The sequence below is a fragment of the Indicator indicator genome, chromosome 10 (assembly GCF_027791375.1).
Source record: "Indicator indicator isolate 239-I01 chromosome 10, UM_Iind_1.1, whole genome shotgun sequence".
In the NCBI taxonomy this organism is placed as follows: Eukaryota; Metazoa; Chordata; class Aves; order Piciformes; family Indicatoridae; genus Indicator; species Indicator indicator.
Genome location: NC_072019.1, coordinates 16758338 through 17045185, shown reverse-complemented (window position 1 = coordinate 17045185; position 286848 = coordinate 16758338). Strand labels below are relative to the sequence as shown.

General features: G+C 46.3%; 2 protein-coding genes and 1 non-coding gene across 3 annotated transcripts in view; 2 read left to right on the top strand and 1 right to left on the bottom strand.

Moving 5' to 3' along the window:
* PAPPA2 (pappalysin 2) overlaps window positions 1-89021 on the bottom strand; it is a 103904-nt gene extending 14883 nt beyond the window's left edge. Inside the window, exons 1-20 of the mRNA XM_054384607.1 lie at window positions 88553-89021; window positions 80891-81953; window positions 59230-59375; window positions 51066-51359; window positions 49966-50158; window positions 48358-48479; window positions 46404-46896; window positions 45711-45839; window positions 44714-44805; window positions 44267-44460; window positions 42953-43090; window positions 38336-38471; window positions 37882-38101; window positions 25052-25223; window positions 22053-22230; window positions 19388-19601; window positions 11445-11613; window positions 10605-10737; window positions 9425-9534; window positions 5353-5424 (exon numbers count right to left, since the gene is read on the bottom strand). Coding sequence (XP_054240582.1) covers window positions 5353-5424; window positions 9425-9534; window positions 10605-10737; window positions 11445-11613; window positions 19388-19601; window positions 22053-22230; window positions 25052-25223; window positions 37882-38101; window positions 38336-38471; window positions 42953-43090; window positions 44267-44460; window positions 44714-44805; window positions 45711-45839; window positions 46404-46896; window positions 48358-48479; window positions 49966-50158; window positions 51066-51359; window positions 59230-59375; window positions 80891-81953; window positions 88553-89021 — 4737 coding nt within the window. The remainder of the gene's footprint in view (window positions 1-5352; window positions 5425-9424; window positions 9535-10604; window positions 10738-11444; window positions 11614-19387; window positions 19602-22052; window positions 22231-25051; window positions 25224-37881; window positions 38102-38335; window positions 38472-42952; window positions 43091-44266; window positions 44461-44713; window positions 44806-45710; window positions 45840-46403; window positions 46897-48357; window positions 48480-49965; window positions 50159-51065; window positions 51360-59229; window positions 59376-80890; window positions 81954-88552) is intronic.
* A 33334-nt stretch (window positions 89022-122355) lies between these two features.
* Window positions 122356-282149, top strand: COP1 (COP1 E3 ubiquitin ligase). Its single transcript, XM_054384528.1, has 20 exons — window positions 122356-122735; window positions 131037-131096; window positions 132477-132574; window positions 133871-133947; window positions 136484-136603; window positions 139501-139569; window positions 150281-150340; window positions 152174-152250; window positions 158184-158241; window positions 161645-161759; window positions 166959-167094; window positions 189468-189611; window positions 199957-200065; window positions 201804-201885; window positions 210103-210219; window positions 234591-234708; window positions 239356-239480; window positions 240765-240925; window positions 279827-279871; window positions 282132-282149. Exons 1-20 carry the CDS (start codon window positions 122356-122358, stop codon window positions 282147-282149), a joined length of 2169 nt encoding a protein of 722 aa, XP_054240503.1.
* LOC128969763 (small Cajal body-specific RNA 3) lies at window positions 258609-258741 on the top strand. Its single transcript, XR_008489176.1, has one exon. It is a non-coding gene; the product is annotated as a small Cajal body-specific RNA 3 (non-coding RNA).
* Window positions 282150-286848: the final 4699 nt, after the last annotated feature.

Genomic DNA, 286848 nt, shown 5'->3' with positions numbered 1-286848 from the left:
TGGCAGGGGATGAGATGTTCTGCTGGCCCTTGAGAGGCGAAGCACGCTTGGCGCTAACTCGTATTCCTGATGGGCTCCTGGAAGGGTTTACATCTCTCCCTCCTTCCCTCGCCTGCTGAACTATGTGCCTCCCTGCTCCAGGGATGGAGAACTTGGCAAGGCACAGCGAGACATCAGGAGGCAGATGGATGACCAGATTAATGGAAAGAGAAGGGAGGTGGGATGAGGAGTGAGAAGGAGGAGCAGGCAGGCTGATCCACCACCAGTGTGTGATGAGGACGAGTGAAAATCTCTCTACTGCCATTGTGTGGTGATCTGAACTTTCCAACACAAGATAAGGCTCCAGCTGAGGCTGGGGAGGTTGAGGTTTGGCTGCTGTTCCTGTGTCCCAGCCTGAAGTGATTCCATCAGAGAGAGATGGTACAGGCAACCAGGTGACCTGGAGTTCTCTTATCATAGAATCACAGAATTGTTTCAGTTGGAAAAGAGCTCCAAGATCATCGAGTCCAACCATCATCCTATGCCCATTAAACCATGGCCCAGACTGCCATGTCCACATGCTTCTTGAATACAGTGACTCCACCACCTCCCTGGGCAGCCTATTCCAATGCCTGTCCACTCTTTCAGTGAAGAAATTTTTCCTAATATCCAACCTAAACCTCCCCTGGCACAGTTTCAGGCCATTTCCTCTCATTTTATCACCTGATACTAGAGAGAAGAGACCAACCCCCACCTCACTGCAACCTCTTTTCAGGGAGTTGTAGAGAGCAATGAGGTCTCCCCCCTCAGCCTCCTTTTCTCCAGACTAAACAACCCCAGCTCCCTCAGCTACTTTTCACAAGATCTGTTCTCCAGATCCCTCACCTGCTTCATTGCCCTTCTCTATGCCCACTCCAGCACCTCATGTCGTTCTTGTAGTGAAGGGCCCAAAACTGAACCCAGTATTCAAGGTGCAGCCTCACCAGCGTGAAGTACAGGGGCATGATCACTTCCTCCTGGTGGCCATGCTATTCCTGATGCAGGCCAGGATGCTGCTGGCCTTCTTGGTCACCTGAGCACACTGATGGCTCATGTTCAGATGGCTGTCAACCAGCAACCCCAGGGTCCTTTTCTGCTGGGCAACTTCCCAGCCACTCTGCCCCAAGTCTGGAGTGTTGCATGGGGTGGCTGTCACCCACATGCAGGACCCATCACTTGGCCTTGTTAAACCTCATACAACTGACCTCAGCCCATTGATTCAGTCTGTCCAGATCCCTTTGCAGAGCCTTCCTACCCTCAAACATATCAACACTCCCACCAAATGTGTCACCTGCAATGCAGGGTTGTTCCTTTCATTGAGGCATCCAGATGACACAGCTCCTTCATCCAACATGTGCTCAAGCAGTCAATGGAGAGACAATGGTACCTCCAAGGTGTGACTCAGACTTGAGGCAACCTGTTCAGTTCACTGAAATAGCACAGCCCAGCCCAGTGGAAAGCAGAGGCTGGACTGCCAAAGGAGTAGCCTCCAGTACTGGACTACTGTGAAATTGGGCAGAACCTGGACTAAGATGCCCCATAGACATAGCAAGTCAAGCTGAACCACATCAGAACCAACAGGGACTACATTCTGCAGGAGCAGAACATTTCTTGTGCAGGTAAATGAAGGGGAGAGGAAGATGTCTGAGGAGCACCACACAGCAAGAACAAATTACAGGTTATGTTGTGTCCTACATGGCTCTCCCTGTCTGATGTCTCCACATCCTGCAGGACATTGGGTCCCAAGTGAAATGGCCTCTGTTTGGTCACAAGGACGGAGATGGGAGGGCAGTAAGAATGAGAATGGAAGCCAGCACTGATGAGGTGGAAACAACATTCAAGGCATTTTCTGTGGTCAAATGAGGAGACTGGTAGAATCACAGAATGGTTTGGGTTGGAAGGGTCCTTTAAAGGTCACCTAGCCCGATCCCCTGAAGTGCAAAAGGACATCTTCCTGAGCCTGATCAGGTTGCTCAGGTGGCAACATCTCCCTTTTTCCCAGTGCTGAGTGGCAGCTCCCAGAACATTCATTCGAATGAGATATTTTTGTACAGAGTTTTCCTTTATGGCAAAACAATGACACATGAGACAAGCTTTCTGGGCAGACTTGGCTTATCTGTCCAACCTTAACCTGCAGCATCAGAGAAAAAACCCAATGAAAAGAATAATCGAAGACAGGTATGTGAGAAATGAGGAGGAGGAGAACAGAGGAGGCGGCTGCAAGCTGTATTGAAAAGGAGAGCATCAGGGTGAAAGAAACTATCTGAGGATGGATCTTCATTAGTATTACAGTGAGTGACTGTGACCTTAAAAAACGGGCCTGCACTGATGAAGCTGCTAACGAGGAAGAAGCCATTGTTCCACAGAGGAGGATCGGGGTATCTGACAACTAGATGACCTGAAGGACTAGAGAGAGAAACAAGATGACATTCACTTGCATAAAATTGAAGGGCAAGCTCTTGTACTGATGGTAAAACATCTGCTCTTAGCTTGGAGCTCATCAGCTGGCAACAAAGGAGGTAGAGAAAGATCTGGGTGTGCTTGCTGACCTCAGGATATCTCTGAGTTGCCAGACTGATGCAACTGCAGAAATAGCAGTCCTGGGTCCTATCAAAAGAGACATTTGCAGCACAGGGAAGGTTTTTGCAGGGTTTTGGTGAGACCTCAGCTGGAAGAGTATGTACTGCTTGGTCATTGCTGATGAAATGCTAATTGAAAGCAGAAAAAGCATTAAAAATTCTCCATAGGCAATGGAGATCATGGACTCTCCGTCTTCCAGTAGGACACTGCCAGATTTTGGCTTGCTTAACTCCTGTGTGCTAGGACTGCTGCCCAGGATTGCTTTCTGCAAGAGGATGACAACCATCCAGGAACAGAGAGTGCTCGTGCTGGACATGAGCATCTTTTGGTGGCTGATGAGAAGACAGAGAACATTACTGTGAGATGCTGGGGCTTGAGAGAGTTGATCCCTATCTCTCTCTCTTTCACAGTTAAAGAGTCACAGAATTATAGGGGATAAAAGGGCCCTCTGGAGATGCAAGGGCAGATGCATTGATAAGATCCTCTCTCAACCTTCTCTTCCCTAGGCTAAAAAGCCCCAAGTCCTTCAGCCTTTCTTCATAAAAGATGTTCTAGTCCCCTAAACATCTTCCTGGCAAAGAAAGGGCCAAAACTCATACACACAGACAAATCAGGTGGTATTTTTCATCATCCCCTAGATCATCTCTTGCTGAAGACACAGACCCAAGGTGAAGTGCGGGAACCAGAGCAGAAAAAAGACTCAGGTCAATCTGATGTACCTGATGGTAAGGGAGCATCCTGACACCTCTTGGTTTTCTCTCACTGAGCTGTACAGGAAGGGAAGAAAGAGCACCTCATGCCCCATCCATTTCTTTTGTGGGAGGACTAATTCCAAGAGAGCACAAGGAACAGTTCTGCCTTGCTAGAAGGAGAAGCACAGAGAGGATCATCACAACCAGCTGGACCTCTTTAGCACATAAACCCATCATACTTCACACACATTGCCCCAAAGCTAAGCTGGAAGTTGTGGTGCGGAAAAACTTGGAGCTCCTCAAACACAGGAGGATCTATTGCTAAGCTTTGGCACTCACCCACTGAACATCTCTCTGGCACACAACACCTCATTCCCAATGCCCACAGCCCACATGTGGGAAAAAACTGCTACACCTTCTGCTGACCATAGTGTCCCCCTTTTAGGGACATGCCCCTTACAACATTGCCTTTTCTCCCACCTTTCACAGAATCAGAGAATGGTAGGGATTGGAAAAGACCTCTGAAGATCATCAAGTCCAACTCCCTGCCAAGGCAGGATCACCTAGGGCAGGTCACACAGGAATGCATCCAGATGGGTCTTGAAAGTCTCAAGAGAAGGAGACTCCATGACCTCTCTGGGCAGCCTGCTCCAGTGCTCCATCACCCTTACAGTAAAGAAGCTTTTCCTCATGCTAAAATGGAACTTCCTGTGTTCCAGTTTGTATTCATTGCCCCTTTTCCTATCACAGGACACCACTGAAAAGAGACTGGCCCCTTCTTCTTGACACCACCCTTCAGATATTTATAAGCATTGATAAGATCTCCTCTCAGTCTTGTCTTCTCCAGACTAAGCTATCCTGGGTCTCTCAGCCTTTCATCACCGTCAGGTGCTCCAGTCCTTTAATCAGCATTATGCCCTCTGTGTGTATCCCTGTCCCCCTTGAACTGAGGTGCCCAGAACTGGACACACTCACCAGGGCAGAGTAGAGGGGGAGGAGAACCTCCCTTGACCTGCTGGCCGCACTCTTAATGCACCCCAGGATACCCATTGGCCTTCTTGGCCCCAAGGGCACACTGAAGTCCCTTGGATAACTTATTGTGCACCAGGACAGGTCCTTTTTCATGGAGCTACTTTCCAGCAGGTCAACCCCTAACCTGTACTGGTGCATGGTGTTGTTCCTCCCCAGGTGCAGGTCTCTAGACTTATTCTTGTTGACCTTTCAGTCACCAAGGAGCTGAGCTAGGCAGAATCGGTGAGCATAAAAAACATCACTTGCATTGAAAGGAACACATGAAAAAAAATATGTAATCAGCAAAACCCAAAGCTATTTTTGGAGTGCAAACTTCATTTACATTTTCCTTTTTGGTAAAAATCCCAAACTTTTAGCATACAACATTCCAAAACACCACCAACCCACCCTGACCCCTTCTTTTTTCCTCCTTTTATCCTCACTCAAAATAACAACTGCTGCTTGACAAAGGCTGCCCATTTTTAATTTCCTTTGCAAGCTGACTCCAGGCTGCCCATGAATTTTCTCCTGCCTGCTCATTATTCAAAGCAAAATGAGTGGCTAACCGAGCCCTGCAAAGAATTCTTTGTCTGCAGATTCTTCAGGAGTGGTTTGTTTTGCATGTAGGAGGCTGGAAATCCGAGTTGTTTGGGTTGGACAGGGGAGTCACGCGGGGCTTTTCTGGATCCGCATGTTACTCTAGAACTATGGTTCTGATTAAGGAAATCATTCAGGCTTGGAGTCAGCAAGGGATTTTTGGGGATACCCCTTGCCAGTGAAATCCTTTTGCTAGAACATTCTCCCTGGGCTGGCCAAGAAGCAGCAGGCAAGGAAGGAAATGGGTCATTCTGCAGCTCTGGCTCCCCAGCACTGCCCTGGCTACAGAGGACCATACCCATGGATGATTGCTCTGGCCTCTCTACTTAGCCAGCAAGGCCTGGCCCAGCTCAGAGCAAACAAAGTCAAAGCCATCTGGCTTTGTACTAGAGAAAGTCTTCACTGCCAGGAGCTCTCCTGCAAGGAGTAGGCAGCTGGTGCTTGGGGGGCTTACCTCGCACGACTGGATGCAGTGAATGGCAGCAGGGTCTGGATACCAGCGCAGCCTGCCCGTGCACACGATGTGCTGAGGAGGGAAGGAGAAAAGAGCTGTTAGATAAGGCAACAGAGGCAGGGCAGTGACCACCAATGCTTTCCACAGGTAGAGGGCCTTCCACAGCACTGCACTGCTCATTGTAGTGCAAACAGCAGTGGCATTGCTGGACCTCTCCCTGCACCTCTGCCCAGTAGGAAACCCTCTGAAAACCATCTAACCCCCTAACCCAAGGCAGCTGCCCCTGGTTCACCCACAAATGCAGAATCACAGAATGGCTAGGGTTGGACAGGCCCTCTAGAGATCATCTAGTCCAACTTCCTGCTAAAGAAGGGTCAGCTAAAGCAGGTTGTGCCAGGGTACATAGAAACACGGTATCACAGAATCACGTTGCTTGGAAAAGACCTAAAGATCATCGAGTCAAACCGTTACCAAGTCTGGTGCTAAACCATGCCCCTCAGCACCACAACTCTGTACCTGTTAAACATCTCCAGGGATGAGGACTCAACCACCTCCCTGGGCAGCACGTTCCAGTGTTTGAGAACCTTTTCAGGAAAGAATTTTCTTCTAATATCCAACCTAAACCTTCCCTGGTGCAACTTGAGGCCATTTCCTCTCATCCTAGCTCTTGTTGCCAGGGAGAAGAGACCAACAGCCACCTCAGTACAATCTACTTCCAAAGGGTTGTAGAGCGTGAGAAGGTCTCCTGAGCCTTCTTTTCTCCAGGCTAAAAACCCCAGTTCCTTCAGCCCAAGGCAGAGGCTGGATAACTGTGTGTGTTTATGTAGATGTATATAAAAACACAGCTGAGAGAGGACAGGGACCACCAGAGGAGTGGGTTTGGCTGGCAGTGCTACCTCATGATGGCTGACTTGGCCTCAAGTTTCCATTGGAGGGGAAGCCACCTAGGGTCAGGACAGGCTGAGTCTGCCATCACCTCTCTGCACGACTCTGGATTCACCACTTTCTCGCTTGTATGGAATGGGGGCTCAGAAGGTGGTGCCTGCATCGATTTGCTTATTGACTCCTGCTCAAGCTCCAAGAACCAGGTCCTGGGAGGACTCACCTCCCCAGAACTGGACTGAAGCAGCTACACCAGACTCACGTTCAGTCGTGGGGCTGAGGTTATCACAGCTATTTATGAGGCATGAACTGGGCTGCTGCAGCCAGCTGGACACCAGTGCAAGATGTGAAGGGCTCAGTTTCATGGGGCTGGAATGCGTCGTCCTGTTCCTGCAGCAGGGGTTTGTGGGGAGTGCTCATGATTACACAGGGGGAAGAAAAGCCCCACCACACAGGCAATTTCCTCCTTGTAAAGCTCAGGCAGACTTTGAAATGTGAGGCCCCATAAAACGATGGCTGGCTTGTGAAAGTGTCCTAGGATGCCCTTCACAGTGCCGGAGCTGCATAGAGGGTTGTATGTCTGGTTTCTCCTAACCTCCCATTTGAAGTGGTCAGCAGCAAGCAGACTGGCTCCAGCACCCTCGGGTGGCACAGTAGCTGGTGACAGACTTCCTGCAGGTTCTTCTGCTGTGATAGGATTGGGGCAGGATGAGGTTCTGGCCATCCTCAGCCAGTGCAGGCAAAATAGACCCAGAGGCAGCTGCTGCCAGATGGGGCAGAGGCTGGGGATGCTGGCTGAGCTAACCAGATCCTGCTCACTCCAGAGGATGTTTGCAACCTGATCCAGTTAAAAATGTCCTTGCTTATGCAGTGGGGTTGGACCAGATGACCTTTAACAATCCCTTCCAACCCAAACCAGTCTATGATTCTATGTTTGCATCCTAATCGCACTGGGGTGTTTCATATGTGGTGGCTGAGTAAGTTGAATGGCATTTTAGTACACTCATGTTAGTATAGTTCCAGTCCAAGCTGGGAAATAAGGACAGAGGGGCAAACCAGAGCTGAAAGCAAAACAGAACTGGGGCAAACCAGAGCTGAAAGCAAAACAGAACTGAGTGGCCTCTACACTTCTCTGTGTGGTTTGCCCCATCTTGGTCAGGAATTGGAGTGGGCTGCCTAAGGAGGTGGTGGAGTCACCAGCCTTGGAGGTGTTCAAAAACCACTTAGACACGGCACTTTGGGACATGGTTTAGTGGGCATGGTGGCATTGGGTTGATGGCTGTTGGACCTGATATCTTAGAGGTCTTTTCCGATCTTAATGATTCTATGATCTTCCTCTCACCTCAGCACCACAGCAGCTCCCAGGAATGGCAAGCTGTGGAGGCTTGGAGGAGCAAAGCAGGGAGCAGAGGCAGGAGCCAGGGCAGAGAGGAAAACAAGACAGGCCATGGAGAGAGCTCCTGGCAAGGGGAGCGACGCTTCTTAAAGTAACACCTCACTACTCCTCCTCTCTACAAAATGCCTCCCCTGCATGAGAGCCTGCAGCAAAAGGGAAGCTGAACACCACCAGCTCAACAGGCCAAGCCACCCGATCCCTCAAAGGCCAGGATTCGTTCCAAGGCTCGTGCTTAACCGTCCCACATGCCCCGGGCATCCTCAGCCCTCGGCAGCGAGCCGTGGCGGGGCTGATTGAAGGCGACGTACAGTAGTATCCACAAGCACCATGCTGGGCCTCCTGCGGCTTCCCAGGAGGAGGAGAAGGGGAGGAAAGGTTTTGGATGGGAGTGCTAGCTCCTGGGAAGACTGTTTGCTTTTCTTTGTTTCACCTCCCTCCTTCTGCATCTCGGTTTTATTTTAAGAAATATTACCCCAGCGGAGCTGCTTTTTGGGAAAGCAGTGCTGTGAGGATCCAAGGTATTTGAGCTATTTGAGCTGTTTTGCCTACAAAATGAGTAAGAGATGGGGAGGAAAAGGCTCCCCTGTTCCAGAAGCAGAGGCAACTGGCTGGCCAGCAGGTCCTGGCAGCCAGAGATGCTTTTCAGCTGACGGTGCCCTGCCTCTTCCCTGGCAAAGAGATGCCTGCCTGGGGTTGCATCTCTGCTGCCAGGGAGTCAGTCAGGGCACCCAGGCTTTCACCATGCCAGGGATGGTTTTTGCTCTCCCAGCACACTGGCTGACAATCCCAGTAGCTTAGCAGGTTTGGGCATGTGGCTCATCCTGAAATACCAGTGGGATCCCTGCATTGAACTTCATCTGTTGTGGTATCCTGTAAGTCCTTGAAAGCTGGCTTGGGAGCTGATAACTCATGCTGAACTTTGGTAAGTGAGAGCAGCAGGCAGTGCAGCATCACTCACACAGGAGGAAAGGGAAGAAAGAAGTGGTGGGAGGGAGGAGGAGTTCAGCACTGGAAGCTGATCATGGGGAGCAGCAGGTACCTCCAGGGCATGAAACTCAGGCAGCTCCTTGGAGAAGGCCAGCCAGCTCCAAAGTCATTTAAGCAGTTTGTCTTTCTACATATTACCCTTCTTCAGCCAAAGGTAGAGATTTTAGTTTAAAAAAAAAAATACCAGATAGAATCACTGAATGGTTTGGGTTGGAAGGTACCATTAAATCTCGTCTAGCCCACCCTCTCTGCAGTGAGCAGGGACATCTTCAACTACAACGGGTTGCCCACTGCCCCAGACAACCTGATCTGGAATGTTTGCAGGGATGGGGCATCTACCAGCTCTGTGGGCAACCTGAGACAGTGTCTCGCTACCCTCAGTGTCAAAAAATTCTTTCTTGCCTCTAGACTAAATCTCTCCCTTTTAGTTTAAACCCATCACCCCTTGTCCTGTCAGAACAGGTCCCACTGAAAAGTTTGTACCCAGCTTTCTTATTTGCCCCTTTAAGTAGTGAAAGACCACAAGAAGCTCTCCCTGGAACCTTCTCTTCTCTGGGCTGAACACCAACTCTTTCAGCCTGGCCTCACAGCAGAAGGTTTCCAGCATCCTGATCATTGTTGTGGCTTTCTCTGGCCCAGCTCCAGCAGGTCCATGTGCTGAGGGCTCCAGAGCTGGACCCAGCACTGAAGGTCTCAGCAAAGTGAAGTAGAGAGAGTCACCTCCCTTGACCTACTGCCCACAAGAGAAGGATTCCCCTCTACGCTGCCAGTAAATTCCCTGATAAAGGAATTCAAGTCCTCATTTACCTGGACTCTGGTGGGCTGCAGACGGTGATCCATAGTCTCAGCAGTTACATTTCTGGGCAGTATGACAGGGTCACTAGGAGGTATGATACAGGAAGGCATGCACACAGCACCTGTGGGAGGAGAGAGCCTTGAGGACTTCATCAGGAACCAAGTAATGATATTTTACAGGAGGATACCAGACCCAAACAGGAAGGCTCAATGAAAGTAGAGGTGAACACAGAGGATGCCCTTTTCCTCCCAACCTGGGATGACAAATCCTGAGTTATGCAATAACTACAGGAGCTGTGGTAAAGTTCCTCCTCCCAGATAAGAGGAAAATTGAACATGCCCTAAAAGCTAGATTCCAGCCCTGATGGCAGGACATGGGGCCTTGGCATGAAAATAAGTCTAGCCTGGATGCTGTTGGATGCTTGGTGACATGTTAGGAAGCATCTCTGTGTTCCTATGACCCAGGAAGAAAAAAAGCTGGAATAGCCACCTTGGAAAACCAGGTGGATTCCAACCCTAACCCCAGCCTCATATTAGGTCTGTCAAAAGCTTAACCTTAGCAGGCTCTGCCCTTAGACTTTCCTCAGCCTGTTTTGACCGGACTTGGATGCCCAGTGGGTTTGCTTCAGGATAATATGGGCTCTGCTCAAGCGTCATGACCAGCAGGATGCCAGAGGAGATATGACTGTGACTGAGCATCACAGCTTTTCCTGGAAGCACAAAGCGACCAAGAAATGGGTGATGTGGTCCCTCATCTGGTGAAAGGGCCCTGTTACACATGGTTGTCACTACAGCTTTATCTAGGACCCTCCACATTAACCCTGCAAACAGCAGCAGCAGTAACAAGTGGAGGAGATGTCGGGGTGGGAATGGAGAACTGGAGATTAGGAAAATGACTCCAACGGGCTGGGTGTTTGCCCTAGAGACAAGTCCCTGCTGCTTCTGAAGAGAGATGCTTATATTGAAGCCAGCTTTAGCTTTGAGCCTTACTCATGAGTACAACTGGGACACGCACAAGGCTAAAGCTACCCCTGACTCTATGCTTAGAGAGAGGAGAAAAGAGGAAACAATGTTTTTCATAGATGTAGTGTGGATTGGTACAAGAAGAAGAGTCACCATGACCTTCAGCTCTCTAGGAGGGCTGCATCAACGCAAGGTTAGGTTTGCTTTTCAGATTTTCACCTGCCCTCACCTATGCCATGGCCCTGCTCACACTTGTACTCCACGAAATTCAGCTCTGGCGGTGGTGGGCAGGTGCCCCGCAAGCTCTCACACAGTTTGAACTCCTCTGTCCATAAGCCCTCCTTGGTGCAGATAATGGGAGCCTGTAAAGCAGAGGGAGAACAGCTGGAATTACTACCAGTGGTTACAAGCAGCTTGCCTTGCCTGGTCACTGCACACCTCTGAAGTAAGCAGAATACAAGGACCACCCTCCTGTCAATGAAGTCCAAAGGGAAGTTCTCCAGGACAGCTGGGTTGCAGCCATCTGGTCCAGTGAATGTGTGCTTTGCACTGCTGTCCAGAAAGCAAGTTGTTTTCCAGCTGCTGCTGGATCCCACCAGAGAGAATCAATCACATTTCTTTTGACAAGATCCTTTCAGCAGGTTGGATGCAAAACTTGGGCAGGCAGTAGCCTCCATCCCCCGGCAAGCCCCTTGGTTAGCAAGCTGGCTGCAGCAAGGTTAACCATCATCCAAGGTGAATGCATTCACAGCAGATCCCAAATCCCACTGGCAACCCTCTACTTCTGCTTTCCAACACTCTCCACTCAAGACAAACAGCCTTTCTTAGGCCCCAGTGGTCCTGGTCTTTTTGAAAGGCTCATCAGGGGAACAGGTCATCCCCAGGCAGTGGTGCACTCTACACCATGGCTGGTATCCAGCAAGCAAAGTTTTGGGTTTCCAGGGCAACTGCTGCTTGGTGGTACAAGGACATTGGGCCCTGGGGAGGCCCAAGCTGCTATGGGGCAAAATTTCAGGTGATCTGAAGCACAAAGCTTAGCTGCTCTCTGCTTCCCCACCAAGTCACTCACCTGTTGTCCCTGTGGCTCACAGTTGAGGACACACTGGCTGTCCAGCTCGAAGCCCTGGGTGCAGTTGTACATGCCCTCAAAGACAGGAGGAGGTGGCTCACACACCACAGGAATGCAGTGTCCCTCTTCCCACTGCCCGCTCTCCAGGCACTGGACCTTCAGGAACTTCCTGGGGAAATACAGACACCAGACTGGGTTGTAGCCCCCCCAAAAAAAAAAACTCACCTTGGTGGTAACAAGCACCCCACAGAGGCAAGAACAGCTTAGAATTGAGGAATCAGTTTGGTTGGATGTTGGAGTGTGGTGGGTTGAAATTCCCTTCCCACGTTTAAGATCATCAAGTCCAAGAGTTAACCCAGCACTGACAAGTCACCACTGAACCATGTTCCTCAGCACCACATCTATACTTGGAGACATCTCTCCTGGAGCACACACAACCAAGCCCCCCCTCGTGTGGCTTTCCCATGTCATCCCACCATGGGCAGGTTTTCCTGAAGAGACAAGCCCACACTCAACCAGGATCTGATCTGTCCTTCTCACTGTGAGGACTGCATGGACTTAGGAGCACTGGATGCTTTTCCCTTGCACTCACCACCCCATTGCCCTCCACCTCTCTTGGTGCCCCTAAACCATTCCTCTCTGCCCTGCAGCCCCTGTGGATCCTGGGCTGCTTTGTCCCACTGCCAGTAGCTGCATACTTTGGTGGATGGAGTGAGCCTCCACCAGTAAATCCTACTGGCCTGCACCCAGCAGCTCCTGAGGCTCCTCTTTGTACTCCTGCCAGGTCTGTCAATTCTGCTTTTGCCGAGGGGCTGTCATACCACAGCAGACCAACGCCATCCCATGCTGCTAAAACAGCCCAGGCACAACACTCTTGCCAAACAAATGATGGAAAAGAAAGGAAGAAAAAGTCCAGGAGTGGAGCCCACCCGCTTTTCAGTCTCCTGTCCTTGGCAGCAATAGAGACACCACATTTTTACTCAGAGGCATCAAAATCCCACCAGGCATCAGGCTGGCCAGGGACTGCTCTCAGAAAAGGACACATCACTGCAACCCCAGGCTTCACAGAAATCAAAGAACTGATTTTGTAGAGAAGACCTTTAAGATCATCAAGCTCAGCTGTTAGCCCTGCACTGCAGGTCACCACTAAAACTTGTCCCTCAGCACCACATGGGCACATCCCCATTGGATAGGGACTCTATCACCACCCTTGGAAGCTTGCTCCTGGGCTTGACAACCCTTTTGGTGAAGAAATTTTTCCTAATGTCCAACCTAAGCCTCCCCTGGTACAATTTGAGGCTGTTTCCTCTTGTCCTGTCACTTGTTACTTGAGAGAGGGGACCAACCCCCATCTTGATCCAACCTCCTTTCAGGGAGGTGCAAAGAGCAAGAAGGTCTCCCTACCTCAGTCTCCTTTTCTTCAGGCTGAACAACCCCAGTTCCCTCAGCTGCTCCTCACAATACTTGTGCTTTAGACCCTTCAACAGCTTCATTGCCCTACTGTGGGCATGCTCCAGCACCTCAATGTCCCCTTTCTAGTGAGGGGCCAAAAACTGAGCACGATACTCAAAGTTGTGGCCTCACCAGTGCCCAGTACAGGAGCACAATCACTTCCCTTCTCCTGCTGGCCACACTGTTGCTGATCCAAGCCAGGATGCTGTAGGACACCTGGGCATACGCTGTCTCAGATTCAGCCATCTGTAAATCAACCCCCAAGGTCGTCTTCCACTGGTCAGCTTTCCAGCCCCTCTGCCCTGAGCCTGGAGCATTGCAGGGGGGTTGTTGTGCCCCAAGTGCAGGACCTGGTACTTAATCTTATTGAACCTCAGCCCATTAATCCAGCCTGTCCAGATCCCTCTGTAGAGCTTCCTTACCACCAAGCAAATCACCACTCCCACCCAACTTGTCACCTGCAAACTTACTGCAGGTGCTCTCCATCCCCTTGGACACGCAGGTTTTGACATCACTGAGCCAGTGTTGATCACTCCATCCTTAGTAAGTCTTTTTTCCTCCCCCACCACTCCTTCTTCACTACACAGCCTGCTCCAGCTGCTTGCCCCTGCCCTCTCCCACAGCTGGTGCCAGCAGGCAGGGCTCCAGCCACCGCATTAGGGAGTTTATAGCATGCCACCAGTACGAGGAACGAGCTTTAGCTGGGTTAGAGAAAACCCTGGGGTGAGGCACTAAATTTCTCCTTGTTCTGAGTGGCAGCAGACATTCTGTGGGGCCACCCAACTGCCCCCTAAACACACAAAGGGACTCCATTTGTATCCCACCACCAGACCTGGGGCAGGAGCTGGTGGCCCTTTCCATCACATTTCTGCTGGGAACTCCTGGGTGGGAAAGTGGGGGCCTTTCTGAATTCTCCTCTTTTTAAATATTTAGAGCTACTAGAAGTTCTCCTAGCAACCTTCTAGGTTCAGATAGTAGGGATGTGTTTTTCCTAAAGGCTGCATGAGTGGGTTCTTGGTTTGGTGAACTCAGGCTGCAGCAGGTAACGTGGAGACAGGAAGGGGAGGGGATGCTGCTGTGGGGCAAAGCTCTGCACAATATCTTGGCCAGCAACTGTGCTTTGCCCACAATTAAAGTCTAGCTCTTCATAGCATATGCTGCTACTTCTTACTGCCCAGCAGGCCACCAGAACGTAACAGATGCAGCCAACAAACCTCCAGGTCGTGGCCCAGACCCTTTGCCTGAAAGCCACAGGAAGACCTAGGGAGAAGAGCCAAACATGGGGTGGGTGCAGCAGAGGAGCTGCAGTGTGCACAGGTGCATGCTGTGGTTTGCAGCCCCATCACCTTCACTGGGGCTTCTCCTCTTGATGTGGTGGTGGAGTGGCCCCAGACTGGGGCCAGCACCACGTGTGGCTTTCTCCCAGCCTCCTTAGACCTGGGCAGAGAAACCATCTTGCACTGAAGGCTCACCCCACCGCCAGAATTCATGCAGAGGGACTTCAAACAGGGCTAGCCTGGGCTGACCCCAGGGAAGAAGGTAGTATGTGGACCTCTGCCACACGCATGAAGCAAGCAGTTTACATTAAAGCACGGAGAAGGGAAGGGAGAGGCTTTTAAAGAAAATAATAAATAAATATATATTAAAAACACACAACCTCAGAGAGCAGCTTGATCTTTCCAGACCCCCCAGCTTCTTCTGATCTGGGTTAGTGGCATTTCTGGAGGATTAAGAAGGAAGCCAGGAAAATCGGAGTCAAAGCTTCCCCTCCAGCCGGGCAAGCGGATGTCAAATGGGTAGAGGAGGCACGGGAGACGTGTGAGGCCAGCTAGGGCTGCATCTGACGTGGAGGCATGAGCCTGCCTGGCACCCAGCCACACACTGGGGCAGCTGGCTTGAGGGGACCATGTCCACTGTGCGGAAACAGCAATAAATGAGCCTAAAGCCTCATCTCCCACGGCAGGAGAACGATGGCTTCGGAAAGAGCAGGGGGGAAGGAGGGAGATTTCCCGGTAAGTTTAAAGAGAGCTGAACACAGAAGCTTGTAGGATCTCTCCTGCTGTGATGATGCTCCCAGGTTCAGTTGTCCTGTTTTGCCCAATGAGATCTTTCTGATGCATTTCCAGTCCCTGGCCTGCTGACCCCTTCCATATACTCCCACCTGCTCTCCTTCATTTGCAATCTCTGTAGTCCTTGAGTGGGGAGAGGAGGCAGAGGGGCTGAAATCTCCATGGAAGCTCATCATGGGGCTGTGCTATGCTCCTTTGATTTTCCAAACTGTATGAAACGACCTGCATAGCTGGCTCTTCTTTGCTTCATTCCCTCAATCTAGCAGAAGCTGCTCAGCTCCTCACAAACAGCTCTGAGACCCCTGATTCTCTCCTCAGCTGGAGCACTGTGACCAGTTCTGGAGTCCTTAGCACAGGAGAGACATAGACCTATTGGAGCAAGGTGAGAGGAAGCAATGATAGGAGGGCTGGAAGCCCTCTGCTCTTAGGCCAGTGGAGGTCTCTGAGAGAGTTGAGGTTGTTCAGCCTGTAGAAGGCTCCAGGGAGACCTTCTTGTGGTCTTTCAGTACTTAGAGGAGGATACAGGAAAGATGGAATGGGACTTCGGGGCCTGTTGTCACAGGACAAAGGGTTGATGGTTTGGAACTTAACGAGGCAAGAAGTTCCAACATGAGGAGGAACTTCTTCACTGTGAGGGTCACAGAGCACTGGAACAGGCTCTCCAGAGAGGTTGTGGAGTCTCCTTCTCTGGAGACTTTCAAGACCCATGTGGATGTGTTCCTGTGCGACCTGTGCTAGATTCTATGGTCCTGGTCTGGCAGGGGGGTTGGACCAGATAATCTCCAGAGGTCCCTTCCAATCCCTAACATCCTGTGATCCTGAGGGAGATTTAGAGAAGGAAGAAACTTCTGACACTGAGGGTGGTGAGACACTGGTTGCCCAGAGTGTGGTAGATGCCCCATCCCTGAAAGCATTCAAGGTGAGGTTGGGCAACTCTCTGAGCAACCTTATCTAGTGGAACATGTTCCTGCCCATTGTATGGGAGCTGGACTAGATGATCTTTAAAGGTCCCTTCCAACCTATAGCATTCTATGACTCGCTGCAAGGAATTATCCACATTGGGCAAGCAAAACAACCCCTCTTCAGGGTCTGACCTTTCTGGTCCACAAACAGAGTATCCTCTGAACATTAGAGTGCTCCTCTAAAGGATGTCCTAGATATTCCTGTTAGAGAGATACTTCAGATGGCTCTTCATGGTGGAAGCAACAGCCACTTTGTAGCGATTGCCCATTATATCTTGACCTCTGATTTTCAGGCCAGGTGCATCTGTGGACAGTGCCAAACATTGCTCCTTGAGAATTCATTTCTCTGTATGATCCAGGTGGGGGGTGGGGAGGTTGGTGCTGCTGTTGGACAGATGCAACCCAAACCCAGAGAGCTCCCATCACAAACCAAAAATGCATACGTTGAGTTTGCCTTGTTACTGATATTTTGAAGATGGATGTGAAATATCTTGGCAACTGGAAACCAGGCTGTTAGGTGGATTCCCCAGACTGAAAAGAGATTTCCTTCAGGAAGAGTCATAGAAGGTTTACCCTTTCATGTCATCATGGTCAGTGAGGTGATTGCACTGACAGAAAGGTATCAAATCTCTAGCAGGTTCTTGATTACACAATCATGATCTCCTCAAGGATCCCTTGTTGACAAGCAGTGATTTCTGAAGGGTCTTCCATCACCCAGGTTAATAATAAGAGCATCTTCTCCAAGCCAACAGATTTCTTCATCCCCTTTCTCTTCCACTAATGCTATAGGAAATGAATTTCACCTCAGGTTGCAAGAGCCTTCCAAGCAACCTTCCCACCCCTGCAGTAAAATGCAACTAACGAAACAGAAGTGAGGGAATCACACACACGAAGTCCAAGAGCATCACAGCTAAGACACAGACAGCTGAATCCCAGACATGTCACATGAGGAGCAACCCCCCAGGGCTTGGTTCCCCAGTCCAGCTGTAGCAGCCATGGTGTTTTATGAGGTGCATGAGAAAGAAAGGCACTGCAGAAGGCTGATCAAAGAGGCAGCTAGTCAGGAGGTGATGCTGAGCCCTGGCTGGGTTGAGTTTCTGCTTGCTCTAGTCACTGTCCCTGGAGGGATTTCAAAGCTGAGTGAGTAGATGTGGTGCTGAGGGACATGGTTTAGTGATGGTCTTGGCAATGCTGGGTTAACGGTTGGACTCAATGATCTGAAAGGTCTCTTCCAACCAAAACGATTCTATGATTCTATTACAGCTTAACAGTGCCTGTCCACAGGGGATCAAGGAGCCTACAGGAAGGTGCCAACAAGTAACTCTCAAAGAAAATGACCTTCTTGTGACAGTGCTGTAAGAAGCTGATCATGTCTTCCACATAGTAGCAGAGTGGGTTGATCCCTTGACAGCCCACAGACACCCTAAAGGTGTCTCTACAGCTTCCCTGGAGAGCAATCCAAGTCCCATAACGGCTGGCGAGGCCAGCTGAGGTTTCTGCTCTAAAAAGACACCATTTGTAGAGCTAGAAGAAGAATTCAGAAGCATCCTGGCTATATTTACAAGGCTGAGAAGGCTGAGCTATTCAGCTGGCATGAGGAGTCTTCGGTGTCAGCCATGAATCTTTGACCAATACACGTCATACACAGTGTCTTGCTTTCTTATGCCTGCTAACACCTGTACAGCACCAAACCCTTCAGCAAGGCTGGTGCTTTCTGGTTTGATGGACAGCAGATCAGGAATTCAGTTTGCTGAACCTGGAAGGACCTCAGAAGACCACAAATTCTGATGTCCAAATCAGCATCTAAGACCCTGTTTGCACACCAGCACATCAGGAATCTGTTCCCCACCAGTTCCAGTCCTTCTAGAGCTCCTCAGCAGCTTGCTTTCTCCAAAATCAGCCTGAAACACAGCAAGCAAACTCTTGCTTTGGCAGATCCCATCCTTTGCTTGCCAGGGCTGAAACACCAGAAGGATTTCCAGCAATCCAGCAACCAATTGGCCTACTTGTTGGCTCTGGTAGCTGCTGCTCACTATGCATGCCAAGGAGTTTGCACTCATGCTGAGTGTATCTGTAGAGCTTCAGATGAGATAGGACACCAACATTCCAAGGAAAGGAATGACTTTGAATCGGGCCACTCACATCACGGTTGATCTGGATGATGAGCCATCTCATTTAAACTATACCATCACCTAGAAAAGTTGGACCTTGGGGTCCCTTTCAACTTGGCATTCTGTGATTCTGTGGTCTGCATAATAAACAGGCAATTAATTTTCTCTTTCTGCTAATAGTTTTTTGCTCACCATAACAGGATGGGACCCTACCATCAAAGGCCAGTTAGCAGTAACAATAACAGCAAACGTGAAAGCTCTCTGACAACCTGCATTACTGTGAAAATGTAAACCACTTGGTGTTATTTTCCTGGTCAGACCTATAGGGAAGAGACACACATATCAGAGAAGCCTCACTATGTCCCAGAGGGCATCCTTTTGACCAACAGTTAGAGATGGTAGAACTTTGCAATCCGAGTCAATCTGATTGCATGTCCAGCGCCTGCAATGCCACAGGCATGCAAGCTGCTCGCCACTCTCCAAAGCCATCCATGTGATCACAGCCATAATCATGATTTGTTCAGCTCCCCTTGGCCCAAGAAAGGCTCCCAACACTGTGAAAAGCTGTTTACAGAAACCACTTCCTTCATTACAAGGCAAGAAAATTGGCAACTGCTTCGCAGCACACAACAACCCTACCCCAGAGCAAAGTAGAGATGAAGTCTGCATCCAATTACCACTGGAAAGGAGCATTAAACAATTAGCACATAATTACCTGATTTGGGCTAGCATCAAGATTCTGGGCAGGACCCATCCAGTATCAGGGAGCCTTTGGTGACCATACCCAGCAGGGACTTCAGCTGGAGGTGTCACAGACAAAACGCTATTTCACCCCCCATTACCACGATACTGGCTGAGCATCAGGAAAAATCTTCTCCCATTGAATTGCCAAGGCTTGAGAAGAAATTTAGCCGAGAGGTGCAGGAGGCAAAACATTAACCACTGACCTGACTCCCAGTGCTTTGATCTATGTTTTATCAGGATAGACAGCAGGAATCTTCCACCATCCTATTACATCTAATTACCTGAGTCCACAAACACTTCAGCATGTGCTTCATTTTCCCCCTGTGACCAGCATGCTCACATGCAGGTGAAACTTCACATGCTTTGGGTTAAGGCACTCAACATACATGTGTGGGCACCAGCAGTTTACATCTTGTCCCCACTTGCTTCACCTAGCCCAGGGCAATGCTTCTCATACTTGGAGAAATCTTCATTTCCAGTTGCTCTGCCTTGTGCCTATCAAACCAGCTCTTCAAAACTGCCAGCACACCATCACCTCTCTTCCTTGCTCACACTGGGAGAAGAGGAAGAAGGAAACAGTGATAACAGACCCACCACAGACTTACTTCTTAGTCCTGCCTGCTGCGTTCTCAGCCACATGGTATCCAGGCTTGCACTTGTAGCGACAGACGGAGCCCACATCGTGGTTCCCCTGCAGGCACCGCGGGACCAGGAGCTTGGCATTAGCCACCAAAGGAGGTGCATCACACTCCAACTTGCAGTAGGCTTCAGGGAGTGACCAGAGACCATCCTCCAGACAGGTCAGCCACTGGTTTGTTCCTGACCCCAAAAGAGAAGCAGTGTGTTGGGGTTACAGTTGACCTAGGGATGGAATCCTGCTAAGAGAAGCTTGGAGCAGCCAGCAAAAAATCATTTAAAAGTCCCTTCCAAGCCAAAGTAGCTATGATTCTGTGAAGCTGTGATACTGATGCCAAAGGAGGCAACAAATGTGAAGACCATGGGCTCCATTGCATGCTTCATCAGGCTCGGGCAAAAATTATTTGAACACAGACAGAAGCAGGAAAGGGACAGCTTCAAGGGAATGGAGAAAGGGTCTTGGTTCTGAAAACCTCCCCAAAAGATTCCCTTAAGCTTCCTTTCTCTGGTGGTGCCTCAGGATAGTGGGCTGGGAGCTTTTGTGTATGACATCTGTCTCTAATGTTTAAGTTCAGCCCACCTTCATCCTCCCCAGGTGCTTTTTGAAGCTTGTCCTTACCTACCCCTACAAGCTGTGTGCTACGTGTGCAGTCCAAGATGAGAAGTGCCAGGAGGACAGACAAGAGCCTAACTGGTGTGACTAGGAGTTCAAACCACCCATTACTAAAGGTTTGGGTAGAGTATGACAGCCCAGGTTGTTGTTGTCCCTCTAGAGAAAAGGGTATGTGATAGACCCAGCTAATGGGTGGTCAAAACTGCACAGCTCTGGGTGTGCCTGGGACAGTAAGTGTCTGGGACTGCATCACCCACATGGTGTGGATGATGGATGGTTCTCTGGGAACTGCTGAGGAATCAAAAAAAAGCTGGACTGGACTGAATGGGACTCTTCCTACTGAGAGGTTTGGATCAGCACATTCTGGTGCAGCCAGAGTGCTTTGAGCAGTGCTTTCTTTTTTTTTCTTTTCATCACTGCTCTGCTCTTGGATCAGGCACAATACCATGCCTCCACTCAGCACTTGAGTTCCTGATGGGCCGATGCTGCTGAGGGTTGTCCTCCACACAGCCCATGTCACCCTTTCCTTGCCTATTCTTAGCATTTATTAGCCTTGAGAGCCTGCCCATAAGGATGTGAGCCTTCAGGGACGACAAGCATCGAGCACATCCCTGCCTCAGCAGCCTGGCCAAGTCAGCTGGACCTCTGAGCTTTGGGAAGCCTTGGCCAAGCACCACCAGCCGTTGTGTCAGCCGCTGGAAATCACCCAGGGCGCTCCACCGAGGGGACGCCTTCCCACTGAGGGAGCCCTGGGCAAACCTCCCATTGACTTTAGTGGGAACGAGAGGCAGCTTCAGTGAAAGACCAGATTCAAGCCCTGCCCTCAGCTGACCCATCCAAAGCCAAGGGGCATCTGTTGGTGCAGAATTTGGGCAGCCAAGTTCATGCAATACCCTTTGAGCAGCACACGCTGGGGGTCTGCTGCCATCACCCCTGCCATGAAACGAGACCTTAATTCCCTGCTCCTAAGATTTAACTTTAAGGGAAGAAAAAAAAAAATGAAAGAAAGAAAGAAAGAAAGAAAATGTAAATGATTTTCATACGTTTTGGCTATAAACGTCTCCATAAAATAGGGCACCCATTAAAATGATTTGTTGTATGTGATTGTTCGGAGCAAAGGCGCTGGTGGAAACTCACATAAAGTCCCAATGCTTGAAGCTGTCAAGGCAATTACCCCTGGAAGCCTGTCCAGCTCAGCCTTGCACAGACAGGAACAGTAGCTCTCTTTCTCCAGCATGGCTTAAAAACATTCCTGTGGCTCTTGATGGAGTCAGCAGAATGAAAGCCAGGCCATGGAGTGTCTGGGGGGCTGCTGTGTGTCTGGGTGGTGAACATCTCCCAGACCACTCTGCAGCTGTAGGCATCGGTCTCTATGGCTTCATACAGTCTTAGGCCTCCTGAACCACAGGCTTTCCCACAGCCCCCAGGCACCAAGCCACTTTGGGCTCTCTGAAGTCCTCTCTGTCTGTCCTCGCTGGCTGCCTGCACACTACTGGCCTCCCTCATCCCCATAATACTGGAGGCTGCCAGACCTCACAGGCTATCAGGAGAAGACATCCCTACACCCTGAGGTGGATGGATATGGGCTGCCAGTCAGAGGAAATTATCCCCACACTGTGGCGTCTCTGGTCAAGGCAGATAGATACCCACCATTTTGGGAAATCTCTCAGTTGGCAGAAGCCAGGATAAATGGGAAATCAAGGGAGCAGTGCTCAGTTTGAACAGCTTGAAAGAAGTACAGAATGGTGTCTCCAAAAAGAGTAGTTAAGTCATAGGAATCATGGAATGGTTTGGGTTGGAAAGGACCTTAAAGATCATCTAGTTCCAACCCCAATCCTATGGACAGGGACACCTTGCACTAGACCAGGTTGCTCAAGGCCTCATCCAACCTAGTCTTGAAAACCTCCATGGAAGGGCATCCACAACTTCCCTGGGTAACCCGTTCCAGTGTCTCACCACCCTTGCTGTAAAGAATTTCTTCTGGATATCCAGCCTAAACCTCATAGCACTCCAAACCATACCTTGAAGCTTGGCTGGGTGGATGCAAGAGAAGGAACATCTCTGCAGGTAGGTTGTACCCTTGGGGCAGGAGAACTCAGCATAGTACACGTGGGACTGGTCAGGGACACCGCAGTCGACAGGGTCACAAGTCACAGATCTGTCCCAACGTCCTGAGCTGCACATCAGCACCACCTCCCCCTGTGGAGAAAGCAAGGCTCTATCAGAACTCTGCAAATGAGCTTTAATCACAGAATCATAGAATGGTTTGGGTTGAAAGAGACCTTTAAAGGTCTTCTAAGTCCAAGCCCTCTGCAGTGAGCAGGAATAGGCTTAACTAGGATCAGGTTGCTCAGAGCCCCATCCAACTTGGCCTTGAACCTACTGGTTTGCCATCACAGCAGAAAAGGCTGACTCAGGCTTCAGAGCAAGTAGAGCATCCCCTCATTTTTCCTCACCAGTGTGCCCTTTCTCCCTACTCTGGGCACTGAGTCATGAAGCTTCTTACTATCACCTGGGGTGGTTTTGGGGTGTGAAAGCAGTGAATGGCCCTTGGGGTAACACACAAGCTTCCTGCTCAAGAGGCAACATGTAACATTAGCTGCATGATGCTGAGTGCTAGCAGAGAACCTCAAGGGAAGAATGAAAACCCCTTCAGGATACATCAGAACTAGCTGAGCTATGAGGTATTCCCAGCTCTCTGCACTGCAATTTTCTCCCCTAGGAGATCAAGTCTTGCTGCAGCTACTGAGGGGCAGCTCTCCTGTTGAATGTTTTTCCCACATTCTCTGTGCCATAGACCCCACTGGAATCAGAGGTTCATTTACATATCCAAAGTACACAGTCCTTCTTGGGGGCACTGCAGGACAGCCTAACCCCCAACAGTGCCACCACTACGCCTGATCAGCATGTGCCATGGTCTTCATCAAAACAGAGTGCTGGATGATGGTGCAGCATGGGGAACCTAGTCTAGCAGAAAGTGTCTCAGGCAGGTGTATGCTGTCATGGCAGGGGGGTTGGACTAGGTGATCTTTTAAAGTTCCCTTCCAACCCCAGCTGTTCTATGATTTCCAATCCCAAACTAGTAACCCCAGTCTAGCAGTCCCTGAGGCAGGGTCTTCAAACTGTCTTTCAGCTGCTCCTGATGTCCCTTCACTGTCTGCTCATATAGTCAAACGTGTGATCTGTTCTCTCATTGAACCTGGAAGTGGTGGTTCTGAAGAAGACCACTAAATTTGAGTCTGGTCCTCTAGAGTGCACACAGAATCACAGAATGGGAGGGTTTGGAAGGGACCTCTGGAGACCATCAAGTCCAATCCCCTTGACAAGGGAGGTTCACCTAAAGAAGGTCACACAGGAACACATCCAGGTAAGTTTTGAATGTATCCAGAGATGAAGACTCCACCACCACCTCTCTGGGCAGCCTGTTCCAGTGCTCTGTCACCTTTAAATATAAGAAGTTCCTCCTCATGTTCAGATGGAACTTTTTATGTTCAAGTTTGTGCCCATCACCTCTCGTCCTGTCACTGAGCACCACTGAACAAAGACTGGCCCCACCCTCCTGACGCTCAAGCATTGAGAAGATTTCCCCCATCAGTCTTCTCTTTTCCAGACCAGAAAGACCCAGTTCTCTCTGTGTTTCCCAATAAGAGAGATGTTCCAGTCCCCTCATCATCTTTACAACCTTGCAGGATCATGGTGTTGCTGACCCAGGTGGGGTGGATGCTCAGGAGAAAGCTGTGAGCATTTTCCCCACAATGCCTCGGGATGAGTAGCGCCACAGGACCAAACCAGTAACATCACTGGAGGGCTCAAGGACAGGATGCTTCCATGCTGCCATCTGCTGTGACAGCCACACTGCAAAGCTCTGCCCAGAAGTTTCCCCATCTCGCTACCAAAAGCGAGAAAAGTGTCACCAGAGGCAGATTTGTGCAGTTTTGTTTTGGGGAATAGGAACTTTTTTTTTTTCCCTGGGCATGCTTGGCCCCCAGAGCCATATCACCATGTAACTAAAAACCTCCCTGGTGACAAGGGGCTGAGTGGTGCATCCCCAGCTGTCCCATTGCCCTTTTCAGTGCCCACCTCTCCTTGGACAAGCACCAATGGCTGCAGCACAGGAAGCCTGCCCTCACAGCTCTCCAAGGAAAGGAAAGGTCCACCTTGCTGCTATTACCTGACCTACCTCCTTCTGTCCCCACCACACTCTTGCTGATATGGAGACCAGCTCAGACACAGAGATTCCTGTTCCCTCTCCAGAAACAGCTTTGGGATAGGACACACTGTGCCCACAACTCTGCCAAGGTGACTGCCTAGACCCAAGACAGCTCAGCTCCCAAGGACACATCAGTTCCAGGTCTTGTCTGTCACTAAGAGCCATGCTAGCTTGTGGTTTTTACAAGACATCCCCAGCCCTCTGGAAAGCAGAGTGGACTCTTTCATGGTGACCTTTGTGCTGTCCTGCTGGCATGGGCAGCATTACTGCAATGCAACACAAAGGAAGAAAAGCTCTCCATGCTCTCAGCTGCCTCTAAATATAGTCCCACTGCAATGACTTCATTCTTTCCTGAGCCACTCACTTCAGCTTTAAGAGAAAAAACATCCCAGGGTTGTTTAACCCTCCCAGCAATGCCCATCTGGAGAAGAGAAGTGTCTGCCTCTCCCTCTGTAGGAGTGCATCACCCTAGCTTGGGGTATTGGAGTCAGTGATCCTGGAGGTCTTTTCCAACCAAAACAAATCTATGATTCCATCTCCTCCAGTGGCTTTTGGGCTAGCAGAGCTTGGTGTGCAGTGAAGGAAGGAGAGGGGTAGGTCTGCAGAGCAGAATCTCCAGCCACCAGCACAGAGGTCCAGCACCAAAGCCTTCATTGGGCTGAAGTCTGTTGCAAAACCAGCAAGGAGATAAGGGCAAGAGGAACAAGGTATTCTAGGGGCATTCCAACCGCCTTAGAGTGGTTAAACCTTTCTTAACTATCTCTTGGGCCAGTGGGCTGTGAGGTCACCCTTATCCTCTGGTCCACTCACCTGCATGGAGCCCAGACTCTTCCCATTGCTGGAGTGGAGGACAAAGCCCTTTTTGCAGGCAGCAGTGCACACCATGTGCCTCGGACCGTCAGAGGTACAGTTGAGGACGGCAGCAGCAGTGAGCACAGGCTGCGTGCAGCTTCCCCATCCTCCACAGGCTCCGTGGGCACAGCTATGGAGGAGAAAGGAAAGGGATCAGAGAATGGGACCCAACACTGTTTTTAGCAAGAAGGGGCTCTCTCTGAATTGCAGCTGCATGGGATGCAGAGCAGATCACAGATGCTTACAGAGATGCACGCCTATCACTCAGCTCCAGCTTCTGCCAGGCTTGAAGTCTCCTGGTGATGATGCCAGAATGGTACTTTGTCCCAGCTCTGCCTTGACAGGACCTCTGCCCAACCCCAAGTCACACCTTCCCACAGACCATCATGTCCTTCCAAGCTGCTGAAAGGAAGTATGGCCCAACAATGCTCCTTCCAAAGTCCATGCTGTCTGGTGGGGCTGCTCCAGCTCCTCTGTCCCAGGGTGTGCAATCTTCATTGCACAGAGCCTGCACTCAGCCTAGCACCAAAGGAGCTGGTGGTGCTCCATGTAGGTGGACCAAGAGAGTGACAGGAAGAAGAAAACAGGGAGAGGGCAGGCAGACAGAAAATTCAGCAAGGCCACAACTCTCCCATGTCCAAAGCAGGAGAGCTGACATAAGACGGTCCTATCAAGGAGCCCTCCTGCATGCACAAGGAGGAGAGCTATGAACAGCAGTCACTGTAGCACCTTCCTGAGAGAGCTGCAGCTTCTCCTGCAGTAAGGTGGTCTCCACCACATGACAATTTCTTATCTCCAACACACTCAAATTGCACTGGACACTAACTTGTGGCAAGAGACCTGCTGAAGCTGTACTCTGCAGTGCTGTAGGTGTCCTCCTGTACATACTCTGCTCATGCATGAGTCTCAGTCACTAGTATTTGGGGACAGGCAGTAGACAGCAAGAGATGTGTGCTTTCCAAAGGCAACAAAGTCCAGACAGTGACACCAGGTGTTTCTCCTTGCTTGTCAATTTGGAATCCATGCCTCAATTTCAGTCACCCTTAGCACAAAATAAGATAAGGTGCAGAATCAGATAGCCATGAAGAAAAGACTTCTGCTGATAGAAGGGCAATAGGTGTGTCAAACTCTGTATTAGACATCAGAGAAGCCACAGAGGCTTCACCAACTGCAATGAAATGTTTAGCAGAGAAGGAATCTCTGCAGACAGGTGGACACCACTCCTGAGCTGTTAGTCAGACTGTGCAGTTTTTCCCAGACCTGGCAGCAGGATTGCCAAAGCTTCATGTCCACATAGCTACAGCAAAGTGAGAAGCTAGATGTGCTGCAGCTGTCTTCTCCACCCTACTCTTGTCACCTTCCCATTCTATTTGATAGTCTTCAGCACCTCTGCTCTTCCCACAGGCCCAGGCAGCATCTCAAACCTGTACATATTTGATGCCAGATTCTTTGGGATTAAGACCATTTCAGCACACACCTATCCAGCTCTACAGGCTCAGCTGTGGCCACCAAGGTGAGACATGGCTACAAGGAGGAATCATCATCCCTGTGTGCCACCTGAAGTTATGAGAGGTCCTAGGAAAGCTTGCAATGTGTCACCCATCCTTTGGTAATAAACAGCCCTTCTCTCACTACAGCAGCTTCCCACCAAGGACCAGTCATTAGCGGTCCTTGATTAATTAACCATCAAATAACCCTAGAGTGAGGAGGAGTGTTGGTAAGAAGGCTACAGTCTCCATCAGTGAAATACAGCCAGTAGATTAATTACCTGAGATGGAATGAAACATTCTCAAGGCTGAACAACCCCAAGTCTCTCAGCCTTCTTACAGCAGAGGGCTCCCTGCATTGCTGTGGCTGGTCCAGGTCTCTGCTGTGCTGAGGACTCCAGAGTTGGAGGACCCCCCTGCAGGTGGGTGCAGGGGTTTCAGCAGAGTGAAGCAGAGGGGCAGAATCCCCTCCCTGCCCCTGCTGCCCAAGCTGCTGGGGATCAGCCCAGGACACAGCTGGCTCTGGGCTGTGAGTACACAGTGCCAGCTCATGTCCCGCTTTTCACCTTCCAGCACTCCCAAGTCCTTCTCTGCAGGGCTGCTCTCCATCCCTTCATCCCCCAGCCTGTGCTGATATTGGGAATTGCCCTGACCCAGGTACAAGCCATTGTGTATAGCCTTGTTGAACCTTACAAGGGTCACAGGGGCCCACAAGCTTGCCCAGATCCCATCCCTCAGGCACGTCAGCTGCATGTTTCTCCCAGGGGAGGCACCTCTAGCATTCATTCAACTTCTCCAGCCAAAGCTGCATGGCTAGAAATCCCACAACCAACACCCAAACCCCATTTTAAGACGTTTAAAAGAATGCCTGTGCCGACAGAAGCGTTAGGGGAACGCGATGTGCTTTTGACTCTGGACAGGTCCGCTGAGCCAGAGACATGGGGAAACCTGCCGGCCTCGGCCCTGTGAGAGCCGGTGGGCACAGGAGGGGACCACAAAGGAGAACGAGAAGAAAGGGGCTGTTTTTTCAATGCAGACCTGTTTATGAAGTGAGAAATGGTTTCAGGGCAGCTGCTGCAAATTCTTTCACTAGCTTATATTTCCATTTGCTTCCTTTTTAAAGAATTTGTTTTATGAGCAGAGCGTTTGTCAGGTCATTAGCTTCTGAGGGCATCTGGTACCAATTGAAGCCCTCTCCTTTCCCCTCCTGCAGTCACCTTCTCCAGGCAGTTGCTTTGCTCCCTGCCTGTGCCCCCAGCACACGTACACATGCTGCTGTCCACAACTCCACTACCCCATGAAAGAGCTGCTGTCCTAAACCTCCTTGAGTCTGTGTTTCTGCACAGAGGACGAGTTTCTACTCTTTCCAACCTTCCTTACCAGCCACAGCAGGTGGGGAGATGCAAGTGGTGCACAGCATTCCTCCTACTATGGTGCTTGGTGCTGCATCAACATGCCACCACAATATAGCCCTTGCCTCCCTGGGTGCCTCCATGCACGTGGAAGTTATTTAAGCAAATCATGGCCCACATGTTGGGAAGGGGCTGGGAGATGAGTGATGGGTGTGCATCATGCCTCCTGCCATGGTGCTCAGTGTTACATCAAGACACCACCTCAAGAAAGGCCTTACTCCTGGTGACCCCTAGGCACATGGAGGTTACCTAGGCAAATCACAGATCACACACTGGGAATCACAGAAGGTTAGGGGTTGGAAGGGACCTTGAAAGACCATCCAGGCAAAGCCCCTGCCAGAGCAGGATCACATAGATTAAATCACACAGGAATGCATTCAGGTGGGTTTTGAATGGCTCCAGACAAGGAGATTCTACAACCTCTCTGGGCAGCCTGCTCCAGGGATCTGGCACCCCCACAGTGAAAACATTTTTCCCTATGTTCACATGGAACCCTCTCAGCACCAGCTTGCACCCATTGTCCCTTGTCCTATCATGTGACATCACTGAGCAGAGTCTGGGTCCATCCTCCTGACACTGCCCTTCCCATCTTTATAAACCTAACTTCATCTGCTCCCTGGCTTCATCTGTTGTGTTGAGTTGTGGGGCATGCAGTCGTTGTTGCGCTGGTTTCAGCAGGGGTCGTGGCACCTTCTGGGTGACATCCAGACAGGTCAGGTTGGAGCAGCAATGGTGGTGGAGCAATGGCATGTTGTCTGGGGCAACCTCATCAGATGGGACAATGCTGTTTGTAAGTAAGATGTAAGGAAGCACTGATCCTTTCCAGCACTACTGGGCACATCTTGGTTTTCCAGCAGTTCAGAAACGTGACTGGCAATGATGGTATGAAGTAGATCAAGAGATCAGCAACTTCCTTAGTTTTGTACATTGCATATGCAAACTATGATGCAAACAGGTTAATTATACATAAAGAATTGATCATTACAGATCATCCCAAATATTTCTTTTTATATATCCTACATGCCAAGACTCATGCACACATTCTTTATAGATGGATTTTAGCAACAATTAGCTTTCTCTTTGCCCAAGGTGACTAATTTCCCCTAATCCACAGGCACACACTAGGTTTTATTTTGGAAGTGACCCAAGACCTATTGACTCAAGTTCTGAGAAGCTGTTCTCATCCTACATGTAGCTTTAAAGTCTGATGCTGCTATTTCTGACCTGAAGAGAGGCTGACATCATGGAAAGCTGTCTGATTTTCTCAAATATATCAGTAAGCTTAGAAAAAAATAATATAGAATCATAGAATCATTTTGGTTGGAAGAGACCTTTAAGATCATCAAGTCCAACCATTAACTCAGCACTGCCTATTCACCACTAAAGCATGTCCCTCAGCACCACATCTACATAGCTTTGCAATCCCTCCAGGGACAGGGACTCCAGCACTGCCCTGGGCAGCCCATTCAGAGCTTGACAACCATGAAGAATTCTTCCATGAAGAGCATATTCATCTCTACCAACAACTTTGCTTTGTCATTATCATCAGCATCATGACTATCACTATAACACTCTGGGCCAGGACACCCTTGAACCTGATGGCATAAAAGCACAAGACCAAAACCCAAAAGCCATGTGGTCTGGCCCCATCATGATCCACATGCCTTACCAAGGTTTGAGTCAAGTGATGGAATAAATCACTGCTCCCAGCTGCTGGAACAGCCTAACGAAGGCTGGATGAGGAAATGGTGCAGTTAGCCCAGTTCTGATCTCAGCATGAAGGAGCTCTTTCTCCTTTTGATGATAAATGAAATTCCTGTATCACAGCTGTGAACTCCTGACATTTTCCCATTTTAGATTCAGGCTGTGTAAGATGTAGGACAAGCCAATATTATTTTTCTGCATGAAACATTCTCCTAGAATGTCCATTTTTATCCCAGCATCTTTTGAAGCTCAAACTAATGATTTGACAACACTTTTACGAAATAGTAAGGATATTATTTTTTCTCCCCAACTTCCACATCAGCACCAGCCTGCACGATTTTCTGGGCTCATCAAATTCCATAAACACACACATCAAAGAAAGCTTCAGAGCTGGAAATTTGTGAAATCCTGCCTAGTGATCATCCTAACTGCTGTGGGAAGATAAGAGCTTCGTTCTGAAATGGGACTAAATTTATCAACTAGACCAAAAACTTTTCCTTTAGGACCCTTCATTTCTCTAGACTAAAAGCAGGAGGCAACTGCATGCAACGGAGCAGGCTGAGCTGATTGTGGCAACAATGGTAGAGAGCTATCATTTTGTTGTGACAAACCCCGAATTCTGAAGAGGTGAATTTTCACATTTTACAGCAATTGCATCATGGAACCCAGAAAATACTGATGGATATCCCCAAGTTAAGCTAAGCCAAGCCAAATACAGTGCAGCTGCCTAATGTACAATAAATCATCCATAAATTGCTGTAATATCTACCCAACCTTCCGACCCAAAGATTGCTGCTAGAACAGCCCGTATCATCAAGCTCCAGCTCTAACAGGGGAAAACTATAAGAAGTAGTTCATCTCATGGTGCAAATTTTGGGGCAGAGGGAGATGTTGATGGAAAAGGAAAGGCTTCAGCCAAATCTCCTGAAGTTAAAAGCAGTCACTACATGTAATGTGGTGGAGTCTGGATTGCAGCACTGAACATCAGTGAGATAAGATGTTTACCCCAATGTGGTCTAGCAAAAGAGAATAGCTAAGAAATGAGAAAAGGTGTTTTGGAAATACTTGGGAATTTCTCCCTTTGGGTGTGTTTCTTGTGAAGGGGAAAGGTCTCACTTTTCCAGGAACTTTGATGGCAACCACGCTTGTGGGAGCAGGCTACGTGTACAGACCCAACGGTGGTGACGCTTCTTGATTACGATCTTCACTGAGGTTGTCATCCCAGGAAGAGATGATTGCTTCTCTACGTGACTCCCAAAGAAACTTGGCAAAAAATAATACCCCTGTGAGTCAGCTGCTGTCATCTGCCTCATAGACAGAGAAAAGGCACCAGCAAGATGTCAAATGACCTGTAGACCTCTCTGTAACCATAGTGGCAAAGGAAGAAAAAGAAGCAAGAGCAGATCATAGAATCATAGAATCAGTCAGGGTTGGAAGGGACCACAAGGATCATCTAGTTCCAACCCTCCTGCCATAGGCAGGGACACCTCACACTAGATCAGGCTGGCCAGAGCCTCATCCAGCCTGGCCTTAAACACCTCCAGGGATGGGGCCTCAACCACCTCCCTGGACAACCCATTCTAGGGTCTCATCACTCTCATGGTGAAGAACTTATTCCTCATGTCCAGCCTGAATCTCCCCACTTCCAGCTTTATTCCATTCCCCCTAGTCCTGTCACTGGTATCCTAAAAAGTCCCTCCCCAGCTTTCTTGTAGGTCCCCTTCACATACTGGAAGGCCACAAGAAGGTCACCTTGGAGCCTTCTCTTCTCCAGACTGAACAGCCCCAACTCTTTCAAGTCTGTCCTCATAGGAGAGGTGCTCCAGCCCTCTGATCATCCTGGTGGCCCTTCTCTGGACACGTTCCAGCACATCCATATCCCTTTTGTAATAGGGGCTCCAGAACTGGACACAGTACTCCAGGTGGGGTCTCACCAGAGCTGAGCAGAGGGGGAGAATCACCTCCCTTGACCTGCTGGCCACACTTTTCTTGATGCAGCCCAGGATCTGGTTGGCTTTCTGGGCTGCAAGTGCACATTGACAGCTCATGTTGAGCTTCTCGTCCACCAGCACCCCCAAGTCCCTCTCCGCAGGGCTGCTCTCCAGCCAGTCACTGCCCAGCCTGGATTTGTGCTTGGGATTGCCTCGACCCAGATGCAGGACCCTGCACTTTGTCTTGTTGAACCTCATGAGGTTGGCTTGTGCCTACCTCTCCAGCCTGTCAAGGTCCCTCTGGATGCCATCCCTTCCCTCCAGCGTGTCGGCTGCACCACACAGCTTGGTGTCATCAGCAAACTTGCTAAGGGTGCACTCAATGCCACTGTCAATCAATCTTAATCTATTTCCAGACAGGTCCTTTCCATGGCTTTTTTGGTTTTTGCTACACCAAAATAGATCTATAGAAGCACAGAAAGTGAGGCTGAAGACTAGGTCAAACCTGGTATAGTCAGTTTCTCAGTCTGCACCTGAGAGAGGAGCTGACCCTGACTCCTCCTGAAGACAGATGGCCCCCACCTGCCCATCATGCTGGAGGTGTTCAAGACCAAGTTGGACAAGGTGTTGAGCAATCTGGGCTAGTGAAAGGTGTCCCTGCCCATGGTGAGTGGTTTGGAACTAGATGATCTTGAAGATTCCTTCCAACCCAAACCATTCTATGATTGTGAGGCCAGCGAGCAGGCAGGATTTATCTGCCAGTATTCCTCAAGGATTCATATTCAGCTATCCCAAGGAAAACCTTTATCTACATCTGATTCTCACAGCAACACACTGCCATCTCCTATCATGCAGAGGAATTCACTTCTGATCCACATCTACCACCAAGAAAGAGATAGAAATAGAAGAGGGATTTCAAAAGGCAACTGCAAACAGAAGACACAGCTGGACTGCAAGACTTCTGCTGCAAGATTTAAGGAAGGAAAAGTATTTATCATTACAGAGAGGAGATAGTGAGAGAATATATCACTCAACAGACACACAGAAAAGTTGTCTGCTGGCAGGAGGTATTTAGACCTTTCTGACAAGGATGGAGTGAAAGCAACAACTTTCGTCTTGAAAGCAGAGGCAACATCTCAGCAGAGAGGGTTACAAGATATAAGAATAGCTCAGCAGGGGAGGTGGTGGACTCATCACCTCCTGCAGGCTATAACAAGAGTTAAGGAGGACACCTTTCATCCAGCTGCTATGAAAAATGATAGTGCCTGTATATGACATTAGGGAAGGCAGAGGAAGACAGGGACAGGCAGGTTGCAGTGCTCCACCAGGGGCACTGCAGGCAAACCTCAGGGTGTCCCAGCACTCCTTTCCTTCTTCACTGGACGTTGGAAGGACAGAAGTCTTTGTGTGATGCACCTGAAAGGGTTATTAAACACTAGAATAGGCTCCCCAGGAAGGAGAGTTAGAGAATGGTTGGACTCAATGATCTTTTCCAACCAAAATGACTCTATGATTCTATGACCTAATGTCCATACCAGTAAGAGAATATGAAACCTAGATCAAGCTTCAGGGTTTCACCAGGAGGTAGGTGATCTTTCACTGGCATCAGGAAGGAAACCTGTCTTGAGCCTCACACAATTGCTCTGTGTTGTTATTCACCTTCTGTTGATGTATCAGTGGTTGGCCACATTTGGACCAGGTGACCCCTTCCATGAGGTGACACCAAGCAGCCTTTTTCTACATCTGTTCAGCTGCTGCGTTTGACACAAGATCAAACTGGTGGAAAACTTGTGTTGGGACACAGATTTTTTTTTTCTAAGTGAGGAAGGCTAGTCTCGGGGAAAGGCAGGAGATACCTTGGACATCCTAAAAAACACCCATATGCAAAGCATTAAGCTCAAGAAGCTAAGCTGCAGAGAGCAGAGTGGGACAGCCCATGAAAAAGATCCCTTCCACCACCAAAGGGTTTCCTTTGCCACCTTAGAGCTGGACAGTGAAGTCACTGGTTAAAGCCAGTCAAAGCCTACAGTAGAGCTTTGGCCACCACTGCCCATCAGTCCAGTCAAAGGACACACAAGAGAAGTACCAGAGAACAATGGGCTTTAATGTTGGAGGAGAAACACCTCCAGAGGCCAAAGGCAGAAGCAAAATCTGAGGTGAGCCCATGCCCCAGCAAGACAAGTGTTTCTTGAGGTGTGCTCCTCCAGGCCAAAGAGAAAGGACATTTTGGGTGCAGGACAGGCACAACCTGCTCTGATGGGCCTCATGCTACACTCATGAAGCTGCACTTGTCTGGGAGAGGCAGGGAACAGCATGTGCTGTCCTCAGAGCAGACAACTCTCACTGCACTGGCAAGCAGAACCTGAGCAGACACTGCGTAGGAGGTCAAAGTGGGGATGGAGGTACATCATGACCTGAGCATGTTTCAGCCCATCAGGGGTGACCTTGAGATCCCAACACAAGGGTCCATTGACTTTGTGCATCATCCCTGACTGTGGAGCACCCTAGGCCAGAGGGAAGGAAACGAAACACCAGCATCTCTGTACTGGAAAATATAGAAACAGCTTCCTCCATCTGATTTTCTCTCCCTGACATCCACTTGCCAAAGAAGAGGAACCCAACCCAGATTCCCCCCAATGCATAAAACATTTTTGAGGGAGAAGTGGACACTCCCTTGGGAATTAACCCACCCCACCTGGGTGCTCCTTGCAGCACCTTTCCTATTAACCCACCAAGGCCTTTCCCAGCATATGCTAGCACAAAATAAAACACACTAAAAAAATAAACAAAAATTAAGCATAATGGAAGAAATGAAAAAGCTCTCCTGATTCAGTATATAGCCTGTATCAAGGAAAACAAAAAGCTCATTTTTAAAATAAAATAATAAAATTAAATTAAATTCCAATTAAATTAAAATATTAAAAAAACGTAAATAAAAAAGGATGAAAGTTGGAGAGTGTGAGTTTCCTACTTTCCTGGGTGGAAACTCACTAAAGGTCCCATTTCTGCTTTACCTCCAACTGCCTGATCATTGTTGTGGCTTCCTCTGGTCCCATTCCAACTAAAGGTCCCTGTCCTCCTTGTGGTGAGGACACCAGAGCTGGACCCAGCCTAGCAAGTGGGATCCCAGCAGGGCAGAGCATAGGGACAGAATCCTCTCCCTCCATCTGCTGCCCATGGATTGTGATTGGTACAGAAAGAAAAGAGCAGCCCTGAGCTGCTGGCAGAGAGAGGGTTTCTCTTGGTGCTGGTAGCAGGGTGTGAGGGAGAGACACTGTGCTGGTTTGATCTGCAAGTGCTCTTCCAGCCTTCAGTGCCTCAGGTGGGTCCACTTCTCTAGCATCAAATGCCTGCAGTATCCTGACCTGGAGTTGGCTGCATTTCATCAGCAAAACCCACGATCACCATTGTTCCCCAGCCTGCAAAGTACTTTGAGACCCTTGAAGATGAAAAGATGCTTCAGAAATACCAAGCTGTCACATATTTATTATTTTGGCAACGAGCCTTTCTAGAATGAAGTCAGGAAACCTCATTGCTTTGTTGCTTTTGTTACTGTCCCTTTCTGGGGTTATTTTAGGAAAGTACATGCACGTAGCGTGTGTGAAGGAGGCTGGGTGAGTGCCAATGGTCACTTCTTCACTGGAAGAGCCTGGTCTTCTGTGCTCTTTTACAGCTGAATGTCTCTACACTTCTGAAGATTTTATGTTCCTGGGGTTTTCCAGTGGGATTTTTTCACCCTCCAGTCTCTGCCTGCCTTATATGAAGTGGATTATTGACCCTTAACAATAAAAATACTGGTGTACGGTAGTTTTGGAGATGAAATAGACTTCAAAATAGAATAAAGAAAGAATGCTTGGATATTTTCTCACTTAACAGAGGCAGATCCTTTTTTATTAGCGAGGCTGCTAGAGGCTGTGAGTCTCACCTTCCTCTAAACATTCAAGCCTTTTGTTCCAAAAAGCAATACTATAAATTACATTTCCCACCCTGAAATGGCCTGAAATTGTGCCAAGGGAGGTTTAGGTTGGATATTAAGAAAAATTTCTTCACAGAAAGAATGGTCAGGCATTGGAAAAGGCTGCCCAGGGAGGTGATAGAGTCCACTGTCCTTGGAGGGGTTCAATGAACGTGTGGACATGGCACTTTGGGACATGGTCTGATGACCTTGGTGCTGTTAAGCTGACAGCTGGATGCAATGATCTTAGATATCTTTTCCAAATGAAACCATTCTATGATTCTATACCCAGAAAACTTCAGAAGTCTGATGTACTCCAAGTGTTTGCTAAGGGCGTGTGTGCAACCTGTGGTACAGCACATGGCAGCTAAGCCAAGGCCATTATGAGCCCAAAGAACAGCAAAAGGAGAGCAAGGTAAAGAACAATAAGACACAGGTTGCTCAGAGAGGTTATGGAGTCTCCTTCTCCTGAGAGATTCCAAACCCACCTGGACATTGTGATCTTGGGCAACCTGCTCTGGGTGAACCTGCAGGGAGGTTGGACTTCACATCTCCAGAGGTTCCTTCTAACCCTCACCATTCTATGATTCTGTAATTCTCCCCATCCACAGGCAAGGCTCAGCTGCAACCAGTTTACCTGTTCCTCCTTGCAGTTACCTCTGAGGGGGAAGCTCTCAAGCAACAGGAGCACAAAATTATTTTAAAGGATGAGAAACTGTAATTGAAAAACCACATCAGTTGGCTGTGTGTACATAGCTGTACTGCTACCAGGAAGAAACCAACTGCATTTCACGTGGATGTTGATCCTTAATGTAAAGCTGAGAATAATATTTATATGCTGACTGGCTAAGATTTATGTTTCTGTATAAATCACACATGCACTTAGAAGGGGAAAAAAAAAAAAAAAAAAAAGAGGAGTATAAAGCAAGTGGAAGATCTTCATGGCTTCCAGAGCTCTACATAAATCAACTGTCCCATGATCCCACAAGCTTTTAGACAAACACACGCACGCTCATTCTTAGTCAGGGGTGTTTGTCCATCCAGGGCCATGAACAGAAGAAAAATGACAGCAGCAGTGATGTGCTGACCCTAGCCAAAGCCTTTCACTCTTAAGGTCTCCACAGCTCCAGCAAACCTTGGACCAAAAAAAAAACCCCATAACAACAATAACAAAAAAAAAAACCAGTGTTCCCCAGTGGTGAGCTTTAAGTAACTGGCTGAACCAGAGTCCTGGATCAGGCATGTTTGTAACTTCAGGGAGCCTGGGATCCAAAAGCAAAGCCAAGCTTGGCAGGTCTGGCTGTCACCAGCCGCTCTAGGACTGAGCTGAGCACCATCCTTGGGTCTGTGCCCCTGCTTGGCATGCTCAGCTTTATTTCTTTAGTCTGTTTTGGATGACAGTCCTTCCCTGTCCCTTTGCCAGAGGACCTGCTCAGAGAGTAGTGCCTGTTTTGCAAATGCTACCTCTCATTTGCTGCTTGATGAAGACAGACAGATGCCTGCAAGTGTGGACAGCAATAAATTAAAACATCATTGCTGCTGTTGTTGATACTGCTGTGTTACAATAAGGGAAGCATCAGTCCTGGTGAAGAGGCTGGGATTTACTGGGAAACAGCACAGAGAAGAGGATGAGGAGGAGAGCTTCATCCCCACCTCCTGCATTGTGAGAAAGACTAGAATGGATGGAGATGAAGCTTGTAAAGCACATGCTAAAGAAGCCAACATTTCAGCTTTAGCAGTAACCCCCAGTGATAGCTCCTCAGCTGAGGGAGCCTGGTTTTCCCACCAGGGAACAGCCCTTTAATATGGTTTTGCACAAAGTTACAGACTCACAGAATTATTTGGGCTGGAATAGACCTTGAAAAATCATCTAGTCCAGCCTCCTGCAGTCACCAGGGACATCTCCAACTAGAATAGGTTGGACAGAGCCCCATTCAACCTGACCTGGAATGGTTCCAGGGACAGAGAATCTACCACCTCTCTGGGCAATCTGGGCCAGTGTCTCACCACCTTCAGCGTCAAAAATTTCTTCCTTCCATCCAGTCTAAATCTCCCTCTTGTAGTTTAAACCCATCACCCATTGTCCTGTCACAACAGGCCCTGCTAATATCTGCTTTCCTGCCTCCTCCCTGAGATAAACAAATCAAGACTCATTACAGTGGATTTTCCAACACCTCCTCAAAATCCACCTGAGAACAGTCACAAAACCCTTAATGAGTAGATAAAACCTCCAGAACTGAAGCAGAGAGGCGAGAGAGCCTCTGCATGCCTGTTGAGAAGTGCCCTGAGGAGACCATACCTGTAGTGCTGATGGCTGTGTCCCTCCTGGTGCTGCAGGAGGCAGGTGGTATGGTCAGAGAAGCCAGGACGAGCTGAGGTCCTCAATGCCACGGCTGCAATGCCCATGAGTGGGGAGGAGAAGTTGAGCAGCACCGAAGCAGCCCGAAAGGATGAGTCCTTCTGGCCATGGCTCACATTGATGATGAGAGGGTTGTGGTGGCATGAGAGGTCATACATCCCTGTGGGATGGGGCAAAGAAAGAAGTCACTAACTCACCTCCAGGGCCATTTTCCTAACTTTTGATTTATACCTTTGGCTTCCCAAGCTGGTTTGATAGGATGCGTGGGGAAGCAGACAATGCTGCAAGAGAGGACACAAAAGAGCAGCACCAAGACCAGTGAGAGATATCATCAATAGTGAAGTGTTCCTGCTGGGATAGCACAGACTGGTGCCACAGCCCATAGGTTGCTCACCCAAAGTGTGGTTCAGCCCATCCATGTCACTCAGCTGCACAGTGACCCTCGGCTTGTGCTGGCTGCTTGGGATGGTGCCATCAGAGGCCAGGAAGACCAGGAGGGAGATCGGCACTGCAGGTTTGTCAAAGCACACCTAGGCAGGAGAACAAAAGGGACCCTTAGAGGATGGGTGCAAAATACGTTTCTGAATCCATATAAGCAAGAAGGAAGGTAAGAAGGGAGCATGGAGAGAGAACAGAGGTGGGATTAGGGGATCAGGTACTGTAGATGTGTATGGCAGCAAATAGGTGGAAAGAGAGAGGAGACGAGGAAAGGTGTAGTAATACAGTCCTTTCCTTCCTAATCATACAACTGTTATGGTTAGAAGAGACTTTTAAGATCATCAACTCCAAACCCAAAACTACCAGATTACCACTGAATCATGTCTCTTCAGCACCACATCTACACAGCTTTTAAATCCCTCCAGGGATGGGGATTTCACCACTGCCCTGGGCAACCTCTTCCAGGGCTTGGCAACCCTTTCAGGTTAGAAATTGTTCCTCATGTCCAACCTAAACCTGCCCTGGTGCAACTTGTTCTTGTCCTATCACTTGTTACTTGGGAGAAGAGACCAACCTCCACCTGGCCCCAGGCTCCTTCCAGGGAGTTGTAGAGAGCGAGAAGGTCTCCCTTCAGTCTCCTATTCTCAGGACTAAACAACCCCAGTTTCATCAGCTGTTCCTCACAAGATTTATGCTCTAGACCCATCATCAGCTTTGTTGCCCTTCTCTGGATACATTCCAGCACCTCCATGTCCTTCTTGTAGTGACAGGCCCAAAACTGAACTCAGTATTCAAGGTGTGTCCTCACCAGCGCCCAGTACAGAGAGGCAATCCCTGCCCTCATCCTGCTGGACACACTATTCCTGATACAGACTAGGATGCCACTGGTCTTCTGGGCCACCTGGACACACTGCCAGTTCATCTTTAGCCAGTGATTGACCAATGCCTCCAAAATTCCATTTCTCCTTCTCACTAATCTTTCCAAAGTGTGGCAGTCCTGCCTTGCTATACATTTATGGCATGTTCCCAGCTTCCACATTTTAAGCTCTTAAAACTGAGTAACACCTGACTGAGACCTGGATAACCCCTTTTGTGTCCTTTTGACTTCCAGAGAGAACCAGGCTCTGACTCCCATCTCATCTGGTGATGACTGGGGCAAGTGAGGCGCCCAGAGAGCACGGTTACCAGCTTTGGCACCAAAATATGTTCATTAAAACCCAACAAAATACAAAAGAACATCCCCAGTACCCAGAGTGACTGCAAACTGTCCATCAGCCAACACATGAAAATACTTGTGGGAAGAAGTCCTGTCTGCTAGGAGAGCTGACAGCTCCCCACTTGTCTACAGCCCCCAAGGCTAAAAAAGGCAGTTGGGAAACCTGTGGCATCAGTCATGGCAGGACAGATGTTCTTTGGAAGTAAGAAGATAGAAATGTTTTTCTCCCCCACCCTGGTGCCCCCCACCCAGTGCCAAGATTTGTTTTGACCAAGATCCACCCTATGGAGTGTTTTTGTTGAACACCAGCACGAAGGGAAGGCAGAAATTCAAGCCAAAGGTGTATTTTGGAGGAGGACAAGTCCCAGCTGGCTGGGCACAGCCCAAGGAGCGGACTGTGGGAGAAGGGGACAACCACCTGATTTGTGATGGCAGCCTAGCCTTGAGGTGCTTTGTGCCACATCACACATTGCTCACACAGGAGCAGAAGACCTTGGGCTTCAGCCCAGGGTTCCCACCTTGCAGGGAGATGTTCAGCAGAAACATGCCATGAGCGAGTCCCCGCCTCTGCCCACATGCTCCCTCGGCCAGGGCCTGCTCTCATGTAGGGTTCACCTGCCTGCAAGGTGTGGGCCAGGATACTCAAAGATTTGTTTGGTACATTCCCACTGTCTCCCTTGGTGAGAAAAGTAGGAGGAGAAAGGAAAAGAAACAGGAAAGCGAAGCAGGAAGAGAAGAAAGGTGAAGAAAGGTTAGCAGTGCTCACAGCCTGCTCTGAAGAATCCCCAGGACAGAGTTGCAACTGGGAAGCCCCAAGAAACCACCTCATTCCCACTCCTCCAAGTGTGGCTGATCAGGAGAGAAGAGATGTTTGGAGAATGCAGGTGAGGACCACACAGCTCAAGGTGAAGGGTTCAATCTTTCCTTTCCTATAGGGCATCTGCTTGGACGTGAAGGACACTGGCCCCAGGCTGGACCAACAGCAGATGATTTGACTAAAACAACTCTTTTTAACTTGACCATAACATGTTTGGCCACAGCAGGCCATCTTCTTAATTTTTCTCCTTCCCTTTACCACTTTCTATTTAATTTCCTACATGTCACACATCCTGCCTTGCTCACAAGTCATTTTGATTTCTTTTCTCATCAGATGGGTTGGAAACTGAGAACAAAGCATGGCAGGAGATCTGCAAATCATAGAATCATTAGAGTTGAAAAAGACCTCTAAGATCATCGAGCCCAACCATCAGCCTAACACCACCATGGCCATTAATTCATGTCCCAAACTGCCATGTCCACATGTTTCTTGAACACCTCCAAGGACGGTGACTCTGCCTGGCAGCCTGTTCCAATGCCTGAGAACCCTTTCTGGGAAGAAATTTTTCTGAGTGTTTAACCTAAACCTCCCCTGCTGCAATTTGAGGCCACTTCCTCTCATCCTACCACTTACTACTAGGGAGAAGAAACCAACCCACTCCTGACACCAACCTCCTTTCAGGAAGTTGTAGAGAGCAATGAGAACTCCCCTCAGCCTCCTCCAGACTAATCAATCCCAGTTGTCTCAGCTGCTCCTCAGAAGACCTCTTCACCAGCTTTGTTGCCCTTCTCTAGCCATGCTCCAACAGCTCAATGTCTTCTACAGACAGACCCAATGTGCATGGTAGACACTTCACTTGGTGGCACACACACACCCCTTCCCCCAGCCCATTGCCAACATCATCCAGCCTTTCCTTTGCTCGTTGGTGCCACGTCTTGAGAAACACTTGTAGGAAGCAATTCCCACCACCCAATGAGTTTTATGGGGGGGCTTTAACCTGGGTGACACAGGTGCAACAGCTTTTAAAGTGGCCCTGGCATTTGGTGGCCACAAAACCCCACGCACACATGGGGTCATGCATGCGCATGAGCAGCATCCCTCCTGTCTGGGCTGGCTGGTGTGCTCAGCACATTGTCAACAAGAAGCTGTTCTTCCTAACCCAATATGGTACCAATCAGGCAAACTTTATTAAGGGAAAAAAAAAAAAAAAAAAAGAAAAAAGAAGAAGAAGGAGGGCAGGGAAAAGGAAGAAAAAAGGGCATATTTATTACTACTCCATAAATAATTTTATGGGTGGAAAATAATAGCACTCCTAGAGAGAGCATGGAGCAGCAGTAATGAAAGTCTTTAATATAAACATCCATAGAGGAAGAGAACTGACCACAAGCTCCAATAAAACTGGAACACGCTTTAACCCCTGGTGAGAAATGGAAAGCAAGCTTTCATCTAGGTAGGGCAGGAGGGGGAGGTTGCTGCTTTGTCACTAGCAAAGGAAGAAAGGAGGCACATTTGTCATGGCCAGAGTGAAGATGGAAAGTAGGTTGCAAGCACACTGACAGGGAAGAAAGGGGAAAAAGAAAAAAAAAACAGTTAAAAAGTTTTGTGTTTTTTTTTTTTCTCCAGACAGAGGACCTCAGAGGCAATAGACATGTTTATTGATCTGAGTCAATGACTTGGTGAATTGTCAAACTGTCATCTAAACATCTTGGGAAGAGGTTGTCTCCAGACAGCCTGGAGGAAAGCAGGGCAAGGTGCCCCTCAGACTGCAGAGGAAGCAGCATGCCAGAGACCAGCTTTCCAGTAACACCAGGCAACAGCCACAAAACCTCTAAACTGTGTCTGTGGTCAGAAAAATCTATGCTGTAAAAATCATATTGGCCTAACCCCTAGCTCTCCTCTGCCTGCTGGGACAGAGAGGTTTGACCCTCCTGGTGTCCTCCCAAAGGCAGCAGCCAGCTGTGAAGGCAACCCCTGAGTTTCCATTGGACTCCAGGACCAGCTCCTTGGGCACAGAAGTGCCTCCCTTGGTCTGGAGTCACTGTGGGGCAGGACAACATGCATGCCACCATTGATTGCTGTGGGCACAGGGTGCTCAGCACCCGGGGTACTCAGGACCCTTCAGGATAGCAGAGCATTTCCAGCTACCCTCTGTTGCTCTTCACAGCCATGGGGAGCAAAGGCAACTAGGACTTGAACCACAGCTTGTGCCCACCCTTTGTGGGTGTAACAGCAGAGTTTGGCTGCAGGGAACAGTCGGGAGCAAGTTGTTTGTCAGCCTCAACACATTTCTGTGGGCTTCTGGTTTTGGGCACAGCCCTTCTCCTGGCAATCGGCCCCAGGATGGGTTTGCTGCTCACAGTGGGAATGGGGCAACTACATAAGACACAGCCACAGGCATTTAGGGTTTGCAAAGAGTTCAGTAGTCCTATCTGAAGGGTTTTAAGACTGTTGTGGCTCTTACAGGACAGAGAAGGATGAGTCTTTGTCACCAAAGCGAAGGGACAAAGACAAGCAAATGCTGACCACACATCCTCACTTACCTTGAGCCAAATTCCCTCATTGTTCAAGGGCATCTTCTGCTCATCTGGATCCTGAGCATTGTCTTGGCTGGGAGCACAGGGGAACCAAGCAGCCAGGGAAAGGTCCTTTGGCACGTTTTGAAGGTGGGATTTACACACCTGAAAGGAGAGATTTATTTCAAACCAGCAAGAAGAAAGGAAAGCAAGAGAAAAAAAAACAGCACCTGTAAAACTTCAGGGAAGACTCAAACCTTGAGGAGGACCCCAGCTGGTTCCTAGCACAATTAGTATGTGAGTTCATAAGCAGAAGTGACATTTCACCACCCAAAAGTACACAAGAGGGCCTTGGCCATATTGAGGTGATGTAAATATGCTGCTTGAACACCCCATGATGTCTATGGGGCTGAGCAAGCAATACAGAGCCAAACTGTGAGATGGCAGGGAAGACCACAGCCTCCTTATTTTGGCTGGGTTGAGATATGAAGGTGTGATTCATTTGCCTCAGTACCAGTTGGCTGTGCCATTCAATGACCTGTGACATCCCAGACATCCCCAGAGACCTGGCAGACAAAGTCTGGGAAACGTGTATGTCATTCTAGAGGAGCAGACACCCAGTCCAAGGCATCTCATTAGACGTGTACCAGGCACATCTGGACAATCTGATCATGCTGTAGGTCTCAACAGCATAGTTGCCTATATCAAGTGAACAGAAATGTTTGCATAAAGGGCTAAATGTGACCTTTTCACACATCTATTGCCCCTCAGCTTGCTAGAAGAGAACACCACCTTAACTTCAATCAGGCGAAATCCCCTCCTAGACCTCCAGGCTCTGCTCCAAAGCCCACATGAAAGATGGGAATTGTCCTATCGATTTTTCCTTGGCTACAGATCAGAGAGTTTGAGAGCAGCACAGATGCTGATGTACATGTGATTTTATCCTTTCAGGCCCCGACCTTATAAGGTATTAAACTTATGGGATTGTTTTAGATGCACCCTGGGATGACTCACATGCTCCAAGCTGTGCATTTATCTGGCGAGACAGACGGTCACTGGTTAGAAAACTGCATGGTCAGGGAAGGTGCTCCCTGCCGTGATGAAATACCTCTCCATGCACTGTACTTCCTGGGCTTAAGGACTACTGAAACAGGGGTGTGAGAAATGGCCAGGTCTTTTACTGGCTTCCTGCATGGGACTGTAGTAATCAATGAACACTCCCAGAGCTGCTTTGAAGATTTTTGGTTTGGCATCAGTACAATTTTGCAGCAGTGACCTCATCAGCTATACTGCACAGGCTTTGCTAGAAAAGGCTTTATTTTTGGCCATGCCTTCACTCACCTTCACAACAGGCTCTCCAGTGACCAAGGAAGCAGGGCAGAACTTTGCATCCTGATGGGAGGCATAAGCTTTCACTGCCCACAGATCCACATATCCATCAGGCGTGTAGGGACCACAGTCCAGGACACTGCTTGTCTTCTCAAATGGCTCACACACCCCGTCCCCGTCGTGCACGTAGCACAGACTGGGCTCCCCTGCAAGGAGACCAGGGATGACCCTTTTACAAACCAGACTCCAAGCACATACATCTCCTCCTGTCCAGGAGGCCTGCTGACCCTTTAGCCCTGGGATTTCCCACCACAACGTCTTGACAAGCTGCATGGATCACTCCAGCTGCAGATCCACCTCTTGTTTGAATTGCACCACCCCCTGCTCTAAGGAACGCTGTGACTAATGTGCAATTTTGACTTCTGCCTCAAAAGGACATCTCAATCTATTTAGACTCACCAACACAGTTGAAGCCTTTTTCCTTTTTACACTTCCTGGAACAGCCATCTCCATCCAGCAAGTCCCCATCATCACATTCCTCCTCCAGGCTCCTAAGAGGAGAACAGCCAGATGTATTAACACCACTCTTGTGCGTTCCTGGGCTTCTGCCCAATCATGAGTGAGGAACCCATTTCTTGGTTCCATTTCCACAGAAGCAAGAAGGAGAAAAAAAAATCATATGTGGAGTCAGGTAGAGAAGAGAAAATGCCATATGTTCTCAGGGGATAACGAGAGACTGAAAATGCAGTATATGGGAGAAGACATGACCATACTGCAACATTCTTATAACACCTGAAGCAAGAAGAGTGTGGCCAGCAAGTCAAAGGAGCTTCTTGTCCCCCTCTATGCCACCCTAGTGAGGCCACACATGGCATATTGTGCCCAGTTCTGGGCTCCCCAGTTCAACAGAGACAGGGAACTACTGGAGAGAGTCTAGTGAGGGCTACAAAGATGCTGAGGGGCCTGGAGCATCTCTGTGAGGAAGAAAGACAGAGACCTGGGGCTGCTTAGCCTGGAGAAGAGCAGTCTAAGAGGCAATCCAATCAATGTCCATCAACATCTAAAGGGCAGGGGTCAAAAGGATGGGGCCAGACTCTTTTCAGTGATGTCCAGTGATAGGACAAAGGGCAACAAGCACAAGCTAAAGACAGGAAGTTCCATCTGACATGAGGAAATATTTCTTTGTTTTGAGAGTGGCAGAGCACTGGATCAGGCTGCCCAGCTTGATCTGGAGTGATTCAAAACCTGCCTGGATATGATTCTGGGCAACCTGCTCTGGGTGACCCTGCTTTGGCAAGAGGGTTGAAGCAGATGATCTCCAGAGGTCCCTTCCAAACCCTACCATTCTATAATTCAGCACATCTTCAGTCAAGTACCCATGGATGGAGAACTTTCCTTTGAGGCAGGATGATCTGGTAGCTCAAGGAACCTCAGCTGAAACCTTGTCTCAACTTACATGGTCACCTTCCCATCCCCACAGTAGGGTGCTCCATGGACATGGACAAGCGGCGGGGACGCTTCTCCTGCGGTGGTCCCAGAGACTGCCTGCACCTGGTAGTGGTACAGCTGCCCAGGCACAACTTCCCTGCAGGAAGAGAGAGGACTTGAAGAGCAAGCAGGATGGAACAGCCCATACATCTGCAACAGATTTGCTCAGCACAGCTATAGAAATCACGTGTGTGTGCTCATGCAGTATCTCGGTTTGACATGTGTCTCCATACTCTAACTGCCAGAAGCAAAGACTGTGGGAAGAGGGTCTCTGCCAGGCCATGCAGAAGGACCTGCTGCTTATTTCCCTGGGGTCTGAGCTGGGAACATGTAGCATTTAACTCTAACAATCATTTTACTGCTTGTGTTGATGAGGACAAAATGTTTCTGGGTTTAATAAACTCCTCCTGGTTAGCCTGGGCTCGTGGGCAAGGCTCAAGCTGTTATGGTGGGTCTCCAACAGGCTTCCTCGACACTAAGGAATCTGCTCATGGCATTGAATGAGGTAGTTCCCAGGGGAGGAGCGGCAGACATGAGAACAACAACAGGACACCAAAACACAAGGAAAAACATCCAGGAAGTCTAAGGCAGAACCAGAGAAGGTCATCCAAACCCTCCCAACCCCCCACTCAGCCTGTGGTGGAGCAGCCTCATCACTCACGTGTCAACAAACTGGCGGTGCCTCTGTGCCAGGGTGGCAGGAGATCCATTGGCGAACGGGGGGTCACGGAGCACTCGATACTGGATCAGCTTGCAGGTGGAGCAGAGCGAGCTGTGGGGCATGGAGGTCAGCAGGGCTGTGTCTATCTCCATCCTCTCATCAAAGGTGTAGATTTTGACTCCGGACACCTTTTTAGGGATGTTGAGCTTCACAGTAAAGGGGACATCACAGAAGGTGTCCAGGGGGCCCAGATGGATGGACTCCCCCTGCTCTGTCAGGACTTCAATGTCAGACAATGCCTTGGGAGAGCCCGTGGAGAGGTACGTGGTCCAGAGGGTGAGGGAATCAGGGTAGACAGGGTGCAGGAAGCGCAGCTCCAGGATGCAACCATCTGGCTGGGGACATGGCACTGTCATGTTCATATGGTACAGGTGAAGCTCTGGACTCCAAGCCTGCAGGCTGGGCTCACAGGGCTGATCCACATCTGGAGGCCCTGGGAAGGAGGGATGAGGAGAAGGCTGATGAGAACCAGGGGACATTTCACCTCACAGGTGACCCAGAGGGGTGATCCTCTCTACTGTACCCCATAGGTGTTTATGCATCTCCATGCTGTAACTGCACACCCACCACAAGCACCTGCCCAGAGCTGGTGGCATCTGCCCTAACATCCTAGAAAGCAATAAGAGCCACTAGCCTCCAAGCTCCTGAGTATGCAGACAAGCACAAGGCTTAGCAGGTCTGGTGACTCACAGCCTTCTGGAACAGGGACCATGGTATCCGTGCTGCAGATGATCTCAGTGCCAAACTCCAGAGACAGCCTGGCCACAGCTCAGGGACATGAAGCTTGTTCTGTAGTATCAAGTGCACAGAAGAATTGTGAAAGGCACCTGAATGATGAGTCCCTATGGCCCTGGGGGTCTGGACATAAGCTAAGCAGAGCCCAAAGCTTTTCATAGCCATGTGATGGAACAGGTCACAGGGAGGAAGGGATTGGGTCCAAAGCAAGAAACAGAAGCAGGTTTGGAAGGTTCTTCTTCCTCTAGGACCTCCAGGATGGTGCCTAGGCTGACCTCAGACACCCAGATGGCCTCCCCTGACAGTGGCTTAGCACTCAGCAAGAGAAATGTGGTGTTGGACTTGCCATCTCAGAAAGCATCACTGGAATTCATCATCCTTCAGTAGCCACTGCAAGTGTCCCTTAAGGCCTAATACCAGCTCAAAGCCTGCATCCATTTAACATCAGTCTTCTGAAAACTAGGAAAGCTGCCTCCTTTCCACAGAACTAACAGATCATCTGGTTCCACGTGGTCCAACAGCAGCGTGTGTACTACAAGATTATTTCACCTGGTCTCCTGCCTCCTCTGCTTTGCCCTTGGAAAAAGTGAGGCAGTATGAGAAGTTTAATAGCTCCTACGGTAGTTGCATGACCCTGAAAGTCATCACCATGCCCACAAGGTGGGTCTCTAAACCAACATCTGAGTCTCAGCACAAGAAGTTTTTGACATCCTGCTGCTCACCCTGTCAACGAAGAGCTGCATCCAACCCAGGCTGCCCAGGGCTTAGTACAGACTGTGCAGGGCTGAGAGAGATGCCCCTCCTCCTTTTGGACAAGGCTGAACCAAAGCCTGTGGATACCTCTGAGGTTTTGGATGAGGTCCCAAGATCTATCTTCTAAGACTCATTGGAATGAAACGCTCCTCCCCTTTGACCAGTAGCTCTCATTAACACCTTACTGGGAAATTATTTGGATTGATATCTGGGTGTCAGTTTGTTTGTCCAAAGCCAGCTGGCAGCTAACAGGAATCTCCTGGTCTCCTAGAATTCTTTGCTGCACTAAAGAGCCTCCCCAAAGAGAAGATGTTTCACTCTATAAAAGTAAAAAAGCTTCTTTTCTTTACAGGATCTCACCTTTGCCTAGGAAATTCCCAGCTGGGGGTGGAGAGGAGGCACATACCTTCTGCTTCTTCTGGGGTCCAGTAACCAGAGGAATCACAGACCCGAGGAGAAGAGGCCTCATGCACATACTGATGGAAGGTGCCATCCTCTGCACAGCTGTCACAGAGCATGTCCTGCTCCCTGCAGACAGGAGACAAAGGCATTACCATGTCTAATCACAACCAATTAATCTTCCGCTAGCCAAGCAGGATCAGATGGGAAAGCTGGAAAAGCAAAGCTAAACTCTCAGGAAGCCCCTGGCCAATATCAGTCCTTCTTTGACAAGAGAAAAAGGTGGGACATGCTGGGTTTGACCCCATCTCTTCTGCATGCTCTGTGGTCAGTCTTGGATGAGCCACTGAATCACCTGTTTCCTACCCATGCAGTGGAGCTGACAGACTCTACAGTCCCCAGCACAATGCCTCTGCAGTTGGATGGATGCACTTGGGTCTCTCTCTGCTCAATCCAAGGCAGGTTTGAGTAGTCCATCACTACTGGAAATACAAAATGGTCACAATAATGTCCATTAAAGGGGTCCCCCTGTGATCTTCAGGAAAGAAAAAGGCACTTTTCTGTGAAAAAGGCCAAACCTCAGCCCCTTCCCCTTGACCAGCTCACCTCAGAGGTGCAGGACCCCCACCTTGGACCAGTTTCTGAGACAGTCATGAGCAAGAACTGGGAAAAGACCCAAAAACCCAGTGCTTGCCTTCTAGATCTGTGTTTTCCTGCTCCCAAATCACTCCATTCCTCACCAAAGCACTTTGTTTGGACGACTTGAAGCCATCTAGCTACTCAGAGGCTTTCATGCTTAGGACGTGGTCATGTTATGCCTGGGTGAAAGGCCCATCATGAAGAGCAGCAGCTTTTTGAAAAGGTAGCAAACACTGTCCCAGGGTTGTCCCAGCTGCCCTCAGACAGCACTTTTCTTTGAACTGCCAGAGACAGCTTTGTGAAGCAGCTTCAAAACAAGTTCAAGAAATCTTTAACATGTGCTTATGGTCCCATAATAAAAGCACAGACCTAAAACCTGGTGGAAACAAAAATATTTTAGTAAGAGGGATTGCTGAACAGGGGCACTGGTGGTGTATCCAGGGTCTTGGTGACTCCCCAGTGCTGGGAAGAAGACAGATACTCAGTGCTCAAGGCCACACACTATTCACCAGCCAAACAACTCTGGTTCCGCCTCATCATTTATTTGGCTTGAAGAGTTTCCTGAGTTACCCCCAGTCAGTTACACCAGGAGTCCATGACAGGACTGGGAACAAAACCCAGCTGCTGTGGTTCGAGCTCCCTGCCTTAACCACAAGGCTGTATTTCCTCCTGGTAAATAGTGACTTTATACAATAAGTGCTAAATGAAGCTCATTTTTCATTCCCTGATTGCACTCTGGAGTTTAGGAATTGGCATTGCCTCCCAACGCTCTTTGGCTTCTCCTCTCAGCACCCTGACAGCAGAAAACTTGCAGGAGAGCCCTTGTGCCAGCAGGGCCACCACAGCAATCCAGATCTTGTGTTTGAGGGCTGTGCTGGGGATGGCCTAAGGGAGAGCGGGATGGGTGGTCTGCATCAGAGGGTCCCTTGTCTCTCCTTGTGCAAGCCCAAGACCATTGGAAAAGCAGATCCCTTACCTCTCGTGGATGACACCGCTGATGGGAGGCAGCCAGTAGATGCTGAGGGAGTGCCAGGTCTGCCCTGTGACCATGGGAGGGATCGGGATGGGTGCAGGCTTCTTGCTCTGCCCCCAGCGCTGGTACACCAGGTCCAGGTAGCAATGCATTCGGGCCACTTGGTTGGGAGTGAAGGTGTTGGTGCAGTCATCATCTAGGACGAGAAAAGCCAGACAGAGTGGCAGGGATCGACTGGCAGGGCGTAACAAGGTGCACCCTTCCTGATCTCCAAACGCTGTTTTGGGAACCTCTGGGAAGGCCGGAGAGACACCAGCGTGTGGCTGCTCTCCTGCCAGGGCTTTCTGGTGTCGTGTGTCCCCAAAGCCACAAGATGGCACTGCCTCAGCAGCTCCACATCCTTGCACTTGCTCAACACCAGCTTACACCAGCTTGCACCAGCTTGATCGCCCGGACAGTGCCACTATCCTTTGCGGGACTCACCGTGGGTCAGCAGAGGAGGATGGAATTGCTCTTCAGGCTTTGGTCCTCCTGGGTAGCCAGGAGGAACACTAGCTCTTTTTTTGGCTTGCCTTTAGAAACCAAGCCAGAAGGACTCGGCTTGAAGATCGAAAATTACAGCAGTAGTAGCAGTAATAACAAATAATAGTAATAATAAAGTTGCTTCAGGACTAGAGAACAAAGGCACAGTACCATACAGACAAGAATGGCCTTGGTGCATGTCCAATGACAGTCTGAGGGGGAGGGAAGGGTGGAAACCAGGAAAGTGGAGGGAGTCACCATCCCTGGGGAGTTTTAAAAGACTTTTGGATGAGGAGCTTAGGAACACGGTCTAACATTCGTGCACAGGGAAATGTCAGGTTATGGTTGGACTCAATGACCTTAAGGTCTTTCCCAGCTTGGCCATTGTATGATTCTAGGCAACCGCCTACAGCTAAGCAGCTACTGCAAGCACAGGCTGCAGCCTGCCCCATCCCAACACACCAGGAAGAACATCAGCTAGGGAATCAGGGAAGGGACTATACACAGAGGTGGAAGGGAGAGAAACCCAGGTTGCTAGGGAAGGTGACCCCTTACCATTTCTAAGGCCAATCAGAAGTTACCTGTGTAACTCATGTAGTTGTTGAAGGGTGTCCCCATGAAATGTGTCTGGCCACAGGTGTCATTGGTGGGGTCTGGATCCCGACAGAGCTTACTCTTTGGGGTGGGGGCAGTGTCGGCACAGAGGTCTCCTGTCTCCATAGATGGGGTTGTCTCCCTGCAGGGATCGTCACAGGATTCCCGCTCACTCACGCCCTTAAAGACATGGTACAGCCCCAGGACGTGTCCCACTTCGTGGATCATGGTATTCGTGTGGCCGTGTATACCGTAATAAGCAGGGTTGAGGACAACTCCACCTGGAATTGTAAGTACAGAGAACATCACCCAGAGGAAAGAGACAGTGGGGAGCTTCTGTTACCCACCTGTGTTAGGTGAAACTCCTCTCATTGTGCTTCCATGTCATAAATGAAGTGCTAGATGGAGATCTTAAGATGGACATAGGATGGGAGGGCTGCATTGCCCTCTTAGAATGGAAGGGGTGGGTGACTTTTCTTCCCTTTATGATCACACCTCTCCCCCAAAAGTCTTCAATCATGTCAGATACCATTTCACATGTTTATAGTTCAGTGTCTCCTTAGGTTCACCCTTATACCTCCAGATGAGTTTCAGAGCCAAGGTGCCAAATTAAGTTGTGCTGTGAGTTTATAGGGATGGTCCTTTGAACAAGAAGGTCGAAGACCTTCCCTAGCCTAGACAGGTGGCTAAAGCTTGTCAGCTCCCATGGCAGAGGAGAATAGCAAGGTGCCTAGAAAAGTCCTGATACGCTTGGCTGTGTCAACCAGAAGCCACTTGCAGCACAAGTCCATATGAAGATTCAAATGTTCTGAGAAAGCATCAATGATCCATTGCTTCATCCTCCAGAGCAGACCCTAAGGAGCAATCAAGCTCTCAGGTGCTGTGGCAATCCACTAAGCTGCTACCACAAACCTGACCTTAATTCACTGTGCATTTCAGAGAGGAGTTTTCCAAAGCACGGTTTCTGAGGGTCCCTTCCTCTCCTTCAGAGTGGTTTACATTGTGGGCAAGGTGCACCAAGTGAACCAAGGAAGAACCTCCCCATCTATCACAGCCCTAGTCCTCTTTCCTGGGGCACTCCAGTGCCTTGACTCAAGAGGGCACAAAGGTCAGTGTGGTACAAGTTCAACTGCCAAAGATGCTGAAGCATGGGTGCAGACAAAGACCGCCAGAAACTTCCTGGAGATGCCACTTGACAGCAATGGTGTGGAGCTGGATAGGACCTATGCTGATCCTGCCAAAAGCTACCCCTTGGCTGCAGGACAAGGTGCTCTTCCTCTCCTGCCCACCTTCCTGCCTGTGACAGGAAGAGCAAGGATCAATGATGTTGATGAAAGTAGATGGAGCAGACCCTTCCCCTTGCACTCTGCCGGCATCTCCAACTCCTGGCCTGGGAGGCACACCCTTACTGACTCTCCCCATCTTCTCTCAGGGACAAAACTCTGCCCATCTTCTCTCAGGGACAAAACTCTGCCCATCTTCTCTCAGGGACAAAACTCTGCCCATCTTCTCTCAGGGACAAAACTCTGCCCATCTTCTCTCAGGGACAAAACTCTGCCCATCTTCTCTCAGGGACAAAACTCTGCCCATCTTCTCTGGCCTCCTTTTATTTTGCCCAGATGAAAATCTCAGTGGAAACTGCATTTTCTTTCCTGCTCTGAGGCTTTTCATTGGCCATTTCCTCCCTTTTTCTCTTCTCATTTCCTCATCCACTTTTCCACATGGTGCCTTAGGGTGGAGGAGCAAGGGCTGGGGAGCAGCAGCAAGACAAGGAGCAAAAAGTAGACCCCAGCATGTGCCCATGCTGACTCCAGGCAATACCTCCATGGCAGAGGAGGCTTTTTTAGCCAAACTACTTGTAGCCTAGACAGCTTGGATGGCAGCATGGTGAATAGTTGGCTCTGGCACAGCTTGCTCCCTCCTTTGTAGGGCCCTGGAGAATTGGCTGTGCCAACTACCTCACAGCAGAGCCTCTGCTACTGCAACACTGCTGCTGATTGCTGCCCCTGCCAGCAAAGTTAAATTTGGCAGAGGGCCACCGTGTGATCCTGTCTCCAGCCACAGCACAGGCTGCTTGAAATCTGCTCCTGGATTGGCTCTGTGTGCTACTAGGACTGCTGATGTCCTCTAACAGAGGGCATGCTTTCCAAGAGAGGGCTTTCTTCAGATCACCTGGCAGGACACCACAGGTCTGGTAGAGCCATGATGTGTGAACAATGGGCTGGGGGTTGGAAAGGGGCCTTCAGAGAGGCCCTGAGCAATTCCCTCAAGCCCAAGAAGGTTGTGAAAGGGTGGCATCTTCTGTGGAACATCTGTGTGTGTGGTTCATGGAAGGGCTGAGAGACACCACTGACCTGTCAAGTGGCACCGTTTCTCAGCTAAAAAATCATGATTCTTTTTCTTCCTCCCCACAGTGTGAGTATCTTATTCCCAGGGCAGCTTGGCTTGAGGCAAAGGGTGGGTCACAAAGTAGCTACATTGCCTTTATCCCCAGCTGTGAAACACCAGAGCATGGAGGACTTTGCATCCCACCAGTCAGCTCTTGACCCTTTAGTTGACTCGAGATGGGTCACAAGAAGGTGCAGAAGCTGAAAAAAATCCTTTGGGCACCTTCATGTTGTGTCCTGTCAATCTTTAGGTTTCTGCAAGCCACCCTGCTCTCAATTAGCAGGGTGGTAAATGCTGTAGATAGCAGAGGACATCTCATTGATGGAGAACCCAAGAGACACATTAAAAGCTGCTCCTCCTTTTAATCAAAACAGGGCATGAGAGAAGAGAAAGAAAAGGCATCTCTGCAGCCAAACCCCAGGCTGAACAAGGCAGGGGGCTGCCTGCCCAAAGGTCTGAGAGGAGGAATGTGCACACAGAAAGAAAAGAGCCCTCATGAAGAGAGGAGTGAGATGTGAAAGCCCCATGCACATCCCATGGCACTAACCACAAGGAACAGGGCTGAGTACCAGGGGGCATGGGAGGCCCTGCCACCAAACAGCTCTCCTTCCAGCAGAAACCCAGTGCTCTTCCCACAAGGGTGAATAAATGGGATTCCAGTCCAGGGAGGGACAGAACTGTTAGAGGGGAGGGTGCCAAGGCTGGGATACCCTGTCCCTTCCCCTATCCCCCATTCTCTCCCACACTCCACAGAATGATTGTATTTTAAATCTTCTTTTTTATTATTATTATTTTTTACAGCTAATTAGATGTCAGGATTAGAAACAGCATGAGAACTGTGTCTGCCTTCTAAACATTCCTGTCCCTCCATTCCCTGTCCCCACAGCTCCCCGACACACTGGGAGAGCTCCCAGCTTTAGACCAGGAAGTTGTATTTCCCCTCTGCAGGGTCCTGGCTGTGAAGGCAAATGTGGAATTGTTCATAACATCCCAGCAAGACCAGCCTCCCCTCTCCCTCCTCTGCACATCAGGCTTTCCTTCTCACCTCTGCCTCCACCTGCCCTGGGAGATGAGCTGCACTGAGCTTTAAGGGCACCCTCTCCCTCACGTCTGACAACCCATCCAAGGTGGCCCCCAAGGTCAGCATTTACACAACCAAGCTAAAACCTTCAATATCATCTGTGACATCAAGTCCAGCGCTCCAAGGCAGATCAACCAGAGCCTTCTCTGGACTTGCTCAGCTAACCAAAAGCAGGCAGCTGAAAAGCTTCATATCTGGCCTCACATCCTTTCTCTCAAGACCAGAACTATCAGCTAGAGTTGTAGAGCTGATAATATCCCCAAGGTCAAACCTCAGCTCTGCTCGAGCAAGAAGAGGTACCCAGTCCATCAGAATAGTTGATGATTAGAATTGTAGAATGGTCTGGGTTGGAAGGGACCTCTAATGGCCATCTAGTCCAATATCTTCAACTAGATCAAGTTGTCTAGAGTCCTGTCAAGGCTCACCTTGAATATCTCCAGGGAGCACTGGTGTGGACCACAATTCACCCTCACTCACATATCCCTTGGAATCTCCTAGTCCTGAGATCTTGCCCTGCCTTTACCCATGCTCAACAACAACACTGAAGGACTGTGGTTGAAGCCGGTTCCCGAGAAATCCACTCGTTCCCGGGTCAGGGCTGCTGAAGAGGACACACCTTCAAGCAAGCCTGGGATCTCTAAGCAGCAAACCACAAAGCTGAACCTGTATCACAGGGCCAGTCCTCCCCAAACACTGAGTCACAGCACTTAATGGAACAACCGCCTGACAGTTAGTCAGACAGGAAGATGGCCATTGCTTAAGGTACCTTTGATGGAATGGCTGGCCCTCCTTCAGCATCCACTGACCTCAGCCAGATATATGAGCTGGCCTCAGCTTATATAACTGCAGAAAGTGTTTATAACACCAAATACTCACAATTCCCTTGCCTTTCCACCATGTTTATGCAAATACAGCTCACATGTGGCTACACATGAAGTTTAAGCTTCTTCATTATGACATGGCCAGGGGGTTTGGAGGCAAGGATTTCCACTGTGGAAAGCTAAGGTGTTTTTTGGTTTTGCTTTTTTTTTTTTTTTTTTTTTTTAATAGGACAGGAGTTCTTCAGCTCCTCATGCTTTGTAATTAAAGATTTACTTCCACATTTGCAGAAAATTCACCCCAGACTCCAAGCAAGAACTCTGAATTTGAGAGAGACTCTCTGTGATTATGGAGGAAACCATGTTTGCATCGTTACAGGGAGTCATGCAAACAGACCTGAGATCTTCCATCTCTGCTGCTAACTGGCAGTAAGTTGTCTCTGTCTAAGAGTGTGATGGTTTGAAACTGTCTTTTTAATTTTTCCTTGCAAAGTTTAAAACAGAGAAAGTGAAAGAGTGTAAATAAGTCACTATAGGGTGTAAGAAAGCAAAATACTGATTGTTCTAAACACGTCCATTGGATAGATAGAAATGTTTAAGAACTATTACCCAAAACAAAGGGGGGCACTCTGCACTCTCTGCATTCTGCAGTCAGGGCAGTTGCTGGGTTGTTTGGCTGCTGTTTCTTCTTCTCTTCTGGCAGAAGATAACACACTGACCTTGGCAAGGAACTCCACAGCAGCTGAGATACTTCCTACAGAAGCATCCAACCTCAGAGGAGGTTGGAGAGAGGTAGGGGTCAGTCTCTTCTCACATGCAGCAGGGGGCGGGACAAAAGGAAACAGCCTCAAGTTGTGACAGGGGAGGTTCAGCTTGGATGTTAGGAAAGTCATAGATGTGTAAGTCATCAGTACAGGAGTGGTCACTGAATTTCTGGTAGCCCAAAACAAGCAGAGATGAAGAGAAGGAAATGAAAAAAAAGATTTCACTGAAGACTTCCAGAAGGTGAAGATACCAGCAGGAAGGTGAGGAAGACCCTCTTGAAAGACACTCAAAGGTCATGAACGAATGGTTTCTAAGGAGCTCAGAGTGCAAACAGCAAATTAAAAAACATCTAAGAGAAGAACTGATGGAGAACAGTAAGTTCAGTGAGCACTGGGTTGAGAGGAAGTGGTAAAAAAGAAGGGAAGGCAGTTGGAAAGTAAGAGTCTCTTGATACTTCTCTTGAAGTTCAGAGACAGAAACAGATCAAAATCTGACAAAGAGTCTCTGCAGCCATGAAGCAGTTTGGCTTCTCGGAGAAGTCAAATCAGACTCAAGGAGCCAGTTCAGTTCAGGAGGAGAGCCAAAGCATGAGAGGGTCTGTAGGGGAAAGCAGCATGGCAGGCAGCAGCATGAGTGGAGCAGGATTTGTGTGCTGGCCTACATATTTTTAAGGTCAGGATAGACAGAAGATGAGCAAGATTCAGGGAAGGAGGCTGTCTTCTCTGAGACAGACCCTTCTTCTGTGAAAATCTATTTTCACTCCCTGGTCACTATTAGGTCCTTGAAGCTCAGGAATTTTCTCAAACTACTATTCACTGCTCCCAGGGTTGTTGTTGCTCTTTCCTCACTGCTTTACCTTCATATCTGCTCAGATCCTCCAGTTTTGAGAGATTTTGCCAAAAGCCATACGTTCATGGCCTGCTCAGTCACAGAATCATTGAATGTTAGGGGTTGGAAGGGACCTCGAAAGATCATCCAGCCCACCCTCCTTGCCAGAGCAGGATCACCTAGGGCAGGTCACACAGGAACATGTCCAGGTGGGTTTTGAATGTCCCAGAGAAGGAGACTCCACAATCTCTCTGGGCAGCCTATTCCAGTGTTTTGTCACCCTCACAGTGAAAAAAAAAAATTTTCCTTATGTTCACATGGAACCTCCTCTGCTCCAGCTTGCACCCATTGCCCCATGTCCTATCATTAGACAACAGTGATAAGAGCCTGGCTCTGTCCTTTTAACACTTGCCCTTCCTGTTGTTATAAAGTGAGGTCACCCCTCAGTCTCCTCCTCTCCAAGCTAAAGAACCTCAGCTCCTTCAGCCTTTCCTCATAAGGGAGATGTTCCACTTCCTTCATCATCTTTGTGGCTCTGTGCTGGACTCTTTCAAGCAGTTCCCTGAGGCCCTTCTTGAACTGAGTGGTCCAGAAGTGAACACAATATTCCAGATGTGGCTTCAGCAAGGCAGAATAGAGGGGGAGGAGAACCTCTCTTGACCTACTAACCACAGCCCTTCTAGTATTAAAAGGGTGTATACTCAGGATAACATTGGCCTTCTTGGCAAAAAGGGCACAGTCCTAAGTTTCTTCTGTGCTGGATAATACTATACATTGTGCATGACAGAAAACACTCAACAATGTGGTGGAGCCTCCTGTTGCCAGAGAACAGAGTCCACCACCCTCCCTCCCCCGCTCATTAAAGCTAAAACTAAGGACAGTCTCGAACCAAAGTAACTTCAGCCTGCCGGAGCCTCAAAGAAGTTCAGATCTGGCTTCATACTTCAGAGTTCTGGCACCAGAGCCAAGACAACACCTCTTTTCCTCTGAACCTCCGTGGTAAAACCCTGACCCAATATTTCCTAATGGTGCCACCTCTTGTGTCCCTGGTTGGACGCAAGATCTGAGACCAGAGCTAAATGCAAGCTTTTGATGCAACCCGTCACCCCAATTACCCTTCCGTAGGGCTCCTTGAGAGCCGTTGGGAGGGGTCTGAAGGGAACGTGTGGCTTAAGCACTTGCTGTAGTAGGATGATTGTCAAGCTGAGCCTTGGAAGTGATTTTTGGAAGGTGAAGGAATAAATTTCATGGAGATTTGCCTTCCTCAACAAGTGACTGTGGCAATACACTATTGAAATAACAGGCCTGAAACTCATTGAGGGAGGGAAACTGGCAAAAAAGGACTTTAAAACAGGTCTTCAGCGGCAGTCTAAAGCTTTCAAGGTTCGAACATCACGCACTTGTAAAAGAAGAAGGTTAGGTCTGCCATGCAGGTGTCAGCAGTAATTATTTCCAGTTACTTATTGAAAAACACTTCAGATGTTTTGACTGCAAAGTGGAAAGAGCTGTGCCAGAAAACGCTGACATTGAAGAGGTGGAAGGAGAGGCAGGAATAGAGAGGCAGCAGAAACAGGAGAAGACACAATACATTCACCTTCTAGTGAAGCAGTTGCCACTTTGATTCTTCTGCAGCCTGCCAGGGCTGATGACCTTAAGGGTCTGCCTGGAATTAGCTGAAGCCAAGGAGAACCTTGACTCCAGCAGGTAGCTAGCCAAGATATGAAAACATGGTTTAATTTAATTTGATAGTCATCCTCACATCTGCAGCTGGATTTGGAAGTGGCCAGTGCTCCCTGCCTGGTCAGCTCTGGAGTCACTCAGTTCTGGAGTCTCAGCTCTGAAATCACCAACACTCCTGGTTTATCTGTTTGTCACTAACGCTCTGCAAAGGAAAGTTCCCATTCTCAGAATCCTGGAAGACAGACCTAGAAGGTTGCAGAGAAGCCAAGTGCAAGTCTAAATCCCTTTCAAGAGCGTGCACTCATAATGAACCTGCAGGTCTCTCCAAGCTCTCTGCCCCAATGCCTTCACCATTAGAAGCCTGCAAGTCCCTTGTCAGGGTGTAACCCCACCACCTTACCCACATGGGCATGGGGAACAGGCAGCTCCACTCCTTACTGCAGCTGCTATTGGTACAACCAGAGCCTGTGATCATCACCTTCTTAAACATCCTCAGTGCTGAGCATGACCATGTCTGTCTCCTTCTGTCAGGTCAACCAAGTGAGGAAAACCAACAACCCTGAGGCCCCATGACTGGGTTCACTTACTTACCCAGGTGACTAAGGGCCTCTTTATCCCATGGCCAAGTGGCAGCACCAGCCAACTCTTCCCTCACTGAGCTGGCAAAGTAAATGTTGAGGAAGTGAGTGCTGTTCAGCTGCAGTGCTTCCTTCAGCTCCTTCACGCTCATGTATGCCCTGCAAGGACAAGGAAAAGGAGACAGTCAGCAGAGACTTCAACAGAGCAAAGAGGAAAGCAGGAGTCACCTGTAGCTATCCTAGAAAGAGTGCAACAGATCTGGACAACCTATCCTTAAGTCTCCAAAACCAACCGTGTTTGATGAAGTGTGGTAAAACTGATCAAGTTCCAACAGGGTGCTTCATGATGCTACTAATTCTGCTCTGTTAGGTGCAAGTTCTGCTAGGAGCATGGGTGGGAGGCAGTCATGCAAATCTGAAGAAGTTCTGCTAGTAACAGTGGCTTTGATGACAAGCTCTACTCTTAGACATGGTTTGCTAATAACAGGGACAGGAGAGATACCAAAGAACAGTATAAAAGGAGACAAAATGGGAGGAGAAACAATGAGAACAAAGGAAATGTAGAAATCAGCCTTGCTAGAGAAAAGAGAAGAGGTTTGGCATCAGAAAAGTAGAATTTGGGGGAAGGTTAGGGTGATAAATTATTTTTTCCTTAAGATGTTAGGAGAGAAAAAAGAATCCAGAACTCCATCTGGTTCCAACAAGGCTTTTCAGGTGTAAAAGAATCCAGAACTCCATCTGGTTCCAACAAGGCTTTTCAGGTGTAAAAGAATCCAGAACTCCATCTGGTTCCAACAAGGCTTTTCAGGCAAGGCAGGAACGGACATCAAACCTTATTTTTGGGAGCAGAGAGGGTTTGCCAGCTGGGGCCAAGAAGTCTTCTCCAGTCTGTCTGGAGAAGCTCATAACCATGGCCCTCTAGGACAATCAGTATGCCAGAGGTGGCAGTGCATGGTAAGAAGGGGTCCCTGCAGAGCACAGGCACATCAAGAAACACATTACCTCACCCCTGTCCCTGTGTGTTGTATGAGGAAGAGCATGAGCAAAAACTCTCAAAATGTTCTCCAACAAATCTCTCTTCCAGCTCTCCTCAAAACAGACCTTGGAGAAGAGTGCTGTCTGGGTCCCTTGGTCACTGACCCAACTGCAGGGCCTCCTTCACATGAAGGTGTCTCTGCACGTGACCTGAATCCTCCCTGAGAGGAGGTCTGGGATGTCTGCAGGAGCCAGGGCAGAGAAGCACAGGAGCTCCCAAAGTAAGTTTAATGGGGAGAGAAGGAAATCTCTTGACGTGGATCTGTCAAAGGGCACATTTAGTGGGGAAAGCCTCCTGACAACACTGCTGACTGCCTCCTGTCTCCAGAGCTGGGAACGGAGAGCTGCAAGAGCAAGAAAATTACTGGAATTGAGGCATCCAAGACATCCATTTCTAAAGGGTGTGGGAAGAAAACGAGCTAGGAGAGGTGGGTATGCAACAGACAGTGCAGCAGAGGAGTAACACCAGTGGATACATCTAGATGTCCACGAAATGATCCTCATGACATGGCACTTCTCTCTGCCCTTGGAAAAAGAACAAGAGCAGTCAGGAAATTGAGGTTTCACTCTTCCCTGTGTATGGGTGTTTCTGCCCAGGTCAGAGGTCTGTATTCCATTCACTGGTACATCAACAGTCCCAGCACTGATCTTTAGGGGGTTCGTGTCATCAGCTCTGTAAACTGGTCAGGATCTAACTTAATAATAACAACAATAATTCCAATAATAATAGCATTGGGATTGGAGGGTCTTGGACTGTGCTGCAAGTGCCACATACTGTTTTAAATCAAGTACTACCATTTCCACCATCAGTGCCATTAACCTCATGAGCTCAGACAGGGTTAGAACAGGCAGCCCTAGAAGACACTGTCTTTAATTCTCTGAGACTTACCTCTAAGTCTTCAAAATCTGAGGATCTTGACCCTCAGTTTGGGAATCCATTGATTTAGGAGAGTCTAAGCATGGAAAAAAAACTCACGGAGAGGCTTCAAATACACCACTGTGGAACGATGATGGAAATGCACCATTGTGGAAATATGTCATAAGAATGACTAAACCTGCAGCACAAGGCCAACAGCAACATTAAGGTGGTGGAAAGCATTTCTCTTATTCCCATGCTTCCAGGAGCAATTGGCATCTTGGAGCTGTGCAGAGATTATGAAGGGAATGCAATCGTTCCTTTACACTGGACCAGCCATGAAGGTGCAGGAGAGAGAACAGAACAAGCAGCTTCTGTAAAAGCAGTGTCCATTAGTGCATTCCTCCCCACATTGAGTTATGGAAGGAAGGAAGGACAAAAAGCTGAACATGGGGAAAAAGGCATGTTCTCATCTGAGATGTGAAGTGAGAAGGAAAACCAATGAGAGATGTGCAAATGCACTGTTTGAGATGGCAAGGCCCCTAGGTCAAGTCATTATACCAACAGAAAGAGAGAGGTTGCTACAGCAAATGGAAGAGAAGGAGAAAAAAAGAGGAAAAAAATAGAGGAAAAGGACTCCAGAGGTAGACTAAAGCAGGGTGGCACGTAGAACAGAAGTTGGTAAAACCAAGGGTTGCCACTTCCCTCGGTCTGAAATAGCAAAACATTTCAGAAGCTATTGCTGACTTGAGAGGTGTCAGATAATCAGGATTTGCTGACTAGCTCTCTCCTATCAGCCAGCCCCAAGAGGCCATCTTGGGCTGGAGAAGTCTCACCCACCTTCCCTGCGACAAAGCAGCATCAAAACTTCAAATTGCTTTAGAAAAGCTTGGCTGGACTCTATGGCAGCATTTAATGGTGAGAGGAGATGACCAACTTGTCTTCACCAGGCCCTGAGATCTCCCACCACAAAGCAGCGTTCCCAGAACACTTTCCCCAGCCACATCAACTTGTGGAGAGAAAACTCTCCCAACCGGAAACGGCAAATTAGGAGAACATGATCTGCCCTCTGTGATGCCTCGCCTGAGCATCCCAGACACGCGCCACGCTGACGCCATCCCTGCCACCCAACCAAGACGGGAGCAGGCCGGGAGGAACAGATAGGGAGAAGAATAAACAAACCTGAAGGACATATTTGTGGCATGAGTCGGAAGGAAGAGAAGCAAAAAAATTCATAGAAATAGAGAGTAAAGGAGGGGGAAGAGGGAGGCAAAGTCTCCTTCATGCACCAAAGCGGCTCGGGGGACACAAACTTAAAAATAATGTTGATTCCTGACCTATGATATCTTGGAAAACTATCCCCAAAGCCTTCCAGGCTGTCCAAATTCCGAGAGCTGACGTCAGCCCTATTCAGAGGGATATTCCTGCCACCCCTCTTCTGGAGACATGATGTTTTTCTGGCTGTCGCCTGCCATTCCCTTGACACTAGCAACTTTTTTTTTTTTGTCAGCCCTTAATTATAAATAACTGCAATTTCCTCCATTGAGAGATTTGGATAGTTCAGGGCTCTGTCAGGGCAGGAGGAACCATTCCAACACTGAGAGATGCTCAGATGGATGGAGGAGTAGACCCTGATTTCACCCACTCTGGCATGGAAAACACAAATATCCTCTTGCTGATGTCCCCAAAGACATGACCAAGACCAAAATAGCTCTGGAATGGGCAAATTCAACTGCCCTCAATCCACATTTCCCACTGGCATCCTCATCTTAGACAAGGAGCATCTAACTGGCGTCTTTGCCTGTTGCTTACTGCCAAGGTCATACTCTCCCTCTTCTCCAGCGCTTCTGTGATTTTCCCAGGGGTAAGGCAGAAGCAGCCTTTGGTCTCAACAAACAGCCTAAATGACAGCCCTCTCCTTGGCTCCCCAAATAGCTTTTCAGTGCCTACAGGACCAGAATATTCCAAACCTGATGTGGTATTTATAGCAGGGTGGGCACTGCAAGCCAACACACAAACACAAGGAAGACCAGAAGGACACATGGAGGCACAGCTACCAGCTAAGAAGCAAAAAAGAAAACAACCCCAAGGAGTAGGGCAGAAGAGAAAGGGAGAAGGGATATCAGGTTTTCCAGAGGTAAAGCAAATGTTTTTTCCAAGAACAGGCAGAATTCTTTGGAGAACAACTAGCTGCATGGCAACACCACCTTGAGCTGGGGAGTATTTGCAACCCTAGAAGAGTGGAATGTGCATCCAGACCATAGGCAAGTGTAGAGAGAGATTAGGGGCTGCCATTATTAGAAAGGAGTGTGGGCATGAAGACCATCTGAAATGGTGGTATTTGAGGGAGACGTCTAGATAGGAGGGCCTCCATGACCATTCTGACCTGGGATGCTATCGACTTAAAGCTCTGCTCAATGACATTGTCTGATAATCTCACTCTAAGGCAGACTTAGGTACCACACCATGTACTGGGCTACTTGTGGGTCTCATTGTTGGCAGAAAGCAAGCTGGGGAAGAAGTCTAGAGCTTGCATTGCTCTACAGTAGCACAGTGGAGCTTCACTAATGCTTGGGTGCTCCTGATGCTGGGTCAGGAGCACATAGCTCTATATGAGGCTTAATGATATGCTGTCGTTGTGTGACATTTCAGGCTATCTAGAAAGGGAAGGAAGACAGTGTCACCACGGAATAGTGGAATAGAGACTCATAGCTGTAGATGGAGAGGAACTCCACAGGTCATCTAATCTGACTCCCTTGTTCTAAACAGATCTAGTTATATAAGGTTGCTCAGGGCCATCTCCATCTTAGACCCAAACAGCTCTGAATACGAGAGCTGTTCAGAGTTTCTCGTGCCAACATATTCCAGTATTTAACCACCTTAAAGAAAATTTCTAACATCTAATCCAAATTTCTCATGTTCCAACTTGTGCCCTATAATCATTCACCTCTTCTCAGAGTCTTGTTCCTTCTTCTCCCCATCACATAAAATGAGAAAAACATCAAATAACTACAGCTTTGCACAGAAAATGGCACTAGACCATACCACACTATGGTCTAAAGACCCAAAGCTTCCTTTCTCTTCAGCTGAAAAAAAAAAAAAATATCACACTCTACCAGTGATCTCAGGCTTCCCTGGAGGACCCTCACATCCCTTTCTCATGCTTCTCCTTGGATGATTTTGTCCTAGTACACAGGACAGACAGCATCTTGGTATTTGTAGATATAAGCCACATTCTGGGCTAGCTTGGTCAAAGGAGAAGACTTGAGGAACATTGGAGAGACAGAGCTGTTGCTGCTTTTCCAAGCAGCAGTTTCTGGTGGTAACAACAGGACCACTGCTGGTGCATAGGTGGCAGAGAGGAGAGGATCTATGATGGATACTATGATGGATACTCTCTGATAGACAATCAAGCTGTAACACAAGCCTGATGTGGTTTAGGGTGCGAGAAGAGAAGCAAGAGCAGCACTTCGTAGTGACTGCTGTGTCATAACAGGAAGCCTTGGGGCCACAATGTGGCCACCACCACCAAAAGGTAAAAAATGGTAATTCTGAATGAAAAGCAAGGCCAGCACATGTCCCATGCAGCACCACAAAGCAAACTGAATTCTCTGGGTGCTGCAAAAGATGCAGTGTGTAATGCCACAGGAATTCCAGTGCAATTCAAAAATAGGAGGTTTTTTTCCCTGTAGACATTTCAGAGGGGATGTGGGAGTGAGGTTGGGTGGAAGTTGTCCAAGTGCCCTTCATGGATAGCTAGAAAATACTTGAGGTCCAGCCAGCTCTAGTTAACCGTACAGTCTAATGAAGTCACAGGGGATTCCTGGCTCAGCTTTCATGTCCTTCACCCTCCACAAGGAAATTTCTCTTCTTTTGGGGGGAGTAGGAAAGCAGGAAATGAGGCTCCCTTTTCCCCAACCCCCTACTTGACAAAAGATAAATCCCCCAGACTTGCCAGGAACGAGCACCAGCCTGCCACTAACATTTCTGATGTGCTGACAACACGCTCCCTCAAGGCTGAAAAGGGTTGAGGCAACATACAACAACCTTGTTCTGAGCCACCAGCCAAAATCCCAAGAGCCATAACTCAATCCACTAAGACAGGTGCTGAATCGAGTGGCAGGAATATTTTCAGAGAGCAGACTCTAATCATCAGTGAAGAAAGATTCTCCTTCACGTGGTGAGCCAAAGCAAACATCTTCTGCTCCAGCCCTACCAAAGGGTTCCTCTTCATGGTTGACTCTTTAGGGGGTCTTATCTTGCATACATGAACAGTCCTTGCTAGAACGTGAACCCTCATCCGTGTTCCCAGACAATGCTCAGCCTTGCCTCCCTTAAAAATCACACTCAAGTTTACCTGCCCTGAAATTTCTCCCTTTAATATAGCTAGGTGGAGATGATGTATTTTTTAGGCAAAAGCTGAACTGAGCTTCAGACTACTTACATCCCCCATGACTATCATCTAGGAGCTCTGACTCCAGTCCAGCACTGTTCTGCTATGCCACAAATATCATTGCCAACATCATGACAACTTGACAGGGCAGCAACATCCAAATGACTCTCATTTGAACAGGCTTTGGTAACACAGCCAGATACAAAACACATGCAAGAGGTGAAGGGAAGGTGAGGAACAGCCAGACATTGCCCTACAATTGCAGAATGCACAACACTGCTGGAATAAACCCATCTGGATGTGTTCCTGTGTGACCTGCCCTAGGTGATCCTGCTTTGGCAGGGCAGTTGGACTCGACCTCTGGAGGTCCCTTACAAACAATTCCATGATTCTCTGTGGTCCTCAGGAGTCTCTCATCAGCTTCACTGAATATTGGACACCAACCAAAGAGCATTGGAATGAGGGCATTCACATACTTCTTGGACTTGCCTAGAGAAACTCACCTTTGAGGCACTGACAGTATGAGTACAACAGCGTAAGAAGCAGCCATCACTGGCAGCACCACTTAAGAGACAGTTTAATGAGTGGCTGAGTGTCAAGATGTCAAAGAGGATGACAGGACAAATCACTCCTACATAAGGGCCTTCAAGATCAGGGATTTCCCTTATGCATGAGCAATTCCTGTTGGATTCAGAGGTAACCTTCAGTCTCCATGTGGGAGGTGGATCTGGCTCCTGGACTGAAGCAGCAGCAGATGCTACAGGGTCAGACTTGTACTGGCAAAGCTGCAGATGGGATCAAACAGACAAGTTGTGGTTCAAGGCTGTGACCCTTCCGACTGGGGAAGGAGACTGAGAAGGCTGCAGATGGCTAGCACACACAGCAGGCAAGCTCCCAGTTGCATCAGATGGTGGTGTACAACTTCTTGAGGTCAGATTTGGGCAAGAAAGACAATAACATCAGTGTTAGACCATAAAGTCCTGCAGGGCATTTAGCCCTTAGATAGGCTGAAGAATAACTGCTGCTAACAATGGCATGGTCTAGCTGTTCCTGGAAGTGTTGGCTAAGAAGTTATTCCCTAAATCATCACTGCACCAGCCAAAGGCAAATGCTATTTTAGACCTGGTTTTGGTAAGCAATGTAGAAATCATGGAAGAGTTGATGAGAGAAAGAAAACTTGGCCTGAACTCATAATGAGCTGCTTCAGATTGACTTCCATGAGGGATAAAGGCTTGAACTAAGAATGGAAAAAACAGGACTGACAAGCAGACACCACTGCAGCTGAGATGCTGGGGAGACAGGAGTGAAATGGGAGTTCCCTGAAATCCAGCTGACTCCAGTGAAAATAAAACAAAACACAAAAGACCCTTTTAGAAACAAAAACAACAACAAAACAAGCAGCAGAAGGAACAGACCTGCTGAGTAGGGAAAGTGGAGCTGAAGCTCCAACCCTGGAGTCCTTGGCACAAGACAGGCAAGGACCTGTTGGAGTGGGGCCAAAGAAGGCCAAAGAAATGATGGGAGGGCTGGAAGCCCTCTGTTGTGAGGACAGGCTGAGAGCTGGGGTTGTTCAGCCTGAAGAAGAGAAGGCTCCAGGTGATCTTCTTGTGGCCTTTCATTACTTTAAAGGGGTCAGTCAGAAAGCTGGGGACAAACTTTAGTGGGGCCTGTTGTGGCAGGACAAGGGGTGATGGCTTTAAACTAAAGGAGGGAGATTTAGACTTAAAGAAGGAAGAATTTTTTTTATACTGAGGGTGGTAAGACACTAGCCCAGATTGCCCAGAGAAGTGGAAGATGTCTCATCCCTGGAACCATTCCAGGTCAGGTTATTTGGGGCACTGAGCAACCTGATCTAGAGGCAGTTGTCCCTGCTCACTGCAGAGGGTTTGGACTAGACAACCTTTGAAGGTCCCTTCCAACCCAAACCATTCTGTGATTCTGTGAATATGGTACATGCAGTGATGTCTACAGGGGTGAGCAAAGATCTTAATGAGGCTGATCTGGTTGTCCTCTCTGACACACCTTAAATCAACCTGCAAATTTCAGCTGTCAGGTATAAAGGCCTCTGTGAGGAAAGCACCAAGACCAACCACAACCAATCCCAGAAGGTCAAGTGGTTTGGGTACCTGACACAGAAGCCATTGCATTATGAACCAGGGGCATCTTTATACAGTAGCCTCATAGAGGAGGCATCAAGGCATGACCCCACAACACAGGCTGAGAGAAAGGGCTTGGAGAGGTGACAGAGCAGCAGGAAGAGGAGTGCTGGCTCAGGATCAGGCACACACAGTGGTAAGAAACCCAGGGATGGAGGAGACAGCAGAGGGCTGCAGTGAAGCTGATTGAAAGAGGCATGAAGAGATGTGAACAAGGGAAGTATGACCTCTGTCTCAGCAGGGACTACCTGACCTCTTCTCCAAGGGGCCATGGCAACCTGAGGCTGGCCCCAGCAGCCAGCCCTTGTCCAGAGGGTTGCTGCTGTCTGGCAGGGATGGTAAGCAGCAAAGGCCTAATGGGAAAGGACAGCTGGATCACAGAGCTTTCTCCTGTGCTTCTCTGCTGGACCAAGATGTGGGAGCCAGGGCTGGGATCATTGGTGCATCCCCTGAAAACTGGAGGCTGCCCTCAGAGCGGACAACAGCCACTCCAATGGGTTCCAGCCCTTTGACTCATCTCCTGAAGTGGACCTGCCAGAGCTGTAACCCTCCATCACCAGCACTCAGTAGGGGAAAACAGGGTCTCTCCACAGCACTTTAAGACTGGCACAACTCTTAACTCCCATGCATGGGGAGAGCCAACAGCAATCCTGCAGTGAGAACGTCTACTCTTTCAAACTCTTCTACCCCACATTGTCACCCTTCGTCACCAGTCTTCCATCTTTTGAGCTGTTTCTCACCCAGAGGCAGCCTGCAGGGAACACCTGCAGTCCCACAACATTCACACCTCCACAGCCTGCTTTAGGGTCCACCACCACACCAGCAGCCCCAATGGGCTCCCTTCCCAGAGCACAGACATCAGGATCAACTCTTTGCAAGGTCATCTTCCCAACAGCTTTCCTCATGCAGCTCTTTATAATTCAACATGGAAACCCCTATGCTGCCAAGAACTGACCCACAAACTCAGCACTTCAGACCTTCTGCATCCATTGGTTCAACGAAACAACCAAAGCCTTTTTGAAGGCTTTGAAGTTAACACAAAATAAGCCAAATGTTTCCCCAAAAAGCTCCCTAAGGAGCTTGTGTTATCACTACTGCTTCACCCCATGAACCTTTGTTTTTTTACCCCCTCTGGGGGGACAAATCCATGCAAGTCCCATAAACTTCCTGGCTTATGGGACAATTCTTGTGTTGCTTAAGCATAATGGGCAATCAACTTCCCCCCTGGGATAAATCTGTCCTGGCAATCTGCATTTGAGTGCTTTACATCTTGGGGGAGTTGATAGCATTTGGGGTTTGGTTTAATGGGAGTGGATAGCTGTGATCAATTATAAAAGCTCTATTTCCACGGAAATGGGTGTTTAATAGATTTTTGAAAATAGTGGTTATTGACCCAATGGCGCTTAATGGCTTAAAACCCATCTGATTGGAGTGTGGAAGAGCAAATGCAGATGATTTTCAAACGTGTGCTGGAATAGGTAGTAAAAACCCTTTTAAACTGCAAGGACCTGGTCAATAGGGAGTTTCCATTTGCTTGCTTGGCCTTTCTATTTCTGAGTGAATCATGGCCACCTCCTTCTCAGAGCAGCTTATGATTGCCACCCGGGTGAGATCATCTTAAAAGACAGGACCCATCTGAGAGCCATCAAGATACAGGGATGTCTTTCATTAGACTGGACAACGATGCAGGGTCAGGCTTTTACAGCAGCTTAACTCCCAGCTGCTCTCATGGTGGGAACAGGGGACACAGAATCGATTTCGTTGGGAAAGACCTTTAAGATCATAGATTCAAACCATTACCTGACTCTGCAAAGGCTAGTGCTAAGCCATGTCCCTCAGCACCATGTCTCTGCACCTTTCAACACCTCCAAGGGTGGGGATACAACCACATCCCCAGGGAGCCTGCTCCAGTGTTTGAGAACCCTTTCAGTGAAGAAATTCCTTCTAATATCCAACCTAAACCTCTCCTTCAACTTGAGGACACTTCCTCTTGTCTTATCACTTGTTACTGGGGAGAAGAGACTGACCCTGACCTGGCTCCAACTTTCCTTCAGTCACTTGTAGAGAATGAGAAAGTCTCCCCTCACACTCCTTTTCCCCAGATCAAATAACCCCAGTTCCCTCAGCCATTCCTCACAAAACTTGTGCTCTTGACCCATCAACAGCTTCCCTGTCCTTTGGACATGCTCCAGCACCTCAATATCCTTCTTGTAGCGAGACTTCAAACCATCAGCAGCTGGAAACCGTTAATGATAAGAACTCCAAAGAAATAAAGATACAGTTTTTTGGATCATTCAAGGGAGTCCTGCCAGAGAGAAAGGTAGCAGAGCAGCAGTTTATGGTAGGAGGTGAGACCAGCGTTGTCCTGGGTGGCTTTGCTCCACAGCCCAGCACAGCAACATGCTTTGGAGTAACTATCCACCACGCTGGGTAAGTTCTCACCTTCTTCCAACAGTGCTGATGCTGGCTGGTGAGACACTGGTGTTGGAGAGGACACGTGTGAGACAGAGCAAGCAAGACACACCGGGGGAAATGGAGAAAGAGCTTTGCAGCCCTCTGGTTTTGTGAGGCAGAACTCAACAGTGGCAAGTTATTCTAGAGCAGGTTCCAAGCTAAACAAACCCAGGTTGGGTTTACTTACTGCCTGGCTTGTTTGTTTCAAAGCAAAATAAAAACCATCCCAAGCTAGGACCTAGCTTCACAGGCAGCACTTTCTCCTTGTCTAAGGTTGCACAGATAAGCCCTGTCCCACCTAACCCACAAGAGCAGGTCTGCAAATCAGTTTTCTCTTTTTTTTTTTTTTTTTTTTTTGCTTGCAGCAAAAATATGAAGCAGCATTCCAGGTTTAAGGAGGTCTTAAGGTCTCTGTGAACAAGCCAGGGTCCCTGGGAGCTTGAATTTCACTGCTGTGTTTTATAATGTAGCTCACTGTCTCCTGAGGGAAGGCAGAAAGATCAGGACACACAGGTAGGTACAACGTTCTGGGTCTTCCCCCAGCACTGTGTGAACTTCAGGTAGCTAAGCAGAGGTTCAGGGCCAGGAGGCTCAAAGCACAGCACTCCAGACAAAGGAGAACTGCAGAAATGAATGCATCATTTTTTTGCCTCGCATTTATCCAGGACCAAGCAGCTTGATCTCCTCTTACTAAATGTCTCTTCCCCACCCAGAGACCATGGGGCAGGGGATCAGAGCCCCAGCATCAACAGCAGCACCTCACTGCTTCACAAATGGGGAGCAAGATCATAGAATCCCAGCATGTTGGGGGTAGGAAGGGACCTCTGGAGATCACCTAGTCCAACCTCCCTGCTAAAGCAGGGTCACCCACAGCAGGTTGCCCAGGATCACAATGTCTGGGTGTGTTTGAATCTCTCCAGAGAAGACAACTCTACAAGCTCTCTGAGCAGCCTGATCTAGGGTTATGGCACCCTCACAACAAATAAGTTTTTCCTCTTGTTCAGATGGAACCTCCTGGATTCCAGTTTGTTCCCATTGCCCTTGTCCTGTCACTGAGTACCACTGAAAAGAATTTGGCCCCATCCTATTGACACCTGTCCTTTAGATGTTGACAAGTAGCAGCTACAGACTGAAAGAGGAAAGATTTAGATGAGGTGCAAGGAGGAAATTCTTCGTTGTCAGTGTGGTGAGGTACCTGAACAGGTTGCTCAGAAAAGTTGTGGATGTCCCATCCCTGGAAGTGTTCAAGGCCAAGTTGGATGGAGCTTGGAGCAACTGATCCTAATGGAAGGTGTCCCTGCCCATAACAGGGGGCTGGAACCAGATGATCTTTAAGCTCACTTCCAATCCAAACCACTCTATGATTCTACGGTGCTAACAAGTCCTTATTCCCCCACAAGGGGAACAACAGCACTGTGGTCAATAACCCCTCCCCTCAGGCACTCTTCACCATGATGATAAGATCCAGTCTTGCCAAAAGATTCAAAACTTCACTGTCTTCACCCTAAACTTCTCACCACAGGGGAAAAATTCACAACCTTGCGCTGTCCAGGAATGGGATCAAGACACAGAAAAATAAGAAAAGAAACCTATTCAAACCAAACTTAGAATCACAGAATGGCCTGGATTGGAAGAGACCTTTAAAGGTCATCTAGTCCAAACCCTCTGCAGTTAGCAAGGACATCTGCAACTAGATCAAGTTGCTCAGAACCCTATCCAACCTGACCTAGAACGGTTCCACGGATGGGGCATCTAACTCCTCCCTGGGCCCATGTCTCATCACCCTCAGTGTAAAAAATGTCTTCTTTCTCTCTAGTCTGAATCTCCCTCTTTTAATTTAAACCTATTATCCCTTATCCTGCCACAACAGGGCCTGATAAAAAGTCTGTCCCCATCTTCCTGAGCAGACCCTTTAAATCCTGAAAGGCCACAAGAAGGTCCCCTGGAGCCTTCTCTTCTCTAGACTGAACAACCCCAACTCTCTCAGCTTCCAGGCTTCTGATCATTTCTGTAGCCTTTCTGGATCTGTTCCAACAGGTTTATGTCTTTCTTGTGCTACGCACTACAGAAATCTGCTTTTTTATGTATTTATTAAGGGGAAAAAAGAAAAAAAAAAAAAAAAAGAAGAAGAAGAGAGAGAGAGAAAAAGCCAAGTCCCAAGCATTCAACTTATTTTTAGGTCCAGACGATCGGGTGTCCCAGCCAGAGCATGGCACGCTCAAGCCAGCATTCTGAAAATGCCTTCATCACGGATATAAAAAGGCCAGGAGATAATTTATTGGGGAAGTTTTGTAACCATCCTACACTAACCACAAACAAAAAAAAAAACACCAAAACTCTGAGGCTGCCTCTGTTTCCCAGCACAGCCCTTGGCAGGCGACAGTTGCTAAGGCTCAGCATCCTCGCTCTCTCCCAAGCCTCCCAGCACCATCTCAGTGGGTTTGGGCTCTGCAGGACCAGTTCCATCTCTCTCCCCATTGCTCTGTGAAGGGGCAATTTGACTTCCTAAACCATGGTGGTGACTGGGCCAAGGAAAACGGGAAGCAGTATGTTCAGTTAATGGCCACAGCTCAGCCTGCCAACCCAAACCTGGATTAAATCATCCCAGAGACCCCATCAACGCCAAGCTGATGGTGTGCCACTGGATGGCTGCTGAGCTCCTCACTGCCCTGCCATTTCAGTTCCTGGGCTCTCACTAGCCTGGCCAAGGTCTCAGCTGGTGTCCTCCACCCACAGGCAAGAGTATGGCAGGATGAGGAGGAGCCGTGGGGAAGGCTGAGCATCAAGACAAAGAGTGACCCTCCCCGTGGCCAGCCATCAGCACACACACTGTGCCTTCACAATTGTCATCCTGATACAATCAGCCCCCTCAAGTGAGCCCCCCAGACAGCAGTGTTTGCTAGAACAATAGCTCACATCTGGGACAGCTGTTTTCCACCCCCCTGAAAGCGCCCAGGCTGCCACTGGGCAGGGTCCTCTCCCCTTGCTCACATCCAGATCGTGTTCTCCCTCTCCCGTGGAGATGTGGTCACTTCTAGGGGGACCTGGCAGGTTCCTCAAGGAACATGCTGCCCAACAGCTCTGTGCTTACAGGAAGGCTTGGGGGAGTGAGCAAGACTCATCCTCCAGCAGAAGCTTATTGGAAATTAAGCCCTGTGCCTTCTACCTCAGGAAGTAAAGGGATAGATTACTAGAGATTTTATTTCCTTTTAGAATCACAGAATCACTTTGTTGGAAAAGTCCTTTAAGATCATCAAGCCCAACCATTATCTTACTCTACCAGGGCTGGTTCTAGACCATGTCCCTCAGCACTGCAACACTGCATCTTGTCTTTTAAATACCTCCCTGGGCAGCCTGTCTCAGTGAGAACCTTTTCAGTCAAGGTTCTTTTTTTCAGTCTGCATCTTCTCTGCTGCAACTTGAGGTAGTTTTGTCCTAGCATCAGTTGCATGCTACAGCTTGATGTACAGAGCAAGCGGTTCTGGCCGGCTCCAAAGCCAGGGGCCGGGAACCAGCTCTTGGACCTGGACACCTCTTCTACTCAATCTCTTCCAGTCCCCAGGGTAGCACAACAGAGATCTGGTCTCAGCAGGGGTCACTGCAACATGGAGTCTTCTGCTCTTGAGCAGTGTCCCCAACACTTTGTGTGGTCCCTTGGACAGATGCACCTTGGTGTCACTTCACCCCTGGAATGAAGTCAGTCCCACTGGCCTGGTGTCACAGTGCAAAGGCTTGTTCAGACCTCTAAGGCACACAGGTCTTGCCATGTGTGCCCTAGAGAGTGTGCCTCCATGCTGGAGCCCCCATCACCATCTCCTCTGCCACACCCATGCTTCTCCTCACAGATCTCTCATCACCCAAGGTTAAAGCCCACATCTATCCTTTGCTTTTTATCAACCCATGCTGGAGAAGTTACAATTGCCCTCTCCTCCAAGTTTTGTAAGGTCCCACTTTTTGAGCTTCCCAACACATTTATGATAAAGTTTGGGACATAGGAAAGACACAGGGACAGGTAAATGCATCACATGGAAGGAAAGGTGTAACCTCCACAGCTTACAATGCTCCAGAATCTTGCAGGGACAGCAAAGGCAGCAGCTAGAGGCCAGGGTTTGCAGTCCCCCAAAGGACATAAACAGAAACACACTGCAAAGCCCTCTAGATGACACCAACCAAGCCCATGGTGCATCCATGATCTCACCACCCTAAATCCTTCCTCTTAGAAGCAAAGCCCCACCTGTGGGCTCCCCTTTGGCACAGCACACCAGACACTTACCAAGGAGTAATAACATGCCAAACACTCTCCAACATACTTGGAGAAAGTCAAAAGCAAATTTGTGGTCTTTTCCCTCAAGCTAGAGTTCTGAGGGAGCTGAGTCACCCAGAGGAATGTTGGATATAGCCTCCAAGTCCCATCATGAGCAAGCAGCTTGGTAGACATCCTGTCCACCTGATATAATAGGCTTTACTCAGGACAATCCCTTCTATCTTTGCCAGGTTTTGAAACCAGTAATCAATGGGAAACCTCAAAGAGAGTGAGATTTCCTACAAGAGAAGACTAAGTTTCTTTGATGAGCTCAAATCCAACCACACTCATGAAACTTTAAAGCATCCACCAAGAAGCCATCAAGCGCCAGCAAAAAGCCCTGTTTATTACAGCATCTCCTGAGTCCCAGCAGAGCTACTAGAAAGGAGAAGTGACAAGCTCAGAAGTCAGTGAACCTATCACTGCCACTTTTAGTATCCCTAAAGCACCCATCTCCTCACTGTCATACTTGGAAGCCTCTAGTCCTGCGTTTTAGGCTTGCTCCCATGGGAGCACCATGCTAATATTTGGGTATGGGCCAGAAGAAATCTAAGAGGTACCAGAGAGAGCTCAAAGGCAGCCAGAGCTCAGTTCCTGAGCAGGGACACCTCCTAATTATGTTTTCCTCATGGGAGCATCAAACAAGCAAATAGTCTCTTCCACTCCATGCTTCCCAGGCAGTGAATTCAAGAGCTTGCAGATCACACACCCTCTCTGTCTATCCTGCAAGTGACCCAGCACCACAATCAACAAAGGAAGACACTTACCATCCCCAGCCGAATCTATGCTTTTGAACAGCATTGCTGACCTCAGGTCGTTCCCAAGGCATGTCATTTTGAAGTGACATTGCACATACACATCTTCTTTCACTGTGAGGAAGATCTGCTGAGGTGTCCTTCCAACAAGGAAAAGTGGAGAGCACGTGAGCAGCTCATTCGAATGCTTTCTTACTGCCTGTTTGAGATTAAGGTCTGGGTGGCTTACCCCCAAGATACCATCCTTGCCTCACCTGCTCTCAATTTGATACCTTTTATGGTCAGATTAACCAATCAGGTTCATCTGATAACGGGCTGCTCCAGTGCCAGAGAATAGCTCAGTGATTTGTTCTTCCCCAGGTGTTGTCCATGAGAGACATTCAGCAAAGGCTAATCTGGATCAGCTTTTGAAGGTTTTCATTAGACTTGCTGGGGAGGCTCCCAAGCAGCCTTAGCACAATTAAGCATGCTTCCCTTAGGACAGGAGGCTGGATAAGCTTGCATTAAAGCCCATCAAGTGTCCTGTTCATCAGGGACACATCAATATCCCAGCTGAGGTCATCCCAGTGGAGACTACCAAAAGGCTGGAGTTGCCTTGTAATTTTCCACCTCCCTTTGGTAATTTCTGCTGTTACCTTGGGCAGTGAGACAAAAGGCCCAGCAGCTCTGTCCTTCTTCACTTTGCTCTCCACACTCCACTCCAGTTTTTCTTTTCACATTAACTGTGTCACACACCAGACTCTCATTGACTAACTGCCCGAGGGAGATCCTTGCTGAGTGTTAATTGCTGTTAATGAGCTGTTGCTGCTTCCCTTCCAAAAGCACCAGTTCCAGCAGCACTCAGGCACTGCAAGAAGATGCCCGTGCAGCAAACCAAGGCAAGTTCTACTCCAGACACTGGCACTGCTCTGCCAGCAGCTCCTGGAAAACGCTGTAAATCAGGACGAGCCTGGGTGAAGGCTGACAGCAGGCAGCCCTCCTGCCATTGTCTGTCCCCTTGTTCTTCACAGGGTGGGTCAGGGTGAATGAGAAGTCCCTGACTTGCTTCCTGTGGCTTCTGTTGTAGGGGTGTCTACACTCAGTTGTTCACCAGATCTCTTGCTCAGATATCCCTCTAGCCACAAGCACGTAGTTCCACTAGCAGATTTTAGGCATGGGTGGTGTCTGTCTCAAAGCACAGCAGGACTTGTGTTATGCTATTGAGGAGGTGAAGAAATCACAGAATCACAGAATGGTGGGGTTAGGAAAAGACCTCTGGAGATCTTCTAGTCCAACCCCCCTGTTAAAGTAGGTTCACCTGGAGCAGGTTGCCTAGGATCTTGTCTGGGCAGGTTTTGAATATCTCCAGAGAAGGAGACTCCTCAGCCTCTCTGAGCAGTCCCAGTGCTCTGACAAGGAAGGATTCAGCAAGATGACTTGATGGCTTCGCATTGTGCACAGCAACGCTGCCATCATTCCAGCATCATCCCCTGCCCCAGTGCTGGGGGCAGCTCCTGCCTCAGCTACAGCAGCGTCCATCCCCACCAAAGCTTTAAGACCCTTCTTTCCAAATCTTTCCTTCCCCTGCTAGCATGGATGAGGCTGTATGTTAGCACCAAGTGTGGCCCTGGAAGCACATTGAGGTGTCCACCAGCTAAGAAGCATTAGAGCTACCTCTGTTCATAAGCATTCTCCCTCTGATTTGCCTTTCTCTAAGCTGCAGCCCAAGGGAAGGAGATTTTACATGAGGGATGTGCTAAGATAATAAAAGCATTTTATGACTGCTTAAGGTCAAGAAAGTCACAGAATCGTAAAATGGTTTGAGTTGGAAGGGACCTTAAAGGTCATCTAGTTCCATTCCCCCACTGTAGGCAGGGACACCTTCCACTAGACCAGACTGCTACTTGAGGTCAAGAAAAGTTATTGAGACCCTTCACCAAAATGGACTGAATCTGTCTACACTGCTAGGAAGAAATTGCCTACTGTCTCACTCACTTTCTCACTGGGGTTACTTTTGGCTGTACTAAGGAACATCCACATCCAAATGATTCTTTGTGAGAGCCTTGACATGAAATACACCAGAGCTGATTTACACCATAAAAAAGGCTCCCCATTTCTTGTCTGGCCCCCTTGATCTGAAAGAAGATTTAGAGAGCACCACCTGCAGTGGGGTTTCCCTTCTCCCTGGCTATCCCAAAGCTGCAGCTCCCTCCTGAGCTCTGGCAGGAGATTCTCCAGCAGGTATGAAAAATCCCAGGCATCTCAGCACAGCAGCAGCCAGCTTCAGTTACAGCCCAAAAGCTGTGGTTCTCATCGAGGCACCTGGCTCCTACTGAGCCCCTTTCCACAGTTTGTTAAATTTTATTTCACGTTATTTCTCCTGTTTTGGCTTCCACCCTAAAAAAATCCTTCTGGAAGATCCCCAGCTGCCCTGCTCCTCATAAATGTTCATGTAACTGTAATACCTTATGAGTAGACACAGAGGGAGCTCTGCCTGAGCAAGTCTCCTTGGGCTAAGATCACCTGCTCATGTGTCATGGAATTCATCTACCAGCTGCAGGCATGCCCTTGAGTGAGTTCAGCCTCACTCTGGACTTTCCCAAACCCACAGTACCAATTTCCCAGTGGTTTTCATAGAATCACAAAATGGTTTGGGTTGGAAGGGAATTTTAAAAGTCATCTACTCCAGTCTCCCTGCAGTGTACAGGGACATCTTCAACTAGAGTAGGTTGCTCAAAGCCCCATCTAACCACACATAGAACATTCCCAGGGATGTACCACCTCTCTAGGCAAACTGCGCCAGTGTTTCCTCACTCTCGTTTGCAAACAATTTCTTTCTCATATCTAGTCTAATTCTCCCTTTCTTAGTTCAAACCATTACCCTTTGTCCTGTCACAAGGCCCTGCTCAGAAGCCTGTTTCCATCTTTCTTATTGGTCTCTTTTCTGAAAGACCTCAAGAAGGTCTCCATGGAACCTTCTCTTCTCAAGGCTGAACAACCCCAACTCTCTAAGCCTGCCCTAACAACAGAAGACTTCCAACCCTCCCATCACTGCTGTGGCCTCCTCTGGCTCCACTCCAACAGGTCCATGTCTCTGCTGTGTTGAGAATCCAGAGCTGGACCCAGCACTGCAGGTGGGGTCTCAGCAGAGTGAAGCAGAGGGGTAGAATCCTCTCCCTGCCCCTGCTGCCCAAGCTGCTGGGGATCAGCCCAGGACACAGCTGGCTCATGTCCAGCTTTTCATCCACCAGCACCCCCAAGTCTTTCTCCACAGGGCTGCTCTCCATTCCTTCATCCCCCAGCCTGTATTGATACTGGGGATTTCCCTGACCCACATGCAGGACCTTGCATTTGGCCTTGTTTAACATCATGAGGTTTCACCTCCTGAGACCAGCTCCTCAGTATAGCCCCTCTGGTCCCTCTGGATGGTGTCCCATCCAACATATCTATGTTTTCCCACATACATATTCTTCCCTATGAGCCAGGGTGCTCTCAGCAGAGATGTGCCCAGGCACTCTGCTGGTAGTGAAAGTCCACCAGCATCTCTGAAGAAGCTGAAGAAGCTGGTCAAAGACAGCTCAGATATGCTCAGCAGCAGCAAGATTTAACCCATATCCCCACATTTCCCAAATGCCAGGCACACTGGATTTCGATTTTCAGAGCTCAGCCTACAAACAATCAATCTTCTCCTCTCTGCAGGCCAATGAGGTCTGTGGAAAGAAAATTGCCAAAGATTTGTTATTTCCCTAGTGTTCCCATTTTCCCATTCCTTTCCCACAGAAGCAAGGTTTTTGTTTTGTTTTGCTTTGTTTTGTTGTTGCTTTCCCAACTTTCAGGGGAAAATCCTGACAAACGGAAGCCCTGATTCATACCAGCAAAAATTTGGCCTTTTTTAATTTAAGGTGGAGCCCTTCTGGTCTGAAGATGAAAACATTTCCCTAACTGCCCACAGAGGGCAAGGATCAAGCCTCTGCCTGGCCAAAGCAAAGGCCAAGTGGCTTTGGATGCTTGTGGCCACCATGTGCAGAAAGTCATTGTGCAGGTAGGAGATCTGCCCTGCAGGCGGGAGAGCCATTCATGTCCCCAGTGCTCAGGGAAGCACTGCCTGTGCTTGCTTACAAGGGAAATAAGGGGATGGGCAGGCACAGGGTGGTGATGGTGGCTACCACCACAGAGACTTCCAGGAGCGGGATAACATCTTCTAGGGAGATGCTTGGAGAGAGGTTCTGTGGCCAGAGAGATATGTTGGAAGAAAGGCTCCTCATCCTCCTTCCGTATTTACTCAGATGACTGAAGGATTGTGAGAAAGGCTCAGGAAGGGAGGAAAGGAAGCACTATTCCTCTCCCACCACCACCACTCAAGCAGAGATGCCTGCTTCCCCCCTTCTCCCTCCATGTCCCACCTGGGAAGCAGCAGAGAGAAGCTGGTTTGAGAGGAAAGGATTTATAGTAACAGCCTATCTGCTCCCACAGCCCAGGGGAAAAAAAGTGAAGGACAAAGAAGATGAAAGGAGTAACACGTCCCTAAAACCTTCCCTTGCAGCCTGTCTTCCCAGGTGCTGCCATCCATCCTGGATGGTGCTCTGGTGGGCACCTCTGCCCATTGCCAGGAGCCAGCAGCAGGGAATAACCAATTTTCTCTGACACTGAGACATAAATGGCTTTAAAAAAAAAAAAAAAAAAAAAAAAGGAAAAGCCATGACTTTTTTCCCTTCCCTGTCTCTGGCCAGAGAGTATATTTGGCAGAGCCCTGAGTGCTGGAAGCTGTCAGCAGTGCTGCCAGCACTTCAGAGGCTTCAGGGAGGAGGGCAGGCATGAGCAAGCCACCGACCGTGCCAAGGCCACAGTCCCCACTGCTGCAAGGTCCCTCATCACACAGGGGGGGGGCCCTCTCCACCCCAGCCCAGCTGCTTCCATTAAACGGCTCTGGGGGAAGAAAAGGTCCCCTAATGCCATGTGCTGATGAGAGCACCATGAGACCATTGTCTACAGAGCATGGTGGGTTTTGCAGGGCGGTTTTCACCTGTCCTCCTCTGGCACCAAGTAGCCACCCATGCCTTTGCCTGAAAAAGGGAATTTGGGCCTCAGTCATCATTTGGCTTTGAGCTGTAGGGTGGATTTGATCAGCCTCTGCTCATTCCCAGCCAAGGGCATCTCCCCACAGGCATCGCTCCCCAGGGCAAGATTTGGGGAGGTTCATGCACACCAACCAACCTACACCTTACCAAGTCCTGCCACTCACACATTGCCACATCACCTCCTTGTCCCCACCCCAGCATGCAGGTAAAGGCATTTTGAATCCAAATTAAGGAACCAAGCTTTAAGACACATCCGCAGGAGGTAGGGAAGGGACTGCAATCCTCCCATTGAATCCTGTGCAGCTGGGGAGCAGGGAAAGAAGCATCCTTGGCATGGGGATGCTCTGCCCACTTAGGAATGCCCACAGTCCTTCTGGCATGTCTCTCTGCACTGGGAATCTCCCCAAGGTGGGGTTCCTCATTACCCTCAGGTCATTCTGGAGGAGAAAACCACTCGAAAGCAGGGGAGGTAGGACTCAGCAGCATCCTGAACTATGGAATTCACTTGCCCTAGATGACACAACACATTTCCTTCATGAGAAACTTCCAGCTTCCCACACTGGGAAGTGGTAGGTCAGAAACAACATCCACTCAGTGAGTGGGTGTCAGGGACAGGGTGCACCCTGTCCTTCTACACACCACCCACTCATAAGCCACACACCTACCTGTAGGGCGAATCAGGGTCAAAGCAGGTCCTGGACACGTCAGTGGCCCGTGGGTCACAGCAATCACCATCATCAAAGTCATCCAACATGTTGTTACATTCCATGTGGCAGACGCCATCGCGCCGCTTCCAGGAGAAGCAGCGGCCAGGCCGGCGACAGTCTCCGCCGTCGTAGCCGGTCAGGGGGTGTTCGCACTCAGGGTCACAGCGCTCATTGCCCACCTTGCTGGGCTCACAGCCCAGGAGGATGATGCGGCGGCGCAGGGAGGAGTTGCGCACCTCCAGCAAGCTGAGCTGCCAGGAGATGTTGTGTGGTCGGAACGCTTCGCTCAGTGCCCAGTGTTGCCGCCACACCTGTTCCCGGCTGACCGTCGGTCGCCCGCCGTCGTCCTCCGCCAGGTTCACCACCCGGTACCGCACCACCTTCCCGCTCCGCAGTGGCCAGTGCTGGTTGTACTGGGAGACCAGTTCCACGTTGTCGCAGGCGGTCTGCCCGCAGGCAGGAGGTCCCAGCGGCCGCAGGATGGGGGACGGTGGGGATGGCAGCACCCGCTGCTGGGGGAAGGCACCATCCCGAAAAGGCACCCAGCGCTCCTCAGGGGTGGCAAAGCCAGCGGCCAGAGCCAGCCCTGCCAACCCTCCTGCCACCTCCTCTAAGAAGGGACGCTGGAGTTGGCTTTGAGACAGGGCTTCCCGCCACAGGGCCAGCCCAGCCATATGTCCCCGGAAAGAATGCACTGTGCCCCAGGCGTCACCCCCCAGCAGCAGCGTGCGGCAGGAGGCTATGAAGGTGCTGTGCAGAGGTCCCTCCTGCCCACCGCTGCGGGCCACCCGTGCCCCATCCACGTAGAGAGTCATCCACCGCCCATCGTAGCTGGCAGCCAAGTGGGTCCATGCCTCAGGGTGGTAGCGGTGATAGGAGGTCACCTCAGTGGCAGCAGCTGCCCGGTCTGTGCGGAGGGAGAAGAAGAAGCGGGCATCCTTCTTGCCGCCAAGCTGCAGGGCACGAATGCCCAGCGACCAACCCTTATCACTGCCTGCATGGGAGCAGTTGTCGAAGACACCTGCAGCAGGGGTGGGGATGAGGATGGAGAGAGAGGAAAGCTGGTGAGGACCAGAGAGCATTGCCACTCCTCCCTGGAGAACAATCCGAGTCCTCAGTGGCGGGAAACCCCTTGGCAGGGATGTGGAGAAGATTCTGCTGCCACTGCAATGGGTAAATTAGGGTGTCCAGAGGTAGGCAATGAGTGGGAACACCTCAATCTACATTTAAAATCATTTGGATGAGCAGGTGGAGTGACCAGGAGAGGGCAGAGCTGGAAAGGTGGGATGGAGAAGAGAGGAAGAACAGGAAGAGCAAGGTGTTTCTGAACTGCTCTCCAGAGGACAACTCCTGTGGGACAGGATTAAAGGTGAAGCTTTTCATCTGCAGGCCAAAGCTTTTAAGAATTAGAGCACAGCAACCCAAAGCAAAACAGCCTCCTCCAGGGACTCCTTCCCCACCAGCTTCCAGGCAGATTTACAGCTCTCCTTTATGCCCCAGTTGTCCTCCCAGTCATGCATCCAGCACAGGCGGGCAAGGGTGGGAGAGGGATGAACAGCCTCCAGCCAGGCAGGTGCACTCCTCAGCCCCAAGGTCTCGCAAGCATAAATCTGTTCCCAGGAGCAGCTTTGGGCTCAGACTTCCCGTGTGCACTCAAAACTGTTGCAAACTTGTGTTTTAGACTGGTCAAGATCTGGAGCTTTGCTTATCTTCCCTGAAACTCTGGCTGCTGATTGTTCATGGGTAGGAAGCAGGGGCTTGAGGGCAATGAATGCCTCCAGGAGTCGGTGGCCATAGGACATTTAAACAAGGCAAGGGCAAAGGAACCTGCTGTTCAAAATAAATGCTTCTGGTCTCCTAAATCACCACAGCCAGGACACTGACACAGGTCATCGTTGGGGCTAGCAAGTTCCAAGTCATTCTTTGAGCCCCACCAGTGGCACCTTCTGGGATACCCTCACTCTCCCTCTATCCACCCCAACAAAGAGCTTCCAGATACAATAGTGTCCCAACACTGCTGAAGCCAGCTGCCATGCCCAGAGGTCCTTATGCTCCTGCTGAGACATTCCATATGCTCCAGCCTGCTTTTCCTTGTTGTGTGGCTTCTCCTGCCCCTCACCATGCCACTCCTACCGCACATGCTGCTTGTCCATCTTTGGGGCTTCAGGGCACCACGGGCCAAACCAAGGCACTCCTGCTCCATCTCACTGCCTTGTCTGTCCCTGGGGATGCTCAGCATGACACTTTGGGAAACCTGTACCTGCCATTGGGACTGCAAGGAGGTCAGCAGAGAGAGGCGGAGGTGTAGAGGAGCAGGAGCTCTGGGAGGAGCAGGAGCTCCTGGCTTTTACCCAGTAGATGTGACTGTAGCCAGGTTAGCATGACCCCATGTGTCCCCTGCCAGCCCTCATAAACATGGTTGGCAAAGGTCACATCAAGCCCCACTGCACCCCAGGAAGCAGTACCCCTCCCTCCATCCATCTCTTTCACTGAGGACGAGATGGGTGGTGGCCTCTTGGACATCCCACAGTTGTAACCACCCCTGGCACAGATCCCTGCCACCGCTCACTACAAAGGCAGCCACGGACAAAGCCTCTGTGGGTGGATAGGCTTTGGCCAACTCTTGTTTTCTGGTGGATTGTGAAAGGGAAGCAGAAAGACCAGGGGAAGCTGAGACAGGGAGAAGCCAAAAAGCAGAATGCAGGCAAAGGAGCCTTGAAGGCATGAGAAGGCAAAGCTGGAGAGTGCTTTTGGGCTGGGTGCTGGCTGAAATGTGCTTAGATCTGCACACTCAAAAGCCACTTTCTACTATGTGGTTCTCACTAGGGTTGAGGAGACATGGCTTGGTATCTCCTCTCTTAGGAAAACTCATGCATGTCACCTTGAAATGATTTCAAGTGCCCCAGATTTGATTAAATGCTAAGGCAAAACAGTGGAACAAACAGTGTCAGGAGTGAACAGCCTTCTGGGGTGAGCATGATCTAGCATCTCCACAAATCCATGCTGGAGCCCAGCCTGGAAATGTCTCATGAGTTCAAAACTGGCCAAAAGGACCTTAAGCAAGCCTGAAACCCGTACTATGGAGTTGGGTCTGGAGGATTCATCAAAGGGATGCAAGTAAGGCCAAATTCATCTCTACCAAAGAGGCTGGAAAGCCACTATAGCAGCATATGGTGCTTCCTAGGGATGCCATATCTGGTGCAGCCACAGAATGTACAGGCAGAGCAGCATGACCTGCAGCTGGGAGCTGCTGCAAAATGACAAATCAGAGCTGTCCACCATCAGCTCCTGGCATCTCCAGAGAGATTCCACAAGAAATCATCAGGGGACCAGTTCCTGGACCCTGGATTTGCCAAGGAACTTGGTATCTTGTGCTAGTGTCACCCACCAGGAAGGCAAAGAGTTGTTGGCAGTGGAGGTGCAAGGTAATCTCCTCAGCACGTGTAAATGCAGCTCTGCCTCCAATCCGTCAAATGGGAAAGAGCTGTAATCTGGTTTGTGATGATCATCAGTACTTAGGGTGATAACTTAGGGGTTTCAAACAGGAGCTGTGGGCCACAGTGCCAAAACTATTAAGAGAAAGGTGTCTGCCAGGAAAGGTGTGGATGGAGAAAAAGCCTCCAAAGAGAGCACCAGGTTCTAAAGACCACAGCCACCCTTGGAGACCCAAATGCTAGAGGAAAATTTCTGCTAAAGCTATGAAGGATCTGACACAGGCCAAGAGCTCCCAGCTGAGCTGGTCCAAGAGGGTGGTCACCCCTCAGAGCAGCTCACAGACCTGAGGAGGGTATCTGAGCTTAGACACAGAGAAGTTTGGGACTGCCTCCAGTGAGGGATCTTCTGACTGAATGAAACCATCTTCAATCTGAGTGAAAACTAACCTTAATCTGGAACAAAGGGAAATCCTTTGGGGTTTACCAGAAACAGAGCAGGTGTGGATGGAGAGGAGACAAAAAGGGGAAAAAAGAAATGGTGTCACATGAAACGAATCTCATCTTCTGCCCAAAATGAGAACATGAAAGAGGAACCAGTCTCTTTCTCTAGTGGTGGCCATGGCAGGGCACTGGGGTTATAGCTCCATGAAAGAGGGGCTAAGATGAATGAACAGCCCAATCCAGGGTGGCCCTAAGGCAAAATGTGACATCTACAGGAACAAAGCTCCAAATCCTGAGCCTTCAATCCAGGTAGCAGTCATACTAGCCAGCAGCACAGCTTGCTTTGCCCAGACAGAGCTGTTCAGCCTGGCCATATACTCCCAGGCAGCGATGCTGAAAGATGTTCTGCCTTGCTTTCACAGAATTCATTGAATCACAGAACTGTGGGGGTTGGAAGGGACCTCTGCAGATCTGGAGTTCGACCTCCCTGCTAAAGCAGGGTCACCCAGAGCAGGTTGTCCAGGATCACAATGTTCAGGTGGGTTTGGAATCTCTCCAGAGAAGGAGACTCCACAACCCCTCTGGGCAGCCTGCTCCAGGGATCTGACACCCTCACACCAAAGAACTTTCTCCTCATGTTCAGATGGAACCTCCTGAGTTCCAGCTGGTGTCCATTGTCCTTTGTCCTGTATCTGGGCACCACTACAAAGAGTCTGCCCCCCTCTCTTGCTGCCTGCCCTTCAGCTATTGATCAGCATTGATCAGACTCCGCCTCAGTCTGCTCTTCTCCAGGCTAAACAGTCCCAGATCTCTCAGCCTTGCCTCTTCAGAGAGATGCTCTGGTCCCTCCATCATCTTTGTAGCCTCCACTGGATCCTCTCTAGTAGTTACTGTCTCTCTTGCATTAGGGAGATCAGAACTGTACACAATACTCCATGTCCCTCCTGCCTTCCCTCACACACAGACACCTGGAGCATCTCTAGCTTTTCAAACACTTTAGACCAGCTCACAGCTTGGTCCCCTCTCTACTGACACAGCAGAAGCAGCAGATCAGAAGCAGACTCATCACCTGCTGAAGATCTGGCAGCTCCCTGTGTCACCTGCTCAGACACAATGCCAGCAGTGCTGGCCTGTCCCCCTTGGCCACCCTCATCTCCACTGTGGTCACAGCTGTAGGAAGGCAGTGGGAAGTGGGCAGTGACTCCGAGCTGGGGGTGTGTGGGGTTGACACAAATCCTGGAGCACTGAGGCCAGGGGAGCGAGTGCCAGCCCAAGTGAGCCTCCACTGTGAGCAAACACTGCAAGGAATTAAAAAGAAAAGAAAGAAATAATGACAGAATCCAAAATCTGCTGCTTGGGTGGGGAAATGGCACCTGCCATTCAGACCTCCAGATGCACACAGCTGGGAAGTGTGCTCTGTGCAACCCTATCCCAAGGCATCAAGGACCCTGGTGGGAAGGCAGACGGTGAGCTGAATGCTAGGTCTATTCCTCCTACACAACTGCTTTTCCCCTCTGCCACCCAGCCTCTAGCCTGTCACTCCCACCTCTTCCACAGCAAAGATGCAGCTCTCTAGCCATACAGCTCTACTGGATAGAAGGAAGAGGTTTTGTACAGTGAAGGTGGTGAGATACTGGCCCAGATTTCCCAGAGAGGTAGCAGATACCCCATCCATGGAGCCATTCCAAGTCAAGCTGGACACAGCTCTGAGCAACCTGATCTAGTTGCAGATGTCCCTACTGACTGCAGGGCAGTTGGACTAGGTGACCTTTAAAGATCCCTTTCAACCCAAAACATTCCATGACTCTGTCGCCCCAATGCACTGAGGAGATAAATTAAAGAAAGGGGCCAGGTGGTGAGCAAAGCAGAGTAGAGGGAGAGTTCAGACAGAGAAAGAGCTTCCCCAGCCAGCAGAGAAACACAACAAACATCCCTTGGAAATGGTCCATCTTGGCACTGCCACTCACCCCCTGATGCCCCGCCTGGCATCGCTCTGCTGCCCTGCTGTGCTAGGGCCCTGCCACAAACACACATTCTGGCAAGGTTGCATGAAGCACTGTTGTAGGAGGTGACATCTGCTCTGTGCCCATGTGCTGCTCTCTTCTGCCTCCCCAGGCTCTCAATCACCTGCCTGTTTACAGAATCACAGAATGGTTTAGGTTGTAAATGAAGCTCAAATCCATTGAGTTTAAAGATTAACCCAGCATTGCCAGGTTACCACTAGCCCACGTTCTTCAGCACCATATCTACATTGATTTGAAACCCCTCCAGGGATGGGAACTCCAGCACTGCCCTGGGTTAGGGTTTGACAACTCTTTCAGGGAAGAAATTGTTCCTCATGACCAATGTAAACTTCCTCTGATGCAACTTGAGGCCATTTCCTCTTATCCTAGTCCTATCACTTGTAACATGAGAGACCCCCACCTGGTTCTAACCTCTTTTCCAGGAGCTGTAGATAGCAAGGAGTTCACTCAGCCCCCCTTTCTTCCAGGCTAAACACACCCAATTCCCTTAGCCACTCCTCACAAGATTTGTGCTCTAGACCCTTGACCAACTTCATTGCCCCTCTCTGGACAACACTCCAGCACCTCAGCATCCTTCTTGGAGTGAGGGACCCAAAACTGAACACAGAGATGCAGCCTCACCATTGTCCAGTACAGGGAGACAGTCACTTCTCCACTCCTTCTGACCACATCATTGCTGATATAGAGCAGGATGCTGTTGGCCTTCTTGGCCACCTGGGCACACACTGACTCACATTCAGCCATCCATTGATCAACACTCCCAGGTCCTTTTCTAACAGGCAGCTTTCCAGCCACTCTGCCCCAAGCCTGAAGCATTTGTGGAGTTGTTATACCCAAGCGTGAGACCCAGCAACCTGACCTTGTTGAATCTGATCACACTGACCTCAGCTCATTGATCTAGCCTGGGCAGTTTCCCCCTCTGTAGAGCCTCCCTACCCTCCAGCAGATCAACACTCCCACCCAGCTTGGTGTCATCTGCAAATGTACTGAGGGTGCCCTCAATCCACTTATTCAGATCATTAAATAAGGATATTAAACAGAACCAGTCCCAGCACTGAGCCCCGGGGAAAACCATTGATCAACAGTCACCAACTAGAGTTAACTTAATTCACCCCTTCTGGGGCCCGGCCGTGCCTCCAGCTTAAGCCCATTGATGCTCTTAGAGGGGCGAAGGAGCGGCTCCCGGTAGAAGGAGTAGCTGCCGCCGTCCTGTCCCCGGGGAGCAGCTGCGCAAACCCTCGGGGCCGAGCCCAGACAGCAGGGACCGGGGCTGGGATGATGCCGCGGCCGTACGTGCGGCGCGGCTGCCACCGTGCGGCCATCGGCCCCGGGACCCTCCAGGAGCGCAGTGTCGAGACCCGCGGCTGCTCAGCCCGGCGGGGGATCCCGCACAGCTCCAGGGGAAGGAGAAATAGGGGTGGGGAGGGGTCGTTCAGAGCGTGTCCCAAAAAGGGACCTTTCAGCTATCAGCGGAAGGAGAGGGAGACACTCTAGGGGAGCCTCGGAGGCGGGCGGGGAGAAGGATAGGGCGGGGGGCAGGAGAGGGGAGGGGATGTTTGAAGGTTTGGTCTCAAGGGAAGGAGGAATATTCACTCCTGGGGTGCAGAGGACACAGGAGTGGGAGCGCGGGGTGTCATCTGCCACAGCGCAACTCGGGAAGGGAGTGGGGGGGGTGGGTTCCGCAACCCTCCCAGGATGCCCGCCGGCCGGCCGGGTGTTACCTGCGATGATGGCCGGGTTGCTCTGTCCGCCCTCCGCCTTCACCCACAGCTCCAGGCTGAACTGCTCCCGGGGGATGTCCGGCAGTGCCTCCGGCCGCGCCGCCAGCTGCTCCCGGCCGCCCGAGAAGTAGAGGGCGGGCAGCGGCCGCTGCCGCGGGGAGTTCGGCACCTGCAGCCTTGCTCTCCGCACCTGGCCCTCCGCTTCTCTTCCTTCTCCTCCCCTGGCTCCCCGAGCCCTCCGGCCCCTCGGCACCCCGGCGGGTGGCGGGACTGCAGCTCCCACCACCCGGTGTGCGCCGGCAGCCTGCGGGTATAGCACGTAGGGGTGATGAGGGGGGGCTGCACGGCGGCTCCGAGCCTCCAGCCCGCAACCGGAGTCCGGCGGGAACTCGGAGGAGCGGGGGTCCCCGCAGGCCAGGCAAAGAACCGCCAGCAGCAGCGCGGCCAGGGGGGTCCCGCCGAGCAGCATCTTCCTTGGGGACGAAGTTTGGGATGGGGGGGGATGGACGACACGGGGCGATATGGGGCACTCAGGGGGGCGGCGGGCGGCAGCGCCGGGGCATTCTCCCCCGGCCCCCACCGCAGCCGCTGCCCCCAACTTTTCGCCGGCACCGCTCTCCTCCCCTCTGCTCTTACGGGAGAAGGAGGAGGAGGAAGAGGAGGAGGAGAAGGAGAAGGAGGGCGAGAGCACGGCTGCGGGGACCCCCCTTTCTGCCCGCAGCCGGGGTTCCCGGGGCACGGTGAGGCTCTTCACGCTGTCCGGCTCTGCGATGCGTTAGACGCCCTTATCTAGAAAGCTCCAAGGAGCTCCGCTCCCCCTCCTCCACACCCCTCTTTGGGGGGGGGGGGGGGGGGGGGGGCTGCCTTATTTAATGATGATTATGTCCAATCTAATAAACCCCGAGCAGAGCATCGCCCTCCCTCTTCTCCCTCCTCCCTCCCGGACGCTGCCCAGGATGCTGGCGAGAAGGGGATGTGCCGTCTGGGAGATGGGTCCCTTCCACATCCCTGCTCAGTCCCCGGGATTTTCTTTTTCATTCCCCATCTGTTCAACACGTGCAGCAAGGTGGGCTGAAAGCACCTTCTCTGGGCAGGAGGGAAAGAGCCACCTCCAAAAGCTAAAAAGAACCCCCATTGATGCACCAAGACTCTCACCACACATCTCACCCACCACCCTGCCAGAGGGTGCAACCCCAGGGTAGAGCTTCTCCAACCATAAGGGTGAGAAAACAAGCCCCCAGAGTTTATTCTTGCTTCCCAACATGCCATCCCACCAGCACGCGGCATGGGAGATTAGGAAAACTTCAGCAAGGAGATCCAGCAACAAGAGGATTTTGTTTGGTTAATTTTGCTTTTCATTATTATTATTATTTTATATATGATTTTTTTTTTCACTCCCAAATTCTATCTGTGGCGGTCAGTCTGAAGCAGGGTTGCCAGCGAAAGCTGGGAGGCCCCTTCTAGGGTACAGACTTTCAAACCAGCAAGGCAGGAGGGAAGGGATTTAAGAACAAACAGCAGGAGCTGGCTGCTTGGGGCTGGGGTTGGTTGTGGGGTTTTTTTTGTCTACTTAAGGTGGGAAGGTGATGGGGAGAAGGTTGCACAGCTGGTGCTTTATTTGGGGGGAAATAGAAACAAAATAGCGCTGGAAAAAGTTGAGGGTTAGGAGGAGTAAGCACAGTGCTGTGCCAGCCCCCTGGGAAAGATGAAGGTAGATGTAAGCATGTGGAGGGCATGGTAAGGATAGGCTGGAGGTCTGTGAAGTGGAAGGGAGGACATGCAGAGAGCAAACAAGGCCAGGCAAAGCCCTGATGGCTCATGCAAAAGAGCTCGAGCAGCTCCCGAGGACCTTTGGGGGGTGAACCACATCCAAGCACAACACCAACACCCATCACTCACGGGGAGGTGATGAGAAGAGGTCTACAGCTCTCCTGACTGCTCCCAAAGCCCTGGTGCCCATCTATTAGCAGTGAGGATGTAGAGATAACCCAGCTCAGTGCTTGGCACTGGTGAGGAGTCCCAATAAGAGTGTTGTCCTGGGGCCAATGCCAGCAAGCGTCGCTTATAGTGCGTATTCATTCAGGAATGAACCAAGCTCCTGATAGCCCTGTCTACCAGGACTCGATAAGAGAGGATCCCATGGGGACAGCTTATTACGAATGGTGGTGACCTTATTAAGCAGTTATTAATCATCTTGCCTCATAGCACCCTGCCCTACCCAGTTCTCAAACCAAGTCCTCCAAAGAAGCAAGACCGCAAGACCACAAGACCCTCAGTAACATATGCTGCCACCAAAAAGGTTCAGCAGTTCTGCCTCCTCAGGGACAGCCTGGCTGGGATGAATCCAACATCAGAGCACCAAAACCCTCCAAAAATGCACCCGAGCATCTATATATAGACTCTAGCCTGGGCTAAGCTGCTCACTTGAAAAAATGATACCCATAAAAAAATAACTCCACTATCTGTTGGGCTGGTACACAGCAAGAGCTGCAAAGAAGGGTTGAAAGCCCATCAAGGAGACTTCTTTTTAGAGAGGAGATGGGTAAGAGCAGAGGAAGGCTTCTTACCATGCCAAGCTCCTGGCTTCCCTTGCCCTGCCTGCTTGAGCTTGAGCCTTGCTGAATGGAAGGAACTACCAGAGCAGGCAGCTAAGAGCATGAATCACAGCTCTAACATGTTCTCCATCCACATGTATGCAGGTTCCCCCTGTAGCCACTGCCAAGGTGGAGCGCAGAGGAGGCTGGTGAGGATAAGGAGGGCAGGATTGTGGGGGCACCTCACTAGGCTAGACAGAATCTAGTGAGCAGAAAAGACAGGATGCTGTTTCCATCCCAGCACCATTGCAGGTTACGGAGTAAATCCCTGTCATTTGGTAGTTTTCTTTTGTTTTCCCCCAAAAAGGGGCAATTGGTTGGACCAACGTCATAGTTTTCCTGCATGTAAAGCAAAGAGTGGACCTGGGGATAAGACAGGGGACTTGAAGGTGGCAAAGTGGTGACAACGTGCCCCTGGTGTGTTTTGTCTCTTAGGGAAGCAAAGCAGGCATCTGTTAGAGGTCCCAGCTCAAAGGCAGTCTGATTTGGCTGAGGGATGCAATGGCCCTTCACTTTCCAGGGATCCCTGCATGCAGCATCTGCATGTAGATGCTCATCCCATGCAGGGTCCAGCTGCAGTTCAAATCTGCTGATGCTGTCTCCTTCCCTAGAGACTTTCAAAACCCACCTGGATGGGTTCCTCTGTGGGCTGCCCTAGGTGACCCTGCTTTGGCAGAGGAAGTGGACTCAATAAACTCCAGAGGTCCTTTTCCTCTGTCCAGACGTCCCTACCATTCTGTAATTTATTCTGTGATGCTGGATGGAAGGCAGGAAGAGGACAAAGAGGTGGCAAAAGGTTTTTTGTCTTCCCCACGTGTTTTCCTTCCTGGCATGTCCTTGATGTTTGGGCAGCAGGTCTCTGCAGTCAGGGTTATTTTGGAGGGGTGACTAAATCAGGCAGCTGCCAGAACTGGGCAAGAGCCTCTGGAAAGGGGCAGGGAGGAGGGGGAAGCTCCAACAAAGTGAGATGCTGAGCTGAGGCTGTGGGATGACCCCAGCACAGGAGTGGGGTTTCCAGTGCAGGCTCAGCGCTCATCAGGGGAAGGTAAAGAGCAGCATTTTAGCTGGAGCAGAAGCCAAGCGCTGCTTTTCCCCACGCCTGTCAAAAGCCATCAACAAAAGCCTTCCTCTGCCTCCACTCCTCCACCGTCGATCTCGGCATGGGAATAAAGGCTGCGGGAGAATCCAGCTTTTTTGTTCGTGGTCAGGCAGCCAAATCCCGCGAGCCTGAGACAGCAAGCCTCAGCAATCAAAGCCACCAGCGACAGCCGACCCTGCTGCGGGCACAGCCCCAGCCCTCCCTCCACTCCCTCCTCAGCCCTCCTGCTTTTCCCAAGCAGATTAGGAGCCTGTTCAAACGCTCAGGACCCCCGGAGGTCAGAGACGCTGGCCTCCCGCACCAGAGGTTCGCCTGGGAACTCGCTGAGTTTCCTGCTTCTGGTAGGTCTGGAGATAAGCCCTGGTGCTGATGCCAGCCCCAGGAGGAGCCCACAGTAACACACTGAAAATTTGTCAGCGAAACCTCTAGAGCTCCATCTCTCCTATGTCTGTGCACATCTTATAAGGGACAAAAGACAACCACAGAGCCCTCCCACGGGTTCTCTCACCTGGATTCTTCAAGTTCTGATAGGAAAGCTGGGCTCCACCCCACACCTAGTAGGGTTTCCCCATGCTGTTCAGTTCCATGAGTTTGGTGACGACAACTTCTCCAAGCCCCACTTGATGAATCTGGCTCTACCCACCTCAAGAATTCAGTGAGCTGTGTACACTACCTTGACACTTTTGGCAACAGAGCCAAGGAATGAACTTTAAATAACAGCAAAGAACATCCAGCCAAGGCTATGTCTGCTTCATCATCCTCACACCTCACATCTGCCTCCTCACCTTTGTTCTGAGCCACAGAGCCTGCAGACAGCAGGTGGCATCCCCATCACAGCAGGGATGGTAGGAGCCTGTGGAGGAAGCCAACTAGCCAGGTACTCACTGGTACATCAGCCATCTTCAAAGCTGGTGTAGTGTGTCACCATTTGGTGCAGGTATTTCAGAGCAGCCATGGATATCACACTGAAGCTCCATGCTGCAGCAGAGCTGTGCTCTGAATGGCTCTTGCAAGCCTCCAGTTAAAACCATTTACTTCTAGCTGGGAGGTGAGGGTGATACAGATGCCCAGCATCTCTACACAGGGAAGGTGGTCCCTACACAATAGTTTCCAGGGGTCTTTCTACACGCTGGATCTTTACACTGTACCGAGAACTTGGAGGTGCTAAATTAAGACCATCTAGAGAACAGAGCATGACCTTTGCCAGATGGGGTGCCTCAGATATTGAAAATTATTCAAACTGTTCACAAAAAGCAGGCACTTATCCACCTTTATGTAATGCAGCTCTTCCAGCAGCCACAGAGGAAAAGGTCACATGAAAAAGCAGGAGGAGAAAGGGAATCAGCCCTTTTCCTCCCATTCTGCCACTGTCATTGGGAAGTTTCAGCCCCATTAACTCCCAATTGTTCAAGTGCATCTCCATATCCCAGCTGGGTGGGAAGCACCTGCCAAAGAGAAAAGATGGGAGAAGCATGATGCTACATGCCTCCTGTGCCAGCAGCAGAGACAGGAACCCAGAGGAGGACATGAGCTCTGGAGGAGGATCATGTTGGTGCAAACACAGCACAGATCAGCTCAGGCTTCCAAAATCCCACCCAAGCTGAGCCAAGGTCTGCTGGCAGTAACTCCAAGAAAGCATCATGCATGTGGCAGCCCTGGTGGTAAATCCAGGTGGAGTATTTACATGACCTTGCTACGTTTTCACCACCCCATGCCCATGCCAACATCTTGTTAGTCCTCCCTGGATGTGCTGCTCACACAATAGCATCTCTTCCTTGGTTGCACACAACTTTCCTTGCAGAGGAATTCCATGCACAAACACACCTCACCATCTCCAGACAACCTTCCCTCTGTCTCTTGCATTTCCACAGGCTTCCCACATACCACCCAGGCAGAACAGCCTTTTGCTAAAGCCAGTTGATAGGATACCAATGAACATTCAATCGGGCACAGGTATCTGAAGGACATGAGGAGGCAGAAAGGGGCTTGTGCCACCTCACTGTAGTGGCTTTGTGACTGCAGAGCTCAGCAGCTCCTCAAACTCCCATTTTAACATCTCTCCACTTGACCTGAGCCAGGCAGCAGCTTCTGTAAGAAGAAATGGAGCAGGAGCAAATGACCATGTTGGTGGAGGTAGCGGAAAAGAGTTGGATTTGTTAACTTTTCTCCTGTCCTCAAGATAAAGCAGGATTTTTGTCACTGGTTGGTACTGTGAGTTAGAGGTGCCTCCAGACTGCTGGTCCAAAAATCACTATCATTGTGACATCCTCCATTCTGCTCCTGGGCCAGTGTGGAGGGCCTGCTTCAGAAATTGGCAGCCAGCAACAAAAACCAGTCAGACTCAGCTCCTCAAAGCTTGCCAGCAAGGGTTGAAGTGTTTGGGGTTTGTACAAGTTCATTACAACTAGGAAACACCTCTGCCCTCCCCACTCATTTTCAAAAGAGGTAGCTAAAAATAGACTTCCCAAGACAGCCACAGGCAAGGGAATGAGGCAGGGGAAACCTTATGCCAGTTGCCAAGCTCACAGTCTTGAGGTTGCATCTGTTCCACAGACCTGCCCTGTCCATTTCATTCATCTCCCATCTTAGGGTAGGTTGGAGCCCAGGTGAAAAGGTGGAAGAAAGGATGAGTGTACATACATGCTCTTCTCAAGCAAGAGGAAAAAGTGGTTGTCCCAAGATGCAATCAAGAGGCAAACTCTGGCACCACCCTTTATCCAGCAAGTTTCCACTTGTTGGACATTGCCTGCATGACTCTGTAACCAGTTTGGTTTTGCACCCACATTGTTGGAGGTGGCAGCAGCCTCAGGTATGCACCCCCAGGGCTACAAACACATATTTCTGTGGCATTCTGGTAGTACTTTTGAGTCTACACAGGTAGTGGGAGCTGGAGGCACCAAGATCAATGGTTTCCTCAGCCTTTGTAACCAGAGTGGATACCTGCATTTGTTGAAGGATTGGCACTGGCATGTATCCTGCCACATTGTGCTTTCTGTACCAGTTAGCTTAAGCTCACACAAGCCCTTAAAACTTTGGGTTCATGCTCCTGAGTCTTCAGTGTCTCTTTAGCAATGGTGCCCTAGCCATGGCTCACCACTCTGCCTCACCTCAAAGAACACAGCTATCTTCTAAGAATGTTTGGCACCTTTGCTCCTGAGATACTTGTGGCATTTTCCACCTGATTCCAACCCTAGTACTACCTCCAGACCACCTAAATCCAGAATGCTCATACTAATCACAGCTGTTGAGCAGAGGAAGGCAAGGCATAAACATTAAAGCATTGGTCAGGACAAAGCTTTCCTTGCCAGCAGGGACCACCCTTTCTAGATCAATGCCCTCCTCATTGCTAAAACTCACCTGCTCTTGTAGTCTTTATCTTGGCTCAGCCAGACCTTATTAGCTCTTCTAAGCTTCTTCTCTAGGTCAGGTTATCTCCTTCCTGCAGCCCACACCACTATACCCAAAGATGCATCTCCACCAACATTGCCCAGAGTGGTCTTTTTTATTCCTTGCCTTCACCTGGGCCCTGGAGAGTCTAGGAACACATCATATCCCCACTATAGGGCTGGGAACACTGGGACAAACTGGAGGGGCTCCAAGGATGCATCAGTCCCATTGCCTGGCAGACTCACCAGAGGGGTCCATGGCTTGGTGCTACAAGTAGGCCAGAGCACAGCTCTCCAGCATCACTGCAGGGGACTGTGGAGGAGCGTGCTGCTCCACAGACTAAAGGCATCTTGCTGGGACATGGGCATGCTGGCACTCATCTGACTCTCTTACTTCAATCTGGTTAGCAGTGCAGAAAACCCCAGACCAAACACATCCAGCAAAATCACTTTGTAGAGAGAAAGTTGTCCCTGTGAGGAGCTATTTGGCAGCATTTTTGTCCCATGTCAGTTTGAGGGATTAAAACAAAACGACCCTTTTGCTAATACAGAAGGTCCCCTGTGTTGATCTCTTTGCTCCCAAGGAAAATGGTTAAACTGTGCTGGGGAAACTCACAGAATGGTTTGGATTGGAAAAGATCTCAAAGGGCATCTAACTCCACCCACCCTGCCATGGGCAGGAACACCTGCTAGACCAGGTTACTCAAAGCCCCATCCAACCTAGCTTTGGACATTTACAGGGATAGAGTGTCCACAACTTCTCTGAGCAACCTGTTACTGTGATTCACCACCCTCACAGTGTCTCCTCAAACCTTTTCTACCTGCTTCTGCCCATGGGGGATGAGATGGGATCCTGCCTAGATGAGCATTTTTGACTAATCCTCCATCCTTGAAGCACTGATTTCTTCTGCCAGGCTGCCAATGCACAATCACCAATCTGGAGGTATGTCCCCACCCCACCACGTGGCCACCATGGAAGCTGATGAAATGCCACAGAGGGAAATCCTTGGGTGCCTATGTCCAAGGTGGGCAACAGCCCAGGCTCATAGTGTGCAGCCACCATGAGGGGGACCCCAGCACCCAAACCATCCCTGGTGAAGGCACTGCAGTTTTTGTTCTCCCACCAGTGACCAGACCACATATAACAAAGCAGCAGGTCTGGTTTATGCAACTGGAAGTTTCCAACCCCACCAGCAGAGCTCCTGACTTCCAGAGCAGGCAGATGATTAGCAGGTAATTATACTAACACTTATTTAATAGAACTATAGAATGGTTTAGTTTGGATCAAAGATGATCTAGTTCCAATCCCCCTGCCATGGGCAGGGACAACTGCCACTAGCCCAGGTTGCTCAAGACCCTGTCCAATCTAACCTTGAAGCTCCTCCAGGGAGAGCACATCCACAACCTTCCTGGGCAACCTGTTCCAGTGTCTCACCAGCTTTACTGCAAAGAATTTCTTCCTAATATTCACTCTAAATCTTTCCTCTTCCAGCTTAAAGCCATTCCCTTTCCTATTTCCCTGGATCCTCCCCAGAGCAAAGCCCTCTTGCTGGGAGGTGGCTTGCTCTGGCATTTTGGGAAGCAGGACCCAGTTCACCCCACAGGTCAGCACTGGGAATGTAAATGTTCATTCATTACGGAGCCCCAACACCGCTGTGGCAAATGACCTGTCAACACATTTCCAGCAGCAAGTAAGTCACTGCCTCCCAGCCTCACTCTTAATGCAATTAAAGTCCTCTGTTTGGAATCCCTGGCTAATTAATATTCATGCTCTGCTCCCATCTGCCATTCTTGCATTGCTGGTTCCTCCTGACTGATCAGAGGATGATTACGCAGACAGAAAACGAGAAGGGCAGCTGGTGGGAAGGGGTTGGATCAGCTTTCGGTAGGGGAGCAGGACTGCATCCAGGATCTTGGCCTCTCTAGGATGGGATGGCTGAAGCATTGTGCTGGCTTGCTCTATCACTGGGTGGAAATTAGAGGTCCAGTGGAAGTGATGGATCGAGAGACAGACACCATTGGTTAGCTTCTGGGGTCTCTCAGGTCTTGCTTCAGAACTCAGAAGAAGGTGAGAAGCATCTCAAGGACAAGCTGGCAGCTGGTGGTGTAAGTAGAGCCTAGCTGAGATAGAGCCTAAGTGCTGGCTCTCGTACTTTCTCATGGTGGAGCAGCCATGGCAGCCCAGGACCATTAACCAGACCCACCAGTGTGGTTATTTGAGGGTGAGGCTCAGAGGGAATTTCCGATGAAGCCATACTCATCTGGACAGAGGTAGGGATGTACAGGGTGTTCATGAATGCCAAGAGCTTGCCCTAGCCCAGTGCAGAGCACAACAGGACATGTGCATGGACATCCTGGACAGTTGGTTTGGGTAGGCACAGCCCCTGCAGTGACAACACACCAGGTGCCCCTGTTAAAGCAGGTCACGGGCTTCCCCTTGCCCTGGGTGGGCTCTGAGAGCTTGTCCCACCCCTGCAGAGGCTAGAGGTCTTGTTCTCCTTTGTGAACTGCAGCTGCTGTGGCATTTCCATGCTCCCTCAGCATGGATCCTGAAAGGATCAGACACCTACAGGAAGAGCCACAACTCCTGTGCCAAAAACACTTTTAGCTGAAACCAGGCACACACTGTCCACCACTCTGGGTGAGAAAGATGTCTCCATGTCACAGACTGAGACATGGCCTGGTGGGTGCCATTCCACTGAGTGCACAGGCTGCTGTGAGTAAATGCAGTGCTCTGCAGCATGAGGAGGCCAGGCTGGAGACATGTCCTGGGTGGTGGCCCTGTGTCACCTCACCACTCCATCTCCAGATGCTGAGCATCCTTTGAAATTAAGAGCACTGCAGGTTCTGCAAAGCCTCCTGAAGACACTTCCTGCTCTCAGGATGCAACCAAGGGTACCTGGTGGTCTGTGGTTGGTGCAGACAGGTAGGCAATTGGAAGGCAGGTCTTGTAACCAGCCTGCATTGGCAGGAGGAACCTGTCCTTTTCCCTTTCCTGGGCACCTCTTCTTCCCCAGGAAAGGTGGTACAGCCATGTGACATCTCAGGATGGAGGTTCCCAAGTGACCAGAGGGACTGGGGCTCTCAGCCAAGCCCCAGGTGTTGAGTGACCCTGGCTCTGTCACAGGAGCACTATGAGTGGGGATTTCCTTAATTCACAAAGCCCATCTCTAAGAGCTTTTAGATCCTTAAACATAAGCATAGGGCTCAAATTGGACGCATCCTGATTTGATGCCCAGCCCCTCTGGCATCTCCTGTTTATATGTGACCAAGCAAATTGATTCATTCATCTGCCTCCAGCACGGTTGCTCTTTGCCCATCCATCCATTATCCTTATCTATGTGTCCTAGTTAGGAGCCGAGCAATCCATCTTAGCCGACCTAATGTACGCCAAGCAAGCAGCGGCACTCGGAGCGGGCTGTGCCGGGGCGGCCGACGCAGGCCTGCTCGTCAGCGGCGCTAACGCCACTGCACTGACGTCAGCCACAGCCACCCAACCTCACCCTCCCAGAAAATTAATGTCTAGCATGGGCAGACCTGTGGCAGGCACTGAAGGGATCTGTGGTTGTGACTGGGACCAGACCTGCCACCGGGCTCACTGTGCAGTGTGCAGACCTTGTGCTGTTGGTAGAATCATAGCATGGTTTGGGTTGGAAGGGACCTTAAAGATCATCTAGTTCCAACTCTCCTGCCATGGACAGGGACACCTTCCACCAGACCAGGCTGCTCAAGACCTGGTTTTGAACACCTCCAGAAAGGGGACATCCATGACCTCCCTGGGCAACCTGTTCCAGTGTTTCACCACCCTCATTGTAAAGAATTTCTTCCTAATCTCCAGTCTACATCTGCTTTCTTCCAGCTTCAATCAATTCCCCCTTGTCCTATCACTACAAGCCCTTGTAAAATGTCCCTCCCCAGATTTCTTGAAGGCCCCCTCAAGTACTGGAAGGCTTCTATAATGTCTTCCCTGAGCCTTCTTTACTCCAGGCTGAACAGCCCTAACTCAGCCTGTCCCCACAGGGAAAGTGCTCCAGCCCTGTGATCATCTTTGTGGCCCTCCTTTGGACTCACTGTGCAAAGAGACTTTAACTCAGAGAACTTCTCATTTCTCCTATTTAAAATGCAAAAAGGGACAGGTCGTATGGGGCTGTGACAGCATCTTCTTGTTCACGATGAGAGGAACCTGCTGCTTCTGTGCTGTTTCTGTGTTGCTTCTGTGCTGCATAAGCATGCAATAGGGGCAGGTGCACCCAGGGTGTCCAGCTGTCCCTGCCTGGGAAGTCACAGAAGGGCAGCACATTCTGCAGAGAGACCTCAGGGTTGTTACTGGTCAGAGTGGGCTGCAGCCCTCCTGCCTCCTGGGGAAGAGAGTTTCCCCACCCTGTAGAAAAGGAGTAATTGAAGCACCGTGTGGATGCCACTGGAAGCGTTCAAAGTTAGTCAGGACTTGGAGCAACCTGGTCTAGTGTAGAAGGCATCCCTGCCCGTAGCAGAGGGCTTGAAACTAGATGATTTTTAAGGTCCAACAATCACAGAATGGTTTGGCTTGGAAGGGACCTTTAAAGGTCATCTAGTCCAACCCCACTGCAGTGAGCAGGGACATCTTCACCTAGAACAGGTTGCTCAGAACCCAGTCCAATCTGGCTCGGAATGGTTCTAGGGATGATGCTTCTAGCACCTCTCTGAGCAGCCTGGGCCAGTGTCTCACCACCCTCAGTGTAAAGCATTTCTTCCTTCCCTCTAGTCTAAATCTCTCTCTTTTATTTTAAACCCATTACCCCTTGGCCTGTCACAACAGGCCCTACTATCCCCTTCTTTCAGGCCTCAAGAAAGATGGGGAAAGATGGTCTTTAAGGTGCCTTCTACCCCAAATTGTTCTATGATTCTATGATAATGAGAAACCGTCTCAGAAAATGTGTTGCCACCTTATTCTCATCTTGCATCAGGAATAAGCAACTGCCATAGGCTGAAGGTGCCTGCAAGACCCTTGTCTGCAGCAGGTGGGTACCCAGCAAGAAGAAACCTGATCCCTTGCCCACTGTCTGTCCCCATCCTGAGCTTCAAAGGGACCGCTCAATCCCATGGCCATAGATGGGAGGGTACTGAGGCTCAGTCATGCCCATCACACACATCACCGTGGTGAGCACTGGGGAAACTTGAACTACAAACAACAAATCTACAAGCTTAAATAAGCTGCAAAAAAGCATTGTGCTTCTCCAAGGAACCTGGAAGGTGTTTGCACCTGAGAAAGAAGGGTATGGTCCCATCTAGAAGCACTTCCCTTGCCAAACTTCACCTCCCCACATGGAACACAGTGTGACAGCTCGCTGAAAGAGGTTTGGGAAGGTTGTTTGGCCACAAACGCTTTTCTCTAGGAAAAACTTGATCCAGTTTGGCTGAAATTTTCCAGATTACTTCAGATTGATGCAAATCCCTGGGAGAAAATTCCTGCCTAAATGGCCATGTTTTGGTGTTTTTCTAAACACTGGGAAACACAGCCCTAGAATGTAGGGAAGTATGGGGTAACCTCAGGAGCAAGAAGTGTCATCTGCCCTGTCTACAAGAAAATTAATTCTGATTAATATTTCCTCTTGGTCCTTGAAGAGGACTTTTTCCAGACTGGGGAAAAAAAAATAGAGAGAGGAGAAGAGAGCAATAGAATTAGTCAACCCTCTCTGGACTCAAATCACTCCAGATCTTACTGATGGCATTTGGCAGAGCAAGGAGAGGTGTTAAGTGCTGTGGTTAGGAGACCTCTGAGCTCATCTAATAAACAAGAAAAAGTTTCTTGCTGCTGCAGTTTCTGAGCAGTATCTTCAGCAGTTGGGTAATACAAAAGGAAGCTCCTGGGTTGTGGAGGAATAAGACACCAGGACTTCCAAAAATCCAGTGTTGGAGAGGTAAAAGCAGGAATTTTCATCGTATTTGAGACCATTTTCATCTGTGCAGAGAGGGTAAGCAAAGCTCTTCAATCAGGATTCTCCATAGCACTGGTGGCTGAGGCTTACAGCTTGCCTGAAAGCGGGAGTCATCAAAGTTTTGTGAAAAAGCGTTATTTGGAAAGATTTTCAGCCTGAGAAGTTCATGGTTTGGATTATCCTGAGAAATTAAAATCCAGTGACCTAGAACCAGACCCTCAAGGCCAGTGCCCACAGCTGGGTACTGGGATGCACAATTTTTATCTCCAGTTCTGCAGCCAGCTTGGCAGGTCAAAGCGAGGTGAGACAACCTCCCTGATCATGCACCTTCTCCACTTCTGCCCTAGCTGGACAGAGACATAGGTACTGAGCACCACTGCTGCCAACACTGCTGCAGCCCTCATGAAGTTCAACCCAGTGAGCCAACACATTTTGAACCATGAGCAGCTGTCTTCTATTCTTGGCGTAGATCATGCCAAAAGATCATAGAATCAGAGATTTTTTTGTTTGAAAAAGACTTCTAAGATCATAGAGTCTATCCCTGTAACACTGTGAGAGCTGAAATCCCCATCCCACACTGACAATAACCAGGCTAGCTCAGTCTGGAAGCAAATGAAAGCTGTATTTACAAGCAAAACTATAATCTATGATGAAATTCAATGAATATGTACAAATATACACAATTCACAACATTTACAAATATGTACAATCAACAGAAAAGCACAACCAAGCTCCCTTTATTTCCCCCAAGGGGCATTCCCCAAGGGGCCTTCCCCCCCAACCAGAAGGAATCCTCCCAGACCCCCCTGGCAGAAGGCAAAGAGTCAAGAAGCAGAGAGGCTGTTAGACTTAGCTTGTCAAGGTCAGCGTGTTATCTTCAGCCAGAAAAGAAGAAGAAGCAGGCAGACAGAAACCGAGCGAGCAAGCCAAGTCCCAGACTGCCCAACTTCCCAACTTTGTTTTGAGTAGAGATTCTTAAACATTTCTATCTCTCCAATGGAAGTGTTTAGAATAATCATTATTTTGCTTTCTTACACCCAATAGTGACTTATTTACATGCTTTCACTTTCTCTGCTCGAACTTTGTGAAGAAAAATTAAAAAGACAGTCTTAAAACCATCACAATCCCTCAACCTAACACCACCATGGCCATTAATCCATATCCCCAAAGTGCCATGTCCACACATTTCTTGAACACCTCCAGGGATGGTGACTCCACCACTTCCCTGGGCAGTCTGTTCCTATGTCTGACCACTCTTCCAGTAAAGAAATTTTTTCAAATATCCCACCTAAACCTCCCCTGATGCAACATGAGGCCATTTCCTGTCATTCTATCACCTGATACTAGGGAGAAAAGACTGACCCCCACTCCACTACAACAGGCAGTTGTAGTGAGGTCTCCCCTCAGCTCCCCTCTCCTCTTCTCTAAACTAAACAATCACCCAGGCTTGACAAATTTAGTTTGCTGTGGTGTCAGATGGCTTTACCCACAATCTGGGGTGACTTCATAGCCTGTGTGAATGTGATGACAACTACCACATGCTTGGAGACAGGTCCACAAGCCAGAGAGGTGCTTTGGTGCAGAGAAAATATTTTCACTGAGCTTCAGTCAAGCAATGAAATATTCATAGGACAGTAAAGCAGTAGGCTCACCGGCTGCCGTCGTATGGGAATTCAATAATCCTGGAGACAGCCTTAATTCAATATTCACAAAGCTTCTTTCTCTTTCCCTCTCTCTCCATCTCCCCTCTGTCTCTTTGGGTTCAGACATCTCTTTGGAAACCTCACTTTTATGTGCTGGATGCATTAGTGGAGAGAGAATGGCAGAGAAGAAACAGGGGGAGGAGTGGGAGCATAAGGATGGGGATGACATAGGACAGCTGGGCGTTTCTGGTCCCCAGGATGCCTTGAGATGCTTGGCTGGATGATCTGAACAGCTGCTCCTCAACACATGTCTTCATGGCTTTTTGGGGGGTCAGACCCACACTTGTGCTCAGATATGGCGACAGACCTGTTGAGAAACAGGCTGCCAGTTTCAGCTGTGGTGCAATGCCATCAGGATTGAGGCCATTTTTGGATCGGTATCAATCCTGTGAAAAAAACATGGTGGAGATGGAGCTTTTGTCCACCAGCAGGAAATCAGGAGACTTGCACCTAGATGCTCATGAGAAATACAGTCCTGTGGCCACAATAAGGTGTGTGTTGTTATCCTGGATATCCTCCCCTAGGCTGAGGACACAGAGGCTGACAGGACTCTAGTGAGCCATTTTGGTGCACATGGGTCACCCTGCTAGTGCTACAACTCTCAATCCCTGTCCTGGAAGAGCAATGCTAGCATCACAACAGGGTTGCTTAGCCTGGAAAGGAGACCTTCTCACTCTCTACAACTACCCCAAAGAAGGTGAGGTGGGGGTTGGTCTCTTCTCCCAAGGAACAAGTGATAGAAGAAAAGGAAATTACCTCAAATTGCATCAGGAGAGGTTCAGACTGGATATCAGGAAAAAAAATCTCCTAAAAGGGTTGTCAAGCCCTGTAACAGGCTGCCCAGGGCAGTGATGGAATTCCCATCCCTGGAGGGATTTAAAAGCTGTGGAGATGTGGTGCTGAGGGGACATGTTTCAGTGGTGACCTGCAGTGACGGTTTAATGGTTGAACTTGATGACCATAAATGTCTCTTCCAACCAAAGCAATTCTTCAATTCTATCCTTCTCCTTGTTTCAGAAAGAGCAAGGACCGAGCTGTGAACCTCTTCCCAAAGGCCATGCTTTGGGTGGAATTGCACTGACCTAATCTCCAGAAACCATTGCTGACACCAGCTGCTCCATGCCAAGAGACAGGTACGGCTTTGTGCTGCTGCCAGATTGGGGAGGAGCTGTAGCTCCACAGGGAGGACCTTTCTGCTCATCATGGGAAGGGCTGACACTGAAGGATGTGGCAAAGCTGTTGAGGGGCCAGAGGAATGCTTGCTGCCCCTCCAGATAAAAAAACAGAGGAGCACCAAAGGATACAAGCAGCACAAAGTGGCTTTCCACATGATCACTTGTCCTCTCAGGTGCTGAAGTTTTCCATAGTTCAAACAAATTCAGGGAAGAAAGTCCCCTGCAGTGACCCACTTGCCATCCATAGCTTTGGGTGGCAATGGTCTCTACATGTTGCAGCAAAGGAGAGATTTAGAAGAGCAACAACTTTCCAAGCACTTAGCAGCTTTCCCCCCCTTTTAGGATCCTTTCCCAGAGAGTATTTAAAATCAAATTATTTACACCACAATGAGCTGCTTATTTGGTTTCTTCTGGCATCTCCCCGTCACGAATGCCTTCGAGCAGATCAGTTTCGACCTTCAGAAAAACCTCTCTATTAGCACTTGATCTTGTCAAGCTCTTTTTATAGCTGCTCTTAACGCTAAGTGGAAGCCACTTGATGGCTATCTGCTATGCTGGGGCATGTGGGCAGATGTCAGTGAGCAGAAGCAGAGCACAGTCCCCATGCAGAAGGATCCAAATCACCTACCATGGTCCATACAACGCAGGAGGCACAAAAATTTGGTCCATGTTCACACGCTGAACTGAGGATGGGGAGCTCTGTACTGCTCTGAGCTCCTTCTCACCTCCAAGGCTAGGTGGGAGGCTTTGGGTAAAAGCAAGAATCACAGAATGGCTTGGGTTGCAAGGGACCTCAAAGATCATCTAGTTGCAATCCCTCTGCTATGGACAGAGACATTTCTCACTAGACCAGGCTGGTCAAGGCCTCATCCAGCCTGGTCTCAAACACTTCCAGGGTTGATGCTCCATCCCATAACAGGGAGAGTATCTGGGTGCTTGGTGGGTGCCATTCCCAGGCCTGGGGTCTGTGCTGGTGAATCCTGCAGAGAAGGCCAAGCAGGATGCCCACAAGTCCTTTGACACCTTCTTCAAGAGCCTGGTGCTAGCAAGGCCCTGAACAAATTCCAACAGGGACCTCTCATGCTGCCACCCTTCCCATAGCAAAAAAAAACAACCAACCAACCAACCAACACCCCCCCACCCCCCCCCCCGAAAAAAAAAATCCCAAACCAAAAATCTAAAAATGTCTTTCTTGTTCTATCATCTCCAGGCCTGATGGTGATCATTCAGTGAAGATACTCTCTTCCTGCTTGTACTTTACAGATTCTGGTTCCAGCTGTACTTGGAATTATTTTGTTTTGTTAAGACTTTCTGGCAAATCACCAGTCCCGCAGGTGACTGCTTTGGAGAAAACCTCCCTGTGCATTTTGAGCCAATGTAGGTCTCCTGATGGGGTATCTCAAGAAGTTCTCTGTGTCCCTTACCTCTCTGCTGGTGCACCCCACAACACTCCCTACTCCATTTGCCAATAGCTTGGGACCTCCTTTTCACCTTTGTCTCTTCAAGCCAAATAGAACACTTGGAAAACATCTCTCAAAGGGCACAGGGAACTACCTGAGTGTGTTCATGTATGGCCTTCCCTCAGTGATCCTGCTTTGGCAGGGGGATTTGACTCAATGATCTCTAGAGGTCCTTTCCAACCTCAACCATTTTTTGACCTCTTGTTTCTGGGGCACCTGGCACTTCCTGGAGTCACCTTGTCCATGAAGACAAGCAGAGGTATGGTGAACCCAAAGGAAGCTCCCAAAGGGCTCAAACTCCCTGTCTGATGTACTGTCTCAGATACAGCACGGCAAACCACAATCCTGCTGTAGATACAGCTACAGTGCCATAGCATTGGTGTTTGTCCAGGCTGGAGAGGTGAGGCAAGTACTTTATGCCCTGGAAATGTGTCACTAGAGGTAGGTATTCAGCTGTTGGAAAACTAGCTGGTTTGTGATGAACAGATATGATGAAGCCTAGTTTCCTTCAGACTGAGTCTTATACTTTGAGTCACAGCTTTAGAGCTCTAAGGTAGGATTCTTCTGTATTTGAGATGTTGATTTTTTCATGATGACTCTTGATGAACCCCAAAATGTGGTTGATGGATCTCACACATCATGTTGGGAGCTGAAAGCAGAGACATGTATTGATGTTTCAGGTGGGAAAGTAGATTATGAAGGATGTCTAAAGAAGGTTACATGGGAGGTGTGTGGTGGAGCATGGATGGGATACAGGGTCCACAGTAATGCCCACTACATGTCAACTTGGTCCCTTTTCTGGAGCAAGGTAGATTTAGGTTGGGCACATGGAGAAAGGTCTTTACAATGAGAGTGGTAAAGTCCTGGAACAGGCTGCCCAGGGATGTGGTTGAGGACCCATTCCCAGAGACACTTAAGATCAGACTCAGTGTGGCCTTGGGCAGCCTAAACTAGTTGGAGGTGTCCCTGCTCATTTCAGGGAGGTTGAGGAAGATAAGTTTTGAAGGTCCTTTCCAACCCAATGCAATCTGTGAATCTGTGAAAAGCTTGAAAGTCCCCCTTTGCCTAAAGCACCATGGCTCTTGGGCCACTGGTGGGTGAAGAACCAGCTCTGCCTCCATGCGGCAACACATTCCATGGTTTCCTCCAGCCGCTCCCAGACTCTCCCTCAGCAAACCCCCACCAAGGTGGAGCCACCCACAGACCCATGCGTCACTGATGGACGCTGCCTGTCTGCCAGTAGGTCAGGAATTACTCAGATGTGTGTCTGCTATCCCAAATTATTCCCTGATTCACACAGCAGCTTACGCAGGAGCTCCCTGATTAGATTCCTCACTATCGAACGCCCCAGCTTTTTGTCCTGACCTTCTCATCTACGTATGCCTCCAGGACATGAAGTCCTCTTATCCAAAATCTTGACCTCATGTTTAATTTTATCTCCATTGACGTTACTGGAGGCTAATTAATCTTGAGCAGGCGCTGGAAGTTAAGCTCTCCTGTACCAGGGCCTCCGTGCCTTTCCCTATGTGGAGTGATGACCCAATCCAAGGATGCCTTTCGCTGGCTTCGACAGGCTTCGTCTTGGCACAGGCAGAATTCCTGGAATCAGTTCTCTACCACTGATGATGATGAATCAATCATTTGCTTTCTGAACGTTTTCCACAGAATTCCCCTCAGCCTTCAACACACTGGCAGGGTTTCCTACCAGAAAATTAGTTGGCTCAAGAGCTCTTGGGATAGTGAGTACCTCGAGTACAGTTCCTTCCTGGAAGCAGATACAAATGTTTGAAGTGAACTTTTGTGGAATGACATCTTTCAGCAGTTCCCCAGCCTTGGTGAAAACCAGACTCAACAAAAGAGTTTGTGGGCAGTGTGGTTGAGAAGCACGTATGAGGGTTGATGCATGGACATCAGTCAGCCCCAGGTAGTCTAGAGAGGGATTTTACAGGTTCAGCAGACCCCTGGGTTCCTGACCTTGACCAGGGAGTTCCATGGAAAATTCCTGTTGAATTCATCTCATCTCACACCAAGCACTGGTAACATTGGTTGGTTTGCTTGGTTGTCTAAAGCAAGCAAATAATCTAGGATTCTCTCTGGTGAATGAACAATGAGCAAGAGTTCCATTCAAAGGTTTATTCATCTCAGGAATCCAAGGCAACTGGCTTAGATGAAATGAATCTCTCTCAGAGAGCTGCTCATTCAGTCTGTTTGGCCATCGATGGATCTTGAACAACAGCTTTTGCTGCAGCATGTAGCTTTGGGATGGCTAAAGCTAGCTGAAGTGAATCCTGCCCCTCAGTACCCACCTGTACCTTTCAAGCCTCCTTAGATTTCCAAACATCCTCATCTCCAAGATCCACTTCCAAACATTATCCTCCACATGGAGAAAGGGGCAAAGCACCTTCAAAGTGGCAAGAGAGGAACTGGCAGGGCATCCCAATTTATGAGACAAGCCTCACTTGGCATTCCCTCCAGAGCTGCCAAAGGGGACAGCACTTGCTACTGCTTCATTTTTTTTCACCCCTGTCAGAAAGGAGTTTCCTCAGGTCTAAGTCTTTTGCTGCAGTTGAAACCAATCACTCCTTGCCTTTTCCTGCAGAGGCAGTTTATTCCCTCTCTGGCAGATCTGAGTGCATTTGGAGACTTTCTCTACTTTCCCCTCAGTTGCCTTTGCTCTTAACAAAACCACCCCAGCCACCCAGTCTCCCCATGCTGGCTATTTTTTTCCACACTCATGTTGAGCTTTCACCATTTGAGGCAGTGGAAAACAAAAATGTTTCTTCCAGCTCCACAAACTGATTGTCAGCATCCAAAACAGGAGGCCAAATTCTGCAGTTGAGAACAACCTCACAGAGAAGGACTTGGGGAAACCAGTGGGTGACAAACTGGACAGGAGCTAGCAATGTGCACTTCCAGCCCAGAAACCCAGAAAATTGTGTCCTGGTTAATCTACCAGCAGCATGTCCAGCAAGTCCACAGAGGTGATGCTCCACTTTGGTGAGAACCCACCTCTGGCATTCACAGTACAAGACATGGTCTTGTTAGAAGGTCAGAAAACAACCTAACTGCTGGAGCACCTTTCCTCTGAAGAAAGGCTGAGAAAGCTGGGGTTGTTTAGCCTAGAAAATAGGTGGCTTCAGGGAGATTTTGAGGCCTTTGAATCTCTGAAGGGCACTTGTATGAAAAATGGAAACTTTTTACCTGGGCAACAGCTCTAAACTAAAAGAAGGTAGATATGAGGAAGAAATTCTTTACAGTGAGGGTGGTGAGGCACTGGCACAGGTTTCCCAGAGAACTTGTGGACATCCCATCCCTGGAAGCATCCAAATCCAGGTTGAATGGTCCTTTGAGCAAGCTGATCTGGTGGAAAGTGTCCCCACCTGTTGCACGAGGGTTGGAACTAGATGACTTATAAAAATCCATTCCAATCTAAACCATTGTATGATCCTCAGACCACAATTTTGACTTTAGATAGATACTATTGCTTTCCTAAACATATCCAAAGCTCCAGCTCCAAAGCCTGGAATGGGGCAGTTTAAGCACCACAACAGAGCTGGGGGAAGCTGAAGCTTCACCACTGGGTCAGGTGTGGGTGTTTATGTATTTGCATAATGGAGAGCATGTTTGCTAAGAGGAAGGAATCGTTTTTGCCTACCTTTAATTGCTGAACACTGTCTCTCTCTGCAAACTGCTCATGAACAGATGACAACTTTCTCTAATTTAGTCATTAGTCCTAATTATTCACTCCATCTCTCCCATTAATAACTTGCAGACAGCAGATTGACAGCAAACAGCTCCGTGCAATTATAATAACTCCGTGTTCAGTGAGGTTTGAAGCACCAGCAGTGCCAGGTGCTTCTGACGCGGCAGAGATCGCAGTGGTGCATCCCTGATTGCCCACCACATAGCTCCGAGATCCTACAGCCTCTCTGCTGGGTGTGACTGCCCCTGTTTGCAAAACCAACACGTGCCAAAAAGCTGCTGGCTTCCCAGATTCAAAGGCATTTATTTGAGTATCTGTGAAGAGTGAATACAAAGAAGGACCGAAGGAAATACATTTTGAGCAGCTCAATAAATCACCAGTCTCAACTTGGCAGGAGACAGCTCTCTTTAGGTCTACTGTGTAGCCATGTATTAAGTGACAGTGAGAGAATTTGCCACCTGAAACTGAGTGATTTATTGTGAGGGAGCATGAGGAGCGCTCAATATTTAATTAGCAGGATGTTAATTAGCTACATGCCATTGCTTTCTGCCATCTGATCTAAGCAGAGCCAGGCAACTGGGCAGTGTGTGCAGTCTTCTGCCTTTCTTTCCCTGGGCAAGGATCCTGCACAACACCAAACCATCAGCATCTTGCTCAAGGCATGGTGATTTAAGACCATTTGAGACATAGCCCTGGATTTTCCCCTCAGCAAGTTTGCAGATGATACCAAGTTGAGTGGTGCAGTTGATAAGAGTGAAGGACAGGATGTCAAGAGGCACCCAGACAGGATGGAGAAGAGAGCTAAGGAGAATCTCATGTGGTTCAATAAGGCAAAGTGCAAAGTACTGCATCCGCGTCAGGGCAATCCTCATTATCAATCTAGGCTTGGGGATGATGAGATTGAGAGCAACCCTGCAGAAAAGGACTTGGGGGCATGGGTGGATGAGAAGCTAGACACGAGCCAACAGCGTGTGCTTGTAGCCCAGAAGGACTATCACATCCTGGGCTGCATCAAAAGAAGCACAGGCAGCAGGTGGAGAGAGGTGATTCTGCCACTCTGCTCTGGTGAGACCTCACCTGAACAGTGTCTATCTCTAGGGCTCTCAACACAAGAAGGACATAGACCTGATGGAGAGGGTCCAGAGTATGACCACAAAGATGATCAGGGGGCTGGAACACCTCTTATGGAGACAGGCGAAGAGAGCTGGGGCTGTTTAGCCTGAAGAAGAGAAGATTATGGGGAGACCTGATAGCTACATTTCAATATCTGAAGGGGACCTACAGGAAGGTTGGGGAGGGGCTGTTTAGAAGGGATTGTAGCAATAGGACAAGGGGCAATGGTTTGAAATTTGAGCAGGGTAGATTTAGATTGGACATTAGGACTAAGCCCTTTACAATGAAAGTGATGAGACACTGGAACAGGTTGCCCAAGGATATGGTTGAGGCCCCATCCCTGAAGACATTCAAGGTAAAACTTGATGGTGCTCTGAGCGACCTGATCTGATTGGAGATGTCCCTGCTGGCTTCAGGGGGTTTGGGCAAGATAACTCTTGAGGGTCCCTTCCAACCCAATGCATTCTGTAAATCTGTGATTTCACTCTTAGCAAGGAATAGAAATAGGAATCTCCTTTATGCATAGAGATACCTAAATTTAAAGCCACATACCAGGCAAAAGCCAACAGTTCAGAATCATGCCCTCGTTCCCTGGAAGAGGAGGCTGTGGCATTAACCCAAGGGAAAAAAAAAATATCCCTGCTAGAGAAAACGTATTGACTTCTGGTGGGGAGAGCTCCTGTCTTGGTTTTAAATTCACTCGAGACTCAGAGTTTATTCAATTATTGGCCATCTAGAGAATGAAATGTGGCTTCACTCCAAATATCAGCTGGGCAGAGGAGATGACAACCAGGTTAACCCTTCATTTACCCTTCAACAAGACACAGGGTGGGCAGCAGGATGCCACCAAGGGATCCTATATACACACATCATGCATCTCCAAGGTTAAAGCTATTGGCTCAGTCCCCCTGCAGAAAGGGCTTTTACACTAGGAGGGCAGGTGGGAAAACAACCCCAGTTTGATGTGATACCCAACGGGAGGATGCTCTGTTCACAAGCCCCCTTTTGTAAGGGGACCCCGTGTAGCACAAAGAGCTCTCTGTCCTCAGGGGAGACCCACGGCTCTAAAAACAAAGAGAGACACCGGGAAAGCGTCTGGTTCATTATTCCCCTCTGAAAAGCCCTCCAGCCTCAGGCGTTTTAAAGGAAGACTCTGGCCAACGAGGGGGGTGTGGATTAAGTCTGAGATTCATTGGCAAAGAGGGGAGCTGGCAAGATGTAAATCCTCACCAAATGCCCTGGGAAGCACAGAGGGTCTTGGGTTGGCAGCAAAGGACCACATGCCAGCACATGGATCTCCTGGAAGAGGCCACAACTGCAATAGTATAAAGCAGTTTGCTCCTGCAGGATGCATCTGAAGCAGTTGGGAGGCACCAATCCCACAGAAGTCATCTTAATGCCACTTGTGCACACTCTGCAGCTATACTCACTGGTGGCTCTGGAGAGCAGCAAGATGCCAAACAGAAAAACAAGCACCAGCCAGCACAGCTTTTCCAAATGTTGCTCAAAGTCTATTCTCAGCCACAAAGACAGTTTATGCTGAAGGAGACACAGGGGGATGTTATATTTTGGATACTAAAACACGAACCTGATGCCATCTGGGAATCTTTTTTGTACTAAACTGACCTGACATGGACCTCAAAGCATCATTCTGTGACCAGCAGGACAAGAGACATGATTCTGCCCCTCTACTCTGCTCTCAGGAGACCCCACATGAAGTACTGTGTCCAGTTCTGGGGGCCCCAACACCAGACATGAAGCTGTTGGAGCAGGTCCAGAGAAAGGTCATGAAGATGATCAAAGGGGTGGAGCACCTCCCTTCTGAAGACAGGCTGAGAGAGTTGGTTGTGTTCAGCCTGGAGAAGTTTTCAAGTACCTGAAGGGGGCTGCAGGAAAGCCAGAAAGGGACTTTTTACAAGGTCATCTAGTGCTAGGATGAGATTTAAGCTTGAGGAGGGCAAATTTAGACTGGATATTAGGAAGAAATTCTTTACAGTGAGGGTAATGAGATACTGGAACAGGTTGTCCAGAGAGGCTGGGGATGCCCCCTTCCTGTACATGTTCAAGGCCAGGTTGGACAAGGCCTTGAGCAACCTCACCTTGTGCAAGGTGTCCCTGGCCATGGCAGGGGGTTTGGAACTAGATGATCTTTAACGCTCCTTCCAGCCCAGCCCATTCTATAAATCTATGCCTTGCAGCTCATGGCAGTATCCTCACTCCTCACTGCAAAGCAAGATTTGCTTTTGGAGGAAGCAGGGAACAGAGCCCTTCCTGGCAGCAGGCAGAGAGATGGGAAGCTGAATCTGTCCCCTGCGAGAGGGACGGTAAACGGCTGCCCTCTCCTTTGTCATTACCTGTCATTACCTTGTCAGCCCTGTCAAAGATGGGTCTGGGAAGCAGCAGACTGCAGTAACTGAGTACAGAGCATCTTCGCCTTGGCCGAGCTTGCCCTCTGATGGTAAGCGCTGGTAATGAGAAGCAGACCTCTCCCAAACCCATCCTCTCCCCTGGGGCACAGCAGAGGCTGCCTCATCCCCAGCTGAGCCCCCTGATGTTAATAAAACGTTGCAGAGTACTGCTCATTTCCTGGGCTGAAGGCTGTCCCAGGGAAGACAGTTTCTCCAGGACACCCCTTTGGCCATGACAGTCCAAGTTGTGCCTTGCCTCAAGCAGGGCTGGGGGGACATCACCTGGCAGAGAACAAGTAAAGCAGTGCAGGGATGCTACAGCATCTTGAAGGAAGTAGCAAGACCACAGAAAGCCTTTTAGAACCCTAGTTTAGAAAAGAAGCCAGGGAACAGGAGAGAAACCAAGCAGCTTTTGCCAGCCTTCTACCAGCTCACCCAAATCAAACAGCTGGCTTTTTTTTGCAGGGGTTCCCTGTGACCTACTATCTACCCAGCTTAGCAAAGAGAAAGCAGGCAGGGGAAGCAGCCAGGGCAGAGCCATATCCGTAGCATCAGTGAGCAGCAGGAACAGGGCTCTCCGTGGAGAACAAGTCAGAGGTGACCCCAAGCACAGCAGGGCACTCACCAGCAAGAGTGCAGCCCCATGGGACCTGTAGGGGCAGAGCTTAACACTGCTCTTCACCTTCCCTTTTCCTGCATCTATTTTGCTACTGAATATCAGACCCTAGGGCTCACCTCTGCAGTGACAGACCTGTGGGTTCCTTGCTCTTCACAAGAATACGTTTCCAAAGCAGATGCTAAGCAAGGACCTTGCTCCCCTCTATACTCATGTGTCTGAGTTTGGTTGGTTTTGGGGTGCCTGTGGGCCCAGGTAGACCAGGTAAGGAATGCCTGAGCCTCATCACTGCACAGTGAGAGAGCCAGCAAGCTTCAGCAGTGCTGCAGTATGCTGTGCTGATATGGACCTGGGCTTGCACAAATAAGGGCGGGCCAAGCCTATGTGATAGAGGAACCATTTCTAGCTCTGCTCCTGCTGAGTAGAAGGTTTAGTTAATATTTGCCACTCCTGGAATACAAGGTCAAAGACGTTCAGAGCAAAAGGACATGCCATAAAGGCACCTTCGCTCTGCCCCCAGGCACATGCATTATGGTGTGGTGTTTAATAACAAGATGGTATCTTTTGACTTGCTTCTGTAAAGGGAATTTCAACATTCTGAGCAGCCAGTCAGGTCTTTCTGCTTATGTAGGTCAGAAATGAAGCCAGGCTCCTCTGTAGCTTTGCCCCAGTGCACACACGTTGAAATGGCAGCTGCATGGACATTTGTCTTTGGGTCACCAGAAAGCTTGGAGACACTATTTCAGTATGAAAGAAGAATCACCAATTATTTTAACCTCACTTCAGTTCAATCAAGTCAAACACTTCCTCACAAGACCCGAACAATGTAGCTTGCAGTGGAAAGATGACACTTCTCCCAGTTACCCCTTTTTTTTTCTGGCTTTAAAGGAGCAGAGCATTTGAAAAGAAGCAGTAAATGGCAATATTTTATTCTGCTGATTCTTCATTTCCAAGAATGGGTAAACCATTTTTGCTCAAAATCTCCAACTTGGAGTGAGCCTGAGGCTGATGCAAAGGTGAGTTTGCTGTGAGTAGCAAAGGTGTTGTTATAAAGCATTAGGAAAAAACTTTTTTTTTAAAATAACTCTATATAATCTTAACTCTAATAGATGTCACTAAGCATCCTTCCCCCTAGCACTACCTGCTCCAACATTACTGAAGCAGAAATTTAAAAAACAAAACAAACAAACACACAAACAAAAACAAAAACAAAAAAAACAACCACCTTGGTCTCCCTCAGTCCCGGCTGTACTCAAGATGCCAAGCAGCCTGAGCTACCCTAAATTGCATATTTTAATAACCAAATATTCCTTCACAGTCACATTTCAGTTGATGACCAGACAGGTCATCACCTGGCTGGATGGCTGGGCCCAAAGAGTTGTAGTGAATGGGGTTAACTCTAGCTGGTGACTGGTCCCATGTGCTGCTCCCCAGGGGTCAGTGTTTGGGCCAGTTCTCTTTAATGTCTTTATCAATGATCTGAATGAGGGCATTAAATGCACCCTCAGTATGTTTGCAGATGACACCAAAATAGGCAGGAGTGTTGAGCCACTGGAGGATAGAAACGATCTCCAGAGGGATGAGGTTTAACAAGGCCAAGTGCCAGGTCCTGCACTTGGGTTGCAGCAACCACATGAATGCTACAAACTTGGGGGCAGTGCCTGGAAAGATGCCTGGTAGAGGAAGACCTGGAAGTGTTGATTGACAACCAGTTGAATGTGAGCCAGCAGTGTGCCCAGGTGGCCAAGAAGGTCAACAGCATCCTGTCCTGTAGCAGAAATAGCATGGCCAGCAGGACCAGGGCAGTGATTGTTCTCATGTACTCAGCACTAGTGAGGTCATGACTTGAATACTATGCTCACTTTTCGACCCCTCACTACAAGAAGGACATTGAGGAACTGGAGTGGGTCCACAGAAGGGCAATGAAGGTGGTAAAGGGTCTAGAGCACGAGTCCTACCAGGAACAGCTGAGGGAACTGGAGTTGTTCATCCTGGCAGTGGCTCGGGGGGACCTTCTGACTCTCTACAACTCCCTGAAAGCAAGGCAGTTGTCAGTCTCTTCTCTAAGGAGCAAGGGATAGGATAAGAGGAAACGGCCTCAGGTTGCACCAGGGGAGACTTAGGTTGGACATTAGGAAAAATTTCTTCACAGAAAGGATTGTCAAGCCCTGAAACAGGCTGCCCAGGACAGTGGTAGAGTCCCCATCCCTGGAGGGATTGAAAAGCCCTGTAGATTTGGTGCTGTGTGACATTGTTTAGTGGTGACCTGGCAGTGCTGAGTGAATGGCTGGGTTCAATGATCTTAAACAACTTTTCCAACCTAAACAATTCTGTGATTCTATTCTATGTACCTAAGTTGCTACAGGAACAATTAGTTCCTATCCCTCTGTCAAAACATAGCCATTAAGTGCATCATGCCCCTTCCCCAGAGGCTCTCCCCTGTGTAAGCGCCAAGTGGGTTCTGCTGCCCTGCAGAGGACTTATCTGTGGTGGGCAGGGAGTACTGAGCTCTCTTCTCCTGTCTGAACATGCCCTCCAGATCCTCACGTCTTTGTGTCTGACCTCAGGAATTGAAATTCATAGAGACATGTCCAGGTTTCTCCCAGTAAAGAGAGGAGGGAGAGTACCTGATGGGTAGCGACTGCACCTCCTGGATAGCTTTGCTGCAGGTTAGCTTTAGGAGAAGTTGCTGACAGCCTAATTTTCAGATTTATGGAGCATTAAGAGCTCCCATTGACTCTGTAGCAGGTGATGAATCTGTCTACGCTTCATTTTTCTCAGCTATAAAATGGGAGAAATGGCATTTCTGTCACTGGCTAGCTGGGAGGTTAAGGCAATGATTATTAATAAAGCTCTCTAATGACCTTTGGAGCAGCAAATCCCAAGCCAAGGTGGCAGTTCCTAGCAGAAGTCTCTGCGTTCCTGAACAGACTAACAGACCCAGTGGAAATTAGGTGGCAGCAATGGGCTCAGAAACAGAAGCAGAAGTAATTTTCCTAATCAGTCACCAGCAGTCATGAGAAGAGCCCAGGAGGTGATTGTCACTTCCCCCAAACATCTGGCCCCTGCTCATTCTACATGGAAGAAGTCTTAGTCTCCTTGCACACTGATCCATGCAGAGCCTCCTTAATGGGTCCTGTGGCTCTACCACTGGGCATCACAGCTGCCACTGCCTGTTGCACAGGCAAATGGAGCTGCAGTCATAGAAGTCACAAACTTGGGGCTTGTAAGTGGGATTTATGTACCCAGAAGAGCAGAACCTATTTTGGTAATAATGTTCATCCATCTATAGACAGTACTTGTCTGCTCCTTTCTTTAATGTCAGGTTTAGGGGATCATTCCTTCTCACACAGGATCAGAACCGGTACTGCAGTGCTCAGGACACAGTGAGTAGCCAGCTTTAGAGACTGGAAAATACAGAAAATACAGAATCAGAGCAGATTCCTACAGCCAGTCATCCAAAATGTACATCTGTCAGAAATAACAGTTTTGTGCCCAGCAAAATGACAATGGGCACAAATTGGAACTCAGGAAGTTCCATCTGAATAGGAGGAAAAAATTCTTTCTGGTGCTGGAGTCCTGGAGCAGGCTGCCCAGAGAGGTTGTGGAGTCTCCTGCTCTGGAGAGATTCCAGACCTGCCTGGGCATCAAGATCATGAGCAACCTGCTCAGGGTGACCTTGCTTTAGCATGGGGGTTGGACTAGATGGTCTCCAGAGGTCACTCCCAACCACTACCATTCTGTGATTCTAAATTTCAGGCCATTCAGGAATGGGTTGTGTTCACTGGCTGGGCAGGAGGCGCTTGCCTTGCTGTGTTCCCCAAGCCTTTGAAGGAAGACAGACATACATCCTTTAAGAGGGATACAAAACCCAGGTTAAGTGAGGAAAAATAAGCAAATCTTTGGGGGCAGGTTTGAATGTGAACAGGACCCTAGAAAGAGCTATGTGAAAGTCCAGTTGTCCCACATCAGGACTCTCCTCTGTATCCTTGAACCCATCATAAATTCTGCTTCAGCATGGGTTCCCAGCCCTGAGGTGCTGCAAGCATCTGGCACACTGCAGGATGGAGCAGACAGAGAGAAACCTCTTCGAGCTGCTCTGTCATGTTTCACTCTTGTACTCCTGCCATGGAGTCTAACAACAGCACTGTCAGTTCTTGGATTGCAGCAAATTAATACCTAGAACTCATTTCTTGCTAACAAGGACTAGAAGGGAACTGACACGCTATTACTCCAGCTGCAGTGAACTTTAAAACCAGGAGACTTTATCCATGTCATTTATCCTGGTAAAATGCACAGGTATCTCCAGGAAGTAGCATAATCTTCCCTTAGACTGCATGTATCAATCTTGGAACTGGTAAGGAGAGGTAACTCCACAAATGAAACGTCTCCAGAAGCCAGTGGCTGTTCAGTATGCATCGGGGCAGTGAAGAGAAGGTCTTCACTTGAGGGTCTTCAAGAATTCATGATGATATTCTAAATCCGAAGTATTAAGGAATAGGTTCTTTGGTGCTGAAGGTACTGGGTGTCATGCTCACCCCCAAACCTGTGGGTGGAAGTGTTGTGAAGGCTGGTAGGCATATGTTTGATCTTTAACAGCTTTAACAGTGTCATGTTTCCTCCTTGGAGCACAGGCAGTAATGGAACCAAAGAATAGCATGACTTTTCAAGGACCAGTATTTTAGTATGCAAGAAGCATCTTGGCCCAGGTGGCTGTGCTGGTTTGAGGCCAGCCAGAATGTCTCTTGCCCCGAAAGGGACAAAAGAATGAGACTCACACAAACGGATTGGAGGGTGACGGAAAGTTTAAATGGAAAAGCAATTGGTGAAGCTACAAAGAACTACAAACTACAAAGCATAGCGGAAAAGAACATCCTAAAGCATACAGAACCCCTCACAGAATTCCCAAAGGCTTCCCAATCCTTCCTTCCTCCCACCTGAGGGTCTACCCAAAACCCCCAGGGCTCTTTCTTCCCCCTCCCGCTGCTAGGCAAGTCTCAGGCTGGCCAGTTCTGAGACTCCCCCCCCCCCCTCCCCCCCCCCCAGTTCTCCTCCTGGCATTAGGCCTAGACAGGCCTAAGAGGCCTGAGATACTCCCCCGGCATTACCCGATAAGAGAGGACATCTCCCATGGGAGCAGAGAGGGAAGAAAGAGAAAGAGAATGGCTTTGCAGATGGACTTATAGGGCGCAGGATTTACGGGTAGAAATACGCCATTTCCCGTGTCCACCCCTATTGGGTGGGCACCCAGGACACCAGAGGTGTAATTTATGTAGCAGTGGCAGGGGGCACCCAGCCTAAACTGCCACAGTGGCCAAGAAGGCCAACACCATCCTGGCCTGTATCAGCAACAGCATAGCCAGCAGGACCAGGGCAGTGATTGTTCCCCTGCAAACAGCACTGGTGAGGCCACACCTCCAATACTGTGTTCAGTTTTGGGTCCCTCAGCACAAGAACAGTGAGGTACTGGAGTGTGTCCAAAGAATGTCACTGAAGCTGTTGAAGGGTCTAGAGCATACATCTTGTGGGGAGCAGCTGAAGGAACTTGGATTGTTCAGCCTGAAGAAAAGGAGGCTGAGGGAGGCCTTCTGGCTCTCTACAACTCCCTGAAAGGAGGTTAGAGTGAGGTGAGGGTCGGTCTCTTCTCCCAAGCAATAAGAGATAGGATTAGAGGAAACATCCTCAATTTGCACCACGGGAGTTTTAACTTGGACATTTGGAACAGTATTTTTTCCAAAAGGGTTGTCAAGCCCTGGAACAGGCTGCCCAGGGAAGTCATGGAGTCCCCATACCTGGAGGTATTTAAAAGCCCTCTAAATGTGGTGATGGAGGAAGTGGTTTAGTGGTGACTTGGCAGTGCTGGGTTAGCGGTTGGACTTCATGACCTTACAGATCTTTTCCAACCTAAATGATTCTATGATTCTATGCAGACATGCTATTGCCTGTGCTACTGCTTACTACTACTTAGTTCTTCCCTCGGAGATCTAAAAGTTCATTGCAGAAACTCATCCATAAAGCTTTTGATCCCTCTGGAAGACAGGGAAATGGGGCTTTCCTTTCTCTTAGCAATAGGAAATACGATGCACACAGACACCAATAGTGTTTAGGTATTGTTTCTAGGTATTTAGGCTCTTTTTATCTCCCACTGAAAACAGGGGGAATTGATATGCTTCAATGTCTTTATGGAGTTAGTCCTGAGACCACTCAGGCAGCTATTTATAGGAAACAGGAGAATACAAGAACTAAAAACCACCACCAAACCACAAACAAAAGGCCAAAATGAACCCCAAAACTTTTTAATAAGAGCAACAAAGAGTTAAATAATGGGAGTAATGGGAGTGACTACAATGGTGGATGTCAGCTTGTAAAGGTGAGACTGCTGACCTGGATCTCAAACTGACGCTGCCTTTGAATTTCCTGGCTTGTACCCATCCAGGTTTCCACAATAACATTCCTCAGAGAGACCCTGGGGTCTTATTGACTCTCTTGAGTTTTTTAATCAACATTAGAGTTAAATACATAGAGGCAAATACCAAAGGGTATTTAAGCAGAGTTGAGAGAGGAGGTCAAGAAGAGCACTCCACAGCTGTCCACTTGCAGCAGCATTTCCATGCTGCATGCCAGAGGTCTCCTGATTAACACTGCCTACCTGAAGCCACCTTTTTTTTCCCTCTCAGACCAGTTTTACCAGCTCTCATACTGGTTTTGCTGCAGTGAAAGCTCACTCTGGTGTCTGTACTGGGAGGAGTGCTGCAGAGCTGATCTCTTAGGGCGTTTTCCCATACTTGAGTTTAGGATTACCATCCTCAGGGAATGCCCTGGTGTTTCACCAGCTGCCTCTTTAACCCTAGACAGGTAAAGCTGACTGCAGATAATACTCATCACAAAGTAGACAATATGTTTTTATAGGTTGTTGGAAGATAAATGAAAGGGAACACCAGGTAGCTCTGCACCATTTCTGGCCAAGCTGAAAAGTTGGCAAGTGCTGTTTCATGAACCCATCCTTTTGGCTTATGAAAGTCTGGGTCTGGAGGCAACACTTCCCTTAACATCCAAAACATCTTTGAGGTATAATTTGTTAACAATTTATTCATTAACTTATGCAGTTGCCCTTGTGCTGTAAACCCATGGGCTGCTGTAGGGAAACAAGAGTATCCCATGGACTTCCTTAGTGGGATTCCCACTTATTCAAGCATAGAAGAGAGTTGGCTCAAGCCCAGCAAAGCTGTTAACACATTACTGGATGCCTTTCTGTAGAGCTGCACAATGTTTGATAGTCAAGGTAACGGTCAGCAGGGATAGAGCTGCTCTTCGTGGGTATACATAAAATCATCCAATATTTTGTGCTGGAAGGGATCTCTAAAGGCCAGCTCGTCCAAGTCCCTGCAGTAAGCAGGGACATCTTCCAACTAGATCAGGTTGCTCAGAGCCCCATCCAACCTGACCTGGAATGTAGATGGGGCATTTACCACCTCTCTGGGTAACCTGGGCCAGTGTTTCACCAGCCTCAGTGTAAAATATTTCTTCCTTAGAACCTATCTGAATCTACCCTCTTTTTGTTTAAAACATCTGAGGCAGAAACTGCAAGAGAGAGCACCCTGGGAAGCACCGATCAAGTCCTGCTCCTTCATGGAATGCCTTTGTGCCACTGAGGGATGGGGTGACCAAGGACAGTCCCTGAGGAGCCCACAGCCTTCCTTCGCCCTCAGTGCTGCCATACATGGATGCAGTGTCGTGCCAGGTGGAAAGTATAGAATAATTTCCACTGGAAACATCCTTTATCAAGTCAAACCATTATCTAACTCTACAAGCATGACCCTCAGCACCATATCTCTGCATATTTTAAACACCTCCAGCGATGGGGGTTCAAACTACCTCCCTGCTCCAGCGTTTGAGAACTCTTTCTGCGAAGAAGTTTATTCTCCTTGCTTACAGCATATTCTCCTTGCTTACAGCAAGAGCTGCACTTGTCCCGTTGGGCCACCACCGGCTCCTCCGGAGCGGGCTGGGAAGGAGAGAGAGAGGACAGGGAATAGGGAAGGTAGGCAGAGGGACAGGGAGAGACGGTAGGGAAGAAAGGAGAGCAGGAGGACGGAGAGCGTGGGCACGTAAGGTAGGGAGTGAGGGAGGGAGGGCAGAAACCAGGCAGGGAGGGAGGGAAGGTTCCCGACCCACAGCCCCCTCCCTGTCACATGGCCCCTAACCCGCTGAACCGACCCTCCCGCCTGGGCTCCGCAGCATCTCGAGGTGCCCGGCTTGAGATGCCTTGGAGCAGCGCCTGCAGATACCGAACAGCTCAACGCCCGCGGCACCGTGCACAAGCCAGGCCAGGCCAGGCCAGGCCGGGGCCTCAGCACCGCCCCGCCCCGGGGGAAGCCCTGCCCCGGGCCGGGCTGGGCGGCGCATGCGCTGCGGGCTGTGCGCCTGTCAATAAACCTTGAACGAGCGCCGGGCCGGGACGCGCGGGCGGGCGTGTTTTTTGTGTGTGTGTTGGTTTTTGGTTTGTTGTGCGTTTTTTTTTTCTTCTTCTTCCTTCGAACGAACTTTATTGTTCCTGGGCGCCGCGCGCGTGGGGATGCGCTGAGGCCGCTCGAGCCTCGGCCCCGCTCCGCCCGGCCCGGCCTCGGCATGTCGGGCAGCCGCCCGCCGCCGCCGCACCCCACCGCGCTGCCTGCTGCCACTCCGGCCTCCTCCTCCTCCTCTTCTTCTTCCTCTTCCTCCTCCTCTTCTTCGGCGGCCATGGCGCCGGGCTCGTCCTCGTCTGGCAGCGCGGCGGCGCGGCCTGTGCTGGTGGCGGCCGCTGTGTCGGGCTCGGGAGCGGGGCTGGCCCGGTTGGCGGCGGCGGCGCGGCCCGGTAGCGGCGGCGGCGGCTCCTCCGCGGGGGGCGGCGGTAGCGGAGCGGGCGGCGGCAGCAGCAGCAGCAGCAGCAGCAGGAAGAGGCCGCTGCTCACCCCGCTCTGCAACGGACTCATCAACTCCTACGAGGATAAGAGCAACGACTTCGTTTGGTGAGTGCGATATATCGCGATAGCGGCACCGGGCTGAGGGAGCGCCGCCATGACGTCGGGAAGCCCCGGGGGATGTAAAACACCGGCAGCGGTACCTCGGGGACTGTTCTAGGGGGAAGAGGCTCGTTGGCATGGCTCGTTGCCCCCGAGAGATCATGGCTTTGGGGTTCCCCCCCACCTTTGACGCTGTCTGGTTGCTTTTTGGACCTGTGTAGCAGTGCTGCTTAAACCCTCTCTACTTTAAAGCAAAATCGACGTATTCCCAGCAGGTTTCGCCTCGGATAGGCTCCGGAGCAGCTCAGTTTAGGGGACAGGGCCCACAACCCGAGGTGTTTCCTCATAACGTGTTGACATTGCAAGCAGAAGGCCTGTTTCCCTGGGCACTGTGGCCTTAGTGGGGGCTGGAGGGATCCTGGTCTTGGGTATGTGAAGTGGCTCTTTCAGAGCCCTCCCACCTCCCTAGTCTGATCTCCGGAAGAGGAGCCAGTGGTGGATTTTGTTCCCCTGTGGGTGGGAATCCAAGGAGTCTCATGGTGGCAGATGGATTCAACAAAACTGCTGGGGATTTGAATCGTAGAATCATAGAATGATAAGAGTTGGAAGGGACCTCTGGAGATTCATGGAGTTGCTGAATGGTTTGGGCTGGAAGGGGCCTTAAGGATCATCTAGTTCCAACCCACCTGCCATGGACAGGGACACCTTCTACTGGACCAGGTTGCTCAAGGCTTCATCCAACCTGGCCTTGAACACCTCCACAGAAAAGGCATCTACCACATCCCTGGACAACCTGTTCCAGTGTCTCACCACCCTCACTGTAAGAATTTATTTCTAATATCCAGTTTAAATCTTCTCTCCTCAAGCTTGAACCCATTCCCTCTCATCCTATTGCAACAAGCCCTTGTAAAAAGTCCTTTTTTGGCTTTCTTGTTAGCCCCTTTCAGGTACTGGAAAGCTGCTATGTGGTCTCCTAGGAGCCACCTTTTCTCCAGGCCAAACAGCCTCAACTGTCTCAGCCTGTCTTCATAGGGAAGGTTCTCCAGTCTTCTGATCATCTTTGTGGCCCTCCTCTGGACCTGCTCCAGCAGTTTGGTGTTGTCCTTGTGTTGGGGGCACCAGAACTGGACACAGTGCTCCAGGTGGGGCCTCATGAGAGCAGAGGGGTGGACCCCATCCTTCATTCTGATACTCACACTTCTGATGCAATCCAGGACTTGGTTGTCTTCTGGACTGTAAGTGACCACTGCCAACTCAACTTGAGTTTTTCATCAACTGACACCCCCAAGTACTTCTCAAGACTGCTGTCAGCCTGTTCCTTGTCAAGTCTAACCCCTGTGCCAAAGCAGGATCACTTAGGGCAGGTCACACAGGAATGGATCCAGATGGGTCTTGAAAGTGTCTAGAGAGGAAGACTTCACAATAATACAGTTGTGGTTTCACCAGGGCAAAGTTGGCTGTTTTGTATCAGTAACCAGGTGAGTGCGAGCTTTCACCAATGATTAAAGATGTTTCTCAAAGCAGCTCAGATACTGTCCTAATATTTGGCCCAAGCTGCAGCTTGTAGCTGGAAATGGCCCAAGCTGCAGCTTGTAGCTGGAAATGGCCCAAGCTGCAGCTTGTAGCTGGAAATGGCCCAAGCTGCAGCTTGTAGCTGGAAATGGCCCAAGCTGCAGCTTGTAGCTGGAAATGGCCCAAGCTGCAGCTTGTAGCTGGAAATGGCCCAAGCTGCAGCTTGTAGCTGGAAATGGCCCAAGCTGCAGCTTGTAGCTGGAAATGGCCCAAGCTGCAGCTTGTAGCTGGAAATGGCCCAAGCTGCAGCTTGTAGCTGGAAATGGCCCAAGCTGCAGCTTGTAGCTGGAAATGGCCCAAGCTGCAGCTTGTAGCTGGAAATGGCCCAAGCTGCAGCTTGTAGCTGGAAATGGCCCAAGCTGCAGCTTGTAGCTGGAAATGGCCCAAGCTGCAGCTTGTAGCTGGAAATGGCCCAAGCTGCAGCTTGTAGCTGGAAATGGCCCAAGCTGCAGCTTGTAGCTGGAAATGGCCCAAGCTGCAGCTTGTAGCTGGAAATGGCCCAAGCTGCAGCTTGTAGCTGGAAATGGCCCAAGCTGCAGCTTGTAGCTGGAAATGGCCCAAGCTGCAGCTTGTAGCTGGAAATGGCCCAAGCTGCAGCTTGTAGCTGGAAATGGCCCAAGCTGCAGCTTGTAGCTGGAAATGGCCCAAGCTGCAGCTTGTAGCTGGAAATGGCCCAAGCTGCAGCTTGTAGCTGGAAATGGCCCAAGCTGCAGCTTGTAGCTGGAAATGGCCCAAGCTGCAGCTTGTAGCTGGAAATGGCCCAAGCTGCAGCTTGTAGCTGGAAATGGCCCAAGCTGCAGCTTGTAGCTGGAAATGGCCCAAGCTGCAGCTTGTAGCTGGAAATGGCCCAAGCTGCAGCTTGTAGCTGGAAATACCCTTTCAGCAGAAGTGGTAGACTCAAGGCCCTCTGCAATGAGTGATTTGGGACCTGCTTGTAATTTGCAATACTAAAGTAAGCCTGTTGTGAACAGGTTTCAAAACTTAACATAAGGAGTAGGTTTGATTTTTATAGATGGTTGGATGCACTAAAATGTGAGAACAGGAAGTAGAGGTAAGTGTTTGCACCTGAGAGAGATAAACAGTAAGGAGATACTGGAAAAAGCCTGAGCTGTTGGAAAGAAATAGTAAAAAGAGAAAGAAAAATGGGGCACAGCTTCTGAGATGACTTTGACAGCTCTGCCTTATGGGGGAGGGTTGGATGTTTGGCATCTCCAGAGGACAGGCATTATCTCAAAACCCTGTAGACTTAACTTTACAGCTTTGTAAACTGTCTAGTAGAGTAGATAGGAAATAACCTCCCTGCTGAGATGAGAACTTGAAGCTGCTCCAAAAGTTAGTGGCGGAACAAAACAGTAACTACATCTTGGTAGTACTAAGTAATAATAAAATTGATGCTTGTTACTGTAAATAGTTGATTGCTCAGTAGCGAAAGTGAGATGAGGGCACAGCTGATGTCCTGCTCTGACTGAAAGCACTAGGCCCTGTTAGGTGGGTTTGAGGGTGCTTGGTGTGGGAGATGGCTGTAGTGCTGTTTGTTGTGGGTGATGACTTGGTTGTGAGTGCCTGTGCCCGTCTCTTCCCTCTGTGGTTGTTCTCTGGCAGTACTGGTCTGCAACCACTGCTCCCCATCCTTTTCTAGTCAGCTGTCATTTCCTATTTTGTTGTCTGTTGTAGAAATGAGAGTGTTTGAAGGGAAATTACACCCACAACACATTTATAAGCCAGCTGAAGTATTTTAAAGTAGTTCAAGAAGCTGATTTCCTTGGTTCTTTTTTTAATGCAGGTAAGTATTGGACATGCTGCAAGAAAAACATGTAGTTAGCTGTTGTCATTGAGGAGTGCTGCTAGCTGAGAAAGTGAGAGGAAAATAAATGGGCTGAATAGTAATTGGAGCAAGATGTATTTTCTTGTCCCCTTTTCCTTGGTATTTGCAAGAGCCCCATTAGGCATATAGAGGTGCAGATGAGAAGCTTTAAGAGCAGACAGTGATTCTAGTTAACTTACAGAGTGCTTCACTACTGTGTATTTCTGTGGGCTGCAGGGGCAACTCTGGAATTTTGAGTGACACCCAAGAAGACAGGGGGATGTGTGTGCAGGTTTAAATAATTGATTTGAACAAGCTTTAGGTATCTCAGTGTGAAAAACAAGTTCTCCACATGCTTTTTTTTTTTTTAATGTAAAGGTACTTCCAAGGTGCTGACAGTGGCAGGGAACTTTTGATAATTTCTCTGTAGATGGGTTGTAAACTTCTCTTAGCTGCAGGTGTAAACTCAGTGATAGATTCTGCCTGTACCAGGCTGGACGTCGGAAAGAGTAAAGAAGTTTGGGTGAGTTTGCAACATGGAAGGTGCAAGTTGGAATCTGGTAAACAGTGTTAATGTGTGTGATCTCCCTGCCTGTCTTCTGAAAGTGCCCTCTCAGCAGTGTGAGGCCTAGGCTTGAAAGTAAATGTTGGCATATGTTGTTAGGCTGGGTTGTGAAATGTTTAGCAAGTGTATGGTCAGGAGTTTCCAAGTGTAGTTTGTGCTATGTATCAGCCTCTGCCTGGGAATGTCAGGAAGGCAAATTGGCCTGACTTACTGGATACCTTTATTAGAAAAGGGGAGAGTTCTTAGTGCAAGATGTAGAATTTAAAGGTCGAGTTAGTGCTGTTCCTGTAGCCAGGCCTCTTTCCACTTGCCTGGGGAGCATCTGAAAGGGAGTCCTCTAATCAGAGGACTTTCTTGTGTCCAGCAGTGTAATTGCTTATGGTTTCCCCAGGCCTTATGTTAGCTTTCCCACTTAGTGGTTGACTAAATCACTTTAAAACCAGTTACTATCTGCTTTGCTCCTGGGATAGAGGTGATCTTACTGTAGGCTGTCTCTTTGGTGGCTCCTTCATGCTAGGGCCTATTTCTGAGCTCTGGCATCAATAAGAACATAGGAAAGAGTGGATGTTGAACGCTGACAGAGAAGTACACTCAACTATCTTGGGTGTGGCAAGGGGTGTGTGCCGTGTTTATAGGTGGACTTGCAGGTTCATGAGTGTTTAAAACCAGTTCTTTCCTCAGGTGGTTACCTGTTAATGCCAGGCATGAGCTTAGTGGCATGTTTGTGATCTGGCAAGCTCCTTTAGGAAGGAATATTGCAAACTGACCCTGGAGATCACAAACTAAAAACACAGTGAGCTGTTCACATATGATGTACAACGATGGCTTTATAATCTGTTGTAATGTTTGAACTTTGACTAACTAGGTCATATTGGCAGTGATCTTTAACCTGGCCACCTTCTGTGTGAATGACAGAGCCTGCAGCAAGTCCTGCTCTCTGCTTAGACCCAAGAGGAGGGAGAAACCGTTGTGGGTTTTGCTTGCAACGAAACAGAAGGAAATTTGCAATATTTGAATGTTAATGTCAATTTCATCCAGGTGTGTCGTAGCAGCAGGGTGACAGTGGCACTCTTGAGAGGTGCCTTGAAAACAGCTGGCAAAACCTAGAGGAATGGGCTTAGTTAAAATTATTTAAGAGATGTTTGAGATCTACCTTATAGACAAAACAATGGCAAGCCTTTGCAATGCTGGCTAAAAAGCTGCTCAGTAGCAGTATCTGGTAAAGATTAGTGACACCTTTGGTTTGCTGAAGCAATTTCCATCCTTTTTACCTGGCTCTGCTGCTTATGACAGAATAGGAGTTATTGCATGCAGAGAAGCCTTCATTTCACCATACCTGTGCTTCTCAAGTTCAGTGTATACAACAAGCTGTAGTTTGTATCAAGTCCACATCACTCCACTACTTTCTTAACATTCCCTCTGTGTTAGATTAACTCAAAACAACTGGTGCGTAGCAGCTTTCAAGTGTTATGGCCAGCTGGGCCTCAGTGAGTATTAAAAGACATCAATCTTGGTTCCAGTTGTAAATCGGTGAGCTTTTTGGGGGGAAACAGTCCTTAATGGAAACTTCAGGCTCTGTTAGCAATGACCCTGGCACTGAGTGGCTAGATTGGCTGCCTCTGCTTGCTTTTTCTCAGCTTTTTTGGCTCTGTCACTTCTTCAGTCAAACTGGTATGAAGAATAAGTTTGGGAACAGTGGTCTTGGGTGACTGTCATGTTTGGAGGTAATTTTCCTCCTTTGGCTCCAATTTGTGATCTTCTGTTGCAGACAGGAGCATGACAGCCTTGTTGATTGATGCACTTTTTGGAGGCAGGGCATTAGGAGCATGCTTGGAAAAACCATATCTGGTCCTGTGGGGGAATAGCAGGTTTCAGCATAATAGGGAGAAGGGGGTGAGCTGTTTTACAGCATGACTAAGATAAGGTGAAGAAAGAAGGCAAAGTAGTTAAACTCTTCATTGCCAGTAGGAAGAAACCAGCTTAAGACACTCATAAACCGCAACTCCTTGCCTTCCTCTTTAAAATGCCAGCTAATAGAGTACAAAGGATGCCTAATTCTCCTCTTATTAATTCACTTTTGTTGGCTGAGTTTGGTCATAATTTATTCTGACTAAGCAGTGCCTTGAAACTAAGTAACTTCTATCTCAGAAACCATGGCTTGAACTCCTGAAGTTGGTGCTGCTCAAGACAACTGATGTGCAGAAAAGGGTCTGTCAGGATGGAGGAGGACAAGTGTGTTAATTAGTTCTGGAGGCTTCGTCTGAGGTTGCTCAGTTGGTTTAGAGTTTGTTCATTCTGGTTTGAATCATTTGCCTTTGTTGTGTTTATACAGGTGATTTGGTGGAATATTTAACAACATGGTTTCTATGTTAGGTTGGACAGAACTTTTAGGGTCTCCATGGTTTCCAGTCTGGTGATTGAGGGGGACTGTGTTGGCACAAGCCACAGCTTCCCCCTTGTGGGCTTAAAAAATAGTTATTTAAGAGATATGTTTCCTCCTTCCTATAAAGTGCATAATGGGTAACAAAAATCCTCTACAATAAATGGTGGAAGGAGAGAGATAACAAGTGGAAGAATTGAGGTGCTTCCCTCCCCTGCTCAGCCAAATATTGCTTATTGCCATCTGATCTGGGTTTTTGATCTTGGATTCAAAAATATTTATGCTTTTCAAAAGCTAACAGTTTATTAACAGCTCATGTTGTCGGAACTGCCTTGTGCGCAGAAGGTGGGAAGAGGCTGTTTCTGAAGAAAACAAATGCTGGTAACCTCTCTGAACTGAGATTGGTGTGGATTTGTGGGAGCGAGAGGAGAGGGTTTAAGTCTCTGCAGGGGCTTAGAAGTGAGGTGAAGCGTGTGGCACAGCTGATAGGTGTTATGTGCTGTCCGCAGCATCTCGCTGGATAGCCAGCCAAGGCCTGAAGAGGAGTTTGTATGTGACGGAATATCTTAGCAGCTATCAGGGATAGCAGCCAGAGAAGTCACAGGAAGCTAAACACAGCTCTCCTCTGCTTTCATTTGTTTCATTTTCCTTTCAAGCATGTCTTAGCCACTTGATGCTGAGACAGATTTCTTCTACTATCCATCTCATTCAATTCCTGTCTCTCTTGTCTTGCTCAGGTTTCTGTGAGGCACCAGCTTGCTTGCACATCCTTCTCTTTAGCTCCTTGCTTGGTCCTTGGTGATGTAGAGAATCAGAGTCATAGAATGTTAGGGATTGGAAATGGCCTTGAAAGATCATCCAGTCCAACCCCCCCTGCCAGAGCAGCATCACCTAGAGTAGTAAGTCACACAGGAACACATCCAGGCAGGTTTTGAAAGCTTCCAGAAAAGGAGACTCCACAACCTCTCTGTTGTTCCAATCAGCCTGCCAGGGCTCTGTCATCCTAACAGAGAAAGTTTTTTTTCTTGTGTTCACATGGAACCTCCTGTGCTCCAGTTCACACCCATTTCCCCTTGTCCTATTATTGGACACCACTGAGCAGAGCCTGGCTCCATCCTCCTGACACTTGCTCTTCATATCTTTATAAACATGTGCAAGGTCACCCCTTGGTCTCTGCTTCTCCAAGCTAAGAAGACCCATCTCCCTCAGCCTTTCTTCTTAAGGGAGATATTCCATTCCCTTCATCTTTGTGGCTCTGCACTGGACTGTTTCAAGCAGTTCCCTGTTCTCCCAGGAAGCTGGCTGTGCTTTTTTCAAATATTAGTTGCTGACCAAAGTAAATCTCTTGTTTTCATTTGTATTCTTTGTTTTCCCTGTGAACAGCCCCATATTCTACCTTTCTCCTCTTCTCCTTTGCCATTGTAACACTATACTTGACTGTCGATTTCCTCTTGATTGTGCTGCACCTTCATGGTGTTCTTCAGCACTGCTCTGCAAGCACTACCCTCGTGTTGGCACCTTCTCTTGCTTATTAGTTCTTGTAACATCATTACTATTGCTGTTCTGCACAACCTGATCATTATTTTAAATTATAGCTAGCTATTGGCTGAAAAAGAAAAAAAGTAAGGATAAACTAATTTTGGTGTTTGTTATAAATGCCTTCTGGCCATTTGAGACCTAGTACAGATAGATAGGAGGTTCATTTGCAACCTTGGTACTCAGGCTTTACTTGGGTGGCTTGAAACTGTGGAAGGCTTCAAGAGGGAACACTTACCTGGTTTCTAATTGTGAGAAACTGAGTTCAAGTAACTTGTTGATTGCCCTGTTGATCTCTGTACTGCCTGGTTGCAGCTGTACTTGCATGTCTTCTGTCACTTCACAAATAGAAGATATTACCTAAGCCTGATTAGGTGGCTGCTTTGAATGCTTTCCTTCTTTTTATACCATATTTCTGATTATTTGTTGTTGCTTTTGTTTTGTTTTCAGCCCTATCTGTTTTGATATGATTGAAGAAGCCTACATGACGAAATGTGGACACAGCTTCTGGTAAGATTTTTTTTTTTCTTGTATTGCACAATATGTCTGTCTCTTACAGCATGTGTGGACTGATGTTGCTGTGAATCCCTTTTCTGAGTTTTTAATACTTCTCTCTCCTGTCCCTTCATTGAAGAATGGGTTTGAAATAAAATGGTTGGAAACTGCTGGTTGCATCTCGTGCCCAGAATTGGAACAGTCTGTCAACTTATTGATCCCACCCTGGCAGTGAGTGTTGGTGCTGGGAGGTCCTCCTTGCCTTTGTGCAAGACTTTATACAGTTTTAGATGGCTTGAACATTCTGTTGGCATTCCTCTTAGACTTTTCAAGAGAGGTTATGGTTCAGGCTTGCACTGAAGTGGCCCAAGGGCAACTGATTTTTCAGTGTGTCATCTCTTGCTGTCATGAGGGGCAAATGTTTCATGAAGAAGTACAAGGACTATCCAAGGATAGGTGTGCGGCTATCTGCTCTTCCTCCTCTCAGCTAGGGATTGGAATAAATGTTGAACCATCATGTTTTCATATCCCATGTATATTATACTCTTACGGTGTCAGCTAGAAATAAATCACTTCCCTTTTACAAGAAGTAATACTTTTAGTAGCATAAAGCAGTTCCTCAAGCAGCACATTCTGTTAACTTTTAGAAATGTTTTGACCTGAAACAGGTAAGATAACAGCTGACATTGTGCCCTCTGTGGTAACGCTTCGTCACTGTGATCTGTAATACTTCAAGAAGTCCCAGATGAGAAGCATTCCAATATCTTTAATTAGAACAATGTTGTTGTCACATGATGGCTCTACCAGCAGTTGACATCAGTCTAAGTTTAGTGAGGTGCTTAAGCCTGATGATAAAGTGCACCTTGTAGTTACTGTGTTCCTCAAATGGCAGACAGCTCAACAGAGAGCACTTCTGAAGTCTCTTCTGGTGAGAACAACAGCTGGGGATGGGAGAAATGTGAGGCGTTCATAAAGGGGTTTCCTCTGCTCAAGTACCCAAAATGCATAATAGCTTTTAACGTCATTTGCTGGGTATTTGGTTAATCTAGAACAGTTGCTTCTGAATAATACAGTCCATTTATTAGCTCTATCTGTGGAGAGGGGCCTGAAATTGAGGTAGAATTATGGCTGAAGTATCCACATTTCCACAATCCTCAGGGAAATAAGAGTGAAGTACTTAAATAGCTTTTGCAGTCCTTGCCAAGAAACTTTGTCTTTCTGTTGTAGCACATTCTGGAACATTTTGACTTCACTGTAGGATCTTGGCAATGCAGCTCCTCACTCGCAACAGAGCCCACCTTATCTAGGGTTGATAATATTTACCTCATGCTTATGTTTTGTTTCTTCATCTTTGCTTACTTGTTTTGTTTCTTGTTGTTTTGTGTTTTTAAACAGCTCTAAATGTATTCACCAGAGCTTGGAGGACAACAACAGGTGTCCCAAATGCAACTATGTTGTGGACAACATAGATCATCTTTATCCCAACTTCTTAGGTGAGCTTTGGGCTTGCTTACTTGAAAAGTATCTTAGTTGTTCAGGAAGGTGAGCACTTACAAATGCATCCTATAAATAACCAGCTTCTGGACATTGAAAATAGAATCCAGACAACAGCCTGTTGATCAGCTGTGGTTTCTACTAAAAAAATGAAGTGGTTAATGGTATAAATGACTGTTCCACGGCCTCCAGCAGTTCTGTATACTGAGTTACAGTGGTGAGACTGACTTGCTGTTTTTCTTAGCATGCAAACAGCAGACCAAAGGTGATTTTTCTGGTGGCTAGAGATTTGAATCTATTAATTTACTTTAGTTTTCTTACACTATTGTCTGCCTAATAATCAAGAACATGCCTTGTTTACAGAGTGTGGATGCTGAAGGGTGGAAGGCTCAATTACGTATTGTGCTGGTTTGGCTGCTGTAGTGAGGTCCATGTGAGGTGCTTTATGTGTAAATTTGACACAGAAAATAATCATACATATAACTATACACAGTCCTAATTGAGTGCTGCTTAAACAGAGGAGGGATTTGTTCCCAACAGGAAATACAGTTTAAAACTGCGCATTGCAGTGTTAAATGTCAAAATGAAATGAAATCCCAGCACAGTCATGTGGTGGGTTACTGACTTAATAGTAAATAGATTAAGAGCCACAGTAGCAAAGGAATGCCTCAGAAACAGGCACCTTGATTTAGACCCAACTGTGTTGTGCTGCAGATGGAGCTGAGGCTGATTTTGGAGGTTTAGATCAAAGAATATTGTCTGCACACCTGCATTCAGGGGTTTGAGGTCTGTATGGGAGAGGGAAGAACTTGCATGTGTGGATGCAAAAGGTTGAGGTTACCTTTCTTTCACCATTCTTGCAAGTTTTGTTTCACAGCAAAATAGTGAATGTCTTTAAAAAATGCACTTAGTGATTAAAGGAAAAAGTTGTTCTATTCACCTGTGCTTGTGTTCAGCCTGTAATAAATCAGCTGATGCTTTATCTTGCTCATGCTCTTCTGCAATAGACTTCTGCTTCTGAGTTGAAAAACTTGGTCAAAGAATCATGAGGTGCTTAGAAAAAGGAATTAAAGCCATTTGAGGAACATGTAGGCTTTCTATTTGGTGATTTTAAAACAATTTTATACACTTTACCAAAAAATATCAAGTAATAAATTGGTGAGGGGAAAAAAGTAGAGACATGGGTTTTAATTAACTTTCTGTGGAATTAATAGCTCAAGTAAAAATATTGAGGTAGAATCATACTTGTTTGTGACCTTTAAACCCATCTCTTCTTTGACATCTTTGTCTTTCAGTTAATGAACTTATTCTTAAACAGAAGCAAAGATCTGAGGAGAAAAGACTCAAATTGGACCATTCAGTGAGTAGCACCGTATGTTCCAACTTTTTTACTTTATATTTATTAAATGGTTTTGTACAGCAATTGTGTCATTATGTGGCTTAATTCTGAAGAAATGATACTGCTGTGCCGATGCTCTCACTTGCTTGATGAGGAAATAATAGCAGTATCAGTGGCACTAGATCCCTTCAACCTTGTTAACAACTCTGGTTCTTCCTGCCAGCATTTTATGTGTAGAGAAGCTGTGTTAGCATAGCTAAGTGTCATATGATGTATTGAATATAACCTGGGAAACTACCCGTGGAAGCACACTTGTTTAAAGGTAATAATTTTCATTCAGTGGTAGAAATTACAGCTACAGTGAGAGCAGTGGATGATCAGAAGTGCCACGGGCTTGTCTGGTCACGTGTGAGAAGCTGTGCTCTACAGAGAAATTGGAGGAAGGCTGATACCGACCACAAGAGGGAGAAGGATGTGTTTGAGTACTGGTGTTCTGGCTCTAATGCCTGGTAAAACTGCCTGGATATCCTTTAGGCTTGCTTCATGTCAAAGAATTGGAGCATCATCTGTGTTCTTGGACCATGAAAAAACCCCTACAGCAGCTGTGGGTGCTCTTGGATGTTAAGATCAGAAAAAACATATGATACTAACTGGGAAGTTTGCATATGTGTCTGACTTGTAATTTTATAGTACTTTGCAACCTTATTTCATCCATGGAGCCTCTGGTTTTGTCAGTTAAAAAAAAACCCACCACTCGTGAAGCGTAACTAATTTGGGGGCTGTGTTACAGAAACAGATGCTTTCAGCAGCTTTAGCAAAGAGCATACTTCAAGAGTTCATTGCTTTAGTCACAGTAAGTTTTTTATATTCAGTATGAAATAGGCATTCAGTATAAAACATGTATAAACTATATCTGGTTTCAAATGCCCATAGATGCACCTGTGCTAGGTAACAACCAGTAAGTGGAAGTGTACCATGACTTTATGCCCAAAACAGTGATTTGTTTACCTTTTGGCAGCAAGTAAAATATACTGATATCTCTAAAAAGAGAAATCTTGTTGTACCAGGTCCTTAATGTGCCTGTTCTCTTAATATCAAAAGTAACACAAGAAAAGTCATTCAAGATACATTGCAGCAAATGCATCATTTCTTGGTCATGAATTTATTTCATGAGTAAATTATAAAGGCATCATCTCAGCACAAGATAAAACTTCTTTACTTGAATGGTAACAGAGCACTGGAACAGGCTGCTCAGAGAGGTTCTGAAATATCCTTCTCTGGAGGCTTTCAGGACCCATCTGGATGCATTCCTTTGTGACCTGCCTTTAGGTGATCCTGCTGTAGTAGGGGTATTGGATTTGGCGATCTTTAGAGGTCCCATCTCCAGCCCCTACTATTCTATCATCTTTGGAGCTTTCTGAGTAGTTCAGCAGTAGTACATTTAACTAGTACATTAGTGTGTTAATGTTTGTCTCAGATCTTGTTGACTTGCTTAAAAATTACATATTTTTTTGTTTGTTCTGGATTGAAGTTTATTTTTTGCCTGCGTGGTTTCCACAGGTTCTGTTGAGAGTTGTATAAGATGTTCTGGGTGTTACACATATCTATATTGCTTTAATCAATCCAAATGGGCTTGAGCCTCTGGGACAAGGTCTGCTTTATACTGGATGGCATTTCTAGTTCTTGCAGATTTAAATATCTTGATCTAATAAAATAGTGTCTAACATAAAAGTGTCATCACTTTTATAGGGCAGGATTTTTTAAGGCACCTTTGTGTCTTAGAAGGCCTGAAGACATTTCAGCTGCTCCTCTTGGTTCCTGAGGCTTTTTGATGTAAAGCTGTATCAGCTTTAACCTATTATTCAGATTTTCCTGTGCTAAAAGATAACTTTTTTTTTTCTTTAGTTTTTACTGACAAGAAAAGCAAACAGCCTGTAGGGAAGAATGGGCTGCATAGTAGTTTGCTGGTTCTCTGAGGAGTCCTTCTTAGCTCTGACAGGTTGAATGAGAGTATCACCCTGATGAGCTGCTGCTTCTCTGCTCTCACATTTCCCATGGAAATACTCTTAAGAGGAATAGTGTGGGAGGTGAGAACAGGATAAAAACCCAAGGTGATACTACCTTCTATTTAAGCTTAGCATGAAGGCTTTACCTATTAATTGTTAAAAAAATATTAGAGGTTATTGCCACTTAACTGTATTTCAGATGTAATCCAACTAAGCTTGCATAAGCATGGGTTGCTTTTTTTTTCCCCATAAAAACAGGTTTTCAGAAACTAGGGCACAAATCAGATAAAATTGTGGCTGTGAAATAATCTCTTCCTAGCAGCAGCAGCTGCTATTCTCTTATAATGCACAAGGATCTTCCAAATAAGATAAGCAGTTCCACAGTAGGACAGAAGAGTTGTATCCTATGCATTTAAGAGAGTTGGGAATTCTAATTCCTGAAAACTGATTTGAAATTTTACAAAGGGATGAAATATTGCAGTGTTGCTTTCAATATCTCTTGCTGGGTATAGCCCTGGATGGTTCAAAGTCACTGTCTGCAACATCTCTTGTTTTCTTTGTAGAATGGCCACAGGTGGCAGATAATTCAAGATTTGTTGGGGACTGACCAAGACAATCTTGACTTGGCCAATGTCAATCTGATGCTGGAGCTGCTGGTGCAAAAGAAGAAGCAGCTGGAAGCAGTAAGAAGTTTCTTTTGTCTGTCTTATTTTAATGAACACTGGTATCTAGTTAGCAGGTTTTTCTTTTCATACTTTTACTTCTTGAAGTAAGATGCTGTTGGTGAATTAGTTGCTTGAGGCTTTCTTTTGCATTTTGGTGTTAAGTTGGCTATTGCGCTGACTTTTTGTAGCAAACTGATACTTCAACTAATGCCCATAACATGCTTCTGGTGTTGCTGCTGGCAGGGTTCTATAAACAAGGGAAATGGAAAAGTCTAAGAGAATGTGGCTAGCAGAACAGAGGCATGTGTGAAGATGTTTGCTGTTTGACTGTTGTGCAAGTAAATATCGGATCCTTCTTGGTCATAAGGATGAGGAAGTCCAAAATAGGTTAAGGAAAAAATTTGAACATGTGAAAGATCACACCATGAACTGGAACTGATAGAACCTGGATGACTGCCTTTCATCCCTGAGGACTTCAAGTATTTAATGCCAAAAGGAAAGTTGATGTGTTGTTTATGAGGCTGACTTGAAGATTTATAGATAGAATCATAGAAGGGTTGGAAGGGACCTTAAAGATCATTTAGTTCCAGCCCCTCTGCCATGGACAGGGATACCTTCCACTAGACCAGTTTGCTCAAACCTCATCCAACAATGAACACTTCCTGGGTTGGAGCCTCCAAAACTTTTGTGCAACCTGTTCCAGTTGCCTCACCGCCCTTGTGATGAATAATTTCTACCCAATGTATAATTAAATTGATCTGATTCCAGTTTGAAGCCATTATTCCTTTTTCTGTCTCTCTGTCTTTTTACCGAGTCTCTCTGCAGCTCTCCTGTAGCCCCCTTTTAAATACTGGAATGCATCAAGAAGGTCTCCTTGGAGCCTTCACTTCTCCAGGCTGAACAACCCCAACTCTTTCAGCCTGTCTTCATAGGAGAGGCAATTCAGCCCTCCAGTCATCTTTGTGGCTTCTTCTGGACCCACTCTTAACAGTTCCATGTCCTTCATGTTTTTGGAGCTCCAGAGCTGGACACAGTACTCCAGGAGGTGTCTCATGAGAGTAGAGTAGAGAGGGAGAAACAATACAATATAAACCAAGCTGTTTCTCTAATTTAGCTGTCTTACAGCTTAGGATGGCTCTCATATCTGGGCATTCCATGCTGTAGTCTCAAGTGACCATTTTCCCATTGTGAGAACTAGACCTGCTAAATTAAACTGGATTGCAACATTCGGCCTAGTGAACTTCAGGTGGGAAGGTGGGCTTTGATGGTGCTTTAAAACAGGTGAGGAAAAGTTGTGTGGGGAATTTTTTTTAAACTTTTTATTCAGGCCTGCAGAATCAGTCTTTACATGATGTGGTTCTGATGGAAGGAAAGTAACCCAAAAATGCTTACTGACTACTAGCAAAACTGCTTCGTTACCTTGGTGCATGGGGACTTGGAGATAACTCATTTTCTGTTCAGTGAAGATATGGTGGGAGTATGGCTTCTAATCTCAGACTGAAACCTCTGGTGGATGTTTTTTTTCCTCAAGCCTTTGTGTCACTAGTGACAAATCTGAAAGGCAGCATATGACCGAGTATGGCTGCTTTAGAGCAGGAATATCTTGTAGGGATACTAAGCCTTAAACAGAACACATCTGACTTGTAAAGAACAATTTAACACATTTTTCCTTTCTACTTTTACTTATTTCACTTTCATTGTAGTCACAGGGTGGGAAGAAAGAAAATAATCTGAGTAGTAGTCTTGCATTCTGATCTCTTTATTTGGCCTGTCTCATCTGCCTTCAATGGATTCTGTGTACTCTTGTGTTCAGATCCTTTCTGAGTGTATGTTGCCAGTTCTCTGATAATAAATATTTCTGTAGTTTTGGGAAAATAAGTCTCAGAATGCTGGGGTAGGATTAGGGCTACATTAGTGCTGGAATGCATGTTATGCTTTTGTTTCCTCTTGGGCTTCTCTTGTCTTCCCCTCTTCTTGGCCAATTTGGGTGAAAATACTGAGCTGATGCTTGGGGTAAATGACTTGTTATTGAAAGATTGGAAAGGGATATTTTAGTTTCATCAGTGACTATTGTTGTCTGAGAAATCTTCAGCAGTAACCTCTGGAAAAAGGAGGCTGAGAGGAGACCACCTCACTCTCTACAACTCCCCGGAGGGAAGTTGGAGCCAGGTGGGTGTTGGTCTCTTCTCCCTAGTAACAAGTAATAGGGCAAGGGAAATGGGATCAGGTTGTGCCAGGGCAGGTTTTGGTTGGACATTTAGAAGAAGCTTCTTCACTGAAAGTGTTCTGAAACACTGGAACAGGCTCCCCAGGAAGCCTTAACCCTGGTTAAGTCCCCATCCCTGGAGATGTTTAGAAGATAGAGATGCAGTGCTGTGGTACATGGTTTAGCACTAGACTTGGAGGGGCTCAGTAATGATTGGACTTGATGACCTTAAAGGTCTTTTCCAACCAAAACAATTCTATTATTCTTTATATAATCACAAATGTTAATTTTAGGAGAGGCTTTTTATATAAAGACTTCATGCTTTTTAGTATCTTAATCAGGAAGTGGATGCTAATGATTTTCCAAGGTAGAAGATGGGTCTGTGAGGAACCTGGATTACAAAGGCAGTTGCAGGTGGAATGGCCAAAAAGCTGTAAAGCATTTCAGTTTATTAGTAATTCTTCAGTAGTGCCCAAACAAGCTGGTGCAAGGATTTCTAATTCATGTAAAAACTTGTCATGAGCCAAAGAAAACCTTAAAACCTGTGAGACAAAGTAAAACAGCTATTCTTAAAACTGCCTTAATTAGCTGTTTCCCCTACCTCTAAATGAAAGCTGTTTCTGTGCTAAGTGTGGATTTCTGTATGTAAAATGAATGTTTCTCTCAATGTATGTGGAGGAATTACACTTCCTCATTTGCTGTGTTACAGGAGTCCCATGCTGCCCAACTGCAGATCCTTATGGAATTTCTCAAAGTTGCCAGGAGAAACAAACGAGAGGTAACTTGCTTTGTGTTTCAGTGGGTGAGGTGTTGTCTGCTGTTTTCTAGCAGTTCATTTCTATTTAAGTGATGTGTTAGCCTGGCATTATCTCTGTAAAGAAAAAGGCAAGGCATGTTTGGAGAAATGTCAAGCAGAGGACATGGGTTTGAAAGGAAATGAATCTCTTTACATGTGACAGGTTCAATTTTTAATCACTTCCTGTTTTGTCTCACACTGGTGAAGTGGGAAGATAGATTCCTCCCTGTAAATTTACATACAGTTTTTGAAACGACTTTTCTGATGGCAAAACGGGAAGATGGAGTGAAATTGTCTCACCCAAATATTGTCTTTTAGTGTACCAAATGCCTTGACTAATGTTGTGTCATAAAAAATAAATATTCTCTGCTCTTTCCATATTTATTTCAAAATGAGTGTCTTGAGATATGTGAGAGGATTCCATAATCAGTCTTTCATGGTTTGGGACTTATAATGGTATGCAATGCATAAACCCCAATAAAAGAAATATCCCAGAAACCTAGAAAAAACAGTTGTGAAAATAGCAGAAGGACAAGCTTTATTGGAGGTAGGTCATGGCTTTTGGTAGGAGAAGTGAAGAACATAAGAGCCAACAGTGTGACTGTAAGGTCAAACTGGATGCTGCAGAGAGTGTAAGAGGCCTTTTCCAGAATGGATTGAGGGTCTGCTTATAGTCATCCCAAACCAAGTTGTCTAATGTCTTTCCACCAGCAGATATCCATGGCCTTCTGACCATAATCAACAATGGTAAGCAAAAGGAACTAACTAAGGGAGAACACTGAGTCGTAGATAAAGTTGTATTTGTAGAGTATGAGACCTGCTAGGCATAGTAGCCTGTGATGAAAACACTTTATATTAGGGTACCAGAATGTCAGAAGGAAAATGAGAGCATCAAGATATTCTCTAGTGTACTAAATATATTAGTGAAGGCAAATGGCATGCCTCCAGTTCTGATTCATATTCTCCAGTATGAAGCATATGATTTTTTTCATCCTTCAGTGTTGGGGAAAAAATGGAGAAACGTGTTGCTGTTAGTATTTGCTTCAGCAGTGAAGACATTGCTGAAAAGCATTAGAGGTATCTGTTAGCTTTTCATTTTGAGTGCTAGTAGATGCCATTTTTTTGGTGGCTGTTTGGTAGCACTTTTCATATCTTCAAAATACCTAGTTTCATTTTCTTGTATTCACAATGTTTAGAATTATGCAGAGATCTCAAGAAGCTTGACCTGTCTTCCCTGCAGAAGTAATGCAGCCTGTGGCCATTGTCCATCCCCACTCATTAAACACCTCCCATCAAGATTCGGTACAGCTTGAAGGAACCATTAAGATATTGGGGAAGTTTCCTGGTAACACTGCCTCTGTCTGGAAGGTGAATTGAGAAATAGGTGCTTCAGGAGGTTCATAAACAGCTTTGCTAGGTGCTGTTCCTGCAGTAATCCTATGATAAACCAAGCGTAAGCGTACTTGGAGCAGTAACATAGTCAGTGATGACTTTCTGTTCTCCCTCAGCTGAAACTGAGTTAGAACAACTCACAAAAAGAAGGGCTGTTAATACCTACTTCAGTTTGCATGCACTCAGTGGGAAGGATGAAGGGAAAAGAAATGGCATGGGTTCTGGTTTTTAATGTGTTTTAGCACAGTGTTCCACCACTGATTAGGATTTTCAGCATCTGGGAAGCCTTTCCTTTCTCATCTACCTCTGCCCTTGGCATTATTAATAATCTTCTAGGTCAGCATCTGTTTTAAGGCTAAAGGGACTTAATTTTGACTTCAGATCTTCCAGATATGGCTTTGGAAATCTCTTGAAGCCTATTGGAACACAGCTTGTTTCAGATTCTCTCTGTCCCTGCTTGTGTTCCTTCCTCAGATGTTGGGTTTTACCCAACTTTGTGTTCCAACATGAACATGTCACATCTCAAGACTTCTGAGCAGCCCTGTCAGTTCTGTTCTTGCTATAATGGTTAGTGTCTAGCTTTGCTGTTTGTGATGAGGGAAATAAGGACTTGTCAGACTTACTGCTAGCAGTCTGTCTTTTCACTTGATAAGGATAAAAGATGAGAACCAATGGACAGAAGCATGGGAAAAAGAGACCAGTCAGTAGGAAAGTTTTAGAAAGATACCCAAGTCTGTCTTCAGCAATCAAAATATACCCATAGAAGAAATAAAGCTTGTTGGTGTGTCCTTTCTAGGACCTCCCAAGGTGAGAGGACTACAGGGAAATGTGGCTGGTGGAGTTTGTGACAAGTACCACTTTCCAGAGGGACTTTTCTGTGTGGATAATAGAGGGGCTACTCTTTGGGAAAGGGTGTGGGTTATGCTGGTGGTGAAGGTGGATTCAGACTGCAGAAAGCCTGAGGTGTTAGTTTGGAAGCTGAGAAGGGGGATATTAAGTGACCATGTTAATAATGCAATAAAGTCGAGGAAGATTATCAGAACTTCAAAGTTTATTGTGTTGGGTTTTTTTTTTTTTTTTGATGCTGTAATAAGTGACTACCTAAGAATAAGGATGGAACCCAAGGAATGTGTGTGGACTCTGGGGCACCTCTCTGATGCATTGCACATAGCTGAGTCATACGAGCAGGTGTTATTACGGGGAAGAACATTAACTTTTCACTTCCTAATTCAAACTTGTTTCTAGTAAAGATGGCTGCAGAGTATTTGCCATTTCACTCAGTCAGCCATAGCTGTAACTTTAACTTCTTAATAAATTAAAAAGCTGGTTCTGTGTATGACAGGGAGTGCTTCTTTCAAATTTTGGCTTAAATGTTTAAAGGAACATAATGTTGCTTGGTAACTTTTGTTTCTTAATATGCATCTTGAAAATAATAATGAATAAATGAATAAATAATATTCATAAATAGGTTTTATTTAATATGCACTGCAAATTCTTACTTAAAGAGCAGGTGCTTTAATACAAATATTGCTTTAGTGTACCTGTATAATAGCTCCTAACATGTTCAGAGCATAGTTAACCACCTGTAACCCTCCTTGCTTAATTCACTCTGAAGTATTATGTTTTTTTTTCCCCTCCTGCCTTCATAAAATGATGACTTTTGAGCCTACTGTGCGGTGTTTAGATCAAGAAGAAAACTGTATCTTAAGACATGTGCTTAAGAATTCAGAATATCGCTGCAGTCAAGTATTTTGACAAATGCCTTTTTCTTACACTTTCATAATTTCTCTAGAAGATAAATGTGAGGTTCAGCACCTGCAGAAGCTTTTACTAAAAATCCTCTTCTGATGTGTTCATAACTTTCCAAAACATTGATCTTGCAAGCTGAATTTACTGCATTATGGGTGGGGTTTTTTTTGCACAAAGGTATTTGAAAGTCCCTTTTTCTTTTAAGTTTATGCATTTTCTGTTTGACGTATGGCAGTGTGGCAAAAAACCCTAAATCCCTGGTAATAATAATAGGAAAAAAATTTCTTACTTTGGAAAAGATGAAAACTAAATGGCTATAGCCTGAAAATACTTTTGCAACAAAATAACAGATAATTTTGAAGGGCAGAAGGGTATCGATCATCCACAGTTGTTATCCCTAGGGCCTGCTTAGCATGGCTGTGTGCATTTCTATGTGTCTGCATGGGAATGCAAGCTCTTTTTTTTTTTTTTTTTTTTAATCCAACAGTCTCCTCTGAAATCAAGGATCCAAAGTTTCTGGAAGGTCAAGTTTAATAATGAAATACTTGACTTTGGGGATTTTTCATTTCTATTTCCAAGGGAAATTAAATACAGCAGCCTTTGACTTCTGAAAATTCATATTTTCTTGCCAAAGTTAGCTGTGTTGCATAAATACTGTAGCAAGTTCAACTTCACTTTAAAATCATCACATGTTCTTTCATCTTGAATGCTTTGAGAGCTGATAATACCAGTTAATACAAAAAAGTTTTCCCTGGTTTTAGATTTGTCGCTTTAAAAAGAATCCTTTACTAATTGTCTTGTCAGGATTTGAATGTTACCAAATGAAGCTAGATACCATCAAATATATACATATAATGTATCCTGGAACATTGTTAGCTCAGCTACCTGGTGGAGTGTTTGCTAGTTTTGTGAAGCAGCACTGTTGCTTACTGAAGGAGAATGCTGAGGTTGATGATTAGTATCACAAATTAAGCTCTGCAACAGGCAGGTGATACTGCATAGATGCATTCATATTTCTCTTGACAGCTGCCACTTAATTTTTGTTTTGTGAACTTTTTCTGTCTAGTAAGGTCACATTAAGTCTCATATCTAACAAGCAAGGCTGCTTTCATGTCTGTTAATGCACAAGGGCTGGTTTTGGTTGTTAAGCATCCTGGGAGAGAAAAGGAATTCTGAAATGTCTTGGGTTTGCGGCACTGGGTACCTGCTCAGCATTTCAAATCCATCATCATTCTTTTCAGTCTCAAGTGCATGTATCTATGCACCTGTCTTCACTTACTCCACATTGTGAGCATGTTAAATACTAAAAATAAGAGAAATTATTAGTTATTGTGGAATAATTGCAGGGAATTATAAGCATGAATTCTCCAGGGATGTCATTACCTTGTGTTAATCACTTCATCTGTCAGGTCTTATTGTTCTGTGCGTACACACATGGATGAACTAATGAGTAAGCAAGGGAAGGTGACAGAACTAGAAATCAGTCATGCTCTTATGTTGTCATATAGTCTTGATTACATTCCAAGACTCCTGAGGTGAATATATAGCTGTAGCAATCCCTTTCCTATCCACTGCACTTAAATAACTGGTGTTTTAAATCTATTTGCATTTCTGAGCTACTCAATGAGATGTGAGCTCTGACTGCAGTGATAGTAAGCCAAGGATACAAGGTGTGTGTGAGCAGCATCAGTGTATAATAGCTGACTCCCTACTGCAGTGGAGAGAGCTTTCCAACAAAAAAGAGGACTCAACCTAGTATGAGGAGCTAAGTAGCATATATAACAACGTGTGAGGTCTAAGACAACTAATCTAAATGTTTAGACAGCTTTGTTCCCTGTCCCAGGTATTTTCTTTTGTAACAGCTTTCCTGTCAGACCTTATCACAGAGTTGCAGAATCAATAAGGTTGGAGAAGACCTCAAAGATCATCAAACTCCAACCTATCACCCAAGAACTCATGACCACTAAACCATGTCACCAAGTGCCATGTCCAATCCCCTCTTGAACACCTCCAGGGATGGTGACTCTACCACCTCCTTGGGCAGCACATTCCAATGTCTAACAACTCTCTCCATGAAGAACTTCCTCCTCACCTTGAGTCTAAACTTCCCCTGGTGCAGCTTGAGGCTGTGTCCTCTTCTTCTGGTGCTGGTTGCCTGGGAGAAGAGACCGACCCCCTCCTGACTACAACCTCCCTTCATCTAGTTGTAGACAGCAATGAGGTCACCCCTGAGCCTACAAGCCAAACTGGAGGATTTAAAGGGAGGGGAAAATTCAAGTTAGGAAACATTTTTGATCAGCCAGCCATCTCCTTCCTACCCTTAGAATTGTGTGAAGCAGCTCAGCCAGGATGTAGCTCTTAAATGTTTATTTTTTTTTTTTTAGCTCTTCCCCAGTTAAGAGGAAATATTTTCCAATTGGAGGAAGCATTGATCAGAGAAGAATAATATTCCCTGTAGATAAATGTGTAACACATGGACTGCCTATGAGCCTAAAAGGCTTGGATGCCCTGTTTCACCGATGGAAGTAACTGGCAGAGGCTCTGCTGTTCTTTTTTCCTACTGGAAGAAACCTGGCACCTTGTGCAAAGACTTGTTACTAGTGAAGTGTTGTGTCAAAATAAGTGAGATCTGTAATTAATTGCAAAGGCTGAATCTCTCTCTAAACTCTGAAGATGACTTCCTTATCGTAGTTGCCCTCTACATTACAACAGGCTCTGTATCCTTCCAAAATAATGGAAGGAAGACCCAATCAGGTAAGATTTCCAGCTGGTTTCCAGAGGGAAAAATGGATCTTTCTCACTGCAGAGTTGCCATTGAGGTATTGAGCCCTACAGAAATAAATTTATTTCACTGGGTACCTTCAGCTGTTGATACTTAAGTTTGTACTCAAGTTTGTTAGACAAGTTGAAGGACCAAAAATCATAGAATTGTTTTGGTTGGAAAAGACCTCTAAGATTGAGTCCAACCGTCAACCTCACACCACCATGGCCACTAAACCATTTCCTGAACACATTCAGGGATGATGACTCCATCACCTCCCTGGGCAGCCTGTTCCAATGTCTGACCACTCTTGTAGTAAAGAAATTTTTCCTAGTATCCATTCTAAACCTTCCTGTGGCTGTTGGCTCCCTGCACCACTATTCTAACATCCAGGCTCTTTGGGGAGGGTGGGTGAAGAGAATAGCACAACAGGACTTCAAATACAAACCTGTTTTGAAAGATGACCCAAAATGGTGCCATGGGTCCTGTGCTCCTAGAATCATAGCATGTCAGGGGATGGAAGTGACCTCTGAAGATTGAGTCCATGTCCCCTGCAAAAGCAGGATCACCTAGGGCAGGTCACAAAGGTATGCCTCTAGGCAGGTGATGAACTCACCACACAGCTCCTGCCTAGGACAGGTTTAAGGGCCTGTCCTTCAACAGAACTTTTAAGGATCTTGGCCTGCCTGGTGTGTCAGTGTGAGCCGCTACAACCACTCTTACAGTGTGAGGGTTACGGCCACAGAGCAAATACATTTCCTTCTGCATACACCATCAACATGAACTGGGACAGCGAGCAGAGACTGAAAGAGTTTCAGAGGGGGAAGAGCAGCAGCAGGAACTGCTGCCAAGCCCTCTGCTTGTGTTGGATGGATGAAGTTGTGGGATGTAATGAAGGGATTATCTACAGTAGAGAGACTACCTGATTTTATCCTCCTCAGCTGGACTGATGGTACTGTTTACCCTGTCCTGGTGAGTGCAGTGGCTCCATGTGCCTGAGGAAAAAAGCTGCTCCCTCTGGTGATAGTCTCATCTGTTTGTCTGGATTTATGGTGTATAGTGTGATGAATGCAGAAGACAGCTGGCTTGGAGTCTTGAAGGTGTATGATTGAAGATAGCATAACTTGTGAGCTTTTACAAGTGTGAATCTAGATGCTCAGTTTCAGCTGCTCAGTAGAGTAATGTTGGTGATTTCACGGTGTTTCTCTAGAAAATTTGTGCTGTTCTTTATGTGTGGTCTTCCTAGAATGAGGAAGGCAGTTGGTCAAGGGTGTACAACTCCTCTCCTGCATTTTTCTAGGCTGCATGTGTGGCACTGGGAGGCTCTGCTGAGCTTTTAGTTATTTGCAAGCATTTAGAATTTGCACTAAGAGACCCAGTCAGGACCTCTTGTCTGTGCTTTACAAACACAAAGGGTGAAGTCACTGCCTCCTGAGGGACCCTCAGTTCAGGAAAAACAGGAAGCTCACGGATGAAACCTCAGCACTGTGCCCAGCTACTCTTGTTTGTAGGTAGCCAACTGAAATCAAACTGACCATGACCTAGTGTTTAGCATTGTGTAAATTCAGATTAATATTTCCACCCAAGAGACTCATGTTTAAATTCAGGGATGTGGTGGGATGTCCCTGTCTCTGACAAACCGAAGCAGGGAATTTCTCTTCGTCCACAGTCCAGGGCTGAGAATTGCCGTTGAAGAGCTCTGTGTGGGTGTATAAGATAACTAGAGGCTCAAACCAGAGGATTTTAGAGGGGACTGCCTTGTGAAAGGGATTTGGATCTTGAAAGGTTACCTAAAAAAAACCCAGAAACACCTATATGAGCCTACATTTGCTACATCTTGACTCAAATGTCTGAAATCCATTTTCTGGAGATTACAAGAATAGCGTATTTTGAGATCTTTGTTTTTCTTTTGTACATGTAACTTAGGACCACAATATTGCACGCCTATGTGCTGTAGCTCTTTCAGTGGGGTTGAAATGAGGAGGTTTAACTGCTGAACTGAAGGCTTTTCCAGTTCTGGGCAGGTATCAGTGTTTGAAGAAAGTTAATAGTATATGCTTTTATCTTAGCATACATTTTGTTGTTCATTTTAAGTGTTTTTGCAGACTTAATCTAAAGTTTGACAGGCGTGATACTGCCCATCATTGGAATAGGACTTGGCTTGCTGTCTGTGTCCACCATAAAGAAAATCAAATTAAAGGCCCATAAATCTGGATCCTACTGCAAGGACTATAATTCATTTTGCTTTCCTTAAATGTCTCTCAATGGCTGGCAATTATAAATCAGTAGTCTCATTTGTCAAAGCTTAATTGGAATGAATGTGGACTGATTTAAGGTCTTTGATGGATTAAAGCTAAACCATGAAGAGCTTGAGCCTACATACTGAAAAAAATATTGGTACAGGCATTAGTAACTCATTTGATGCTGATGGTATGAGAAGGCTCTTCTAAAATGGCATTTACAAGGGCTTGTGGTGGTAGGATGAGAGGGAATGGATTGAAGCTTGGGGAGGGAAGATTTGGAGTGGAGATTAGGAAGAAATTCTTTACAGTGAGGGTGGTGAGACACTGGAACAGGTTGTCCTGGGAGACTGAGGATGCCCCTCCCTGGAGGTTTTCAAGGCCGGGTTTAATGAGGCCTTGAGCAACCTGGCAGGGAGGTTGGAACTGGGTGATCTTTTAAGGTCCCTTCCAATTCAAACCATTCTAGGATTCTATGAATTCATGAAGATAAGCATGAACTTGCCTAGTTTTTAGGCTTACTATTATGTTTATGGCAGATGCATTACTTAATGTAACTAGAAGGAAGAGTTAGTAAATGAAGTCCCTGATCTTGTACTTTTGGCTTTGTGAATAGGTAATAAAAGTTGGACAATAAAGGTCCCTGCTCTTGTTCCTATAGAAAGGGTCTCCTGTTTGTGATGGGAACACAGTTATTCTTCAGTTACCCAGTTTGGCTATGAGCCAGTACATTGTAGGTTTCCTTGATGTAATTTTGGAACTTCTAAGTGTCTAACTTCTTTTTAAATGGGACTTAGGAAAATGGGCAACTAACGGTATTTGTCTGCTAGAGCTGAGTGCAGGCAGGACCCATGCTGTGCAAGCGTCGCTTAACTTTACCACTAATCTTGGAGCTGCAGCACCACCTGCTATTCTTGCCTGTAGGTTTTGCAAGCGAAAATGGAATTATCTGTTATGGTGTAGTGGTTTATAAATTATCTCTGGCAGTCTAGTTCGAAATCATTAAACATGTGCTGTCTGTGACTCAAATTAAATATAAACTGAAATCTTCAGAGTGGAGAGATTAGGATATCAATACAATGTCGTCTTATTCCAAGGAAGAAGCATCCATGTTAGAAGTAGATGTGGACCCAGCAGTCTTTTCTTCTGTCTTCAAGGACAGGCTATTATTTCTTTTAACATTGAAAAAGTAAATGAAAGTGGTGGCAGAGCACAGAGATACTTGGAATGCGGATCAGCAGTGGAAGCTTAAGTGGTGAATGTGTTTTTAGAGCAAGGCTTTTTGCCACTTCGAGTCAAGCTTAAGCACTTGAGTGAATAAGTCTTTGGGAGTAACTTGTCAAATGTTCTTGGGAATATGTCATGCTAAGTGTAGTATGTCTTGCAATACTACTAACTTCGGGGTTGGGCAATTTAATGTTCTCTTGTAAATTGAAAATGACAAAAACTTGTTTGGCCTTCAAAGAATGTGTTGTGCTTAAGCTTTCAGTGGACTTGGTAACAGGTTCTGATCACAAGCCACAGTGCTGGTTGTCTGTTTTTTTTACTGTGAGTTGAGAAGAGTCAAGTGGACTTCCAGTTATTGATGTATTCATTAGATGTGCGTCTTAGTAAACCAGATGCACATGGAAGCTGAATTTTGTCTGTTTAGGCTTGGAGCTTTTACCTAGAAAAGTGTTTAAGACTTGCAAGGCTCCGTCTTGAGCCTGTAATTTCTGTCGGTGTTTGGATTGGGATGGAATTAGAGATGGGACATAGATGATGGCTCTCACTTTGGGGTAAATAGCTGTCAGGTCTGTGACTTCACAGTTGCTAGAAATGTGCAAAGCCAGGTTGCTGAATGACAGAAAAGTAATTGAAAAGCCTGAAAAATATTACTTATGACACAAAAAAGGGAAAAGGGTTGTTGGCTGTTGAGAGGGGAAGTCCTTTGTTGACCCATTCAGGGGTAGCCCTCAAATTGACTGCAGTTTATGGTGCAATCTAAGGTAAGTATCACACCTTTGAAAGAAATGTCACATGGCACTTGCTAGGTTCCAAGAGCAAATCTCTCCATGGTCATAATAGATGTTTTTTCAGCAATCCAAAGATTTTATCACCAAATTTAAAATGGCAAATGGCAGCTAACTGCCAGCAGGAGAAATACTCTTAATCCTTTCTAGCCAAACAACTTGGATTTTGCTGAAGGGTGAAATGATCACTGTCTTTCATGATGGGTTGCTTTTTTTTTCCTAATTATTTTCAGTGTTTGTAAACCAGTTCTACTTTGTGTGAAAAATGTTAGAGAAGCATAATAGCTTTTGAATGATGTGAGTCTCTGTGATTGACATCAAAGTGCCTCATGTTCTTGTTTCACGTTAACAGCTTGGTCTTGAATGTGGTTTGTGTGCACACTTATGTTAATCTATGCTTGTGAACTTCCTGCCTAGTGACTTCTGAATTGTGTAGCATGCCAGTTGAGGTAGTTGAGGTACCTCTCTGAAAAGATGGTAATTTATCTTGATGCTGCAGTGCAGATTGATTTAGACTTCTCTCATTCTCTCATCCACAGCAATTGGAGCAGATCCAGAAGGAGCTAAGTGTTCTGGAAGAAGATATTAAACGAGTAGAGGTGAGGTGCCCAGGCATTGTTCTGACTGGCAATTTTTCATTTTCATCAAGCTGTCTGCCTTGCTGTGGGGCTGCTGTGTTAAATTTATGGCATTTGAGTCAGTAATGGGAAAATGAACAGATAATGCACTTTAATTTGTTCATTTAGTTGTGTGCGAGCTGCAGGTTGGTAAGAGGGGGCTCTGTTGAAACCTAGCTCTTATATAATCATATCTTTCTATTTCCCTGTGTTGGGAGCAGGTATTTAAGAATAATGGCTGGAAATCAACAGCCAGTTCATCACTTAGTATTTTGGTACGTTGCACTGTTCTGGCTGTTTGCACAGGCTGTGTAAATCTTAGCAGCCTGCCACTCTTAAAATGGAGATGTATTGGTTAGCACACAGAAGAGCTGTAATGCAGAGACTGGGTAGGAGCAGAACCAGCTCCTGCTGCATGTCAGAACAGAAGCAATCTGCTACCTCTTGACAGAATTTTCTTAATTCCTTAATGATGGAGATCTCTTGATGTTTGCTAAAAATTATTCTCCACGTATTTGTAAATCTATCAGCTCAATCCTTCTGAGCCCTTAGGTTTCGTCTTGGTCCTTTCCTCTAATCATTCTAGTGTTTTGATCTCAGTAAGAAACTGGTATTTCAGGAATGCATCAGACTGCCACCTCTCAAAATAGCATTCCCGTAAAGCTTCTTGGGAATCAGCTTGCAGGTCTGCTTTCCTTGCTTGTCTCAAGCAGTCAGCACGAGCTCCCAACGACTGCCCAAAAACCTTTTAAATTGCTTCACTTCCAATTTATATAAATGCTGATGAATTATCAAAATATAAATAGAACTGACAACTGCAGGAACTTCAGCTGATAGCTATGCAAACTGTAACTTGGCAGATAACAGCATTTTTCAGGCCTATTTCCCTAAATGTTTCTTAGCTCTCAGGAAATAAATACACCTTAGCATGTTTCCTTCAGACTGGTAAAATAGGCCTTCAGACCTAGGAGAAGCTATTCCCAAAGCTGCAGGATCTCTGGAAGAATATTTAGCTAGCTGCTTTTCTGCTCTTTAATCAGGCACTTCAGTGGACTGCAGCTGGGCTGCAGATCTGGTGTGTGAGAGTGACCTTGGTCCTGACCTTTAAAGCCTGGGATCTCTCTTGTTGCAAATATCCTGCTTTCTGCCTAAGAACTAATGGGCCCCTAGTGGGACTTTGAAAAGCACCCGTAATGTCCTGGAACACTTTGCCCCCCTGACTAATGAGCTGCAGCATCCTGCATAGCTTCCATTTCTCAAACAGATGAAAGGTACAATCTCATACTGGGTACACAGCAGTGATTTAGTCTGGCAGTGACAAAACCAGGTTCGTATCCAAAGTTTTTCGTGTGCACTTGCCCCACAGAAGACTGATAGATCCCTTTGTAAGTCTCAGGCACAGTGTCACCTTTGCCCTGTCATCTTCTGGCTGTTCTTTCCATGACCCATATCCAGCTTTCCTTTCTAACTGCAAATGCATTAGATAAGTCTGCAGGTATCTCAAAAATGCAGTTACAGCTTGTTTTACTGTATTTATGGGAGATGCTAAATTAGAGACATTTTGATGGCAACCAAATCCACTGATTTTTGGAGTACCGACTCTAGAACTACCTCTTTTGGGGCAAAACCCGCTGCAGTTATGGCATTTCTGAATGATAAGGAAAAAAAATTCAATGTGAATTGAATAACGGGAGGTGAATAAATGTGGGTACAGTTGGCTATCTGCTTGGGAAAACAAAGCCACCATGTATCAGCTGGTGCCTGTTCTTCCTGTTCTGTCAGCTTTGCTGTAATGTGGCTTGCTTTCTGTTCCAGGAGATGAGTGGCTTGTACTCCCCAGTCAGCGAGGACAGTACGGTGCCACAGTTTGAGGCTCCCTCACCTTCACACAGGTATGGAGTTTGCAACTCACAACTTGGATTTTAAGCTGTGCATACTGCACTATATTTGCTAGTTCTCTCCATGCCACGCCCCAAAACACAAGTTTTGAGTGCTATACAGTGTTTTCCTGTTGTGTTTTTGGTTGGAACAAGCTTTTTTGTGAAGAAAAAGCCATCTGAGTCTGCAGTAGGATGAAGAGTCTACCCCTAAAGCAGATGGTATGGAAAGCTGATGGTTTTAAATGTGATAGGAATTAGTTAACTTGAGTCATAAGTCTTTGCTGTGGTATGAAATATTTCTGTTAAATACATACTACCATTTCTGAACATTAGGCAGCTCTGCTTGGCATATGAAAGGTCTTAATTTTGTATGATGGTGTCTTCTGGCTTCCTCACTCAGAGTGCATCCCTAAAGGTATAGGCTTACAGGATTGAAATTTAACACATACAGCTCAATGGTTCTGTTTATCTGCTGCCTGTTTTGATTTAATGTCTTTCTAATAACACCATTTCAGTGTGGATTTTAGTCTGGAATGTCATGGAGTCTGGCTTCTTGGTGATAAAATTGCAGATGCTTCATGTGTCCGAGTTGCACATGCCAGGGTTTGAAGCGCTCTGCTTCTTTATGCCCATGTTTTTTTTCAGTTTTAAGAAACCTCAGATTTCATTTGGCCAAGTTATATTATTACATTATCATCTCTCCTAAATCTTAATAGTTCTCTAAACTGTTGTCTTTTGTTACAAACCATACTGGTGCCTTTCCTACCATTAGCAGCTGTAAACGTAACAGCCCAGAAGTAAGGAAGGAAAATGATCAGATTTCCTCCCCTACAGAGTTTTAGGTATAGTACTTTGGTAAGGAGCCCAGCAATATGGGCTAGGGTTTCTTACCAGGATGCTACTTCTGGACACCAAGACTAGAATCTCTCGTATTTCTATGAAGCTCTGGCTGGCTATGAGGGAAAGGACAGGAATGTGATCAAGGTGGATGGAACAGTCAGTATCTATTAATCTGTTCTTCACTGCTTGCTTGATTCTTTTGGGTACAGGTGTGTTTTTGAACTTGAGTTATTGCTGTTTTGCCATGAAGCTGATCAGATTCTTGTCAGATTCTACTAGTTTTCTGATTATTGGCTAGTAAAGAGATTGCTTGTGTTTCACTTCGTGGTACTGCTGCTTGGGGAGAGCTTGAGCACTGGCTGGCCTGAATTTGTTAATGTCTTCTTGTCCTGAAGGTATTCAACACTTTTTTTTTTTTTTTCAATCCAGAAGATTGTACTTATGTGTTAAAATGCATCTCTATTACTTGAGCCAAGCTAAGAAGGGCTTCCAAAGAACATTTTGAATCTGTTGAAACCTGGAATATCATTTTCAGACCAAGACTTTTGGTGAAAGAGTTGGAGAAAAAAAATAATCTGCATGAGACCTACACTGCTTTCAGTCTATTGACAATTTATTATTCCTTTATGCCTGTCAATTTCATGTCCTAGGGTCAATCATCCTCAGTTCTTGGTTTGAAGATATAAGATAGTGTCCAAAATACCTTAGTGTCTTTGAATAGATCTGCTTCACTTGAGGTCTACTGGGAGATGGTGGTGGATTAGACTATGGTGGGTACAGAGACCGTGAACTCTTTCATACCCAAACTTCTTGTGCTTGTCTGGTTCCATCTGAGCTGTGTCTTGAACTTTTGGGTTTTGTGATATAATAACATAGTTGGGGCTTTTCTAGGATATGTGGGGTTGTTGCCTTCTCTTAGCTTGAGAAGACCCTTTTTTTGTTTCTCAATGATTCTCCCACAGTAAGATGTAGGTATGAATAGTTGAAGAGAAAATAGTACCCGAAAGAAGTGTCTTGAGAAGGCATTGATTGTTCTCTGACTCTTGTACCTTCTGTCCCTGCCCTCTCTCAATAGTTTTGCGTAATTCAAGTAATTGAGGTGGTTTGATTTACCAGAACTCCGATTCCAGGAAGTTCTACCACTTGAAATTAATTTTTTTTTGACATTAAGGTTTTGGAGAGTGTCTCAAAGCCTGTAACTTTGATTCTTCCTTGAAAAGAATGCTGCAGAACAACTGGTAGTAACTTTAAAATATGCTAATTTATCTTTTTTTTTTTTTGCAGCTTTAAGTGAAATATTTAATCTCCAGAGTGCATTTTAGAATTTCTGTGAATGAAATACAAATATAGTTTGAGATTGTTTCATTTCCATTTTCAAATGTTATTCAACTTTCAGAGACTTTTTAACTTACCATTGAATTAAGTTGGTATCTTTAAATTGGAAAACGACTCGTTAACATGCTTAACACCCTGCTAATGAAATATAATTGTATGAAATTTTACTAATGTGCCTTATAAATAGGACAAGGTTATCATAGGCTTGTGCTTAGATGAAGGACATGTCTTTAGCCTTTGAATTTTTAGCTCAAGAAAATAGAGGTCTCTGGAATTTGGTTTTATCTGGTCCCTAGTGACTCGCCCTTATTCATCTACTTCCTCTAAATCACAGGCTTGCTTCATTAATTCTCTGTTTCTTTTCATTGTTTGTAGCTTTTCTTCGCTTTACATCTCCAAAATGTGAAATTACTCTGTCTCTCCCCACCTTCCTTCATAAATTTCTTTAGCAAAAGAAGCCCCCAAGTCCCAGGTTTCACAGAGTCAGCTCTCAGCTTCCCGTTTTCTGTTCAGCTTGCGCAGGGTGTGATGAAACATTACATTGGGTAATAGCGCAGCGCTTGTTTACAGTGTTGCAGATTGCTGGGCTTGTATACTGATAGAGCACAAGAGAGGAAGAAGGGGAAAGAACAAATAGTTCTGGGGAAGGTTTTCCTGAACAGGCGGGCAGCCTGTTTTTTCCTACCAGTAAATGGTACAAACAGGAGATACAAATAAGCGGCTTCTCCATGGCTGCTTATTCAGGCAGTAACAGCACTAACAAACTAGCACCCTAATAGGAGTTCTGGGGAAGGGTTTTGCTCTAAAAGTGAGTTGCCTGGTAACTCCAATTGAGTTATCAAAATCTACATCCACTTCTCCTCCATTTGTTCTGATTGCCCTCCTCCCACCCCCATAAGGGTGTAACAAATGGGGTTTATGGTCTGCGGGTTGCTGCCTTTTTGTTGTTCCAAGGCTTGAAACATGTCTTGTCAGTGTAGCTGAATTTCCTACATTTTCCTAATTTTACAGCTTTTAGAGGAGAACTCAGGGAAATTTTGCAATTTGCTGATTATTTCTGTCCTGTTTTTAAAAAGGAAAACATTCAAGCGTGTGCCTCTGTGCTTGGCACTGGTGAGGCCACACATTGAATACTGGGTTCAGCTTTGGGCCCCTCACTACAGGGACATTGAGGTCCTGGAGCAGGCCCAGAGAAGGGCAACAAAGCTGGTGAAGGATCTGGAGAACAGGTCTGGTGAGGAGCAGCTGAGGGACCTGGGATTGCTTAGTCTGGAGAAAAAGAGGTTGAAGGGAAACCTTGTTGCTCTCTACAACTTCCTGAAAGGAGGTTGGAGTCAGGTGGGGGTTGGTTTCTTCTCCCTAGTATCAGGTGATAGGAGAAGAGGAAGTGGCCTGAAATTGTGCCAGGGGAGTTTTAGGTTGGATATTAGGAAAAATTTCTTTACTGAAAGAGTGGTCAGGCATTGAAACAGGCTGCCTAGGAAGGTGGTAGAGTCACCATACCTGGAGGTGGTCAAGAATGGCACTTTGGGACTTAGTTTAATGGCCATGGTGGTGTTGGGTTGATGGTTGGACTCTAGATCTTGGAGATCTTTTCCAACCAAAACAATTCTGTGATTCTGTGCCTGTTTGAATCAGCTACAGGTAATGCACAGAAGTGATTCTGAATTTGTATTCTGGTTAGGGAGATGATGTCTGCACTCCTGAAGGCTTTACATCACCAGACAACCTGCAGCCAGATGAGACCAGACGCTCTAAGTCTCTGTTTTGCTGTTAATTGCCACTGTACCTGTCTCCCAGTCGAGCGGCTTATTCGTGCTGCTCCTGGCTTGATCAGCTGTACCTGCTTCATCATTTCATGTGGCCACATTCTGATTTAAAGTTTGTTGTCCCTGACCATGCCTGAAGCAGCTCTGCTGTTTTCTTCCTTTGCACTAGCTCACAGCAAATAATGATTGTTATTCATCCCCAGTTTTCTTTGTTTGCAGCTTTTGTCTTGCCTGTAACAGAAGCCAAATCAATCTCATTGTACAAGTTAACCACCAATGAGACTTTAAAATCACCTCTCATCTTCTGTTTCTGCTTCTTCCCACCTCTAGGGGAGCTTTAAAGCATTCAGAGAAATACTTGAGCACTTGTAGCACTGTGTTACCCTTCTAGACTTACAGGTGCCTTGACCAACACTTCAGCCAAACCACTTGTTTCATGTCCAAGTATTATCAAGCTCTGGCAGCTGTTATATGAACGTCAATAGGTGCAAACATCTTCACAAACCTGGACTTAGAGCAGTGCTCTGAAAGCTTTTTGAAGAAACCTTCAGCTTTCCAAAGCAATGCTTAAGCAGAATGTTACACAGAATCCCTGCAGGGTGGGGGTTGGAAGGGACCTCTGGAGATCATCCAGTCCAATTGCCCTGCTAATGCTGGGGGCACTCATGCAGCTTGCTCAGGATCACAGTGTCTGTGTTGGTTTGGAACCTCTCCAGAGGAGGGGAGGAGACTCCACAACCTCTTTGGGCAGCCTGCCGCAGGGCTCTAGCACCTTCACAGAAAAAAAGTTTTTCCTCATGTTTCAGTGGAACCTCCTGGGTTCCAGTTAGTGCCTGTTGCCCCTTGTCCTGTCACTGGGCACCACTGAAAAGAACCCAGCCTGATCCTCTTGACTGTCATCCTTTAGCTCTTGATGAGCACTGATCAGATCAGTGATGTTCAGTGATAGGTCAAGGGGCAACGGGTGAAAGCTGGAGCATAGGAGGTTCCATGTGAACATAAGAACTTTGTGAGGGTACCAGAGCCCTGGAACAGGCTGCCCAGAGTGGTTATGGTGTCTTCTTCTCTGGAGACGTTCAAAACCTGCCTGAATGTGTTCTTGTGTGATCTACTCTAGGTGATCCTGCTTTGGCAGGGGGTTTGGACTAGATGATCTTTCAAGGTCCCTTCCAACCCCTAACATTCTGTGATTCTGGGTTTTTTTTCAATTGGAGTGCTAAGGGTGCTGTAATCCATCCGTGGCAGCTAAATATCTTGCCCATATGTGCAAGAGTACTGAACCATCTGGCTTCTGCTTGTGTGGGGAGATCTTCTGGCATTTTGGAAAGTTAAATCTCTTGAGTTTGCATATATTTTTGAAAATAGTGATTTAAGGTATGTTATGTCATTCTAGATACTATTTTGCTATCTGTGGTGGAGTATTTTCTGATAACAGTAATCCTGGCTGTCAGTATTTTTTAGTTTATTTCTAGATTTAATTACTTGTGTCATTTTGTGTGTCTTCACAGCTGTCTGGGAATACCAGTGTCTGTGTTCAGCTGAGTTCTCTAGCTTTTCTCTTCACAGTGCTGTTTTAAATGCTATGCCATTAAACTTCTCATTTATTTATTTATTATGGTGTGGGTTTTTTTTTTTTTTTTTTGCAAGGAACTGATAAACAATGGTAGCATGTTAGTTTCAGAAGGTCTCATCCTGCATGCTTCATACAAAAGAGATGCTCTTGCATTCTAATTAGAAATTACTAGATTGCACTGGACATAACTGTGTATGACAGCATTCTGCTCTAGGAAATCCCTCTATTTAAACAACTAAATAATTAAATCCTTCCCAAACCCCCAAACAAAAAATAACCCTGAGTTCCCTGTCTGCAAAATGATTTCCCAAGGCAAATCATGCTGTAGGATGTGAAGTGGGGGAGGTGGGGGCAATAGCAAACAGGTTAAAAATGCTGACGGCTGCTTGTACAGTGATTTAAGCAGGCTGTTTCTTTTGGTTTTGCAGTAGTATTATTGACTCCACGGAGTACAGCCAGCCTCCAGGCTTCAGTGGCAGCTCTCAGGTAAGGTAATACCTGTGTCTGTGCACAGCAGGGATGGGACAGTCATGGTGGAGGTTGGGCACAGAGTAGACAACTTCATCTCCAGATCAACTCGAGTCTTGGAATGCTTTTAGCTTGGTATATGGGCAAAGAGGAACCAATACCACAGCAGAGGAATGACTGTGCCTGATTGTGAGTACCCATCCTGACACCATCAGAAAATTCTGGTGTAATATTTTAAACATCTGACTTGATTCCCCAATCTGACTCTTCCAGGGAAGAAAGGATACTTTTTACTCTTCATCTCTTCTCCCACGTGGGCAGCATTTGGGAAGGGAGGTAAATCCTGACCCTTTGCATTGACTTAAATAACTTTTGATCAAGCTTGGCTCTCAAAACAAGAAACATTTGTTCTCCAAACATGTGGTCATCTTGTAGTTTGTCCTTGCTTAGGACCTTACAAACTTTGCCATGAAATCACAGAGAGAGTACAAAGTTGCATATACAGTGAAGCTGTTTGGCAGGCAGTCTCCAAACTATGTAATGTACTGGGGCCTCCTGAATGCCAAGCAGCACTGACAACAGACTTTCACCTCAGAGCTATTCACCTGGGCTGGGAAGATGACACTGATACCTAGATCAGTTCCCAAAATGTTAAACAGCTTTGATTTAACCAGGCAGACTATTAGTTGCCTTTGGTGCTCTCTGGTGGACTCTCCATGGCCAACAGCAGTATCAAACTGGTAAATTAACACATACAAGTGCTGCTTGTGGTCCTTACGTGATGGAGGGTATCTGATATGAAGAAAGACTTTTGGGCTAATGCACCTGTGTGCATGCAGGCTTGGGGTCTGCAGCTGTATAATTGATTGGTAACTAGAAAAATCCATCTCTTAGTCCGTGGGAAAAGTGCTTCTTCCTGCTGCTGTAGTCTCAAGAGGTTTTTGTTTGAACAAAGAACTGCAGCTCTATCTCACTTCGGAGGGCAAGTGAAGTGCGAGTGGAGACTTCACGTTCAGTACTCTGCTATGGTACAGTGTATTTGTTCTCCACTTGTTTCCATCCTTTTCTTCCTATTTCAAAGACAAAACTAACAGCACAACTATACTATTGTTAAGTGCACAAAACAAGCAACCTAAACTTTCTAGTCATTCTGCATGACAGCCTTAATTTTGTGAGAATAATTTTTTTTTTTGTCTTCAAATTACCCATTTTGTCCTCAGGATTGCGAGATCTGTACTTCTTAGTGCAGCTTTTCAAATTAAACTTTAAGGAAGAGGAGTTGAAAGTCTGCTCTTGAAGTTAAACTGTTCATTCAGAGGTTGTCTAATTTCAGCAAGATTTTACCATAAAAAATAGTTTGAAGAATATAAATCCTCTTGTGCTTTGTTTTGTCATGGCAAAACAAAATTGTAGACTGGGTACTGCTGGCGGACAGAGGTTGTGCTAGAATGGACAGCACACCTTACTTTCTCAACATAAGTGCTTTGTGCATTGCTCTTGAAGGTGTTCTTAGGGATGAATTTAAATACCACAAGGCTACAGGACTGTTTTCCAGAAAATGAGCTTCAGAAGTAGATAGTCATATAGGAATTCTGCAGGTGGAATTTGGTGGCATATATTTCCTGCTAGAAATAGAGTTGTGTGTAGTTATGAAGCTTTGCCACAGTTGTTAGAGGACTCCATAAAGCACCTGCTGGAGTTCAGACAGTAAAAATACTCTTGATAACAGCAATCTAACAAATGTCCTAATCTAGGACAACCACAGTAGTTGTAGCAGTTGAATAAAAATTACTTGGGTATGTTTTCTCCTTTCTCTTAGGTTTCTTTGGTGGGTTTTTTTTGTCTCTTATTTACAAGCCTTGCTTAACAAGCAGCCAGGGAGCAGACTTCATAGAAACTGAATAAATATTTTGGTGAAATATGAGAAATTCAAAATTTTAGCTGTGGAGGATCTGATGGTACAGGTTAATGCAGATTGATCCCCAGCACTACTGGGTTGCCATGTGCCAGCCTCAGACCTTGGCTGGGGACATCTTCCTTTGAAGAGCGAAAATGTAGTCACACAGCAGCCAAATATTTGCCATGATTGTTTCCATCTTGATTTGTAGTAGGCTCATCAGGGAGATCATTGCTGGATGTGAGTTATATTGCAGAGGGGCTGCTCCCAAAAGCCTGTATTGATAGGATGAGGGGCAATAGTTTGAAATGAGAAAAGAGCAGATTTAGATTGGATGTTAGGACAAGTTCGGCACCATGAGAGTGGTGGAACACAAATAGGTTGATGAGGGAGGTAGTTGAGGCCCCGTCCCTGGAGGTATTCAAGGTCAGGCTCAACAAGGGTCTGAGCAACCTGATCTAGTGGAGGACTCACTGCAGGGAGTTGGACTAGATGACCTTTGGAGGTCCCTTCCAACCCAAACCCTTCTTTGATTCCATGAATAGGCAGGATTCGAATGGGCTGAAATCTGTTCTGGTTGGTGTGCTTGGTAGATGTTATGAGGGCAGCCTATTCTCCTGCGTGGCTTGAGGAAGGGTGGGATTGGCTAGTGCCCACTGAGTGGCCTTGTACATGGTCAGGGATGTTGTTCATTAGAGACCTGGCTGCTTCTCAAATCGTTTGCTATTTCCCCATTAGCTTTAAGTTTGTGGCAAGTGAGACTTCTTAAGTATAAACTAAAGCAAGGCACTCTTCCTGCTTCTTGTGTAGTACAAAGATTTGTTCCCTTTCCTCACTAGTGATTAAAATGAGAAGTACTGCAGTTTTGGGTTTGTTTCAGGAGAGCTTGCTTAGTTTCAGTGCTTTGCTTCTACTTTGCTATTACTTGCTTGGGTAGGTTGAGAAATGACTTTAATGATGAGTTTCATGGACTCCTTTTCAATTAACCTTTGAACATCATGGTGTCTTCAGCTTCTCTTCTTATTTGCTTAGCTTTATAAAGAGTTACTGAGTTGCTTTGAAAGAAATAATTTAGTAACTAACTCTTAAGCAAACACCTCTTTTTTTTTTTTTTTTTAATGAGCTGTCTGCCAGGAATCTAGGAAGTGTTTGTTGTAGTCTGTTTGGTTTGTGAAGCTGGAAGCCCAGGATCTTTAGGCTCTGCCATCTCTCTGTAGATACAAAAAGCGACTCCCCAGGGGTTGCTGATGTCTGTCCTGCATGAGAGGCTGAGATCAAGAAATTTGTAAAGACTCAAGGAAAAAAAAACCTCTAAACCTAGATTTTTTTGTTTGTCAGGTTAGAGGGTACAACAAAGGACCCTGAGAATAACTGTGGGCAGTGGCAAGATCTTCATTTATTGTCATTTTGCACTTCTAGCCCTTCATGTGTAATGCATAAATCATTCATAATTTGGTAAAATCTACTCAACTGAAACCCAGGCCTGGCTTTATCTTGCTGAAGTGCTCTCTCTTCTCCTTTCAGGCCAAAAAGCAGCCATGGTATAACAGCACACTAGCCTCGCGACGCAAGCGACTCACAGCTCACTTTGAGGACCTGGAGCAGTGCTACTTCTCCACCAGGATGACACGTGTCTCAGGTGAGTTCCTCTTGTGTGGTGTTCAGCTTCTGACATCAGTTACTTCTCAAAGTCCTCAGAAAAGACTTGCTCTTGAGAGAGCAGCTTTCACTTCTTCCTTGCATGAGAATGCTGGCGCATACTTGTGTTCCTCAGCTCATCCTGTTTTGCTTTTCTTGACCAGTCTTTGAAGTTGCTAAATTTAGCAAACTTAATCCTGTCGCTTTGGAGGGGCACGTGCATAGCTTTGCAATCCTGCACTGTGAAGGGCATAACCCATGATAAATAACTTAATTGATGCTCCTTCTGAAGATTTGAAGGTTTGAAAACAGTGGTTGGGTTGTCTTTGTACTAGAAATGTGGTATAAACACCGTAGTTAACCATTACAGTTGAATTTACTACAGAGGTATAAAGATACATTGATAAATTCTCCTGCATTTAGCATGCAGTAGGACACTTGGAGGTTATGCTTTCTGTTGTGTAGATTGAGCCTCAGTTAACAAATGGCTTGGAGTATAAAAGCTGAGTGTGCAGCGGTGGTGTTGTCCCATGGGGCACACCTTAGGTTTAAGGCTTGTTTTGGAGAATTAGAAACTGTTTTCCCAATTGCCTAGATTGCTTCATTCATAATTGAGTAACAGCGTGACAGCAGCTAAAGTAGTTGTTACTGAGTGGATGGATGGTTCTTAATTACATGACAAGATTCTCTTAAGTCAAATGAATAAGTCTTGAGGGCAAGGAGGGTTTGCTCTGCAGCCCCTCTGGGGAAGAAACCAGCTCTGGGAAAAAAGTTTCAGGCAAAGGGCTGTAGCAGGAAAGAGATTCGCAGCAGCAAGCTCTGTGAGCTGTAGTTCATACAAAGGGAGGCAGGCTGCAGCGAAGAGCATGGAGCAGCCCAGCCCTCAGAAGGTGGGAGAAACCTCCTAGGGACAAGAGAACCAAGCAGGTGTTGCTGCAGCAGAATATCTTTACTTCATAGAATTGTAGCATGTTTTGGCTTGGAAGGGATCTTTAGAGGTGATCTAGTCCAACTCCTCTGCAGTCAGAGGGACATCTGCAACTAGAACAGGTTTCTCAGAGCCTGATCCCATCTGGCCTTGAATATTGGCGCATGCACAACTCAGGGCAACCTGTTCTAATGTCTGTTTACTCTCACAGTAAATTTCTTCCCAGCATCTCAACTAAATCTCTCCTCTTTCAGTTAAAACAATTGCCTCTCATCCTGTCACTGAACTCTCTGATACAGTGTATCAGCTTTCTGATCAGCCCCTTTAAGTACTGAAAGACCACTATAAGGTCTTCTCAGAGTCTTGTCTTCTCCAGGTTAAACAAGCCCAGCTCTCTTAGCCTGTGCTCACAGGAGAATCCCTTGATCACTTTGTGGTTCTCTTCTTGACCTGCTCCAACAGCTGTCTTTTTTTTGGGGGGGACCCCAGAGCTGGACACAGAATTTGCAGCCTCGGAAGGCAAGGACTTGACCTTTCAGGACACAGAGGTTAGCAAGAGAGCTGGGGTAGAAACCCTACCTTTTCTCCATGGGTTTATTTTCGGTTTCATTCACTTAAAAAAAAAAAAAATATAATAAATACATATATAAGTATATAAAAATATATATGCACTCTATATATATTTTGGTTTAATTTTTAAAAAAGTTTGGCTTTAAGTTTGAAGGCTGCAACATAGTTTAGAAGAGCTCACTCTTAGAATTCTAGAATCCTAGAATACATCAAGTTGGGAGGGACCCTCAAAGGTCATCTAGTCCAACCCCCCTTGCAGTGAGCAGGTTGATCTCCAATTAGATCAGGTTGCTCATGGCCACATCAAGTTTGACCTTGAGCGTCTTCAGGGATGGTGCCTTCACCACATCTCTGTGCAACCTATTCCACTATTTCACTATCCTCATAGTAAAGAACTTCCTAGTGTCTAATCTGAATCTGCTCTGCTCTAGTTTCAAACCACTGTCCCTTGTCTGATCACTGCCCAGTGATCAGTCCCTCCCCAGCTTTCTTGTAGGCCCCCTTCAGGTACTGGAAGGTTGTTTTAAGGTCTCCCTGGAGCCTTCTCTTTCCCAGGCTGAACAACCCCAACTGTTAGCCTGTCTTCACAGCACAGGTGCTCTAGCCCTCTCATCATCTTAGAAGCCCTCCTCTGGACCTGCTCCAACAGTTTGATGTCCTTCTTGTGTTGAAGGCCCCAGACCTGGACACAGTACTTAGATATATCTACATATCCCACCTTTGTCAGAGCAGTGTCTGAATTGGCTCTCATCATGCATAGCAAAATAATTTTCATAGGGAATGCAGATCACTGAGAGGGTGCTTCAGTAGCTGGAAGGTGAGAGAAGCTGATTGTATGTGACCAGCTAGTTTCCTGGGAAATGCTAGCAAGTGCACTGCAGAACACAGGACTTCACAGATCACACTGGGATGATTTCATGCAGTGCTTTCTTGGTGATGCGTAACTGCTTATGTTAAAATAATGCTTATTAACCAAGGATAACAAATGAGGCTCTTCCCAGCATTCCCTCGTAGAAGACATCTTTCTTCATAATTGGAACTATAAATATGAATGCAGTGAAACTGCTTTTTGTATTCATGTGTCAGCTGCACCAAGAGCAGAGGAGAAGGCTCTGGGGAGACCTTATAGTGGCCTTCCAGTACCTGAAGAGGGCTTCCAAGAAAGCTGGGGAGGGACTTTTTGCCAGAGCTTGTAGTACTAGGACAAGGGGGAATGGATTGAAGCTGGAAGAGGAGAAATTTAGACTGAAGATTAGGAAGAAATTCTTTACAGTGAGGGTGGTGAGACACTGGAACAGGTTGCCCAAGGAGGTTGTGAATGGCTGCTCCCTGGAGGTGTTCAAGGCCAGGTTGGATGAAGCCTTGAGCAACCTGGTCCTGTGGAAGGTGAACCTGCCTGTGGCAGGTGGGTTGGAACACCATGATCTTTAAGGTCCCTTCTAAACCAAACCATTTTATGATTCTCTGATTTGCAAGTGCAGGTTCTTCCCTAAATAACAGAGAACCTCTTAGACTTAATTAAATTTCTTCTCTTAACTCATTCCTGTTTTCTGACACACTTTAAATAGGATTTACTGTGGATTTAAAGCTTTCTGCAGGAAGTTCCTATGACTGCTCTAGGAGGGAGTAGAGATATAACTGTAATTATGAACTGGCCTTGCACTTCGACAGGGAAAATGTCTTGAGAAATAACATTCTGTTTTCCAGGCACAGATAGAGAATAAATTATAGGAGGGTTTTGTGCTTGATCTCTAAATGAAGGAAATGGAAGGGAAGCAGCTGTTTGTGCCCATCTGAGTGTCAAAGGAGGAAACTGCTTTTGAAAAACCCTGACTGATGTTGAAGTGCTGCATCTCAAGCTGTTTCCCATAGTGGCCAGGTGGTGATGGTTTTAATCTGGAGCAGCACTTTGTTCATTTTACCCCTTTTGATCCACCTGACATGGGTAATGTATGTGCTACTACCCTTAACCATGCTAATTACTAGCCTCCTCTATTCCTTTATTACCATCAACATTACAGATCATAGAAGGGACACTTCAAAATGCCTTACAAGTGTAGAGCAAGATAATAATTCCCGATGGCAAGGAATTACCAGGGAGCAGAAACTGATTACTCTCTCTCTCTTTTCCCACAAGAAGTCACAGCTGTTTTGTGTTTCTAGATCAACCTCTCCCTTTTTCACCCCACTAATTCCAAAGCTTTCTAGTAAATGGAGCTTTGTCATTTCCATGTTCTGCTGATAAGGATAACTAAGGGTTAGAATTTGATCTCAGCGTGTGAGCAAGTCATGTGTATGTCTTCTCTGCTGCTGCAGTGGGTGCTGTGGTTTAACAGGATAGGAGATGTGGGGTACCTGTAAACCAAGGTGCTGTCTTAGCTCTGCCAGAGTTGTTGTTACATTGCAGAGGTGCAAAAAGACAAAGTAAAGGTGGGAACGTTGGAGGAGGAAAGGATGCAAATTCTGGGGGTTATTACACAGCCTAAAGGTTCTACCTAATCTCTGACTGCAGTTGTGTGATCACAGACTCATAGAATAGTTTGGTTTAGAAAGAACCTTAAAGATCATCCAGTTCCATCTCCCCTGCCTTGGACACGGACACTTCCCACTATGCCCCTAGGCAGCCTGTTCCAGTGTCTCACCACATTTGCTGTGAAGAATTTCTTCCTAATCTCCAGTCTAAATCTGCCCTCATTAAGCTTCAATCCATTCCCTCTTGTGTGTTCTATCACAACAAGCCCTTGTAAAAAGTCCCTTCCCAGCTTTCTTGTAGGACCCCTTCTGGTACTGGGAGGCCACTCTGAGGTCCCCCTTAGAGTCTTTTCTCCAGGCTGAACAGACTAAACTCAGCCTGTCCCCATAGGGGAGGTGCTCCAGCCCTCTGATCGTCTTTGTAGCCCTAATATCTGATGGTATTAGGTACCCTGACTTTCTGTATTAGGAAATAATAAATTTTAAAATGGTTTAAGTAAAATTCATACCAAGGAAAGTTGAGACATCTAAGGAACTGGAGAATGACTTTCAACTATCTATACTGCCATTTAGTTTTTTAGCTTTTGTAGTAAACTGTTATATTTCCCACGGAATATTTATCATCATTATTCCAGCCGCCTCAATTTCACCTTGTCTGCTGAAGGTCATAGTTTTCACAAAACATGCAGTTCAGGAAGACTTCTGGTTTTATGCCTGCCTTCCTTCTCCAGCCTTGAAACTACTCAGCTGCTTTTGGAGTAGCAAGACAGATTTTTTTAAATTTTTTTTTCTAGAAGTATTTGTACATCAAATCTATGCATATTGTAACAAATATAAGGAAAGGGATATTCTTTCACCTCCATAGAGAACTAGATGAGTTCTTCCCAGTGAATTTTGATATACTTAAAGGTTTTGTGTTAATAATCTATATGGTCTGTGGGCTTATTAGGAAAGCTGCATTTGTGATATTTAGGCAGATTCCCAGCACAACAGGCTCACCCATCACTGCAGTGTAAAGACTTAATTTGTGCTCTGAAAAATCTTACTGCCTTCAGGGAATGCCAGAGGGGAGAGAGGGTCTGGTTTTGACCAAGAATCCTCCCCATATAACAGATAGGGGTAGTGTCATGTGAAGACATACATCTTGGGGTTGTGTTTGGGTTGGTTTTGTGTTAGCTGTCAAGTTTATCTTCTGCTTCTGTCTTCCCCAATGCTGCTGCCTCTCCCTAGATGACAGCAGAACCACAAGCCAGCTGGATGAGTTTCAGGAGTGTCTATCCAAGTTCACGCGCTACAATTCTGTCCGACCTCTGGCAACGCTTTCTTACGCTAGTGACCTCTACAATGGCTCCAGCATAGTATCCAGGTAAGACATAGCATGGCTCTGCCAGAGCATCTCATGCTGATAGGGGCTGCTGAGGCTGAGTTAATAACCCATGTTAAGCAAGTTATGGTCTGTACGTACATAACACTTGCAGTCGCTTCCCAAACGTAGTTTTGTCAGTGTTTGATTATCACTGATCTACAAAGGCACTCAAGTACAACAGTAGTATCTTTTTGCTCCTTTTTATATTCATCAAGACCACATTGCAGAACCTCTGAGGTGAGTATCTGGAGCTGTTGTGATCAAACACAAAGCCTTTTGTAGGCTCAGCCCTCCTCATATTAGTGTAGCTCAGTTGTAAGTGGTGCAGTTCTGGTGTTTGAAGAAACTTCCATCTTGCTTGGTGCTGGTAATTTGAAGAATTGTGGTGGTTTTATATATTGTTGGTAGATCTGGTCGTGGTGGCAAATGTTAACCAGCCAAGTTATCTTTTAATGGAATTGTCAGAACTCTTGAGTGTTGGAAGCTCTGTTGGCAGCGCTAAACACAACTGAGGGGGTGATTGTGGTCAAAGCAACTCAACAGCTCCATTCTTGCCAGCAACTCTCTATCTTCTGCTACGAGGGGTGGTCATATCCTGTGCATTGCTGCAGAAGCTCATCTGAGCTTCCCGTGGAGTGGTTTGGACACTAAACTGGTGAAATGCTCTTGACTGTCGTTCAACAGAATTAGTTCCATGATCCATCTCCCTTGAGGATCAGGCTTAAGTGAGCACATGAGATAGGGGGAAGGTGCTGGGACCTGCCAACTGCCCTAACATTAAACTGTTTTTAGCAGCTGTGAAAGCATGCCCTGGGGGATTTCATGAGCCTGAGGTGTCTTGTTTGGAGCTGAGTGCTGTGGATAAAATGATGCAACACATTAAGTGGGAAATGTTTTCTGTATGGCATGTACGCAGAACCCATTAGCTTCTTACAGGCTCGTTTCACAAATTTAAATATCTTCTCAGCAAACTTTTGAGGGAGAGAAGTTGTATCATAGATCATCTAGTTCCAATTTCCCTGCCATGGCAGGGGCACCTTCCACTAGACCAGGTTGCTCAATGCCTTGTCCAGCCTGGCCTCAAATACCTCCAGGGGGAGGGGACATCCACAACCTCCCTGGACAACCTGTTCCAGTGTCTCCCCACCCTTACTGTAAAGAATTTCTTCCTAATCTCCAGTCTAAATATGCCCTTCTCAAGCTTCAATCCATTCCTCCTCCTCCTATCACTATAAGTGCTTGTAAAAAGTCCCTCCCCAGCTTTCTTGTAGGCCCCCTTCAGGTATTAAAAGGCTGCTGTGAGGTCTCCCTGAAGCCTTCTCCAGGCTGAACAGCCCTGACTCTCACAGCCTGTCCCCGAAGAGGAGCAGGAGATCTTTTCTCCTCTACGTTGGGGAGCAGGAGATCCAAAGTGACCATACCTGAGGTCTTGAAAGAAACATTGCTGTGAGATGATGAATTGAGCTTAGGTTTTCTGAGTCTGGTCTAATGCCTTCTGAAGAGGTCACTGAGGCAGTATCAGAAGAGCTTGAATGCTTGTTGAAAAACCCCAAGAAATTTGCACTGGGTGAAGAAATGTGTGACATAGAGTATGTCTTTTAGTTTTTTATTTTTAGTGGCATTGATCCCTTAAATACTTCAGTATGTAGCAGGAATGTCTATGTCCAACACAGCCCCAGAGGTCAGAACACAATAATCACTGATCTGGCGTCTATTTAACCTGTGCTGATTGGGTTCACACAAGCTGCAATGAAATGCAGATGGGAATCTCACTGCAACACAGACAAACTTTCTCGGTTACCAACTTCAGTATGGATTGGATTCTGCTTCTTTGCCCTTGCTTCTCCTTGACATTCTGCAAGAGCAGCATTTTTGTGGTATTTGGTTAGAAAATGCTGGAAGGGCAGTAAATCTCCCTCCTGTTTTGTAGGCATTTTAATTCTTGGGTGAAATATATTTGAGAAGTACGTGTGTTACTGCTGTGAAAATGTGGTGCCTCCCTCTATAACTAGTGCTAGAATCAGTAGTTAAATCCACCTAACAGCCAAATAACTTGGCTTCCAATTCAATGTTCTCCCCTTCTCCTGCTTTTAAATCAAAGCTTTTAAATCTTTGGGGGGTTTAGTATGTGGGCTGAGTAAGACTGTTCATGTCTGAGGGTATCCTTAAGTGCTCTGGTAGAACAGGGCTGCTGAGCATGCTGCTGCTGTAATACTTATTAGCTTCTGGCTATCCAGACAGTTCCTTTTAAAACTTTGGATTTGTTAATCCGGAGTTTACATGTAGTGTGTGTTGGCCAGCACACTTCTGTGTTCACTGTTGTTCTTCATCCAAGTTAATGGACTCAAGTTCAGAGAGTCTGTGAGCTAAATGGGGGGTCTCTTGGTGATGGCAACTTAAGATAATCAAAGAGCAACTTCTGGGTATCTGTGAATGATCCAAATAAATTATCAGGGCACTTAACTTATTGTTATTTCATTTGTTTACATGCTGTGAAAATAACTTATTTGGCCCACTGATTTGTAAAGGTGTTCTTGAGCATGCCACAGGAAACACAGACGACGAGACAAAAAGCAAGTCATGCTTTTAAATGCAAAGCAAATAAGTCAGGAATCCTAATTTTTAAAAAGTATGTTCAAGAAGTATTTTAATTATATTTAAGAATAAAAGTAGAATTGAGTGGAAGTTAAACTTCCTTGTACTTAATTCAGTTTTCTTTCTTAAAAAAAAAAGGTCAGAAACCAAGAGTTCACTTTGTTGCTTTAACCCTGCATGAAGTTCATGCACTGGGGTCTGCTCTCCAGATCAGCTGGCTTTGAGAGGTTTTTAAGAGGTATTGGATCTGGAGATCTCACAGGAGCCTTCCAGTATTTGAAGGGTGCTACAGGAGAGTTGGAGAGGGATTTTGTACAAAGGTGTGGAGTGACAGGACAAGGGGTAATGGCTTCAAACTGAAAGAAGCTCTATTTAGATTAGGAAGCAATTCATCATGAGGGTGGTGAGGCACTGGTACAGGTTATCCAGAGAAGTTGTGGAGGCTTCAAACCTGGAAGTGTTCAAAGGCAGGTTGGATGGGGTCTGTAGCAGCCAGGTCTGGTAGGAGGTGTCCTTGCACATAGCAGGGTGGTTGGAACTAGATGATCTTTAATGTCCTTTCCAACCCCATTCTATGAGGCACATTCTGTATCTGCAAAACCTTGACGTTTATTTAGAAGGGAGACAAAAGTGGGTTTTGTTAACAGGATAAAAAGTGTAATTAAAGACTGCATATAAATAGGGTGAAGAGAAACTGAGTCGCAGCAGCATTCTTCTGAGCACCTTGCCACAAGTGTATTTAGGAACGTTTGGTCTTTCTGAGGACTCATAAAAGACCATGAACAAATCTTCTGTATCATGTGTTTCTGGAAAGGTACCTATAGAGAGATCTTAAGCCCAGCGAGGGAGAACTTCCTCACCTTGCTTAGAAACCTGTTCAGAAGCAAAATTTACAACCCTAAGTCCTTTCTTTCCTTTATTTGCTTCAAGAAAAACAGAGCCCTCAATACAGAGAGGACACAGACCTGATGAAGCAGGTCCAAAGGAGGGCCACAACTGTGGTCAGGGGGCTGGAACACCTCTGCTATGAGGACAGACTGAGGGAGCTGAGGTTGTTCAGCCTGCAGAAGAGAAGGCTCCAGGGAAACTTAATAATGACCTTCCAGCACCTGTAGGGGACCTACAAGAAGGATGGAGAGAGACTGTTCAGAAAGGCCTGTAGTGATAGTGCAAGGGGCAACAGCTTCAAACTGGAGAAGAGTAGATTTAGATTGGATGTTAAAAACAAATTCTTTACCATGAGGATAGTGGAACACTGAAACAGGTTGCCTAGGGAGGTGGTTGATGCCCCATCCCTGACAAAATTCAAGGTGAGGCTTGACAGGGCTCTGAGCAACCTGATCTAGTGGAGGATGTGCCTGCTGGTTGTAGAGGGGGATGGACTTAGATGATCTTTAGATGTCCTTTCCAACCCAAACCGTTCTGTGATTCTATGATTAAAAGAGGAGGGTGTTCAGTGAGAACACCTTTGCAACTGCAGGTTGCTCAGTTTTGCTCTAACATTCAGGGGCTTTCAGCATGCTTGCAAAATGAGAGTACGTGTGCCACGATATGTGAAATGGTCTTTTTATGTACTCAGTTCTCTTAAGTACAAAGTATTTACATGGCTTTTCACAAGTATGTTAAGTTTTGTTAGAATTGGGCCAGGGAATAAATTTTCCATTTATTATGCCCCTAGACAGAGCAGTTGTCAGAGCTTTAACTTTTCCTCTCCCCCTCGGCCTGCTGTGGCAGTAAATAGCAAAGGCTTTCTTTTAAAGATGAGTCTGTAAACTGCAGCGTTAGCATTACAATGATTTATGTAGAAAATTGCTTTAGCACTGTCAGAGGCCTTCAGAGAATAATGTGGCAGTTTTTAAAAAAAAAAAAAAAAGAAGAAGAAAAAGTCCAAGAAACAGACTCAAGCAAGATGTGTCTCTGAAAGCTGGTTCTCTGTGCCAGGTGGTTCCCAGGTCTGGTGGAAACATGAGTATGTCTCTCCCAGGGCTCCTGAGGTTTGGAGGGCAAGTAATCACAGAAGCATAGAATGGTTTGGGTTCAAATGCACCTCTGAAGGTCATCTAGTCCAACCCCCTTAGCAGTCAGCAGGGACATTCTCAACTAGATAGGTTGCTCAGAGTCCTGTTGACCCTGACCTTGGGTATCTCCAGGGATGGGGCCTCAACTACCTCCTTGGACAACCTGGTCCAGTATTTCACCACTCTCATGGTAAAGAACCTGTTCCTAACATCCAATTTGCGTCTCCTCTAATTTCAAACCATTGCCCCTTGTCCTATCATTACAGGCCATTGTAAGCAGTCCCTGTGCAGCCTTCTTGAAGGTCCCCTTTCAAGTACTGGAAGGCCTCTATAAGGTCTCCCTGTAGTCTTTTCTTCAGGCTGAACAACCCCAGTTCCCTCAGCCTGTCCTCATAGGAGAGCAATCTGCTCAGACTTCAAAATCTTCTGGGTTCCCTTCTCTGAAAAGTCTTACTTAAAATGACATCTGAAGGGTTTTCAGTTGCAAGACTATGTTTATGTAAAGGCATAATGATTTACAGAGAGGGAGATCAACAACTTGGTTTTTAGCTGCTGAAACATTACTCAAGTCATCTGTTGAATCTTTACATACTGTTGGAAAAACAAGATCTTGTCTTTGGAGACCATTCTTTTTTTCATTGCTTGCTTATTATTCCATTGCCTGTAAATAATGACCAAGATTTGAAGAGGTTTCTTTTGGAATTCAAACAGAACAATTAGGTTGGTTTCCATCTTCTATTTCTGTTTGTGTTGACCCTTTCAGTAATGTGACCTGAAATCCTTTCTTCAAAGGTGAGCTTAAAAGAAAACCCATCCATTACGAGCATGTTTTCCATCTATTCTTGAACCATTCTACTTTTTTCTTCCTTTTTTTCTTTTTCACTTTGGACTGCAATTATTTGTTCATATAAATGCTCAAATCCAGACTTCAACAAGGTACTTTTTAGTTTTGTGTCCACCATAACAAAACATCTTTTACCATGCTGGTTTTTTTCCCTCTTGTTTTAATGCCCTGGGCTGGCTAGGATTAGATGAGCCATTTTATTAAGTTTGTGACCAGCAATGTTTCTATCTTGGTAGTAAAGATAAATGGAAGGAATCTATGTGGGTTTATCCTTCACAGGATTGTTTCAGAATACAGTAGATGAGAAATGAGAGGGGGTTGAATTTTTCTTATAGATCATTAAATCAATCACTTTTAAAATGGACTCCTATTTACAAGTGGCAGCTTGAAAGTGTGGATGGATCTGTCTTATTTGGGCTGTTCCCATAACTAGAAGGGATAAAAAGCTTGGATAAAGGCACCTGAACTGCAGAATGGGTGAGGTAACAAAGTATAATACCCTGAACCTACCTGAAGTTTGTGTACTCTGGTGGTTCCCTTACTTTCAGCTAAGGTTTTGACCCATAGACCAGAGGTTATATGGGGCTGAAATTAGATTTTGTTTAATTAGAGCTAAGTTCAGAGCCTTTCCCTTACTTTTTCTCTTTGTTTTCTCTGGAGTGCATCTCTGATACATTTCCTAGTACATCATTGTGGTCTGGATCACTTGAGCAGAAGCTGAATGTCACTGTACCCAGCAGAAGGGTTATGCAGGTGTCAGTTCAGAGCTCTTAATTCCTTGTTCAGAGACATTTTCAACTGTAATGTAGCCCTCCGAGTTTCCAGGACAGGTTACTAATACCAAAAAGGACTATGAAACAAAAAAAAAAGAGCATGTCTGCTCCTATCTCCAGCCTTGACATGAAAAGTAAACCTTTTAGTGACTGCAGTGACACTGCAGAGAGAAGCCTTGTTTTTCTGTCAGCAGAAGTTTTCACTTCTAGGGGTAAAACTTAAATAACTTGAAATTTAAAAGTTAATAAATGGAAGTTGCATGGCCACCAGTGGGACCTCATTTTTTTTTTTCCCCTAGTAATTTCATACTATTTGGTAGGAGGAAAATCTTTTTCCCATTAAGTAATCTTAGTACTTCAAGCCTGTCTCCATCTGCAGATAATTAAAGGAGGTTTTTTTAGTTTAATTTAAACTTTGTGGATTTTTATAAATGGTCTTTTAAAGTCTTGCACAGACTTGATGACTTTGGGAATTGGCTTTTCAACTAAATGTATTAAACAAAGATTTCTCTTCACGTTTTGGGTTTCTTTTTTCCTCATGTCTTGAAGAAACTTTACTTACATAAACTGCACAGTTTCCATTTCTTGGCAAATATCATGTAGTGGACAGTTGCTGCAGTGTGGGGCAGTCCAGCACTGGAGCAGGCTGTCCAAAGAGGTTGTGTGAATGCAATTCTTGGAGGTATTCAAGAACTGGCTGGAGAAAGCCCTAAGCAGCCTGATCTGACCAAAGAGGTGCCCCAGCTCTGAGCATGATACTGCACTAGAGGCCTCTGGGCCTCAGAGACTGCTTTTGTGATAAAAGTACATAATCATCTCATTAGGAACTTGGGGTTCTGTCCCTGACTTTCTGCCATACATCTTCCTCTGGCCCTGGGTTTTAAGGAGAAGCAATATCCTTATGTGGCTTTGCCTTGTCTGGTAAGTTCACTTCCTATGAACTTTGGAATCTCCCCCACTTACAAATAGGGATTAAGTGAAACAGGATTGTATTTATTGGAGTAAAATTGGGATTTTAAAAAATTATGTATTTTAAGAAGCTTCATAAAACCGGAGGATCTTGAAATCAATGCTGTAGTGTCTGAAATGTCCTTCAAGAGATTAATATTCAGGGTAGGAGGAAGGTATCATGTGGAAGTTGCATTGTATCATTTCATTCACTGCTTCTTGAGTGATCAGGAGAAAAATCTTTTCTGGGAAGCTGCAGCTAGCTTCCCTTCTGTTCCTCCTGATGTTCATGTGATAATGGCTATCATCAGGTAGTAGTGCTGTGTCTTGGCCTCAGGAATTGAACTTCCAGGCCCTGAAAGCTGTTGTTTCACAGCATCTTGTACACAGAACTTCCATGCCAACTGTGCTGGCAAAAGCAAAGACACATTTTTAATTCCCCCTCATTTTTGCAGTTTTCTTTCAGTGTTGAATGTCAATACAGTGAGTTTTTGTCTGTTTGAAGAAACAAGCCTGTTGTTAATAGAACATGAATTTCTGTGACTTATTGCAGTGCTCTTTTAATTCTCTAGCCATATTTGATGAAAATGCCTCAGTTTGCTATGAGATGTTTATCTGAAAAAGCATTAGCTTGCCTTGGGATTTCTTGTTGTTCCTTGCTAACTAGAGAAGTTAGTCTGTTAAATGGTAGAATCATAGAATTCTTAGGGTTGGAAGGGACCTCAAGGATCATCTAGTTGCAACCCCCCTGCCATGGGCAGGGACACCTCACACTAGACCAGGTTGTTCAGAGCCACATCCAGCCTGGCCTGGAAAACCTCCAGGGATGAGGCTTCCACCACCTTCCTGGGCAACCTGTTCCAGTGTCTCACCACCCTCATGGTGAAGAACTTCTTTCTAACATCCAATCTGAATTTACCCATTTCTATTTTTTTTCCATCCCCCCTAGTCCTATCATTACCTGACACCCAAAAAAGTCCCTCCCCAGCTTTCTTGTAGGCCCCCTTAAGATACTGCAAGGCCACAATAAGGTCTTCTTGGAGCCTTCTCTTCTCCAGACTGAATAGTCCCAACTCTCTGTCTGTCCTCATAGGAGAGGTGTTCCAGCCCTCTAATCATCCTCATGGCCCTTCTCTGGATGTGCTCCAGCACGTCCAGGTAGGTAGCTGAGAGAATATATTCAGGTGGTGTTAAGGTACACAAAGATGTATGGTGTGGGCTTAAACAGCTCTGAGAAAAACCTTACAAGCAGCTCAGCCTGGAGAAGAGGCTTGAGCTAATGATTCCTAATGTCTGTATGAATAAACACAGACTCTAAAGCAGGTATTCAGGATTTCTATCCTGCATAGGTGTCTTGCAGAGTAAGTTGTGAAGTGACACTCATGTTCTTAAAGGATTATATACAAGTGTGTGTGTATTTTTTGCAAAGGAAGGTGGAAGTCAGATCAGATTTCTCTCTAGATGAGGCTGTGAAATTAAGTGTGTTCGTAAGTACCTTGGTTTTTTGGGGTTGTTTTTTTTTTTTTTTTTTTTTTGTTCTTAACCATAGCATACAAAATGCTGGCCAAAAAGAATTCAAAACGGTATTCTGGAACAGATTTGGTAGTTGAATGAAAAATGCTTCTAATGTCATTTGAACCTCCTTGCATCATCACCAGGCAGCAGTACCATCAGAATTAATTGCTGCAGCTCCATATTCCTTGAGATGGCTCATCTGAACCATATGGACTTGGTACTGTTGCTCTGACTGGTGGTATGTGTTGGATAGAGCTGAGGTGTCTAAAGAGATTACTGTTACCAGCTGTACCTCCTGATACTCTGCTGTGGGCTGCCTTGTAGTAGAGCTGGTGATGATGTTCAGCAAATTTGGAGGCTTGGGTTAATAACATGGCAGGCTGTGTACTGGGGCACTGGGCTGGGTGGTGATTAGTTCTGAGAAATGGGACCTCAGGCAATGTGGTCAGCTGGAGAAAGAAGCATGTTCAGCTGCTACAGCTAAATCATGGAGCAATTGTGGAATCATGAATGGGAGCTTACAGACAAGCTGCCTAGTTTACAGTCCCTGTATTGATGGAGGTTCCCTGTGCTGAGATCTTTCAGATATATTTGTTGTCCTGCCTCTTCATCTCTGTCTGCAGCTGCCCTGCTCAAATTTGAAGAAACAAAATCTTCATTGGTGTAGTAGTAAACGTGGTGGCTTTATAACAAGCTTGTAAGAGTCTGAATAACCTTAGGAAGACCTTACGAAAGCCTTTCAGTACTTAAAGGGGGCCTATCAGAAAGATGGGGACAATCTTTAAAGCCATCTTTCAGCTGTTGTGACAGAAAAAAGGATGATGGTTTAAACTGAAAGAGGGAGATTTAGACTAGAGAGAAGGAAGAATTTTGTAGACTGAAGCTGGTGGCCAGGCTGACTGGAGAGGTGGTAGATGCCCCATACCTGGAAATATTCCAGGTCAGGCTGTTTGGGGTTCTGAGCAACCTGCTCTAATAGCAGATGTCTCTGCTGACTGCAAGGGGGGTTGGACGAATAGATGGCCATTAAAGGTCCAACCCAAAGCAGTCTATGATTCTCGTCTATCTAGAAGACACTATCACAGTTGAGTTCCTCCTGCTTAATGGCATAAGCCTGAGAAGACACTGCTGCTGTGCAGAGAGCATTGCTACTCATTGCATAGCAGGCTTCCTCCCTCAAACAGCTTGGGCAAAGTTTGTCCCCTTCCTTTGTGGAAATGCTTCCCACAATTGAACGCACCAAGGCAGCAGTTAGATATGTTTGGGAACTTAAAAACCCCTCCCACCTCAGTGTTTTGTAACATGGAGGCTGTGCTCCTGCTACTGTCAGCTATTCCTAACCTCTGGGAAAAATGGCAGGTCCTGGTTTGCAGATATATATGGGTTACTCAAAATATTACAGCAAGCAGACTGATCATTTGGCTTGAATTTTAAACAGTGTCATAAGAAACATTCTGCATTTAACTGTTGGCATTTGTAGTTAACATTTCCTTTCTCTACCTTATTTAAAATGGTGTTTGTGGAAAAACAGAATCTAATCCTCATTAACTTGCATGGTAGCTGTTTGCAACGGCTTTGGCTCATTGTCCTTGTGCCTATCTGGCATATAAACCCTGGAATTGTCATCAGCTTCTCCTCAGCATGCAGAAGAGCATCACCCAGCAGTAAAATGGCTTTTTATCAATACACTTTGTGTTCAGTTGTATGCAAAATGCAGTAGTTCCCTATAGGTTTTCTCATCATTACTGCTAATTAAAGCAGGTTCCTTTGAATATGTTCATGAAAATTCCCTTATGCAGTAGAGCTGAGCTGTAGAGTTAAGGCTGGAAGTCTTGTATGGCTTCCTGGGAGATTTTGTGTTGTAGTTACAAGGGGACAAGGTTCAGGGTCACTTCCCCTTGCTTTCCTCCCAAAGCAGAGATCTTGGTTCTGGAGTTGAATGCTGTGTCCTGCACTTGGGTTGCAACAATCTCATGCAATGCTACAGGCTTGGGGCAGAGTGGCTGCAAGGTTGCCTGGTGGAAAAGGAGCTGCAGATGCTGGTTGACAGCTGGCTGAATGTTAGCCAGTGTGCGCTCAGGTGACGAAGAAGGCAACCAGCATCCTGGCCTGCATCGGGAATAGTGTGGCCAGCAAGAGCAGGGAAGTGATCATGCCCTATACTGGCACTGGTGAGGCCACACCTCGAATACTGGGTTCAGTTTTGGGCCCTTCACTCCAAGAAGGACATTTAGGTGCAGAGAAGGGCAGTGAAACTGGTGAAGGGTATGGGGAACAGGTCTGGTGAGGAGTGGCTGAGGGAAGTGGATTTGTTTAGTTTATAGAAGAAAAGGCTGAGGGGTGATCGCATTGCTCTCTACAGCTCCCTGAAAGGAGGTTGCAGTGAGGTGGGAGTTGGCCTCTTCTCCCTAGTGTCAGGTGATAGAGTGAGAGACAATGGCCTGGGATTGCACCAGGGAAGGTTTAGATTGGACATTCCAAAAAATTTCTTTACTGTAAGAGTAGTCAGACATTAGAACGGGCTGCCCAGGGAGGTGGTGAAGTCAGTGTCCCTTAAGGTGTTCAAGAAGTGTGTGGACATGGCACTTTGGGACGTGGTTTAGTAGCCATAGTGGTGTAAGATTGATGGTTGGACTCGGTGATCTTAGAGGTCTTTTCCAACCAAAACAATTCTATGATTCTATGGGAGTCTTTTATAGCTTTCAGGGAGATTTGGGGTTGTGTTCAGAGGAGGTTAGGTTCAAGGTCACTTCTTGCTTCCTTTCCAAAGTAGAGCTGAGCTATCGCAGGAAGCACAATAAATCTGTGGTAGCATAGTATATTCTGTCATTTGGTTTAAAAAAAGAACAACCATTTTATCTAGCAATGACAAAGCATGAAAGCAGCTCTGTTGATGTTGATTTTGATTTTGCAGCTATGAGATGCCACTAAAGCCACCAAACCTCCTAGATTCAGATTTAATGTTCCCCTTTAAACAAGCTCTTTATGGAATGAGACTATTGCTAAGTGGTCTCTGTTAGAACTGATGACATTTCATTACACTTAAAAGGATTTTTGTAAGCATGAAGTGGGCCTGGAACTAGGTCTAATGACATTACTTTGTCAACATGGTACCTTTTTATGCCTTTCTTTTAAATGGAGCAAAATAAAACTCCAGGCTACTGTGGCTGCAAGGAAAAAAGCTGTAAGTTGAGTGCAGCATGACTGGTGTAATAAATGTCTTCCCAAGGGAGCCTGGAGCTGAGGACCATCCTTCAGTGAACAGTTATAATACCCTTCCCCATTTGTTTCCCAGCTGGGGTGGTGGGAGGCAAAGTAATGAACACACAGAACTGACTTCAGTAACATCTTTTTATGCTTCAAATAAAGGTTTACTTAGGGGAAGCATATTCCCATGAGATGTTTGAGGTGTGGAGGAGGTGTGATCGCAGGGGAGGGTACCTGGAGTGCATTCAACAGCAGCACCTGAAGTTGGAATATCCCAAACAACTCTAAGGAAATGAGATCAAAGTGCAATAGCTTGGGGTGCTCTGTCCAACAGTTTTCATTAGACTAGACATCATTAGATGAGCCTCGAATCTGACTTATGGAGGGGGCCATAATTATAGGAACCAAGACAACTTTATGTTGATTAGAGGAAATCTGGCAATTTTCTGTTAACCTGAGGGTTGCAGCTAACCCAAATTAATGGGATTGTTGGGGATGAAGCTGTTTTGTCTCTGATAGAATGGTTTCTAAGGTGACTATCACTTCTACAATTAATTTGTCTGGCCATCTAGCAGTCTGGAGAAGCAAAGGGGTTTTCTTTAAGCAGTCCTTCCTGAGTAGAGGTTGCAAGAAGCTGTGTTTTCTGTTTGTAGTTAGGAAAATATTTTGCAGCAAGGGGTTTGAATCGGGGAATATATTCAGCAAGCAGTTGTGTGGCCTTGTCCCTGTGGCACAGGTTAAGGACTTTGAAATAGCAGCAGTGGTCTTATTTAGGTGATTCTGTAGAGTAAGGAGTAACTAATACAATCACAGAATCATGGAGCGCTGTAACAGTTTGGATTGGAAGGGACCTTAAAGATCATTTAGTTCCAACCTGCCCTGCTTTGGGCAGGGACGCTTTGTGTTACATCATGCTGCACAAGGCCCCAGACAGCCTGGCTTTGAACACTTCCAGCATTGGAGCTTCTGTAACTTCTCTGAACACCCTGTTCCAGTGCCTCACCACTTTTATAGGGAAGAATTTTTTTCCTTATGTCTGATCTAAATCCAGCTTCTTCCAGTTTGAAGCTATTAGCCCTTGTCCTGTCACTACATGTCTTTGTAGGAAGTCCCTTTCCAGCTCTCCTGTAGCCCCCTTCAAATACAGGAAGGCTGCTCTGCAGTCTCCCCAAGCCTTCTCTTCTCCAGTCTGAACAACCCCAACTGTCTCAGCCTGTCTTTGTGGCAGAGGTGTTCTAGCCCTCTGCTGATCTTCATGGTCTCCTTTGGGCCCACTCCAGCAGTTGAATGTCCTTTCTGTGCTGAGGACTCCAGAGCTGAACGCAGTACTCCAGGTCAAGTTTCCGCAGAGCAGAGTAGGTGGGGAACATCACATTCCTTGACCTGTTGACCATGCTTCTTTTGATGGAACCCAGAGTATGGTTTGCTTTCTTAATACAACCGGTGCTTTAGTTTAATAAAAAAAAAAACCCAACCAACCAAACAAAACCCAAGCCAACCAAACAAACAAAAAAAAACCAACCAGCAAAACCAAACCAAAACTTTTCTTTCCCCTCCCCCAGCCACTCACAGCTTCAGCAAAACAGTGTCTTGATACTGAAACTTCATACCCTTTGTCTCAGGAGTCCAAATTTTATATATAACAAAATTTGGACCTTGAGCTGATAGAGCACAGAAGCTGAGCTCTGTAGTAGCTGCTTCTCTGTCTGACTGTAGCTTTGTTTTAAATACTGCAAATGAGTATGCCAGTGCATGCTTGGTGACACTAATTACTTTGCCTTAAAATACCAGCCTGCTGTAAAACCAGTCTCTCAGGTATGTGATATTAATACCAATTTTGTTATTGGTCCCAGTCTCCTGAACAGTCTGCTGTGGTGGTCATGGTGTTGGATTGTAACTGAAATTTCTAATCATTGCCTCAAAATGGGCATTGGGAATAGACAACCAGGTTATAAGATGGTGGGACTTGGGTTTGTAGAAGTGACAGGATATCCTTCCCAGGCCAGGAAGTGGAAGCATGAAGTGAGAAAGACTTTAAGGAATTATGTAAAGGCAAAGCAAAAGCTGCTGTTCTGTCCTTCCTCCTGCCAATTATGTCTCCCTAAACTGAAAACAGTTCATCCATTTTGCAATGAACTCATAGCATCATAGAATGGTAGGGTTTGGAAAGGACCTCTAGAGATCATGGAGTCCAACCCCCCTGCATGGATCACCTAGGGCAGGTCACAGAGGAACACGTCCAGGCCAGTTTTGAAAGTTCCCAGAGAAGGAGACTCCACAACCTCTCTGGGCAGCCTGCTCCAGAGCTCCATCTCCCTCACAGCCAAGAAGTTTCTCCTCATGCTGAGGTGGAACTTCCTGTGTTCCAGTTTGTGCTTGTTGCAGGGATGCAAGGATGTCCTATTACTGAGCACCGCTGAAAAAAGCCTGGCACCTTCATCCTGATACCCACCCCTCAGGTATTTGTAGACATTATTAAAATCCTCTATCAGCCTTCTCTTCTCCAGACTAAACAGCCCCAGTTCTCTAGTCTTTATTCACAGGAGAGATGTTCAAGTCTTGCTATCATCCTCATAGCTCTCCCTTGGGCTCTGTCTAGTAGATCCCTGTCTCTCTCTTGAATTGGGGAGCAAGAAACTGGATACAGTTTTGGGCCACAGCAAGAGAAGAGTTGGTGTTTAGAGACAGGAATGGAAGCAGCAGTGTACTGGGTAGAAATAGAATTGAAAAGCTTTGGTATATTCAAGTAAGAGAATCTTACATGGCAAACTATATATTTATATAGCCCCAGGTGAGGGCCTGAGTCATCTACTTGATGGAAATGCCAACTCCTGTGGTCACAGGTCTCATTACCAAGTCACGGCTGAGGCATTTCTGATTATAGTAGTAACTGCAGATTGCGTGTATGGGAAGGGGAGAGGAGCACCAGGCTGCAGACCTTTTATTATAACTAGTAGTGCAGCTGAATGCAAATGCACTTAGATGCATCCCCCAGTTCAGATATAGCAGGTACCCATGTCCCATGGAAAATTGCTGAGCTGCCTGACCCTTAGGCTGTTTCAAATGGCTGTCTCAAGTAGAGTGTGACCTGCCCCAGGGGGATTGTTTTGGAGGGCATCTAGACCCATGTCATCCCTGCAGAAGACAACAGGTCACTTGGTCACTGCCTCCAGAGTTTTCTCCTTGTGAACTTCCAGCATCCACAGTTACTATGTCAGGAATACTAAAGGGTGTGTCATAGAGTTTCTTTAGTCGGAAGAGACGTTTAAGATCATCAAGTCCAGCAACTAACCCAGCACTGTCAGGTCACTACTAAATCATGCCACTCAGCATGTCTACATGGCTTCTACATCCCTCCAGGGATGAGGACTCCAGTACCCTGGGTAGCCTGTGCCAGGGCTTCACAACCCTCAAGGTTTAGGTCCAGTGTAAACCTCCCCTGGTACAACTTGAGTCTGTTTCCTCTTGTCATATCATTTGTTACTTGGAGAAGAGACCAATGCCCACCTGGCTCCAACCTCCTTTCAGGGAATTCTAGACAGCCAGAAGGTCTCCCTTCAGCCTCCTTTTCTCCAGACTAAACACACTCAGTTTCTTTAACTGCTCCTCGTATCTGGTGTGGGCCAGTTCATGGATTACTGATAAGTTTTCTCCAATACCATCTGGACTTGCTCGAGTAACTACCTGGAGGGTGTGTGTGTGTTTTAAAGAGTAACTGGGATGGGGAAAACTGTCCTCTGTCCCAAATCAATCTTCTGGTGAGTGCTTCCTAGTTCTAGTGTGGAGTGATTTGTAGAATACCAGCCTTGCTGTTGCCTTATTCATAACCCTTATGGTAATGAATTCCTTTCTTTAATCAGTTTAGTTGCCCATCTGTATGCATCCTCTAAATCAAGTGCATCCTCCTGGGGTGTGGAGAACAACTGCAAGCACCATCAGGATGTGAATGTAACAAGGCTTTCTACAATGGCAGAACTGGTAAATGCTCATGGTTTACAGTTTCCCAACTGATCTACCCTCAACACCAAGCCAAGCTTCCACACGTTTCAGAAGCAATTTCTTTCATAATTCTATTTGTTAGCTGTGAGTGCCCTCCAAGGTCATAGGTTTTAGCATTAAATAAAACAATTGATTTATAATCTCACAGATTGAGACTAAAGATAAGCAGCAGAACAACCAGAGCCCTTGAGAATGTGATTGCTTTCTAGCAGCTTTTAGTGGTATTTCCGTAGGACCCTGGTCATTAACTTCTTAGGAAAAAGAAAACAGTGACTTGGGAACTGGAGATTTCTCTCTTCTATTTTCTTTTGAACGAAACAATCAGTTCCTTTTCAATTTGATTTTTTTAAAGTAAATTCTCTTGCACACTTACAAATCTTTGTCAGATATCAAGGAGTTTTGTGTCCCCAAAAGATGCCTTACAAAAATTCAGCTGGTGTTTGTTGGTCAGAAATGTAGAGTTTGAAAGCAGGTTAAAGAAAAGGGAGCAATCGCTAATTGTTTCGAAGGTGCGTATCTTTGAGGAGCAGCGACCACTCCTAGTCCAAACAGGAACCTCACTGAAGGTTCAGATGATCTAAACCACACCTTACCTCCAGTGCTTTTTTAAAATGAAGTTAGACCTGGGCTCCCATTTCTAGAGGAGATGGCTTCCTGCTAGGACTGAGCTAGGCTTCTGGCACAGAGCCAGCTGGTGCTCCATCTGCCCTCTGAGATGGTGAAAACCTTTGTCAGTCCCACGGTAAGCTTACTTAAACCAGTGCTACCAAAACACATTGCTGTTTCAGCAGGATGTTAGTAATTGTTACATGCATGTTATGTGGCTTGCTTTGGCTTTCTGCTTCTCAGCACACATGGAGTGGATGCTGTGGTCTGGCTGGCTGATCTCTTGACTCGATGGCCTTTTAGACAAGAAGGATAAAGGATTTCCTGTTGCTGGATTGCATGTTATGACAGTGCTAATGACTCTGTCACTTCAGCTGTAGAAATATATCACCTGCTGCCCTGCTTTAAGTTCGATCAGAACAAATTCTCTTCAGCTTGACTTCACAGCTCAGTCTCTTCTCAGTGAGGGCATTTTCTGAAGTTCAGGGCAGATTTGCATAGCCAGTGGCTGCTTCTAACAGAACGCTGATGGGGAGAGTTCCTGCCAGATGATGGGCTGCAGAAAGGCTCTGGTTCAGATTTGCTCTTCTGCTGACTAAAGACACTGTTATATCTCGTGTTTCATGTTGTGGTAGAGCAAGTCAGAGGTGGCACCTGTGGGGAGGAATGGGCAGGACAGGTGGACCCTGAACTGATTAACAAGGGATTCCATCCCATGTACATCACAATTACTATAAAACTGAGGTTCAAGCCTTTTCTTCAGTGGCAGGCATCCAAGGAGGACTCTGTTCTGTCTTTGATCTCAATCCACGTGTTCCTGAATCTAGTTCCAGAATTCAGTTTCTGAATCAGTTTCATGTCTGCTGCTCAGTCCAGTCTGGGACTTCTGCCACAGCATCATGGTGATGGTGGCTAATTGCCATCATGGGGGTTGGGTGTGATAGTGGTTTTGTATCTGTTTTATTTTAATGTTATTAAAATCCATCAGTCTCTCCCTTATTTCTTTTTTGCTTTGAAAAGAGGGGTTAATATAGAGTGTCTGCCTCTCCTTTAGTGGCCAACCCAGCCCTAACCCTTGACAGCCACAAAACAGAATGTTGACATTATTCAGAGCCAGCCCTGTTGTGTCTTAACAAAATAAAATTTAAGTTCCATTGGGAATGTTCAGGTAGGAAAGCTTGTGTATTAGCATTGACACAAAGGCTTCAAGCAGTAGGTGACAGGAATGCCATCAAGCTAGTTAAATGCAAATGAGCCTTGTGTAATACTGGATGTATTTAGAGGACTTGTAGGAGAAAGCATGAAAATAACTTTTTGTTACACATGTGGGCTGTCTGTCCTAATCCTGATGAGTCTGGGGGAAGCAGAGCCTTGCAAAGGTTAGGAATAGTTTTAGATGAGAAATAAATCACTTGATTACCTACTTAGATGGTTCTAATTTTTTTGTTGTCATAAATCACTTAGTAGAAGCTGTCTGGCAGAAAGAGAGAAAACTTCTTGTCTCAGGATTGTATGTAAATGATAGAGTCCAGGTGTTTGTCAGGGCTCAGTACTGGGACCAGTTCTCTTTGATACCTTTATCAGTGATTTGGTTGAAGGAACTGAATGCACCCTCAGTAAATTTGCAGATCACACTCATTTGGGAGGAAGTATTGATCTGCTTGGAGGGTAGAGAGACTCTACAGAGAGACCAAGACTGATGGGTCAAGGCCAGTGGGATGAAGTTCAGCAATGCCAAGTGGCAGGTTCTGCACTTGGATCACAACCTGATGAGTGCTCCAGGCTTGGGAAAGAGTAGCTGAAAAGATTCCCAGGGGAGAAAGACCTGAGGCTGTTGATTTGACAGCCAACTGAACATGAACCATCATGTGCTCAGGTGGCCAAGAAGGCCAACAGTGTCACCAGCAGGATCCCTGTACTTGGCACTGGTGAGGCCTCACTTCAAATACTGGTCTCAGTTTTAGGTCCCTTGGTCCAAGAAGGACATTGAGGTGCTGAAGCCTGAACACAGAAGGACAGTGAAGCTGGTGAAAGATCTAGAGCACAAGTCTTGTGAGGAGCAGCTGAAGGAACTTGGGTTGTTTAGTCTGGAGAAAAGAAGCTGAGAGGAGACCTTCTGGTTCTCTTTAGGTCCCTGAAAGAATGTTGGAGCCAAGTGAGGGTTGGTCTCTTCTCCCTAGTAACAAGTGATGGAACAAGAGGAAATGGCCTCTAGTTGTACCAGGGAAAGTTCAGATTGGATGTTAGAAGAAACTTTGCAGAAAGGGTTTTCAGACACTGGAGCAGGCTCTGCAGGGAGGTGGTTGAATCCCTGTCCCTGGAGACATTTAAAAGATGGAGAGATGAGGTGGTAAGGGACATGGTTTAGCACCAGACTTGGTAGAGTTAGAGAATGGTTGGACTCGATCACCTTTTAAGGTCTTTTTGAACCAAAGTGATTCCATGATTCTAAGCATTTGTTGGGCTCGCTGTGCTAGGTTTGCCTCTCACAGCCAACAAACGTCTGTATAGGTGGCTGTTTAGTTCTGCATCCATTTTCTCCCTGCAGTGTCTTTGATACTGTTTGAAGGTCACAGGTCTGACAATCGATTTCATTGGTTGATGCTTTTTATTAATTTTTTTAATGATGTGCTAACTTTTATAGGCAGATTGAAATCCTCATTTGTTATGTCTGCAGCGTGTCTCTATTAACAACAACAAAAAAAAGGAATTAATGCTAGAGAAGCAAACCCACCCCAGGTGAGAGAGGTTCTATTCTCTTCTAATAACTTGGCTCTTTACCAGACACTGTAATACATTATGGTGGAGTGTGGGCTTTTTTTTTTCCCCCTTCAGCAGAAGGCTAAGGCTATAAATTGAATCCCCAGCAGATGAATCGCTGCCATCAGTTTAGTTGCATGTTACCTGAATCCACAGGGCAGTGAGCAAGGGCTGAGGCAGCGCTTCAATTAAGATTGTGGGACAAGTAAATCCATTGTATTGTTAGAGAGGCTTTTGATTATCAAATTCTTCCACAGAGTGGGGTGAGCTGACAAGACAGGTCTGAATGGTGCTTTTGTCCTGTTTGTATAAAAAGTGATTAGGCCAGGATAGATTTAGGTGGGGGGCTGAGCGGTCTGACTGCTTGGATGACTTCTTTCCCTCTCCTATCTTATTTCAGTAGATGCTTGCTTGCTTGTTTTAATCCCCAGCCGCAGGCATGGTCCTTTTCTGTGCCTTTTGGAGGCTCATGATTTTGCAGGCTTGACCTAAGTAACTCATTTCATATATTCATAAAATGGTTTGGCTTGGAATGGACCTTAAAGATCGTCTAGTTCCAACCTCCCTAGCATTGTCAGGGACACCTTCCACTAGACCAGGCTGCTCATCCAACCTGGCCTTGAATATCTCCAGGGAGGAGAAACTGGGAAACCTGTTCTTTCCTACCCCTTTCCTTCCCCTCAAGGAAGCAAACAATCCTGAGTGGGACCATCTCCTGCCACCTTTGGAGAAGCAGGCAGGAGATGAAGAGCAACAAAGCTGGTGAAGGGTCTGGAGAACAAGTCTTACAAGGAGTGGCTGAGAGAACTAGGATTGTGTATTCTGGAGAAGAGGAGGCTGAGGGGAGGCTGCCTTGCTCTCTACACCTCCCTGTGAAAGGAGGTTGAAGTGAAGTGGGGGTCTTGGGGTATTAGGAAAATTCTTCACTGAAAGATTGGTCAGGCATTGGAACAGGCTACCAAGGGAGGTAGTGGAGTCACCATCTCTGGAGGTGTTCAAGAAACGTGCAGACATGGCACTCTGGGACATGGTTTAATGGCCATGGTAGTGTTAGGTTGATGGTTGGACTCCAGTCATCTTAAAGGTCTTTTCCAACCAAAACAGTTCCATGATTCTATAAGTTGAGGTAGCCGATTTAAAAAGCCCAGTTGCAAGCTGTTTCACTGAATTACACCATCAGATGCCTATCAATAGTCTTTTTCCTCCATAGTTTAAAAATAACTTGATGACATCTCCTTTACAAGGACCTGAAAGCTGTTGGCATTTAAATTCATCTGCAGTGCTTTCGACTTTTCAGCTATGTTGAGGGGTAGAAGGCTGTAGCTGTTACAGCTATGGAGGCAGCCCAATGAGCCCCTTGCTCTTATTCCCATAGCTTTAATGCTTTCTCATTGTAGAAAGGTACCTTAAATCCCCCTGTAGTTAGAGTCTGGCAGCTGTATGAATGCAAAAGCAGTGTAATCTCAGTTCTCTTTGCTGCCATTGAGAACTTGCTGCCTGGTTCACAAATGTTCTGGCTTCTTGGTTTAAAAAAAATGTGACAGGGACCACAGAGATGGAAATGAGTTACTGAGTGGAAGAACCCCAAAAGGGACCTTACCTAGTAGGAGATTGATTGCTTAGTCTGGAGGCTTGAGGAGAGCTGGGTAGTGATCATAGAAACCTGGAGACTGGGGGCAAGTGCTACCCCTAAACCTTTTCAGGAAGGAGTAACAAAGTGTTTTCTCAATGAGGCTGGTGCTCCTGAGAAAAGCAGTTGTGTAGGCTGCAGGCAGGAGCTCCTGGGAAGCAGATCTACTTCCTTGACTGCTAAATGTCTAATAGATTTCTCTCAACCCTTCCAAGCTGCAGAGGTAACAATGACATCAGCTGTTTATAACATGCTGCCTGCCTTTCTCTCAGATGTATTTCGTGTACAACCTCAGGCTTTTCTCATTTGCAGCTTAACTTTGTTAGAAGGTGACTGCTTTTACTTCCAGCTTCATTGATATCTATTACAAACTTGCCCTGCAGTTCGGGAAAGAAGATGCCTTGGTTTCCACAGGCAACCCTAAGTGGAAGTCAACTGTGTGTGGTTTTTACAGTACTGGTGATATTTCAACCTTCTGTTGAACTCAGGGGCTTTAGAAGATTGGCTGGGTTGGGTTTTTTCCACAATCTCTGGTTTACTGTGCATTAACAATAGTAACTGCATGCAGTGATGGGCCCTGCTGTACAAAAAAGATGCTGACAGGCTGGAAAATGTCCAGAGAAGAGCCATGAGAATTATTGGGGGACTGGAAGAGCTGCCACGTGAGGAAAAGCTGAGATAACCTGGGTTTGCTCAGCCTTGGAAAGGCTTAGGGGAGACCGTGTTACCATGGACCCAGCACATAAGGGGTGGCTACCAGGAGGATGGAGACTCCCTTTTTACAAGGAGTCCCATGGAAAACAAAAGGGGTAATGGGAACAAGTTACTGCTGGGAAGATTCTGACTAGACTCCAGAAGAAAATGTTTCATCACGAGACCAGTTAGAGATTGGAATCATCTCCCAGGGGAAGCTGTGGATTCTGCTACATTGGTCAGGTTTAAGACTCAGCTTGACAGGTGCTGGGCCATCTCATTTCAACTACACTATCACCTAGAAAGGTTGGACCAGATGATCCTTGGGGTCTGTTCCAACCTGGCATTCTGTGAACACTTTAAGTTCATCAGGCTGCTGTGTATAGGAGCTAAGGGTTGCAGCCTTGCAACTAAGAGAAATAATCAATGGACGTTATCCTGTAGCATGCTGAATGCTAAGCACATTTCCAGGGCAAGCTGTCAGCTTTGACATTTGGATACCATGCAGTGTAGATAGTATAGCTGAACTGGAAAACCTCTAGAGCATCTGAACAAAGATCCTGGGGTGCAGGAGGGAGATGGTGTTTGGAGGTAATTAGAAGATAGTGACTGAAAGCAAGAACTTCACGCTGTCAGTGTGTGTGCCAGTCCTGACCAAGGTGTTATGAATGAGGTATTTGCTAACTGCAAAACAGCTGTACCATACCAAGATATTTAAGTAGTAAAATGCCCTGTGTCCATGTGTTGTGTTGATGCGGTTTTCAGCTTCTGCTTTTGTTCCTCAGTATTGAGTTCGACCGAGACTGTGACTACTTTGCCATCGCCGGGGTGACAAAGAAGATTAAAGTCTATGAGTATGGTACAGTCATTCAGGATGCAGTGGATATTCACTACCCTGAGAATGAAATGACCTGTAATTCCAAAATCAGGTAGGTGTTGACTTTCCATTTGAATTTAGAGGGCCTTTTCCATGTTCTTGTGTATGTGCAGTAACTGGTTTGCTTCCTTATCCATTGTGGAAATGGGAGGGGAAAGAAGGAAAGCAGGAGCCAATGGAGAGCTTGCTTTGAACTCAGGATGGAATTAGGTAGCGCAAGCGCTGTTACTTGTGTGTGCTGGGATCATCCAAGGTAATAGCAGGCCCAGGTATCTGGAAGAGAAAGGGACATAAGGTAGTAAACTGCTTTTGTGATCCTTGCAAATGTGTTGTATACCTGCTCTGCTAAAAAGAAAACAAAAGCAGAGCAGTAGATGTACTCCAGGTAAAGTCTTAATTTGTCTCGAGGTAGCTTCTGTGCCCACCTCATAATAGCCTCTGATTCCTTCACACTCTTTCCTTCATCAATCAGATGTTTCCCATTCTGCTGAGAGGCTGCTAGTCCTGAGGACATGTGCCTCATTTGCACCTTCTGCCTCTGAGTTAGTCTGCCTGAAGTACTGTTTTGCTGGGCATTAGAATATCAAGCTCTCGGAAAAAGACCTTCCTTGATTTTTGCTTCTGTGCTGCTATTGTTACTGTCAACCTTTTCTTTATTTTTTTTATTTTATAATCTTTTTAGATTACTTAAACTGAAGAAATATAGACCACTGTCGTTGAAAGAATCTGGCTAACGTAATTTAAAATTCTTAATTCCAAAATTCTGTTCAAGCTCTCAAGTAAATAATAGAGGCAATCAAACCAATTCAGTATTCTAATGCAAGGCTCCAGCTTCTCTGAACTCATTTGTTTTTATTTGGCACTCTACAGTAAAGCACCCACAAAAGTGTAAGCAATAAATTTATATAACAGTCCAGCTTCTCCAAAACCAAAAATGTTGTGCAAGAAGATTAATAGTGTTTGCAAGCCTACTTTAGAGCATAAAAGTCAGGTTTCGTTTTCTAGTCATTGTGTTTTTCAGGATCGATCAGTCACCCCTGTACCACTCATGCTGATTAATCTTAGGAGTTGTGCAATGTTGTTGCATGAGGAAAAAGATGCAAATGCAACTGACCCTGGGGCTGCCTTTCACAATGGGTACAAACAGCCTGAAAGAGGGATTTGTATCAATAAGCCATGCTGATTATGGAGCTCTTGTTTTGCTGGACTTGTGAAATGTTCAGTGCTTTTGACTGACTTACAGCAGACTTCATACTATCCAGCTTATTTTTTCTGGGGAGAAGAGCAGAATAAAAGGAGAACCAGTTAGTAACCAATTCATACCTTTTGCCTTAATTAGAATGGGAAAAGCAAAGTGTGTTTGGTGCTTCTTGGTCTGTCTGAGATGACTTCAGTCTTCCTGCTTCAACTTTGACAGGAATTTACTGTGACGATCCTGCCAGGCATTAAGTTGTTTGTTCTCCCTTCTCCAGCAGTTGCTCTTGTCAGCTTTGTGCTCCAGACAAGACACTACTTGCATTTAAGGTTTCTCCTTTCTCAAATTCCATGCATATACACATTATATATGCATGGAACATAAACACATATTATATATGTCTAGATGGTGATGCTAAATTCATTGTGCTCTGACACTGTGCCTCAGCAGAGGTGGACAGGGTCCTCTTGTCTTTCATTCCCTTGCCCTACTTTCTCTCATTCTTCCAAAGAAATACTTTTTTTTTTCCCCATTGGCATCTCCACATTGTCTCAACCTTCCTTAGGCGTGTGGGTGCTTTTGGGTTTGACAAATCACGTTAGGCTGTCAGTCAAACACATCCTTGCTCTATCCATTAGCTGTACTGCCAGTCAGTGGTGCCGGGGCTCGCTGGCACGGCGTCGAGCAGCATAATAACTTGCTATTCTGGAGTGGCATAGCTGGAGGGAGAAGTTATATGTGAAGGCTGTAATTCCATTATGGAATATTGCAGTGTGCTGAAAACGTGCCTCTATTAGGAAAAAAAAAAAATCTAAACAAGCAGAGCTGGCTTTTTTGTAAAGAGCCTTGGCTTAAAGCTGGCTGTCAGAATTTGAATAGAGGTGCAGCTTTTTCCAGAGGCTTGCTCTGCATGCTGCTGCCCTTTCTGATCTCAAAGACATGTATTTCTGCTGTGGCACATCGCTTCCCAGCAGAGATGGGATTTAGTGACATTTCTTCCGGTGAGGCTGGTGTGGGATGCTAGCGTAGCTCATAATGTCTGTTGAGGTTGCACTGTGGAATGTTTAGGTTGAACGTTAAGGGAAGAGTCTTCCCAAAAAGGGTTTTCAAGCCCTGGAACAGACTGCCCAGGGCAATGGTGGAATCCCCATCCCTGGAGAGGGATATCAGAGCTGTGTAGATGTGGTACTGAGGGACATGGTTTAGTGGTGACCTGGCAGTGCTGGGTTAATGGTTGCACTCAGTGATCTTAAAGGTGTTTTCCAGCCAAAATGATTCTGGGATTCTGTTCTTGCACAACAGCAAAACTGGCTGGCTGCAGGCCCTTTGGCTTTCCAAAGACACATCACAGGAAACTCACCCTAAATTGATCCTGGTTAACCTTGTTCAGAGTGATGATGCCAGAACATAAATTGTTAGTGGTTATGTTGGTGACTCAGCTTTTGGAGGAGCAGCAGCTTTGATGGGCTTTTATAAAAGCAGACAGGTGACAGCATTTGTGAGGACTTGTCTGGCTAAGAGCAAGTCTGCTGGCCTAGAGCAGCTGCGGGAGGAAAGCCCTTGCCTGGGACAGGGCTGGCACCAGCCCAGCACTGCTCTGCCCTGTGCCAGCTGGGCGCCTGCTGAAAGGTTGTGCTTCATGCCAGCAGTAATTGATTGTAGGCTTTTCTGGAGCAGAGCCCTGGTACCAGCTGTAGCTGAGTCTTTCTTCCTCTTTTCCAAGCCCCTTTTTTTAACACCCACCTGCTTCTTAAATACACTGGGGTTTTTTTCATCATCTGCTGAGCTTTTTCATCCCTATTTTTAAGGAGAGGGAGGAAGTTGGTGTGTTGAGTTTGTGGTAAATGTTCCTCGCATCCCCCGGGAACGACGGTGGCATAAGCTTCCAGGAAAAACACAAGATGACACATAAATCCTCATAAAATTCCCATTTACAGATTCATAGCTTCAGTACAAGAAACAAATCCTGGCATTGTCTAGTAGCTATAAACAGCACCCTGTGAGCTAATTATGACTTGCTGTGTCCCTAGCAATGGTAGACAATAGTCTGTGCTCCCCCCGTATGGGAGGAGATGGGGAAAGGACAAGAGGAGGATGAATGGTGAGCAGTGAGCCACAGCTCTTTTCTGATTTATTCAAGAGGCACATTTGTTGTTTTGCTATAGGTCACAGGGGGGAGAAAAATAAGGAAGTCTAGCATTCAGGTAAAAGGAATTTGCTTTAGGTCTCGTTAATCTACAATAGGTGATGTACAAGTGTGGTTAGGTAAACAGGCTTCGGAATCCATGTTTAGTATTCTGCGTGCTCACCACTCTGTTTGCAGCATCTGTACTTTGGTGATAGATGTTACCACAAACCTCCAAAATCAGCTACATCTGTTTAGTCAACTGCAGTAAAAGCAAAGCATCAGTAGGGTTTGTTTTTTTTTCCCCTTTTTTCTCAGGAGGTTACTAGTATTTCATTGGTTTCAGTTTTTGGTGTCATAAATCAAGTGTGTGATTGCTCTTATCCTAATAGCAGTTCATGGGTGTATTGCTGTTGGTTTTTAAATGGCAGCCAGTTCTCATGACCAAGGTTAATTAGGCAAAAACTTGCTGTATGGTGGGGTTTTTTTCTTACAGTCTTTGCTGTTTGGAGAGATAAGAAGCTCTCTTTATGCTGGAACACCTCAGGAGTGGCTGTGTTTTCTAATGCAGAAAACATTTCGTAGAATTGTCGAATGGTTCGGGTTGGAAGGGACTTCCAGAGGTCAAGTCTAACCCCCTTAGCAGTAAGCAGGGGCATCCTCAACTAGATCAGGTTGCCCAGAGCCTTGTTGAGCCTCACCTTGATTTTTCTCCTGGGGTGGGGCCTCAATCACCTTTCTGGGCAACCTGTTCCAGTGTTCCATCACCCTCAAGGTGCAGAATTTGCTCCTAATATCCAGTCAAAATCTACTCTTCTCTAGTCTGAAACCACTGCCCCTCATCTTATCACTACAGGCCTTTGTAAACAGTCTCTCTCCATTTAACAATAAACAGGTTATAAAGAAATATACCAACTGCCATTCATTCCACTTTTCAGAGTAACTGCTTCACTTGACAAGAAGTTGAAGTTGTTCTTTTAAAGTATTTGTCTCAACCCAATTACAGATTTTCTTGGAACTGATTAGAAAAAAAGGGGGTTGTAAAGCATTCATAATGGAGATGTGATCTGCTTTAGGTGACCCTGCTGTGGCAGGGGGCTTGGACACAATGATCAAAGGAAGTGTGACCAGAAGGACAAAGGAGGGGATTTTCCCCCTCTACTTTGCTCTTGTGAGACTCCACCTGGAGCAAGGCATCCCATTCTGGTGCCCCCAGAATAAGGACATTGAACTGTTAGAGTGAGTCCAGAGGAGGCCACAAACATGATCAGAGGGCTGTAGCACCTCTCCTATGTGGACAGGCTGAGAGATTTGGGGCTGGAGAAGAGAAGGCTCCAGGGTGATGTTATAGATGTCTTCCAGTACCTGAAGGGGGCTACAAGAAAGCTGGGGAGGGACTGTTTACAAGGGCTTGTAGTGATAGAACAAGAGGGAATGGATTGAAGCCTGAGGATGGCAGATTTAGACTGGAGATTACAAAGAGATTTTTTACAGTGGGGGTGGTGAGACACTAGAATAGGTGGATGGCCCTTCCCAGGAGGTGTTCAAAGCCAGGCTGGATGGGACCTTGAGCAGCCTGGTCTAGTGGAAGGTGTCCCTGCCCATGGCAGGGTGGTTGGAACTAGGTTATCTTTAAGGTCCTTTCCAACCCAAACCATTCTGTGGATTCTTAGAGGCCCCTTCCAATCTCTACTGCTCTGTGATTCTCTGCAATGTAATTCTGTATGGCTCTCAAGTGTTTGGGTTGGGTTGTTACTCACATGGATGCTCCTTGCAGTAAAAGATCACTCCCTTGAAAAACGTTTCAGGCCAAAATTTACTGGGCATCAGTCGTCTCATGGTAATAGAGTAGATCTGAAGCACTTGGAGCTCAGAAGCAGGTCAGACCATAGCAGTTTGTGCTTTATTAAAAGCTCCAACTCCGTTTAACTCTCGCTGCCAGAGGGGCGGTTGACGCCGGGTGACTTGATCCTGTGTTTGAGGTATTTCAGCCATGAAAATACTGGCTCATGAAAGAAACACCAGCGTGACTGACAGCTCGAGCCAAGCTGGCCCACTTGTGTCTCCAAATAAAATGAAGGATGCACAGAAGTCTGTTCAGGGTGAGGATTTCAGTGTGTCCACGTCAGATGCCAAGGTTAGGAGTGTTTCAAAGGCTGGTGATTAGCTTTCAAGTAGGGTTTCTCCAGGCTGATCTCTTAGGAAGCAGAGCTATCAACTTTTGGCAAGATAAACCTCTGAGGTGTAACTACCACCCTGTTTCTGGATTAAACAAAGCAAAAAGGCCAAAAACGGAGCTACTCTTACTTAAGAAGATGGCCTTGCACAACTCCTTTAATCCAGCACTGAATTATCCATTATTTCAGCCTGAGGTAGCTATCTTTTTGTATCATATCTCATAGCCTCCACATTTCAATTTCTGCCTGAATGTGGCTGCAGGCCATCTGAAGGTTGTCTACAAAAGATTGTTTCTACCAACTTCTGGGGGTTCGAACAGGCTTAACCTGTTCAAGGACTCTGTAAACCCCTTTTTTTTTTCTCTTTTTTTTTTTTGCCTGTCTCACTTTTGCCCTTTCCCCTTCTCCTACTTGTTCTCCCATGCATTTTGAAGTCTGTTATTTAATTTGTTACCTATGAGAACATCTCAAGAGAACTTGAAAAACAGTGGTGAGACACTGGCCCAAGTTGCACAGGGAAGCCCCACACCATTCTAGGTGAGGTATGTTGGAACTCTGAGTAACCCAGTCTAGTTGCAGATGTCCCTGCTGACTGCAGGGGGTTGGACTACATGATCTTTAAAGGTCCCTTCCCATCCAAACCATTCTGTGAGTCTAAGTAAAAAAAGTGGATGACTTTCAAGTTTCAATAATTGCCTGTGTTGGGAACAGAAGAAAGAGCAGTGTTTCCCTTGAGGGGAGCATGGCAGGAGCTTCCAAACCCCTTGTAGGTCACAGGGGAAGTCACGTGGAAGAGAAGCATCGTATTGTCCCAGCTCCAGGACAGCCTTCTTTCAGGCCTCTATGATCACAGATGCCAGAGAATACATGCAGAAGCCAGGGCTTGGTAAAAATCATCCTGTTCCTGGAGAGGAAGCTCCCTTCGACCTGATCCAACCCTGAACTGTGCTCTGAAAAGGTTACTTTTGTGAATTTAAGTTACAAGGCAACTCAGCTATTGATGTCAATGAGTAAAGCTCTAGTTTCAGACTTGTAAAGAGTTGGGTGTTGATGAGGGGCGAACTAAGGCAGAGAGCTGGAGCAGGATTGGTGTTGTCTTATGCTCCTTTAATCATATTCCTTAAAAATGAAAGATTTATGGTGTGTGTGACTTAAAAGGTGCTAATTGAACCACTTAGTGGCTCCAAACCCCTAAACATTTTTCACCTGTCAGTTCCTGTTTTCCCTTCTGTCTAGCTACAAATGGTTTCCAAGTGAGTGTTAACCCCTTGTTTAACACCATGAGACTTCAAGCAGATGGAATGCTTGGCTTGATCTTCGCTTTGCCAGACCTAATGGTCATACTTGTGGGCACAGAAACCCCTCATTTTTCTCCACCTGTATTGATTGTTGCAATAAAATATGACCTTTCCCTCCAAAACTGACACTTCTTTATATCCTTAGATATATCCTTTATCTTTTTCCACCTACTCAGTATCACAGTATATCAGAGGTTGGAAGGGACCTCAAGAGATCATCAGGTCCAACCCCCTTGCCAGAGCAGGATCACTTAGGATAGTCCGCACAGGAATGCATGCAGGTGGGTTTTGAAAGTCTCCAGAGAAGGAGACTCCACAACCCCTCTGGGGAGCCTGTTCCAGTGCTCTGTCACCCTCACTGTAAAGAAGTTTCTCCTCATGTTGAGCTGAAATCTTCTATGTTCAAGTTTCCTTGTCTTATCACTGTGAACCACCAAAAAGAGCCTGGCCCCCTCCTCCTGACACCCACCCCTCACATATTTATAGACATTGATCAGATCCCCTCTGAGTCTTGTCTTCTCAAAACTAAACAGCCCCAGGGATCTCAGTCTCTCTTCATAGGGGAGATGCTCAAGTCCCCTAATCATCCTCGTGGCTCTCCATTGGATTCTCTCCAGTAGGTCTCTGTCTGTCTTGAACTGGGGAGCCCAAAACTGGACACAATATTGCAGGTGTGGTCTCAGCAGGGCAGAGTACAGAGGCAGAAGAACTTCCCTAGACCTGCTGGATACACCTTTCTTGATACATCCCAGGATCCCATTGGCTCTCTTGGCCACAAGAGCACATTGTTGTTCCATGGAGAACTTGCTGTCCACCAGCACTCCAAGGTCTTTCTCTGTGCAGCTGCTTTCCAGCAGGGCAGCCCCTAACCTGTACTGGTGCCTGTTGTTATTTCTCCCCAGAAATTCCTCATTTTTATCATCTGGGGTAATTTCTTTTTTGACGAGTTATAGTTAGGCGATTACCCTCTTCATAGTTCAGATTGTAATGCTCAGCTCTCTTGCGAGTTAGATGTGGATCTTGTGCTTGACTAGCCCAGAACATCCATACTCTTAACAAGCCAAGGTGGCACTAGCATATCTGCAATTTTCTCTAGGACCTTTTCCACTTGCTGGTGTTGTCCAGATAGAAGACTGCCTTCTCTAAGATTGGGCCCTCCTGCTTTTTGTGTGATGGCTAAACTTCCAGATGCGTTCACTTTTTCCTTAAGCTCCTTGAAGCCCTGACTTGGAGTGGAGATAAGATGGCAGAGGAGCAGGTTTGAAGCAGTAAATGCCTAGTGCAGTGTCTACCTCCCTGCCATTAGTTGGAGGCTGCTTGAGGGCTCCGAACCTCTTTTGTTTCCATCAGTGACTGACTGTACTGCCTGGAAACAAGCCTCCAGATGTCAGACATGGTTATCTCTGGACTGCTGGAACCTTCACCTCATGGTCCTGGTGGGTAGTGCCTGCCAGCTTCCTCACGTCCTCTGGGAGCCACTTAAGCCTCGCTGAATGAGGCTTCTAGTAAATGATAGACTGTCGAGATCTGCTTTTCTGTGTGAGTACCCAACAGTGTCAGAGCTGGTGTGGTGATGGCTCCTTGATGATGCATCTGTGGACATTCCTTGTTACCTGCAAGGACTGAGGACACTACCATTTTCTAATTAATCACATATCATGGAAGAGGTGAAACCAGGGAAATCATTGCCTGAGATGTATGAGCTCAACCATCCTCTTAGCAGCTGGTGGTGAAAGGTGACGACTGACATCAAGTGAATAAAACTGTTTTAAGTTTCTAAATACCAAGTTTTGAAACCAAGGGATGCTGTTACCCCAAGGAAATGTGCAAGTGTGGGAACAGACTATTGGGAGACAGAGGTGCTTGTAGGGAGAAGTGTTTGACAGGCTGAAAGCAGTGCCATCTATACACTGGCTGTTCTGAAGAAAGCTCCCAGTGGGAAAGGGATGTCCCAAAGGTGTTCTCCAAGTATCATGCAGTGCTACCAGAGGCTTGCAGAAAGCCACTGTTGCTGACTTGCAGGCAAGACAACAGTCTTGCTGGCTTTTTAAACAAGATAAACTGAAGCAGGCTTCCCAGGTGGTGGAATCTCCATCTCTGCAGAGAGGCCAAACATGCCTGGATGAGTTCCTGTGTGACCTTCTCTAGGTGAACCTGCCTTGGCAGGGCAGTTGGACCTGATAATCTCTAGAGATCTTTTGCAACGCCTTCCATTCTGTGATTGTGTGTTAATTCCTAAGGAAAACAGGATGCAAGTGTATAGTGGAACCAAGGATTTGCCAAGGTATACTACTCCAAAGTCGTATCCCACATAGCTATATCATATATCAGTGGGCAGATGCCAAGCTACAAAGCAGTAGTAAAAAAGTTACAAAGTTGTGAACTTCTAGTTTATATTGTTGGTTAAAAATTGTCCCCAAGTCTCCCATAACCAGTTAACTATGTCAGAGCTGTTTGACCTGCACGAATTGGATCTGTCAGTTTAACTTAGGCTACCTGCACCCCAGCTGATACCAGCTGGCATGCTTTTCTGCCAGATGGTCCAAAAATTGGTCAACAGCTATTACAAATTTTCTTACCTCTGTTATATTTTTTGGGAGTCAGAATGGGAGACATAGTGCCAGAATGCTACAAATGTGACTTGGCAGTGTTGCTGCTCTTGTTTTGTTTGCTGATGGTTAGGGTTGGTGGAATTGTCAGTTAGTTTTGCAGAGACTTAATTTGGTTTAAAATACAAACCTATGTGAAGTGTGTTGCACTTCTCACTCAGAAGCATCTCCTAAGCTTCACGTGGAAAACAAAATACTGTTTCCTCCTGCATGGGAAGAGGGCTCTTTCTGCGTTTACAGATTGCTGGACACAGTTTCTCAGAAATCAAGCTTTGATTTGCACATAGGTACATGTGTAAAATGGTCCCTATGTGCCAGAGGAGAGGTTGATTTACCATTCATGCAGCTGTGTTTTACATACAGGTTAGGTAAGGTTACTCTATTAGCTAAGTTATTATCTTTGTGGTGGCAGTAAGGTCAAGTGCAAGGTCCTGCACCTAGATCGGGGCAACACTTGGTATCAGTTCAGGCTGGGAGATGATGAGATTGAGAGCAGCCATGGTGGATGAGAAGCTGGACATGAGCCAATAAGGGGCCCTTGCAGCCCAGAAAGCCAGTGACATCTTGGGCTGCATCGAGAGAAGTGTGGGTAGCAGGTGGAGAGAGGTGGTTCTGCAGCCCTGCTCTGGTGAGGCCTCACCTGGAGTACTTGTCCAGCTCTGGGGCCCTCAGTACAACAGAGATATGGGCCTGCTAGAGCAAGTGCAGAGAAGGGCCACCAAGAGTATCAGGGGTCTGGAGCACCTCTCTTATGAAGACAGGTTTGTAGGAAGATAGCAAACCTTTGAACAACTTTTGAGAAGGCTATGTTTTGTCTTTGAGTTGGAAAGAATGTAAACACCTTGTAACTGAAGAGAAAGACTAGGCAGAAGTTGTTCTTTGTCAGTATTAACATATTGCTTTGCAAGGACATTAACTGCCTGATGTATTCCAAGAGGGATTTTCATTGTTTAAGGTGTAATGTATGACTGACCAGGTCTCTTCCCTTTTCAGCTGTATCAGCTGGAGTAGTTACCACAAGAACCTGCTAGCCAGCAGTGACTATGAAGGCACCGTCATCCTTTGGGATGGATTCACAGGACAAAGGTCCAAGGTCTACCAGGTAATGCGCAATCAGCGAGCAACATGGAATTCCTCACACCATGGGCTGTATAAGGGGAGCAGTATTCAGTCTGAGGGGGAAATGCCTGCTCCTTCTGTTTGGCTAATGTCTCACCCACACAGCTTTAATGAGCTGTAGCCCTCCGAGGGAAGAAGCTTTATCTTCTTGTCACAATCATGAGGCAGTTGACGTTTCCTGGCTGCCTCTCTTAGGCAGGGAAGCTGCGCAGAGAGAAATGAGTTCCTGCAAGTTGTTTGCCCTCCCTTTCTTTAGAAACCTGTCTCTCCATACCTCTTCCACTTCAGGCTTTGTCAAACGCCTTTCATAAAATCCTGCAGTGATTGCTACTGCAGGTGCTTGTAAAGCAGAAGAGCAAAATGCAGACTTAAGTGGCAAGGCTGGAAGAGCAGTGTGGTGGGCAGAACCCTTCCTGATATAGCCCTGCACTCAGCAGAGTGTACACATGCAAGTGGGCTGAGCTCACAGCAAGAGCTGTTCCAGGAGAAGTTTCTGACATTTCAGGCAATTTGAACATTGTGTTTTTATCTAATGGGCTCTGAAAGGCTTGCCATCGGAACACAGAGGTTGGAAGGGAGGTTATTCCACTCGGGAGGAGGCTAGAAGTGCCACAGGCTCTTGTTCAGGTGGCCTAGCGCATTGAAACTGGTCAGTGATAATGAATGAACTGCAGCCTGGATGTCACTTCCCTCTTCTTGACACTTCAGCATAAGTTTTAATTCCTATTTAAGCAGTTGTGTACTTTCTCATTGTGTGTTTGGACATTTTATGTAATGCTTGTTTTCACTAATCCTTTGCATATCTCAATTAGAAAGAAATTATGCTGGGCAAAATAAATCTCGTCTCTTTCCCTCTCGGATATGTTTTTTGCATTTCTTGATAAGGCTGAATAATGAACCTAGAGAGGACCAGCTGTTGCTTATGTTAAAACAAACTCATTTTGCTTCCTATCAGATTACTTGAATGCCTTTTTTTTTTCTGGATTTGCATTAGAGGCACACTGGCATCTGCTTCATGTGTATTAGAAACCCTTCAGTCGCTTTGTCCTGGTGAGCTTTTCATGTCAACATCTTGCAAGCCTGTGCAAAGGCTTTAAACAAAGGATTTGACTCCATTTCAGGTTTCATTCAATGCAGTGTTTTGTTTCCATGTGGGATATGCCAGCAGAGCAAATACAAGTCTTCTATTTTTGGGGGGGGAAGAGCGTGCAGGCTTGTAAGACTATTTGAGTGGAAAACAATCAAAACACCAGAAGTTTTGTTTAGGAACTCAACAGGAAGGTGAGGATTTCCTGGCCTTTGAGAGGTGAAATAGCTTTGAACAAGCATCTTACTGGTAATGGGAGGCACAGCTGTGATCTGCTAGGAAAAGAAGCAGCACACAACAGAACCACAACCAAATGGTGCTGCAAAAGTAGGTCTTTAATGTCAGTTTCCTGAAATCATTACTTTCTTCTTTCAACTATAAAAATCCAAAATAATTTCAGGTGGTTTTGTTGCTCTTTTACTGTTTTCTGCTTTCTTGGCATTTCTAGCAAGCTACAAGCATTGGTTTGATTGAGAGGAAAGAAATTTTTGGAGAAACTGCTAAACACAGTAAGCTTCCCTGTCCAGGACTCTGCTGACAATTCATACCAGAACAATGCATGTTTTTTTTCTTTTACTGGGTTACCAGATTACAGCTCACTACTTTGCAATATTTTGCTTGTTTCTCTAAACAGGAGCATGAGAAAAGATGCTGGAGTGTTGACTTCAACTTGATGGACCCAAAGCTATTGGCTTCAGGCTCTGATGATGCCAAAGGTACTTCTCTTTCTCCATCTCTGTGCAGAAGGTTAACATTTCATATATTCCCTGTGAGGAACAAAAATGTGACATTTCAAGCAGCTGATTCTTCAGCTGCCTTCGGTATTGTTGTGGTAATGTGTAAAGGTATTACTGAACTCTCTTTTAAGGAAAGAGAGGCTTTGTTTGGATTAAGATTTCTTGGTGCAATGTTCACATTTTTCAGGTAGTATGCTCTCTAGCTAGCATTTTCCAGGACACTAAACAAAGCAAAATGTGTTTTAACATTAGTTAAGCTTGTTGAGTTAAAGCCTTGGGGCCTTTCAAAGGAGCAGCATATATTTATATTTCAAAAATGAGCTTGTTGAGGAGAAAAAGCAGAAGTTAAAAATGCCTGCTGCTGTTTTACCTGTAGCTCTGAATGTTAAAAGACTGTGCACCCTGAGAGGCTTCCTGCTTTCATGATGTGCAGTGTGTTTCTCAGAGCTTTACGGGGTCTGATGGTGGGCTGAATGGGAGTGCTGGGAGCAACTCAGCTTTGCACACTCCCTGCAGGGCCCATTTGACAAAGGGCTTTTGGAGAACCCTTGAGACAAGCCCTTTCTCAGCTTACTGAGAGAAAAGTGTTCCTCTTTAGAAGTTTCTTATTTCTTCTTCAAAGACAAGCGTAGCACTGAGAAATATGTAGTGTTCTTCATCACTAATGAGATCTTACCTGTAATACATTTAAAATATCAAATTAAGAATTATTAGGCAGCAAGAGGTTTAGAGTTCCTTTCACCTTCAGTGGGGATTAGCTTTCCTGGATGGGCTGATACAGACCATGATTTGCTTTGAAACACGAAATTTTTTCATCAACCTGGCATTAAACCTGGCAAGTTATTCCCCCACCTCTAAAATGCTTGTAAAGCTGTGTTAGTGTTCCTCAGTTGCATTTGGCACTCTTAATGTAGCTGCTAATGTTATTTGCAAAACTCATCTTAGATGATTATTTTGATTTTAAGGGAGGTTTTTAATATTTTTAATACAATTCTCCTTACCTTTTTTTGTTGGAAGTCAAGAGAGTTTTCTGTGTGCTTAAATGTAGCAGGAATGAACATTCACCTTGTAAATTATCAACCTCTTCATCATGTTGCTCCCTACTCATGCTATGCATTTGAAAAGGCTTATCTGCCAGGTAGACTTGCTGCATTTATTAGCATGTTAACAAGTTGTCCAGCATTGCAAAGCCAGCTGCAAGCAGAGCTCCTGTCTCTAGTCTAACGGTTCTCATCTTCAGTAATTGTCTCTCAAAATGCAGTGTTTATGTAGAAATTATTGTAATGAAGTCTGCAGATCTGCATAACTTGTGTTGCAATTCACAAAGGATCTTTTGAAGGTATACTGGGTTTTGGTGAATAAAACTGGGCTGAAACATTTTTATCATGGAATCATAGAATCCTTTTGGTTGGAAGAGACCTTTAAGATCAGCAAGTCCAACCATTAACCCAGCACTGCCAGGTCACCAGGAAACCATGTCCCTCAGCACCACATCTACAGTTTTTGAAATTCCTCCAGGGGTGGAGACTCCATCACTGCCCTGGGTAGCCTGATTCAGGGATTGACAACCCTCAAAGGGAAGAAATTGTTCCTAACATCCAACCGAAACCTTCCATGGTGCAACTTTAGTCTGTTTCCTGTTGTCCTATAGCTTTTTGCTTGGGAGAAGAGATCCACCCCCACCTGTTTCCGATGTCCTTTCTGGAAGTTGCAGAGAAGATCTCTCTTGACCACTCCTCATCGTTTGCTTCTATCATAATTTGCCTGTGATTTGCATATGTAACAAGCTCATTAATGAGAAATGAAGTCCAGTATGGGACCATTTGAAATGGGCATGTACTTTAGAAGGCTGTAATGTACAGAGCAGTAGCAGCAAACATCCAGATTAATGTTGGTGTACACCTTCCATTTCAGTCATCACATAGGTAACACTAAGGGATGAGTTGTTTCACCTCATACATACCAAACTGAAATTTTTGTCTTTCTGCTGCTTATGGTCATGAGTGTTTGGTGAAGTTGTGGACAACTCAACCTGCAGCTCTTTGGTTTGGAAAAGAGCAGACTGAGAGGGGACCTTATCAATGCATATAAATATCTAAAGAGTGGAGGTCAAGAGAATGAAGCTAGGCTCTTTCCAGTGGTGGCCAGTGACAACAAGGGGCAGTGGGCACGACGAGAACCCAAGAGATGTTGCTTAACCATGAGAAAAAACTTCCTTCCTGTGAAGGTGTCAGAGCCCTGGAGCAGGATGCCCAGAGAGGTTGTGGAGTCTCTTCCTCTGGAGACTTTAAAAACCCACCTGGATCATTCCTGTGCAACCTGATCTAGGTGAACCTGCTTTAGAGGGATTTGACTTAGCTGATCTCTGGAGATCACTTCCAACTGCTACCATTCTGCGACTCTGGGGATGTAATAATAACATGTTTGGCCAGATGCAACATCTGATGGGAAAGCCAAAATCTATGCACGCTTCTGGCCTCTTCTCTGCTTGTTTGGGGCCATACTGGGCTTTCTGACAAGCAGGCTTGGTGCTGATGTATATTGGTGTGACCAGAGCAATTGGAGCTAATCTTGTTCTGCTTCCCCAGAAAGCATGAGTGTTAACATTTTCCTGTCAAGTGATCAGGACAAGCCAGCGCCTGAAGTGACAGCTTTGCCAGTTCTTCCCGCTTGCCTGTGTACCTGCCTGTCTCTCCTCGGTCTTTTCAAGTTGGAAGCTGATTTTTAAAGTGCTTGGTAGGCATCTATTGGGGAAGGAACTTTTCATCAGCACTTCACAGCTGTCTCTGCTAGGGCTTGGGCACATCAAAGTGGGTGCTAACAAACAAAGTGCTATTAGGGGTAGAATTAGAAACAACATCCTTGGGCTTCAGGTCCTGCATTGTCCTCATTGCTAGATGGAGATGATCCAGGAGGCTTATTTGTGGAAAATCTTTCTACTTTTATGCTCTCATTATCTGCTATTAAAGCATTACTGTATTTGAAGTAACTACTGTCTGTATGCAAGCCTCACTTTTATCTACGTTTGTCATGCCCTTCCCTTTTAAAAGAGGTAAAGGTAGTTGTGTGTCTCTATAGAGACCCAAAGATGTTCACCAACTAGACAGCAGTGAGTGAAATTGAAGTGTTTACTTGTGCTACAAGCAGCTTGGGAAAACAGCACAGGCTTAATTTCAGTTCTTTTTATGCACATAACAATGGCAGAAGCTATGATGCTCATCCAAATAAGAATTGGTACTTTTTTTTTCCACCCCGCTATTTGAGCAGAAAAGATTTTGTTTTGTGAGGGCAAAATGATGCCATTAAAGTGTCAGGCTAGGACCTGAAGCTACTGTACTTAGCTAATGACTTAGAGCTGCTTTTCAACCATCATCCCTATCTGTTTTAGGTTGGGGATGTAGTTTAATGGCCATGGTGAAATTAGATGAAATAAAGCAAAATATTTTGCCATATGGGTAGAATTTAAGTCACCACTGTGGTAGAAATCTGTGGTGGGGTGATGAAGCATTTGTTGTCTGCTGTAGGAGGGTTGTTTTGGAAGCTCAAGGAAGCAGTACAAGGAGTACTGACTGGTTTTAGGTCCTTTCTGTGAGCTATAGTCACATTATTTTGGGGCTCAAAATGGAGAAATGGAACAGAACTGGAGAACCTGAGAGCTCTGAACTTGAGTGAGAGGTTACCTTTCAGTATATCGTGGCAAGGAAACATCTGCTTCATTACAAGTGAGGAAAATAATTTCTGTGCTGTCTTGGTAAGTGACACCATGGGTGCTAATCCTTCAACTGTTTTTTGCCCTGAATTCAGTGGGACAAATCAGATCTTCAGGGTTGGCTTCATAAAAAAGCATGACCTTTCAGGGAGGTAATTAACCTGAGAACTACAGATCTGAGTTTGGTTGTCAGCTTTGTTAAAGACTTTGAGGTCTGTTTGGGGTTTATTGTCAGTGATACTTAATTCCTTCAGCTTCTGCTGACTGAGTTATAGGTGTTTATTGCTCTTAAAATATCAGGTTGAACTTTCAGTTTGCTTATTTTCCTGGCTTAAAGAAGTTCAGTAATTTCCTCGATCTGTGGGGCGGTTGAATTCAATTGGGAATATCTTGAAAGGTCAAGAAGCTGGTAGTCAAAATACCAACCAAAATACCTGCCTGTGTCTTATGTGAGGAGGGATATCTTGTGGTCATTGCCTGCCAACAGTCATCAGTTAACATCATCATCCTCCTGACCCGCACAAGGCAGCGCAGCAAAAGATTTTGCCCAGCAGGAAAATTCAGCGGCTTCCTCCTTTTCTAGAGATTCCTCTGATCTGTGCCAACAAGATTTTGATAGCATTATCCTGTTCTGGGTTACTGCTTTTGGGTTTTTAATTAACAGCATCCTCTCCATCACAAGACCAGATAAGAGCTGCAGGAATGATAGGCTGGATGAAATATCACGGATCACAGTAAAATCCCAGAATGGTAGGGGGTGGAAAGGATAGAGTCCAACTCCCCTGCCAAGGCAGGTTTACCTAGAGAAAGTCACACAGGGATATGTTCAGTCACATTTTGAGTATCACCACAGAAGGAGGCTCTACAACCTCAGTATCCTTGCTCTCAGCTTACCAACTGTGTACATCGACACCTTCAGCTATTGCAGTACAGGCTTCAGCCTCTTTTAGTTAGTGTTCAGACACAGACCATATGTATAGAATCATTAAGGTTGGAAAAGACCTTTAATATCATCAAGCCCAACCACAACTTAACTACCATGACCACTTAACTATATCCTGAAGCACCACATCTACACACTTGGAACACCCCGAGGGATGGCAACTTCACCACCTCTCTGGGCAGCCTGTTCCAATGCCTGACCATTCTTGCAGTGAATTCTTCCTAATATCCAACCTAAACCTCTCCTGGCACAATGTAAACCCATTTCCTCTCATCCTATTGCTAGTTACTTGGGAGAAGAGACCAACACTGGCCTCGCTACAACCCCCTTTCATGTAATTGTAGTGAGCAATAAGATCTCCCCTTAGTCTTTGGGTTGGAAAGGACCTTAAAGATAGTCTAGCTCCAACCCCCTGCCATGGGCAATTCATCACAAGGGTGATGAGGCACTGGAACAGGTTGTCCAGAGAAGTTGTGGAAGCTTCAATCCTGAAATTGTTAAAAGGCAGGTTGGATGGGGCCTTAATCAAGCTGGTGTGGTAGGAGGTGTCCCTGCCCATGGCAGGGTGGTTGGAACTAGATGATCTTTAAGGTCTCTTCCAACCCAAGCCATTCTAAGGTTCTATGAAAATATTTGGCTGTAAACAGGCATATCTGTCAGCAGCTGCAAAATTAGGAAACATATGCTTTTAGAACATGTGTTATAGAAACAGTCAATCTCAGATGGTTGCTTGCTTCATCAGCACAATTCTAGGTGTGGTACCAAGACATCTGTACTTTGTGTAATTACTGCCTTGACTTCAGCAAGATTGCTGAAAGCTGCAGCAAATAAACTCTACCCTTCTGAATTATGTTTTATTAACCTGTCAATTCTTCCTAAAAAATAATGGGCAGTTGTAGGTAAAACTTGACATGTTTCATTAGGTGGTGTTATATGTGGCATAGATTACTTTTTTATGGCACTGACTAATACCTAATTGGAGCCCAGCGTATCCCACGGCACTTAGATCACACAAATTGCAGGCTGTAATCTGTGTCTGTCAGTTGTAACAAATGTTATGATGACTCTGAGCACGTGGGTTGACTCTTCACCACTTAGGACTTGAAAAACTTGGTTGAAAGAAGGAGCTAAGTTGAAACTGAGCCCTCAGTTACCTTTTTGCTATAAAAGTGAGACGAGGTAGCTGTTGGTTTGGTAGATGGGGTGTCAAGAAGAAGCTTGTCTGCTTTGGATAGGAAAGAGACTGTTTGCAATGGCTTGTGGTGATAGGATGAGAGGGAAGGGATTGATGCTTGAGGGGGCAGATTTAGACTGGAGATTAGAAAGAAATTCTTTACAGTGAGGGGGGTGAGGCACTGGAACAGATTGTGGATGCCCTTTCCCTGGAGCTGTTCAAGGCCAAGTTAGATGGGGCCTTGAGCAGTGTGGTCTAGTGGAAGGTGTCCTTGGTCATAGCAGTATGATTGGAACTAGATGATATTTAAGGTCCCTTCCAAGCCAAACCATTCTATGAATCTGAGTGGGTTTAGTATTAGGTTTGGGCAGAACATCACTGTGAGATCATGTAGCCTTCTTGCATGCCTCATGTTGAAGGGAAGTGATTGTGCCCCTGTACTCTGAGGCCATACCTGAAGTACTGTTTTGGGCCCCTCACTACAAGAAAGAAATTGAGGTGCTGGAGCATGTCTAGAGAAAGCTGGTGAAGGTTCTGGAGAACAGGTCTGGTGAGGAGCAGCTGAGGGAACTGGTGGTTTTTAGTCTGGAGAAGAGTAGAGTGAGGGGAGGCTTCATTGTTCTCTACAAATCCCTGAAAGGAGGTTGGAATGAGGTAGAGGTTGGTCTCTTCTCCCTAGTATCTGGTGACAGCATGGGAGAAAATGGCCTGAAATTGCACCAGGGGAGGTTTAGGTTGGATATTAGGAACAATTTCTTCACTGAAAGAGTGGTCGGGTATTGGAACAGGCTGCCCAGGGAGGTAGTGGAGTCCCTGGAGGTGTTGAAGAAACCTGTGGACATGGAACTTTGGGACATGGCCTTGAGGAACCTGATTTAGTAGGAGGTGTCCCTGCACATGGCAGGGTGGTTGGAGCTAGCTAATCTTTAAGGACCCTTCCAAGCCAAACCACTCTCTGATTCCATGATCATGGTTTTTGTTTCTTGCCAAGCTATTGAAAAGCAGGTGCACTACAACAAACCCACCAGTGTTCCTCCTTTTCCCTGAGCGTCTGAAACATCCTTGAGTAATCCACATGAAAGCCTTGCTTCTTCCTCAAAGCTCCTAGGAACGCCTCAGCAAGAGGTGGTACAGAGGACTCCTCAGAGCATGGGGACACACACCATAAGACAGCTTATCTCTGATGTATTGACTACAGTGGTTAATAAGATTCCTGTTCTTTTGCCATTTTTTTTGCTCACTTCACTTCCAAAGTGAAGTTCCTGTAAAAAGACAGCAGAGGACTTAGTTGCCACAGATCTGAAGAAGGCCAGGCAGGTCATGGGAGCTGTTTAAGGGATTAAGCCTTCATGTCGCTCCTGCATGTTCAAACATTGGCTTCAGCTTGCTCTGCTTCCTGCCTCAGCACACTGGTTGTGATAAGTACAGTACGACCCACTCACCAAAGTAAAGGGGAAGGGAGAACATTTCAAACCTTATTTTCTGACTTGTAGACATCAGTGGGAATTGATGCCAGTTGGTGTTGTCCCCTTAACTGGACTGAGGGCAAAGTGCTTCATTTGTAGCTTTGAATAGTAGGATATGTTATGTGGGGAGTGTCTGGCACTCTCCATCTTTAAGGTTAAAAGGGACTTGAAGTGTTTGTGGAGGGTGGGGAAGGCTGAGTTTTGAAAAGTCACCAGTGTTGTCTGCTGGTCATCCTGTAAAGCACTGAATGAGTACTTGGGGGAAGGGTTTGTTTTGTAGCAAAAAGTTTAATCAGTGTTCACATAGTAGGCTGGTAGAACAGTAGTGTTCCTTGTACCAAGGAAATATATCATCATTAGGAGCCAGCACACTGTTTTCTTTCCTGTCTGTGCCAGTGTCTTGAGACTAAAACAAGTTGTTCTCACTGGCTGTGCTCAGGCTTACAACTAGGTGTATTTATTCTGCACAAAGCAATTCTGCTGTGGAGCATGGAGTTGTTTCATGCCAGGTAAGGGGCAGGGAACCAGGAAGATGCAAGCCCTCCTGATCTTGGTGATATGGATCTGCTTTCCAGTAGCCTTAAAGGCTAAGATGCTAAAATGTGGTTAGTCAGCTGCTCTGATGTTCTCAACCATATGAGATGTGGAATTCCAACATCTTCTGTGTGTATGGTGGTGGGCAGAATGTTTATTTCCTGTGTGCACCCAAGAATGTTCTCAAGCTTACCAGCCAGCAGCAGAAACTGACCCTTTATAATCACTATAATCATTTAGCTGGCTTTCCAGACTTTGTTTATGAGATAGCTAGGGTTTATACCTTTCAGATGAGGCTGATTTTTTTTGTTTGTTTTGGTTTGGGTTTTTTTGGTTTGTTGTTTACCTGTGTCTCTTTTTGTTTCTCTAGTGAAGCTGTGGTCTACCAACTTGGACAACTCAGTAGCAAGCATCGAGGCCAAGGCTAATGTGTGTTGTGTCAAATTCAGCCCTTCTTCTCGGTATCACCTAGCTTTTGGCTGTGCAGGTAGGTAAAAGAGGTTTGGGGCAGAGTGATACTGTTCCTTTCTTCCTTTCTTACTCTCCCCAATGATGTGAGGCTGGCTGTTGTGGCCAGGACCAAGGTGTCTTTAGAGTCATAGAACTGTTTTGGTTGGAAGAGAAGTCTAAGATACTTAAGTTCAACCATCAGACTAGGACCGTTACGGCCATTAAAGCATGTCCTGAAGTTCCATGTCTGCTGTTTTTTGAACATCTCCTGGGATGGTGATTCCATCAGCTCCCTGGGCAGCCTGTTCCAATGCCTGACTACTTTTTCAGGAAAGAAATTTTTCCTGCTATCCAACCGAAACCTCCCCTGGCAGTTTCAGGCCACTTCCTCTCATTCTGTCACCTGGTGGCAGGGAAAAGGGTCCAACCCCTACCTCACTGTGACCTCATTTGAGGGAGTTGCAGTACAATGCCCCTGAGTAAGACTTCCAAGTGTTCTGTCACCCAGAAGGCATCATGATACCCAAGTGTCAACTTCATCCTGCAGCTTGACCCTTTAATTTGGGTGCTCCTGCCAGAGACAAAAGCTCATGAAAGCAAGGCACCCCTATGTGTTCATTGAGATCACTGCAGCAACCAGACAAAGCTTAGCTTGGAGAGTCTTCCAGCAAAGTTAGTGTGTGTTAATGTGGTGCTAGCTCTCCTTCCTGGTGTAGAGCCTTGCTCTATAAATAGTACAAAGCCATACTGGGGTTTTTAACTGTTTTTACCTGAGACGTGCTGTAAAGCCGTGGCACTGCATGCTTCCTGGAGCTGCAACTACAATCCCTGTGGGTGGGCTCATGTTTTCCTAGGCTGGGCAAAGATCACTGTTAATGTGTTTTTTGAAGCAGTCAGTGGGGAAGGCACGATGAGCCTTTTATTCACTTAGATTAAATAGTTCTTGGTGATAATACAAAGATTGGAGAGCAGAGCAGGTATCGCTTTGGGAGGAAACTGTCTCATGCTCTGCATGCAGCAACTGAAGCACTGAGGTCCCTATAAATGTTTAACTAACTCTGTATTTCCATTCTCCTTGGGGTGTTTTAATGCACTTGTAACTAGGTGTTCTGACAACAGTTGCTATCTCTGGAGTTTGGGAGATATGGTGATCATTCTTGCAATCATGGGTTTGCCGTTTCATCTAGGTGTTCCCACCTCCAGCCTGATTTTACTTCCTTTGTGACTCTTTAGATGAAAAAAATTAATTTGCATTTTGATACACTTCAAAAGAAAAAAAAGATTCAAGTTGGAGTGTAAAATATTGACTTGCTTGACAGGCATCTCACTGAAGTTTAGTGAATTACATGCAAGAATAGAATCGAATTACAATACCTATGAGCAGCATTTGAATGAAAGGGCCTATCTATGAAAGGCTCTAGGGAAGGATGAGAGCACTAGCTCCAAACAGATCAGCCACTGATTAAAATAGATATAGAAAAGCACCGTGAAGCAGAATCCTTCCTGATAAATCAGTAACTGAGATTCCACCTGAAAGGCAGAGGGGCACAGATAAATCTATGAAGGCTTCCAGAGCCATAGGACGCATGGGATGGAAGTAGATAGGAATATCTTTATCCCTGCACTCATGCCTACCAAGCCACAATGGGCTTGTCTTCAACAACTCTGTTTGGGGAAAGAAGCATTAGCAAGCACCAGGGGTTCTGTGGAGGTTTTAAATGACTACATGTGCACGTTTATGATTTAGAGAATGCCAAGGGCTCAAGTGGTGTTTGTACTGGGGAAAAAGGTGTAGGGGAGAGAGAAAATAAAACTTTAAAAGTGTTTACATCTGCTTGATGTTTGGCAATTGAGTCTCTAAATAAAACTAAAATGGATATTTAACTATGATTGCTGAAACAATTACGCGGAGTAATTGAACTGATGGGAATGGCTTTCCACAAAGGAATTCTAATCGATCTTTCAGCCATGAAGACATGTGGAAAAACAGCTTGTGAAATTAAAAGAAATACTGGAATCTTGAATGATGTTATTTCTGAACTCCTAAAAAGAAAAAAGTTGGGAGCAAAGAAAGGAGTTAATGCCTACTTTCACAGTCCTTAGAGTCAGCTAGTCTTGATTGGGTGGCCAGAAAGCTGCCCAGCAGAGAAAGACCTCAAGGTAGTGATCAACAACAGTCTGAGTATGAGCCAGTGTGTGCTAAGGTGGCCAAGAAGGCCAACAGCATCCTCTCCTAGATCAGCAACAGTGTGGCCAACAGGAGTAGGGCAGTGACTGACCCCTGCAATTGGCACTGGTGAGACTATACCTTGACTGCTGAGTTCAGGTTTCTGAATTCACATTTGGGGCCCTTGCTACAAGGAGGACATTGAGGTATTGAAGCAGGCCCAGAGAAGGGCAGTGAAGCTGGTGAAGCGTCTGGAACACAAGTCTTGAAGAGTGGTTGTAGGAACTGGGGTAGTTAAGCCTGGAGAAAAGGAGGCTGAGGGGAGACCTCATTGCTCTCTACAATTCCCTGAAAGGAGGTTGGAGCCAGGTGGGTGTTGGTCTCTTCTGTCTAGTAACAAGTGATAGGATAAGAGGAAAGGGCCTCAAGTTGTATAAGGGATATTTACATTGGACGTTAGAAGAGAATTCTTCCTGGAAAGGCTTCTCAAACACTAGAATAGGCTTCCTAGGGGGGTGGTTGAATCCCCATCCCTGGAGGTATTTAAAAGATGCAGAGATGTGGTGCTGAGGGCCATGGTTTAACACCAGCCCTGGTAAGAGTTAGAGAATGGTTGGTTTATGATCTTTTCAAGGTCTTTTCCAACCAAAAGTATTCTGCGATTCTGAGATATGTTTGGAGACAAAGGGTTTTCTCCTCCATCACTTGCAGCTGGTCATATTTAATAATGTAATCTAGTCTGTGGAATAAGCAATCTAACTTTTAAATAGCTTGGTTTGTCATGTGGGCTATAAAATTAGTAAAGGAACAGTTAAAGCTGGTTTCCTTGAGTAGCAATTGGAAGGGGAAAAGGGGATGGATTGTGCACACTGACTTGGCCATTCCACACTAATTTGGTGATCACTGTGGTGGGCAGCTTTAGAAATTTGTCCTGACCCTGCCTTGGCTCCTTGACATGGTAAGAGGATTTTTAGGTTTGAAAACTGCTTCAATTATTCATTCAGTGATTTAGTCAGTGGTAAAAGAGCCAGGACTTCCCATCACTGCATTCTCACAAGTTTTGTGCAGCTGATTTGATGGAACTTCATGCTATTTATGTGTCTATGCTTATGTTTTTTACATATTTACAGCTTAAGACTTGATGAGATAAGCAATTGATGAAGTGTTTGGTGGAGGTGGAAGTACTGGTACTTAATATTTGAGGTATAGAAGGAGGAAGTAAATTGATTTAATATACCACTATTAAAATTACTAAACATAGATGTTTCAGTTCCCCTCCTTTCTCTGTATGCAGAATAACTATCAAGCTAACCTGGCATGCTTTAGCAAGGCAGTTCTGACTCCAAGTCTGTGTTTTTTCAGTGTTAAAATTCTGAAATTATTGCCTTTTTTCCCCCCCATTTTAATTTCCTGTTTTGTTTAAGGGTCTTTCTTAACCATCCATACAGCTGAAACACCTTTTCATGAGGTCTTGTTCTTTCACACCTTGCTTAAGAAAACATTTTCTTCTGCCCCGACAAATGTATCTCACCCACTTGCATCCATCTATTCAGTGGATTTTCGTAATTGGATGTTTCACCCAGCATCTCTGTGCTGATTTCCCCTTTGCATTTGCCACAGAGATAAGATGGGTATCTTAAGATACCTTCTACCCTGTCTCTGGTCTGTCTCACTTCATGTTTGTCAGTAGTATCTTGACTGGGGGCTCATCTCTGCCCATGGTACCATATTGTGCATGGGTGAAAGATTCGGAGAGGTAGCTTTGTGCTTTCTCTCACTTTCTCCAGTTTTAGAAGAAAAATAGAAAGGAAGATACTTAAGTGACATTGAGGTCTGCCAACATGGGTTATGAGTTAAGGGGAGACCTTATTGTGGCCTTTCAGTACTTAACGAATCACAGAATGGTAGGGGTTGGAAGGGACCTCCAGAGATCATCATGTTCACCCCCCCTGCCAAAGCAGGATCACCTATGGCAGGCCACACAGGAACATGTCCAGGTTGTCTTGGAAAGGCTTCAGAGAAGGAGGCTTTAATAGTTAAAGATTAGCACAATTTTTTATTAGGATCTGTTATGACAGGGCAAGGGTTGATGGGTTTAAACTAAAAATGGGAGATTCAAACTAGAGAGAAGGAAGAGGGTTTTTTTACAGTGAGGGTGGTGAAACACTACCCAGAGGTGGTAGATCCCTTGTCCTGGAGTCATTCTAGCTGAGGTTAGATGAGGCTCTGAGTAATGTAATGTAGTTGAAGATGTCCCTGCTGACTGCGCGGGAGTTGGACTGGATGACCTCTAAAGCTCTCTTCCAAACTAAGCTATTCTATGGCTGATGCAGCAGCCTCTTGAAATGGTCTCATTGCCCTACTGTTCTGTGTGTGACTCTGTCTGCTGAGGACCTCTGGTTCTCAAACTGAGGTTTTTTTGGGGTGGAAAGGAATATTCTGCACATCCAGTACTGAGTGTTATGGCAGCTTGGCCCTTATCTGAGTCCCTCAGTTGTACTGCAAGCGCAGATAGGCAGTCATCTACCTGCAGCTTCAGGGCTCTGTAGGGAGCTCAGAACCAGAGATCTTGGTTTGAAAGAAGCATCTCCACCTGCACTCAGGTTTTTATGCTGTATTGGCAAATAAAAGAAGTGAGCTGAGAACTGTGCTGATGGGTTCTGAAGCAAGGGCAAGCTGTGACCATGTGGCACAGTGAGCAAAACAGATGTTATTGCTCCAGCAGCTTTGGTTGTGTTCCTCTCCCTGATGAGACCATGTTGACTCTGCTAAACTGCTTGCTGCTGTTTTTAGCCCTTTCCCCTTGTGCAGAGTTCCTCTACAGGTCTCTGCCCATCATTGGCAGCAGCAGGAGAACATGAATCAACTGCTTTGAACATGAAACAACTGTAGATTGAGAGAGTTGGGGTTGTTCAGCCTGGAGAAGAAAAGGCTCCAGGGAGACCTTGTTGCCTTTTAATACTTAAAGAGGCTTATAAGAAAAATGGGAAGGGACTCTTTGTCAGGGAGTGTAATGATAGGATGATGGGTAGTGTTTTTAAACTGAGAGTAGTGAAAATCTTCACTGGGATAGGTTGTCCAGAGAGGCTGTAGATGCCCCCTCCCTGGAAGTGTTCAAGGCCAGGTTGGATGAGAGTTTGAGCAACCTGATCTAGTGGAAGGTGTCCCTGCCCAGGGGGCATGGAACTAGATGAACTTTAAGATCCCTTCCAGCCCAAACCATTCTGCAATTCTATGAATGATGCCTCCTGAGAAAGCCATGGTATAGGGTTGATTTATGTGGATTTCTTGGTCAAACCCTCTGTGTTTCAGTGTAGTTGTTGGCCAACATGGGCAGCGATAATGGAAGGAGTAACTGTGGTGCTTTGATTTAGATGTAGCCATGGTCAAAACTGTTTACTGCCTGTGCATCCCCATATGGAGCACTCTCCTTTAATAGGGAGGTCTGGATTTTCTCAAGTGCCACAGAAAAACCATTCTTTAGTTGCCACTATAGAAGCAAATCCCAGGATTACTATCTAATATGGCTGATATATGTTTCTTTTCTTGGCTCTTCACTCTGAAAGCTTTTAGATGACCAAAAGTTCATTTTGGTACCTTAAAACAGAACAAATGAGCAATAAACTGGAAATAGAGCCTATACAAGAGAGGAATGGATATTTGGGTTGGGAAATAATTCTCCTGAAATCAGACAGGCACTTCAGGTGAGAGGGAAGCTTGAGCGTCTGGCTGCAGCCTGATAAAATCTGTTGCAGTGGAGAGGGCACATAAAGAAGAAAAGATCCCCTTTTTGTCTGTTACTTTAATAAAATATTCTATTTGCATGCTTAACTGAGTTGAAACATCAGGGCAGTATAAACTGTGATCACTCCCGAATACCAAATCAGGTAATTTTGTGGTCTTTTCCTCCTTTTTAAAAATAGATGGGGTTTTATCCTGAAATTAGGATATAAATCATGCCTGAAGTTGTTATTGTTCTGCCTCAGCAATGGCATTGATGCCCTCAACCCCATATATTTTCTACCAGTGCCATTTCCCCTGCTTTAAAAACAAAACCAAAGGCTGAAAATGCATGCAGTGTGTGCAGCTTGAATGTCCAGGTTGTGCAGTCTGGGTGAGATCAGAGAGTCTAACTCCAGTGAGCTCAGCGTAACTATTGATAGCAGCAAGGCTTTATTCCCAGCATGCTGTAATGCTGTCAGCAGCTACCACTGACCTTTCATTTCCCATATATTATGCAGAGATCATGGCATCAAAACTTAAGATTCCTGAGCTCTTAACGCTAAGTGCATCATATTACTGCATGCTGAATTTTATCCATGTAGGACCCACAGATCCAGCAGGTTAGATTAGGGGATGAGAGGGGCTCTTCAGGGCTGCAGATACACAGGACCAAGCATGTCCTCTCCTCTCTCCAGGAGCTTCATAAGATAAACAGAAGCTGCGGGGGCAAAGCTGCGGGGGCAGGTAGAGGTGGATGGAAGAGAGCAACAGAACAGCTACAACATGGTCAGAGCTTAAGTTTTTGCTGGGTCATAGAATGGTTTGGTTTGGAAGGGACCTTAAAAGATCATCCAGTTCTAACCTCCTTGCCATGGTGGGGGACACACCCTCCACTAGACCACATTGCTCAAGGCATTGTCTAACCTGGCCTTGAACACCACATCAGAACTTCCCTGAGCAACCTCTTCCAGTGTCTCATCACATTTTAACTTCGGGCAGATCTCTAAACCGCTTCACTGAGGTGTTAGGAACCCTTGCTACTTAGAGTTCAGGTGAAGTGACCATGGCAGGGAGAGCATGAGGCAGTGCTAATATGTGTTGATTTTATTCCTTATAGCCCCAGAGTTTGAGACTACCTCTGCTGGGGATAACCTGCTCCCTGCTAAACTTTCTCAGTTTTGCTTTCCTGTCTCTTCCTTCATACTGGCAACTGTGTGGCCAGAACTGAAATGCCTTTTTCTGGATTAGCTCATAGAGCAACAGTGACAGCCCTAGACAAGCTGGCACTTTTGGCAGCCTGAATTGAGATCAACTTTACCTAACAAGGGGCAAATCTTCAGAGAACATGAGGTGTCCTAATGCTGAGCTTGGTACGCTTTCTTGCCTGCTCTGTTTCTCCAACTTGTTCCTTTCACAGAATGGTAAAGGTTGGAAGGGACCTGTGGAGATCATCTAGTCCAACTCTCCTCCTAAAGCAGGATCACCCAGGGACATGTCTAGGTGGGTTTTGAATGTCTCTAGAGACAGAAACCCCACAACCTCTCTGGGCAGCCTGTTCCACTGCTCTGCCACCCTCAGAACATTTTTCCTTACGTTTACATAGAAGTTCCTATATTCTGCTTTCCATCCATTGCCCTTTGTCCTGTCACTGGACACCACTGAGAAGAGTCTGGCTTCATCCTCCTGGCACTCACCTTTTCTTACTAAGCAATAATGAGATCCCCTCTGTCTTCTCTCCTCCAGGCTAAACAGCCCCAGGTATCTGAGCCTTTCCCCTAACGTAGATGTTCCAGTCCTCTCAGCATCTCTGACATTCTGCTGGACTCTCTCCCAGCAGTTTCTTGTCCTTCTTGAAATGAGAGGCCCAGAATCAGATGCAGTGTTCCAGATGAGGCCTTACCATGGCAAAGTAGAGTGACAACATGTATCTACAATGTTCTTTTCCCTCTAAGACAGTTTTGCCCTTCCCCAGCAGGTTTTGGAGGCTGTTTTAAGATCTTTCCTGGGCACTGTCTTCAGCATTAGTGAGCAGCATCATATTCTGGCTTTGATTGCTGCTACCTTTCTTTTGTTGAACAGCCACAAACCTAATGACACCGAGCCACAGCACCCAGTGTGCTGGAGGGCTCCTGTTGCTATGTCAACAGCTTTGTTTTCATTTGCAACTATTTACCCGCCCCTTCAGATCTCTGTGTCGCCCTGATGCACTTAGTTCAAGGTCAGATGTGGCTTCTTTACCAACATTGTTCAATTTTGTTAATATACCTGGGGTCCAAGCGGGACCACTTTGGAGACATCTTTGTCCAGTGAAATATTGATTTTTATTTTTTTTTTCTCTTTTGTGTAGCAGTAACTGAAGTAGTGATTTTTCTTTCCCAAACATCTCTCTGTAGAGCTAGCTTTTCATGTTGCCTCAGATCTAGGTGGCTTGCCTGGCTTGTCACTCTGCTCAGAAGAATGATGTGATGTTAATGGCCAAAAAGGCACTGTGCCTTTTTGGAAGAGAATTAATGTTTTCCAACTGAAAGCAAAGCCTTACCTTAATAGATTCTCCTGGGTAAGTACTCTGCTCTATTGAAAGTCGGTAGTGACTCAGAAAGAATCTGTGTAAATAGATGACATGTTTAGGGTGGAGTTAGGCAGCTTCTTTGGGCTTAAGCTACAAGATTACTTTCATTGTATGAATTGAGCAAAGTGTTCAGAAGCATAGACAAAGGTTAGGCAGCTCCTTAAAGACTGTGAAAAAACTTTTCAGCAGTGCTCACACTTCAGCCTTTGGGAAATGGGGATGGCATGCAGCAGTCCAGGGCTTGCTCCTTAGTTCCATTGGGCCTTGCTTATAGGATGTCTTTTTTTGGTGGTTATTCAATGATCTTCCTCTAGACCATGGTCTTTCAGGCTGTTGGCAGGGGAAATAGGGGACAAGGTCCATGTCTTGGACCTTGTAATTTAAACTCACATTATCATTTAAGCTCATTCCAGAATTCATTGCAAAGCTTCACTTGTTACTTTTGAAAGCATCTACAGCACCTCAGTCAGCTGAGGGTTGTTTGAAGGAATCTGTATTTTTTGGCCAGCATGGTTGTGATCATATTTCTATCCCACAGTTCTTACTGTGGAGGAAGCACTGAGTTTAGTGGGATTCTTTAGGTTAGGACACCAACACTTAGATGTTATCCCCCTGTTATCTGGAAAAGAGTAGGCTGAGAGATCTTATTCATGTTGATAAATATCTGAAAGGTGGGTGTCAAGAAGGGGACAGTCTCTTTTCAGTGGGGTCCTGTGATAGGACAAGGGGCAAAGGATACAAACTGGAACACACGAAGTTCCACCTCAACATGAGGAGAAACTTCTTTACTGCAAGGGTGACGGAGCACTGGCCCAGGCTGCCCAGAGAGGTTGTGGGGCTGTGGAGTCCCTTCTCTGGAGACTTTCAAGACCCATCTGTGTGACCTGTTGGAGGTGATACTCCTTTGGTAGAGGGTTTGGACTTGGTTTATAGAGGTCTCTTGCAATCCCTAACGTTGTGTGATTCATGGATGCTGGGATGTAAATGATTATACCTTCTGCTGTCCTGGTAAGAACAATCAGCAACTGGTAGGTGAACCTCATTCTGCTTTTGCTCAGGACTGACAGTCAGGAGGGCTGTAGCTGTGCCATGTTGTTCAAAATTTTTCCAGTTAAGCTGACTGGGCAGGATCTCGCATATCAGAGATGCTACCAGATCAGTCAGGCACTCCACAGAGCCTTCCTGCCTCGCTGCAGCTGCTCCCTGGGAAATGATGGAGGGACAGGAAATCACTGATGGGCATGCAGGATGTGTTCTGTGTGCAAGCTTCACACAAACTGCAGAGTTTAAAAGTTTATAGAACTTTCTAACTTGCACAGGGAAAAGTAGTCTCTGACTTTTGTTGGGTGAAGCATTTGCAATGAACAGTGAGTAACAATCCAGAGACCTCCTGGGAGCTTCCTAGCATTATCCCAGAGGTCGCCACACTTCAGTAAGAAGGGAAGGAATCAAACAAACTTGAAAAGCTTCCTTTGATTCTCTGGAGAAAAGGATCAATCTGTCATTAGCCACAATGAGCGTGCTAATTGTTTGCTTAAATATTCTTTTCCTGAACATTTTGTCTTATGACTGGCGTAGAACTCATTTAGTCAATGTTATAAAGTTCCAATTTCAATTGAAATGAGCCTTGAAATTCAGGAACAGATAGGCAACTCCAATTCATCTTTTCCTCAGAATGCCAAATTGCTCTTGCTACTAGCTGCTGCTGTATCCCTTAGAGTTTAATCCTTTCCAACCTCGGCAGTTTCCAAAGCTGCAGTTTTTCTGGTGGCTCATTTAAAGGAATTGCTCACTGGAATGACATCCTCTGTAATGGTTTCCTGTGTGTATCTCCTGCATCGATGAACTGTTCCAGCCTTTTACTTGGGTACATTCAAGCTTTTACAACACACACTGCTCTTTCCATACCAACTGTTGAAGGTTGCCACACTGCACAGGAAGATCAGGACCTTGAGCAATGTGGTCTAGCGGGAGGTGTCCCTGCCCATGGCAGGGTGGTTGGAACTAGATGGCCTTTAAGGTCCCTTCCAACCCCAAACCATTCTATGATTTGTAGCCTATGAATATGTGGGCTTTCATGTGCAGGGCATTTTTCCATAGTACCTGAGCGTTCTAAGCATTGCATGAATGTTAAATGGAAGTGTTTTTGAATGATAGGTTCTGTTAGCTATTTGAATCTCAAGAAGCTGACAAAGTAAGACTGTAGACACACATGAATCTAGTTGCTTTTCACACAGAATCACAATGTTAGGGATTGGAAGGGACCACAGAAGGGCAGGCCACAGAGGAATGCATCCAGGCAGATTTTGAGAGTCTCCAGAGAAGCAGACTCCACAGATGCTCTGGGCAGCATGCTCCAGTGCTCTGTCACCCTCACAGTAAAGAAGTTTCTCCTCATGTTGAGGTGGAACTTCCTGGGTTCCAGCTTGTACCCATTGTTCTGTTTCCTATTACTGGGCATCACCAAAAAGAGCCTAGCACCTTCCATCTTGACATCTACCCCTCAGATATTTATAGACATTGATAAGATCCCTTCTCATCCTTCTTAAGACGAAACAGCCCCAGCTCTCTGTCTTTCTTTGTAGGGGAGGTGTTCCTGTTCCTTAATCACCCTTGTAGCTCTCTGTTGGACTCTCCAGTAGATGCCTGTCTCTTTGCCTAGTTAGAGTGTACATTGCTTCTTTTCCACATTGAATGCCTGTGTATCATCACGTGCTTTCCTGTCCTTATTTCCATGCCTGCATAATCCACCATCCCTTTTAGGCTTAGATTTAAGCATTCTTCTCTGAAGCTTGAATATTAGTGATTGTGGTGCTGTATTTAATACCAGCCATCTCTTCCAGTGGAGTCTGCTTTGAGGGTGGTTTATATCATGAATCTAGATCATCATCTCCAGAACATAGTCAAATAAGGCTTGTATCTCCTCAGGCTAGAGAGACAAAATAGTATTTGTGAACTAAAATTGTGGTTGACTGATAATTTGGCAGACTGGGGTCCTCAGCTGCATGCTGTAATGCCAATGGTAGCAGCCTGCACTTTCCCCAGAGCCAGTGTGACTGCTCTGATGCCTGTTTGTGGGTGGTTCTTGTAGGGTATTTACTGATATGACAACCTGAAGGCTATTGCTTCATAAATGCACTCTTAAAATCTTAGGGAGGATGTTCCATTTCTTATTTACCTTACTTAATGCCTTGTCTTCATGATCTTGACCTCTTGGAGCCTGTGGTCCCCAGGAGTCTGAGTGTACTGGCCTTTCCCTTCATCCCAGCTCAAATTGGAGTCATTCAAGAACCAGAGCTGATATGGGTTTGCAGTAAGAACAAATAATATGTGTTCAATAAGTATCTTAAATTGGAAGATATCTGCTCAGCATATGAGGTAGTACATTTGGCTTTGATAGGTCTTATCCAACACAAAAAAGATTCCTGGTGGTTATGTAGGAGGTGTCAGATCTTCTAAGATGTAGTGCATTTAGACACCATGGGTTGAAGAACTTTTAACTATTAAATGACCATTCTTCACACGTTCTAGGTGTCATAAAACACATTTTGGACATCAGGCTACACACACTACTGCATGTAGAGTGATAAATGTTACATAGTCAATGAGAAAAGCTGGATTAAGAAGCTGAACAGTACATAATTCTTTTTTTCTCTTTCAGGCATAAAGAATGAATTCTTTCTAAAGCTATAGGTTGTTGCTGATACTGTCTTCACTGGCTCTGTAACATTAGTAAATCTTCCTTTTGTGTACTGAATATTTTGTTTCTCTAGCAGCATGATAGAGAACAGTCACTGAATTGCACAAAAACGCCTAACTCTTATTCCTGTAAGAAATCTTCTGTAGCTCTTTAAAACCATGAAGGTCAAAGTTTCAAAGGAGTTCTAGAGAAATCTGGTTTGCCTCCCTACTCCCATCAGAGCCCTTTTCTCAACTGATTAAGATCTCTAATGTTTTATGTCTCCTCCTTCTCTCCTTAGAATGAGACAAGTTATTTAGGGTAGAAGTTTTATGGGCTGCTGTGTCAAAAGCTTTAGACAAGTCAGTAAAAAATGTCCCCGGTGTGTAAAGACCGTTATCCATAACCCTGCAAATGTCATCTGTAACGTCAAGCCGTAGGGAATCTTGAATACAAAGGTTAAAAACCCAGTTGGCAGTTCCCATCAAGGCTGCTGTTCCCCTCATCTGTTCAGCAGAGGGAGATATAGATCTGTAGTGAAATGCTAGTGTTCATACACATTAGCAAAAAAAAAAAAATGGTGCATTTGGTGTTAATAAGAGATGGAAATCACTGGCTGAAGTAGAGTATAGTCTTCCCTGCAGAGCTCTGTCTAAATATTTCAACCTGGAACCCTCTGATGTCACATCCCTGAGCATTTCTGTGGTGAGAGGAAAGGTAAAAGGTGTCTGTTGTGCTTGGTGGAAGGAAGTTAGAAGGTGCTGCATATGCTGTTGATGTTGCCAGAGTTGAAACTGAGGCTACCAGATGTGTTTAGTCTAACCTCAGATCTCTTTCATTTGGTTTTCATGGAGTGGACCTTCCTTGCTTTGCTTCCTTTGTCACTCAGTCTGGTAAACAGAACACTGATAGGCTTTGTCCTCCTTCTGAAAGCCGTACTCTTCCTTCATTTAAATGAAAACCTGGTCTGGATTTGTGTTGAGTTCCCTAAATGTGATTAGGTCTTTATTGAGGTTGGATTTATGTTGTATTCCCCAAATATGATTTCTTTGAAGGCTGGATTTGTATTGGATTCCCTATATGATTCTTGGAGGCTGTTGCTCATCATCTGTATTGCAGTGTAGGAAAAGGAGATTGAGTTGTCATCTCCCAAATACCCATGTGCCTTCTTCTGCTTTAGAAACTTCTTTCATTTCCTTGCTAACATCACAGGCTCTGTTGCTTCCCCTCTTGAAAAGTGTGTTTTTTTAAGACTTTGCCACCAGCAAAATAAATCACACAGACCTTGCTTAATCTTATATAGTCCTTAGAGCATGCTTTAAGGGAAGAGCATGTGGTGGGAAGCTTTGACCTGCAGGGAAAATACTTACTGAATGCTTCTCCAAAGTTCAGTCCCTTTTCCAGGTACCCATTGAATCATGGAATGGTAGGGGTTAGAAGGGACCTCTAGAGATCATCTAGTCCAACCCCCCTGCCAAAGCAGGATCACTTGGGGCAGGCCACAGAGGACACATACAGGTGGATTTTGAAAGTCTCCAGAGAAGGAGACTACACAGACCTCTCTGGGCAGCCTGTTCTAGGGCTCCAGCATCCTCACCATAAAGAAGTGTCTCCTCATGATGAGATGAAACCTCCTGCGTTCCAGCTTGTACCTGATGTTCCCTATCCTATTACTGGGCACCACTGAAAAGAGCTTGGCACCTTCATCTTGACACCCACCCCTCAGATATTTCTAGACATTGGTAAGATCCCCTCTCAGCCTTCTCTTCTCCAGACTAAACAGCCCCAGTCCTCTGTCTTTGTTCATAGGAGAAATGTTCATGTCTCCCAGTCATTCTTGTAGTTTTCAGTTGGACTCCCTCCAGTAGATTCCAGTCTCTCTTGAGTTGGGGAGCCCAGAACTAGATACTAGATAGTATTCCAGGTGTGAATATTTAACACCTCTGAAGACAGAGTGTGCAGGAGCTCCCTGGGAGTCTGGCTAGTGGTGTATGAGACCAATTGTCTAGACAGAAGTCCAGCAGCAAACATGAAGCGCCGCATCCCAAATCATCTTGGGCACACACGTGAAATACACAATAAGGGCATTGCTCCAGTTTGCTGCTGTAGACCAGAATGTTGCTTCTAGAAGGGAGTGCTGAGATTCCCCCAGGGCCACAGAAAATGGTTATTCAGAGAAAAACTGTTTCTGTACTGCAGAGGAAACTCCAGGTAAGAAGAGGAGGAAAAAGAAGATGCATCAAATGGGTAATTTTGTCTTAGTTATAGAAACAAAATACTTGCAATTTCTGCTGGAAGAGAAATTCAGAATACAAAGCCATATCCAGAAAACATTTTAATCTGCCTGTAACAACAGCTTTTGGGATAAAACATTCTCAGTTTTTTTTTTTGAAGGTAAGTTATAGACGAGGAAAAAACAATACCAGTTAGCTTTACCTGCACTGCCCTGTTCTACAGGGAGATGTTGGGGTGAAATGGATTTATTTCTGCTGTCTCCTCTTCATGTGATTTGTCATGCTGCAAGTGGAAAACAGCATGCTGCATTCTTCAGCAAAATGCTCCAGATAGTTTGGTCTGTCAAAAGGTTCTTTGCTTCAGGCTGTATCAAACCTGGTTTTAATCTCCTTCCTTACAGTGGGGGAATTGGTTTGTAAAGAGGGCACCGATGGCAACTCACTCTTGTCGATAACATCTAATTTCTTTTGCATAAAATTCTTGTGTTAATTTTTGGTGCAGGGCTTTGTCCACTTTAATTTCCCATCCCTTAAGCGTTGTCATCTTTTCTTTTTTCCCAGAACATCTATTTCCTTTATGCAGTGGAAACTCACACACTGTCTTCCCTCCTTGAAATGGCTTGTGATAGGCCCAAGCCTGCACTGATCACATCCCATACTGGTATTACTCTGTCAAGTGAAATAAATCTCTTTATAGTGTTTCTCTGGCTGGAAGGCTTCCTTACCATTCTTTGTCGAATGCCCAAATGCCACCTTGTATTTCTCTTCCTATACTAAAGACCTTTTTTTTATCTCTATACACTCTTCTCTGCCCTTGAAGATACCCAAGAATGAAAATAGCCATTTTTGTGGTCCTTGCATGAAGGTTCACCTGCTGTTCTGAGTGGAGCTATTCCCAAAGATGGAATGTTCAACTTTCTTATGTCCCCAGTTTTCTCTCAAGAGCAAGGTCCATATATGGATGTTCGAACTGCTGCCTGCCTCTTTGCCCTAGGGAAGATTAAATCTCCACCCAAAACTTTTGAACAAAGCCGTCTCAGTCACACAAACTGCTGTGGTTTGGTATTACAGACTTGGCACTGGTTCAAGTTCAGCAGTTCTCCATTTTGTTTTTGATTAATAAGAGGATAAATGAATTAAAGGAGAGCTAAGGTTGCATGGCAGTGCTTCCTGCCACCCCCATCATGTGGGAGTAGGTAGACAAAACCTGAAAGATCTGAGAAGCCAGAAACTTGTGAAGTGGAACACAGAAGAGAAGACATGAATGCTGTAACAGTCACAGAATGGTAGGGTTTGGAAGGGACCTCTGAAGATGGAGTCCAGCCCCTCTGCCAGACAGGCTCACCTAAAGCCGATCACATAGGAACACATCCAGGCAGGCCTTGAAAGTGTCCAGAGATGGAGACTCCACCACCTCTCTCGGTAGCCTGTTCCAGTGTTCTGCCACCCTCAAAGTAAAGAAGCTCCTTCTCATATTTAGATGGAATTTCTATGCTCAAGTTTATGCCCATTACCTCTTCTTCTGTCACTGGGGATCACTGAGACGTGTCTGGTCCCATCTTCTGGACACCCACCCCTTAGACATCTGTAAGCATTAATAAGATTCCCCCTTCTCAGCCTTCTCTTATCCAAGCTAAATAGCCCCCAGGTCTCTCAGCCTTTCCTCACATGGGAGATGTTCCAGTCCTCTCGTCATCTTAGTGGCCCTGTGCTGGACCCTCTCCAGTAATTCTTCGTCCTTTAGCTAGGATGCCCAGAACTGGCCACAGTACTCTAGGTGAGACCTCACCAGTGCAGAGCAGAGGGGAAGGAGAACTTCCCTTCACTTAGTGGCCACACTTCTCTTAATGAATTCTAGGATGCCATTGGCCTTCTTAACACTGAGAGGTGGGCTGATACCTTTGGGTGGGCTAATGCCTTTCATTTTTTATGTCAATAGCAAATAGCTTTTAGTAAACTTGGATTTACATAACCCTTCTCCCTAATCCTTTGACATAAGAGCGCTTGTGAGGGAGTATTTTACGGAATCTCTGTGTTTGGAAATGCTCAGAGCCTCACTGAGTAGGGCCCTTGAGCGCAGTTATTTAACTCAGAAGTCAAATCCAGCTTTGCAATTGTCCCTTCTTTGAGTTGGAAGTTGGACTGGCTGGATTCCAAAGGTCCCTTCTAACCTACCTTACTCTATGACTTTCAGAGCCCATGAGCAAAAATGAATTTCATACAGAAGCTGCACTCTGCATAGGACTTAGTTGCAGTTTGGGCTTCCTCATAATTAAATGCTGAGTTGTGTTTTGACCAGCCTTGGATGATACTGCTGCTTTTGCGGGATTCTCTGTTTCCTGGTGTGGAGAAGATCCAGTGGAGAGGTTCAACTTCCTTCTTAACAGCTTTTTAGTTAGTTTCTAAGTAAATATGCAGCTTGTTAAATGGTTTCAAGGTCAAGAGGGCACTGAAGCTTTTGTAGGTCACCTCTAAAATTAAGGGAAATCTATTTTAAAGTGTCTTTTCTTCAAGGTTTGGGTTGTAGCAGCTGTCTGTCTTTTCTCAGATTTTTGAGTACTTGTTTACTTGGCCCTTGTTCAGATTTCTGTGAGGTCTGAGGTATCTAATGTGCCAAGTCATCTTCAGTGCACTGCAATACAGTACCTTGTAGACAGCTTACTACTGTTGGTTGGAGTTTCTTTTTAAATCAGGATGTTGTCCCTTTTTATCTTCTTCCCCCTTCTCCTCACTAAGAGAAAAAGAAAAATTTTTAACGGTGAAAACTGAGGTTGCATGTGACTCTCCTGGTTCCTTTTCCATTTTTAGTCCAACCAAAGGCTATACCTCTGAGGATACAAGTTTCCTTTTTATAGCAAGATATCCCACTGAGCCTGGCCCAAAAAGAGACTTTTTGGTTAACTCATCCTATTGTTGGAAGTTCTCTTCTACTGCTTGCTTATCTATGTTCAACAAAAATGCATTGAGGTGGTTTTCCCTCTCCTGCATAACGTGTCACTTAAGGGAAGGACAACATGTACTCCTTCCTTTCACCCAGAGACACTTAAAACCAAGCTGTAGTTTGAACCACAGGGCTCTGGACACTTGAAGGCATAAGGACAGGGTTACGTTTTCCTGCTAAATGAGTTGCCCAGACGTAGCTCTGAAGGCTTTACTCTATCCACTGTTTGTGTTGAGTAATCTTGTTTACGCTTGGTGTACCGAGCAGAAACAAGGGAAAGGAAAGATCAGGTTCTGTAGGTAGACATAGACATAAGGAGGGACCTGAATGAGCTTGAGAAATGGGCTCCTGTGAACCTCATTAGGTTCAACAAGGCCAAACGCAGAGTCCTGCCTCTGGGTTGGGGCAATCTCCAGTGTCAGTACAAGAGAGATGTAGGGATGGAGAGCAGCCCTGTGGAGAAAGACTAAGGGGTGCTGGTGGGTGAAAAGCTGGCCATGGGCCAGCACCATGTGTTCACCCCCCCCCACCTCCGTAGTTCTGGGGCCAGCTCTGGAGTCCTCAACACAAGAGAGACATGGACCTGTTGGAGCAGGGCCAGAAGAGGCCACAGCAATGATGGGAGGGCTGGAACCCCTGTGCTATGAGGCCAGGCTGAGAGAGTTGGGGTTGTTCATCCTGGAGAAGAGAAGGCTCCAGGGAGACCTTCTTGTGGCCTTTTAGTACTTAAAGGGGCTGATCAGAGAGGTGGGAACAAGGGTGTGATGGTTTTAAACTAAAAGAGGGGAGATTAAGACTAAAGATAGGAAGAAATGTTTTATTCTAAGGGTGGTGAGACACTGGCCCAGGTTGCCCAGAGAAGTGGTAGATGCCTCATCTCTGGCAACATTCCAGATCAGGTTGTGTGGGGCTTTGAGCAACCAGCTCTCGTTACTGAAGTTCCTGCTCACTGCAAGGGGGCTGGACTAGATGACCTTTAAAGGTCTCTTCCAGCTCAAACCATTCTATGTTTAAATAAAAATAATTGGATTTCAGCTAAGCCTTCAATGTGTATTGAGCAATGGGGGCTTCCTTGAGGAGCTCTGAAATAAGCTTTCAACCAATGAAAGTAAAAAACACAATCAACTCCACAAAGTCCTGCTTTTCTGTGTCCTTTTGTTTTGTTGTTCTTTTTAAGTTTCCTCAAAATAACCTCCTTGGAGGCCAGCAGAGGTATCTTGCACCAAATTTGCTCTGACTCAGTTTAAATCTTGTTGAACAAGTCATTTAAGTACACCCCTCAGACTAAAAATGTCTCTTATCCTTAGTGCTGCTATACAGGTTTCCACTGGTGAAAACAGGCAGCTTTCATCTGAGCTTGAAGTTCATGTGGAGGAAAATAAATAGCCAGAGCTGAGGGAATCATCAGCCAGAGCTGAGGACATGAGTTACTAGATGCCACAAATCAGGTCATCATGGTCAAAGAACCACAGGAGAAACCCGCTTAAAGGTTATGCCTCAGCCTGGGCTTCTGTTTCAGTGGAACAGCTGTAGCATGAGGCAGGCTGCAGCCAGAGCATTAGTATATTGAAGTTATTTGACAATGGTATTGAAGATGTTTTATTTAAGATTTTAAAAGGTCCAAAATGTACTTTGATAACAAAAGACTCATAACAGACCACTTAATTAACGTCTGGCTCCCCACCTTGGCACTTTGGTTTGGAGCATGGGCATCTCCTTGGCTTGTAACATTCGTTTGACATGTAGCAGTAAGCACCACTTACATTCCCAAGTCTGTAAGCACTAAAAAAAAAAATCTGAGAGCAATGTAAATTGCTTACTTTTTGAAAGGATCAATAATCTAAATATTGAACAGTTGAGAAATCCTCATTTCTAAATGATGGAAACAAGAAAAATGGTCATTGATTCTCCAGCAATTCGGTCGTTCCAGAGGAGAGCCAGAGAACTTTTGTATGCAGCTCCTGGGGCTTTCTAGTCGTTACATCCATTGAATTTAAAGCTGTTGCATTGCAGGTGAATTTTTGTTTTGCTGTCCTTGCTTTTGATAACCCTTCCAGTAAATGGTTCTTGGTCAAAAAAAGCCTGAGGGGGTGAAATCAGCTTGTGCCCTAGCCTGGTTAATGTGTGTGGTGAAGGTGGATGAAGCACATGAGCTGGAAGACAAATGCTGCAGGGTACCTGGAGAGTTAAATTCCTCTGCTTTTTGGGCTGTGTGCTTTGTTCTTCTGGCTGTACCAGTACTCAGTAAAACATAAGCTGCTGCTTTTTTCTAACCCTCACCTGCTCTTGCTGGAGCTGCTGCTCATCACTGCACATTAAAATCTTTGCAAGAAGTGATGTTGAACCTAAAGCCTGCTGCTAACAGCTGGTTTGTGAATTTTTTAACAAATCTTAAGAGTAAGGAAAGTCACTTTTGGTTAAAAAAAAAAAAAAGAGAGACTTTATCTTTTTTTAAACAACCAAAAATCCATAGCATCACAGACTGATTTGATTTTGAAGGGAGGGACCTATAAAGGTTATCTAGTCCAACCCCTTGCAGTGAGTCGGGCCTTCCCTAACTAGATCAGATTGCTCAGAGTCCCATCAAACCTGACCTTGAATGCCTGCAGGGATGGGGCCACCTCTACCTCCCTGGGTAACCTCTTTCAGTGTTCCACCACATTGACTGTAAAGAATTTCTTCCTAACATCCAGTTTAAATCTGTCCTCCTCAAGCTTCAATCCGTTCCCTCTCAACTTATCACTACAATCCCTTGTAAAAAGTCTCTCCCCAGCTTTCTTGTAGGCCCCTTCCAGGTACTGGAATGCTACAAGGTCTCCCTGGAGCTTTCTCTTCTCCAGGCTGAACATCCCAACTCTCTCAGCCTGTCTTTCCACCTTTCTGAGCAACTCTGAAATTACCTAAGATGCTGCTGGCTCCATTAGCAATTCCCAGCTCTCTGGGGTTTTTTTAGGAGTTTTTAACCTGATTTCCTAATATCATGCAACCACATCATCAGTTCATTAGTTTGATCCCCATCTGTGCAGCCAAGCAAAGACTGAGGATGGAGAGGGAGAAGATGCTTATCACTTCTTGTCCATTGCAAACACATCCTTTCCTTCCTGCTGGCTGGAGTCTTACGAATTTATGAGCTGCTGAGAAATGAGGGATGCCTTACTTTGCTGGCATGGGTTATGTTTACTGAAGAGTGGTAAGATCTTTGGGAAGTGTGGAAAAGGCTGAATTCTTGATTAGTTGTCACTAGACAGCTCAAAGGTGAACATGGCAATGTCTTAAGGGAAGCAAGCAGTTCCTGAGCACTCTGGAAAAGCACTATTTAAAAACTCAGTCTTGTGGTTGGAGACCTCTCAGCAGCAGTAGCAGATCTTAACTGCCCTTTTTGCCTTCTGAGATCACTTTTTTTATATATAGAATAAAATAGAGGCTGCCAGCAAATATTTGAATTCAGAAAGCACAGCAGCCACATTCTGTCATGCTCAGCTTTCTTCAGTAGACACTGAAGTAGACAAGAATCTCTTCCAGGTGTTTAATTTGCTGTGATGTCTATCCATGTTCTCTCTCATTATCTCTTCTATATTTCAATTAAGCCTTGAACACAGAAGTCATAGGAAAGTAGCAAGCTGGTGCTGCCCAAGGGTTAGGCATGAGGCTTTTAACTGTGGAAATGACATTTCCAGGTTGAAATTGTTCTGAGCGAGTTTTCTGGTCAGGGTGGAAATTGTAAAGCTGAAAAAAGAAATTGCTGAATTATGATGAAATTGCTTTGATTGGAAAAGCTCTCTAAGATCATTGAGTCCAACCATCTACCCATCACCTCCATGGCAATTAAACTATATCCCAAAGTGCTACGTCCACACACTTCTTGAGGACCTCCAGGAACAGTGACTCCGCCATCTGCTTGGGCAGGCTGTTCTGATGCCTGACCACTCTTGCAGGAAATTTTTTCCTAAATCCAACCTAAACCTTCCCTGGCACAGTTTCAGGCCATTTCCTCTCATTCTGTCAACCTGTTCCAATGCCTAACCAAATGCTCCTGTGTGAGGAGCAAAAGAAGCAGCAAACAGCCCAGCATGTTGCTGGTTAGTGGTGAAGCGTGCTCCGTGGTCTTCCAAGGATGCTGGATGAGCTTACAGGCTCTTGCGAATTTTGAGAGGTGTTTGAATCCCCTCAGTACCTGCTTTTTTTCCTTACCTTCAGCTGTCTCTTTGGACTAAATTCTGTGAGCTTTCCAGAGCACCTTTCCCACCTTGCCTCAGACCTTCTGGCCTGCCCAAGATGCTGCTCACGGCAGCCAATTTCATCAAACTCCACCAGGCAAGGCTACTGCTGGGGTGTCTGGGAGTTGTATTTTTCTCATTTAGCTTCATTTTGGGGCTCTCTCCTTCCTCAGCAGATGGCATTTTATCATGTTTCCAGAAAGTCCATATGGCCTACAAGAGAGAGTATCTCTTTAATGGTAAAACATGACCACCTGTTCTGATGTTAATGACTGCAGCGAGCATTCCTCTTCATATATCTACTTTAAAATAGCTACTTCTACTGAAATAATGAATAAAAAAAAACACCTCTCAATTGGGCACCAGCAATTCAGCTGCTGAAATAATCAATTAATAATTAAGTGGCTAATTTTAGAAGCCCCTGGCCTTGTCCATTCCCTTGGATTCATTGTGATCAGAGCAGACAGTGATTGATTGCCCTGCTGACGCCGGGAGGCACACGTGGTGCCGGGGCCAGATGCTGGCAGGCTTTGAGCTGTTTTTTACCGTGTTCAGAAGGTGAATGCAACTTTGTGCCTCTGCTCTGCAAATGGACTTGGCTTTCCTGCTTAGGGCTCTTTCCTCTCTGCCTTGCTCCAGCTGCTCACACCTAGCCATCCACAGGTACCCCTTTCCCTGTTGCCCTCTGAAGGGTAAAATCTGCTGCTCACAAGATATCCTACTGATGGGCCAGCTGGAGAGGTGGTGGTTGAAACTGTAAGCAAAAATAGACTTGAAAGGCTTATCCACTAACTGGCTTCTAATAGAAAGCCCTGCTAGAATCCTTCTGCTTATTAAAAGAACAATTGCCAGTTAACTGTTTCGTAGCAACCACTGCAGGTCTACCAGGCAGATGAGAAAATGTGGAGGGTTTTCAGCTCGAAATTTCAGAAAAGCAGAAGGAACCAGGGCGCCCAAATCTTGTTAAAGCACTATCAACACTTCATTCAAACTCTCTTTGAAAATTAGCCCCTTTAATTGGGCGTTCCCCATTTGTATAGAAGTGATCATTCCCTTGTACTTGGTGATGGTGAGGGCACACCTCAAGCCCAGAGAAAGGAAACAAAACTGATGAAGGGTCTAGAGAACAAGTCTTAGTAGAAGCAGCAGAGGGAAATGGGATTGTTTAGCATGGAGAAGAGGAAGCTGAGGGGAAACCTCATTGCTCTCTGTAAGTCCCTGAAAGGCCCCCCAGGTCAGTCTGTTCTCTTTAGTATCAGGTGAGAGAACAAGGGAAAATAGCCTGAAACCATACCAGGGGAGGTTTAGGTTGGATATTAGGAAACTTTTTCTTCACTGAAAGAGTGGTCAGGTATTGGAAGAGGCTGCCCAGGGATGTGGTAGAGTCACCATCTCTGGAGTTGTTGAAGAAACATGTGGACATGGTACTTTGGGACATGGTTTAATGTCTGTGGTGGTGTTAGGTTGACAGTTGGCCTTGATCTTAGAGGTCTTCTCCAAACAAACCAATTCTGTGATTCTGTGCTGGAAGCATTGGGAGGGGAAGGTGACTGCCTGATTGCTTCATTTTACTGGAGATGTCTCATACAGCCCTCTCCCTGTCCTGTCACAGTCACCATTTAGCCCATTAACAGTGGGGAGAAGCTCTCTGTGCTGGTCTGGTGGTTTGCTGTAGCCTGATCGATGTAAATCCAGTTATCTCTCCAGCCACATGGGATCTGGAGACAGCTGGGTGCTGTTTGTGTGGCTGAGAGCCCTGCTTTGAAACGCTGTGCAAATACCAAAATAACTGCACAGCTATTGCCATTTAAATGAGTTTCCATCTCAATTTTGTGATAAACTTCCATTCCTGGGGTGTTATTTCCATGGGAGGGGGGCTCAGCTGATGTCTAAGTATCACAAGTTGCTTGGTAAGAAAATGTCCAGCTCAGTTTTCTGAATGTGTGTGTGGCCTTCCTTCCCTGTGCTTCCAGAATAGCAGGGAATAATTAAATGAAGTTCAACATTAAAGGCTGAAAGTTGTGAGTGGAGAAGCTTATTAACCTTGTTGAGCTGGAAAGAGCACTGAGAGGGGGTGTTTGTGACTTGGGTCTTATGGGGTTTTCTGTTCTTGGGTTGTTTTTTTTTCTATTTTCTTGGAAACTGACCTTTAGTTGTGCAGAAAATAAAACCTATCACTGATTCTGGTGCCATCCCTTTTATGTAGTTGTAGCACTGCAGCACATCTGTGAATTAAATCTTAAGAAGAACTGGAATTTAGCCTGTTCTCTCATTAGCAGAAATGCTAATTCTCTCGATTGGTAATAAAATCAAAGGAGAGAAGCAGGAAAAAAAAAAGAGAAAAAAAACAACCCGAAAGTATGGAGGTTACTCATTTAGAGTAAGCATGAGAAGTCTAATCCCTATTTTTCACGGTCCAATTTAAGTAGCAAACAGACTGAGTTGTTAGCCTCCAGTTCTCCAACAGTTTTTCCAAGAGGGGACAGCTTGAGGAAGGAGAAGGGGGTGCAGGGGATTGGAAATGGCAATTAGAGAAGCCGGGCAGGGAGCCAGGAAGGCAGGCAGGAGTGACGAGAGTCCTTTTAGCTGCTGGCTTGCCCGTGGGCCAGATGGGGTTTGCAAGAGGACACGTGTGCCTGCTCACACATGAGGGTGCAGCTTTTGCCTCTCAGGGACTCTTTGAAAGGCTGCTTGGACCCTTCCAGGCTGAATTTTTGGGGTCATTTGAATAAGTCTGTTCAAAGGCTCCTTTTCTGTAGCGCAGACTGTTTATCCTAGACGAGGCTTGAAGTGGGATGTGGAAGCTGCAGGCAGGACTCTTATTGTGAGCATCCCTCCCAGCTGATGAAACGTTGCCCCTGTTCTTTCTCCTCCCCAGATCACTGTGTTCACTACTACGATCTCCGCAACACTAAGCAGCCCATCATGGTGTTCAAAGGGCATCGCAAGGCAGTCTCCTACGCAAAATTTGTGAGCGGGGAAGAAATTGTCTCTGCGTAAGTATTGCCTTTTATGTGGGCTAAAAACTTGAGGCCTGGCTTTCTGGAGCTCTTTAGGGCCATTCATGCAAGCTGACCTGCGTGGGTGGGTGCTCTCACTAGCTGCTGTGCTTTTGGGAATCCAGTTTTTGCTGCTTTTCTAAGACAAAAATAGAAATTCATTCCTGGTGTCACTTGGCTCAGCTTTGTCTTGTGGAGCTAAAATGCTTAAGAGGAAGAAGAGGACAGCTAGATGCAGTTCCTGGCCACAAGAGTTTGGGAAGCTGCAGGTGGAATCATAGAATTGATTGGAGAAGACCTCCAAGATCAAGTCCAACCATCAACCTAACACCACCAGGTCCTGAAGTGCCATGTCCACATGTTTCGTGAACATCTCCAGGGATGGTAACTCCACCTCCCTGGACAGCCTGTTCCAATGCCTGATCACTCAGGAAAAGAAAATTTCCTAATATCCAACCTAAACCTTCCCTGGCATAGTTTCAGGCAGTTTGCTCTCATTCTATCACCTGTTACTAGGGAGAAGAGTCCAACCTCTACCTCACTCCAACCTCCTTTCAGGGAATTGTAGAGAGCAATGAGGTCTCTCCTCAGCCTCCTCCAGCAAAGTGTCCACCCATCCAAGCCATGTTGCAGCCAGCTTCTCCAGGAGGATGCTGTGGGGAACAGTCAGTGCCCTGCTTTTAGAAAGTGCTGTGTGTGTTGAGAATGTTCCTGAACAGAGCTCTAGTGTGAAGAAGGCTGCTGGTAGAGCCCTGAGGGTAGCAGTCTGAAGTAAAATGCAGCTGATGAGTGACAGAAGTGATCGAATGATGCTGCTGTGACTGAAGGGGAGGTTTAGCCACAGACTGAAAGCAACTTGAGTAGGACTGACTGCTCTGTTCTTTGGTAATTTAGTAAATGTGGTGTGTGGGATGATACTTGGGTTGGGAAGTAGGTAAGCGAGGGGTTGTGCTTTGTGGTCCCAATGACATGCAGCTTTTCAGCAGGGGTAGACCATAAGGGTTGTTATGGAGACCCTGAAGAACAAATTTCTACAGCTTCTGTTCAGTTACATGGGCAGAGGTGTCTGCCCCAAGCCAGATGTGGCTGCCTTAGTTCTAGGTTGGTTTTCAGTTGTGTCAATGAGCATCTCTGTGAGATCACACAATGAAAGATTTGAATGACTGCAACAAAGCAGAGGTGAGCCACTCTTGCACAGTGTGGACAATGCAAGCAGCTTTGAGGGCCTGCAAGGATAGCTTTTATCTCAACACACTTGACTCAAGGGCAAGCAAGGGATTATAGAATCATGGAATGGTTTGGGTTGGAAGAGACCTTTAAAGACAGACCATCTAGTTCTAGTTCCCCCCTGCCATGGGCAGGGACACCTTCTACTAGATCAGGTTGCTCAAAGCCTCATTCAGCCTGGCCTTGAACACTTGTTCAGAGGGGGCATCCACAGCTTCTCTGAGCAACCTGTTTCAGTGCCTCACCACCCTCACAGTAAATAGTTTCTTCCCTATTGCAGTTGGAAATCACTATGCCTTGTCTTATCACTGGCCACAATAAAGTCTCCCTGGAGCCTTCTGTTCTCCAGGCTGAACAACACCAACTTTCTCAGCCTGGATTGGCTGATGTCCAGCTTTTTACCCACCAGCACCCCCCAGTCCTCTGCAGGGCTGCTCTCCATCCCTTCATCCCCCAGCCTGTGTTGATAGTGGGGATTGCCCCAAACCAGGTGCAAGACTTTGCACTTAGTGGTAGACCTAGTCCCAGAAAGCATCTGCTACCTTGTACTGAGCCACTGATTATCCAAGTTGATTCTGTCCCACGTGTTCACACAGCTGGCTCTAGAAGCCTGAAGCCAAAGCAGAGCATTTTAAGGTTTATTCAGTCTGCTAAGGAGTTACTGTGTGATAGGAGATTCCCTGATGGCTTCTGGTGCTCTTTATATTTAATCAGCTCTTCTCTTCTTACTTCCATTAACATTCTAACTCTATCAGGGTGCAAATTCATACCTAGAACAAGAAAATTAGATTAACTGCTTTGAACCAAAACTGAGTAAGAAGGAGGTGTTTAACAGAAGCAGCAGGAGGCTGGGAATGCTTTACAGTCATGAGCAAGTGGAGCATCATCTATGTTTCAGAACAGAGTGGCCTTGTCCTGCTTGAGCCAGCCATCCCACACTCCTGGAAGGAGACTTGGACAGGCAGCAAGAGGGTGAGGGGACCAATTGGAGGGTTCAACTTTTTCTGCATGAACAGAAAGTAGCATCAGAGAGAGCAGATTATTCTTCATGTCTTCGTGTCTCTTGCAAATTGAAGAGAGGGGACAGCAGAAGTGATTCCTAAAAATCAACCACTGATTTCCTTGTAAGAAGAAAGAAAGATTAGATGAATATTCAGATTCTCTAGATTTCTAGCAAAAGCTGTTTTATAGATTGCATTGATTTACTTTGCCTGGTAGAGTAAGGTTTCGACCTCAAGAGTGTTCAGTACCTCCTGGTATTTAGCACAACATTGATTGCAGTGCTGATTTACAGCAAGACAGATGTAACAGAGCAGCACATCCATGGTATTTGGGGATTTTGGAGATGGTGTGAAACCAGAAGAGCAGTGTAACACCAGTGGGATCAATGGCCTTCTCATCTCCTTGCAGCAAAGTGGTGGACATCTTTCTTATATGACATGCCGGTCCTAAGCAGTGCTAGAGCTTGATGGGGATATGTTAACAGTAAAAGCGTTGCATTAGTAAGAGACTGTAAGTGTTTTTATTTTAATGAAAAGATCTAGAATGTGTGTTACTAAATAAAGAGGTTGAGTGCCTGTAGATATGAGGTCGTCTCAATGGGTTAGCTAATAGCAGATGCTGTCAGAGGAATCTGACAGCTTTTAGACCAGGGATTAGTCTTTTGCTGCTGTACCCTGCCTTCACAAAAGTTTAGTTTCCAGGCAATTCTGAAGCTTTTAACGGCAGTATTTTAAATACAGCTGCCCTAACAGTACAGAAGGCACATCTATGTGCTTATGGGCCAAAAAAAACAGTATTGTGTACCTTCTTACCCTTGTGAGCTGTGATTGTAAGGACAAGGGAAGAGAGAGTGAGCAGGGATGGACATGGAACAAGCAACAGAGAATCTGAATACTCTGTTTTTGATTCCCCCTCCCCAGTCAAGACCTGGGATGATGAGTGCACTCCTGCTTAAGTCATAGTATTACAGATCAAGTTCTTGCCTTCTTTCTGATCTGACCTCATACCATTATTACAAATGACTAACAAATCTTGCTGCAGCTCCCTTATCACTCCTTTGTCATTCCAGCTGTCACTGAGGGCTGAGATAAGGTTTTTGCAGCATAGCACAAGGTGCATCTCTCCTCTTTCGTGCTATATTTTTAGGTATCTGTGACATTGGTGCAGGGCTAATGTCTTACGTCCCTGGTAATGTTTGATGGCTGTTGGGTGATGATTTGTGGGTTTTTTATTGCTTTTAGCTCTAAATATTCAGAAAGCAGCAAGGCTGGGTAACACGACCTGCATGAGTGGAGCATTGCCTGCCTCCTTTCCTTCCCACCCAAGAGGCTGATGGCTCATGCTCCTAATCTCCTTCAAATTTAAGATCAGAACAGCAGTACTCCTTTCCTCAAGGGTGGCTTCATGGGAGTCTGATCCCACCACACTACCATTTATTCCCCAACTGCGGAGCATATCACCATAGCTCAGTGTGTGCCAGAGCCTGGTGATTGCTAGAGGATGATGCCTGTGAAGTGAGAAAGCCTCATGTCCCCTCGGGTTTGGGGGGAAGAAATCAATCCTGTATCTTCCAGAAACCTGGAATCTTCTTATTTCAGTTGAGCTCTGCCAAGCAGAGGAGACTAACCTCCTTTCTTTTGCCAAAGGGGAAAATGTTTGCTCACAGTTAACAGGAAAACATTTGGAAGGCAGGTGTGTTTGCATGGTGGGGGGAACAATGGAAACCATCCATTTGGATTTAATCCCCACAGAGTTTCTGTGGTTTCAATACCAACATAAGCTTTGCTGCCGAGGTGAAAAAAAGTGGAAGTTTGAGGTCTGTATCCAATGCAATCTTGATTACACATGTGAAAACCACATCAATTTAATGCTAATAGCAACTCTCAGCCCTCACAGGATTTTAGATGCTGCTGCTTAGGAACGGGCAGGAGGAGGAGAACGTGCTTTCAGGGTAGTTGAAGAGGGAGAGGGCAGCATCCTACCCGAGTCATGAAAAGGCATGAATGAAAGCTGTAGCCAGCGCACAGAAGGGAACAGATTTTGCCCATGCTCTAGAGATTTAAACAAAACCTAATTCAGGGTGTCTTGGATGTATGAGGATCTGGAGGAGACAGCATTGGCCTAAAAGCTGCACAGTTAGTTCAGTGAAGGAAACTGCAATTGATAGGAGAAAGGAAGACTAATACTTGGAGGAAGTTTTTATTCAAACATGTAATATGATTTGACAGGCTTCTAACATCATGTGGTACCTTTCTGAGCTCAAGCTGAGTTGCATATGATGGAAAGTGGGATAAATCTCCTGGAGTACACCAAGGCTTCCTACGTTTACATTGCAAGTAGGGTGTAAAGGAACGGGATTGGAAGTGAGGAGTCCCTGCCATATGGCAGCAGGGTAACTTTAGGTGTTGTTTTCAGGTCAACAGACAGCCAACTGAAGCTGTGGAACGTAGGGAAGCCTCACTGCTTGCGCTCCTTCAAGGGTCACATCAACGAGAAGAATTTTGTAGGGCTTGCATCCAACGGAGACTACATCGCCTGTGGTGAGTAGAGCAGCCATCCGGACAAAGCTTGAGGGGGCTTCTCTCCAAAGCGCACCAGTAGTTGTGTGACAGAGATGGATGGGTTTTTCAGTAGAGGATTATTCTGAATTTCCACCCTCCTTCCCAGGGAATGGTGTAAGGTACCCTGACCTTAGGGGGTCTGTAGTTGGTTTTCTTCTGTTTCCCGTAAGTTCTTTGTATATGATGATTCAGACTTGCTGTCACCAAAAATCAGCTGCCAACGTAGCTGCTGTGGATATGACTTTGTCTATCAAGTTTATCACCTGACACAGTCTCCCACTTCTTTCTAAGGAAGGGCAGTAGCCCAGGCCACATGAGGGTCACAGAATCAGACTGGTAGAGGTTGGAAGGGACCTCTGGGGACCATCTGTTCCAACCCTCCTGCTAAAGCAGGGCTGCCCAGGATCGCATCCAGGTGGGTTTGAAATCTCTCCATGGAGGGAGATCCACAGCCATTCTGGGCAGCCTGCTCCAGGACTCCAGCACCCACACAGCAAAGAAGCTTTTCCTGATGTTTAGGTAGAAAATGTTTAGGTCCTGTACTTGTCACTTAGTACAACATTTGCATGGTGAAGCAATAACGCCCTCCTTGTGAACAGCTCCCTAAAGACTGAATCATCTTGAAGCAGTTAGCCCTCTGGCTATTTCTGTGCTTTCACTGCTTAAGTTGGCCTGTTGAACCTCTGTAAATCCACAGGTCTTGGTGGGAACACAGTGACAAGCTGATAGCTGTGGGATGAGCAGGACAGCTGTGCCAGCACTGAAGGGAGGACCTTAGCTTGTGTGTTCTCTGATCTCTGTACAGCTTGCAAGGCAGAAATTCGGATGGATTTCTAAATAAAGCCTGCACACTGTCTGCTCTCTCTTACTTAAACCTCCACAGACCAAACTGTCATACTTGATTATGGCAAGCAAAACTGTGACAGTGCTACCTGCCTTAGTAACGCCAGGCAGGCTGGGTGCAGACGTGTTTCATCTGGTAGAGTAGATGCTGTGTTCAAAATTCTGTCTCCTAAGGAAGTTCTGGGGGATGGTTGGGATCCTCTATGTTTAAAAACTGCACTGTATACTGTGGTTGTCTTCTAATAAAACCTCATCCTGTTGTTAAGCATTGTGGAAGTTTGTTATGGAGCAATCCCAGTTGGCAGGTCACCATGAGTGTGATAAGTACAAGGTGGAAATGTCTGATATTGTCATGAATGGTGAAAGAGCTAAGAAGTATTACTTCTGTTCCTGCTACTATATTTATTTTTTAATTTCTAGGAAGTGAAAACAATTCCCTTTACCTATACTATAAGGGCCTCTCAAAGACACTGCTGACATTCAAGTTCGATACGGTCAAAAGTGTCCTGGACAAGGACCGGAAGGAAGATGACACAAATGAGTTTGTGAGTGCTGTATGCTGGAGGGCACTACCAGATGGGGTAAGCTTTCTGCTCAGGCACTCAGCTGGGTGCAAAAAAAATGCCTGCTGCTTTTCCTCATGAAGCAGCATTGCTGAGGGTTTGACTGCACTTGGCATTTTCCTCCTGATGGGTATTGCAGATCAGCATGAGAACCTGAAGGTCTGCAGTGTAGCTGGAACACTGTGGGAACACTGTACTCTTAACTTTTCTAACTGGGTGTTTGCATTTCTCTCCTTGGCATCTGAAATCCCAAAAGCAGCATTATATTTACGGCACTTAATGGATTTTGTGGGTGCATTAGTGGAGCTTTTTCGTTGCTCTACTGAAGGCACTTGCAGATACTCAGTGTGGAGCCTTATCTCAATGTCCCTGTGTCTGCATGGGCTTGCTCATTGAAATACATCCCCTGTGTTTAGATGAGTGAGTATGTAAAGGAGGCTAGCCCAGGTTGCAGTCACCTCAGTGACTGTTCCAGTGGCACTTAATTCACGCACATAACATGTGTACTAATGCTGCAGGCAGACCTGACACAGCTTTTGAGAGCAGCCTTTCAGCACAAGACTGCTCTGGAGAACAAAAAATGCTGCTTTTAAATTCAGAGTGCTCTTGAAAACCTTGCATTAAGGAAAAAAGAAAACCAAAACTTGAGCAAGTAATTCTTGTATGTACAAAGGTTTGCAAATCAGATACTTAATGGGTTCGTTGGAAGGGGGAGGAAAGGAGCTCGTCTTAAATACAGTCTTCTAAGAAGCTGAAGTAGAACATTGCCTAATTGATATCCTGAGATGCTACACTGACAAAGACAGTGTTTTGGAAGGGTAGCGGCTACAGTCTGTTTGTAGTTGAAGAAACTGCCCCTACAGCTGTGATTTAGTTGTCACTGGCATAAACTCACTGCAGATAGATGCTTCTAAATGAAAACAAAAATAAACCTGGGTGCCTGAAACTGCACTTGGGACTTAAAAGTCAAATTGTGGTTGGGGTGGGCATGAGACTTAATGGTGCGGAGTTGTCAACATCCTCTGGCAGAGGATTGAGGAGGATTTGATAAATGCAGATGTCATGTCCCAGATGAAGAGTGGCTGTTGAAAGCTGCATAATTTGTGTTTCTGCTGGGTAAAAATGTGCTGTGGGAACCTGTGTCCACAAATGTCCTTCCATGAACTCTTCACTGCAGTGTTCTTGTTGGGTTGTCTTGCCCACTGACCTCCTGGGCAGCTTTTCTGTGGGACCAACAGTGATGTCTCGCCCTTGGTGTTACTTCTGTTGCTGTCCACTCCTTATCAGCCTTTTTTCTGATTAATGTGTTTACTCTGATAGACCTCCTGCTTAAGTGACTGAGAAACTTCTAAACAGTCATCAAGGGCTGTCAAGCAATTCTCATAACCAGTATGAAAAATCTCATGCAAAGATGTAGTAGCTAAATCAAGCCCATCAAGATTGCATCAAATAATGTTCGGGTTTCCCTCCATTAAGCAGCATTTGGAATCCATCACTATTCTGATACTTTTTTTTTTTCTCCCCATCATTCTTGTGTTTTTCTCTGGGCTGCTTCTAAATCAGGCTGTTCCTTCCATGGCAGCCATAGTACGTGCTTCACTTTGTAAAGAAAGCAGCAGAAAGGTGCCGCTGATCTGAGAGCCTCTGGCCTAGTGGTTTCCTTCTGTGCATTACCTCTGCCAATAGTGTGTGCCATCCTTCTTTACATGCCCAGCTAGGAGCCTCACTTGCTTTTGCCAAGAGGCCTTAATGATTCTTTCTACCATATCTCCAGTCACCCTGAGATGAGACATGCTCTTCACTGATGCAGCCACGTGTCTCTTCCCTCTTGTACCAGTGTTGCAGTCCTTGCTGATCTAATTGAGGCTTCACTCGTGTTCTTAAGAAATTACTGCACAGCCAAAGGTCACTTATGTCCACAAAGTCTTGCTCAAATGATGAAGCTCTTCTATTCTCTATTTTGATAATGTTTCTCCAGTTTGCCTTAAGATTCTTCTCCAATGAGAAGCTTCACAAGCTTCTCACATACAAGCTTCCCCAGAAGCTGGTATGGGTTTTAATGATAATGAGAAGAACTGGAGACAGCCTTTACCTCGCAGTGCTGTCAGCATCCATGGGACTTGGGGAACCCATAGCCTAGTTCTGCCTTAATTGCAGGCTTTGATCCTGAGTGAGTCACTCTGCCTTAGTTTCCTCATTATGAGAGTTGCTGCACCTACCTTGTGCCCCAGGCGCTGATCATGCCTGCTCTGCTAAAGGTGCCTGTGTCGAAGCAGCTCCAACTGTGGAACCCCTGGGCTGGGAAACCTGCCCTAGAGCTGCAGAGAGCATGGTAAACAACTCTATACTTTGTGGCTTGCCGGGCTGGGTCACAGCCATCTCACTTGTCTCCATGCCATGGTCACTGGGCAGGAGTTTTGATTTGCTATCACAGTGTTTCTGAGCAGGGACATGTGAGCACCACATGCCAGCCTTTCCCCAAGGCTCCCCTGTGGAGCAGCCTCTCCTTGGTTTCCCCATGGTGTTGCTCTCAAGGATTGTTCTTTAATTAACCTTTCGAGATGAGATGAGTAAGTTTCAGATCTGTCAGTTATCTTGGGAAGCACGAGCACATGTACTCCTTCACTTCATGCACTTAAGTGCAAAATCTCGGCTCCTAATTAAAACTTAACTAAAACTTTCAGATGAAATGTCATTGATTCTTTCGTAAATCTATTTTTATGTAATTCAAGCTTTTACTTCCTCCTGAGCCAAAGCCAAGCTGTGCCAGCAGTCCTTGCCAGAACCTATCTTTTCTTTTTTTTCCGCTCTCTGTGTTGGTTTTGCTTCACTTAAGATGCAGGGATTTTTTTGAAACAGCTGACACCTTTACAACTGTAGAGGTCCAACTAGTGCCACCTTTCCACCTGTCTCAAAGTCATAATTCAGAGTGAAATTTTTCCTCATAGGTGCTTACTAGCATTTTGCATCAGGCTTACTCACTTTTCAGCTCTTAGGTAGTGTTTAGAAAGAATCACTAGCTTGTAGAGGAATAGTTTTGTTAGAATCCTTGGGGAAAAAACAAACCCACGTGTAAGCAAAAACCTCTCTCAGCAGGTACATTAGGAAGCAAATCTCTGCCCTGCTTCTTTCAGTGCTGTCTCCTGGACAAAGGCTGCCCAGGGATGGGGCTGAGGCCCCATTCTTGAAGACATTCAAGATCAGATTCAGTGTGGCCCTGGGCAGCCTGATCTAGTTGGAGGTGTCACTGCTGACTGCAGGGAAGTTGAGCAAGATGGTCTTCGAGGGTCCCTTCTAACGCAGTGCAATCTGCAAATTTGTAAATAGACTGTTTAATATGTTTTCAATAGCATTTATTTCTAATTTTTGTGGAAAACCATTTTTCACTTTTCATTTTACTCTAAAATTATCAATATTTAGAAGTAGAAAAGGCTTCAGGACACTTTTGGCCTAGGTAATGTGATAAACATGAGTTAAACATATGCTTTTCAGAATCTGGACTTGAAGCTTGAGGAGGGCAAATTTAGACTGGATGTTAGAAATAAATTCTTTATAGATGGTGAGACACTGCAACAGGTTGCCCAGGGAGGTTGTGGATGCACTCTCCTTGGAGATGTTCAAGGCAGGGTTGAATGAGACCTGGAATTGGCAGGTGTCTCTGCCCTAGGTGTTCCTGCTTTGGTAGGGGGGTTGGACTCAATGATCTCCAGAGGTCTCTTCCAACCCATGATATTCTGTGATGCTATGATTAGCATGTGAACAGGGCACGTCCTTGCATAGAGAAGGAAAATTATAGTAGTGGTAGTAGCTCAGTGCAGCAGTTGAGTAGACATTTTATCTGCCTTGGGAGGATCACTCCAGTTACGCCTAGGTCTGTGGATAGCAGCAGTAGGAGACTGGTTTGTACTTTGTTTTCCCTTCTGTGTCCTACATGATGTTTTCCTGTTCCCTGAAGGGAACACCTTTCATTTGGACCTGCATTGCCACATTGCAGAGTTTGAGATGTGAAAAATAATTGCATCTCAAGTAGCCCCTTTCACAGTCATGGTTAGCATGTCTTAGAAGCTGTCAAAAGGGAAACCAAGGCTGAACCTGCTCCCAGGACAGCAAAAAGGTATTACTGCTGAACACAGAAGTAATTTGATTATGTAGATTAAGTATGGCTCAATCTATCATAATCACTGGAAAGAAGCCATTTAATTTTGTGCCTGTGTGCATGAGTATTTTTTACTGCTGAGAAGCAGGTTAGCCAGGGAAAGGTTCCTCAAGCAGTAGTGCTGAGGCTTTGGTACTTCTGTGGAGATGGAGGTAAGAGCAGGAGAATGCCAGGCAAATCAGATGAGGTCAAGCTTTGTATACATGCACTTTTTTTGTCTTTGAGGGGCAAAGAAGAGAAATCCATTCAGACCAGCACTGCAGGCTTTAACCAAGTCATCTTGCTGTGGTGGTATGTGCTGGATGGAGGTAGAGGTCTCCAGGCACTTGGGAGGAAGGCTCTCAGAACAGCAGTGCTATGAAGACATCTCCTCTGCTTGGTGGGGGAGAGCAGAACCCATGTATGTGTTTTCTCACCTCACTGTTGCTCTTCTAGTAGTTTTAATTTAAGAGGAATTTCAAAACAGTCATCTAGCCATGAGAGACAGAAGCAGGCTCTGGGACTCAGGCTTCTGGTTGTTTAGGCACTGTCATATGATGGGACTGTCTTCATAATTAGTCTTGTACCTCTAAACTTCTCTTTGTTAACCTAAGAGGATGGAAATGCTCCTTTCAAATTATTTTTTTTGTGTAGCTCTTCAGAGAACAAGCTTTTCTGACATTTATTTTTCCTTTCCCTGAACATTTCTTAATGATGTCTGGCTTGAGTTCTTTAAATAGAAACCTCTAATTGCACAACAGTAAGCTGGTCACTTAATAGGGCTGTAATCTTATTCACTGATGAAAAGTAGCCATCCTTCCTTTTCCAGAAGCCTAAGAAATGGTACACAGGGTACATAGAAGCTAGTCAGGGATTCTGATAATTTACAGCCAGCAAATTGGCTCCTTTCACTGGAATTAATTTAGCCAATACAAATTATTTTGGGAAGTGATTCATTGCCATTTTAAAGCACTAATTAATTTGCATGACTTATGAACATTAAAAATGAAACCTCCTTTGTCATTCCCAGATAACCAAATGCTTAGTCAGTGTCATTCTTGAGTAACTCATATCAGCTGGAACTACATCTCTTATAACTTGAAGTATGAATTCCAGTGGGGTTTGAGGGGGGAAAGAAGAGTAAGACTCAGGCTGAGGGAGCTGGGGTTGTTCAGCCTGGAGAAGAGAAGACTACAGAGGGACCTTGTAGCTCCCTTCCAGTACCTGAAGGGAGCTTACAGGAAAGCTGAAGAAGGACTTTCCATAAGGGTGTCTAGCAGTAGGGCCAAGGGGGTAATGGTGTTTAGCTGAGAGAGGGGGTGTTTAGAGTGGATCTTAGGAAGAGTTCTTCAGTACGAGGGTGGTGAAACTCTGGAACATGTTGCCCAGAGTGGTTGTGGATGCTCTCTTCCTGGAGGCATTCGAGGCCAGGTTGCATGTGAATTTGAGCAACCTGGTCTAGTTGAGAGGTATCCCTGCCCATGGCAAGGAGGTTGGAACAGACAATCTCTAAAGTCCCTTCCAACCTAAGTCATTTTATTACTCTTTTTTGTTCTGCTGTGCTGCTGAAATGTCAGTCTCAGAATCAGTGAGAATTTGGACATCCAACTTTGACTTGAGGTTGTTTTGTTTTTGCAGCCTCCTCAACTGGTTGCTCAGCTGTCAGTTAAGGTATTTCCTAGGTAGTAATCTAAAGTCTGGGAGGTAAATACCTGCCTGGAGTGATCAGAGCCAAGCTGTTCCCTGCCTGCCTCTGATAGCAACTGTGGCACAGGGAGTAGAATGAGTAGCTCCAAGCACAGTATTTTCAGGGAGGATACCTGCTGTTTCCTGACTCATCCTTTCCTAGAGCAGGGCTGGCCCATAGTGCACCTGTGCAGCATCTCCCAAACCAGTATTTATAGAATCATGGAATGACTTCAGTTGGAAAAGACCTTTAAGATCATCCAGTCCAGCCATTCTCTTACTCTACCAAGCCTGGTGCTAAACCATGTCCCTCAGCACCACATCTCTTCCTTTTTTGAAACACCTCTAGGCATGGGGATTCAACCACCTCCCTGGGCAGCCTGTTACAGTGTTTGAGAAACCTTTCCAGGAAGAATTCTCTTCTAATGTCCAACGTAAACATCACTTCTACAACTTGAGGCTCTTTCCTCTTGCCCTATCACTTGATACTAGGGAGAAGAGACCAACACCCAAATGGCTCCAACCTCCTTTCAGGGAGTTGTAGAGAGCCAGAGGGTGTCCCTTCAACCTCCTTTTCTCCAGACTAAACAACCCCAGTTCCTTCAGTAACTTCTCAGAAGACCTATTCTCCAGACCCCTCACCAGCTTTGTTGCTGTTCACTGCATCCTCTCCACCACCTCAATGTCCTTCTTAGAGTGAGGGGCCCTAAACTGAACCTGTTACTCTAGGTGTGGTCTCACCAATGCTGAATACCCCTGTACTCAGAGTACAGGGAGGTACATACACAATCATTTCCCTGATCTAGGCCAGGATGCTGTTTGCCTTCTTGACTTCCTCAGCGCATGCTAGCTCACATTCAGCTATCAGTCAACACCCCCACGTCTTGCTCTAGCAGCTTTCAAGACACTGCCCCAAGCCTAGACCATTCATGGGGTTGTTGTGACCCAAGTGCAAGACCTGGTACTTGGCCTTGTTGAACCTCTTTGCATTGGCTTTGGGCCATCTGTCCAGCCTGTCCAGATCCCTCTGGAGATCCTTCCTACCCTCAAGCAGATCAGCACTCCCTTCCAGGGTACTGTCATCTGCAAACTTCCTGAAGGTGCCTTCAATCCTTTCATCCAGATCATTGATAAAGAAAATAAACAGAACTGGCCCCAGTACTGAGCCCTGGGAAACACCATTTGTGACTGGCTGCTAGCTGGAGTTGACTGCATTCACAACAACTCTCTGGTCCTGGCCAGCAAGCCAGTTTTTACCCAGAGAAGCATCTATTCATCCAAGCCATGTGCAGCCAATTTCTCCAGGAGGTTGCTGTAGGATTCTTGGCAAGTTGTTCTCTGGTGCAGCACCATGCCACTGTTTCATCCTGAGAACACAGCAGTCTTGCTTCTCTCTCTCCCTTGACTGAAATACACATGGTTTATGGAGGCTGAAAACAATCAGGTTCTAAAAAAAAAACGCAGATGTGACTTTGATGGGGTTTATTCTATGGGCTGCTCTCCCCCTCCTGAAAAACTTCAAAGATTTTTCTTCCCTCCTGTGGAAGCTAAGCCGCGCAGCAGCATGTGTGCTGTGGAGCTCACGCCTGTCAGTCTGATGGCTTCCCACTCCTCTTTGACATGCCCTCTGCTCTCTGGCCGTTGGCAATGCTTTAAACAAGAAGTTTTCTATGACTCTTTTTATGCTGCTTTGCACTTTCCTTAGGTAGTAAATGTATTTTATTTCTCTTCCATCTTTCTTTTTTCATGTCTGTCACTCCCTTACCCATTTGAAAACCTCAAATCTTTGTTAAAAACAAGTGGAACCCAGACTATCAAAAGCCACATCGTACATCATGCATGCTTGAAGCCCTTTTTTTCCCCTCAAAATCTTAGCATATTACTTATGCATACCAGCACACTGTATGGATTGTTTTATATGCTGCTTGAAAACTGTTTTCATATGCAGAATAATTTCTACCTTGCAGAGAAGAGATGTCACAAGTTCAGTGTGTGTGCTCCTTTGTGCTGAACGTGCTCGCAGACTTTCACACCTGTATCTTTTTTCATACTCCTTTTGGGCTCTTATTTTTTTTTTTCATGGCTGAGGAGAATTAATTAAATACTCAAATGGTTAACAGTATTTTGCTCTTCATCATAATCCTTGGAGTCTAACTGTGGATTACTTTGTAGGAGAAAAAAAAATCATTCTCTATTATTAACAGTTCATGCAGTATATTGAAATCTCAGTGTGTTGACAGTTGGGTCCATGTGAAAGACCATCTTGATAATGTGATTATGCAAATGACAGGCTCTGGGAGAAAGTGTTTCATTTTGAGTCTTCTCTAGAAGAATATTGGTAAATGTACTTGCCTTATTGCCATCTCCCTGATTGCAGCACACCCTCTGAGCTTCACCCTAGTGGGGACAAGTCACTTGCTAGATGCCATAGTCAGTGAATCATAGTGGTAGCAGTTGGAAGGGACCTCTGGAGATTGAGTCCAACCTTTCCTGCCAAAGCTGGAACACCTAGGCCAGGTCATATAGGAATTTATCCAGATGGATCTTGAAAGTTTCCAGAAAAGGACACTCCACAATCTCTCTGGACAGCCTGGTCCAGTGCTCCATCACCCTTGCAGTAAAGTTTTTCCTCATGTTGAGGTGGAACGGCCTGTGTTCCAGTTTGCATCCGTTGCCCCTTCTCCTATCACAGGACACTACTGAAAAGAGACTGGTCCCTTCAGTCTTTCCTTTTCCAGACTGAACCGCCCCAGTTCTCTCAGCCTTTCCTCATCAGACAGATGTTCCAGTTCCTTAATCGTCCTCATAGCTTCTGTCCTTTTTGAACTGGGGAGAACTGGACACAATACTCCAGATATGGTCTCACCAGGGCAAAGTAGAGGGGGAGAAGAACCTCCCTTTACCCAATGGCCACACTCTTCTTAATGCATCCCATGATACCATTGGCCCTCTTGGCCACAAAGGCACATTGCTGTCCCATGGATGACTTACTGTGCACCAGAACGCCAAGATCCTTTTTTGTGGACCTGCTTTCCATCAGGTCAGCCCCTAACCTGTACTGGTGCATGGTGGTGTTCCTCCTCAGTTGCAGGACTCTAGACATACCTATGTTGAACCTCCTTAGGTTCCCCTTTGCCCAGCCCTCCAGCCTGTCAGATCTTCCTGAATTAGCTGCACAGTCTTCCAGTCTATCAGCCATTCCTTCCAGTCAAGCATGGACAGGGGTGAAGAGAGCCAGGCGATTCCCAACCTCAGTGTTTGGGGGGGAAAGGGTTATTGCACCATTTATTTTGCTGTTTCAGGGCTCCAGGTGCATGGCAGCAGGTAGCTGGTTCCTCAGCACCTCTGTTAACTCTTCCTTTTCTAGAGGCAGAGCAACTGGCCCTGCCACCACTGTGAACAGAGGGGGTGAGCCTGTGAGAGGATGAATCTGTCGCTTTTGTTCGGCTCTGGAAGTTCAGGTCCCCTGTGGTACTGCAGCACTCTGTTATCATTCCAGCTTCTATTTTAAGAATAGCTTCTCCAAGAAATGTAGGCAGCTCAGGTCTTTCTTCTTTGTTGGTTTTAAGTTTACATTTCCAAACTCAATTTCTCTCTCCTTCTGCAAGGTGAAGCGTAGATGATTGTATTTTTCCCCCCCTGCATAATCGCAGAAAATTGCCAAGGGGTTGATGGCTTTTTAGAAGTGGAGGCAGATCAAAGTCGCTCATGTTTCTTGAATGAAGGCAGCATTTACTCCTTCAGACTTTCACAGCTGATATTTGCTTACCAACGTGTCTCTTCCAGTGCCAAGAGAAGTAGACAATGTACTGTAGGTAGGACTGCAGTCCTCCTTATTCGAGTCATCTCTTTCCTAGAGCAAGCGAATGACATTATGGTCGACATCACTCTGAGTGCTGTTGACATTAGAGTTCCAGCAGCTGATCCCAATGGTGCAGCTGTAGAGATAATGGATTGCAGTTGATTGCTGGTACAAGCAGAGGTCTGAGCAGGCTCTTGTTGTTTCCTAGGCTTTAAAAAATAAGAGAATCCCAACACAATCACAAATTATATTGCTGTGATACACACTGAGAACTGGGGAGGCAACGAAGCCTCTCTGCAGCTGTCATTAGGCTTGTAAGTTGATGTTCCTCTCCTGTTGGGACTCTGCTGCTTTAGTAACCATCAATTCTTTATTCAAGTATGAGTTTTGTAACAGATGAACTCAAGGCTGGAATTCACCTAGAACCTGGACTTTATTCCTGACTCCATCCCTAGCTCCCTCCTGAACCGTAGTGTTACAAGGTTCAAGCTGAAGCACAGTAGTAGGTGTTGTGTGTAAGCTAAGTCTCAACAGCACAACAAAATAGGAAATTATTTGCATCAGGGTGATACTCAGGGTCATCCTTACCTTGTGTGTTGGAGTAGAGAGAGGAAAAAGAGCGGATTCATATTCAGAGAGCATTTGCTTTTGAATTAAATGTTGGACAGAGTTTTCCCTTCCCACCTGACCTCTACAGTGCTGCTGTTGGGCCCCTTGCTCTGCACTCCAGTATGTGTCCTGGTGGGTTCTAGGAATGCTGATTAAGTAATTGGTTAGCCTGGTGAAAGGATTGGGGTTGTTGTTTTGTGGGGTTTTTTTCAGGTGGTTCCTGGAAACCTGCTGGTTGTCAATGTTAAACTCCTCTCTTCCCATGCTTGTCCTTAGTGTTGCGCCTTTGGCTTGTGAACATCACACCGTCTGTTGCCCTGGGAATGAGGCTGGTGGATGTGCTCACCCTCTTCCCGTAGAAATCTTAGCCTTTGGGATGGAAGATTCACCTCAGTATTTGCTGGGGTTTTACGATGTCTATTATTGTACAGTGTCCTGGAGCAGAGCTCTCTGAGAGCAGTAAGTCATTGTAGGAGCCAGGCAAGTTCTGCAGGTACTGAGCCAGCATCTATTGCCCGATCTCAGACTACAATGAAAGTTGGTCTCCTCTGAGTCAGAGCACCTCCTGTATGAGCAGCCTTTTCTATCATTTCCACTGTGAAGTTCTGCTGCCGCTTTTTTTTTTTTTTTGAAGTGCCATCTCTCTGTTGAAGTCTCTGGTTGGCACAAAGTGCCAGTGAGATGCAGTCTGAATGCTCAGAGGTAATCTCACAAAGTGTCTTCTTATGAAGCAGATGACAGGAGTCATTTCAGATAGGAGCTGCAGGGATTAAGTTGAGCTTCTCAATACTTACTGCTAAAGGAGGACTCTGGTTTCAGACAACCAAGAACAGAGTGAGAGACTGAGGAAGGCTTTGAAAAGTCACTGGCATTGGGCTAACTGGCAGTGGCCTTTGAAGTTGGTTTTATTGCAGCATTCCCATACTGAGGGCGTTTGAAACCCTCACCACTGGTGGTCTGCTGTGGCTGCTGTTAGAAGGTGGGTTTATAACCTCGTTCCCTCTAACAACTGACACTGCATCAGTTACAGACCAACCAACCTCACATTGTCTTTTTTCCACTCTGTTCTTCAGCACATCTCCTGATAGCAAGTCTAACTGGGCCACCACCATTCAGTAGTTGCAGCTCATGAGCGGCATCAACCTTTTACTCTGGTGCTCCCAATTAAGCAGTTTTAATGGTGGGATTTAATGTTTTACAGAGTCTAAATGAGGTGGAAAAAATATGAACTGATTTTTTTTTTTTCCCTTCCCAGTGCAAGATTTAGATCAGATAATTTAACCTCTGAGTGAAATGGAAGTAGAGGCATTTATGCACAGGTGGTTTTCTCTGCAAAAGCTTTATGTAGGTCTCTGTATTAATCTATTACTGCTTGGCTTTGGGCAACTGCTCTGAAGGTTTTCATGTGCTTTCTGCCCTGCTGTTAATAGTAGAAAAACCCCACTGTGTTTTGAAACCCAGTAACTTGTGACCGGCTTAATGCCAGTTGTGTTGCATGTTAGTAAAGCAAGAATTAAGGCTTTTCACAGGATCCCAGTGGGTGGGGGTTAGAAGGGACCTCTGGAGGTCATCTAGTCCAACACCCCTGCTAAAGCAGAATCACCCAAATCAGCTTGCCCAGGATCACAGTGTCCAGGTGCATTTGGAATCTCTCCAGAGAAGGAGACTCCACAACCTCTCTGGGCAGCCTGTTCCAGGGCTCCAACATCCTCTCAGCAAAGAATTTTCTCCTCCTGTTCAGATGGATCCTCCTGACTTTGTTTGTGCCCGTTGCCCCTTGTGTTGTGGCCGGCACCACTAAAAGTAGTCTGGCCCCATCCTTTTGACATCTGCCCTGTAAATATTGATCAGTCTTTTCTTCTCCAGGCTAAACAGCCCTAGATCTCTCAGCCTTTTCTTGCCAGTCTCCTAATCATCTTTGTAGTCTTCATCAATGTCTCTCCACTAGTTCCTTGTCTCTTCATCTGAGGAGTCCAGAGCTGGACACAACACTCCAGATATGTCCTCACTAGGGCAGAGCAGGAGGAGAACCTCCCTCACAATCTGCTGGCCAAATTTTTCTGAATGCAGCCCAGGAGAATATTGGCCTTCTTGGTCATGAGGGCCCATTGGTGGCTCATGGTGAGCTTGTTGCTCACCAGCACTCCCAGGTCCTTCTCCACAGAGCTACTTTCCAGCAGGTCAACTAATTTTATGACGCTCTTTGTACAAACAACTGCTCAGACTGTTTTGGTGTGCTTCGATCATCTAATTGTAGCTAATGCTGGACGAGCCAGCGATGTGCACTGAATGAAATCCGTTGCTCCTTTGAAAGCAATCGCGTGTCTGAATTGAAACTACCTGCGTATGTAATTAGGCGAGGTAATTATTTTATATAGGATACACACAGAATTATAATAATCAGCTCTTCCTAAGAAAGAGGAAAGCCAGGATGGCAGGAAGATAGGCTTGGTAATTTAATTAGTTTTTTTTAGACAGAAGTGATACTGTTAGATTGAGGGGTGTGCAGCTGAATGGAGTTGCACAAGGTGTTTGGAATTCTGCAGACAATTGTCTCATATTTTTGTATGTCAGAATTGCTTCCCAAACTCTTTACCTAGTGGCTAAAGCTGGAGAGGAGAGAGCTGTAGAATATCCAGAGCTGTGCCATACTGGATATTCTAGTTTGACTTCAGTATGTTTGAAACAAACATTACGTTAGGCAGAGTGCTATAGCCTGGGCAGCCTGGGGAGTTGGGAGATGAGCCAGTGTGGTGTTTCCCATTTATTTCTAATAACCAGAGATACTGGAGGAGAGATAAGCACCATTACATATACTGGGAAGAAAGATTGGTTCAGATTCATTAAATAAACCCCAAAAAGTTACTTTTATCTGTAACCTGCAGAGCACATAAATTAACTGCAGAATGGGAAGGAGAATCACCGAATCCCAGCATGGTAGGGGTTGGGAGGGCCCTCTGGAGATCAGGTCCAACCTCCTTGCTCAAGCAGGGTCACCCAGAGCATGTTGCCCAGGTTCACAATGTCCACGTGGGTTTGGCATGTCTCCAGAGAAGGAGAGTCCCCAGCCTCTCTAGGCAGCCTGCATCAGGGCTCCAGCACCCGCACAGGAAAGAATTTTTTCTTCATGTTTCAGTGGAATCTCCTGGGTTCCAATTTGTGCCTGTTCCCCTTGTCCTATCACTGGCACCACTGAAAATAATCTGGCTCTGTGCTCTTGCCCCCTGATGTTTGTTTAGCCATTGAGCAGATCCCTTCCTAGGCTGCTCTTCTCTAGGCTAAATAGCCCTAGGTCTCTCAGCATGTCCTCATCAGAGAGCTGCTCCAGTCCCCTCAGCATCTCTGTAGCCTCTGCTGGCATCTCTCCAGTAGTTTCTTGTCTCTCTTAGTGATTCCAGAACTGGACACAATATTCCAGATGTGATCTCCCTAGGGCAGAGCAGATGGAGATGAGAACCTCCCTCTACCACCTGCTGGCTGTACTCTTTTCCAGTGCACCCCAGGATCCTGTTGGCCTTCTTGACTACAAGAGCATATTGCTTGCTCATGGTGAACTTGTCCACCAGAGAAGCTGTGTTCCTCCTCACTACCTGGTGCTGGCAGAGACTCAGCATCACCAGCCAAGTCTCCTGGTATAAATCAGGCATACATTAATTTTTTTCTTCCTAATTTCTGTGCTAGTTAGTTGAGAATTCGTTGCCCTTTTTCTTCAAGAGAGACCTTCTACAGAGCAGGCTGCTCTGGCCAAGTTTATTCTGACCATCAAACAACCGCAAGGCAGTGTGGTTTTGGGAGTATGTGCTTGAGGGACACCTTGAGTCAGTTAGAGTGAAATATTGTTGATCAAAAAGGGAAGTTAATAGCACTTCTGTGTGTGCCTTGCTTTACAACTTGGACGTTAATTCCAGCACTTGGCAAGATAAGTTTGGGCCAGGAGGAACGAAAGAAAAATGTCGAGAAAAGGAGCTGGAAGTGAAACACAAATGTCCTTTTTTAGTACAAAAGTATTCATCTCCCTGTTGGCTTTCTGTTTTCGTTAGGTTCACACTTGGCTTGACAATACAAAAGAAGAAATCTAAATTGCTAATAAATGTGTGAAAATCTGAAGTAAACCAGGAGTTAGCTTGTGAAACTTTTGTTCTGGTGTTACTGCAGGCAGCAGCCTGTGTTGGGAACTTGGGAGTTTGCTTTGTTTCGAAATTTGAGAATATATACATATATATATATATATAGTCAAAAGTAAGCAAAGATCCACAATGTGAGAAGTCGCTCTGTTGCTGCTCAGGTGTTTGTGTAAGAAAAACACTGCTGTAGAGACTGCTTTTAGATAAATGTTTGGCTGGAGGTATGGTTTTACAGTGTGAAGGGATCCAGTTGGGATCAAGAATATGTTTCCCAGCATATTCTTGAAGGCAAGTTCAGACCCTCTCCGTATCTCATGGCCACCTTCTGCACCCATCCCTCCTCTTCCCATTGTAACACTCCTTGTTTTTTCTCTGAGGGCAGAGCTCTCTGCATGGAAGTGGATACCAAGTCTCCTCTTTGTAAGCCCACCACGATCACTACATCTTTGGCTGTTGCTATCCCCATTCTGGAGTGCAGCTATGAAAACTCATTTTTGTACAGATTTTTGGAAGTCTCCTTTGTTTTCTTTTGTGAGCACATACGAGGTGAGTTTATGGTGCAGGCAAGTGTATCCTCAGCCAGGCTGGGGCTTCTGTATTAATTTTGGCTAACATTTGAATGTGGAGTTGGAGCCCAGCTCACCACAAATCAGAGCTAATGAAGTAATGAATGTGACGCACGCCAAACCCCATCATCTCTGTCTCTCCTTATCCAGACAAGCACATATTGTGTACGTGCCATATGTGTGGCTCTTTTTTTAAAGGCCATTTCTCTAGACTATAATTTATTTCTTCCTTGGAAGCTATGGATTAGGGTAGTAGATGATGGTGAACTCTTGACAGGAGCTTTTGTGCAGCAGCAGTACACCTGAGTTTGCTGTGACAAGAGATAGTCACGTGTAGTCCTGACAGAGGACAGTTATTTTTGTTTTCCCATATCCACTGCTTTTTTTGTCTTGTATTTCTCACTGTCTCTGCTCTGAAACATTTGAGGCATTGTCAGGACAAGAGAAAAGCAGGGGGTATCTGCCATGCTCTCCAGCTTTGACTCTGTGGTGTCTGGCGAGGAGCAAGTCAACAGCAGTATCTCTTCAGAAAGTATCTCTAAAATCAAGGGAGCATGAAGCAGATTAGCTGAAAGACTTAAATGGCAGAAGTGTTTGTTTGTCTTCCCTCACCCTTTGTAAGCAGAGCTCAGATTTCTATTCTAATATTTATGTAGCCGGAGGGTACTATAAAATCAGAGGTACTGTGTCACAACACAAGGGGTTTTGTTCGCTGCTGTAATCTCAGTAGGTTTTTTTTTTTCTTTACATACTTGAACCTTTTAAACTTCCTCTTTTTGCTATTAGTGTCGTTGGTAGCTTAATGGATTTCTTGATTGTTGAGCTCCTCTTTTTGATACAGTATTGTTAGTCTTTGCATGCATTCAAAACGACAGGGGGCGTTAAAAACAGTCATTTCAATTTAAGGTATCTAGAGGTTTGTTTTTTTTTTTTATGCCCACTGTGTGAAAATAACTTGAAAAGTAGCAGCATTATCCATTGTAAAAGAGACGATTTTTACTTGTGAATTGAGTTTAAAGATAAAAATCTTTCCTGCTTCCTGGGATGTGGATTTCCAATTCATTGCTCTGTTAAGATTAATCGGGAGCAAGACTTTAATCCAGAGCAAAGATGATTGAATTGTCCTTAAACAGTGATGCAGAACATCACTTAGATCTCCCTTTATTGAAAGCCTTTTCAGGTCTTGTAGTGCTGAGACACCATGAGCATGTGAGAGCTGCTTGTGAGTACATCACAGGAAGATAAGGATCTATAGGAAGAAGGATGTTTTTTCCCCATTTGCTGGCTCATTAGAAAGTAAAATGCTTTCTGGGTTTTTTTGGAATGAAGTTGTTAGGAGGTGTCATATGGAAAGGGTTAAACTTTGCACTGTATCAGCCAGAAACTCTCTTGGCTCACAGTAAGAAGGCTAACTCCACCTGGAAAAGCCTCTTATGGCTTAAAGGTATCCCATTGCCTAAGATGCTGCTGGGTTTGTAGAATGGCCAGAATGGAACATTAATAGAGCTTTGTTTCAGCTTTGTTTACTCTTTGGGAACCTAGAGAGCTCAGGCTCCAACTACCTGAGCCTGAACCTAGAGAGGGACCAGCTCAGGCTCCAATTACCTGAGCCTGCTGGGCAGCGTGTCCAGAAGAGCCACAGCATGATCTGTCACTTTCCTTGCTGCCACCAGTCCTGAGTGCTTGCTGCAGTTTCAGCAATGCTAACTGCAAAACCATGCTTTGAAGAATTCATATTTTTTTCAGTGTCCTGTTTTCTAGCAGCAAGTATGTAGAGCTGTCAGGCTGTTCTAAATCTCCAGTTCCAGGCTGGAAGGGAATAAGGACATCATCTAGTTTTCACCCTTTTGGAGGGCCAAGGAGAAATGATGGAAAAGAGCAGACTGAGAGGAGCTCTTATTAATGTTGATAAATATCTGAAGGGTGGGTGTCAAGAAGAAGGGACCAGTCTCTTTTCAGTGGTGTCTTGTGATAGGACAAGGGGCAATAGTTAAAGACCATTCCACCTCAACATGAGGGAAAGCTTCTTTACTATAAGGGTGGTAGAACACTGGAACAGGCTGCCTAGAGAGGTTTGTGGAGTCTCCCTCCCTAGAGACTTTCAAGACCAGTCTGTGTGACTTCCTGTGTGACCCACCCTAGGCAATCCTGCTTTGGCAGGGGTGTTGGACTTGATCTCCAGAGGTCCATTCTATGGGGAGAAGCATCTAACTTGAGGCTTTCCAGGCTGTGATGTGTGAGGCTGACAGCCCATCACTTCATTTCAGGCCCCCTACCTGAGGGTGGACTGTGATCACTGGCATTTGGGAGGTGGCAGTGCTTGTCTCAGATGCACGCATCACGTGAGAAACCACACAAAGCAGCTTGCTGTTTAATGGCCTTGCTGTAAGGATGCTGGCAGGCAGCCCATCATTGGCAAGCTGTTCCCTGGCGTTTAGGGAAGTCTATTCAAGGCCACATTTAGGGACTTACTACCAGCACTGCAGCTTCAGGCCCTGCTGTTAGCCACCAGTCACCAAGCAAGTGACAAAGAAGCAATCGGTGCCACTTTTAAGGCCCTTGGCAGGGTGTGGGTGCTCCACATAGCATTTCCTTCTTCTGGCTAGAATGTTTTTTTTATTTTCCAAGTTAAACTTTCCCACTTAATGATAGCTTCCTATTGTTTGAAGCCTCTTGTTCAGCTTATTTGCATGAGTTTCATTTAGGATTTGATGCAGTCAGAAGTCTGGGATAAAAGACAGTGTAGTAAAAGGTTGTTTTAATCATGACATTTTATAGGACTGGAAGCTGCTGGAACCAGTTGTGGGCAAAAGACACATTTTGTCCACTGTTGCAGTCTTCCTAGAGCAAAGTGGAGGTCTCTGTCTGCTTTAGGAGAGCAAACTAAACCAGATCGTTCCCCTCCACACATGCAGTATCCTTGGTAGCAACTCCACTGCCCCGCCACAATGTCCTACCACGTGGGCACAGCAGCCCTTGGGCAGAGTTTTGTCTGCAGCATCCAGAGCTAAGTATAATTGCCAAGAGTTAATCCAGCTTGGTAGCTTCAAGCAAAACTGTAATCATAGTTACTGGGGTTTGTATTAAAACACTTTATTTCAAGTCCTTGTTAGGTTGAGCGAATTGGCTGTGGAGGAGATTATGTTCCAATTGGAGAGATGTGCCTGGGTGGAGCTGAGCTGCATATCCTCAAGTTTCACCCTCCCTCCTAATTCTTCTTGCTGCTTGAAGAAACAGTCATCTGCTCTAAACCCAGGTTTGCAGCTTTGATTGAAAATGACTGTGCAAAACCCCATCAAAGCCGTGTGTGCCCCAGAGTCATTGAAAAAAACCACACCAGAATAAATAAATCTAAAAGGCACCTTGGAGTGTGTGAGCTCCCTGGGATGCCAGAGCCATTGCCTGTAGTTTGCTGGTGTCCCCGAGCGGTGCCTAGTAAATCTTTGCCTCCCCAAAAAGCCCAGGAAAAGAAAGGGAGAAAGGGTGAAATTGCTCTCTCTGAGATTCGGGATGATTATTAAGTGCTGGCCCACTGCCTGAGGACTGTCACTGGTTTGCAGAAGTGAGACAGATCTGGGAGAGGTGGCTGCAGCTGTGTAGCTGAGAAGTTGTGTTTTTAATTGCTAATTAAAGTTACCATTTGCATTTGGGGTTTTCCTTGTTAAAGAATGACATCATATTACACAAGCAACTGCTAGCATCATTTATTTATAGCACAACCAAACTGGCAACTTGCTCTTGCTGCTTTGCTGGTACATCTGTATTTCACCTACTGCCTACTCTTGCTTCTTCCCCATCTGCTTTTTTTATGACTTCTGTCCTGACAGCCCTTGTTCTTCTAGTCCTTGACTCCCTCCCACGCAGACATACGATCCCATAACGTTTTCCTTTTTGTCTTTATAAACAATAGGCAGGCAGTCTGATAGCGTAAGTCCAAAGTCAAGGGAGCTTTGCAGATTCAGCTTGACAGCTCCTCTCTCTGAATTATTTAAAGGCCATAAACAAAAGAAAACTCATCGAGAGCTTCAGGTGACTTCTCATCCAGCACTGTGGAGAATGCTTGATAGGAGAGTGCTGCTAATTTTGCCCATTTAAATCTATGGAATTTAGTAGAATAGCAGAAGCAGTTAGAATTCAGTGGCTGCTTCCTGGTATTCCTTAGAGGAGGGCAAGTTGCAGGGACATGAATGAACACATCAAGGAGAGGCAAAGTAGAAGGTGAATGAAAGAACAGGGAACTTCCCTACAGTAAGAATTGTCAGGTTTGGATTATTTTTTTTTTTTACCCCTTTCACAATCAATGAACTTGTCTAAAGACATTCTACATTTTCCTTCTGACTTTAATCTGAGTCCTTGATGAGTTTCTTTATCGCATTCTGTGTTTTTTAAATCTCAACTGTGTTTCACCAATTGAATGGCCCAGTGATTTCTGATTTCTCAGGTGCATTTTTGTTGCTGGTTTCACTCATGTCTGGATTCGGGACTGTTTTGGGTGCTTGGGATTTTGGAAGCAGGCAGCAGAGCACAATGGAATCCTCTAGATGATGCAAAGTTCATTATTCTCTTTTGAATAGTTGCCTCTGCAGCACGAAGGCAGGAAGATGTCATGCTTTGCATTTATTGTACTAAAGCTCTAAAGCTGTGCTCTCATCATTCTTAATATCCAAGGCATGGCTGTCTTCTCTTCCCACTCCTTTCTCCCCCTGGATAAATACAATGGAGAAAGTATCAGTACTAGGATATTGGAGAAGCAACCCCATATGTATCATCTGTGCTCTGTATGGGTTTGTTTAATGAAGTTCTCTCCTTCTATGTACAGTCAGACCTTATTAAAATTCAATTTACTGTACTGTCTTTCAATGCCAGCCAAACAGTTTGGTCATCAAAGCTGAGGTTTTACATTGTGGCCTTACTTGGAAAACTGGCCTGCAGAAATGGCTTGTGGGCTCCAGCACACCTTCTTTCAGGGATTCTAGCATCTTCCAGTTTACAAGCAGAAGATCACTCTTTTCCAAGCAGCCTTGTAGACATGACCCAGTTCAGCTCCCTTTTGCATAAGATCATAACAGATATACAGACCCCATGCTGAGCATGACGCAAGCCAGCTCTAAACCTTGGCTGTAGGTGAAGAGGAGATGGCTCTGCTGTCTGCAAGAGGATGCTCAGCTGTGCTGCCATATCCTTCCCTGTACTTACTGTGTGCCTCAGGAACAGCACAGAGTAAACTTGAACATAACCCTGTGACTTCAAAGGTCTTTTTCAACCTAAAGGCTTCTATGATTCGATGCCTTGAGCGTGTGCAAGGAGAAGATTCAAGTATAACTGGAATTTTACCTAGTTACTACTCAAGAGCAAGCTTCTACTCATGACATTAAATGCAGTTTTAGATAGCATAGAATGGTTTAGGTTGGAAAGGACCTTAAAGGTCATCCGGTCCAACCCCCTGCAGTCAGCAGGGACATCTGCAACTACAGCAGATTGCTCAGAGCCCCCAACACCCTGACCTGCAATGGTTCCAGGAATGGGACATCTGCCACCTCTCTGGGCAACCTGGACCAGTGTCTTGCCACCCTCAGGGTAAAACATTTCTTCCTCGTATCTAGTCTAAAATCTCCCTCTTTTAAAATCATCACCACTGTGTCGGTGTGAGCTGAAATTCCCCCCCCACCGACAATAACCAGGCTAGCCCAGTCTGGAAGCAAATGAAAAGCTGTATTTACAAGCAGAGTCTAAAATCTACAATGAAATGCAATGAATATGTACAAATATACAAAATTCACAACATTCACAAATATATACAATCAACAGAAAAAGCACAATCGATCTCCCTTTGCTTCCCCCCAAGGGGACCCTCCCAAAGGGGCCTCTCTCTCCCAGGAGCTTCCCCCCAGACCCCCCTGGACAGAGAAGCAGAGTTAGTTAAGCAGAAAGTTGTTAACTTAGCTGCCAAGGTCAGTGTGTTATCTTCAGCCAGAAGAGAAGAAGAAACAGCAGCCAGACAGCCCAGCAACTGCCCCCACTGCCGAACGCAGAATGTGCAGAATGCCTACTTTGTTTTGGGTAATAGTTCTTAAACATTTCTATCTATCCAATGGAAGTGTTTAGAACAATCGTTATTTTGCTTTCTTACACCCAATAGTGACTTATTTACATTCTTTCACTTTCTCTGTTCTGAACTTTGCAAGGAAAAATTAAAAAGACAGTTTCAAACCACCACAACCACCTTGTCTTGTTACAGCAAGCTCTGGTAAAGATCTGTCTCTGTTCTAGGCCCCCTTGAAGTACTGAAAGGCCTCAATAAGGTCTCCCTGGAGCCTTCTCTTCTCCAGATTGAACAACCCCGACTCCCTCAGCTTTCTTCATAGCAGAGGTGTTCCATCATCAGACCCTGCTGCCTGCAGGTCTGGGCTCTAGCCATTTTTCATTGCCAGTCTCAAGTTTATCAACATCTTTTGTCCTTCATAATTTTCCTGCATGCCCTGGCTGGGGAAAAATATTTGCCCACTGCACTCAGGGCATTTTTGAAGCAGTGTTTTGAGGAGAGAAAGCATCCTATTTGTCAAGCCTGGAGGAGGCCACGTGGTTTGGTAGAGCTTGCCTGGCCTTGTCCGCATTGCGGGAGGTTTCAGGTACGTGGTGTTGCGCTTCATCCTGTTATGACATTAGCTGAATTGGATGGTGGGGGAGAGCAGCAGGTTGTGAGTTCTTTCAAGATTAATGGAAACTTTTGTTTTACCTTAATTAAACTTCCACTCCTTAAATCAAAGCTCTCTTTCCTAAATAGATGTATGTTATAAATAGCATTAGTAGAGGTATAATTTTATGAAGCTCATACTTGTGCTAATGTTAACGTTTGTGCCTTGATTTTTCTCTGCAAGAAACAATTTGTCCCTTCTTTTATCTTGCCAGGTCCTGGTGATTTCGCTTCTGTGGCACATAGTTGCATATAAAATATGAGAGATGTGTATGTGTGTGTGTGTGTGTGTATATATATGTATTTCCTGTAATCGATTTTGCAGGTCCAAGCTGGGCCACCTTGCAGGGAGATACCTTTCTCTCTTCTGTTCTTACCACCAAGCCCTCTGTATGGAAACAGCCTCCAGGGATGAGGTGTTTTCCCTCCCTTGCTGTGCCTCACTTTTCTCCCCTTTTTGTAAGGGCATGTGGTGATAGGACAAGGGACAATGGTCTTAAACTAGGGCAGAGACTCAGACTGAACGTTAGGAAGAAATTCTTTGTAGTGAGGGCGGTGAGGCACTGGAACAGCTTGCCCAGAGAAGTTGTGGATGCCCCATCCCTGGAATTCTGGGCTGGATGAGGTTTTGAGGAACCTGGTTTAGTAAGAGGTGTCCTTGCCCCAGCTCTCTCTAGTCTCATCAGGGAGGTGCTCCAGTCCCCTCATCATCTTTGCAACCTCCACTGGAGACTGTCTCTTGAATTGTTGAGCTCAGAAATGGACACAGTACTCCAGGTGTGGCCTCACTAAGGCAGAGTGGAGGGGGAGGACAACCTCTTTCAACCTGCTGGTCACACTCCTTAATATACCCATTACAAAGTGGTCAGGATTTTGATGTATGTCCAGAGGTTTCAAAGATGGTTGGTTTGCAGTACTGTGGTATCAGGGTTGGGTTTGGTGGTGGAATCCCACTTACAAAAGGATATGTTTTACGGATATTATTACAGTTAAAGCATACAAATCTAATGTCAGAATTCGTCTTGTTTTAACATCTCCGTGTCAGGCCAGGTTTAGAGGTGGAGGTGATTTTCATTAGGGCAGTGCAAAGAAGCAGGAGATACAATTTGCTAGGTGTTGCCCAAACAGACAGTGAGTGTCAGCTTCCTGTCCCAAAGAGCTGACAGCCAAACTGTATAAAATAAACAGTAGCAGAGTATGAATCCATTATCAGATTTAAATAAATTGATTTCTTCAGTCCATCAGCCATCTCATGAGCACTTGCCAATGTGTTTCCCTCTTGCTGACCTAGCCAACCCGGCTTGGCTCAGCTCCCTTTCTCATTCCTGACATTTCCTCTAGGGTTAACCCTTTCTCCTGTATTGACTGCCACCATCTGAGTGTAGTGCATTTTGCTTTGAGGGGACAGTATGAGTTTTTTCTTTCCAGCTTGTCCCACTGGCAGCACATGTTCCTACCAGTTATACAGCTGCAAGACCTTCTCCAGAGGTTAGTTCAGGGCTTTATACTTATGGTAGCTTTAATACCTTAATATTAGTCAAGTCTTTCTCTGTCTTGTTTTAATTAGGTGAAACCTGTTATTTAATCATCTGCACGCTCTGTCTCAGACTGGGAGCCATGCTGGGACTGGTGACTTTGTGGTTATTTTCATGTAAGCAACACTTTGTGTGTCATTCTGCTTGGAGAAGGAAGGCTCTGCATCCTACCATCATGAGACAGTGATACTCAGGTCCTATAGATCACAGACTGTTTTGGGTTGGAAGGGACCTTTAAATGTCATCTAGTCCAACCCCCTTACAGTCAGCAGGGACATCTGCAACTAGAGCAGGTCACTCAGAGTCCATCCAGCCTGACCTGGAATAATTCCAGAGATGGGTCATCTAGCACCCCTCTGGGCAACCTGGGACAGTCAGTGTCTCACCATCCTCAGTGTAAAAAATTTCTTCCAGATCCAGTTGTCAAAGATGTTGATAAGCTGAGCTGCTTCTTGGTTTCAGGTAGAACTTGTGAAAATCCATCCAGTTTTCCCAAGAGGCACATCCTTGGGTTAAAGGGACTGGCAGCAGGCATCATCTGGATCTGAAATATTTCATTGCATAATTGAGAAACCTAAAATGTTTCCACAGCATGGAATTTGCATACTGAGCACAATTCATGGTTTTTGGAACAAAGAAGGCTGGACTTGCTCCAATATGAGCTGTTGCACTGAATTCTAGCTGATTGCCAGGCACTAACATAAAATCCATCCCTGATACTTTGGGCAAATTGGTTTGACTGTCAGCTCTTGCCTCAGTCCCAGGAACCCCTGTTTTTCTGTGCCAAATGGGGAAAGCAAACAAAACTGCTGTATGTAGACCTGTAGATTGAGGGCACAGAGAAGTATGCCAATTGTGTGGCTGCCACCATTGTCTGGGACCACTGTAAGAGTCATCTGCTGGTTGTGGGAGGGGAGGAGGAGATGGCAGGACAGACTTTGTGTGGCCTGGAAGACTGTTAAGCTATGGGTTTGTAGAAGACTGAGGATCTTGGGACACTTGATATTTTCCACAATCCATAACTGTTCAGTGTGCTGTGAGCAGCATCGATGTCATTCTTGCTCTTCTCCCATGCCCCTGGCATGAGATCCCAGTATGAAATTTCATACTAAGGTGGACTTTGATACCAGGCAATCTGTTCCAGTGTCACACCACCCTTAGCAGTGAGGATTTGAGGCACTGGAACAGGTTGCCCAGGGAGGTTGTGGATGCCCCTTCCCTGGAAGTGTTCAAGGCCAGGTTGGATGAGGCCTTGAGCAACCTGGTCTAGTGGAAGGTGTCCCTGGCCATGGCAAGGGGGTTAGAACTAGATGATCTTCAAGGTCCTTTCCAACCCAAACCATTCCATGATTCTATGAACCTGTGAATGAATTGTTGGAGTGCTTGGGAGATACCAGAAACTGATGTGTGTCTAGGACCTATGACTGCTTGGTAAGTGTCCTGCATCCCATGAACTTAGATGTGTGCATAAGTGTGAATGTAGGGAGTGGGAAGGGTCATTAAGTGTTCTTCAAAACCCTTGGCTTTGTGTCATATTGGACCCAGTGTGTTGAGCTTCACCTGGCAGACTGTTGCGGTGTAGGGTTGAGTTTTCGCATGCTTGAGAAGAGCAGTGGTTTGTGCCCTTAGTCTGTTCAGGAGAGGAAAGCAGCAGGAACAGATTTCTCATCAGTAAATACTCATAAGAGGAATGCTCATTAGGAGAGTTAACTCTTGGCAGTGTTTCTCCCTGGTCTTTCTCTTGGGCACCTCGTGAACATCTGGATTAACCTTGGGCAAATCCAGCAAGTGGATTGCCTCGGTTTCCCCACGTGTCACAGTAGGATAATGCTTTATTTACCTCACCCCAGCATTTGTTACACTTAATTAATGTTGTAATGCGTCTGCAGTGGCTCTGATAAAATGTGCTGTGAGAATGAGAAGTTGTTTTTACTGATTGGCTTGTTAATTAAATGTGCACATAGAAATGATTTATTGGCATTAGAGAACTAAGACTTAATAATTTATAATATTAACATCAGGGTGCTTGGGTCAGTTTTAAGCCTGTATCATTCAGCTTTTTAGAGGCTGAAACTAATGGCACTGGGAGGGGAAGAGAAGCAGGAGCTGGACCAGCTAATGGCTTATTTTGTGGTGTTTCTGTGTGAGAATTAATTAATAACAGGATACAAACTCTAGTCTCTAGCCCAGGGAAGCCACTGGCAGCATCAGTGGTGTGCTGAGCTTCATAGAGGACAGGAGATATGTCATCCAGAAGTGATCCCTCTTGGTCCACCTTAGAAACCATTTGTCAGCCTGTTCCAGTTGAGCACAGCAGCTGATGTGCAGCATCAGCTCATGTGTGTTAGGAAAAATGAGGAACGAATGCATTGTCTGGGGCAAGGCTGCTGGTGTGGACCATCTTCTCCTGTTGAAAGCTCCTGGCCCAGCAGTGGTTTGTTCCCACGAAATAACATGGTGTGTCAGTCTCTAACCATAAGGCTTCTGCCTCCTTGTGTTCTTCTGTCCTCTGGTTTTTATCTAGGCACATGTTTCTGATGTGACTGTGGGAATGAGCTATGGTTGACAGCCCAGGCAGGGTCTGGAAGTACAGATATGTCATCCTAGTGCAGTAATGAGTTCAGGGATCTAGAAGTACGGAGCTAAGGAGAAAAGAAGGCCTGTGGAAGCAGACAGAATTAGTTAATTGGGTACTAGAACTAAAGAGGAAGGTTAACCATCATCTATTCCCTTTCTGAACCCAAGGACATGTGCACATCAGTACTAGCACGTTGGAGGCAAAAGTGTTGGGAAGACAAGGAAACTGATCTGCAAGTAGGATCTTCACAGGTGGATTCATGAGGGAAGGGAGGATGAAGGAAGATGGAGAAGAGGCAGTTGAAAGTCAAGAACAGAGTGGTGGAAGCAGAGTTTTGATGAGAGATGTCATGCAAGGGACAATGATCTCGCAAGCACAAAAGCCCTGAAGGATGTGGGCCAGATGGTTGGGGAAAGATGAAAGCGTTCTTGCACAAACTAGGGAATTGCTGATTCAAGTGTGAAGAGGAAAATTTGAAAGAGGGAATTGAGGAGCTGAAGAGTGTTGGATACAGTTGAGCTGGAAGAGAAAGCACTGACTTGGCAAAAAGGAGGAGGAAGAATAGAGAAGGTTAGAGGTAGAAGATGCAAGAAATGCATCCTGAGTGTGACCAAAAGAGGCGTAAGAGCATGAAGCAGGGCTTAAACTGGATTTTGCCCTTCACAGTACAGCAAGGAGTGTGTTGTAAACTAAAAAGGAACTGGGAGGTGTGGGAAAGGATGTATTAGGATCTCTCAGGAGTTTCCCACCAGCGTCCACTCCTTCCCAGTGCAGCAGCTGGGAGTGGCAGTCCTTGCTTCAGAACTGGGCTGAGAAGCACTTGTGGTCAGCTGTGCTTAGAGGGTAGGCTGCTTGTCTGTCTAATTTGGGGTAGCTGGGGCTGAAAAGGCTTTTCACGTTCTGCTGATTTCTGTTTACAGCTCCAGTCCCTGATGGGTTTGCTATTGGTCTGTGCAAAATCAAGATCTAAACCTACCAGATTCAGGTCACATTTCTGAATAATCTCATGCAGATTGGTGGCTGCTGCTTCAGATGGCACGTTTTGTTTCTGATGAGGCTTTGGAAGGGAGAACATAAGCAGCAGTGCTAGTAATGATAGCATAGTTTTTGCCACATACAGCACTGATGGGCAGGGCAGCATGACCTTGGCTAGGGAGAGATTAAATTCATCACCTCCAGCATGATGCAGTGACTGACTGCAACAAGCAGGAGAGAGAAAGGGGGAAAGCACACTGGTGGTAGGAGTGTGGGGCTTGGGCTGTGCAGTTGTCACTCAGTGTATGACTCTGCTTTGTGTGGAATTGCCAAACCAATATTTGCAGGCTTTAAGTATTAAGAGAAGAGATGTTAAAAGCTGCTTTCACTAAATTAATGGCTGGCTGTTTCCTGTGGGTTTGCAATATTGATGCTAATGTGTTGGCTGTTTATGTACGTGGTGCTTTTGTGGGTTTATTGCAAGCTGTGTTTATATAGTGCTGCTGCTTTGGTCGAGGTCTTGAGCACACTCTTTATGGGAAGCGTCTGAAATCCCAGGAATATATGATCATAGGAACAAGAAGCTTTAGGGACTTTGTCATAGATCGACAGGTAGCAGAGCTCAATATTCCCTCATGCAGAGGAGAAGGGCAGCAAAGCTGGTGAAGGATCTAGAGCTTAAGTCTTTCAAGGAGTGGTTGAGGGACCTGGGGTTGTTTAACCTGGAGAAAAGGAGGCTGAGGGGACATACCTAGCTCTCTACAACTCCCTTGGAAGAAGGTTGGAGCCAGAGGGGTGTTGGTCTCTTTTCCTGAGTAACAAACAGTAGGACAAAAGAAAGTGTTAAGTTGCATCGGGGGAGGTTTAGGTTGGACGTTAGGAAAAATGTGTTCCCCAAAAAGGTTGTCAGGTCCTGGAACAGGCTGCCCAGGGCAGTGGTAGAGTCCCCATCCCTGGAAAGATTTCAAAGCCTTGTAGATGTGGTGCTGAGGGACATGGTTTAGTGGTAACCTGGCAGTGCTGGGTTAATGGTTGCACTTGATGTTTTTTCTAAGATCTTTTCCAACCAAAATTCTTCTCTGATTCTATGACTTGCCCTTCGGGAGAGGGAGGTTAATGCCAGCATAATTTGGTTTTAATATATGTCTCCCTACCTTGCCTGATGGGGAGTGTGCAACAGCTGTTAGAGCTGTGTACTTTGCTTTGCAGGAGACACAGAATAATAAGTGTCTGACAAGTTATTCTCATCTTGAATTCTAAACAAATTAGGCATTCATCAAAAACAGTTCTGTTCCAGAACAACTAAATTACAGAGGCAGTCTCCTGCAATATATCAGCGGTTCCTGGGGTGAGCTTTAGCTGGCTCTCCTGCCTTTGCAGAGCTTCCTTCACTCTCTTTCCATGACTTTCATCAGTTCCCATCTCCATCTCAAATTCAGAAGATGGTATAGAAGTAAGCAAATTGTACCTGTGCACAGCACTGTATGCTTGCACACTTCTATTTTCTTCTGGCCTGGTCTTCAGTTGCCTCGTTGATCTTGTTTTCTTCAGAGTTACATGCTGAAAAGAAAGGTCATGCTAAGAAAAAGTGATTTCTCCCTTGGCTGGGAGATAGCTTACTACTTATTTGACTGTGTCATTGGAACAAGCCTTGGACTGCTTTCCTCTGGGCATTCCATGTGCTCTGAATACAGAGACCTGAGTATATATGATAGCAAATAAGCTTCCAGTTACACAGCATCTTCTTGTGCTGAGTTTGGCCTCAACAGGAGTAGAAAAATGGATTAAATGTAAAACCCGAAACTGGGAGGGCTGCACCCTCAGGGAGCAAGAGAGAGGAATGTTCATGTACTGAGAGTCGCAGTTAGGAAATGCCAGATGTGGAAGTGTCAGAATACTTGATAAAAGCATCTCTGGTACAAAGGTTAAAGCCTGGAATTGCAGAAGAAAGAGAGGAGGGATTCAAGGAGATGTTGAATTTCTACCCGCGTGCTTTTCCTAGGCAGATGTGCTTCATCTTGTGCAGAAGCTGCGAGCTCTGCCTGATGTGGGATGATGAAAACACTAATTTGTCTGAAAGCTTTTTTTCTCCCCCTTTATAGCATGTCCATGAATTCCTACGTGAGAAGAAACTGTAGCTGTGTGCATGGGATTCTAGGCAAGGCATTGGGTAGAAGGTGAGCCAAAGGAGTGCTGTCAGCTGCAAGTCTGGGTTCATGCCTTAAGCGAATGTTTTGTTGGATGGGTGTCACCCTGTCACATTAATGAACTTAAACCCCAAAAGCTGGTGTATTTGCAGCTGGATCTAGAAGGGAAGCACAGAAGAAACCTTTTTTAAAGATACTGAGTTGTTGCTCTTTTCTTGAGGTTCAGATAAGACTAAGCAGGCTTTACCTCTGTGTGTACAAAGGAATTACATTTGGAATGAGATAAAAGTACAATTTCTAAGGATTAAAAAACAAGGTTTAGGCATGCAGGTTCTCAGCAGTAGTGTGGCCAGCAGGAAGGAACAGGGAAGTTATTGTCTCCTTGTACTCAGTGCTTGTGAGGCCACACCTGGAGTACTGGGTTTTGAGGCCCTTACTAGAAGGAGGACAGTGAGGTCCTGGAGAGGGTCTAGAGAAGGATAACAAAGCTGGTAAAGGGTCTGGAGGGAACCGGGGTTGCTTAGCCTGGAGAAAAGGAGGCTGAGGGGAGACCTTCTGGCTCTCTACAATTCCCTGAAAGGAGGTTGGAGACAGGTGGGGGACAGTCTCTTTTCCCAAATAACAAGTGATAGGACAAGACAGGGAAGGTTGAGGTCAGACATTAGAAGAAACTTCTTCCCTGAAAGGGTTCTCAAACCCTGGAACAGACTTCCCAGGGAAATGGTTGAATCCCATTCCCTGGAAATGTTTAGAAGACACCATGGTGGTATTATGGCAATGGTTGGACTTGTTCTTGGAGGTCTTTTCCAACTGAAACCTATGATTCTATGAAAAGAGGGAGAGGTGTGGTGCTCTGGGACATGGTTTAGTACCAGACTTGGTAGAGTTAGAGAATGATTGGACTCGAATGGTTGGACTTAAAGGAGTTTTCCAACTGAAATGCTTCAGTGATCCCAGATGAAAACCTAAAGAGTTGGGTGTTGCTGCTTCTGAAATGTCTTGCTACAACTTCTCCTGTATGTAAGCCATCGCTCCTTAAAGAAGTGCTGTTTAAAATAATTTGTTTCTGCTTGAGCCTGATGTTCACAGCATAGATAATATTCCCTTCAAATCATGTAAATTCCAGCACACAGTGGGGTGGAAGGTTGTGCACCACTTGAACCATCCCACCATGCAGCCCTTCATTGGCAGCGATCGTATGACAGCAATGGGGAAAAAAGACAATCCAATTCCATGTGCAGCACATTGTCCTGCTGGGAAGAGATCTCATCTAGCAGTTCAGCTTTCAGAGCCCTCTGGGTTTTGTACAGTGCAGGTTCATTGTGCTTCCTAGCTTAGAATTCGTAATTTCCTTTCAAAAACAAAAGCTGACTCAAGGCATCCAACAAGAAAATAACCAGCTCTCAGGAGAATTAGAGTGAAAAGCCACTGGAACCTGCTAATTATGAGATGAAGACCAGTGGAGCAGTGGTGGTCTGCTGGGGAACTGCTATTGCATTTTCATGGATGAAAAGACTTTGGGGGTGATGTCAACGGGAAGTTTTGGTGAAATAGGTCTCGGAGGTGGTCTGTGGCTCAGTCCTAAAACCCAGCGCCTGAGTAATTGCCACCTTCAGTAAAGACTGAGTAGCTTCACTTAAAGAAAGGGCTTTCTGTGCAAACAGCATGAGATGTAGTTCAGCTTGTGGCAAAGCAGGTCAAGAGAGATGATTCTGTCCCTTTACTTTGCTCTTTTGAGATCACGCCTCAAATACTGCATCCACTTCTGGTGTCCCCAGCATAAGAAGAACACAGAACTGTCGGAGCAGGTCCAGTGGTGGGCCGCAAAGGTGATCCAAAGGCTGGAGCACCTCTGCTAGAGGATAGGCTGAGGGAGCTGGGGTTGTTCAGCCTGGAGAAAAATAAGACTCTGGGAGGACCTTATAGCTGCCTTCCAATACCTGAAGGGAGCCTACAGGAAGGCTGCAGAGGGACTTTTCATAAGGGTTTCTTGTGATAGGACAAGGGGGAAGGGTTTTAAGGTGAGTGACTGGATCTTAGGAAGAAGTTCTTCAGTACAAGGATGGTGGCCCAAAGAGGTTGTGGATGCCCCCCCTCCCTGAAGGTGTTCAAGGCCAGGTTGGATGTGACCTTGAGCAACCAAATCTAGTTGAGAGGATCCCTGCCCATGGCAGAAGGTTGAAGTATATGATCTCTAAAGTCCCTTCCAGCCCAAGCTATTCTATGATTCTACAGACTTATATTCTACCTATAAAGAACATAAGACAATGGCCACTTGAGCGTGGGGTTTTCTCACCCAGTGGCTTTGCCCATTGTACCAACAAATTTCATTTAATTAGACTCCAGTTCCTCAGGGTTGGCTGGCAGTGGGGCCCTCTGCTTGAAAGAGAATCGCTGTCACACCAGCCATTTGTTAGCAAAACCATCTGCTGGGGTGGGAAGGTGAGAAGTTGTTAAGTTCAAGAATCCTAAACTGTGAATCCATCGAGGGAGCCGAGCCTAGCTGAAACCCAGAAACTTCACACTTACCTCAGTGGTGCCTGCACTGGAAGTCTGAGGCTAAGATGTCTATTGCTTCAGAAAAAAGGGGGGTTAACCAGAGACACAGACTTCCTGGTCTGGAATTGTTTATGGTGAAAGTCCCAAATGAGGTTTCCAGATCATCATATGAATATCCACACTGTACCCTGCACTGTTGAGGCTGCACCTCAAATACTGAGTTTGGTTTTGAGTCCCTCACTGCAAGAAGGACATCGAGGTGCTGGAGCATGTCCAGAGAAGGGCAACAAAGCTGGTGGAGGGTCTGGAGAACAGGTCTGGTGAGGAGCAGCTGAGGCAATTGGGGTTGTTCAGTCTGGAGAAAAGAAAGCTGAGGGAAGACCTTTTACAACTCCCTGAAAGCAGGTTGGAGAGAGGTAGAGTTTGGTCTCTTCTCCCAAATAACAAGCGATAGGACAAGAGGAAATGGCTTCAAGTTGCAGCAGGGGAGGTCTAGGTTGGACGTTAAGGTTGACTAGAGATGAACCTGATTGTTACTGGGAGGGTGGGGTTACAGCTCAGCTTGAGAGTCTGTCTGGAGCTTTCCTTTGCTCTGGAGAGTCCGCTTGGTGTGAGTCCCTCCAAGGACATGTGTGTGTGATTTTTAACAGCTGTCCCTCTAGTCCATCTGATGATCAGAGGACTGGCAGACCTACCATATGAAGAAAGGCTGAGAGAGCTGGGTTTTATTCAGCCTTGAGAAGAGAAGGCTTAGGGGAGACCTTATTGCCATGCCCCAGTACATAAAAGGTGGCTACCAGGAATATGGTGATTCCCTTTTTTCAAGGAGTTCTGTGGAAAAGACAGGGGGTGATGGGTGCAAGTTACTGCTGGGGAGATTCCAATTGGACTCCAGAGGAAAATTTTCACCATGAGACCAGTTAGAGATTGGAATCATCTCCCAAGGGAAGCTGTAGATTCCCATACATTGGTCAGGTTTAAGACTCAGCTTGACAGATGCTGGGCCAGCTCCTTTCAACTACACTATTACCTAGAAAGGTTGGCTCCTTGGGGTCCCTTCCAGCCTGGCATTCTGTGATTCTATGATTCTAGAGTGACTTTCATTTAGTAGTTTCCTTCTCCTCAATGTTTTCTTGCACGAAGTTGTAAAGAAAGAGTGGAAAAGCTACAACCTCAGCTGTCTTTTACTCTCCATTGCACTGAAGCAGCACTGACAACTTTTCACTTGTTCAGCTGAGCATCCTCAAGCTTCACATCCAGAGCATCTCTGAATCTCTTAATGCCAACTGCTCTTGCATGAATACCAGCAGTCAGCCAGACTCCCCTTCCCCTCCTTTTCTTCCCTGAACAAATTGCTTCCCCAGGGTCATCCAAACACAAGGCTCATCTCGGAGGGGAGGAAATTGGTGTTCCTCGAAACCCAGCTATCACCAGGTGAATCATTCCCTCAAATGATGAATGTAGCAGGGATCTCATGTACTCAGGAAGGTCCTAAATTTTATTTTGTTTTCCTTTGCCATCAAGTATGTGCAGCAGAAATTTCTTCTTTTGGCACAATCAATGAAAATCCCTTCAAATCCCAAGGGCAAACACTTCAGAGTTTCCTTGGGTGGACCAGTCATGTTCATCTAGTGCCACGTCCACAAGAAACAGGGATGTGTCAGGTTCAGGATAAAAGGTACTTCTGTCTGGTCTGGTTTTGCACTCAGGAATGATTTACAACTTCATTTTACGTAGTCCCTACCTCCATGTGGATATGTGTCCAGTCTGAGGCAATAACAAAGATTTGCGGTGGAGTTAAGTCCTTTCCAATTTAGAATCATAAAATTGTTTTAGTTGGAAAAACACCTCTAAGATCATCCAGTCCAGCCATTCTCTAACTCTACCGAGCCTGGTGTGAAACCACATCTCTGCACCACATCTCTGCCTCTTTTAAACACCTCCAGGGATGGGGATTCAACCACCTCCCTGGACAGTCTGTTTGTGTTTGAGAAACCTTTCAGGGAAGAAGATTTTTTTCAATATCCAACCTATACCTCCCCTGATGCAATGTGATACCATTTCCTCTCATCCTATCACTTCTTTCTTGGCAGAAGAGACTGACTCACATGCATCTCCAATCTCCTTTCAGGTACTTGTAGAGAGTGAGAAGGTCTCCTCTCAGTCTCCTTTTCTCCAGTCTGAACAACCTCAGTTGCCTCAGCTGCTCCTTAAAAGACTGGTTCTCCAGACCTGCTTCATCACCTTCAGACTTCCAATAATACCATCTTTGCAGCTGAGTAAAATGTTGGCATGTATGGAAGGCTGTTCAGAAGTCTTAGCACAGGACTTCATCCCTGGGGCATCTTGGAGCAGCTCTAGACCTGCACCCTCTATTAATCTTAGGAGGCCTGAGATGCACCTCCCTTTGTCAATGAATCTTTCTAAACTCCTATGTAGTGCCAAGAGAAGTCAGCACAACCTTCTGATGTCCCCAGAGATTTGCTCTTTTCTGTTAACTTAACAGGACCAAAACTCCTAAGCTGCCTCCCATCAATTCTGTGTCTCTCCCTGGTTGGTTGAGATACCACGTTATCTCATGGCAGGAGACCTGAGGGCACTGCACCACATCTCCACCGACCGCTCCTTATCTGCCTCGATGTGTGGAGGAGACGTTGCCACATCTCATCAGGTTACACAGTCAGTGGCTTTCCAGCGGGGTGCAGTAACGCTGGAGATAAGCAGCTGCATGGAACAAAATGCTGCTGCTTGACAGGCACTAAACCCTCTCTTGATTTTTGTTGTGTTTGTTCTTTTTTTGCTTCAATCTTGTTTTAGCGAAGGCAGGTGGCACCTTCTGCCTTTCCTGTTAGGAAAAGCTACAGGTACATGGCATCCATAGGAGGAGGAGCACACATAGAAGAATCATTTTTATAACTGATTTCTTCAAAACAGGACTTAGAGCATCTCTGTGAGGAGGAAAGGCTGAGAGACCTGGGGCTGTTTAGCCTAGAGAAGAGCAGCATGAGAGGGGATCTGATCAATGCTGGTCAGTAGGGCTAGGGTCAAGAGGATGGGGCCAAACTCTTTTCACTGGTGCCCAGTGACAGGACAAGGGGCAGCAGGCACAAACTGGTGCCCAGGAGATTCCATCTGAACAAGAGGAAAAAAATTATTTGCTGTGAGGGTGCTGGAGGACTGGAACCAGAGTAGTTCTGGAGAGATTCCAGACCTCCCTGGACATTGTGATCCTGAGCAAGCTGCTGTGGGTGACCCTGCTTTAGCAGGGGTGAACTAGGTGATCTCAGGAGGTCCCTTCCAACCTCCACCATGTTGGGATTCTGTGATACTCCAGGTGCATCTACGATACATCCCCTTCATCTACTTTGGGAGTTTCTGACTCTTGCAGACAAAAAATTTGGGAGGAATGAGGAAGGGCAGCCTTTCAACCTTTGTTTCAGTGGGAAAAGGTGTTTAAGATCATCCAGTCCAGCCATTCTCTAACTCTACTGAGCCTGGTGTGAAACCAAGTCCCTCAGCACCACATTTCTGCCTCTTTTAAACATCTCTAGGGTCAGGGATTCAGCCCCCTCCTGGGCAGCCTGTTTCAGTGTTTGAGAACCCTTTCATGGAATCAGTTTCTTATATCCAACCTAATCCTCTCCTGGCACAATTTGAGGCTGTTTCTTTTTGTCCTATCGTTTGTTACTAGGGAGAAGAAACCAACACTTACCTTGCTCTAGCCTCTTTTCAGGGACATGTAGAGGTCTCCCCTCAGTCTCCTTGTCTCCAGACTGAACAATCCCAGTTCCTTCAGGTGCTCCTTACAAGACCTGTTCTCCAGACCCTTCACCAGCTTCATTGCCCTTCTGCAAACACACTCCAGTTCCTCAGTGTCTTTCTTGTAGTGAGGGCCCCAAAACTGAACCCAATACCCAAGGTGTGGCTTCACCAGTTCTGGGTACAGGGGGACATGTCCTGGTGAAAGGATTGGTTCAACATGTACTTGGCTGTTGCGAGTTACAAACCTATGGATCTAAGCAACTTCTCCACATGCTTAAGTGTTTAACACGTTGAACACAATGGCTGGTTTAGAGGCAGCACAGAAGGAGGAGAAATTGTGTCTACAGAGGATGAAAAACAAGCTAGCGAGCTGTGTTCCCAGGAAAGCAGCACTGGAGAGCTTTAACAAGCAAGTCGCTGTTTGTTCGATGACAGATTTGGTGCTAATTTTGCTGCTGTCTGCTCCTGTTTGCGTCTCGTGGCTGGTGGATGAAAGCAGCAGAGCAGTGATTAGCTCAGACCCTGCTGGAAAGGAAAGTTAAAAAAAAAAAAAAAAAACCACAACAACCACCACCCAGTGGCTTCTGAAGAACAAGGGAGTGGGAGTATATTACCCTCTGGCATTTTGATTTTATTTAGCAGGTAAAACTGTTCATTGAAGCAGAGTTCATTTGCAGCGGTGCCCCAGCAGACTGCAGCAGCAGGATGAATTACCAGTCATTCCCAGTGCAGACAGGAATCATTCAAACCCCACAGCACCGGAACCAGGAGTTCAAGCTTCTTGCAGTGCAGGCTACATAGCTGCCCCCTAGTTAGGGAGGAATAACTCCCTGCACCAGTGCGGGTGAAGGACTGACTTGCTGGAGAGCAGCTCTGTGCAGAAAGACCTAGGAGTGCTGGGGGACAGTAAGTTCACCATTAGTCAGCATGAGTCTTACGCTTGGTGCCAAGAAGACCTGTGGTATCCTGGGATGCATAGAATCTTAGGATTGTTTTGGTTGGAAAGACCTCTGAGTCCAACCATCAGCCTAAAACTACCATGGCCATTAAACCATCCATCAAGCATGAGTGTGGCAAGTGGGTGAGGAGAGGTTTTGTACCCTCTCTACTCTGTCCTGGAGTGACCTCATCTGGAGTATTGTGTCCAGTTCTGGGCCCCCCAGTTGAAGAGGACAAGGAACTGCTTGAGAGGGTACAGCAAAGGGCTACAAAGATGATGAGGGGACTGGAACATCTGTCTCATGAAGAATGGCTGAGGGACTTGGGATGTTTTCACCTAGAGAGCACTGAGAGTGCTTAAAGGGTGAGTGTCAGGAGGATGGGTCCAGTCTGTTTTTAATGGTGCTCAGTGACAGGACAAGAGGTAAGAGGCACAAATTTGAACACAGCAAGTTCCATCTAAGCATGAGGAGAAACTTCTCTGTATTGAAGGTAACAGAACACTGGAACAGACTGTCCAGGTTGGTGGTGGAGGTTTCTGGAGTCATTCAAAGCCCACCTGGATGCCATCCTGTGCAGCCTGCTCTAGGTGAACCTGCTCTAGCAGTGGGGTTGGACTTTGAAGACCTCCAGAGGTCCCTTCCAACCCTTATCATTCCATGATTCTCCCTTGCGTCAAAAATTCTGTTGGGCATCCCAGTCCCTGTTTTAGTCCCAAGATCACATATCTATCTGTGTTCCCTTCAGTGGGTTTTGATTTTCATGCTGTTAACAAGAAGCTGAGTAGTTCACAGGATTAGACTCTTTTAGCCACTAAATTAAAGGAATTTGGAGCATGTGTTTCCTTTGAGGTTATACTTTCTTTTCAGGAGCTTTGACTTGGAGGAGCATCGGTGAGATAATATCAGGAGTCTTAACTAATCCCTTAATGATTGTACCAGGGGTGAACAAATCCATCTGTAACAATTAGCCCAGTGGTCCACTATGAGGCTACTCTTACTTGCTAAGTGTGGGTTTGTGTTGAAAAACATTTCTCTCCCTTTGCTTTGAAGCTGGTGGCTGTGCAGTGTGCAACCCCGTTGGGCCTGGGTCAAGCTGCCTTCCTGTGCCCTTTGGAGCAGGGCACGTTCCAGTCACAGAGCTTATTAAAAATGCAGGAGTTAACCAATGGGATAATTGCAACAACTTTGTCTGGGGATGGATAGCAGCAGGAAAGGGAGCTGTAAACTCTGTCTGGGAAAAGATTTCACAGAATCACAGAAGGTTAGGGTTTGGAAGGGATCTCTAGAGATCATCCAGTCCAATTCCCGTGCCAGAGCAGGATCACCTAGACCAAGTCACACTGGAACATATCCAGAGAGGTTTTGAAAGTCTACAGAGAAGGAGACTCCACAGCCTCTCTGGGCAGCCTGCTCCAGTGCTCTGTCACTTTCACACTGAAAAAGTTTTTTCTTATGTTTATGTGGAAATTTTGGCTGGTTGGGAGAGAACAGTTCATGGTGGGTGTTTTGGCAGCACACATTGCAACTGTTGGTGCAAAGATGGATGTGGGGCACTAGTCTGGGAGCAGTTCCTGGCTTCCCAGTATGTATGTGCTTTAGGTATATTGGCATCATGTTGTTCTTTTGGGTTTCCCCCTCTGAAGGTCTTGGTTTGTGAGAGTGCATCTGCACTTGATGGTCAAAGACTGGGTTCTGTTTGGGGGTTCCACACTACAAGAAGGGCATTGAGGTCCTGGAGTATGTCCAGAGAAGGGCAACAAAGCTGGTGGAGGGTCTGGAGAACAGGTCTGGTGAGGAGCAGCTGAGGCAATTGGGGTTGTTCAGTCTGGAGAAAAGGAGGCTGAGGGGAGACCTTCTGCCTGTCTACAACTCCCCAAAAGGAGGTTGGAGTGAGGTGAGGGTTGATCTCCCCTCACAAATAAGTTATAGTGGCCCTGAAATTGCACAAGGGGAGGTCTAGGCTGGACATTAGGTAAGTTTTTTTTGCTGAAAGGGTTCTTAGACAGTGGCTCAGGCTGCCCAGGGCAATGGTGGAGTCCCCATCCCTGGAGGGATTTCAAAGCTGTGTAGGTGTGGTGTTGAGGAATATGGTTTAGTGGTGGACCTGGCAATGCTGGGCTAATGATTGGACTAGATGACCTTAAAGGTCTCTTCCAAGCAAAACAGTTCTATGATGCTGTGATAGGAATGCAGTCTGAAGGGCAGACGTTGTCTCCCCCAGTTTTAGCCTGGGGGTCGCCCGACTGATGAAGCAGACCATGAATTTACAGACAAGTAGGATATCTCCAAAGGCATCTCCATCAGTTGGCAGGAGGTAAATAAACGTTGCCTTTGTGAGCAAAGTAGGGCTGGAGCCCTCTCTGCTTATCTTCCCTTCTAAACTGGGGGTATCTGCTCTTGCTTTCTAATCTCATCTCCTCTTTGTTTTACTTGTTGGAAACCTCTTGGCTGTGGGAAAGGTTGCATGGCCTTAAAGCCAGAGAGGTTTTGTCATGGTGATTAAGTTGGTTTAGTTAGGCTGCTGAAGACCTTTGTCCAAAAGATGAAAATGATGATGATTATTTGCCCACTTCACAGGGAGACCGTGAGGATTAATTCATGTTTGTAAATTGCTTTGGAGATTTAAAGCCTTGTAGAAGCAGGAAGGATTATTGCCTTCTAATTCTTCAAGGTAGTATAACTTTTATAAAGACTTTTAGCCTTGAAAGCATCTTGGAAATGGGAAGAGTTAAATTCCTTTGAAATTAGATATACTTCTAATGTTGAAGATAAAAAAAACAGCTACTTCTCTGCTGTTGCATCCAAAAAAGTAAGAGCAGCGGCAGACTGACGGTGCCTCTCCTTTTTATTATTTTTTTTTTTCCAGGAGTCCAATGTGCTGATTGCTGCTAACAGTCAGGGTACAATTAAGGTAAGTTATTTCATGCATCTCCTCTTTAAATACTTGGATCTGTTGTTAGTGAAGAAGCAAGGTCAGAGAAACCATACAGCCGGGAGAAACCATTAGAGGAGGTCATCTCCACCTTAGAATTTTGTAATTCAGATGACAGATTTGCCTCTGCCACATGGTGGAGGGAGTAAACAGCACACCAGCAAGAAAAACCCAGTTAGAGCAAGGTGTGGAAAAGCTGCTGGCAGCCATCCAGCCCCTGCATGCCTCTGCTGCTCCTTGGGGTCCTGGTGGCACAAAGTGTGGCCTTTCCTCAGGCTCACGCTGGGTCCTGTGGCAGCAGAGGCTGCACATCAACTCACCAGCATTAACCAGAGCCTGTCTTCTGGCTGTTGCTGCTGACACAAGGTGCAGCAGGGCTGGAAGCTGAGTTCCTGATGTGCAGCCAGCTGGAGCAGTGTTTGCAATGAGCAGGGATGTTCCCTCACTTTGCTTGCCCCCAGTGCCCAGGCTGGCTGTGACAGGCAGCAGCTGCCAGCACAGGGCTCTGTGCACCAGCTTGCCAGCCTCCTGCCAGCTTTTCAGCACTTGCATTAAAAGTATTCCAGAGCACCAGTTTATTAATTTCTATCCATGGAACACCAATATGGAACAGACTTTGTCCTGCTATGTCTGTCAGTCAGCCAAGCAAAACCAGTACCCAAACTGGTGGCAACTGGTGCTGATCCTCCTAGAACCCCAGCTCTGATGTCATCCTAAGTCATACCCAGCAGCACTGGCCTCCACCCTGCTTGTGAGACTTGGTGGTTAATGCCATCAGCTTGTAGCCCAGAGCCCTGGCTGCTCTCTGTAGCTGCTGATAAAGGGCTTTGCTTGCTGTTTGCAAAGTTACACACTGGGTTAGAGCCATAGAATCATAGAATTGTTTCGGTTGGAAGAGACCTCTAAGATCACCAAGCCCAGCCTTCAACCTAACGCCACCATGGCCATTAAACCATGTCTTGAAGTGCCATGTCCACATGTTTATGAACACCTCCAGGGAGCATCACTCCACCAGCTCCCTGTGCAACCTGTTCCAAAGCCTGACCATATTGTCGCTCTCAGGAAGCTGAGGTCCTCACCTTGATTTTTCCCTGTGACAATAGCAGCTCCCTGGAGCCACTCCAGAGTTGCCGATTTGAACAGTCCTGGAAAAATCACCCAAAAAAAAGCAGGAATGGGGAGAAACCCAAGTGATTTGTGTTTGACTGTGTATCAAGAGTTATTTTTCTCCTCCTTCTTAGGCCACAAGTGGCCTGGTTGTTCCTGTGTGCGATGCCGTAGCTGCTCATTCGTAGGCCATCAGTTGCTCGTTCCGTTGGTCACTTCGCTCTCAGTAAAGTGGACAACATGCACAGATGCTTTTGATATCTTGAAGTGAATCCAGCAGCAACAGAAGCGCATGATTAGAGGAGAGGCTTTGCTCATGCACTTTGCTTGCTAATGAGAAGAGGTAGACAGAGAAATGCGCAACACCCCAGCTGTCAGAACTCTGATATTTCCATTTGCCTTTGGCAGCACACAGAGGAAAGGTCTGGGAAAGGACTGGGATTGCACAAACCTATTCCAGTCTGGAGACAGATGCTGTGCCAGACAATACCCATGGGCTAAAGCTCTAGAGCTTCCACAAACCAGGTTAATACAGGCGGTGACAGCCCTGAGAATCATTTTACTTCTGCCATCTCTAGACCATGCCCTTGAGAGGCTACTGCACCCTCTTAGCATGGACAATGGAATTGTAAGCACAGAGGGCTGAGGGCATAAAATCTCCCCATTTACAGTAAGGGGTGGTGAGACACTGGAACAGGTTGCCCAGGGGGGTTGTGGATGCTCCCTCCCTGGAGGTGTTCAAGGCCAGGTTGGATGAGGCCTCGATAGGTGTCCCTGCCCATGGCAAGGAGATTGGAAATAGATGATCTTTAAGGTCCCTTCCAACCCAAACCATTCTGTGATTCTACGAATCAAAAGTTCCAGGAGCTGGTTTATTGGGATGAGTGGAAATGAGGCAACTGTGGATGGTTCTGCTTCATGCTATAATTTATCCTAGCACAAGCAGACACCAAAAGTGGGACCTTTGCCAAACGCTTATCCCATTTGTGTGATGTTATTGTATGCTGGTGAAGAAAGGGTAAGGGGTGGAGATGGAAGGGTCAGTCCTCTCCTAGTGATCTATATGCTGATGTAGGAGATAATGAATGTCATAAATTCCTATTCTAAATGTCTTATCTTCCCTACTAATCAGGTACTGGAGCTGGTATGAAGGTTTTTTTCTCAAGGCATGAGGTACTTAGTCCTGCCAGTTTGCTACAGTATTCGTCTGAGATCCTCAGTGGGACAAGAAACCGAAACCACCTTGGATGTTTCTCCCCCAAAACCATCATGTTTGGGTTTTTTTCCATTTATGGACTTTGTAGGACATTTTGAGACACTGGAAACACCAGTGAACTGTCTGCCATCATCATTAACTCCACAGACTTTGCTGCTGCTGGTGCTGGTGGTATGGTTGTCTAATTTTTATGATAGGAAAACAAATTCTTTTGAATAAAAACACACCAAAAAAAAGGAATAATAAAATTTATTGAGCCACTAGCTGAAGCTGGAAGATTCTGTCTTGTTGCATATGGGAACAGATTTACTTGGGAAGGGAGCTTACAGGACCACACAGGGCTGTCCTCAGTTGCACATATCCATTTATTTCATCTGGACTGTTCTTCATCCCCATTGGAGAAAAGGGAGGTCTCCAAGCCTTACCTGGACGTGCAAGTGATTCACTTTGAGGTCCCATAATGATATGATTCAGTTGTTCTTTTGATTTATTAATTATTTTTTTTAGGTGCATTAAATATTGAGAAGCGTCATCCAGGTTGACCCCTCCAGAGACTGAAGTCCTCTGGTCCTCAAGAAGAGAAAGGCAGCATCCCCTTCCTCCTCTCCTTATGCTCATGCCTCAACTCAAAGGGGCAGTTCTGAAGGAGAGGTTGAAGTTGTCCTTCCATCCACATCAACCTAGGCCTCTCTGCTGCCTGCTACCACCAACATGCTGAGATGAGGTCATCTGCAGTCACCTGGGACCTGGACTGACCTCACCAAGACATCGTGGGATAACTGTCTCACTCCCACTGACCTGGCTGTGTTTGACTATCTCAGCTACAGGAGGAAACTTCCTCAATGCAGTTACCAAAGCCCTGCACCACTTAACCACCTGTGTGGTGTGGTTGCCTTGGCCCCTCTCTGCACACCACAGGGGCCAAGAGTTGGGGATGTTGCTCGGAGAGGGGGGCTGGAGGTGGTTTGTGACGTGTTTCAGAGCCACGATCTAAGTAGCCTTATGTTTAATGGTCATGCATACACTTAATTGTATATATGGAGGGGGAATAAACCATGATGCTGAGAGTCATCGTTGCTTTGTTGGCAGGACAGCAGGGTGGATAAGGAGGTGGTGCAGATGCAGAGCTGTCAGGATCAATGTCAGAACTGAAGTCTGAGAGTGGAGTGGGTGGGTGTAGCATTTTTTCTAGCTGTGGGTAGCAAAGGTGCAGTGTGTACTGTGATACCTGTGGGAAACATCTCAGTTGCAGACAATCTCTGCATTTGTTTGTGGCTGTGCCTATCTCCCTCACACCTCTGACACTGGAATTGCAGCAGGGCCTTCACAAAGCAAGGCCCTGCCACAGTCTTGACCCATCAAGGAGCATATCCTCCAACTGTTAAAAGCTTGATTCTGCTCTTCCCAGGAAGATTGTGTGATCTTCTCACATCATTTGGACACAGAGTAGAAAAGGAAAGCAAAGATGCTTTTGGGGCTGTGAACAAAGGATCTTCATCTTGGGGCTGAAGCCTTACAGCAGAGTTGGGGACAGATTCATAGAATGGTTTGGGTTGGAAGGGAGCTTAAAGATCATCTGGTTCCAACCCTGTGTCATGGGCAGGGACACCTTCCACTAGACCAGGCTGCTCAAGGCTTCATCCAGCCTGGTCTTGAACATCTCCAGGGAGGGAGCATCCATGATCTGCCTTGGCCATCCTGTTCCAGTGTCTCACCTGTCCTGATTCAGCATTGGTCCCTGTTTCTAGCAGGGCCATAAGGGACATATATATTCCTTCAAAACTAGAAGGATGTGGGACACCCCAAAACTGCTGTTGACTTACGGAGACTTATCCAGTGGGGAGAAACATGATGTGCAGCTCCAAGAGAGGAGTGGATGGCCCTCAGATGCTGCCAGCTGGTTTTCTTTCATGGTTGCTGGCATGCCAGTGGGGGTGATAAGAGAAGGGAGAGAGAGGAGGAGACCGTGCTAGCTTGTGTCCTGCTCCAAGGTGCTACCTGCAGGTCTTTGTTGTATGAGTCACTGGAGTCACTGTGGCAGAAGGAAACAAAATTAGTTCCTTCTGCCTGATGGCAGCTGTCTGACATATCCTGCTGAGCATTTGCCTGATTTCCATTTTTGCTGCATTTTAAGAGAATTTGGTGCTGGATGAGCTGTGCTGGGCTGTGCGGAGCATCCTTCCTAGCCAGCCACCTCTGAAGGCTGAAGTGAGGAACCGTGACCATGGCTTTTGATTTCAGGCATGGGTTTCCCTCAGCTTCTGGTTTGTTTATTGATGCCTACTGATTTATTTTGCAAGCTGCTGTGGTACCCCAGCTCTGCGCAGCCACTGCTTTGCAGGTGACCTCATTCCTTCTCTCCCCCCACTTGAAGGTCCTCTGTGTTTTAAATTGAAATTGCTCCAAAGCTCAGATCTTAGAAGAAAAAAAATAATAAAACAGCAGCTCTTTTGAATGCTGTAAGTTCACTCCTTGAATTAAACAGGGAAAACAGGTTTAACATTATCTGCCTTTAGTTGGTTGTTTTTTTTCCAGTTTTCATTCAGTTTCAATCAAGATGAAATGCAATTTTAGTGTCTGGCCCTAATTAGAAACACAGCAGCTCATAAATGCAAGTTGATGGCAATTTTTTTCTGTGTCTTTGGCTCTTTGTCACAAGTGCAAGGCTCCTTAGCTTAATTCCTTTCATTTTCTTTCCTTCAGGTAACTCTTTGCTTACTGTAAGCTCTTTTAACAGCGTTTGTGCCCTTTTTTTTTTTTTTTTTTCCATGAGCCACCTTCTCAACAAATGGTCCCTATCAGGTTCTCAGCCTTTTTAGAGTTGGGGAGTGATTGAGACCTTCCAAGGTCTCTAGTTCAACACCCTTGCCCAGAGCAGGGCTTATGTCAAAGTTGGATGAGGTTGCTCCAGGGCTTGGAGATGTTCACAGCTCCACCGACCAAGGATTGGTGATTCCCAAGTCCCTATGGGAAGCCTGTTCCAGTGCTTAACTGCTCTCTCTAGCTTAAAATCACTGCTCCTCATCCTATTGCTACAGGCCCTTGTAAAAACTCCCTCCCCAGCTTTTTTTGTAGGTCCCCTTCAGATAATGAAATGCTGCTTGAAGGACTCCACAGAGCCTTCTCTTCTCCAGGCTGAACAGCCCCACCTCTCCCAGCCTGTCCTTGTAGGAGAGGTGCTCCAGTCCTCTGATCATCTTTGTAGCCTCCCCTGGACCTGCACCAGTAGGCCCATGTCCTTCCTGTGGTGACGACTCTACAGCTGGACATAGTACTCCAGTGAGGTCTCACCAGAGCAGAGCAGAGTGGCAGAATCACCTCTCTCAGTCTGCTGGCCATGCTTCTTTTGATGCACCCCAGGATGCCATTCGCCTGCTGAGTTTGACTTCATGCTAGCCCCAGGTACGTGGCAATTCCCACAGGAAAAATGGCTCTGCACAGGCAAGCTGGAAGGGCATAGGAAGTACCTGGAATGTGCCCAACCTGCTGGCAAAGGTGGCATGACATGGCCTTATCCCATGGCAAAGACATGTGGTTAAAGATCTTTCCTTCACTTCATCTGTGATTGAGCTTGGGAGGACCTTTTTAAGTCTCAGATCCAACCCCCTTGCCCAGAGCAGGGCTTGTGTCAAAGTTGGATGTGGTTGCTCTAGGGCTTGGAAATGTTCACAGCTCAACTGAGCAAGGATTGGAGACCCCCAAGTCCTTCTGGGAAGCCTGTTCCAGTGCTTAACTGCTCTCCTTGCAAAGATTAATTGCAGATGGTGGGCATTTAGAGTCTTTTTTGTCACTTTCTTCTTTTGAAAGAACAGGGTTACAAAGCCCTTGGCTGGAAGCTGCCCCAGAATGTTTTTTGCCTCCAGCCCTCACATCCCTGTGAGAGGTGTTGAGTGAGTCAGGCTTTTTCTTTGAGAAAGGGAATTTCAAGCCCTGCCTGGCCAGCCAGCCTCTAATTAATTTTAAAGCATTTAACAGAAGAGTAGGAGGAACACACCTCAGTGCTGGAGGGAATAAAAAATGATGGTCAAGGAGAAATTTAAATGAATATCAATATGTCACAGCTCTTCAGCACTGAGTGTGGACAGCTGCTAAGGAAAGCATTCAAGCCGGGTGCTGGAACTTTGCTTATTTAGGGTAATTTTGTTTAACCGTGGAAGGTTCCTAATGATAGCAGCAGGTAATGGGAAAGCAAAATCTAGCTCCTTCCTTGCTCAAAAATCCTCTTTCCTTCTTTACTGCTCTTTGGAAGTCAGAAGTACTCACCAAGGACCTGCAGTGGTCTAAAGGACCTGCAGTGGTCTAAGGGTGAAGTAGAATGTTCACTGCAACACTTGCCTTGAAGGAATCATCCTGTGTTGGCAGTGTCCACGTGTGCAGACAGTGGTGTTAGCCCTAGTGTCCTGGCCAGCATCCAGCCAAGGTAATTGCATCCTGCCTCCTGCCAGTCACTGCTGCTGCTGCCTGCAAAGACTCTTTCTTAAACCCAACCTCACAAGAAATCCCTCACCTGCTCTCCCAGAGGGGTTTCTCTTCCTCAGCAGTGCAGCGACCGTGTGCTACACTTGGTGATGGGCAGTTGGGTTCTTATGGAGCATCTCTATAAGGTTGGGGGCTGCCACCTGCTTGAAATGTT

Excerpts from the sequence above, each read along its gene's own strand:
- COP1 (XM_054384528.1), top strand. The coding sequence starts at position 122,356 with ATGTCGGGCAGCCGCCCGCCGCCGCCGCACCCCACCGCGCTGCCTGCT. Across the intron at positions 136,604-139,500 it reads AGAAGAAGCAGCTGGAAGCA|GAGTCCCATGCTGCCCAACT; the intron begins GTAAGAAGTTTC and ends GCTGTGTTACAG. Across the intron at positions 139,570-150,280 it reads CCAGGAGAAACAAACGAGAG|CAATTGGAGCAGATCCAGAA; the intron begins GTAACTTGCTTT and ends TCTCATCCACAG.